The sequence below is a fragment of the Oncorhynchus mykiss genome, chromosome 16, assembly GCF_013265735.2.
Source record: "Oncorhynchus mykiss isolate Arlee chromosome 16, USDA_OmykA_1.1, whole genome shotgun sequence".
NCBI classification, from domain to species: Eukaryota; Metazoa; Chordata; class Actinopteri; order Salmoniformes; family Salmonidae; genus Oncorhynchus; species Oncorhynchus mykiss.
The window spans coordinates 39,716,977-40,005,334 of NC_048580.1; the positions used below are offsets into that span (position 1 = coordinate 39,716,977).

Genomic DNA, 288,358 nt, shown 5'->3' on the forward strand with positions numbered 1-288,358 from the left:
TGTGTACACCTGCAGCGATCGGTAAGCTGCTCTGACAGCTGACGCTTAAAGTTAGTGAGGGAGAAATAAGTCTGCAACGTCAGTGATTTTTTGCAGTTCGTTCCAGTCATTGGCAGCAGAGAACTGGAAGGAAAGGCAGCCAAAAGAGGTGTTGACTTTGGGGATGACCAGTGAAATACACTTGCTGGAGCGCATGCTACGGGTGGGTGTTGCTATAGTGACCAGTGAGTTGGGATAAGGTGGAGCTTTACCTAGCAAAGATTTATAGATGACCTGGAGCCAGTGGGTTTTGTGACGAATATGTAGCGAGGACCAGCCAACGAGAGCATACAGGTCGCAGTGTTGGGTAGTATATGGGGCTTTGATGACAAAGCGGTTGGCACTGTGATAGACTGCATCCAATTTTCTGAGTAGAATGTTTGAGGCTATTTTGTACATGACATCTCGAAGTCAAGGATCGGTAGGATAGTCAGTTTTACGAGAGTATGTTACGCATAGGAAGCCGATTATAGATTTAACTTTGGATTGGAGATGCTTAATGTGAGTGGAAGGAGAGTTTACAGTCTAGCTATACACCTAGGTATTTATAGTTGTCTACATATTCTAAGTCAGAACCGTCCAGAGTAGTGATGCTAGTCGGGTGGGTTGGTGCGGGCATCGATGGGTTGAAGAGCATGCATTTCGTTTTACTAGCCTACAATGATAGCCTACAAGGACAGAGGGAAGCTGAGAAAGAAAGGGCAGGAAAGAGCGGGAAGGAAAAAGGAGATGAGAGAGAAGAAAAGTAAAACATTGACTAACCCCGGTTGATGTCACCCCACTTTTATTTTACAGAACAAAAGGAGACAAAGTGGAAGATACAGTAGAGACATAGGTTGCTTCCCAAATGGCACTCTATCCCCTATAAAGTACACTACTTTTGACCAGAGCCGGCTAATAGGGTGCCATTTCGGACGGGCCCATACTGTAAGAGACATACTGTAAAACACTTCCCATAGATCAATGATGGGCATTACAGCAGAAGAACCATCCATTATTCTCAAAACAACATCAGTGTGTGGTATTCCGCTAGGGGTGATACTGTACTATATCAAATCCAAAGACATGTCTGACACTCTAACTCTTCTATTATCATTTATGATTTATTACAATGTTATGTTTAGCAACTAAAACCCTCCTCCAAACTGTCTGAAATGACAACCTGGACTCAGGGGTAGACGTAACATAGTAATTGAAAATCAGGGACACTCAAATTAGTGTGATATGTTACATTTGGTATGGTATGTAGTCATTTGTGGATGTCCATTTTGTATGATATGTTATGAATTCCAATTCGTATGATTTGTTACGAATTTAAATTCGAACAATATATTAAGAATTTTCAATATGTATGATGAGCAACAACAGTGAATCCTCTATTCAAATCAAATCAAATCAAATTTATTTTATATAGCCCTTCGTACATCAGCTGATATCTCAAAGTGCTGTACAGAAACCCAGCCTAAAACCCCAAACAGCAAGCAATGCAGGTGAAGAAGCACGGTGGCTAGGAAAAACTCCCTAGAAAGGCCAAAACCTAGGAAGAAACCTAGAGAGGAACCAGGCTATGTGGGGTGGCCAGTCCTCTTCTGGCTGTGCCGGGTGGAGATTATAACAAAACATGGTCAAGATGTTCAAATGTTCATAAATGACCAGCATGGTCGAATAATAATAAGGCAGAATAGTTGAAACTGGAGCAGCAGCACAGTCAGGTGGACTGGGGACAGCAAGGAGTCATCATGTCAGGTATTCCTGGGGCATGGTCCTAGGGCTCAGGTCCTCCGAGAGAGAGAAAGAAAGAGAGAATTAGAGAGAGCATATGTGGGATGGCCAGTCCTCTTCTGGCTGTGCCGGGTGGAGATTATAACAGAACATGGCCAAGATGTTCAAATGTTCATAAATGATCAGCATGGTCGAATAATAATAAGGCAGAACAGTTGAAACTGGAGCAGCAGCACAGCCAGGTGGACTGGGGACAGCAAGGAGTCATCATGTCAGGTAGTCCTGGGGCATGGTCCTAGGGCTCAGGTCCTCCGAGAGAGAGAAAGAGAGAAGGAGAGAATTAGAGAACGCACACTTAGATTCACACAGGACACCGAATAGGACAGGAGAAGTACTCCAGATATAACAAACTGACCCTAGCCCCCCGACACAAACTACTGCAGCATAAATACTGGAGGCTGAGACAGGAGGGGTCAGGAGACAAATCAAATCAAATCAAATGTTATTTGTCACATACACATGGTTAGCAGATGTTAATGCGAGTGTAGCGAAATGCTTGTGCTTCTAGTTCCGACAATGCAGTAATAACAAGTAATCTAACTAACAATTCCAAAACTACTCTCTTGTACACAGTGTAAGGGGATAAAGAATATGTGCATAAGGATATATGAATGAGTGATGGTACAGAGCAGCATAGGCAAGATACAGTAGATGGTATCGAGTACAGTATATACATATGAGATGAGTATGTAAACAAAGTGGCATAGTTAAAGTGGCTAGTGATGATACATGTATTACATAAGAATACAGTCGATGATATAGAGTACAGTATATACGTATGCATATGAGATGAATAATGTAGGGTAAGTAACATTATATAAGGTAGCATTGTTTAAAGTGGCTAGTGATATATTTACATCATTTCCCATCAATTCCCATTATTAAAGTGGCTGGAGTTGAGTCAGTGTCAGTGTGTTGGCAGCAGCCACTCAATGTTAGTGGTGGCTGTTTAACAGTCTGATGGCCTTGAGATAGAAGCTGTTTTTCAGTCTCTCGGTCCCAGCTTTGATGCACCTGTACTGACCTCGCCTTCTGGATGATAGCGGGGTGAACAGGCAGTGGCTCAGGTGGTTGATGTCCTTGATGATCTTTATGGCCTTCCTGTGACATCGGGTGGTGTAGGTGTCCTGGAGGGCAGGTAGTTTGCCCCCGGTGATGCGTTGTGCAGACCTCACTACCCTCTGGAGAGCCTTACGGTTGAGGGCGGAGCAGTTGCCGTACCAGGCGGTGGGTGATACAGCCCGACAGGATGCTCTCGATTGTGCATCTGTAGAAGTTTGTGAGTGCTTTTGGTGACAAGCCAAATTTCTTCAGCCTCCTGAGGTTGAAGAGGCGCTGCTGCGCCTTCTTCACAATGCTGTCTGTGTGAGTGGACCAATTCAGTTTGTCTGTGATGTGTATGCCGAGGAACTTAAAACTTGCTACCCTCTCCACTACTGTTCCATCGATGTGGATAGGGGGGTGTTCCCTCTGCTGTTTCCTGAAGTCCACAATCATCTCCTTAGTTTTGTTGACGTTGAGTGTGAGGTTATTTTCCTGACACCACACTCCGAGGGCCCTCACCTCCTCCCTGTAGGCCGTCTCATCGTTGTTGGTAATCAAGCCTACCACTGTTGTGTCGTCCGCAAACTTGATGATTGAGTTGGAGGCGTGCGTGGCCACGCAGTCGTGGGTGAACAGGGAGTACAGGAGAGGGCTCAGAACGCACCCTTGTGGGGCCCCAGTGTTGAGGATCAGCGGGGGGGAGATGTTGTTGCCTACCCTCACCACCTGGGGGCGGCCCGTCAGGAAGTCCAGTACCCAGTTGCACAGGGCGGGGTCGAGACCCAGGGTCTCGAGCTTGATGACGAGCTTGGAGGGTACTATGGTGTTGAATGCCGAGCTGTAGTCGATGAACAGCATTCTCACATAGGTATTCCTCTTGTCCAGATGGGTTAGGGCAGTGTGCAGTGTGGTTGAGATTGCATCGTCTGTGGACCTATTTGGGCGGTAAGCAAATTGGAGTGGGTCTAGGGTGTCAGGTAGGGTGGAGGTGATATGGTCCTTGACTAGTCTCTCAAAGCACTTCATGATGACGGAAGTGAGTGCTATGGGGCGGTAGTCGTTTAGCTCAGTTACCTTAGCTTTCTTGGGAACAGGAACAATGGTGGCCCTCTTGAAGCATGTGGGAACAGCAGACTGGTATAGGGATTGATTGAATATGTCCGTAAACACACCGGCCAGCTGGTCTGCACTTGCTCTGAGGGCGCGGCTGGGGATGCCGTCTGGGCCTGCAGCCTTGCGAGGGTTAACACGTTTAAATGTCTTACTCACCTCGGCTGCAGTGAAGGAGAGACCGCATGTTTTCGTTGCAGGCCGTGTCAGTGGCACTGTATTGTCCTCAAAGCGGGCAAAAAAGTTATTTAGTCTGCCTGGGAGCAGGACATCCTGGTCCGTGACTGGGCTGGATTTCTTCCTGTAGTCCATGATTGACTGTAGACCCTGCCACATGCCTCTTGTGTCTGAGCCGTTGAATTGAGATTCTACTTTGTCTCTGTACTGACGCTTAGCTTGTTTGATAGCCTTGCGGAGGGAATAGCTGCACTGTTTGTATTCGGTCATGTTACCATGTTTATCTTTCAGAGGGTTAAACTGTTATGTGTAGCTCTTCAGCAACTAAAACCCTCCTCCAAACTGAAGGGCCTCAACAAAGGTTAGTGTCTGCCTGCCCGCATGCCTGTCTGTCTGACTGTCTGTAGAAAACAGCTGGTTTGGTTCAGTAGCTACTTCCTGTGAGAATAATTTGTGTGACGCCAGTTTCCACTCTGCTGAGTCCTGCTAAGCTCCTTTGGTGTCGGCAGCCCAGAGCCCCAGCCTGGTGCTGTGTGTGTGTGTGTGTGTGTGTGTGTGTGTGTGTGTGTGTGTGTGTGTGTGTGTGTGTGTGTGTGTGTGTGTGTGTGTGTGTGTGTGTGTGTGTGTGTGTGTGTGTGTGTGTGTGTGTGGCTGTCTGTCTGTCTGTCTGTCTGTCTGTCTGTCTGTCTGTCTGTCTGTCTGTGTGTCTGTGTGTCTGTGTGTGTTGACACAAAGGCCCTCAGAGCAGAGCCTGTTTCACACCTCTGACAAATAAGTTTTCCTCTGCCTGATGGAGCAGACACACAGCTACAGTACACTACAACCCCATTAACACACTCTTAATCCTAACCCCACACTCTAGTCCAAATCCTAGACACTGAGCCAGAGATGGACTAGCAAACTGGCAATTCCTTTTCAACAATTATAAGTGCACTGAAGCGATGTTGATACCAAAGTCAGAATAAAAGATGAGTCTGAATAAAATAAACATGAGTATCAACATCTTCAGTCCACTGATAGTTGTTGAAAAGAAAATGCCAGCCTCTGACTCTGTGGGTCTGTTTGCTAGTCCACACTGGCTCAGTGTCTAGGATTTAGACTAGGGTGTACTGTATGTTTTTTCCATTTATTTCTCACTCTGTTTCCTATCATTATCTCTCATTGCTGTAAAAGGAATACATGTGCCTGACATCACACAGACCCACTACTACAGTACATTAAACCCACTCAAACACTGAACGAGAGACAGGATTTGAATTTTCAACAACTATCAGCGCAGTGAAGTGATGCTGACACCCCTCATGTGAAGAAATTATGACCACACATTATTTGTTTAGGTAGACTAATTTTCAACAAGAAAAATAATAACTCAATTGATCAATTGATCAACAAATCTAGCCTCATGAAAGTACTGTATTAATTTAACAAAGAAAGAAAAAAATACAAAAATGATGTACTCTAAACCTTTCCCAGTGAGCAAAACAGGTTGTAATGACAATTTCAACCATATGTCAAACCAGTTCTGCTTGTAAACATGTTATACTCATAGGCAGGCGCCTGAGCAATGGAGCAAACAGAGCAGCTGTAACCCCACTTTCAAAGGGTGCAAACGTATGCTTTTTTACTAGAAAATTCGTCATTTTCAATGATTAGTTATGTTTTGAGCTAGTCTGTGTAAAAATAGATCTCCATTTTAAATATTATATAACCATTAACAGATTGTAGGTATACTTAGCACCCCCGTCACCTCAAGATGAATGTTTTTTTCGACCACTCTAGAATTTTGGTTCAGTGCAGTTGGAAAGCAATAGTTGCACCACTTGTGTGTAAAATCAAAAGGCACCTGCAAAATCTATTTTGTTGCGCTGTTGTTACATTTGTATCTGTTCTTTCATGTCCAATGGTGTTTACGTATCATTTGCATGCACCACCAGCCTGTAAGAACCATAACGCGCATTGGGCATGTCTGATTAGGCTTATCTGTAATCTTGGTTATGCAGAAGTTCAATTCTGTCGCGAATGTTTGTAATTTCCTCTTTATCTGTCCACGAGAGATTTGCAGATAGACTAGGGGTAAGAGGGTTGGACCAGTAACAGAAAGTGTTTTTCTCCCCATGTCGCTCCGGCGCTCGACCTCACTGGTTAACTAACCAACGGCCCTGGCAACCATGAATCCACACGCCTACTCCCTATCATTACGCACACCTGGGTATCATTATTTCCTTGATTACTCTCTCTTTATTTAGCCCTCAGTAGCCATCAGTCACAAGGTAGTATTGATTTTTATTCACGTTCTGTACACTTCTCATGTTGTGTTTAGCTGCATTTATCATGATTAAACTCACCTTCTGCACCTGACTCCCGGTGTATACATAACATCCCAAGCTGTTTACATGAATTTAACACCATTCCGGGTTTTTTTGCCACCTATTTTCCCAACTTCAATCAGTTAAATCACATTGTTAAAATGTTTTCATTAAGTTACAAAAGTAACAGTCCTGGCTGAGACCCATATGCAAGTGCACCACGGCCACTTCGCAGTTACAATATAGCCAACGTTTTAGCTGTATGCTCCTATTTTGCAAAAGACAAATGGCCTGTGCTTTTTATCTCACAATTTATAACGTTATTGCATCAAATGTGTATGCTGTTTAATAATAATTTTTTAAAAAGGTCATGGCGACAGCGCTTCAAACAATGGCGCCCAAAAAAGTAAATGTCAGAGGAAAAGCGGAATGTCATTTAATGCACCTGATGAGATCACACTTTTGTTATTCCTCATACTTTGCATGATAATTCAGTTTCTTCCCGATTTGTTGTCAAATATGTAGCTTACTAACTGTGGTTGTTGTTCAAAAGGTCACTATTGGACAGAATGACAATTTATGACAAGATTTGTTCAAATCCTTTTATTTTCTTTCATCATAAAAATACAAGATTCTCAAATATGCATGCTGTATATGAGTAGCTTCCAAAACAATTTTTTAGTATGAAGTAGCCTTTATGAAATACAAAATGTGGATATCCTGCTCTAGCCCAAACATTCAAATATGAGCTATATTACTGGAGCTACATTTTATTATTTCTATTGCAGATTCGGGTCTTAATTTACGGGTATATATAGCTGCCCCAAAAAATGCTAATTTGATAATGATATTGATTAATGAATAATATGTTAGCAATATTATTTTTATGTGAACATAATTACCCAATTGAAATGCAAAACTCCGGTGTGGATTTTCAAGTTGACAGTTCTTGTTCAATGCTCGAACAGAGAACACTGCCATATTGAGAAAAACGAATGTTAAAATGTAAATAAAAGTTCAAGTTGTAATTGTACTACATTATTGTGATCGCATTATTTGTGACAAAAAGATGAAAACTTAATGTGCAATTTAACTATGCTTTTTCTTAACCTACCAAGTCCAAACTCAAATTCAAATCCTTATTGAGTAAAACTATATTATTCCTCCCATTTTCGATTTAATTTCCTCATTGTCATGTGTTATCCTGGCCACATTCTTAATAGTTTGGCCTGTCCATCGATCACTATTGGTGGGATTTTCATGGAAGGGAGTAGATTAGTAATCTAGTCATTAAAACACTTTTAGATATAATTTATTGCGTCAAAGCAGAAGCAAAATAGTTGTGTTCTGTTCATAAATATGGATTCCCCCTGTTAAGAAAGTGAAGACTTAATAAACGCAAACATTTTCTGGGCGAGGTCCCCCAGTACCTCCCCGCAGCCCTCCTAAACTTTAATACCCCCACTTTCAGACAGTCAGGTGCCCATGGTTGTAATGACATCATTTTTTTTAACCATATTTCAACCAGTAATGACGTGATTTCAACCAACTGTTTCCACTGGGTTGCTCACGTGTTAAAGTGACCTCTTGATATACAGTACTGTAAATAGGTCAACTGACTGCAGAGGACAAATATAGGTGGTATTAGTCCAAGGTGTGAGTCCCAAATGTAACCCTATTCACAATATAACGCACCTCTATTCCCTATATAGTGCACTACATTTGACCAGGGCCCATATGGCGCTGGTCAAAAGTAGTGCACTAAATAGAGAATAGAAGTGCCAGTCTGAACAACGACTATAGGTTGATGGTGTTAGTCAAAGAGGTCCTAGCAACGCAGCTGAGGGGCATTAGATAGAGAGCAGGGAGGCAGAAAGGAACGGTTAGCCATGTCAGTATGTATGCATCAGTCCAAGGCTTTGACGTTACCATTCCTAGTCACACCATAGCTCAGGAACATGCTTGGTGATAAGGGAGTGTCTTTCATGCATACTGTCTCACACATGCATATGCACAGAGGCATGCACACACGCACACAAGCGCACGCCCGCAAACACACACACACAGCACGTGTTATTTCAGAGTTACTCCAGAAGAGGATGTTTCTGAACTATTGTGTTGTTTAAAGCAGTTAAAGAAAATATAGAAAGCTCATGTGTACATTGTTTAGGTATACAGGAGAGTGTACTGTATATCGTGTTACCTGAACTAAGTACAGAGTTGACATAATTCGCTTGGATAGAGGGAGTTACAGTTACTGTGTTCTCATAAACCAGTGAGGTTTCAACAATAGGCCTATCCCATACGATAAGTGATATATATACAGTATAAATACAATATAATACTCACTGTCACACTACTCTGGTTCACAGCAAAAAAAATCACTTATATAGAAATGATTCCTTGAAATCCATAGATAAGCTCAGACTAGACACTGCTACTGTATAGAGGCCAAACTCTGCCATACAGGCAAATTGATCATTCACAATGTGTCATGAATGAAGGAAAACGTTGAGTAGCATAAAAGATAACACACAAAGTACAAAATGAGTGTTTCATCTACAAGTAATCCGCAGCCCAACCTATGAGATGATGGTGTTTCAGCTGGAGAGAGTGGGAATGTATGTAGCGACACTGTTCAATTATGACGGTAATGAACCACAGACCTGCAGCACACAGCTGCCACACGCTGTCCAGTCGGGAGTACTGCAAATGACTGATGAAAATCAACTTTTAATGAAACCGACTCTACAGTGAATCAGTGGAGGCTGCTGAGGGGAAGACGACTCATAATAATGGCTGGAATGGAATAAATTGAGTGGTATAAACTACATGGAAACCACGTCTTTGACGTGTATGATACCATTCCCATTGACTCCATTCCAGCCATTAATATGAGACGTGCTCCGGCTCAGCAGGCTCCACTTAAATGTTGACCTAAAATAAATACACAACTTTCTTAGAAGACAGTTGAGAACGAACCAGCCTGCCAGATTTGACAGCAGAGAGAGAGAGAAAGATTTGCAACAGCCACTTAAAATCAGACTCCTTCCTCAGCCAGTCTTGAAATGTAGAGCATGCTGTCTCCTCCACCATCAAGGCATACCACGGTGTGACAGTTATTCCCCTGAGCTTTCCCTTGCAATACTGAAATAACCACTGGTTCCATTCAGTGGTTGTGTCCTAAACAACACTCTTTTCTCTTCTTAGTGTACTACATTTGACCAGGTATTGCACTATACAGGACATAATGTACCTTTTGGGACACAGACAGGGTTTCCAGCCTCCTTATAGGCATGCATGTGAACCTGTATAGGAGGGCTAAATGATGCAGGAATTTATGGATAAGTTTACCTTATAATACCACCCAAAGGTGCGAGGAGATGCTGAGTATGGAGAAGAATAGGTTGCTAAAGAAGACATCATTAAGGAAAAACTATTCATGAGAATTTCTTTCCAGAATTTGTGGTATACATTGAAGGGATTACCTACAGGTAACTGACAAAATAAAGGAAACACCAACATAAAGTATCTTTAGGGCGTTGGGCCACCATGAGTCAGATCAGCTTCAATGCACCTTGGCATAGATTCTACAAGTGTCTGAAACTGTATTGGAGGGATGCAACAATATTCTTCCATGAGAAATTCCTTAATTTGGTGCTTTTTTAATGGTGGTGGTAAACACTACCTCAGGAATTGCTGCCACTCCATAATCTCCTATACGTGTTCCATTGGGTTGAGATCTGGTGACTGAGACAGACATGGTTTACATTGTTTTCATGCTTGTCAAACCATTCAGTGACCTGTGGATTGGGGCATTGTCATCCTATAGCCATGTTAGCCAAAATAATTGCCGGCCCAGCATTTTTATTCAACACCCTGATGGGGTGTTAATTGATGAATTAACTTAGGAACCACACATGTGAAAGCACCTGCTTTCAATATGTATTTCTATCTCTCATATAATCAAGTGTTTCCATTATTTTGGCAGATACCTGTATATAGTGCAGTGCAATACTTTTGACCAGAGCCCTATAGAGTGCCATTTGGGCCAGAACTATGATAAAAGCCTATACAGTTTAAGAGGCATCCTATGTAATGTAGCAGGCAACACATCCCTCAATATCCTCACCACTAAGGTCATGCTCTACTTCAGGAGTCTCCAACAGGCAGACTGTGGGATTTTATGTTTTTCAAATACTATATTAGTATACAGTACATTTATTCAGAAATTTGGGTTTTTGAAAACTCTGGGCTTCTTGCGATCAATTTGCAGATTACAAATGATATGTAGTTATGATCAGGCTCCTCGACCGTCTGCTCAAAGAAAAAAATTGTCCCGCAGCTGAATGTCATTTGGGACCACTGCTCTACTTCATACTCTAGTAGTAACTCATTTTAGTTTGATGCATTGTAGTGTGGCCTTGGATAATGTTTTGCCCCTAGATCTAGATGTGTGCAGCATAATTGAGACATAGTAGGAGAAAAGCAAACCATTTATTAATTTGACCACCAAGCAAAAATAATCACCAATACTTGAATATTTGGCCTCTTCGGCGAGCCAGTGCAACAGTTCCATGTACTGTCGGTAAGACACAGCCAGTCAGCAACTGACAAGTCCACAGTGGCATCAGACTCTTAAACACCAGTGTCCGTATTCACAGTATCTCAGCGTATGAGTTCTGATCTAGGATCAGTATTGCTATTCAGATCATAATGAATAGAAAATGGGGGAACTGATCTTAGAGCAGCACTCCTACTCAAGACTCTTGTAGATACAGAACCAGTCATTTTAGACTGTGTAGAATCAGTACCAATGAAGGTCCTTCACAAGAAAGACCACAGAATGATGGACAGATACTCTTGTCTCTCAGAGGCCAAGTCCACCGGTAGGTAAACAATAAGCCTGAGGCTATGAAAGGAAGTCAGTGTTGGCATATAGAAACAGTCCTTTAACTTTCAGGACCTGGGTTTGCTTTTGAACACAAAATTACTGTGCTCAATTCAGTTTGTGGGGTACAGCGGGTTTGATTGAGGTGTGCAGTTTTTACCACAACTTGACACAATGCAATAGCTTCTTCTGCTTAAAAAATGTAAATACAAAATATAAAACAACTAGTTCCGCATCTCGAAATGGATGGTGGCAAATTGTTGTTCTGGATTGGTAGAAAAGTCACACCAGAATTCAACAGTATTTTAGAGTTCCAGTTGCAGAGAATTGTGGGACTTGCAGTCCTTTATGCCTGGATGGTGCTTTTAGCATTGAAGGCCAGGTAGTAGAGCAGGATACCGATGAGAACAGCCATAACCTCAGTAGCCACCCACGGGCCATTCCATGCACCCTAGAAACAACAAGACAACGCAGCACCAGTTAGGAAGGAATCTCAGATGAGAATGAAAAACACTAAATACAAATGGTCCATAATGTGTGAAGACACATAGAAGGTGCAACACAATTGATAAAAGTAAACAACTGGAGACACCATTTTTGAGGACAGGTGTTTGACAGAACAGTGCTACTTTAACTAGCAAAAACATGTCTGAGCTTTGTGTAACTAACATTTGCTAGCTAGATAAACATCTCAGCTAACTGTGGAAACAATTCACGTATTTCCAGCAGCCCACTGCTTTTTGCTACCAAATACAACAGTCTCCTAAAATGGCAAGGTGCCTCCAGTAGTGTTCACTCTTCTGTCGTTTCTGACGTCTCCATTTTCTAAGCGTAATGCGTGTACTATAGACATGACGGTCTTTCATCGAGTATTCATTTGTTACTCTGTCTATGCTGACTCACCCTGTGATCCACGTTGACAGAGAAGAGAGGCTGGATTGAGTCACTATCCTCATTGTTCCTCTGGGCCTAAAAAACAAACAAACATAAACACACACAATTGCATAAGGCAATAGGTCATATCTGACAGTATGCACCAATATTTTACTCTGGACTCACACTTGCATAGATAAACAACAATCAAGACATTGAGATCTCCCCTGGTGTTTGTATCTTTCAAACAGCATGCATGACCACTTATTGTTAGCCAATGTCAAAGCTTGCTAGCAAGAGCTGCCCTCTTACGATTGGAAATCTAAATTTGCATAAACTTGGGAAATGTGGAGCTCTTGCTGTCTAGTCACCAAGCCGCTGTCTCCTCCTGCCATTGAACATTACTGGTAGCTAGATCGCTGATTATCTTGCCAAGTGTAAGTGATGCCGCATTCAAGACCACTAGGAACCTCTGAGTAAAAATGTGCTCACTTTTCTTTTTGCGTAGAGCTTCGTATTTGATGATTCTGATCATTTCCAAGCAGGAAACTAATCCTTCTACGAGTTTCCAAGTCAGACATTTCAGGGTTGTCTTGAACGTGGCAAAAGTCCCCAGTTACACTCATAGATGAATAGGAATGAAACGCTTACCTTGCGCAAAGAGCTATAGGACTCCTCATCAAAGAATTTGACCTGGTATGTACCGGAGCTAGCCTGTTTGTGGGGCATGCTCCAGGACACCTGAGAAACACAAAGAGAGACAGAGCGAAGACATGACAAACTATGTCATAAACCCACAGCATGTGCACAGAGGCTCAAGTGACTCTTGATAAGTGTATATTGGACATCCATAGTGTATGTCCACATCAGACCCATCTCTTACCTGGTACTTGCCAACATCCTGGCCTCTGGTCACGGGGAACTGTCTGCCATTGACGTCAGCATACAGAGCCACACTCTGTTGAAGAAAGATACACATTTAGAGCGTGATGAGAAAAAGAGAGGCGTGTCTGTCTGTCGTGTCTAACTACAGTACCTGGGCGCCATTGGTGCAGGCCAGGCTGAGCTCCACGATAAAGACAGACTCAGAGGAGATGACGGCATCAGAGGTGGTGTAGGCAGAGGGGGTGATCACAGGGTCTGAACAGCTCTCTCCTAAACAACATGGGCAGAAATTACATCAAGCAGTCTTTGCTTGCTATCGTAATGTGAAGGTACTGTTCATTTCTACTCTGAGAGCCAAGCTAGTGCATAACAAAATAATTGACTTAGCTAGCCAACTATCTGGTGGTGCAGATTGATAAAATCTGCAAAATTGGGTTGAATAGAATGGCTACTGTAGCTAGCCACCTAGCTGTCCAACCTTGTTGGCTAACATTCACCTTCTTATCCAGCTATCCAAATACATTGCTAGCTAGCTAATACGGTGCATTTGGAAAATACTCAGACCACTTGCCTTTCCCACATTTTGTTATGTTACAGCCTTCTTCTAAAATTGATTAAATACATTTTTTCCCCTCAATCTACACACAATACCCCACAATGACAAAGTAAAAACCGTTTTTTAGAAATGTCAGCAAATGTATTACAAATAAAAACAAATAAGTATATAACTAATCAGACCCTTTGTTATGAGACTTGAAAATGAGCTCAGGTGCATCCTGTTTCTACAACTTGATTACCACCTGTGGTAAATTCAATTGTTTGGACATGATTTTGAAAGGCACGCACCTGTTTATATAAGGTCCCACAGTTGACAGTGCATGTGTAACAGTACAAATTTAGACCGTCCCTCGCCCATACCCGGGCGCGAACCAGGGACCTTCTGCACACATCAACAGTCACCCTCGAAGCATCGTTACCCATCGCGCCACAAAAGCCGCGGCCCTTGCAGAGCAAGGGGAACTACTACTTCAGGGTCTCAGAGCAAGTGACGTCACTGATTGAAACACTATTTAGCGCCCACGCTAACTAAGCTAGCCGTTTCACATCCGTTACACTCACCCCCCTTTTGACCTTCCTCCTTTTTCCGCAGCAACCAGTAATCCGGGTCAACAGCATCAATGTAACAGTACAAATTTAAACCGTCCCCTCGCCCATACCCGGGCGCGAACTAGGGACCTTCTGCACACATCAACAGTCACCCTCGAAGCATCGTTACCCATCGCGCCACAAAAGCCGCGGCCCTTGCAGAGCAAGGGGAACTACTACTTCAAGGTCTCAGAGCAAGTGACGTCACTGATTGAAACGCTATTTAGCGCCCACGCTAACTAAGCTAGCCGTTTCACATCCGTTACACATGTCAGAGCAAAAACCAAGCCACAAGGTCGAAGGAATTGTCTGTAGAGCGACGAGACAGAGCTTTGGGGAGTGGTACCAAAACATTTCTGCAGCACTGAAGGTCCCCAAGAACACAGTGGCCTCAATCATCCTTAAATTGAAGAAATTTGGAACCACCAAGACTTTCTAGAGCTGGCCGCCCGGCAAAACTGAGAAATCGGGGGAGAAGGGCCTTGGTCAGGGAGGTGACCAAGAACCCGATGGTCACTCGGACAGAACTCCAGAGTTCCTCTGTGGAGATGGGAGAACCTTCCAGAAGGACAACTGTCTCTGCAGCACTCCACCAATCATGCCTTTATGGTAGAGTGGCCAGAAGGAAGCCACTACTCAGTAAAAAGGGACATGCCAGCCAGCTTGTAATTTGCCAAAAGGCACGAGAAACAAGATTCTCTGGTCTGTTGAAGCCGAAATGTAACTTTTTGGCCTGAATGCCAAATGTCACATCTGGAGGAAACCTGGCACCATCATGCTTTGTAGTTGTTTTTCAGCGGCAGGGAGACTAGTCAGGATTGAGGGAAAGATTAACAGAGAAAGTACACATATCCTTGACGAAAACCTGCTCCAGAACACTCAGGACCTCAGACTGGGGCGAATGTTCACCTTCCAACAGGACAACGACCCTAAGCACACAGCCAAGACAACACAGGAGTGGCTTCGGGACAAGTTTCAATGTCCTTGAGTGGTCCAGCCAGAGCCCAGACTGGAACCCAATCTAACATATCTGGAGACTTTAAAATAGCTGTGCAGCAACGCTCCCCATCCAACTTGACAGAGCATGAGAGGATACGCAGAGAAGAAAGTGGAAAAACTCCCAAGTACAGGTGTGCCAAGCTTGAAGCATCATCCAAGACTCAAGGCTGTAATCCCTGCCAAAGGTACTTTAAAAAAAGTACTGAGTCAAGGTCCTGAATACTTTTTTGGGGGGGATAATTTCATCCATTTTAGAATAAGATTGTAACGTTACAACTTGGAAAGTCAAGGGGTCTGAATACTTTCCAAATGCACTCTAGATTTCCTTGCCACTAGCTAGTTACTGTTGCAATCTCTCTGAAATTACTCACCTGTGCACAAGCAGACAAGAGCAAGAAACGCGGCTATTTTGATCATCATGGTTGATTTCTCAAAATGTCTTTAACACGACAAAGACTTCCGCAGCTAGTTATTTCAGCAGTTGTTACAGACACGTCTTCCTTCAAAAAGTCTATGTCGGCTTTTAGACTAACGCACCGTATCAGCGCAATGCATTTTGGGAACGTGGCTGTGTTGACACGTCACCTCATGGAGACTATGAAATGTATTTTATAGGCCAATTAGAATAAACTACACAGTTCACGGTGTCTCACTTAAGTAAATAAGTCAAAAACATACTTCATGGTGGTAAAAGTATATTCAATATAAAAGTACCATTCAAATATGGATGTAACAATATGAGATACGCATTTCTGGGTTATTTAATTCCAGGTAGCATAGCCTAAACATGTTTCTAGAGAGAGGGAGTTGTTTATCACATCCAAGTTGGATTAAATAAAACCCAATTCCTGTTTGACTAACCCTCCTTTGCGTATTTCAGTCATTCCTAATCATAACCTAAATTATACTTCTACTGACAAGCAGTATTTGCACCCTACCTTTCATAACTTATATTTTGTGTCTACAGGTATGTTTACTAGTCCCAAAATAACTACCTGGATAAGTCCCGAATGGCACTCTATATAGTGCACTACTTTTTGACTAATTGTGCACTATACAAGGAATAGGGTGCCATTTGGGAAGTATCCCTTAAATTTGCCTGCTTTGATGCCAATACCGTTCCCTTGTTGCAGCATCTATTGCACTGAAATTTACCAAGCAATGTGTTGGATCTGGAAAAAGTATTACCCAACAAAAGTATGCTTGCTTAGTACATGAAACCAAAATAAACAATTTAATTTAGCAGGTAAATGTGCTTGGGTTCACTCTAGATTTCAACCACTGTGCGTTAATGAGAGACAGTATATAGGTATTTGAGGTACAAACACATTGGTTGCTTTCGCGTACAACACAGAGATACAAGTCTGGTTTAGTTTTTTCAAAGGATCAAGTGAAAAACAGTATGTTTGACAAAGTATATAATAATGGCATTTCAGTGTACAGTTGTTGTTCAAATGACACTTGTTATAGAACATATGTAACAGATAACAGTCAAATAGAACAGTAAAACTAAAACCTTGTCAAATAGAGTGAATTGATCTGAAGACCACAGAAAGGACATTGGTAAATCATTTGATTTTGGGAAAGATGAGCAAAATCTGATAACAGAAAGACAGAGACCCAAGGCTAAGCACCGCTGAACTGTGAGAAGAACATCAAAACATTTATTATCAAGATTGCATTACTGTGAGAAACATAACTGTTTACACTCTTTCTTTGTCATTTGTACTGCGAGAAAATACTAAAACCGTTTCAACTCTCACAAATGACTACAGTGAACCCATTTACCCAAGAACGGTTGCTTAAATACAATCAAACAAAGCCAATGTCTCAAGTGGAGCTGAATGTGTTGCAATCTAGCTATTATGTGCTGGGTTGTAGGATACACCTAGCGAGTAGCTATCATGTCCTGGGGTTAAACCTAAGAGATAGATCCTTGCTTTTACTTCACTACAGCATGCTATTACCGATGTAGAGTTTGGGCCTACTACTTCCTTTGTTTATGCACAAAGGTTAATGTGCGTGAACCGGACAGGGAATGGTTATGAAAGACAGACTGGTGTGAAATTAAACGTAATCATTGATACAGACATGAATACAATGTAGAAGACAACTGATGAACACACCCTGCTAGTCTGAAAGAGGTGTGTGTGTGTGTGTAAAGACAGGACTGAACCGCTCCCACACGTCAACAACACAGAGGAGTATCACTATAGAAACAAACATGCACAAACACACACCCACTCACTCAGCACACACATACAGTACATTACAGCTGTTTTAAACATACGGGACACATCCTCAAAGTGTGTGTGTGTGTTCAGAGCTCGCTGGTGAGAGGCCCCTTGCTCTGGATGTTCCTCATGATAGCCTGGACCACCTCAGAGGTGGTGCCCTGCCCCCCAATGTCAGCTGTGTGCAACTGAAGGAGAAGAAGAATATTATTAGGCAGGATGATACTTGAGACAATTGTCAACGTCGCCATTATATCCCCCTCAGCTGTGTGCAACTGCAACATAACAGACAAATAACTAGTCACAAATCACATTCTACTCAAATAAACAATATAGGTGAAACAGATATAAATATGGCAAATAGACCAAACATCATTCCATATTCTCCGTGACAGACAATCATATCTACTCTACACAATACATTTATTTCTGAATATTCTGTAATATTGCTCTCCCCGGGCCCCAGAATTACTATCAATCACACCCTCCTCAGAGGGATTCTGCACCGATAATAAATCAGTGGGTACAATGGCAACATTTTGTACGATGAAGAGGCTCTATAGAGCAGCATACATTTGATTACAGGAGGGACAAGTTAGCCTAGAGCAGGGTCGGCAACAAGCTGCCTGCGGGACGGGTTTGGCCCAGTGGCAGCCTGTTGCCGTCCCTGCGCTAGGCCAAGGGAGTGATTTTTATTTTGTTGGGGTCAATTTGCAATGTACAAATTATTAGAATTATGTTCCGGCCACCCGCCCATCCGCTCTGATCGGGCCGCGGCTGAATCTAGTTGCTTACCCCTGGCCCAGAGTGTAAAGGAGGAATTTGATACATTTCTAGCTAGAATGGCAGACAATTCAAATACTTGAAAGAATAAATGTGAATAGCTCTTCATTTGCATGCGCTCCATTGATAACTGTCCAGACCCTCAGCAGGTCAGTCGGCAGTGAGGTGTGTGTGTATATACAGAGCAGTGACGTGTGTTAACTCAGGTGAGAGTATTGAGTAGTGTGATACAGGTGCAGGGAGGTATTGAGCAGGGGTGTATTAATTAGATCATAGCAAACAGTTTACTCCAAATGGAAAACCTTTTACAATGACAAATTCAGTTAGGTCCCTCCCCATTTCATTCCGTTTGCTTTCATTTGGTTAACGATTCTTGGATTCTTTAAAAAAAAAGTTTTACATTGAACCTTTATTTAACTAGGCAAGTCAGTTAAGAACAAATTCTTGTTTACAATGACGGTCAAACCCAGACGACGCTGGGCCAATTGTGCACCGCCCTAGGGAACTCCCAATCACCCTGGATGTGATACAGCCTGGATTTGAACCAGGCACTATAGTGCCTCTTGCACTGAGATGCAGTGCCTTAGACTACTGCGCCACTCGGGAGTTCTTAGTGAATACACCCCTGGTGAGTGTATTGTGCAGTGAGGTGAGAGAACCTGACTTACCTGAGTCTCATTCATGGTTGTCAGGACTGCATTCCTGATCATAGTGGCATAATCATGGAGCCTGAGACGCACAGAAATACAATGAGTTGACTTTCATGCCATCTGTTCTGTTCAACTAGTTGACTGCTGCTCAGATAACACATACACATGGTCATGGTTTAGAAACAGCCCCTTCATTAGACGATGCAAGGGGTACCTACTTGAGGTGGTCCAGCATCATGCAGCTGGCCAGTAGCATGGCAGTGGGGTTAGCAATGTTCCTGTCAGCAATACTCTTCCCTGTGTTCCTGGTGGCCTGAAAGTCACATCGAGAAAAGACAGAGAGACAGAGAGCGAGCATATCGAGAGATCATTGACATACTTGGCCAGTCAACTGACTACTGTTTAAGTCCAGCATTCACTCCTCAATTTACAAACGCTAAGCCCTATTTGGAGTAAGATTCCAATGGGATCAAAACGTTGTCTGTTGTAAACCACTGTAGGAGCATCGTATTACATTATCAGAGTTGCAGACATTACAGGTGCCCAGTGGACTGACCGTTTCAAAGACAGCATAGTCGCGGCCGTAGTTAGCCCCTGGCACCAGCCCTGGCCCTCCCACCAGGCCAGCACACACGTTGCTGACCACGTTCCCATACAGGTTGGGCATCACCATCACATCAAACTGCTGGGGTTTGGACACCAGCTAGGGAATCAGAGGGGAATGGATAAACGACACTAATAAGCATAAGTAATATGGACAAAAGAGATATAAACTTTCTTAGCCCGGTACCAGATGTGTTTGTACTGTCTTGCCAAGTGCCAACTCATGGCAATATCAACGGCCATATGAGTTGGCGGGACAGCACAAACAGATCTGGGACCAGGTAAAAACGTTCTGGTGTGTCTGTATAATAAAGATAGCATTGGTTTTCATACCTGCATGGTGGTGTTGTCGACTATCATGGCATCAAAGGCAATGTCAGGGTACCCAGCAGCCACCTCTCTACAGCACTGCAGGAACAGACCATCTCCCAGCTTCCTGTGAAGGGGAGAATAAACCCTTGGTTGCATTCTGACTCTCTTCCATTCTTCTTGAAGTGTCCACTTGACTTGTTCACTCCACCTCGTGCTTTTCAAAGTATTGGAATAGTGTACGCATGGGCTAGGGGGCGGGTGCAGTTACCACCATATTTCTTACACAACTCTGTTCCATTTAAATTTATGAGGGGAAGTGAACGAGTGCACACTTTGGGAAGAAGGGTACACAATTGGACCGCAGTCTCAAAGTGCTCAGAGTGTGAGTCATTATAACACATGGATACACATCTACACCTCGGCTGACTTGACTTACATGATGTTGGCCTTGTGGACGGCAGTGACCCTCTTGCGACCTTTCTCCCGGGCCAATTTAAATGCATACTCAGCGATTCTTAGGGAGTTAGTCCGGGTGATGATCTTGAGACACTCCACCACCCCTGATACACTCTACAGGAGGAAGAGCAGAATGCTAACACAGGTTTTATAAAGCAAAGAGTGTGAATGAAAAAAAGAAAGGGATAAGTTGAGGGGCGTGTGAGTGCGTGCGTGCGTTCGTGTGTGTGTCTGTGCGCCTGTGTGTGTAACCTCATGCTCCAGACTGCTGTACTCTCCCTCAGTGTTCTCCCTGATGATCATGATGTCAATGTTGTTGTGACGAGTCTGGACTCCAGGGAGGGACTTACAGTGCATGACGTTGGCATACAGGTCCAAAGTGGTACTGGGGGACAGAGAGACGGGTGGAGACATTGTAAGCTGACAGGGCAGGACGGAGAGACGGGTGGAGACATTATAAGCTGACAGGGCTGGACAGAGAGACGGGTGGAGACATTATAAGCTGACAGGGCAGGACAGAGAGAGCCGCAGAGAAACAGACGATCGTTTGGCTAAAGATAGGCAAACCGTGAGCAGAAACGGAGCACTCGAGCAAAATGTCCTCTGTCTTTTTTAAATAAACCGTTGGATAGAAACCTTTACTTTACCGGAGGAGGTTGTTTCTGGACTTGTGGGAAGCAGGCAGGGTGTGGAGGGTTTCAATGTTACCTACAAACATAAACATGGTGACAGTGTTATAGGCATTCTATAGAATACAGACAATTGATCATACGTTGCAGTGAGTGACACATTAGCTGGAGCCTGCCTACAATGTGAGTACAAGAGCATGGTGCTATGAGCATTACAGTGTTTCTCCTACCTTTGAGGGCCACTCCATTACGGCGGATGGCAGTGATGGCGTTGTTGATGTCATCCTCAGTAGCTGAGCAGACGTTCACTACCTCAAAGTCCACAGGCACACAGCTGAACCTACAGAACCCAACAGACTCAGTCGTTCTACCTCAACTCATTGGTTGTACCACTGAGTATATATAAGACATATGTCGATGTGTTTATAAGCTGTGAATAACATTTTAGGAACTTGGTAGCCACTCACTACTGCTTTAATCCCATATACACTACCGTTCAAAAGTTTGGGGTCACTTAGAAATGTCCTTGTTTTTGAAAGAAAAGCACATTTCTTGTCCATTTAAAAAATAAATAAAAAAAATCAAGATGATCAGAAATACAGTGTAGACATTGTTAATGTTGCAAATGACTATTGTAGCTGGAAACCGCTGATGTTATATGCAATATCTACATAGGCATGCAGAGGCCCATTATCAGTAACCATCACTCCTGTGTTCCAATGGCACGTTGTGTCTGCTAATCCAAGTTTAGCATTTTGAAAGGCTAATTGATCCTCTGTCCAGTGTCTGTGTTCTTTTGCCAATCTTAATCTTTTTTTATTTTATTGGCCAGTCTGAGATATGGCTTTTTCTTTGCAATTCTACCTCGAAGGCCAGCATCCCAGAGTCGCCCCTTCACTATTGACGTTGAGACTGGTGTTTTGTGTGTACTATTTAACGAAGCTGCCAGTTGAGGACTTGTGAGGCGTCAGTTTCTCAAACTAGACACTCTAATGCATTTGTCCTCTTGCTCAGTTGTGCACCGGGGCCTCCCACTCCTCTTTCTATTCTGGTTAGAGCCAGTTTGCACTGTTCTGTGAAGGGAGTAGTACACAGCGTTGTACGAGATCTTCAGTTTCTTGGCAATTACTCACATGGAATAGCCTTCATTTCTCAGAACAAGAATAGACTGACGAGTTTCATAAGACACTTATTTGTTTCTGGCCATTTTGAGCCTGTAATCAAACCCACAAATGCTGATGCTCCAGATACTCAACGAGTCTAAAAAAGCCCAGTTGAATTGCTTCTTTAATCAGAACAACAGTTTTCAGCTGTGCTAACATAATTGCAAAGGGGTTTTCTAATGATCAATTAGCCTTTAAAAATTATAAACTTGGATTAGCTAACATTGTGTCATTGGAACACAGGAGTGATGGTTGCTGATAATGGACCTCTGTAAGCTTATGTAGATATTCCATTAAAAATCAGCCGTTTCCAGCTTCAATCGTCATTTACTACGTTAACAGTGTCTACACTGTATTTCTGGTCAATTTTATTTTAATGGACAAAAAAAAAAAAAAGTGATTTTCAAAGTGACTTTCAAAAACAAGGAAACATCAGTGACCCCAAACTTTTGAACGGTAGTGTACATTTAATAAAAACAGCTTAATTAATGAACTGGTATAGGTGTTTATAAGCCATGAATGTTATAACCAGTTGTAATAAACTTAAAGGAATAATCCACTCAAAAACTATATTTTGGTAATCCACTCATGATATAGAACTTTCAAAATGCTAATTGTCACATCATCATGATGATCAAAACCCATCATCATGATGTGACAAGTGACAGAGCGTTTTGAATGTTAAATATTTTAAAAACATTGTGGAACTGTATCAACAATGGACTAATGCAACAAATACCAAAGGATAGTTTTAGAGTGGCTTGTTCCTTTAACAGATATTCAGAGGTCCCAGGGACATATTAGTGGCTGTGTGTTTTTAAGCCGTTTATTATTAACTGTGAATAACAGCTCATAAACATGTTATCGACTAGAGGTCGACCGATTATGCTTTTTCAACGCCGATACCGATTATTGGAGGACCAAAAAAGCCGATACCAATCGGCAATAATTTTTAAAATATTTTTTATTTGTAATAATGACAATTACAACAATACTGAATTAACACTTATTTTAACTTAATATAATACATCAAAATCAATTTAGCCTCAAGTAGATAATGAAACATGTTCAATTTGGTTTAAATAATGCAAAAACGAAGTGTTGGAGAAGAACGTAAAAGTGCAATATGTGCCATGTAAAAAAGCCAACGTTTCAGTTCCTTGCTCAGAACATGAGAGAATATGAAAGCTGGTGGTTCCTTTTAACATGAGTCTTCAATATTCCCAGGTGAGAAGTTTTAGGTTGTAGTTATTATAGGATTATTTCCCTCTATACCATTTGTATTTCATTAACCTTTGACTATTGGATGTTTTATAGGCACTTTACTATTGCCAGTGTAACAGTATAGCTTCCTTCCCTCTCCTCGCTCCTCCCTGGGCTCGAACCAGCAACACAACGACAACAGCCACCACATCGAAGCGTTACCCATGCAGAGCAAGGGAAACAACCACCCCAAGGCTCAGAGCGAGTGACGTTTGAAACGCTATTAGCACGAGCTAACTATCCAGCCATTTCACTTCGGTCACACCAGCCTCATCTCGGGAGTTGATAGGTTTGAAGTCATAAACAGCGCAATGCTTGACGCACAACGAAGAGCTGTTGGCAAAACGCACGAAAGTGCTGTTTGAATGAATGTTTACACGCCTGCTTCTGCCTACCACCGCTCAGTCAGATACTTTCAGTGGGGCAAAAAAGTATTTAGTCAGCCACCAATTGTGCAAGTTCTCCCACTTAAAAAGATGAGAGAGGCCTATAATTTTCATCATAGGTACACTTCAACAATGACAGACAAAATGAGAAAAATCCAGAAATTCACATTGTAGGGTTTTTAATGAATTTATTTGCAAACTATGGTGAAAAATAAGTATTTGGTCAATAACAAAAGTTTCTCAATACTTTGTTATATATCCTTTGTTGGCAATGACAGAGGTTAAACGTTTTCTGTAAGTCTTCACAAGGTTTTCACACACTGTTGCTAGTATTTTGGCCCATTCCTCCATGCAGATCTCCTCTAGAGCAGTGATGTTTTGGGGCTGTTGCTGGGCAACACAGACTTTCAACTCCCTCCAAAGATTTTCTATGGGGTTGAGATCTGGAGACTGGCTAGGCCACTCCAGGACCTTGAAATGCTTCTTACGAAGCCACTCCTTCGTTGCCCGGGCGGTGTGTTTGGGATCATTGTCATGCTGAAAGACCCAGCCACGTTTCATCTTCAATGCCCTGGCTGATGGAAGGAGGTTTTCACTCAAAATCTCACGATACATGGCCCCATTCATTCTTTCCTTTACACCACATATGTCAGAGTCAAGGCCCGCGGGCCACATCCGGCCCGCAAGAAGGTTTTTTACGGCCCCTGGGATGATCTTGATTTATTATTAGAACCGGCCCGCAGCAAGCCGGCAGCCCGCAGATCTTTTACACGCACCAATACTACATTTCCCACAATGCAAAGGTGACGCACCGAGCAGTAGGCTGCTTCATTTCAATATTTATTGGCACAGCAGTCGTCAGCATCACAGTAAAATTAACTTTCAGATACCCATCAAAAATGGCAAAACGGAAGGTGGATACTGAGAACCGGGGGTTTCAAACAAGGTGGGAGTCGGAGTATATGTTCACGAAGGTAGCTGGAAAACCTGTGTGTCTTCTGTGTGGAGAAAGTGTGGCGGTACTGAAAGAGTATAATCTGAGACGACATTATGAAACGAAACACGCGGACAAAAACAAGAATATGGACATGGAACAAAGGCTACAAAAGGCAGAGGAATTAAAACGAGGCCTCAAATCTCGACAGGCTCTGTTCAAAAAAGCCAAATCACAAGGCCAGGCTGCTGTCAAGGCCAGTTTTATTTTGGCAGAAGAGATCGCTAAATCAGCCCGGCCATTTACGGAGGGGGATTTCATCAAAAACTGCATGATTAAAGTTTGTGACGAAGTTTGCCCAGAAAAAAGGCAACTCTTTTTAAATGTGAGTCTGAGCAGAAACACCATTGCCGAGAGAGTAGACCAGTTGTCCATCAATCTAAAAGAGCAGCTTGTGAAAAAGGGAAAAGATTTTATTGCATATTCCTTGGCTGTGGATGAGAGCACCGACATTTCTGACATTGCCCAGTTGTCAATTTTCATCCGCGGAGTGGACTCCAACCTAAGCGTGACAGAGGAGTTTTTGGCTTTACGTCCTATGCATGGCACAAATACGGGGCATGATTTGTATGAAGAGGTGTCAAGATGTGTAAATGAGATGGAGCTGCCTTGGGAAAAACTCGTGGGTTTGACAACCGACGGAGCACCTGCGATGTGTGGACACAGGAGCGGACTGGTGGCGAAGATACGGGAAAAGATGCAAGAGGAAAACGCGACAGGTGAGCTGACAGCTTATCATTGTATCATACACCAGGAAGCGTTGTGCGGTAAAGCCTTGAAAATGGAGCATGTAATGAGCATCATCACGCGCACAGTTAACTTTATCAGAGCCAAAGGTTTGAATCACCGCCAGTTCAAGGCATTTCTGACGGAGTTAGAAACGGAGCATGGTGATTTGCCTTATCACACAGAGGTGCGATGGCTAAGCCAGGGAAAGGTGCTTCAAAGATGTTTCGAGCTTCGTGAGGAGATTTGTCTGTTCTTGGACAGCAAAGGGAAAGACACAACACAACTCCGAGACGAAATGTTTCTGTGTGAAATGGCTTTTCTGTGTGACATTACGAGTCATCTGAATGCAATAAACTTGCAGCTGCAGGGTCGGGATCGTGTCATCTCTGATATGTACAGTACAGTGAAGGCATTTAAAACCAAACTGACTCTGTGGGAGACGCAGATGCGGAAAGAAAATTTGAGCCACTTTCCCAGCTGCCAGACCATGAAAGAGAAGCTCTCTACCAGTGCGTTCCCGAGCACACAGTTGGCTGATAAAATAGGTATGCTTGCCGCTGACTTTCGACGCCGATTTGCTGACTTTGAAGCACAAAAAAGCAGGTTGGAACTGCTCGGTAACCCATTTGCTGTTGACGTGGAAAGCTCACCACCAAACCTCCAAATGGAGTTGATTGACCTCCAATGCAATGATGCACTGAGGGCAAAATATGCGGCAGTGGGTGCTGCGGAGTTCGCCCGTTTCCTCCCCGGCACAATGCCCCAGCTGCGCATCCAGGCTGCTCAAACGTTGTCTATGTTTGGCAGCACATACCTGTGTGAACAACTGTTTTCTTTGATGAACCTGAACAAAACATCACACAGAAGTCGACTTACTGCTGAACACCTCCACTCAATTCTGAGGATTTCTTCAGCTCAGAGCCTTACCCCGAACATTGATGAACTTGTGGAAAAGATGGGACACCACCAAGTATCACCCTCAACCTCAAACAAGTGAACATTACTGTGCAATCACATATTTAGAGTTTTTACTCAGTTCAAGTTTAAAAGTTAAAATGTAATATTTGTTTTCACTGCATGTTACTTCTCCTTAAACAAAGTGTTGTTTTTGATTAATAGATTTTTGCACTTTATTTTTTTGTATTTCAATCCAATTATATTTTAAAAATATTTCAGTTGAGTGGATGATAGAAAATTGCTATTATTGTTTTTTCTTTGAAGTAAATTTAGCCCACTTTTGCTAAAATAGAAAATATAGTCTACTGATGGTGCCTTGAATACCGGTTTCTTTCATTTAATGTTCATGTTATGGGGATATTTATATAAAGGAAATTTGTCTTTTGTGTCTGTTGAAAATTAAAGATTACTGACAGAGCCATAATAAAATATTGCTTTATTTATCTGATCATATTGTAATATATTTGTTAGGTTTTCAGTAGGTTCAATTAGGTTCACTAGACTATATGCGTCATTTAAAAATTTTTCAATTAACATTCGAACAGTCCGGCCCTCGTCTTGTAGCTGATTTTTTTATTTGGCCCTCCGTCCATTTGACTTTGACACCCCTGCTTTACACGGATCAGTCGTCCTGGTCCCTTTGCAGAAAAACAGCCCCAAAGCATGATGTTTCCACCCCCATGCTTCACAGTAGGTATGGTGTTCTTCGGATGCAACTCAGCATTCTTTGTCCTCCAAACACGACAAGTTGAGTTTTTACCAAAAAGTTATATTTTGGTTTCATCTGACCATATGACATTCTCCCAATCTTCTTCTGGATCATCCAAATGCTCTCTAGCAAGCTTCAGACGGGCCTGGACATGTACTGGCTTAAGCAGGGGGACATGTCTGGCACTGCAGGATTTGAGTCCCTGGCGGCGTAGTGTGTTACTGATGGTAGGCATTGTTACTTTGGTCCCAGATCTCTGCAGGTCATTCACTAGGTCCCCCCGTGTGGTTCTGGGATATTTGCTCACCGTTCTTGTGATCATTTTGACCCCACGGGGTGAGATCTTGCGTGGAGCCCCAGATCGAGGGAGATTATCAGTGGTCTTGTATGTCTTCCATTTCCTAATAATTGCTCCCACAGTTGATTTCTTCAAACCAAGCTGCTTACCTATTGCAGATTCAGTCTTCCCAGCCTGGTGCAGGTCTACAATTTTTGTTTCTTGTGTCCTTTGACAGCTCTTTGGTCTTGGCCATAGTGGAGTTTGGAGTGTGACTGTTTGAGGTTGTGGACAGGTGTCTTTTATACTGATAACAAGTTCAAACAGGTGCCATTATTACAGGTAACGAACGAGTGGAGGACAGAGGAGCCTCTTAAATAAGAAGTTACAGGTCTGTGAGAGCCGGAAATCTTGCTTGTTTGTAGGTGAACAAATACTTATTTTCCACCATACTTTGCAAATAAATTCATAAAAAATCCTACAATGTGATTTTCTTGATTTTTTTCTTCTCATTTAGTCTGTCATAGTTGAAGTGTACCTATGATGAAAATTACAGGCCTCTCTCATCTTTTTAAGTGGGAGAACTTGCCCAATTGGTGGCTGACTAAATACTTTTTTGCCCCACTGTAGATACTTGTATGCTCAGTCAGATTATATGCAACACAGGACACGTTAGATAATATCTAGTAATATCATCAACCATGTGTAGTTAACTAGTGATTATGATTGATTGTTTTTTATAAGATAAGTTTAATGCTAGCTAGCAACTTACCTTGGCTTACTGCATTTGCGTAACAGGCAGTCTCCTTGTGGAGTGCAACGAGAGAGAGGCAGGTCGTTATTGTGTTGGACTAGTTAACTGTAAGATTGCAAGATTGGATTCCCCGAGCTGACGAGGTGAAATTCTGTCTTTCTGCCCCTGAACGGGGCAGTTAACCCACCGTTCCTAGGTCGTCATTGAAAATAAGAATGTGTTCTTAACTGACTTGCCTAGTTAAATAAAGATTCAATAAAAAGGTGTAAAAAAAAAAAGTAATTCAAAAACAAAAAAAAAACGGCGCCCAAAAAAAAAGATTTCCGATTGTTATGAAAACTTGAAATCGGCCCTAATTAAATCGGCCATTCCGATTAATCGGTCGACCTCTATTATTGACTGTTATAATACACACTTGACTGACCTGAAGAGCTCCCTGACGTGATTGAGAAGTTCTGGTCCAATACCATCTCCAGGTATGAGAGTTACAGTGTGTCTGCCACCATACTTTGCAGGAGGGGGCTGAAATGTATACATTTGTCATCTTTGTGTATTGTTCTGCCAGAGTTACCATGCTATGTTTGTGTGGCAATTGTGTGAATAAGGTGTGTTATGTGTAACATGGGTATGTGGAGGCCTGTAACATGATGTGATGGGATGCAATCTGGTACTTACAATGATTTGTCCCTGTTAGTTGTAGAAACACAGCCGGAAAAGCGGAACAATACAGTGAGAGATTAGCAAAGCACCTGAAATCCAACAGTTGCCCTCCCCCCCTCAGATTGGTAGGTCATCCCTGATTCCCTCTCCCCAATGTGGTCCCAAAAATTTGTAAAGGGGCTTGATCAGGTTGCACAGGCTCAGCTGGATGCTGACAATTGGGTTTGTTAGCAGAGTTAGCTAGCTCACTTTGTCACACCAAATCAACACAACAATAATCAATACCAAGCAGAAGTATTTAGAGTTCCGTCTGAATGTCCCTCAGAAACGTTTTCATCTGACAGAGTGGCAGTGTGAAGCTCGTTCTGGTCATAGTAAAATACCTGGGTAGGCTAGCTACATCACACAACTTACACTACCTTGTTAGTATGATGCTTCAAATAGACATAGCTGACAGCAACCCAAATTATTTCTGACAATCAAGTGCACCAGGCAACTCGTGTAGCTAAAATGTCAAGTGTTAAGAGGCCTAGCTGAGTTGCGGCGACTACATTGAGTCGCTGTCAGTCGATGCGAGGAAACAATCACTGGTTGTATTTGACGAAGGTTTTATTAAAAAGTATGGATTCAGCAAACAAAGAAAGGTACACGGTAAGAGTTTAAGAATGTACATTTTTACAAGTATCGACTGACAGCGATTCGAAGTCGGAGGTTCAGTACAGTGGTCTCCGCTCAACTCCAGTGATGTGATGTACATTGTGGAGTTGAGGAAAAACTTGGCTAGAAGAGGCCTAACTCTGCCAACCAGAATTCACAAGATTTAGATAACACCACAGATAATCTAGTTGATACCGATTCCGAGATGGGCACTCACTACTGTTGACTTCTCTCTGCGACTGCTCACTGTGGCTCCAAAAACCTGAGGAAACAAAACAGGGCGTTAGCTAACTCAATTTGTGGATTATGTGGTTATTATGTGGACCTGCAGGGCTTTCTAATAGTGATACACATTCAACAGTACAGTATGAATGTATTTTTATTTATCTGAACTTTATTTAACTAGGCAAGTCAGTTAAGAAAAAATTCTGGAAACAAAAATGATGAGATAGCAGGGGTGTAATCATTACTGATGCTAACCAGGGGTGTAATCATTACTCCAAACGTTTTGCAACGATAACTAGCGTTTATGTTTCACTATATCGGCGGAGGGATTCATCCGAGGTGAGGATTTACAGATTTACTCCCGTGTACACCCGTGTCATTACTGGGGTCTGCCCCTATATATAGACCCCATGGCCGCGACAGGAGTTCTCTTTTATTTTCTCGGCTGACGTCCGTGTGGTTTGAGGTACAAAGTTCCCTTGGTAAGTCACTGGTAAGTGTAAGATCTTGCGTGGAATTATACTCTCTGGCTGTTTGCAGCCTGGAGCAGCTATGGCCAGCCCATCATCTGGAGAGCACTACTCGCTGCGGGCTGTTGATCTGTATCTTCCGCCCGTGGTTTGTCGTGCTTATGTTTCGGAAGTGTTACACTAGGACTCCGTGTGCATCCATTAATATATTGGTGGCTCTTGCTGCCACAGAATGTATTTACTTTACACAACTTGCGGACCGGCTTGTTCTGTGTGTTGTGAATCGCTTTAATTACCCTGCAGGGTTTTTTTTCTTGTTCTTTGCCTTGCAGAATGTAAGAGTATTGTGGTGGGCTTCCACTAAGTTGAGACATTAACTTTGGAGTTCCTAAAAACAGAGTTACTCCATCATATGGTTCTGTTTTTTGTTTCCTGCTTGGATATTAAACCGGCTAGGCAATATTGCAGTTGGCAAAAAAACAAAAAAAACACAAATCAAACCCATTACCTGGTTGCTGTTTTTTTGTTGTTGGTCTGCCGGTTTTTCCCACAGAGGTCTTCCCCTGTGTTTTGCAGAGGTATCCCTCACCGGGTTCCTATTCCTCCAAGCGGATCACATCGGACCCTTGCTCCGTGGCCTTGCTGGCTTGGCTGAGCTTGTGGTTTCTCTTTGGGACAGGTGTGATGGTGGCCTCCCCCCTGGAGATCCGTATACCTTGTGTATGCAATGCCTGGGTTTGAGCCACGAGGAGAGGGTGGTGGAGCCTGCGCTGCGCCTGGCGCTTGAGAGGTGACGCCTCTGCCTGGGGGTGCTTCCGACTCACAGCAGAGACTGGACCACGGAGTTGTGTTGCAGGTGCAGAGTCACTCGGCCTCTGGGAGTACCCGAACACGGACACCGTGATAGCTGCCATGGTCCTCCCAGATTGGGAGATTATTGGGTGGAACCCGCCACTGAAGCTGGGACTTGAAAGCCACATATGGGTCCCTGTGCTCTCTTGGCCTCCAATGCGACCATGCTGCGATGGAGTTGTTTCGCCTGCTTTCCCTGCTCCAGAGGGATGTGGCCCGCTCCAACGGATGGGCCACGGCGCAGGTGGTTACCTCCCGGCACAGTCTCTGGCTGGCCTAATCCCGTCTGCCAGCTGCTCTCCAGAACACATTTGTCACTCTTCCCATCACCCCAGGGCTGACGTTTGGCCCAGGGGTTAATGACATTCTGGAGCAGACCGATAAGGTTCGTAGGGCTTGGGAGACCCTGAGACGGTTCATGCCGCCTCCTCAGTTCCCGGGTCCAAGGCAGACGGACCGTCGCCACCCACCTGCACACGAACTACGGTGGGGTCCCTCTCCTGCCCCATCGCCTCGTGCTGGGGGACGACAGCAGGGAGGGGCACAGCCTGCGGTGGAGCTACAACCTCACCGCCATAGGGACGTGCCTGGGGGACCCAGGAGCTCTGGGCGCCAGAGGAGAGGTGGGCCCTGGCCAGACCACTGACACACCCTTTCCCGGCCACTTCTCCCGGTCTCAAAGGGCAAAGTGGGAGGAGTGTGTTGTGGGAGGAGTGTGTTGTCCACAATGCTCAAGCGGTACCGAATCCAATTACGGTACTCCTGGACAAGGGTTCCATCCGCAGGATGGCTAGGTGGGTTCTACTCTACTTATTTTGTGGTCCCAAAAAGAGGATGGTTTAGACTGATTCTGGACCTCCGCAACCTCAATGGGTACTTGAAAGTACTGAGGTTCCACATGCTGTCCCTAGCCTGCATGTTGCAGGCTGTGTCCAGGGACCAGTGGTTTGTGACGCTGGACCCGAGGGATGCATACTTCCATGTTCCTGTTCACCCAGCTCATTAAAAGTACCTCCAATTCACTTTTGATGGGAGGGCTTACGAATTCATGGTTCTTCCCTTCGGCCTCTCCTTGACACCTCCCACTTTCACAAAGTGCATGGATGCTGTCCTGGCACCTCTCACGTCCCTGGGGTTGTTGATCCTCAATTACCTGGATTGGCTGATTTGTGCCCCGACCAGGACCCAGGTCCTGTCAGACAGAGACATGCTCCTGACCCACATCGGCGGGCTGGGCATTACTGTAAACGACAAGAAGAGTCATCTGACACCCACCCAGAGGGTGCCCTTCGTTGGCATGGAACTGGACTCAGTCCTCATGAGAGCACGCCTGCCCACCAGAAGGGTTCAGGCGATCTTATCTTGCCTGGACCACTTTCGGCAGGTGCAGGTGGTATCCGCCCTAACCTGCCAATGCCCGTTGGGCTTGCTGATGGCGGCCTCATTGTTGATTCCCCTGGGCCTGCTCCGGCCTCTTCAACGGTGGTTCAACTCCCACCGGCTGCACCTGAAGCACCACCGTCAGCTGCGGGTGACCGCACAGTGCCTCAGGGCATTGTTGAGGTGGCGCTGTCACTCCTTTCTCTCGGGTGGGGTAGAGATGCTGAGGATGTGCTGCCGGGAGCTGGTCAGCACAGACACCTCCCAGATCAGCTAGGGGGGGTTGAACCAAGGGCAGGTCGGCCAAAGGCTGTTGGCTACCCCCTTGGAGTGGCAGGCACATTAACACACTGGAGCTCCGAGCTGTACTGTTGGCCCTGCAGTCTTTCCTTCCACACCTGACAGGAAGAAATGTCCTTGTGAAAACGAACAACACCACAGTGGTGGCTTACATCAACCATCAGGGTGGACTGAGGTCCCACCGCCTCCATCTTATGGCACGGGAGCACCTCCTCTGGGCTCAGGGACGTCTAGCATCTCTACACGCACGTACCTGGCATCCTGAATGTGGCAGCAAAATATGCTCTCGAGGGAGGGCCCGCCACCTTGGGACTGGAGCCTACATCCCCAGGTGGTGCAGCACCTGTGGGACAAGTTCGGGATGGTGCAGTGGACCTGTTTGCCTCCCTGGACAACGCACACTGCCCCCTGTGGTACTCCATGTCAGCGCCACCAGGGCCTCTGGGCTCGGATGCTCTGGCTTACGATTGGCCAGGGATGGAGCTTTTCTCATTCCCCCCATTTCCCCTGATCCAGGCTGTGCTGTACAGGACCAGGATGGCAGAGCATTGTCTGCTTCTGGTGGCCACATACTGGCCCAGGCGACCCTGGTTCAGCCTTCTCCTGTCCCTGTTGTTGGGACACCTTGGCAACTTCCCATGATACCGGACCTGCTGTCTCAAGCCGGGGGAACTCTGTGGCATCAGAGGCCACACTGCCTCAGTCTGTGGGCTTGGCCACTGAAGGGCAACAATGGTCCATGTTAAGACTACAGGAGGGTGTAATGAACACCATGCAGAGCGCAAGGGCACCGGCTACAACCGTAGCATACCAGTTGCGCTGGCGGTTGTTCTGCTCTGGTGCACTGGTATTGAGGTTGTGCCCGAGTCATGCGGGGTGCAGTATGTCCTCCAATACCTGCAGTCTCGCTTGGATGAGGGCTTGGCAGCCTCTACACAGAGGGTATTTGGCTGCAATATCTGCCTGCCATGTGGGGTGGATGGAGAGGCCAGTGGGGTGCCATCCCTTGGTCTCCAGGTTTATGAAGGGGGTTAGTCGCCTGCGTCCAACTAGGACCTTCTCAATAGCGAGCTGGGATCTGGATCTGGTCTTGGCAGCTTTGGCAAAGCTGGTTCTGTCAGACAGGCATGTGAACATCCCTTTTACCCTGTCTGCTTACGACCCCCAGGCAGTGGCGGGAGAGTCTGGGCCTCCCTCCGGCATGCTGTGCCCTGTGAGTCCACTGGCTGCCTATGTGGAGCGGACACGGTCAGTGAGAACAACAGACCAGCTCTTTGTCTGCTATGGTGAGAGGGTCCTGGGGGCTGGGCTATCAAAGCAGAGGCTCTCTCACTGGATAGTGGACACGATTACGACAGCATAGCTCCTGGCTGGTAAGCCAGTGCTGGGATCTGTGGTGGCACATTCAACACGAGGTGTGGCTGTGTCCTGAGCTCCACTGAGAGGAGTGCCCATTGCTGATATCTGTGCTGCTGCCAGCTGGGCTTCCTCTCGCACTTTTGCTAGGTTACTATTGGGTAAATGTGGCACCTCCCTCTGCGGTTGGTTCAGCCGTCCTGGGCGTCACCTCCCCTTCCAGGGACTGTGCCGGGACCCCCCTTCCACATTGACAGCACCTGCTTCTCGGTCTGTATGTATGTAACCACAGTTATGTGCGCTATATTGATCAATCCAAGCCTCTACAGTGCTAGAGGTGCCTCAAAAATGATGTAGAGAACGTGTTGCGGCCATGGGGTCTATATATAGGGGCGGACCCCAGCCGTGACACAGGTGTACACGGGAGTAAATCTGTAAATCCTCACCTCGGATGTATCTCTCCACCAGAGTGATAACAATATATTGGAGTGATCCATATAGCTCACATAACCTTGGTTACAACCTTCGTTTTATTGTCCAGGTACGGCAAAGAGGACGGGACCTACCTGAATCTGTCCAATAGAAACGCTACATTCTGTTGAAAAAAAAACGTTTTGTAACTGTTTGGAGTATTGACTGCACCCCAGGAAGCTAGCACGCTAACCAGATATGACCTTGTGTTTTAGTCAAGAAACACTCTCTTTCAAGCCTAGTTTTATGTAGTTCCTTTATCATCATAACTATTTATCATAAAAAACGGTCTTACTTTTGCCGTCGTTGCCAGCCGTCCACCCCAAATGGGTTTGATGATTTTGGACATTGAGAGCACTGCACTGGAGGCGGCCATCTTGATGAAATCTGACTGACAGCGTGCACGCACATTTGCTCGTGCCTACACAGCAGAGATAATATTGGGGGAGTTCGTTTTGCATGGCCCGATGCACCGGGTGGGTAGAGTTTTCTCTTGAGGACCAATGGAATTAAAGACAATTCAGTATGAAGATAGGCAGGAACTGCTTCTCCAATAGAAATCTCCGATAACGCTTGTAGGCGATGTCATGGCGACGTTGGCTAGCTAAGCTCATAGATGCGGTAAAAAAGTCAATGAACCTGACCAAAACAATGGAATTGCCATGGAAACGCGTGGGTGAAAGGGCGGTTGGGGAAACCGCATCATTACGGAGAAATACGTCATCGGTTCTAACGGTCGAAACGCACCGAACTGCGCATGAGCAGTCCTTCAATTCAATGTAAAGTTGTTTTTGACAAAAAATGAAAACGTGTCACTCTGTCACTTTCAGGAGGTTGGAGTAATACCATGTTCAACTACTTAAGACGTTGCCTCGAATCTAGAAAATTAACAACTAAGGAATCATTTTTTTCTTCTCTCACTGACTTCTGAAAACCCAAACCCCGGCCTGTTCATCTTGTTCGGTCGAGCAAGCGTTCCCGAAAGTCTCGCGATATTGCATCTCTGTGTTTGGAAACTCTGATGGAATTGTCTAACTAAGAAAACTCCAACTACCCGGGGTACCGGGCCATGAAAATCGAATTCGACCAATGTTGCCAGAATTTACGTTAGAGCTGGTGCTCTTCTTAAGTCAGTTTTAGACTAGGGGGTAAGTGTATTTCAAGTCATATTTTTTTAATTGAGTTTTTCTAATCCATTCTCGTTTCATATTAGTTTATGTAATGCATATGGGTGATGATATCCCATCATATCGTCAACATGTTTTTATGTAGCGTAGAAAAATTAACGCGCAGATGATAAGCGAGCCCATGTTGCGCATACCCGTGACCGACGTCACCGACAAAATATAAGGCTCAAAACGAATCCGGAAAATCTCAAGCTTGATGAAATAAACATAAATCCTGCGTACTTGTCAAAACTGGAACGAATCAAACCTTAGAGATGGTCAACTAAGACGTCCAAATCATATTTCATTGGCTTACTTTTTTGCTTCAAAGTGTGGCTTCCCAGCAAATGTGTATTTTCACGAGGGAAAAGTCTTGAGGTTTCCTTGGAAGAAATAAAGTCCCAGGTGACGAACTGGCGATTTACCAGCAGGGACAATCGATTATTCATCTTCTTTTAGACAATAGGTAGGAAATCGATATACTAATTTCAATGAAAGTTTATATATATTGTACGGTGGTTGGGTGTTGCCACTTTGCCCTCCTTGCAGTGGGCACCTTCTCTTCACTCCTCCCCCATGTCTTATCGAATCCATCTCGTTGGTAGAGATTACTGTAATTTGATAAATGTATCGTTTGAAATCTTAAAATGATACATCATTGTTCTCCAGTGAAAAGTGCTTACTGACGTTACTATTAGTTTCATAGTTTCATTGTTTGTTTTTTCTATCCCTAGGACTACTTGCCTGCTTGCCCTTGCTTCTGAAATAAATAAATAATGAGATTGGCAGGTAAGAATTGATATGCTTACCAAAACTGTCTGTGTCATGTGAGAAAGTGTGTGTGCGCCCATCTATCTAATGAATGTAATGTACTGTTGTTGATCATTCTAATGTAATGATTTGTGTTTGTGTGCCAGGGCCAATGCGAGCTGTGGCTGTGCTGCTATTGCTGGGCCTCACATGGGTGTTAGCCAGCTCCATACTTGGAGGGGACAGCAGCTCATTGGTCAAACACTTCTTCAGTGGTAAGAGACAACCCCGCTGCTGTTCTCTGTATGTATGTTTTATAATCTACATGTTTTGGATTGAGCCCAGTCTTGATGAAACAGTGTGCATGTGAGATTTGGTTCTGTGTGCTGAAATAATATTGAACTAAACTGAACTTTGATCAAACAGTGTAGGTGAAAACTCATGACTATGGTTGATTTTTCCAGTGCCTAGACTGTTCTCCCAGAAGTAAACATAGGGTTAATTAATAGACATGTGTTGGCAGAATAAAGGCTGAGCTCAGGTGAATGGACAGAGCTGGATAAACAGAGTTTATCCAGTTGGACACATCATAACAGAACGTAAGCAGAACATGTGTACCTTAGTTAATTAATATAGGCACCAAAAGCCATGTAATAAGAACATATGTTTGTACCAACCAAGTATTATTAGAAAAGCACTTATTAGGAAAGTATATATGCAATAAATGTATATATATTTTTTGTACTATGCCGCAACCACCAATATAATCTAAACTGAGCAGATGTGATCGTTAACAAGCAAGAATTGGGACCGGAAGATAATGGTGGTGAGAGGCCAAGGGGTGTTAATCATCTACATAGAGGGAAGTGACCATGTGTGTTATTTGAAGATTGATATTTATAAACGCCTGAGGTCTGTAATAAGAAAAGTCCGTTCTTCCATGGAATTGCTCAGCTTTGTTACTTTTTGTAATAAAGTCTTTGAAATTACAAGCTCCGATATCTGAGAAATATTTGACTCAATATTTCCACGACAACAGTTATAAGAATTGACTACATTGCTGATTCAAGCTATGATTCGGTTGATTGATTGTGTCATTCCCTGTTTATCTTTTCTACAGGGACAAACGAGGAGCCAACAGCTGGTATGTGGCAAGGTTAAGACCATTATTTACAGTGGCAATCACTTAGTTTGAAGCGTTATATTTTGGAACCTTTCAATGTCAGTGGGACAGTGCTAATTTATGTCCCTTAGTAGAGAACCATATTCCCCGCCTGGGTACACTTTCATTCTATTGTGCTAATTCAGGTCTCCTCTCTTGCCCTCTTCCAGAGACCAAACCACGCAGGTACAAGTGTGGTCTGTCGGCTCCATGTCCTCAGAAACATCTGGCCTTCCGTCTTGTCTCTGGAGCCGCCAACGTCATTGGGCCCAAAATCTGCCTGGAGGATAAGATGTGAGAATTTTTGTCTATCAATCACACTCTCTCTCGCCAACTCTCTCCATCCATCTCTCTCCATCCATCCATCTCTCACTCTCTCTACCCCTTCTTTGTTCTTGTTATTTCTCCCATCTCTCTCTCTTTGCCATAATCTCATTTAAACCAGGCCTTAAAGTTTGCCTGAAGAGCTGAATGCAAGTATTTAATAATAATAAATTACATTTTATTTCTTTGTCTGACTTGCTGTCTTTCTAGCCATGTCCCAGATCTTTGTGCAGTCTTGCCAACTCCTATGACCATATGAGTTGGCAAAAAAACACAAACAGATCTGGGACCAGGCTAGTCCATCAATCTGGTGGTTTTGTCTGTACCATCATCCCTTCTTTCTGCCTTTCATTCTGTTCGTGGCGAGTTTCCTGAAAGCTCAGTAGCTCTAAGCTCATCTCTCATCTTTTGTCTATTGCCTACAGTGGGTTTAGGATGGTCTTAGTGCTACAAAGCTTTTGGGAAAACCGACCTCTGAACAGTATGTTGACAAAATAATTGTGCTCTTGTACCCTTCTCGCCTCCCAACCTCTCCTATTTCTCCCCCTCAGCCTTGTGAGCAGTGTCAAGAACAATGTTGGCAGAGGGCTAAACATTGCTTTAGTAAATGGTAAGAAATTAGAATCTCACTCATACTAATACAAATCTTGATAAAGTAAAATTTTCCAATTGAGTTCTGAATAGTGATGCTTGATTAACTGTTGAATTATGTGTGTACTCATTTCTTACACCACTACTTCATGTTTCTGCTCTTCAGGGGTATCGGGAGAGCTCTTAGACACTAAATCTTTTGATATGTGGGCAGGAGGTGAGAGGATTAAACTAGCTAATATTAATGTGCTGTTCTGTGAAATAAGGGGTACAACTGGGGCCGGTTTCCTGGACAGCGATTAAGTCTAGTCCTGGACTAAGAAGTACTATCAGTAGAGAATCTCCATTGAACATGCTGTTAAATCCAGAACTAGAATCAATCTGTGTGCAGGAAACCAACCCATGTTGTTCTGATAAATCCAGGTGTTTAACCGTTCCCCTTTTAAGACATCGTCTCTGTCCTACATTCTCAGATGTAACTGACCTGTTGAAGTATCTACGGCCCCTACACGAGGGAACACTTGTGTTTGTAGCTTCCTTTGATGATCCTGCCACAAAGTAAGAGTCCAGAATATTCTCTTTCCACACTCGACCCCCCCACACCCCCAGATAGTTGTTATAGTGTAGTTTCTGCCCCCCTGGCACTGCTACAGTGCCTTGCGAAAGTATTCGGCCCCCTTGAACTTTGGGACCTTTTGCCACATTTCAGGCTTCAAACATAAAGATATAAAACTGTATTTTTTTGTGAAGAATCAACAACAAGTGGGACGCAATCATGAAGTGGAACGACATTTATTGGATATGAACTTTTTTAACAAATCAAAAACTGAAAAATTGGGCGTGCAAAATTATTCAGCCCCCTTAAGTTTATACTTTGTAGCGCCACCTTTTGTTGCGATTACAGCTGTAAGTCGCTTGGGGTATGTCTCTATCAGTTTTGCACATCGAGAGACTGAAATTTTTTCCCATTCCTCCTTGCAAAACAGCTCAAGCTCAGTGAGGTTGGATGGAGAGCATTTGTGAACAGCAGTTTTCAGTTATTTCCACAGATTCTCGATTGGATTCAGGTCTGGACTTTGACTTGGCCATTCTAACACCTGGATATGTTTATTTTTGAACCATTCCATTGTAGATTTTGCTTTATGTTTTGGATCATTGTCTTGTTGGAAGACAAATCTCCGTCCCAGTCTCAGGTCTTTTGCAGACTCCATCAGGTTTTCTTCCAGAATGGTCCTGTATTTGTCTCCATCCATCTTCCCATCAATTTTAACCATCTTCCCTGTCCCTGCTGAAGAAAAGCAGGCCCAAACCATGATGCTGCCACCACCATGTTTGACAGTGGGGATGGTGTGTTCAGCTGTGTTGCTTTTACGCCAAACATAACGTTTTGCATTGTTGCCAAAAAGTTCAATTTTGGTTTCATCTGACCAGAGCACCTTCTTCCACATGTTTGGTGTGTCTCCCAGGTGGCTTGTGGCAAACTTTAAACGACACTTTTTATGGATATCTTTAAGAAATGGCTTTCTTCTTGCCACTCTTCCATAAAGGCCAGATTTGTGCAATATACGACTGATTGTTGTCCTATGGACAGAGTCTCCCACCTCAGCTGTAGATCTCTGCAGTTCATCCAGAGTGATCATGGGCCTCTTGGCTGCATCTCTGATCAGTCTTCTCCTTGTATGAGCTGAAAGTTTAGAGGGACGGCCAGGTCTTGGTAGATTTGCAGTGGTCTGATACTCCTTCCATTTCAATATTATCGCTTGCACAGTGCTCCTTGGGATGTTTAAAGCTTGGGAAATCTTTTTGTATCCAAATCCGGCTTTAAACTTCTTCACAACAGTATCTTGGACCTGTCTGGTGTGTTCCTTGTTCTTCATGATGCTCTCTGCGCTTTTAACGGACCTCTGAGACTATCACAGTGCAGGTGCATTTATACGGAGACTTGATTACACACAGGTGGATTGTATTTATCATCATTAGTCATTTAGGTCAACATTGGATCATTCAGAGATCCTCACTGAACTTCTGGAAAGAGTTTGCTGCACTGAAAGTAAAGGGGCTGAATAATTTTGCACGCCCAATTTTTCAGTTTTTGATTTGTTAAAAAAGTTTGAAATATCCAATAAATGATTGTGTCCCACTTGTTGTTGATTCTTCACAAAAAAATACAGTTTTATATCTTTGTTTGAAGCCTGAAATGTGGCAAAAGGTCGCAAAGTTCAAGCGGGCCGAATACTTTCGCAAGGCACTGTAAGTGAGTTCCAGTCACATGCAAAGCTTTTAACACGGGTTATTACGCCCTGTGGCACACGCACAGAATTCTGGAGGGGCGAGTTGTTTAGTTTTGCTTAGCAAAACCAGATTAACAATGAAGTACACCATTACAGTACAGCTACATCTAAAAATGTACATTTGCATCCTGGCAACTTTTAATGCAGTTCTGCATGTCATGAAAAACAACTCTAAGGGACAAAGATTAACACTACTCGGACTAAAAAGCATACTTAATGGAGAATCCACTGAACGTTTCCAAGACCAGGCTTAATATTTGTCCAGGAAACTGTCTCTTAATGGATATTATGGACATTATAGCCTACTTGACTATAACCTAATGTGTCTCTGTCAGGTTGAATGATGAGGCACGTCGTCTGTTTGAGGAGCTGGGTAGCACAGTAGTGAAGGAGCTCACCTTCAGAGACAGCTGGGTGTTTGTAGGAGCCAAGGGAATCGAGAACAAGAGTCCTTTCGAACAGGTAGACTATCTTTACCTTAAGCCACATTTACTCAACTCAAACGGGGATCATGCATACTTAGAATTGGGTGTGCTTGAACATGTGTATGCGTGAGATGAGGAGACATGACCTCTGACACATGAGGCACCTGTACACTCACTGTTCTCTTCCTTGTAGCTCTGTCCATAGGTAATATATATATGGCTCTGTCAGTGTGTTTGTTCTGTAAAGCAGGGGTTCTCAATCTTTTTTTGGGTTCGGGGACCCCTTTTGTGTTTGCAAATTCATCAGAATTCATCATCGGAACACAACTGGTTTGTGATTTTAAAAAACGATTACAAGGAGTTTTACTATGACGTCTGCTGCAGTACATGGCTGGACGAACCAAGTCTTGGGCCCGGGGAAAGAGAATTTACCAGGCATCGGAGAGATTTTGCAGTTCAAGCTAATTTCCTGCCATTCTTCTCATTTTGTCATTGGGCAGAGATTTTTTTTGTTACAGCTTTAATGCTAATATCCTGCAATTCGACACAGTTTGCCACTGGGCAGAGGGAACTTGGCCGTTTTAAAGCCTACATTACAGTGCATTTATGTTTACATATTATTATTATTATTTTTTCAATTATATAGTTTTGCACGGACCCACTTTGAGAACCCCTGCTGTAAAGCCTAATGTTCATGCACTCTCTATCTCCCTCCCCCTAGCGTATGAAGAACAGTAAGAGCAGTAACAAGTATGAAGGCTGGCCGGAGTCTCTCGAAATGGACGGCTGTATCCCCCTCCGTGCCCCCTTAGAGAATTAAACACTCTCTGCAGGTACATGTATCCCTTCCTCCACTCTCTCCTAATGAGTGCACACTCATCATCATGGATTTAACGATGGTGGGACCCCTCCAGCCAATGCTTAGGCCCGACACCGATCCAATGCTTTTAATAACGGGGAGTGTGCAAGACAAGTGCACATTTTGGGAGACGGGTGGAGTGTTGGAATGCAGACAGTTTCTAAGGACTAGCACTTTTTGAGACCCAATGTTTCTCTGGTTCTAAGGTTAGCAGCACATATCTATTTGAGAAACTGTTGCAGCAGAAGCATGGACGATGATCGTTTGACTTCCTCGATTTCCAGGCTTCGTCGCGTTCATTCTGATTAGTGAGACTTGGGATGGACTGGGACCAGAATTATATATTTTTTTCTTTCATTGAGGCCCCTGTTATTAGCCAAACAATGATCATTTTGTGCAAAAACAACAATTTAAAACAAGCCGACTGGTCTTAAGATGGACCAGCCCATCTGGCATTTGTCAGAACTGCCTTATGGCCAGTCTGTCCCTGATGAGACTCAGGAGTATGGTATTGGTAATGTAAGACAACAGTTAAGTTGGACAAAAAATGCTCTGTTACAAAATCATGGAACTACAGGCTCCTACAATACTTTTTCTGTTTTTGGTCAAGTAACACATGCTGCAAAGGACATCCCTTGATTGATGGGAATCTCACTGTGACAATGCTGGAGCTCATTAGGCTAGCTTGACTGATGGTTGAAGCAACTGTTTGCACTTGACATCTGAACTTGGCATTTATTTAATCATTTGAGGCCTAATAACTGCTGAAATAACAGGTGACCACAGATAGAGGAAAGGGATATTTCAGAGACCAAATGTTTGATGACCAAATGCATAGAAGTGGAAAAAGGTCAAAAAAAAATACATGTAAATGCTTGATGGAAATGAATAACTGAAACAAGTAATGTCTGTTTAAAAAAAAAGAAGAGGCCAGAGAACACTGCCTATCTGAATGGACATTGACCAGAATACAATTTAGGTATAATAGATAGTAAGTAGTTTATGAGCAATATGTTATTGCTGGCTGTTCTAAGATCTGTTTTGTGCTAAATTAAGATTCAAATGCATTCATATTTTGTACCCTAGGTTTAATATAGAAAATTAACGATTTCAATTCAGTTGTGGCTGTCTGCTATAGTGCCAACTCCTTGTCATTCCTTGCCATGTCAAGCATTTGGCTTGACAATGGGCAAGTGCAATTGAGTTGCAAAGGGGCACAAACACATCTGGGACCAGGCTAAAGTGCTGAAAATTCCCACCTTTTATAGATAACTTGCTGTGCAGCAATCATTGTTTGTTTAGCAAATGTATACAGTGTCTTTGAGTAATCTTGTGTATTTGACGTGGAATAGAACTAGTTTAGAATCCTAAAGAAACTTGTTTTTACACCTCGTAGGCTATATTCATGAATTGTACACTAGAGTGACGACATTAGTGCCTAAGATAAATATATTGTACTGTTAGGTAACAACACTTTCCACATGTCTCAGGCCTTGTCTTTATTTTGTTATTTGTGTAACTTTATTTGCATTTTCAAAGACAATCTCTTTCCCTGGAAGAAGTTTGATATTTATCTCAGTTTCCTCCTCTTTGAATTTGATAGTAAAATATACATGATTTGTTGCATTTAGAATACACTGAAAACAAGCGAAGCATAATGTTTTAGGTTTTGGTCCAGAAATAGATAAAGTGCTATGAAACCAAGTGTACTGTAGAATTCTTAATATTCATTTTTGTGACAAACTATTTTGTAAGTTATTAAAAGATCTCAATATTCTCTGTGTGCTGTGCGGTTTAGCCTGAGTGCCAGTCTGTGCTATCATGCCAAATCCTTGTCAATGATTGTCATGGCTTGGCAATGGAGTTGGCAAGAGCACATACAGATCTGGGACCAGGTTAGCTGTGGGTCAGTAAATTAAAATACTACCAAGAGTGTATTTTATAGGCAATCCTTTTGTGAAGTATGAGTGCATGTAAAGTATGTATTTGGCAATTACTGTCATGCCTTATGGGTTGATGTAAGACAATATGAAAGATTGAATAAGCTCATGTCAGCTGAACTTAAAGAAGATCAGATCGTATGTATCAAGTGTTGCTGAGTAGGAGTGCTGATCTAGGATCAGGTTCCCCTTGTCTATGTTGGGCAAAACTGGTCCTAGAGCAGCACTCATACTCTTTAGACACATAACACATACAGTACAGCCCCTGGTCCCTCCTGTCCATGTAATCTTGTGAATTATGCTTAAAAAATAAATCGATCAGGACTCAGACGCTTGGTACATGCAGCAGCCCTAGTCCTGTGGGAAATTGTTCATGTATAATGCCGCATCATGCTTCAGTCTTGCACTGTGCAGCGACAGCGGTCATTTCATTAGTACACCAGGGGGCGCCAAAATACTTGTTAATTTTGCACTTGAGCCTCTTTATAGATGGGTTGGTTGTTAAGCAACAAAACCAACGCGTGCGCAACTATGGGACAAAAGGCGGTTGTCTTAGATATGTAAACTATATTTCGTCTCCAATGTTTGAAATTAACTTGCACTTGTCTCTCAAATAAATCGTTACAGTTGGTTGAATAGCTGGCGATGTTTTTGTTGCCATATTAGCATTGACATGAAATCAGTCAAAACAAGACATGCTATCAACAACAAAATGAAAAACTAGCTAAAAACCAATCACTTACGATTCAACACATGGCCATTTCTTGCATTTGTTGGTGGCTATCTGTCCATCCAGAATCACAACAACTCGCGGACTTGTGCCACCGTCGAGCTTGCGTGTGCCGCCCTCTTGTGGCCCTGTTTGGGTAGCGGTGGCGTAAGCACATCGGACGAGCCTGTGGCAAGTGCCTCCGCGGATTGTAGTGAGGAAAGGAGAAGCCCAGCAAGCGTATGCGGTTACACCTTGTACACAGATGGCCGCGTGACTCGTATCTTGTCTATTAGGTACACAAATTAACGTCTGAAGGTATATGCACGTATAGGTAGATGTACATGAATATCTCGCCACAACGAAGGCTGACGGGGAAATATGTAATCAAACCAACGAAAGGCAAGCATCTTTATGGCAGCACGTAGACATACCGCCTGCTCCCGTATAGACTGAGACTCGACGACTCGAGTGTGGATTTTCAAGTTTGGATTTACCAACAGGCAGCACCAAGGGGAAGCTACAATTTTTAAAAGGATATAATTTGAAAACGTGTCGTATCTTGCCTATTTTGAGGGAATATTGTTTTTAAATAATTAATGGCAATGAAGTGTAATTTAAAGGTCGCTTGAGCAACGTTTGACATATTTTGGTTAGCTATAGAGCTACATGACAGGAATATACATTATAGGGCTTTAGCTAGCTTGCTAGCTGTCTGGTACCAGCTTGCCTATAATACATCCGAACGGACGTCAACGAGATGATACATTTAGGTAAGTGCAGTTTTCTTTCGACATTTATTTCTATTGCAATGTAACACATTTCCAATCCTGCTTTGACCGCTTGAAATATAATGTATGTTTCTATTCACCGGGGTAGTTTAGCTGTTACAATGTGTCATTTGTACGCAAACTACCGAGATATCTGATTGAGGTTTTAAATGCTCCCAGCCGGTGATATCGGGTCAAATTGTCATATTTTACATGCAGCACATGGTAGACTACAATGTTCATAAATTATTTCAAAGGCTACCGGTACGTTGTTTACGTTCTGCCAGATTTTAGTAACGCGGGCGGGGATAGCCTAGTATAATGCCATCAAATGTATTATTTGCCAATTGATTTATACGTTAGCTTAGCATCCCCTGCTTAAACAACGAATGTATATTGTCATTATAACGTATCCATTTATGTTTTTTGTTTGGGGGGGATTTCAAACTTTGCTATAATTATAAATGATATCAAACCCTCGCTCGCTGGAGCCTATTTTGGACTACATCCTTGTCCCCCTGCTACTGCTTCGTACATTGTTGCAGCAGCCAGTGGAAAGCAAGAAAATAAGCCTTTTGAGGATGGACTTGCCCTTGCTGTGTTAATGGTAAACAATGTCCGGCTGTAGGCTGCAAACGCTATAACGTTGCCATTTGCTTTCTAGGTTATGATCAATCAATAATCAGTCAGTGTGTTTCTTGTCTGACGACTGCCACACCAGCCCCTATACGACAGACGGTCTATAGAAATTATTGGCTGTAAATGACAAGTGCGTTTGTAAGTCAAAATTGGCTCGGTAAAATGATTATCCTTTTTTTTACTATTTAAACAAATAGCAATATTCTTTCCTGACACCTATTTTTGGTTATTCGCTTCAGGTAGACTATTTGATGAGCAAACAACTTTTTGAGGTTTGATGGAAATGAAAAGTAATCATTTGGGATAGTGGACCTTCATATAATGCATTTAATGAAAATATAATTCACATTTCATTTTTTTGTTAAACGGGAGAGTCAAAGCAATGGTTATGAGTTGGATTGGATTAGCCCACAGGGAGTAATAGCACATGGGTTGTGTCTGAAATGGTACCCTATTCCCTATATGTAGTCCACTTGGAATGGGGTGCCATTTTGGATGCTGCCATGGTCTATAATAGCGATGTGCTCAATTCATTATCAGACCATTCCTCCTTAATAGAAATGTTGACGACTTCATGTTGAACCCTTGAATACAACCACTGAAAGCCATAATGAGTACAGCATCCATATTCTTAATAAATCGCACTACCAAAATGAAATGCTATGAAACCGTTTGCTTCAGAGGTGATGCTCTCTGTAGCATAGAAATAGAATAAGTACCCTATCAAATTCCTATGACTTGAGATGCTTCTGCCATTCTAATCATTATTTTTCTATCTGCAGTACGCTATCAGGCTCATCCATCCACGCATGGGAGAGCGCTCCAATAGTTGTGTCCTTTAAGCCACTTTAGTACTCTTTGTTTGTCTGAAACAATTCAGTTCAAACGTGTTCAGCTTATCCTCGGTCAGTTGTAATGATGTGTAATAAGACAAAGGGCTGATTTCATCCATGGATAGGAAGAAGCTCCAGGAATAGCAAGTCACTAGTCATGTGTAGTGGGCCTAGTAATAGCAATAAAAGGGCTCATTCATCCATTGTGATTGGAGCTTGAGTAGATAAGAGTTTGATGCGTGGTAATACAATAAAACTGGTTGATCCATCCATTGTGATGAGAGCTCCACTCCAGTAGTCGGCCTAAGCCACTTTAGTAACATGTTGTAATCCTGACTCATCATGTAGCCATCTGCTGATTATGGCTCTCTCACCTGGATTAGATAGACTGTTCAGTGGGGAAGGAGAAGAGGGGAGAGAGGACAGGAGAGGGTGTGAAAGAGTCAGGTAATTATCTAACCATCTATTATTCTGCTCTTTCTCTCTCTCTCGCTCTCTGAGGGATCTGGTAGTGAACGGCCCACTGTGCGCTTGATACCTTCACTACCCTCTGTCTCACATGCTTGACCTGGATTTGACAAAAATAGTTGCTGTGTTTTTCAGCCCTTGGTTTCCCTAATGGGTAGAGTACAATCATTGTGTTCGATTCAAGAATCAAAGTTCAGTTTTTAGTTTTTCAACACATTTCCAACTCCCAGTCTATCTGTAGATGCAGGACAGGAGCAACATGTCAAAGAGTCGGATACTGTGATGTCGATTTATTATGAGAGGAAGGAAGTTTAACTTTGATGATTTTATATTTTCAAAGTCAAATAAGGTGTTTTATGTCCATTTGATCCTCTTTGATCCATTTGACCAGTAGCCTCTGAATGAATTCCAAATTCCTGGTACTTGTTACTTTGACCAATAGAACACATGCTTTCATCTCATCAAAGTACTATATTCTTATTGGTTCTCCTTAGATTAGCTCCCGAGTGGCGCAGTGGTCTAAGGCACTGCATCTCAGTGCTAGAGGCGTCACTACAGACCCTGGTTCGATTCCAGGCTGTATCACAACCGGCCGTGATTGGTTTTTCCCATAGGGCGGCGCACAATTGGCCCAGCGTCGTCTGGGTTTGGCCGGGGTAGGCCGCCATTGTAAATAAGAATTTGTTCTTAATGTTCTTATTAACTGACTTGCCTAGTTAAATTAAAATAAAGATTGAAATGTAAATTCAGATGTATGAAAGATACAGTGACACTGTAGTAATGCTCCTGCAGTTTTATTGTGCAAGGTTTCCACCCCAAGGTCTTCGTCAGGCTGAGATCAATTTTATGGCCTTATTTTGCCTGCTGTCAGAGTACAATGACACTTTTCTTTCCAAAACGCACACCTCCCTGGCGGTCGGTTTTTGTTCTCTGCTTACGTGATTAATCAGCCAGAGATAATGAGCAATGCTTTAACGAACTTAGGGCAGTTACGGTGGCCATATTACCTACCGCCATACCGGCGGTCACGAGTTATGACCACAGTCAAATTCCACGTGGCCACGGTAATTAGGTTTCTCCGAGCTCTGATGCTGCTGATTTAGTAGCCTACCAAACTTGCTAACTGCCTGGTACTCAGCACTCTATTGTCCCTCTAATTACTCTGACAAATGTAATCGAAAATCTAATCAAACACTTCATGTTGCGCAACATTTCTATAGACTATGCAATTGTGTGAGCTTTCTATAAGCTAGCCATACTATATTTATTTCTCAAATTTCCTAATATTAAGCACATTGCTTCGCTTTACAACAGGAGTATAGCCTACCTGGTTGGCAGGAAAATTAACCATGGGAAAAGCGTCCCCCATTTTTTATTTAAGTGCATAGTCCCCCATTTTTTATTTAAGTGCATAGTCCTCCATTCCCTATTTAAGTGCATAGTCCTCCATTCCCTATTTAAGTGCATAGTCCTCCATTCCCTATTTAAGTGCATAGTCCTCCATTCCCTATTTAAGTGCATAGTCCTCCATTCCCTATTTAAGTGCATAGTCCTCCATTCCCTATTTAAGTGCATAGTCCTCCATTCCCTATTTAAGTGCATAGTCCTCCATTCCCTATTTAAGTGCATAGTCCTCCATTCCCTATTTAAGTGCATAGTCCTCCATTCCCTATTTAAGTGCATAGTCCTCCATTCCCTATTTAAGTGCATAGATGACATGTTTTTTTTTCTCTATGCCCCTTTCTCTCGAGACAGATGCATGAAACTAATATCACACATACATATAATTGAGTATATGTGAAGACGACATTAAATTAAGAATAGGCTAATATTGTCACCCATCAGACTATCACTTGTGAATGATGCCCAGCTTATGCAGGCAAGAAACAGCTCATACTTTTTCAAATCATAGTTGTACACCTCATGTATCCTAGCCCATAGGCCTATATGTTTTGGTAAGGTTTGTATCACAACTAAAGTGGACAAATAACTTTTTAAAATGAAGCACATTAATCCGCTTTATAACTTGTGTAGAGCCTAACTGGCATACATAAGCAGCTCTTATATATGCCAGTTTGGGGAAGATAATTTTCACCATAAAAATGCAGCTTTATAATAAAGCGCTACATGCATAATCACATTTGCCGTCACTTTTCCCGCTAATTCATTGCATTTTGGAACATTCGCTCTTATAGCCTACAATGTGCACATTGCTGGGCTTATAATGTGAAAAAATAGCTTAATAGTTTATTTAAAAAAATTAAAAAAATAAAGCTAAACGATCAGCCTCATTGCTTTTAAAACGTTTTTTGATGTGAGTGTTTGTATTAATTTGGGATCAATCGCATCACACAACTGTCCCAGAGTATGTTTGGAATATTTATTTCTTGCACAGTTCTAACCTCAGAATTAGTTTTACAGGGATTTGGGCAGTTGCATCCCCGATGTGTCTGTCTTCTGTCACTTGTAGCCTATTTCTTAGCTGAAATGCCTGTGAGAAGGACCCGATCATGTGACGGGCATTGGCTACATCTGAGAGAGCCATGTGAGTGAGAGGTGCTTCGGAACACGGCAGCCAGGAGATGGACATTTATAATTAGCCTATTATATTCAGCCCAAGGGCACGACGGCCACATAAGGTATGGATTTTTAGGGGGCATTACAGCCACACAAGGAGGATGCCGCCGGGAAATGATCATCAAGTGTTTGTCAAATTGTGAATGAGAGACTGATGAAGTGTGTGCAGATTGTGACTTTTTTCAGATCATTAGTCCCTTCATGCAGCCTCAGAATGTATTAAACATCAAAACATATTACCCAACATTTGTATCACTACTAAAGTGGCATAAATAGCTCTAAATTAAGCATATAAGAGGACCTGTTTCTTTGTTAATCGCTCAACACAGAATAGCTGCATGTGCGCACTTCCTTTGAAATAATTTGGAGAAAATATATTTTCCATTTTATTCAGCTGAGTTCAATTTTATTCTTCATACTAAAATAATACCATGGAATTCGAAGCAAATCTTGTCTGCTAAATGAACTAGTGTAGCCCACAGCCATATGGCATAGCCAGATCAGGGCCTAACATAAGGACAACTTAAGAATGTGCTATTCTGGTCTTCTGAAATGGACATTTTCTTTATCATGTTACTTTAGAATAAATAATGGTTTATTGTGATGGTGTAGGCTATATTACATGGATTTATTAGACTTTTAAAAATGTAGATGTTCCAAAGGTCTGCTTCAGTGGCTTGTAGGCTATGCACTATGCTAAATGTGTTTATGCTAATAAACGGCCAATTACAGTGAGACCGGCAGTTATTTGCTTGACAATCACCGGCTGACAAAATGTCATGAGCCCTAAACGAGCTTATGAGAATTCCTCTGTCCTTGTTCCCCCCCCGTCCCCATATTCACCCGTGTCCCCCCCCGCCCTCTCCCGTGCCTCGTCCCCTGTCTTCCCCCTCCATTCATATCCATGCATGTCTCCCCTCCAACCCAGAAGGGTTTGAACCAATGGCAAACTTATGAGGGTTCCTCCATCCGTGTCCCCCACTCCTCACTCCCCATGTCCCCATCCATCCCTGTCTGTCTGCCGTGCCCCCCGAAGGGTTTGAACCCACCAATAGCAAGGAGTGATAGATCAGCGTGGCGGTGGCATCTGGGCACCAAACTCAAAGAAATACAACCACTAGAACAGTATCTAAATTCAAGTCAATGATGCCATAATGAATGGACCGGCAGTGATTCTATTTCTATGACTGCTGTGCCCTGGACAGAGCAAATCATCTCAGGGCAAAACTTGCAGAGCTTCTACTCCTTATGCTCCCTGTCACACAGTCAAGTCACTCAGCCTGTAGTAATATTTCTATGTTAATGGAATCCAATCTCTCCACTCATTTTTCTCTACGCCCATTCCAACCTCTCTCATTCCTATCTGACTCTCATTTGTCTTTGTAATTGTATTTTTCTCTGTCCCACTCCTCCCTGTGCAAACTGTGGTTGTTTTTGTTCAAGCAGAAATGTAGCTATAGTCACTGCTTTCATTCACACACACTGGTACATATTTTATCAGGGAAATCAGGGAAACCAACCCCCTTTTTGTCTTTGTCACCCCCGTCTCTTTCTCTCGCTCTTCTCTTTCACACACACATTTTTCCCACCCCTTCAAACCATCCAGCCCCCCTCCTGCCTGTGGTTTCTCTCTCTCTCTCCTCCTTTCTCTCTCTCTCTCTGTCCCCCCTTTATTCACACTTTTCATCAAACTCATGTCCCAACATCTGTCTCCCTCCCAGTCACACACACCCCCCCCCCCCCCCCCCCCCCCCAATTACATGCACGAACACACACACGCACTAGTAATGGGAAGTTCGGCTCTTTTTGCTGACTCAGATTTTTTTTGACTAGTTCAGGCAAAAGAACAGCTTTTTCGACTCATTTCATTCATTTTAATCAGTAATGCCCAGAGCACGCAGGACCCCCTACTGCTGAACTGAAAACTCAAAAGTCATGATTCTATAAGCCTCTCGTTTACCATAGGGGGCATGCAGGGCCCCGTACCAGTGAACTATGAACTAAAACTCAGGAGTCATGATTCTATAAGCCTCTCGTTCACATGGCATTCAACATAGGGGACTTATTGGAGCTGTCATTTGTGACTGAGACTTGTAAAAGTTTGCTTTTAATCAATGTACATTTGTTTATTTCTAGGCATAAAATAAGATTCTTTCTTGATACATTTGAAACAAGGTCTAGTTGTGGCCTCAACCGGACTAGATTGTGAACGACTTTTGGCGGAATGCATTGCTTGACTGCTGTGGGGGTGATAAGCACAATATTGTTTGCGAACTGCAGCCCCGCCAAACAATCTGTTCTCGAGTTTGAGTTTTTTAAGCGGAGTCTGTGTATGCTTTGGTTCTATAAAGCTGTGTCCATCATAGCATTCAATAATCAATTAATTGACATTGGACCATGCGATCAATTATCAGTTCTTAACATTTTTCTTCTCTATGCTGCCTGCAGTGTGATCTATTTTCCTGTGAACATATGATAGACGGTTGTTGGTCGTAGCACGTCTCTGAAGTCACTGAGTCGGAGGTGCGTGTATTAATCCTGCTGTAGGACTAGCAAGTAAAACGAATGACTAAAATTAACCAGTCACTCAAAAAACAAATGACTCTCGAGTCAGTAAAAAGAGTCGTTTGCGAACTGCACATCACACACACACACACACACACACACTGGCATGCACCCCCATTCCCCTGGCTCCTCCTTTGTCTGCCTGACTAAATCTACAGAGGCCGTTCAGTCCCAGGGGATTAATGTGTGTATACCCACAAAGGGAGGGATGAAAAGAGGCAGGGAGGGAGGGATGAAAAGAGGCAGGGAGGGAGGGATGAAAGAGGCAGGGAGGGAGGGAGAAATGTACCACAGTGTTAGTTTGCAGTTTAGTGTGAGAGAGGGACCCTCAGTCTATTCTCCATATCTAACTACGTGATTGAGAGTGTGGTAGCCTAAATTGTGTGATTTAGTTTCCCATGTTTGAATTGTCCTGTAAAATGTTCAAACTTTGACTTCCAGTTTCTTTAGAGGAGTTGCGGGTAAAATGAAAGGAAGCAATAACCCATACTGTAAACTTTTCGCAATAATCAACTGAATGTGCCATGGTGATTTTGGCTGTGCATTTCAAAAAACTATTAGGCCTTGTTATTAGCACGACTGCAGGTGTACATACCGATATGCTTCGTAAAGGGCCTGGAGGGACAGGGAGGCAGAATACAGCATGTATTGAATGTTCACATCTCATTACACGTAAGCCTAGTTGATGTAACTGCATTACTGCAAGGCTGAATGGCTGGGATTCAGACCAGTATTGACATGTGATTGCGAACATGTGCCTTCACACAAAAACACAGGAGTTGTGTCTCAAATGGCACCTATTCCCTATATAGTGCACTACTTTTGACCAGATGCCTAGGCACACTATTGACCAGGGACCTGGTCAAAACATTTGCACTTTACAGGGAATAGGGTGCCAAACGCTAGTTTTTGTCAGGGCTCTGGTCAAAAGTAGTGCACTATATAAGGAATAGGGTGCTTTTTGGGACAGTACCGTGGTGGTTTAACATTTTCTGCCTACATGGGCGGTCATTTGCCAGGTGTCAGGAAATTCCTTTTGACATTCATTTTTTATATATATATTTTTTAAGGGGACATGTTTGTGTGTGTCTGCGCGCATGCCTGTATGTGCACGTTACACACGTCTGTGTGTGTACGTGTGAGAGAAAGAGGGATGGGCTGTGTGAATGTGTTTGATGCACTGTGATAACTGTCTGGTATGTGGATGTGGCGGTCATTACATAGGAACTCCTTACCTTACGGAACACTGGGAAATAAGCTGTTGTTTAAAGGAGAACTTCCCTTTCTGTTGTTTTGTCTCCTGCGCCACCCATTTCATGCTGAGGCCTTACCAATCCATGTCTGTCTGATTCATAGACTCACTTATATAGTATGTTTGTCCCCACTGTCTGTGGTCTCTTGGTATGTCTGTCTAACCTGGTCCTAGTTCTGTTTGTGCTGTCTTGCAAATGACCATAGAAGTTGGCAGGAGAGCACAAACAGAACTAGAACAAGGCTAATGTATGTCCCATAGACTTACATAATATGTCTGGGGTTCACCACAACCACATTGGTTCCGTTTCCTAGTTTATGGTCAAACTTATATCTATTGATAAAGACGAAGACCACAATCAGATGTTGGACTTACCTTTCCAGCCAGCAAGACTCTTGGTATGTCTATCCCACAGACTTATATAAATGTCTTCCCCAAATCCCCATTGGTGTTCAACATAGTGGTTAATTAATTTCCCTAGTTTGTGGTCACATCAATTGATAAGGACAATGTGAAAAGGAAATATCAGAGCCAGGACGATACGGCTCGGGTAAGAACGGTAATGTGAGGGGAATACGTCAGTTAAGAGGTTTGGAAGAATATTACTGTCTCGCTCCCATTAGGCTAGTAGATACTTACTTGACTAGACAGCCATTAGACACAGAGTAGTCCAATGGCATGTTTCCACAACCATAATGGCTTTTGTGCGCTATATAGAAAAAGGGCCTATACCTTTCATCTTTGTCTCAATCCTCATGCTGCACACTGGAGTTCTATTCTTTAGTCAGATGGAGGTTCTTGCCTTGCAGTAGGGCTTATTACTGTACCGTATAGGTCTTAGAGGATGTCTTTGCCTGCTTCTGGAATGTAACTGAACTGGAATTCTTTCTTGTTCTCCTACCTTCATGGTGTTCCTGGCACTTAGTCTAGTATCTCCTCCCTTCATTGTGTCCCTAGCAGTTAGTCTAGGGTCTCCTCCCTTCATGGTGTCCCTAGCAGTTAGTCTAGGGTCTCCTCCCTCCATGGTGTCCCTAGCAGTTAGTCTAGGGTCTCCTCCCTTCATGGTGTCCCTAGCAGTTAGTCTAGGGTCTCTCCTCCCTTCATGGTGTCCCTAGCAGTTAGTCTAGGGTCTCCCCTCCCTTCATGATGATCCTAGCAGTTAGTCTAGGGTCTCCTCTCTTCACGGTGTCCCTAGCAGTTAGTCTAGGGTCTCCCCTCCCTTCATGATGATCCTAGCAGTTAGTCTAGGGTCTCCCCTCCCTTCATGATGATCCTAGCAGTTAGTCTAGGGTCTCCTCTCTTCACGGTGTCCCTAGCAGTTAGTCTAGGGTCTCCCCTCCTTTCATGATGATCCTAGCAGTTAGTCTAGGGTCTCCCCTCCCTTCATGATGATCCTAGCAGTTAGTCTAGGGTCTCCTCTCTTCACGGTGTCCCTAGCAGTTAGTCTAGGGTCTCCCCTCCCTTCATGATGATCCTAGCAGTTAGTCTAGGGTCTCCCCTCCCTTCATGATGATCCTAGCAGTTATTCTAGTATCTCCTCCCACCTTTGTACTATTGTATCACTCATTTGAGTGACAGGTATTGATATTGTGGGTCTGAGCTTCTGATTCTCAGAGAGGACATGCTTGACTGGATGTTGAGTAATTGTGATAGGATAGGAAGGAGACATATGGTTGTAATGAGCTTCTGTTAGTCCCCATGTGGCGAGTAAACGTTGACTTTTTAAATGTTGGGGTATAACAACGTTACAATTACGTTTTTTTACAACTTAGTTTGTAACCTCGTCCCCTGGTAAATTGCAACTACAGAGAGAGCTGACTGGTGCATGTGACTACTTAGATACCTTTTTAAAATACTTTTCTTTCTGAACAAGATAGGTAGCCTCCCAATGCCATATGTTGGCTATTCAAATGAACAAGTCATCACAACTGACTGTTCTGAACAAGCTGTTATGTAACACTATACAGGGGTGGTGGTTGACAAGAGTCTTTAGCACCATACTGTAGCTGTGTCCCGTTGCACATGAATATCAGTGTAGGCTAACTGGAGTCCTGAATAGCTTACCTCCCTACATGTACCTACACCTGCACACACTCCTGGACAGACTCATTCATTTACTACAGGTCTTAACCTTTTCACTTCCTCACTTCCCTCAACATTTCTTTAGTTATTGATAACTTAATTTATCAGTGGATCGCTTCTTTAGTGTCAGGGTTGGGCTCGATTCAGTTTTAAACTGTGTAAATTCTGGAAGCCTATTGTTTTCTTTTGAGAATATTTCAGCTACATTTTAGAGCTCGAGTGATCAATAACTAGGCTTACTTAGCACGTTGCCCATTTATCATGTAAAAAGTTGATTTTGCCCCGACAATTTTCTTTGTGAACAGTACTGTATATTTGTAAAATGTATTAGTCTATTACTGTGTAATAGAGTAGCTACAAAAACAAGTTGACAGACACCGTTAAGAGTTTACAGATTATTGGCTGCTGTGACAGGGTCGGAAAATACCTGACACCTAGAGACAGAGTGACAGAGATTTTTCTGCAAGGGAAACCACACACCCACACACAGACAGAGAGTGATTTATTACAGCGTTCAAATGGTTGTGCATGTGTATGTACTGTATGTGTGTGTACGTACAGATGTAGCATCTTAATTAGGGTTGCAAAGGGTCGGAAACTTTCCGGTAAAATTCCGGGATTTGTGGACTTTTTCTTAAATTCATCAAAAAGGTTAGCGCATAACAGTGAACCTTTTTTTTGTGAGATACATAAGGCAATTCTAGGTCTTGTGGCATATTTTGGTTCTTCCATCACATGTACAGCTGATTTTCAAGATCTTGCACACTAATGAGAACTATTTATCTGTACATGGAATTGTATTCGTTTTTTTTAAATGATTTTTTTCCTAATCTTTATAGTGCCGGTGGCATTTTCCTATCTGATTTGTGGAGACATTTCACTGCAGCTAATGTAGAAGGAAACGCTGTGTACATTTGCAAATACTTTTTGAAATCATATGTGAAGAATGCAACAAAGATGCAGAATCATCTGGCCAAGTGCATAAAGTTCCCTCAGCACTCACAACAAGCAACCTCTGACAAAAGTCCCTCTACTTCTATTCAAGGGGAAAATGAGGAATCAGACACCTTATCGATAGAAACAGCTCATGGTCTTCCTGGAATCAGAAGTGTTTTTGAATCAATGGAGGAACGTAGTCAGAGAAATGCTGATGATTGTCTTTCTCGAGGCTGTGTATGCAACTGGTTCACCTCTGATGCTCACAGACAATGTGTATTGGAAGAGATTTCTGAATGTTCTTCAGCCAGCATACACCCCTCCAACCACACATGCTTTATCTACTAATTTGCTGGATGCAGAGTTCAACAGAGTTCAAGTGAAGGTCAAGCAAATCCTAGAGAAAGCAGACTGTATTGCAATAATTTCTGATGGGTGGTCGAATGTTCGTGGACAAGGAATAATTAACTACATCTAAACCAGTATTCTACAAGCGCATAGACACAAGGGACAACAGACACACCGGTCTCTACATTGCAGATGAGCTGAAGGCAGTCATCAATGACCTTGGACCACAGAAGGTATTTGCACTGGTGACAGACAATGCTGTGAACATGAAGGCTGCTTGTTCTAAAGTGGAGGAGTCCTACCCTCACATCACACCCTTTGGCTGTGCTGCTCATGCATTGAATCTGTTCCTCAAGGACACCATGGCACTGAAAACAATGGATAAACTCTACAAGCGAGCCAAGGAAATGGTTAGGTATGGGGTCATAAAGTTATAGCAGCAATCTTACCTCACCAAGCAAAATGAGAAGAATAAGAGCACGACATTGAAGCTGCCCAGCATCACCCGTTGGGGTGGTGTTGTCATCATGTTTGACAGTCTCCTGGAGGGGAAGGAGTCTCTCCAAGAAATGGCCATATCACAGTCTGCTGATATGGACAGCCCCATCAAGAGGATCCTCCTGGATTATGTATTTTGGGAGAGAGTGGTAAGCAGCCCGAAACTCCTGAAGAAACCTATAGCAGTAGCCATTGCACGGATTGAGGGAGAGAATGCCACCCTGTCTGATGTTCAGACTCTGCTTGCAGATGTAAGAGAAGAAATCCGTACTGCCCTGCCCACTTCACTGTTGCTCCAAGCAGAGGAAAAAGCAGTTCTGAAATACATCAAAAAGCCTGAAGACTTCTGCCTGAAGCCCATACACGCCACAGCGTACATGTTTGACCCCAAGTATGCTGGCAAGAGCACCCTGTCTGGTGCAGAGATCAACAAGGCCTATAGTCTCATCACTACAGTGTCTCGCCACCTTGGCCTGGATGAGTACAAGGTTCTTCGCAGTCTGGCAAAGTACACTTCCAAGCAAGGGTTTTGAGATGGAGATGCAGTATGGCAGTCGTGCCAACATATCTCATCAGCCACCTGGTGGAAGGGACTTTGTAGATCTGAGGCTCTTTCCCCTGTTGCCTCCATCATCCTCCAAATCCCACCAACATCAGCCGCCTCAGAGCGCAACTGGTCCTTGTTTGGGAACGCACACACCAAAGCACGCAACAGGCTGACCCATACAATGGTTTAAAAATGGGTGGCCATCTGGGCAAATTTGAGGCTTTTTGAGCCCGACAACGAACCATCCTCAACAAGGTTGGAAAGTGACAGTGGAGATGTGGCTGATGTTCAAGAGGTGGACATTGAGGAGGTCCAGGGAGAAGACATGGAAGCCTGAGAGGAAGACAACCAAAGCTTTAGTTTCTAGACTATCATTTTACAGAGGTATGTTGAAAACGTTTTTCAATATTCCCTTTATTTTTTTGTTCGGTGAAATCATCCCATGTGAAGAGTCATGGGGCGGCAGGGTAGCCTAGTGGTTAGAGCGTTGGACTAGTAACCGAAAGGTTGCAAGTTCAAATCCCCCGAGCTGACAAGGTACAAATCTGTCATTCTGCCCCATTGAAAATAAGAATTTGTTCTTAACTGACTTGCCTAACTCAAGTTAAATTCCCTTATATTCCTGCGGAAAGTTTCCACCTCTGAATGCGACCTTAATCTTAATTCGACCTATATTGGCACAGCAAAATAAAAATCCTGCAGTAACAGCATTTGAACATTTAGTACATAATGTTGCTTGATTGGTGATTAGGCTATTAGCTGGCCAAAAGTAGGCTACACGAAAAGTGCATTCCTGTTAATATAATTTGTGTTAGTGTGGGTCTTAAGTGAATTTATGTAAATCACAAAGTTAATCTGTATTTCTTGCTTTGCAGGACAATTCTCAGCAATAAAAGAGATCAAATTAAGATCCTCCATCTGTGTGTGTGGTAATCTATTACCCCTCTATAGAAGGTTGTGTGTTCGTAGTGGAGATCCCGTCTGATCAGTTTCACTCACTGTCTGTCTGGTGGAAGTGGACACCATTGATGGGCGATTCAAATTCACTTAGCCAGCCCTACTGACTGTCATTGAATAAATTAATGAAGTATATTGGCGGGCACGAAATGACATGCCTTACTAACTGCCTGGGCAGTGTTGCTGTGCTGACGATAATGATTATGATGAATGTGTGTACTCTACATATATTACCCCCATTGTGCCGATCTGTGGCGTTCACTCCAGTTCAATTTGATTAGGGCTGTGTCCGAAGTAGCACCCTATTCCCTTTATAGTGCACTGCATTTGACCAGAGCTCATTTGACCAGGGTTGTATATAGGGAACAGGGTGTCATTTGTGATGCAGTTTATCCCCCTCTGCTCATGAATGAATCATGCAGAAATGGTCCATAATACCGCCTCATCTATCCAGTTTTTTTGTATCATCACAATAGGATCTAGCACCACTATATTGATTTAATGGTCTTCACTGAACACAACTACAGTTGCATCACACTCATAAACTTCCGATTGGCAAGCTGATTAACGCAAAGCAAAGCTGGGCATGATCGTCTTCAATTAAAGATTCCTTAGTTGAAATAGTTTACGGAGTCAGGCGCAACACTTTATAGGGGGTGCTGGGCTGTAGGAAACTGCAATCATTTCCTTAGTTGAATCAGCAATGCTACTGTAGCCCTTAACGGAGGTTAGGCTGTCATCAAGGTTTTTGATTTTTTTTCTCAGAGTAGGCCATTAACATCTCAAGTCTGACCATACTTGGGAGACTTGTGGCATGGCCTGTGCTTACGCTATCTAATTAGCATAATTAATCACCTTACGGTCTTCATCATTTACCCACAAACACTGGGAATAATGCCATCTTTGACTATTTCGTCCAACATGAAGTATTAGCCAGTATCCAATTACTAGAGAATTTCTTCAGCAGGCTTATTATGATGGTTGAAACTGAGTGGACCTTTATCTCGTTTTCGGCTGGCTGCGAAATAAAGGCTTTCTGTGATTTTTAAAAGATCAAGTTTGGCTGGATACAACACAAACGGCAGGAATTTAAAATAAATGCATTGCAAAGAAATGCCCTGTTCCAGTCCCTTGCAAAAAAGGCAATCAACACTTGAGGTGGAATAGACACTGGGGAAATGCCTGGGAAAAACACCATAAATTGGTGTTAACCAGGCAGTATTTAAAGTGTGCTATTAGGAATTGGTTACATTCAAAATGATGGAACCATTTCCTCCAAGGCTTGTATGAACATTTCCACATTTTAATGAAGAACATTGGATTTGGTATGATTTTAGACACTGACCAAGCATCCTTTGACAAGTCAGTATTGACTGTGGAAATGAGTGTTAGAGTCCCAGTAAAAAACATTTATTGATTCTTCAGAATCCTCTCAGGCCTGCCCTCTCTGTGCCTCTGAAACTGTTCTGTCGTGTGTGTGTGTGTTTCCCCTTTCTGACCAGAACATCAAACTAAAACATTCTCAACTGTCGAAGTCAAACTGTTGTTCTTCTTGGAAATGAATGCTTTAAATATGCACAAATATGACTTTTACAGTGGAAAGTTATTCGCATCTCACTATCTCACTAGCCTGCTGAATATTAATATGTTTTTATTTGTTTGTTTTCTTCACAGAATTTACCTGAGGAGATTCACCTTTTACACTTTGAAGGAGGGATTTATCCAGAAAAGGAGGGAAGGGACACTAACTTCCCTCTCTCCCAGAGACTTGAAAGACTTTCCTTGGCCTGTGTTTGTGTGTATATAGGTTGGCTGAGGTGAAGCTTTATTGAGGTACCCTCAGAAAGTGCAGGGGAAAGGCTATGTACTTTAGGAGATGGAGAGAAGGAAAGTAAGGACCGAAAGTTAGTGTTGGTCGGGTGGAGAAAAGAAGCACTGTGCTGCTTATCCGTTACCTTTGTAAAGACTAAAGAAAGGAGAGAAGAGAGAAGGAGGGAGTTTAATCTAGTGGCAGGGCCCAGTCGCGTAGTCACCAGAAACGCTGGAAGAACAGCAGCCAGAGAACCTAGAAGGTGGGTAAGAAGAGGACCACAAAAGAGAGGAGAGACGGGGACTGAAGGAGAACCAAAGGGTCGGAGGAGAGGACGGGGAGGAGGAGGCGGCGTATCCCCATGGCGACGGACCCTGGGGAACCCACAGGGACGGAGGACTCTTCGGAGAAACCTGTTGGCGCACGGGAGGAGGAGACGGACCAGGAGAGCAGCAGGAGGGAGAGGACGCACAGCACCCCCCCAGACTTCCCCTCCTCCCAGACCCAGGAGAGGAGAACCGCAGAGGGAGGGGAGACAGGAGGCGGCGGTGGAAGGGGTGGAGGGCCCGGAGAAACCAGGGACAGTAAGGAAGTGGAGCCCCTGGCGGTTAGACCCATGTCTCTCTCCACACCCTCGTCCCCGGCTGCGACTGCGGCGGCTTCAAGGTCAGGGGGTCACGGGCCGAGACTGAGGAGAGAGAAACGTTTCTTCAGGAAGAGTGTGGAGATCTGTGAGGAGGACGATGTGGTAGCGGATCCCCCAGTTGTCTCCCACTCCGCCCCCCACCTGGACTCAGTCATCACTCTCGGTGGCGCACAGGCCGCTACCGCCGCCTCTGCAGCCCTGGGACATGACACGGCCGACCACGACCCATCCAGCCTCAGCTCCACCCAGGACCCCGGGGCCAAGGACGCCCCCTCTTCCGCCCCACCCCAGACGGGGAAGGAGCGAGACCGGGAGCAGGAGGAGGAGGCAGAGATGAAGGCCGTGGCCACCTCGCCGGGGGGGAGGTTTCTGAAGTTTGACATTGAGCTGGGGAGGGGTGCCTTCAAGACCGTTTATAAAGGCCTGGACACTGAAACCTGGGTGGAGGTGGCCTGGTGCGAACTACAGGTGAGAATACTGTACATTACTCTATGCAGGTCATGGTACTAGTTCTATCCATAGAATTACACACTGAACCATTATAATAATATATAGGATCTCTATAGTTGTGTCATAGGTTCTTGATTGCAGAAAATGGCAGTTACAGGTGTTTTTAAAAAGACAAAATGATCCAGCTTCCCAAGGGGGACATATCCCCCCACCTTGCCAAACATCCTGGCGATGATAATGGTAACAATATATTGTGTTGTTTTCACTGGGCTATTGGAAAAATATATAGTTATTAGTTTTGCATCGAGTTACACACTGACACAGAGTTGCTTGACTCATATAATGCAACAGTCATTTGAAGTCTTCCCTGGAGCTTCTCTTCTCTCTCCTCCCTGGGAAAATCTCAGCCTGTTGTCTGTTTGCTATTCAGACTGTGAGACTGACTCACTACAGCACATTGGAGACCGGTTCATCCCCAATGGCACCCTTTTCCCTACATAGTCCACTCATTTTAACTAGGGCCTTATTTTTGAGCAGAGCTCTATGTGCCCTGGTCAAAACTGGTGCGTGAAATGGGGAATAGGGTGCAATTTAGGATGAAGCTTGAGACTCACTGCAGCACACTGGAGACATAGACAGAGAGGGGTGAGAAGAGGGAAAGGAAATATATATATTTTTTATTAAAAAAAAAAAAATTACCACTTTTTCTCCCCAATTTCGTGGTATCCAATTGTTGTAGTAGCTACTATCTTGTCTCATCGCTACAACTCCCGTACGGGCTCGGGAGAGACGAAGGTTGAAAGTCATGCGTCCTCCGATACACAACCCAACCAGCCGCACGCACTGCTTCTTAACACAGCGCGCATCCAACCCGGAAGCCAGCCGCACCAATGTGTCGGCGGCTACACCGTGCTACACCGTGCACACTGCACACTGCGCCCGGCCCGCCACAGGAGTCACTGGTGCGCGATGAGACAAGGACATCCCTACCGACCAAGCCCTCCCGACGCCAATTGTGCGTCGCCCCACGGACCTCCCGGTCGCGGCCGGTTACGACAGAGCCTGGGCGCGAACCCAGGGCACAGCTGGCGCTGCAGTACAGGGCCCTTAACCACTGCGCCACCCGGGAGGCCAGGGGAAGGAAATACAAGAGAGAAAGAATGTGAACGTTTTGTTGCACTCAGGTTGGGTTGAATGACAGAAGCAATGGGGGAAAAAATGGGGCAACTGTACCCAGGAAACATATAAATAATGGTTGAGTAGAGTAGGTACACTCTACATCCCGAAATGGCACCCTATTCCCTACACAGTGCACTATTTTTGAACAGGGCCTTACACTGTAAAAAAAAATCAGGTTGTCACGGTAACTTCCTGACAGTAGGTGTGTGTGTGTACAGGTAGGGAAAGCGGAACAATAGCCCTAATGAGAACCAACCTCACCAAGAGGTTGGGATTGAGATGAAGGATAAGGTGAAGAGGCCTACTGGTACACATTCTTTCTATGTAGCGAAAGAGGAACTGTAGCCTTGAGAATGACCATTTCCATAGGGGACTCAGACTCTGTTAACTGTCGTTTATTGGCACTGAAGGGGTGACGAGCTAAAAGTGGGATTATACTCTCACCTGAGCAAGGCTGAACCCTTTACACGGCGGAGCAGCTTGTGATTTAATGACGCTGTCAAGCAACAGGGAGCAACAACCAACGACGTCAAACGGCTTGGCTCAACTGGCGGGAGACAAGAAAATAAACTTGTCTCACTATATACTGTTCACAGACGCAAAAGAGAAGCTGTGTGATTCGGCAGCTGACTTGTTTGGTGTCTTTGTGTGAAAAGGCTAGTAGGCTAGTTTACGCTGGTCAGTCATGTGTTGGCTTTGGAGCTAATCTTTTGTAGCTAATGCTAAACAGCAGCCATGTCCAATCTCTGTGTCTGCTTGCCAAATGTATCCCAAATGTCTCCCTGTGTAGGGCACTACTTTTGACCAGGGTCCATAGGGGATAGGGTGTCATTTGGGATACATTGTCTTAGAGCCAGGGTGTAGGTGGGGTCAATTCCATTTTCCTCATTGAAAAGCAATGAGGAAAATGGCATTTTTTGTTTATTCCCTGAATTGAAATGGAATTTACCCTAAGTACGATCTCCCGTCTCCGTGGGCGAAATACACATATATTATATGTGCTAGCTGGGTGTGTTACCATAAGGTGGTGGGCCGACGCCGAAGACAAGGTAGTTGATCGATGTCGAGCGAGGAGCTGATTTAAAATTGACAATGACATATTCTGCTGTAAAATATGTTGGCACCTTCAATTCACCATCAGAAAAAGTATATTTCAACACTGTCTAGCTCAAGCAAATTTGCAAACTGCTGAACTTGGAACCAATCAGAACTCCTGTACATACCCCTTTTAATAAAGGCAGCCAATGGCCTGCTTCTAAGATGTTAACAGCCTCTGATCTGCTGTCTGTGTGTCAAGAGGAACTAACATTCGCTCCCAAAGACTGAAATAAGATAAATATCTGTTTGAGTGAACTTGAATTATGCAGCATGCAATACGAATGGTCTTGATCATATGAAGAAGTAACTTAATTGACCATTTAGCCAATTTATTGAAAGCTAGCAAATGTTGACTAGCCTAGCCAGCTAATACTGTAAACGTCAATGTGCCTGCACAGGAAGCTAGTGTTTCATTAGCTGTGTCTCAGCGAATTCAATTTTGCAGGGGTGCAACTTTCCCTGGGGATGGGGGGGGGGGCAACTTTCCCTGGGGATGGGGGGGGGGCATGTCCCATCAACTTCTATAACCAATGTTGTGCCCCTGCAACTTTGAATCATGTTTTGGCATGATTGTCTAATTTCAATTAACTAGCTGCAGGCTTAAAGAAATGTTAAATTATATTATTTGCATAGAAACACAAATCAAAGCATGTAGTTAGACAGATTTTTGTGTGTGTCATGTATGCTAGAATGGAGGTTTAAAAACGACAGCTGAATATGCATATTAGCTAATACATATGGCATAGCCTACACACGACATGGTATGTGGACTAGAGGTTAACCGATTATGATTTTTCAACGCCGATACAGATTATTGGAGGACCAAAAAAAGACGATACCGATTAATCGGACGATTTTTATATATTTCTTTTTTGTTGTTGAAATAATGACAATTACAACAATACTGAATGAACAATGAACCCTTTTATTTTCACTTAATATAATACATCAAATCTATTTGGTCTCAAATAAATAATGAAACGTGTTCAATTTGGTTTAAATAATGCAAACACACGGTGTTGGAGAAGAAAGTAAAAGTGCGATATGCACCATGTAAAAAAAGCTAACGTTTAACTTCCTTGCTCAGAACATGAGAACACATGAAAGCTGGTGGTTCAATATTCCCAGTTCTTCAATATTACCAGGTAAGAAGTTTTATGTTGTAGTAATAGGAATTATGACGTGTCGACTATTTCTCTCTATACCATTTGTATTTTATATACCTTTGACTATTGGATGTTGTTATAGGCACTTTAGTAATGCCAGCCTCATATTGGGAGTTGATAGGCTTGAAGTCATAAACAGCGCTGTGCTTCAAGCATTGCTAAGAGTTGCTCGCAAACGCAGTAAAGTGCTGTTTCAATGAATGCTTACGAGCCTGCTGCTGCCTAACACCGCTCAGTCAGACTGTTCTATCAAATATCAAATCATAGACTTAAATATAATAAACACACAGAAATACGAGCCTTTGGTCATTAATATGGTCAAATCCGAAAACTATCATTTAGAAAACAAAACGTTTGTTCTTTCAATGAAATACGGAACCATTCCGTATTTTGTCGAACGGGTGGCAACCCTAAGTCTAAATATTGCTGTTACATTACATAACCTTCAATGATATGTCATAATTACGTACAATTCTGGAAAATTAATTACGGTTTTTGTTAGGAAGAAACACAGTTCGCAACGTGCCAGGCGGCCCAAACTGTTGCATATACCATGACTCTGCTTGCACTGAACGCAAGAGAAGTGACCCAATATCCCTAGTTAATATTGCCTGCTGACATGCATTTATTTTAACTAAATATGCAGGGTTAAAAAAATCTATACTTCTGTGTATTGATTTTAAGAAAGGCATTGATGTTTATGGTTAGGTACATTTGTGCAACGAATGTGCTTTTTTTCACAAATGCGCTTATGTTAATTCATCACCCGTTTGGCAAAGTTGAAGTAGGTTGTGATTCGATGATAAATTAACGGGCACTGCATTGATTATATGCAACGCAGGACAAGCTAGTTAACCTAGTAATATCATCAACCTTGTGTTGTTAACTAATGATTATGTGAAGATTGTTTTTTTGTGTTTTTTTACACGATAAGTATAATGCTAGCAACTTACCGTGGCTCCTTTTGACGCTGCACTCGTGGCTGCCACACAGTTTTCTCGTGGATTGCAATGTAATCGGTCATAATCGATGTCCAAAAAGGCAGATTACCGATTGTTATGACAATTTGAAATCGTCCCTAATTAATCTGCCACGCCGATTAATCGGCCGACCTCTGTGGACACCCCTTCAAATGAGTAGATTTGGCAGGTGTATAAAATCATGCACACAGCCATGCGGTCTCCATAGACAAACATTGGAAGTAGAATGGTCTGTACTGAAGAGCTCAGCGACTTTCAACGTGTCACCATCATAGGATGGAACAAGTCAGTTTGTCAAATTTCTGCCCTGCTAGCGCTGCCCCAGTCAACTGTAAGTGCTGTCATTGTGAAGTGGAAACGTCTAGGAGCAACAACGGCTCAGCCGCGAAGTGGTAGGCTACACAAGCTCACAAAACGGGACCACCTATTGCTGAAGCGCGTAGCGGGTTAAAACTGTCTGTCAGTTACAAAACTCACTACCGAGTTCCAAACTGCCTCTGAAAGCACAATAACTGTTCGTCGGCAGTTTCCTGAAATAGGTTTCCATTGCCGAGCATCTGCACACAAGCCTAAGATCATCATGCGCAATGCCAAGTGTTGGCTGGAGTGTTGTAAAGCTTGCCGCAATTGGACTCTGGAGAAGTGGAAATGCGTTCAATGGAGTTTTGGGAAGGCCCTTTCCTGTTTCAGCATGACAATGTCCCTGTGCACAAAGCAAGGTCCATACAGAAATGGTTTGTTGAGATCGGTGTGGAAGAACTTGACTGGGCTCTGACTGGTCTACACAGAGCCCTGACCTCAACACCTTTGGGATGAATTGGAACGCAGCACGTCCCCGCAGCAAGTCCTCTGGTCATGTTTATTGTACCACCAGAGAAGGAAACTTGCACTAGTATTGTACGTATTCTGCTTTGTCCCTTATCTCAAGAAATGAAAGCAGTGTTTTTTTTATCCCACTGTAGGCCTATTCCAACTTATGAAAACTGTTGAGAGAGGGATGGAAGGAGGGCATGGGTGGGAGGGAGGGATGGAGAAGGGTATGGAAGGAGAAAGCATGGGAGATAGAGGGATAATAAGAGGTAGAATGACGGAGTTAGAGACTGATGAGCCAAAAAGAGGATTAACATGGCATCACTCCCAGAGAGTGGCCGTGTCGCTAATACTAACCTAACACACGCACAAACACACATCCTTGTCTGGTCACACACAGATGGATCCACTGGCACAGATAATACAATCACTATATCTCATGGCCTGCATTTCCTCCCTGCTGCTCCCTGGTCCTGTTAACTCTGTTACGTAAAGGACAGGTGTTGATGATGAAGATACTTGTGAGGTAGTTGACACAATAACATGTATACACAGCAGCAAACATACACACATTATGCATGTTGTACGTGAGACACACTCTAAGTGAGGTCCTGTCCTCACACCCACACAGAGAATCACTCCAGAAACAGGGATTAGCTCTGCTAATGCACCTTGAAAGAGAGAATGGGTGAGGGAAGTTCACAGTGCGGACACTGTCTCAGTCACAGCGGCTCTTCTTTCCTCTCCCTCATTTCACTCCTCCTTCCTCACCCTTCACCTCACAAATTCCCTGCTAAAAGGGCAACTCTATATATCCCCCAGGCTAACATTTCAGCTTTCAGCTCTAATTTACCACATTCATTAGCTAAGAACGTTCATCGGTGTGTCTGTGTGCGTGCAATTGTGTGTGTGTGTGTATGCCCCCCCCCTCCCTCACTCCCTCTCTTTGTCTCTCTCGTTGTCTGTCAGAGTGAGTATACAGAGTGATCCAGGGAGTTAATTACAGTGGGTGCCTGTCAGGCGGGAACAAAAATCCTGCACCGACAGCACAACTAACTGGTCTGGGGCGGTCTGGGCTGGGGCAGGAATCCACACAAACCCACCCCACACAAACCCACCCCAACCCTCTCCAGTCCTGTCAGCCCACTGAGCCCAGAGCGGCCTAACCCAATCCAGCTCAGCCCAAATCCACCCTGTGTGTGTTTTGGGAATGTATTTGTGTCAGAGAGTGTCTGTGTGCAGTTGGTTGGTATCTGTGTGCATGTGTGCGTGTTTGGAATGAGCCAGCCAGCAAGGGGATGGAGGGCTGGATAGAGCTAGTCTAGCCTACAGAGTCTAGTGTAGCAGAAGTAACCTGTCCAGGAATGACCGGTTCCGACCAGTCAGTGGATGGAACCGCATTGAGGTCCGCTTTACAGCAGTGAAAGGTTGCTTAGGGCCGCTTTACCGCAGTAAAAGGTTGCTATGTGACAATTGTTAGGGATGTCGGAGTGATTTAAAGTGTCTTCTTAGAACAGCAGGCAGCCTGGACCCCTGGGGATTCTCCTTAGTATTTATGTCCTGTCCAGACACAGACAGAGGGACTAATGCTCACACACGCACAAACATACTGACTAATGAACTTATGCGCGCGCACACACACACACACATACACACACAGGTTAATGCTTATATATCAAAAGCGCCTCAAACACAGTTGTTTGTCTCCTTCCAGAGGAGGGGTCAAACAACCATCTGAGGCTCAGGCTCCATTTGGAGCCTGAGTGAAGAGAGATTTGGTTCTGGGTGCTTTAATCTTCGTTAGTTACAAATTAATACAGGTATTTTGTGTGTGTGTTTACTCAGCTCAGAACCTGTGAAGGGAAGAAGAGACCCTCTATTATTGGATTAAAGTCAAAGGTCAAACAACCACACAACGATAATCTCGTAGCACAGAAAAGTTTAGGAAAGGCAGATCTTAAAGGGCCCTTATAGTCCAGTGGGGAGAAATAAGGTCTGGAGACCCTGTCACTTACATGTGGTATCATGGTTTGGCCGGGGTAGTCCGTCATTGTAAATAAGAATTTGTTCTTAACTGACTTGCCTAATTAAATAAAGATAAAATAAATATATGTGTTCTTTATAATCCAGTGGGGAGAAATGGTATGGAGACCCAGTTAGTTACATGTGGTATCATGCGTTTTCAGTCAGCTCAGCCCCTCGATTGGATTATACTGGATTACGCTGTAGGAGTCAAAGGTCATAATCATGATAATCCCATAACACTACCATTTCGTTGTGTCGACTGGTTCAGATACCATTGGTAGTTTACACTAAAGAGACATACAGTCAATTTTGTTCATCTTTGACAAAAAAACATGAATGGCTGAATTGTTGTTGTTAGTGGTGCAGTAGTTGAGTAGGTTGATAGTGTTTCAGTATTGCAAGAAGAAGAGGCCAGTTGTGAGGGAGTGGCTGGCTCTTTGTCTTCAACTTTACATCTCAGTCTGAAGCCTGATGGAAAACCGTCCAACTTTTACACACCAGTAGAGTTCAGATTTATGTTGATAGGAAATGAACCAGCAAAAGTACAAGCCAAACTATTGATTCATGACTAAAATAGTACAAATGGAATTGATTAAAACCAGCCTGCAATTATTTATTAGTCCAGATTAGAATCGATCTGACCAGATTGACCAGACGTGTTCAACTAGGCTAGTGATAGTCAAACTGTGGCCCAGGGGCCATATCTGGTGCACCATGACCCGATGGACATTTGGCCCCTTTCATCGAACTGTGAGCTCACAGCAAAGCATGATGTTACACGAATCATTGATTGTTATGACGTATGGTTGGTAGGGCTGGGAATTGCCAGGGACCTCACAAATCGATATTATTGCGATACTTAGGTACCAATACAATATGTATTGCGATTCTCAAGATTCTTTGTATAGCGATTTGATTGCAATTTTATTTTCCAAACATATTGCTCATGAGATTTTTTTAGATCGTCATGGGAATAAAAGTTCAAAAAACATGTTGACTCATGACTCAAAGAAAATGGAGAACAAGCTATAGGATTAAAAATACCGGAGTTTTGGCTCCGGTACAGCTAGCTAATGCTACCAAGAGTGTGCGTTAAAAGGAGCAGGTGTGAGTGCAAGAAAGAAAAAAATATATACAGTATAGAGGTCGACCGATTATGATTTTTCAACGCCGATACCGATTATTGGAGGACCAAAAAATCCGATACCAATTAATTACAAATTAATAATGACAATTACAACAATACTGAATGAACACTTATTTTAACTTAATATAATACATCAATAAAATCTATTTAGCCTCAAGTAAATAATGAAACATGTTCAATTTGGTTTAAATAATGCAAAAGAAAGTGTTGGAGAAGAAAGTAAAAGTGCAATATGTGCTATGTAAGAAAGCTAATGTTTCAGTACCTTGCTCAGAACACGAGAACATATGAAAGTTGGTGGTTCCTTTTAACATGAGTCTTCAATATTCCCAGGTAAGAAGTTTTAGGTTGTAGTTATTATAGGAATTATAGGACTATTGCCCTCTATACCATTTGCATTTCATTAACCTTTAACTATTGGATGTTCTTATAGGCACTTTAGTATTGCCAGTGTAACAGTATAGCAACACAACAACAACAGCCACCATCGAAGCAGCATTACCCATGCAGAGCAAGGGGAACAACTACTAGTAGGCTCAGAGCGAGTAACGTTTGAAACGCTATTAGCGCGCGCTAACTAGCTAGCCATTTCACTTCAGTTACACCAGCCTCATCTCAGGAGGTTGATAGGCTTGAAATCATAAACAGCGCAGTGCTTGACGCACAACGAAGATCTGCTGGCAAAACGCACGAAAGTGCTGTTTGAATGAATGTTTACGCGCCTGCTTCTGCCTACCACCGCTCAGTCAGATACTTGTATGCTCAGTCACATTTATATGCAACGCAGGACACGCTAGATAATATCTAGTAATATCATCAATCATGTGTAGTTAACTAAACTAGTGATTATGATTGATTGTTTTTTATAAGATAAGTTTAATGCTAGCTAGCAACTTACCTTGGCTTACTGCATTTGCGTAACAGGCAGTCTCCTTGTGGAGTGCAACGAGAGAGGGGCAGGTCGTTATTGCGTTGGACTAGTGAACTGTAAGGTTGCAAGATTGGATCCCGAGCTGACGAGGTGAAAATCTGTCGTTCTGCCCCTGAACAAGGCAGTTAACCCACCGTTCCTAGGCCGTCATTGAAAATAAGAATGTGTTCTTAACTGACTTGCCTAGTTAAATAAAGGTATAAAATAAAAAAAATCGCCAAATCGGAGCCCAAAAATACCGATTTCCGATTGTTATGAAAACTTGAAATCGGCCCTAATTAATCGGCCATTCTGATTAATCTGTCGACCTCTAATACAGTACCAGTCAAAAGTTTGGACACACCTACTCATTCAAAGGTTTTTCTTTATTTTTACTATTTTCTACATTGTAGAATAATAGTGAAGATATTAAAACTATGAAATAACACATGGAATCATGTAGTAAACAAAAAGGTGTTTAAACAAATCAAGATGTGTTATATTTGAGATTCTTCAAAGTAGCCACCCTCACACCTGCGCTTATTATTTTCTTTCTGGCAGTGATTATGCTGAGAGCAGCTATTTCAAAGGAGGAGTCTACTTGCAATAACTGATCTGTGGTTATTTGTGTTAAATGTAAACGTCACCAACAAAGATCTTCATTATCATAAATGACAGTCTTCCTCCCTGGCCTGTACAGAACACTCTTTGTAAACTAGCGTTCCTTGGACAGCCATAGACGGACTGTACAAAACATTAGGAACCACCTGCTCTTTCCATGACATAGACTGACCCAGGTTAATCCAGCTGAAAGCTTCGATCCATTATTGGTTTCACTTGTTAAAGCCACTTCAATCAGTGTAGATGAAGGGGAGGAGACAGATTTTAAAGAAGGATTTTTAAGCCTTGAGACAATTAAGACATGGATTGTGTGTGTGCCATTCAAATGGGTGTATGAAGGTAGGTGCCAGGCACATTGGTTTGTGTCAAGAACTGCAACGTTGCTGGAGTTTTCACACTCATCAGCTTCCCGTGTGAATCAAGAAGGACCTAGAGAACATCCAGCCAACTTGACACAACTATGGGAAGCATTGGAGTCAACATAGGCCAGCATCCCTGTGGAACGCTTTCGACATCTTGTGGAGTCCATGCCAAGACAAATTGAGGCTGTTCTGAGGGCAAAATACATGTCTCCAAGCATTGATGTTACAGCACATATAAGGATCATTATGGTAAAGAATTGTCTCTCTGTACAGACAGCTAACACCAGAACAATATCTGACTGTCTATATTTGGCCTAACACACTTCGTGAATCACCATTGCTTAGCCTATAGACTCAACATCAACTTGATATGCATCCAACGGCCTCTCGTAATATCTTCTGGTGCTGGTTAATTGGAAACGAAACCAAGAGTGTGATTTTTAGATGTTAATTAAGTATTGATCATAGAGGCTCCCTGAACTCTTCAGACGGGAATCAACTCTCCTTGTCATTAATCCTTAAGTCTATTGACTCACCCAATATATATATATATATATATATAGAAATTTGGATCAGCCAAATCCACTAATTTGAAGGAGTGTCCACATACTATACATACACAAAAGTATCTCTAGCTTAAACTGATTAATTTTGATGGTGATTTTATTATGTTACTTATATTGATTATTATGTTACTTATATTATTACTTATATATATATATATATAAGTAACAGTAATAATATAAGTAACATAATAATCAATATAAGTAACATAATAAAATCACCATCAAAATTAATCAGTTTAAGCTAGAGATACTTTTGTGTATGTATAGTATGTGGACACTCCTTCAAATTAGTGGATTTGGCTGATCCAAATTTCTGCCTTGTTACAGCTGGCCAGATCAACTGTAAGTGCCATTATTGTGAAATGGAAACATCTAGGAGCAACAGCGGCTCAGCCGCGAAGTGGTAGGCCACACAAGAACGGGCCTGCCGTGTGCTGAAGTGCGTAGCCCGTAAAAATCCTCTGTCCTCGGTTGCAACACTCACTACCGAGTTCCAAACTGCCGCTGGAAGCAACGTCAGCACAAGAACTGTTCGTTTGGAGCTTCATGAAATGGATTTACATGGTCGAGCAGCCGCACCACGCTTCACCATCTGGCAGTCCAACGGACTAATCTGGGTTTGCTAAATGCCAGGAGAACACTACCTACCCAAATGCATAGAGCGAACTGTAAGGTTTGGTGGAGGAGGAATAATGGTCTGAGGATGTCTTTCATGGTTCGGGCTAGGCCTCTTAGTTCCAGTGAAGGGAAATCTTAACACTACAGCATACAATGACATTCTATACGATTCTGTGCTTCCAACTTTGTGGCAACAGTTTGGGGAAGGCCCTTTCCTGTTTCAGCATGACAATGCCTCCGTGCACAAAGCGAGGTCCGTACAGAAATGGTTTGTCGAGATCGGTGTGGAAGAACTTGACTGGCCTGCACAGAGCCCTGACCTCAACCCCATCAGACACCTCTGGGATGAATTGGACCGCCGACTGCGAGCCAGGCCTTATCACCGAACATCAGTGCCCGACCTCACTAATGCTCTTGTGGCTGAATGGAAGCAAGTCTCTGCAGGAATGTTCCAACACCTAATGGAAAGCCTTCCCAGAAGAGGCTGTTATAGCAGCATATTAATGCCCATGATTTTGGAATGAGATGTTCGACGAGCAGGTGTACTGTCACACTACATGACGAAATGTATGTGATCAGTTTTTTTTGCTTGGGCAATTCAGCGCATCTGCCTATGTTGGCCAGCCGCATCTGTGGTGGAAGGTGACCGAGCTACAGTGGTGTTTTTTTAAATAGTACCCGCAAAACATCAGTCTCAAATTCAAGAGGCGACTCCGGGATGTTGGCCTTCTAGGCAGAGTTCCTCTGTCCAGTGTCTGTGTTCTTTTTCCCATCTTGATCTTTTATTTTTATTGGCCAGTCTGAGAGATGGCTTTTTCTTTGCAACTCTGCCTAGAAGGCCAGCATCCCGGAGTCGCCTCTTCACTGTTAACATTGAGACTGGTGTTTTGCGGTTACCATTTAATTAAGTTGCCATTTGAGGACTTGTGAGACCTTTGTTTCTCAAACTAGACACACTAATGTACTTGTCCTCTTCCTCAGTTGTGCACCAGGGCCTCCCACTCCTCTTTCTATTCTAGTTAGAGCCAGTTTGTACTGTTCTATGAAGGGAGTAGTACACAGCATTCTCTTCAGTTTCTTGTCAATTGCTCGCACGGAATAGTCTTCATTTCTCAGAACAAGAATAGACTGACGAGTTTCAGAAGAAAGTACTTTGTTTTTTACAATTTTGAGCCTGTAATCGAACCCAGAAATGCTGATGCTCCAGATACTCAACTAGTCTAAAGAAGTCCAGTTTTATTGCTTCTTTAATCAGTACAACAGTTTTCAGCTGTGCTAACATAATTGCAAAAGGGTTTTCTAATGATCAATTATCATTTTAAAATGATCAACTTGGATTAGCTAGCACAACGTGCCATTGGAACACAGGAGTGATGGTTGCTGATAATGGGCCTCTGTGTGTCTATGTAGATTTTCCATTAAAAATCAGCCGTTTCCAGCTTCAATAGTCATTTACAACATTAACAATGTCTACACTGTATTTCTGATAAATGTTATGTTATTTTAAAATAGACCACAGAAATGTGCTTTTCTTTCAAAAACAAGGACATTTCCAAGTGACCCCAAACTTTTGAAAGGTAGTGTATGCATTCTCAGAACCCAGAATCACATTTCACAGTACGCGGGCCAGCTACTAAATACACATTAGACAATCGATACTATATGTGGTTTACAAAAACTACTAGGCTATGAAAATATTTACACACTTGCTTTCTCCAGCAAAGCAAACAAACTGGGAGTATACGATGTGATAATGTAGGTGAAGGACAAACACACGTTTGAGACATTGCTCAGTGTAGGGTTCCGTCTTTCGGATGGGACGTTAAAAGGGTGTCCTGACTCTCTGTGGTCACTAAGGATCCCATAGCACTTATCATAAGAGTAGTGGTTAGAGCGTTGGGACAGTAAGGTAACAAGGTAAAAAATCTGTCGTTCTACCCCTGAACAAGGCAGTACACCCACTGTTCCTAGGCCGTCATTATAAATAACAATTTCTTCTTCTTACCTGACAGTTAGTTAGTTAAATAAAGGTAAAATAAAATATAAAAATTGTAAGAAGGGGAGGCACCATATGTGAATGTGGCCCCTCACTGGTAACATAGCCGATTTGTTTCCCCTTTACCGACTAGGCAATGTTGTATGTTAGCTAAATGATTTGCTGTCTGTATATCATGTGGTTGATTTTTGTTTTACTGTCTGACTGCTGTGCTTGACTTTGGCAGGAGCTCACCGAAGCTGAGTACCTGCACATCAAATGTTCTACTGCTTGAGCTCCTGTTCCTCTTATAATAGCTCAAAAGCATTGTGGTGTTCCTGCACCTAAATATAAACCGTACCGGCACACAAAATGAGTCAAGCACAGTTTGACTGACTGTGTGACTTCTAGCCTCGTTGGCTTACCTTCCGCTTAACAGGTGTCTGGGTAAAAACAGTCTCATGGTTTGGTTGAGGTCACATCTTAATCTGTTTACAAGCCTTTGGCTTGTGACTGTGGCCTGTGAGTAAACGGGCCAGGAACTGGGACTGGAGAGGCAGTTCTACAGCACATTACCAAAACACATTATCAAACAGGCTGTCTTAATGTAATTATTATTATTATTTTTTACCTTTTATTTAACTAGGTAATTCAGTTAAGAACAAGTACTTATTTACAATGACAGCCTACCCCGGCCAAACCCTCCCCTAACCCGGACGACGCTGGGCCAATTGTGAGCCGTGCTATGGGACTCGATCACGGCCGGTTGTGATACAGCCCGGGATCTAACCCGGGTCTGTGGTGATGCTTCTAGCACTGCAATGCAGTGCCTTAGACCGCTGCGCCACTCAGGATCCCGAAGTGTAACAGGCTTGTCAAAGGAGACCAGAAAAACAGACTACTAAACACTTTACCAATACGTATAACATTACCGAACACATTATCAAACAGAACATATTTTGTTTACATACACATTTTATACATTTAGCCGCACTGCTTCTTGACAAAATGTCCACCTAACCCGTAAGCCAGCCGCACCAATGTGCCGGAGGAAACATCGTACACCTGGCAACCGTGTCAGCGTGCACTGCACCCGGCCCACCACAGGAGTCGCTAGTGCGTGATGGGACAAGGACATCCCTACCGGCCAAAGCGTCCTCTAACCCGGACGACGCTGGGCCAATTGTCCGCCGCCTCATGGGTCTCCCTGTCGCAGCCGGCTGGGCTCGAACCCAGAATTTCTAGTGGCACAGCTAGCATTGCGATCCAGTGCCTTACAGGCTGACTACACTGCTCGCGTCACGTGCGTGAGCATTGCAAAATAAATTGAGAAAACTATGTTATTCAATTATTACTCCCACACTGCTCGCGCGTTGCCAACGAGCGTCTGTGTTGCCACGGGCTAAAATAGAAATCAGTTCTATTTCTGATGCAGATTGCGCTGCAAGTCCTGCCTCTCCCATCTCCTCATTGGTTTATAGAAGCAGGTACCCACGTGCCATCTCCTCATTGGTTATACCCATGTGGGTGACTGAAAGACGAACGAGGTCAGTGGCGGTAATTCACCTAATTTATGAAAGTTGCCAATCGCAATATAAAGTCAAGAGAAGAAAAAGCCTGGAAGGAAGAGAGATGACTAGAAACGATTCGGTTGACCGTTTTATGTGTGGATTAATTGGCAGAGTAGAGGACCCTATGGGCACTGTGAGCACCCTAATCAGCACTATATAGGGAATAGGGTGCCATTTGAGACTCACACCATATGTATCACTCCACTTAGTAACAAGGATATTCACTCAGAGGGACTGCAGAGAGACACCCACAGCCTGCTGTACACAATAGGCCTCTTTCATAGCTTCTCAGTTCCCTCGCTCTCTCTCCATTTTCTTCCTCTGTTTCTCTCTCTTTGTTACTCTGTTGCTCCCTCCTTCATTTGTCTCGTGGTCAACTTAATCTTGCAAGTTGGAGTCTTGTCTATTTTCCTCCCCCTTTTTAAAATTATGTCCTGTTTTTGTTTTTACTCTTATTTTACCAGGTACGTTGACTGAGAACACATTCTCATTTACAGCCACGACCTGGGGAATAGTTACAGGGTAGAGGCGGACTGCAATAGCATCGAATAGTCCCTGCGATATGCAACTGTTCAGGGAAGTCAGGAACCAATACACGCAGTCAGTCAGGAAAGCAAAGGCCAGCTTTTTCAAGCAGAAATTTGCATCCTGTAGCTCCAACTCCAAAAAGTTCTGGGACACTGTAAAGTCCATGGAGAACAAGAGCACCTCCTCCCAGCTGCCCACTGCACTGAGGCTAGGTAACACGGTCACCACCGACAAATCCACGATAATCGAAAACTTCAACAAGCAATTCTCAACGGCTGGCCATGCCTTCCTCCTGGCTACTCCAACCTCGGCCAACAGCTCCACCAAGAAACTGCAGATCTCGTACAATTCTGTGTACTACTCCCCTCACAGAACAGCACAAACGGGCTCTAACCAGAATAGAAAGAGGAGGGCGAGGTCCTGGTGCACAACTGAGCAAGAGGCCAAGTACATTAGTGTCTAGTTTGAGAAACAGACACCTCACACGTCCTCAACTGGCAGATTCATTAAATAGTATCCGGAAAACACCAGTCTCAATGTTAACAGTGAAGAGGTGACTCCAGGATGCTGGCCTTCTAGGCAGAGTTGCAAAGAAAAAGCCATATCTCAGACTGGCCAATAAAAAGAAAAGATCAAGATGGCACTCTGCCTAGAAGTCTAGCATCCCGGAGTTGCATCTTCACTGTTGACGTTGAGACTGGTGTTTTGCGGGTACTAAACTCAGCAAAAAAAGAAACTTCCCTTTTTCAGGACCCTGTCTTTCAAAGATAATTCGTAAAAATACAAATTAATTCACAGATCTTCATTGTAAAGGGTTTAAACACTGTTTCCCATGCTGTTCAATAAACCATAACCAATTAATGAACATGCACCTGTGGAACAAATGTTAAGAAACTAACAGCTTACAGACGGTAGGTAACAGTTATGAAAACTTATGACACTAAAGAGGCTCTGAAAACGACCAAAAGAAAGATGCCCAAGGTCCCTGCTCATCTGCGTGAACGTGACTTAGTCATGCTGCAAGGAGGCTTGAGGACTGCAGATGTGGCCAGGGCAATATATTGCAATGTCCGTACTGTGAGATGCCTAAGACAGCGCACCAGGGAGACAGGACGGACAGATGATCGTCCTTGCAGTGGCAGACCACGTGTAACAACACCTGTACAGGATGGGTACATCCGAACATCACACCTGCGGGACAGGTACAGGATGGCAACAACAACTGCCCGAGTTACACCAGGAATGCACAATCCCTCCATCAGTGTTCAGACTGTCTGCAAAAGGCTGAGAGAGGCTGGACTGAGGGCTTGTAGGCATGTTGTAAGACAGGTCCTCACCAGACATCACCGGCAACAACGTCGCCCATGGGTACAAACCCACCGTCGCTGGACCAGACAGGACTGGCAAAAATGGCTCTTCACTGACGAGTCGCGGTTTTGTCTCACCAGGGGTGATGGTAGGATTTGCGTTTATCGTCGAAGGAAGGAGTGTTACACCGAGGCCTGTACTCTGGAGCGGGATCGATTTGGGAGGTGGAGGGTCACAGCATCATCGGACTAAGCTTGTTCTCATTGCAGGCAATCTCAACGCTGTGCATTACAGAGAAGACATCCTCCTCCCTCATGTGGTACCCTTCCTGCAGGCTCATCCTGACATGACCCTCCAGTATGACAGTGCCACCAGCCATACTGATTGTTCTGTGTGTGATTTCCTGCAAGGCAGGAATGTCAGTGTTCTGCCATGGCCAGCGAAGAGCCCAGATCTCAATCCCATTGAGCACGTCTGGGACCTCTGGATCAAAGGGTGAGGGCTAGGGTCATTCCCCCCCAGAAATGTCTGGAAACTTGCAGGTTACCCCACTCTTCCACCAAGGTACAGCTCACAGCAAGAACAGGCAAATCTGGTGCAGTCCATGTGGAGGAGATGCACTGCAGTACTTAGTATCTGGTGTGGCCTCCAGCTGCATTGACTGTTACTTTTGATTTTGACCCCTCCTTTGTTCACGGACACATTTTTCCATTTCTGTTAGTCACATGTCTGTGGAACTTGTTCAGTTTTTGTTATGTTCATACAAATATTTACACAAGTTAAGTTTGCTCAAAATAAATGCAGTTGACAGTGAGAGGACGTTTCATTTTTTGCTGAGTTTATTTAATGAAGCTGCCAGTTAAGGACTTGTTAGGCTTCTGTTTCTCAAACTAGACACTTTAATGTACTTGTCCTCATGCTTAGTTGCACTGAGGCCTCCCACTCTTTCTATTCTGGTTAGACCCCGTTTGTGCTGTTCTGTGACGGAGTAGTACCCAGTGTTGTACGAGATCTTCAGTTTCTTGGCAATTTCTCGCATGAAATAGCCTTTCTCAGAACAAGAATAGACTGACTAGTTTCAGAAGAAAGTACTTTGTTTTTTGCCATTTTGAGCCTGTAATCGAACCCACAAATGCTGACGCTCCAGATACTCAACTAGTATAAAGAAGGCCAGTTTTATTGCTTCTTTAATCAGTACAACAGTTTTCAGCTGTGTTAACCTAATTGCAAAAGGGTTTTCTAATGATCAATTAGCCTTTTAAAATGATCAACTTGGATTAGCTAACACAACGTGCCATTGGAACACAGGAGTGATGGTTGCTGATAATGGGCCTCTGTGTGCCTATGTAGATATTCCATTAAAAATCAGCTTTTTCCAGCTACTATAGTCATTTACAACATTAACAATGTCTACACTATATTTCTGATCAATTTCATGTTATTTTAAGGTGACAAAAATGTGCTTTTCTTTCAAAAACAAGGACATTTCTAAGTGAAGCCAAACTTTTGCACGGTGGTGTATATGTCAATGAGATTTCCTTTCCATTGTCAGCATTAATAGTATTGTATGTTAGTATGTTAAGCAGTCTTCATAATGAATGTTTTATTTATGCATCCCCTATGCATCTATTCCCCTGCCTTTCAATATTATAGAGAGCAGATGTGTGTTTCTTCTTTGTGCACGCGTACATGTATGCTTGTCTTTTGCCACCGTGACATGACTGAACTGATTATGATGATAATTGACCCCAGTGACCTTTTCTTACCCCAGATCATCTGACCGAACACTGGAAACCACACAATAGATACACAGGGGAGAGCTGCCGGATGCGCAAAGAATATGGAGTTAGACAGCCAGACAGACGGCCAGACAAGAGACACACAGACGACAAGCGGTGACACAGACTGATGCTCTGATTATGCACACTGACAGATGACTGTGAGACTAGTCTGTGATCAACAGAAACCAACACACAAAATCAGACACTGTTAGGGAGTTAGCTACACAGATGTAGAGACACCGTTGTTAAACAGTTCAATGCAGGGACACAGACTAACCGAAAGGCATAGGCCTACTGCACAGACAGCCACTGAGACCCAGACAGACACATCAAGCCATTCAGACAGTGAAACAGCAGGGAGTCGAGGCAAAGGGGCAGTCCCAAGTCCAGGATATTATTTTTAGCTCTGACAATAAAGCAGCAGTCTTGCTGTTGACGCTCAGTTCAAGCTAGCGAATACAGGAGAGAGAGAGAGGGAGGGATGACAGTGCCAAGAGGGACGAGGAGGCGGAGGGGGCGAAGAGGAGAGAGGTGGCCTTCACTTCCAGAAAAGGACATTGAGTTGGAAGAGATGGATCTTGGACTACACGATGCAGAGACCAAGCGAGAGGGAGTGACGAGGGGAGGGATTTAATGTGGGAAACTGCATTACATGGAAATCAGAAGTAAATCTGATTTAGAATGAAATGTCTGCAGTAGTAGCCCCTCTCCCTTCAGACAGTAATTCATGAACACAGAGCCTATAAGTAAATGGAAGAGGTAAATGGAAAGCAACATATTATGATTGCTATTTTACAGATGTGTGTTGTGTTTGTTGTTGCTATGGCAGGAATCCCACTGACCATTTAACCATTTCAATCTGTTTTCATGTACTTGACAGGTGCTAGGGAGGAGACGGTTGTTTTCATGTTCTTGACAGGTGCTAGTGAGGAGATTATAGTTATTTTCATGTACTTGACAGGTGCTAGTGATGAGATGATGGTTGTTTTCATGTACTTGACAGGTGCTAGTGAGGAGATTATAGTTATTTTCATGTACTTGACAGGTGCTAGTGAGGAGATGATGGTTGTTTTCATGTACTTGACAGGTGCTAGTGAGGAGATGGTTGTTTTCATGTACTTGACAGGTGCTAGTGAGGAGATGGTTGTTTTCATGTACTTGACAGGTGCTAGTGAGGAGATGGTTGTTTTCATGTACTTGACAGGTGCTAGTGAGGAGATGGTTGTTTTCATGTACTTGACAGGTGCTAGTGAGGAGATGGTTGTTTTCATGTACTTGACAGGTGCTAGTGAGGAGATGGTTGTTTTCATGTACTTGACAGGTGCTAGTGAGGAGATGGTTGTTTTCATTTACTTGACAGGTGCTAGTGAGGAGATGATAGTTGTTTTCATGTACTTGACAGGTGCTAGTGAGGAGATGGTTGATTTCATGCACATCTCTGTTTTGTAGTTTCGTTTTGCAATATGGCCTTGCCTTGTCACCACTTGTTGCAATTGTCACATCTGTTGTTTCCCGCCTCAGGTCATGACCTTTGGTTGTTGTCCTGTTCAGACTATAGCGTGATGTTGAATGACGCGTAAGAGACCACAAGTGGCAAGGTCAACAGAGGTCAAAACGACCACTAAAAAAACACAATGCTTGCTTTGTTCTTTTAACGATGACAATTGTTAGGACAGCTGCCATTTAGAAAATGACTAAGCTATAAATGTATAGTCACTTAGCGATTCATAGTGGTATATTATTTGCTTATATTTGCCTTTTTATAATGGTGGTTTGAGCTCTGAATGCTGATTGGCTGAAAGTATACCACAGGTTTTACTCTTCTAATTACGCTGGTCCCCAGTTTATAATAGCAATACGGTACCTCAGGGGTTTGGTATATGGCCAATATAACACGGATAAAGGCTGTATCCAGACACTCCGCGTTGTGTCAATTCTTGGACCGACTCTCTTCTCGGTATACATCAATGATGTCGCTCTTGCTGCTGGTTAGTCTCTGATCCACCTCTACGCAGATGACACCATTCTGTATACTTCTGGCCTTTCTTTGGACACTGTGTTAACAACCCTCCAGGCAAGCTTCAATGCCATACAACTCTTCTTCCGTGGCCTCCAATTTCTCTTAAATACAAGTAAAACTAAATGCATGCTCTTCAACCGATCGCTGCCGGCACCTGCCCGCCTGTCCAACATCTCTTCTCGGCTCTGACTTAGAATACGTGGACAACTACAAATACCTAGGTGTCTGGTTAGACTGTAAACTCTCCTTCCAGACCCACATCAAACATCTCCAATCCAAAGTTAAATCTAGAATTGGCTTCCTATTTCACAACAAAGCATCCTTCACTCATGCTGCCAAACATACCCTTGTAAAACACACCATCCTACCAATCCTCGACTTCGACTTTACAAAATAGCCTCCAATACCTTACTCAACAAATTGGATGCAGTCTATCACAGTGCCATCCGTTTTGTCACCAAAGCCCCATATACTACCCACCATTGCGACCTGTACACTCTCGTTGGCTGGCCCTCGCTTCATACTCGTCGCTAAACCCACTGGCTCCATGTCATCTACAAGACCCTGCTAGGTAAAGTCGCCCCTTATCTCAGCTCGCTGGTCACCATAGCATCACCCACCTGTAGCACGCGATCCAGCAGGTATATCGCTCTGGTCACCCCCAAAACCAATTCTTTCTTTAGCCGCCTCTCCTTCCAGTTCTCTGCTGCCAATGACTGGAACGAACTACAAAAATCTCTGAAACTGGAAACACTTATCTTCCTCACTAGCTTTAAGAACCAGCTGTCAGAGCAGCTCACAGATTACTGCACCTATACATAGCCCATCTATAATTTAGCCCAAACAACTACCTCTTTCCCTACTGTATTTATTTTATTTATTTATTTATTTAGCTCCTTTGCACCCCGTTATTTTTATTTCTACTTTGCACATTCTTCCACTGCAAATCTAACATTCTAGTGTTTTACTTGCTATATTGTATTTACTTTGCCACCATAGTCCTTTTTTTGCCTTTACCTCCCTTATCTCACCTCATTTGCTCACATCGTATATAGACTTGTTGCTACTGTATTATTGACTGTATGTTTGTTTTACTCCATGTGTAACTCTGTGTTGATGTATGTGTCAAACTGCTTTGCTTTATCTTGGCCAGGTCGCAATTGTAAATGAGAACTTGTTCTCAATTTGCCTACCTGGTTAAATAAAAATTAATAAATAAAAGTGTTGTGCATAAGAACAGCCCTTAGCTGTGGTATATTGGCCATATACCACACCCCCTCAGGCCTTTATTGCTTACTGTAAGTAGCCAACAGAGGGCCCAGTCAGTAGCCTGGTATGTATGTAATGTATGTATGTACTACTTTGTACGTACAAATACTTTTTTGCCCCACTGTACGTGCGTACGTACATACGTACAGGGGGCAAAAAAGTATTTAGTCAGCTACCAATTGTGCAAGTTCTCCCACTTAAAAAGATGAGAGGCCTGTAATTTTCATCATAGGTACACTTCAACTATGACAGACAAAATGAGAGAAAAAAAATCCAGAAAATCACATTGTAGGATTTTTAATGAATTAATTAGCAAATTATGGTGAAAAATAAGTTTTTGATCACCTACAAACAAGCAAGATATCTGGCTCTCACAGACCTGTAACTTCTTCTTTAAGAGGCTCCTCTGTCCTCCACTCGTTACCTGTATTAATGGCACCTGTTTGAACTTGTTATCAGTATAAAAGACACCTGTCCACAACCTCAAACAGTCACACTCCAAACTCCACTATGGCCAAGACCAAAGAGCTGTCAAAGGACACCAGAAACAAAATTGTAGACCTGCACCAGGCTGGGAAGACTGAATCTGCAATAGGTAAGCAGCTTGGTTTGAAGAAATCAACTGTGGGAGCAATTATTAGGAAATGGAAGACATACAAGACCACTGATAATCTCCCTCGATCTGGGGCTCCACGCAAGATCTCACCCCGTGGGGTCAAAATGATCACAAGAACGGTGAGCAAAAATCCCAGAACCACACGGGGGGACCTAGTGAATGACCTGCAGAGAGCTGGGACCAAAGTAACAAAGCCTACCATCAGTAACACACTACGCCGCCAGGGACTCAAATCCTGCAGTGCCAGACGTGCTTAAGCCAGTACATGTCCAGGCCCGTCTGAAGTTTGCTAGAGAGCATTTGGATGATCCAGAAGAAGATTGGGAGAATGTCATATGGTCAGATGAAACCAAAATATAACTTTTTGTTAACTCAACTCGTCGTGTTTGAAGGACAAAGAATGCTGAGTTGCATCCAAAGAACACCATACCTACTGTGAAGCATGGGGGTGGAAACATCATGCTTTGGGGCTGTTTTTCTGCAAACGGACCAGGATGACTGATCCGTGTGAAGGAAAGAATGAATGGGGCCATGTATCTTGAGATTTTGAGTGAAAACCTCCTTCCATCAGCAAGGGCATTGAAGATGAAACGTGGTTGGGTCTTTCAGCATGACAATGATCCCAAACACACTGCCCGAGCAATGAAGGAGTGGCTTCGTAAGAAGCATTTCAAGGTCCTGGAGTGGCCTAGCCAGTCTCCAGATCTCAACCCCATAGAAAGTCTTTGGAGGGAGTTGAAAGTCCGTGTTGCCCAGCAACAGCCCCAAAACATCACTGCTCTATAGGAGATCTGCATGGAGGAATGGGCCAAGATTATTATTTTTTGATTCTGTCTCTCACAGTTGAAGTGTACCTATGATAAAAAATTACAGACCTCTACATGCTTTGTAAGTAGGAAAACCTGCAAAATCGGGAGTGTATCAAATACTTGTTCTGCCCACTGTATATACACACATATATATGTGTGTGTGTGTGTGTGCGTCAGCATACGTCTGTGTGTGCGTGTGCATGCATGTGTGAGTGTTATTCCCAGTGGGATACTCTGCCGGAGCCAGGGATTTCTGCAGCATCCGCCATACTAGGCCCAATGGCAGCGTGGCAGATGCCGCAGAAGTGTCTCATAGGCTGAGGTGGGTGTTGTCTCCACTCATGCAGATTAAACTATATCTTGCTTGCGCCATCTAGTGGTGGTAGGTGTTTAATTACATGAAATATGGTTGCTTGGTAGTAAGGAGTGCTGACTGATCAGTTGTATTGCTCCACTATTGTTTTTTTTTTTTAGGTGGTGAATCAGCTTTAATATTGCAAATAGATTGTGGCTTCTATCAATGTACTTGTCTGCATCATTTCCAATCCCCCATATATATTTATTTTATAAATATGTATTATTTTAAATAATACATACTATATACATTTTACGGACACGGTATATTTTACATTTTAGTCCCATCCTTCAGCTCCCTTTAATCCCTCCCATCTATCTCCAAAGACCGTCCAGTTTTGATTTATATATTTAAACTGTGCTGTGAGGCTCCAGTATTGGCTCTGTTGTTGACAGCACTGTTTCCTGATTGGTATAGTGTTCCAGTATTGGCTCTGTTGTTGACAAAGAGCTGTTTCCTGAAAGCATGCTCCCCATAATAAGTCTCAGGTATAGTATATGCATTGTCTCCTGAACGTTTTTTTGTCATAGGTTTCCAGTTTAGCATATGGTGAAAGTATGAACCTATGCCTCTTGAATACAGACCTAAGCACTCTAAATCCTTCGTTTTTTGTTGTTGTTCTACAACAGTAGGAGAATAGCACTGAACGCTGTTTAGGCCGTGGGTATGTTCTCACTGATGAAGACCTTTGGGTTGCCCAATAAAACTAACTGCTTGACGATTCAACAGTGCAGTATTGGCTCTGGCTCGATCTTTGCAACTTGTTCTCACAACCGAACGCTCTCTCTGATGTCTAACCTGCCTTCTGTGTGTCTACAGGACCGTAAGCTGACCAAGGCGGAGCAGCAGCGTTTTAAGGAGGAGGCAGAGATGCTGAAGGGCCTCCAGCACCCTAACATTGTCCGTTTCTATGACTCCTGGGAGTCAGTGCTGCGAGGGAAGAAGTGCATCGTCCTGGTCACCGAACTCATGACCTCGGGAACCCTCAAAACGTGGGTAGAAGACACTCAGACACACACACCCCTGCTCAGCTCGCAAATAGCGTTACACCAAAGAGGTTGTTCCATAGAAACCATGCCACAATGCTGTATAGTTATAACCGTGCTCCCCTGTCCTGTCTGCAGGTACCTGAAGCGCTTCAAGGTGATGAAGCCCAAGGTCCTGAGGAGCTGGTGTCGTCAGATCCTGAAGGGCCTCCAGTTCCTCCACACTCGGACCCCTCCCATCATCCACAGGGACCTCAAGTGTGACAACATCTTCATCACCGGCCCTACCGGCTCCGTCAAGATCGGAGACCTGGGATTGGCCACTCTCATGAGGACCTCCTTCGCCAAAAGTGTCATAGGTAACTAGCGACCGTCAGTTTCCGGAGCCAGCGATCAGTTGTTTTCTTATGTCATGTTGTGGGAATGGTATTTGAATGGGTCATATAGGTATGTCAGATTTCTTGTGAGTAAGACTTGAGATAATGGACATCTGTGTTGTGGGAATGACTTTTACAATCTGTGGTCACTCTGCTACAATGTGAATATCTTATGAGCTGACCCAACTCTCCAAGAAGGCATCATAAGCTGAGTACAGTCTCTGCGGTGTTTATTCTTGCTCAAAGGTCAAGCTCTATTGCACTAAATGCCACTGGAAGTGTATGTTAAGAGCTGATCTGTGGTCTGTGTTTACAGTAAGTGTGGACCCTATAGAGTCCTGAGTAACCTTCATAAAATAATTTATACTCCTGGGCGTCTGAGGATGGTCCTTTACTGACAGAGGAGGTTAGAGGTCAAAATGATATTCAATAAACACAGGTTGCACCGTTTGAGCATCACTGTCCAAGCATGATGACGCTTATTTCACCAATTTTGGTCTCAAAATATCTTCATCTGGGTATTTAAGGTGTGCGACTTTACCTTTTCAATTGACTAATGTGCCCTGTCTTCCAGGTACCCCTGAGTTCATGGCTCCAGAGATGTACGAGGAACATTATGATGAGTCTGTTGACGTCTATGCCTTTGGGATGTGCATGTTGGAGATGGCCACCTCAGAATACCCCTACTCAGAGTGCCAGAACGCTGCGCAGATCTACCGCAAAGTCACCAGCGTAAGTCTGGGACTGCTGTCCCTTTGGGCTTGTCCCTTTGTGGCATAGGTTCCCTTTCCCCTACTTCTACAAGATAACGTTCTTCACAAAAACCCCTTTGGCCTTTTGGCCGAGTCTGTCGTTTCCCGACTTGCCCTTGATCTTCTCACCAACCTCCCTCAGATTCAGTAAATGATTAAATATACTGTATATGTGACAGTACATTAGCTGTAGTCAGGGTTTCTTCATTACTGCCTCATGATTAACTCTCTGAAGTATTACAGGAGTCCCATCTAAAGTATATTACTGTCTGTGTAGGACGGAGTAGTACATCATCTATATCATTGTCCGTTCGGTCACCTCACCTGCCCCCTCTCTCCCGCTCTGTCTACAGGGTATAAAACCAGCCAGCTTCGATAAAGTCAACGACCCAGAGATCAAAGAGATCATTGGGTGCTGCATCCGCCAGGACAAGAGTCAGAGGCAAGTGTTTTGACCTCTCTCGACCCCCCTTCCCGCTCTCTCTCTCCTAATAATGGGAGGAATTGCAATGCCTTTTGCAAACCTTGCTAAACAGCAGAGCGCTTGTAAAGAAAAAGTCTAGTGGTTAGTGCCGCTGACCCCGGGAACATATACCAGAGTGGACATGGGTTCAACTCCAGCCCGCTGCCCTTCTGAATCGCCATTCTCCTACCTTTCCTGTCATCTGTTCTTCCACTGTCCTATCCAATAAAAGCCACACATTGTTTGGGAAAGAAGTGGGCATTTGTTGCGAGCTTGATGTGTTGTCTCTGTCTGCAGGCTGTCCATCCGGGACCTGTTGACCCATGCGTTCTTCGGGGAGGACACCGGGGTGCGTGTGGAGCTGGCGGAGGAAGACACGGGCTGTCAGGACTGCCTGGCCCTCAGGATCTGGGTGGAGGAGCCAAAGAAGCTGAAGGGAAAACACAAAGACAATGAGGCCATCGAGTTCAGCTACGACCTGGAGAACGACAGCGCAGAGGAGGTGGCTTCGGAGATGGTGAGATTAGGGGGAGAAACGGATAGGGAGGAAGGGAGAGGGAGGCAGAAAGAGAAATGGTGAGACACTGATACCTTTTTCACACCTTGGTGCAGACCCAGACTGTATCCTGCAGGCTCTGATATTTTCTTTTTAGATATTCCTTTCTGGCATGGCCCCAGGCTAGAACATTACAGTAAAGGTTGGCTCGGCTCAGCACATTAGTGTGAAAATGATAGAAGAGAGAACAGTGCTAGACGGAACAGGAATAACTAGGACCTCTGTTGAAGGAACTACAGGGAAGGTTGGAGGGCTACAGGAAAGCTGATCTATTACAGAGTCCACCACTCATTAATCAAGGTTTCCTTGCTAGTTGTTGCCTCCAACCTACATTCCCTCGCCATGCTTTCAACTTTTTCTCTCTGCCTCCCATCTCTCTTTCTCTCCACCTACCCTCTCTCTCGCTCTCTCTCTCTTTCTCTTTCTCTCTCTCCTCTCTCTGTCTACCCTCTCTCTGTCTACCCACCACCCCCTCTCCCTCCTCCTCTATCCAGGTGAAGTCAGGCTTCTTCCACGAGAGCGACGCTAAGGTGGTGGGTAAATCCATCCGTGACCGCGTCACGCTCATCAAGAAGTCCCGTGAGAGACGCCAGCAGCAGCTGCTCCTACAGCAGCAAGGCTTTGATGAGAGACGGGACTCCACCCTCACCTCCTCCACCTGCTCTCACCTCTCCTCCCTGGGGCCTGGGGTGGCTGTGCTGACAGGGGGAGGTGGGGGAGGAGGAGGGCAGGGTGAGGTTGAGGAGCTTCCAGAGGTGGATCAGCATGTGAGGCAACAGCAGCAGATCCACAGTGGGAATCCTCTGAGCCTGCCCACAGGTACAACAGCAGACCAATATTCCGTCAATCAGAGGCTTGTAGAGATTTGTTTACTGCGTAAGACTGTATACTGTGTTTCCCTACGTACTGACTGTGCTGGGGTAGATATCAGCAACGAAGTGGAATATTAAGATAAACATTATTTGGCTGCGGACAGTCCTAGAATAGGATATAATGATATTATTTTCCTTATCCCCAAAGTAGTGTTTGTCTAGACTCCTTTATTTACTCTTGCCTTTGTATTTACTCCAGGAGGTGAGAGCATTGGCTCAGCCAGCTGTGAATCCTATGCCAGTGGCCAGAGCCAGGCATACCCTCAGCAAGGGGAGTCATACGTGCTCTCTCAACCCAGACTCCCTGCTGCTGCCTCGGTGAGTATATGGCATCCCAAAGGTCACCCTATTCCCTATGTAGGGGACTACTTTTAACCAGGGCCAAACGTAGTGCACTATGTAGAGAATAGGGTGCCATTTGGAACATAATATGATCTATGGTTCTTCCTGTTTTGGAAAATCTAGTTTACAAAGAGATTGATATCTTATCTCCAACCCTGCAATCATGCTCAATTGTGTTGTCTGTTATCTATTTTTAGGCATTTTTGGCCCACCACGAAATGCTCCCGATTGGTCAGAGCGGAGGAGTTCCGAATGTGCCTACTGGTCAGAGTGGTGGGATTTCCGGCATGTGCATTGGTCAAAGCAGTGGTGGGGCACCTGTTGGTCAGCAGACTTATGTTCAGCCTGTTGCTATGGCAATGCAAGTCTCACCAGGTGTACCACAGCAGTATTCTCAGGTGAGTGGCTCTCGATCCCGTTCAACTCTCTTAACATCTCTCTAACATCTCTTTTCTACTGGACAAAAGAAGTTTGAACCTTGATTTATTCCGAATAGCTTTTAATCAATTCATGTCACTATTTTATCAGATGTGCTTTAACGATAATAAAAACGATAACAATCTTGATCATGACAATGCTTTCATGTCCTCTAAAGAATGTGTGCAGTCCTTTGATAATTAATTCCTGCCCTTTATCCAATGCTTACTCTTCCCTCCTCTCTTTACCTCAATCTCCCCCTACCTGCCCTCTCACCATAACTCCATCTGACCATGTCCCTGTCACCCCATGATGGTTATCTTCACACCATCTCAGTCATACCATTCAGATGGATCACAGATCGCACCAATGGCTCCTTCCCAGTCCTGCGCACCCCCAGTTTCACCCCAAGCCCAGCTTAACATTCTTCCAGCTCCCATATCAGTGGGAGACCCAACAGGACTAGTGGGAGTTGGTGACATGGAGGCCATGGTCCCTCTCCCACAACAGACCCAGGCCAATGTCACTCCTAACATCATGCAGGCCTCTGACATCCAGATGACACCCCAGTCTTTAACCCAGCAAGCGCAACCTTTCATGATTACCCAACAGCAGACCATTGTTCAACAACAGCAGATACTGATGGAGCCACAGCAGCAGCAAATGGAGGCTCAACAAACCACCCTGCTTCAGCAGCAACAACCACACCAACAACAACAGGCCAATGTAATTCCCCAGAAGGCGGTACTGATACAGCAACATATAGAACAACAGCAGCAGCAGACTATAGCAATCCAACAGCAGCAAACTACTGAGCTTCAGCAGCAAGTGTATGTGCAGCAAGCTTTGGTTCAGCAGCAGCAGCAAATGCAACAGCATCCTCAGCAGCAGGCCTTACTACCACAACAACAATCAATGGACCACCACCAGCAGCAACAACAACAGGCATCGTCATTACAGCAAGTGGATCAAACCCAAGCCTATGTGCAACCACCGCTAAACGACCTACAACAGCAGCAACAACTGCAACAGCAGCAAACATTGTTGCTACACCAACAGCACCAGATTGAACATCAGCAACAACAACAAGCGATGTTACTAGAACAACAACAGCAAGTGTACATACAACAGCAGCTTGAGCAACAGCAGCAACAGGCGTTGCTACAAAAGCAACAACAGGCACGGCTACAACAGCACCAACTGGAGCAACAGCAAGCGCTGTTACAACAGCAAATATTTGAGCAACAGCAGCAGCAAGCGATGTTACAGCAGCAGCAACAAGAGCAGCAGCAAAAGCAAGCCTTAAAGCAACAGCAACAACAGGCGCAACTACAGCAACAACAGCTAGAGCAACAGCAAGCGCTGTTACAACAGCAGCAGTTCGAGCAACAGCAGCAGCAAGCGCTCCTACAGCAGCAACAACAACTGGAAGCTCACCAAGCGAGCCAGATCCAACAACAACCGGAAATGGATCTACAACAGCAGCAACCACTGCATCAACAACAGCAAGCTGTGCTGCAACAACCGACACAACTACAACAACAGGCGGTCGTCAGTCATCCAATCGACTCACAGCAAGCTATGCTACAGCAACAGTTGGAACAACAGCAAGCCCTGCTACAACAGCAACAGCTTCAGCAGCAACGAGCAGTTTTACAGCAGCAGCAATTGGAGCAACAGCAACAACAGGCACAACTGCAACAGCAGCTGGAGCTACAACAGCAGCAAGCTTTGTTACAACAACAGATCGAGCAACAACAGCAACAGCAGGCGTTGCTACAACAACAACAAGCAGAGAGACTGCACCAACAGGCTTTGCTACAACAGCAGCAGCAACAGATTCAACAACAGCAAGAGACTGGGGAATCGCAGCAGCAAACCGCCAATATTCAATTTCAACAAAGCGAGAAACAAGAGACCACTTTGATTCAGCAACAATGTGAGCAGTTGCAAGCTTTGATTCAACAGCAACAAATTGATGTGTGTTTGTTGCAGCAACAACAACAACAGCAAAACACTGCTATGTTTCCACCTAGTCACACTAGCCTAACGCAGCAGCAAGTGACAGAACAACAGCAAGTAACGCTGATACAACAGCAGCAGCAGCAACAACCAGCTGTATTACTGGAGCAACAACAACAAGCGTATGTTGTCCAGCAACAACAGCAGGGCCATCAGAGCTCTGTCGTTGAACCTCCTTCTCAGATCCCCCTTGTTGCCCCAACCCTACCAGCAGCAGAGGTTATACAGGCCATGCAGGTCCAAGCTCAGATGGCTGCCCAAGCCCAGGGTCAGGGAGCCAAACCTGTAGCCATTCAGCCACAGATTCCCAGCCAGGCTCCACTGGCTGTAGTGCATGCCCAAGTCCTGGCCCAGATTCAAGCTCAGAATGAAGCTCACCCTCAGAGCCTGGGCCATTTCCCAGTCCCAGTACTCCAGGCCCAGCCCCAGCCTCCACTCAAAGCCCAGCCCCAGATGATCGAGGTCCAGATTCCACCTCACGTGGTGGCCCCGATCCAGGCACCAAGTCCTCCGATCCCTATCCAGTCCCAGGCTCCTATAGTACAGGCTATCCATCAAATCCCAGCTCAAATACAGGCCCAGGCTCCAGTGCAGTCACTCATCCAGCAGACTCCCAAGCCTCTGCATCCAACCCAAGCTTTGAATCCAATTCCAGCAGTTGTTGAGACTCAGATGATGCCTCCTATGAGGCAGAGTCCAGCTCTGGTCCAACCCCAACCTCCAGTCTCAATAACCACCATGCACAGCCAGATCCAAGCCCAACCCCAGCACGAGTCTCCAGTGCAGCCCAGTGTTCAGCTCCCAGGTCTAGCGCAGCCTCAACACCGCCCCCATGCTCCAGCTGTACTACTGGCACCCCAGTATGTCACTTCACCTCAGCCCACCCAACAGCAAGCCATACAGCCAGTCCTGCAACAACAACATCAGGACATCACACAACAAGTTACCCAGCAACAACAGCAGTCCATGGTGCAGTACCAGCAGATGATGCTGTCTCCTGGATCTGTTGGTGTTGGAACTGTCATGGCGGCCCCTGCCTCCACAGTCATAGACCCTACCACCTTGGTCTCTGCTTCGCCTCAACACATACAACAACAGACTGGTCAAGTGTATAACCAAGGCCAGCAGGTACAGCTACAACCACAGGTACAGCTACAGCCTGTCCCACAGCCACAACAGCAGCAGCTGCAAGTAACAGGAAGCCCAGCTGTGGTGCAGCCGTTAAACCAACCCTTACCTCAGGCCCAGTCTAAAGCTATGCTGCCTCAACCCATTCCCATGGAGCAATACCAACAGCAACAGCTGGTGCAACAGGTTCCACAAGTCGTACAACAGACACTCCCACAGCAGCTTCAGTCTCAGACAACCCCAGCCCCAATTCAACAGGCTCTGCAGTCTCAGCATCAGCAGGTCTCAAATCCCGACCCATGTCAACTGGGTTATCAGCTTCCTCAGATCCCCCCACATCTGTTGCCCCAGCAGCCTACTGTTAACCCAGCACAGACAGCATCCCCAAGAAACGTGCCCCAGCTCGGGTCTCAGACTAGAGCCCTACCCTTGTACAGTCAGGTAGTAGCAGGAGCAGGAGGTCTGCCACCATCCCCCCAGCACCAAGCTCAGCTGACACAGCCGCTACCCACGCACACAGACACCCAGATGGCCATGCAAGCTCAGGCACACACCCAGACACTGGCCCAAGCGCAGGCCCATGCCCACACCCAGACCCAGCTTGCTGAGGCTGCATTGGCGGACTCCACCACCGAGCAACAGCCCCCTCTGAATCCTTCCCAGGCAACTTCCTTCCCTCTTCCACAGATGCCCCCCAGTCCTTCTCATACATCGTCTCACCCCCACCCTGCCTCCCTGCCACCCCTCCATCCTGCTACTCCTGGCCCAGAGACCCAGCCCACCCCACCAGAGAGCCAACTAACCCTGTCTGGCCTGGCTGATGTCCCCTCGGGCCTGACCTCTCCCCCGGCTGTTGCCGCCACTGCCCAGCCCCTTGACTCTAACGCCCCCTCGCTGCTGCACCCCACCTCAACCTCACTCCAAGACTGTGACCCTGCTCTGCTGGGCATTGCTCAGGTACAGAAGTGCACGCCACTCTACCACTACTGTATACTGTTCCACTACTACCACTATCTTCATCCAATATCCAGCCGGTTCTAGAAGGGTGTATACAGTAGAGAGTATTCCGAGGGCCATACCCTTTTTGAATCACAATAAAACACATTATTTTTGTTTCGTTTTGAAGAAAATGTCCTTTTACTCAGTTACGCTAAGTACGTTTGTATGGTATTTGTTCTGATTTAAACTAACCAGTACTACAACAACCAGATCCAGTTTTTTTCCTTTAACTTACATTAAAATAGGTTCACTTTTGTTCAATTTCCTATTTCAGTTGTTCAATTTGATTTGTATCAGTCAACTAATGGTTTGGTATCTATTTTTTCTTTGTTGGTTTTTGCTGTTTTCTGTATGTGCGTTGGTCTGTCTATTTATGTGGCTCTACAGGAGAGTCCAAACCAGTCTGGCACAGAGAGACACTCCTCTTCAGGGTATGTGTCACATCACTACTCTCAACGTCGGCCCCAATTTACTTCCTTGCTCTTGCCCCCGGCCCTATCAGGTCAATGTTTGCAGATCAATAAGTTTGAAGTGATATGGTGGAAGCTGCACCACTACACTACTTAAACCTTTCCAGAACCTTCCGATCTGCAAACATCCAAAGTTTAGGACCAAGGGGAAGGGCTAGGGACCGGTTGTCAATGTTCGCTTGTTTTTTGTTTTGAATGTCAAGCCCTCCATGTTAGAAAAGACTATGCCCACTACTGTACATGGAGTACTATTTACAGTGCCTTGCGAAAGTATTCGGCCCCTTGAACTTTGCGACCTTTTGCCACATTTCAGGCTTCAAACATAAAGATATAAAACTGTATTTTTTTGTGAAGAATCAACAACAAGTGGGACACAATCATGAAGTGGAACGACATTTATTGGATATTTCAAACTTTTTTAACAAATCAAAAACTGAAAAATTGGGCGTGCAAAATTATTCAGCCCCCTTAAGTTAATACTTAGCGCCACCTTTTGCTGCGATTACAGCTGTAAGTCGCTTGGGGTATGTCTCTATCAGTTTTGCACATCGAGAGACTGAATTTTTTTCCCATTCCTCCTTGCAAAACAGCTCGAGCTCAGTGAGGTTGGATGGAGAGCATTTGTGAACAGCAGTTTTCAGTTCTTTCCACAGATTCTCGATTGGATTCAGGTCTGGACTTTGACTTGGCCATTCTAACACCTGGATATGTTTATTTTTGAACCATTCCATTGTAGATTTTGCTTTATGTTTTGGATCATTGTCTTGTTGGAAGACAAATCTCCGTCCCAGTCTCAGGTCTTTTGCAGACTCCATCAGGTTCTTCCAGAATGGTCCTGTATTTGGCTCCATCCAGCTTCCCATCAATTTTAACCATCTTCCCTGTCCCTGCTGAAGAAAAGCAGGCCCAAACCATGATGCTGCCACCACCATGTTTGACAGTGGGGATGGTGTGTTCTGCTGTGTTGCTTTTACGCCAAACATAACGTTTTGCATTGTTGCCAAAAAGTTCAATTTTGGTTTCATCTGACCAGAGCACCTTCTTCCACATGTTTGGTGTGTCTCCCAGGTGGCTTGTGGCAAACTTTAATGGATATCTTTAAGAAATGGCTTTCTTCTTGCCACTCTTCCATAAAGGCCAGATTTGTGCAATATACAATTGATTGTTGTCCTATGGACAGAGTCTCCCACCTCAGCTGTAGATCTCTGCAGTTCATCCAGAGTGATCATGGGCCTCTTGGCTGCATCTCTGATCAGTCTTCTCCTTGTATGAGCTGAAAGTTTAGAGGGACGGCTAGGTCTTGGTAGATTTGCAGTGGTCTGATACTCCTTCCATTTCAATATTATCGCTTGCACAGTGCTCCTTGGGATGTTTAAAGCTTGGGAAATCTTTTTGTATCCAAATCCGGCTTTAAACTTCTTCACAACAGTATCTCGGACCTGCCTGGTGTGTTCCTTGTTCTTCATGATGCTCTCTGCGCTTTTAACGGACCTCTGAGACTATCACAGTGCAGGTGCATTTATACGGAGACTTGATTACACACAGGTGGATTGTATTTATCATCATTAGTCATTTAGGTCGACATTGGATCATTCAGAGATCCTCACTGAACTTCTGGAGAGAGTTTGCTGCACTGAAAGTAAAGGGGCTGAATAATTTTGCACGCCCAATTTTTCAGTTTTTGATTTGTTAAAAAAGTTTGAAATATCCAATAAATGTTGTTCCACTTCATGATTGTGTCCCACTTGTTGTTGATTCTTCACAAAAAAATACAGTTTTATATCTTTATGTTTGAAGCCTGAAATGTGGCAAAAGGTCGCAAAGTTCAAGGGGGGCGAATACTTTCGCAAGGCACTGTATTTGACCATCAATGTTCACATGTTGTGCATGACTCTTGCTTGTCTGACACCTCTCTCACAGTGCTGTTCCATCTGATGGGGATCTACAGATGTTGTTAGCCAATGGAAAACTAGAGAGGGTGAAGTCTCAGAGGAGATTGTCCTATCGGGGGGCAGAAAAGGGATCCCATGCATTTCAACTGAGTATGATCCAGGTATAGTATCCCTAATAATATGAATCCCTATCAGGATGTGAAAGGTTTACAATAAATTGTCATGTCCAAGAAGTTGTCAAGTCCAAGAAGTTGTCATGTCCAAGACATTGAACAGAACCACATGGTTTCTCTTCCTGTGCTCTGTAGGTGTCCGGCACTGGTGACAACATGGTGGAGTGTCAGCTGGAAACCCACAGCAACAAGATGGTCACCTTTAAGTTCGACACAGAGGGAGACGCACCTGAAGACATCGCAGATTATATGGTGACTAGATCCACAGGCAGTTCTACATGGACATTGCATGGGATTATTGCACTGCAAACTTCTACCTGTTTTGATATATTAGATATGAATATATGATTATTCTATATTGGATGGGATGATGGTTTTTGCGGCAAGCATTCTCATTTGGACTAACACCCAGTTCGCCATGCAGCCTGTGTTTGGTCCATTGAGTTTGGCTTTAAAAATATATATATTGTGTATCAATTTGTGTATCTGTAATGTCTTGTGTAGGTGGAGGAGGATTTTGTCCTTGAGTCAGAGAAAGATACATTTGTGGAAGAGCTGAGGTCCATTGTCAAGAGAGCTCAGGAAATTCTCCTCACACATCAACAGGTCTGGTTTGAAAACATTGGTTATGTCCCATATGGCATCATAATACCTATTCCCTACATCAGGGGTTCTCAGAGTGGGGTCTGCTGGGTTCTCAAAGTGGGTGCTGTGGAGGTACAGCAGGGGGTCCACATCCAGATAAATACACTGCATGACCAAAAGTATGCTCGTCGAGTTGGTCCCTCCCCTTGCTGCTATAACAGCCTCCACTCTTCTGGGAAAGCTTTCCACTAGATGTTGGAACATTGATGCGGGGACTTGCTTCCATTCAGCCACGAGCATTAGTGAGGTCGGGCACTGATGTTGGGCGATTAGGACTGGCTCGCAGTTGGCGTTCCAATTCATCCCAAAGGTGTTCAGTGAGGTTTAGCTCAGGGCTCTTTGCAGCCCAGTCAAGTTCATCCACACTGATGTCGACAAACCATTTCATGGACCTTGCTTTGTGCACTTTTGCCACAAAGTTGGAAGCACAGAATCGTCTAGAATGTCATTGTATGCTATAGCGTTAAGATTTCCCTTCACTGGAACTAAGGGGCCAAGCCCAAACCATGAAAAACAGTGCAGACCATTATTCCTCCTCCATCAAACTTTACAGTTGGCACTATGCATTGGGGCAAGTAGCGTTCTCCTGGCATCTGCCAAACCCAGATTTGTCCGTCGGACTGCCAGATGGTGAAGCGTGATTCATTACGCCAGAGAACACATTTCCACTGCTCCAGAGTCCAATGGCGGCAAGCTTTACACCACTCCAGCCGACGCTTGGCATGTGTGGATTTCATGAAGCTCCCGATGAACAGTTATTGTGCTGACGTTTGCGTCCAGATTCAGTTTGGAATTTGGTAGTGAGTGTTGCAACCAAGGACAGACGATTGTTACACTCTTCAGCACTCTGCGGTCCAGTACAAGCCTACATACATACATACATACATACATACATATATGGTGGATAATTAGCTTCCCTACAGAAAAGACACTAACCTTCACACATTTAGATGGTGGGGTGGATGTGGGGCCAGAGACAGCAGGGGTTCAAACTGTAGAACGCAGTTCCGGCATTTGAATATAAAAATGTATTTTATCAAACAAAACTATGCTACCTTATATCTCTGGGATCCTCAGGATGTCAAATCAGAGCAAGATTACTGAATGTAGTAAGTACATTATTTACCTTCAGAGGTGAATGTATCAAACCAGTTGCTGTGATAAAACGTTTTGTTGTTGTGCACTCTCCTCAAACAATAGCATGGTATTTTTTCACTAATGTTAGAGGTTAAGTTTTAAAACTGCAAAGTTTCTCTGCCTCATGGCAAAATGTGTAGAATTGCATGATATTAGCTCCACAGCTGCAACAACAACAAAAAAATCCCTCTGCCCAATGACAAAATTTGTAGAATTGCAGGATATTCGCTTGAAAACAGCACATTTTTCTCTCTGATGCCAAGAGGCTGGCTTTTAAAATGTTCCTTCCCTGGACCTGAGACTTGGTTCGTCCAGCCATGCCAAAGTCATAAGTAAAACTTATTGTATGCTTTTTATTTAATTACATTTTTTAATCTCACTCGAGTTGTGTTCTGATTATGAGGGGGTCCCTGAAGAATTTGCTCTCACAAAAGGGGTCCTGGGCCCCTAAAAGTTTGAGAACCCCTGCCCTACATGGTCGAAAGTAGTACAATATAACGGGAATAGGATGCTTTTTGGGAAGCTGCTCCGATATCCTTATGTAATGTCTTTTAGGCTCCTTTCTACTCTTAATCTTTAGACATACAGTTTGAAACACTGAACCCAGCACAGCGTACAGCCAGGGGTAAAGCATGTCCTGATGTCCATAATATGGTGCCTTGAAAACGGGTCCATGTAAAGTACTGTCTGTCTGGTAATTTTATCTTACCGTTATGGAAACAATATGTCAGTAGCCATGTCCTATGTTTTGGTGAATGCTAAACCTTCAGAGAGCTAATGTAATGGTGTGTGGAGAACATACAGAGGCCCTTACCATAGCTAATGTAATGGAGCAACCATAGCTAATTGAAGTGATTACAATGTCATTCCGCCTGTATGTATGTTAACGTCGTCTGTTCTGTGTTTTCCTGTTGTCTGTCCAGACTGGATCTATGGAACAGCTGCATGTGAGCACTCCAACAGGCACAGCAAGTGAGTTACCCCTCCCTGGCTTTGTCCAAAATGGCAACTACAGTGCATTGGGAAAGTTTTCAAACCCCTTGACTTTTTCCAAATGTTGTTGCCTTATTCTAAAATGTATTAAAGTTTAGACATTTTTGCTAATGGAAAAAAACAAACAGAAATATCACATTTACATAGCATTCAGACCCTTTACTCAGTACTTTGTTGAAGTCTTCTTGGGTAAATAAATTACACTCAAGCTCTGTCAGGTTGGCTGCACAGCTATTTTCAGGTCTCTCCAGAGAGGTTTGATTTGGTTCAAGTCCGGGCTTTGGCTGGGCCCTCAAGGACATTCAGAGACTTGTTACGAATCCCTTTGGAACTGCAGTCTAGGGGGGATGGAAACGAGACCCGTAACAGAGATCATAACAGTGAAAAGGAACAGTGAGAACTAATAACAACAGACAACCTAAATCTGGGGTGGGGGGTCACTGATTGGCGACTGTTGACTGCCACCTGTGACTAGGGCAGAAGGAGAGAAAACAAATGCACACAGGATACCTGTATCCTTAACACCACTCCTGTGTTGTGTTGGCTGACCTGAGCGCTCTAGAACAGGTTTTCATCACGGACCTCTGTACTTTGCTCCGTTCAGCTTTCACTCGATCCTGACTAGTCTCCCAGTCCCTGCCACTGAAAAACATCCCCACAGCATGATGCTGCCACCACCATGCTTCCCCGTAGGTAGAGATGGTATTGGCCATGTGATGAGCGGTGCCTGGTTTCCTTTATATAGACAGGTGTGTGCATTCCAAGTCATGTCCAATCAATTGAATTTACCACAGGTGGACTCCAATCAAGTTGTAGAAACATCTTAAGGATGATCAATGGAAACAGGATGCACCTGAGCTCAATTTCGACTCTCCATAGTAAAGGGTCTGAATACGTGCAAACATTTCTAAAAACATGTTTTCGCTTTGTCATTATCGGGTATTGTGTGTAGATTGATGAGGGCGAAAAAATTGTTTAAGCAGTTTTAGAATAGATAGTTTTAGAATTTAGAATGTAACTTAACAAAATGTTGGAAAAAGTTTCCCTGTATAGAGCATAGTGCATGTATAGTGCACTTCTTTTGACCAGATCCCTATGGACACTATATGGGGAATAGAATTCAATTTGGGACTCGCCCGTCCTCCGCCCCACTAGTCCTCCTATACTATATGAAGGTTAGATGGATAAGATCAAATAAATGCATAATTGTCCATTTATATTTTCGTAGTTGTATTTTATTGTTACAAACTTTTTACACAGTTTGATTGACATGATATACTACATCTCTCCAGCTTCAAGTGGACTATATGGTCATGGCATCTGGTGCTTTGCCAAATGGAGTAGGTTACTATTTTACAACATGATGTTAGATGGTTCCTCAGCCGGAAAGTAGTCCATGGGCAAGGAGATATTGTAATATCATCTTTAAGTAAATATGAAGTTGATTTCAGGTGATTTTGTTCACACGCACCTATCACTTTCATACATTTGTAGCTAGTTGTGGCTAAAGTTGAAGTTTGAAATGGTTGTTTAAGGAAAACATACCATGGATTACGATTTCTCCGGGCCCGAGACTCAATGAATACAGAAAAGAGCTGTTTTTGAGTAAGTTCATATTTAAGTTGTTATTCAGCACTGTCATCACTTTGTTCAACAGTTTTATAAGCCATAAAATGCACCTTCACTCCTTCCAGTCACACTACAACCAGCACTGCAGCTGCAATCAACGAGTACAGCAAAGACTGTCAATAAACTTGCGTTGTTATTATTAGCGGCTTGTGTCTTTTTAAATAGAGAATATTTCACTTACTCTGATCATAGGAATAACAACATGAATTGGTGCATGAGGCTGAAATAATGCTGCGTGACTTAAGTTTCGTTATTAACTGGAAGACTGTGTCCCCTTTTCTCAGTGGAGAGAGGGGGATGGTGAGTCTGGGGAGATGCAGCCTCACCACTGTTCCCTCCTTCCCCTCAGGCTGACCATCAGATGCAGGCCATCAGTCCAGTAAAAAAAATCAACGTATTATGCTCACTCAGCTGTGCCTCACAAGTAATACAACAAGTGATCTATTACCAGTGTGATCATATACCTACAATTTTGAAGTTTAATTTCAAAATGGTCTGGGAAGAACAACATTGGCAGGGCAACTCAATCATAGCCAATATGCAGTGATAATGTATTGGGCCTGTAGCCCACTGCACAAACCTCATTGCTACAGTACTGTTTTTTGATTGGTTAATGTTGCATAGGCTTACCTTTTTTAAGTCATGTATAAAACAAAATCTCAGCGGTAGATCTCGGCTTGCATTTTGACTTAGTGATCTTGACTCAGAAAAGGTTGGTGACCACTGATCTATGTGTTTATGAAGGCTTCATTAAGCCTTGAAAGTAAAGTTAGTTCATTCAAGTGGGACCTTTTCTATATTATTTCGCTCTCCATCTGCCAGTTGTGCAGCTCCTTGTGATAAAGCATTATTAATGATTCTGAATTATTTCTAAAATATCTATATAGGTTTTATAAAGTGTTTAAGGAAACCTTGAAAGTTGTAGTTAGTTTAAAGTGGGACTTTTTATATATTATTTTATGTTCCAGTGGACTGGGCGCCTCAGTCGTCTCCGGTGGGCAGATGGAGGTTCTTCATCAACCAGACCATCAGACACAGAGACTCCACGTCCAACCAGGGAGGAGCGTCCACCCCTCCACCTCTCTCGACCGGAGAGGTCAGGGTGCCCCAGTCTACAGACACTGACAGAGGTACAGTAACAGTATGATTGGGTCAATGAAAGACACACCTGGGCAGTAATCTAACACAGGGCAGCAATTCCCTTTTCACGCTACCAAGCCCACCCCGAAAACAGTAGGGGTTGAAATATTTTCTGAACTGTCCTGTGCAGTTAGTGCCCTGCTCCAAAGGTGGGCTATGCATTGTACAGAAAATGTTACAACCCCTTCTCCCATGTGCTGGTTTTAATATTGTCTCATTGCATTGTCTTTTCCAATGACTATGGTGGAAGCGTAACCTGGCCAGCGTAGTACGGCTGGGCTCGGCTTAGCTGTGTATGGTTCTGTCTGTCGTGTAACACCAACTAAACCTCTGTCCCTCCTCTCTCTGGTCTTGTGTGCTCTGATTGGTCAATGTACTTTAGAGGGGGGCAGAGGATCCCAGAGATCGGACTCCTCCTTCGCTGGAATGGTCTCCTCTCCTCCTCCCCGCTCCACGTCCACCCTGTGTGTCCCTGCCACCGCCTCCTCCCCCCCTGCCTCCGCCTCTACCGTTTCTGCCCCTGCCTCCATGTCTGCCCCCCCAGCCCCTGCTGCCCCCGCTCCTGACACGACGGCCTCTGCTGCCTCTGACAGTAGGGTTTCCGCCCTGACTTCTAGTCTCGCTAGTGCAGTTGTTGCCTCAGTCCCACACCCAGTCCCCGCTGCCTCGGCTAGGCTAGGCCTAGACCTGCAGGCTTCCATTAACCAAACTTCCAGTGCCACCACAGCAACATCCTCCATCCCAACCACCGCTGCCAACCTCCCAATCACTTCCATGGTAGCTGCTTCTGCCACCATCGCGCCCACTACCACCCCCTCTCCAACTGAAGCTCTGACCTCCCCAGCTACGAGTAGGGGCTCTATGGTGAGCCAGGGCGAAGGACCAAGCCTGGGTGATGTAGTAAAGGTGGCCACCCTAGGACAGTGTGTGTCTGGAGGGGACCACTCATCCACTGGCTCAATCCACCCACCAGTGGCTGTGGCTGCAGCCGTGGCCTCTCCTCCTGTTAGCCGTGCCGGTCTGGAGCAGCAGCAACACATTCTGCCTCAGATGCAGTGCACGGCAGCCCAGGTTCAGCCTCAGGTCCAGTTACAACAGCAACTCCAGACAGTGCAACAGGTACAGCAGCAGCAACCGCTCCTAGAACATCAGCAACAACAACACCTGAAGACTGTGCAACTCCAACAGGTACAGAAACAACAGCAAGAGTACCAAGAGCAGATACAACTGCAGCAGCAGAAGCAGCAACACGCGTTGCAACAATCTATTCAACAGTTGCAGATGCTGCAACAACATCAGCAGCAGTCTGAGGTACATTTGCATCCCCAGCTCAGTCACACAGAGCCGTTACAACAACAGTGTATGTCCCTGCAATCACAGACAGAGATGTTGCCGCTGGCACTACAACTACAGACTCAGCAAATGCCTGTCCAAATGCAGAACGCACAGTACAACACACAGTTACACATGCAACAGCTACACCAGTTGCCACCACCACAGCAAAAACAACCAGTCATTTCACAGCAACAGGCAGTGATTGAATTGCAGCCACAGCATCAGCAACAGTTAACTCTGCAACAAGCACTGCATATTCAGCAGCAACAGCAAATGCTCCAACAGCAACAACAACAGCAACAACAGCAGCAACAGCAGCAGCAGCAACAGCAGCTGTCAGTGAACCAACAGTATGTCCAACAACAATCAGTACAGCCACTAAACATGGCGCTGGTACAACAGCAGGCTCAACAACTCCCTCTAGAACAGACACAACAACTAGTACAGCAACAGCAGCAACAACAAAAACAACAAGAGGTTAACCCTCAGCAGCAGCAGGTGCCCCAGCAGGCTCCTCCCCAGAAGCAGACGTCATTACAACAGTCAGAGTGGAAGAGGTCTACAGAGGAGGACAGTGTGACAGAGGATATAGGCAGTCACTCTGCCCCTCTACATCCCTCCTCAGACTTATCTCTGCCCCTCAACATTAACACAACCTCCGATGCCCCCTTACCGCCCCTCTCCCTCACCCTGACCCCATCCCCAGTCCAACCATCCTCTGTGGCCGAGTCGGACAGCGAGGGCCCTCCCAAAATCGAGTTTGTAGACAACCGCATTAAGACTCTGGATGAAAAGCTGAGGAACTTGTTGTATCAGGAGTATAGTAGTGGGGCAGCTGTGACGGGGGGAGCTGCTGTGGCTTCTACCGCAGGTGCCACCGCAGTGTCAGCAGCCTCCACATCGGCAGGAGGGGATGAATCCTCGGAGCCGCACTCGCTCCAACCCTCCTCCTTCCCTCCTCCCGTGTTGTCATCCTCAGACACCTCTCCTCACTCTTCCTCCTCCACCACCTCCCGCTCCTCCTCCTCCTCCACCTCTCCTGACCTGGAAAGGGGGAGAGGAGTGGGGGAGGAGGCTCCACCAGCAAGCCCGGTGGAGCAGCAGCCCGGCCCGTCTCTCTCCTCCGCCTCCCTCGCTTCCTCCCTCCTTGCCTCCCCACACGGAGACTCGGCCGGGCCCCCGCCTATCCCTGGAGAACCCACTGTTTTTGTAAGTAAGGTCCACATATCTGGATGTTGAATTGAAACATTGAATAGTGTTTGATTGACTTTTACCTGAAACTTTATGTAAAGATCACTACTTCGATTGCCTTGTTCTTATGAATGTCTTTTTCAATGCTACGGTTCTTGTTATGTAAGTTTATGATATTCCAGCATCTTTTTTTTTCTCTCCGAGTGTCTCAACCCCTGATTTTGGCAGCCACTCTTACCATGTCGCTATGTTACCTATCCCCTCCCCCTACCCCTCCAGGCTGCCCCCCCTCACTCTGACACCAGTACCCCAGGAGAAGTCACTACGTGGCCCGCAAATCTGCACCCCGTCCCCCTGGGCCCTGGATCGCCGCCACAGCACAATGCAGGAGGTGGATATTTTGGCCTAAACCTGACATGTCCTAGTATCAGAAATCCCGTTAGCAAGAAATCCTGGACTCGCAAATTCAAAAGCTGGGCTTGCAAACTGCGCCACTCCGCCAGCTTGTTCAAGAAGCCCAGAGTCCAGCAAGGTAGCGTGATCTTAGAGAGAGAGGGTGAATGGGATGTTGGTTGGTGGGGGTGTTTTATCTCAAATACAAATGGGTAGATACAGTATGTTTTGTGTAACCTAGTTGTGTTGTTTCTGATCATCTTTGACAGCAATTATTTGATTGTTTATTCTTTAACAAGTAATTAGTAACGGTAATTGTATCTATTGTAATGTTATTGTCTTTGTTGTATAGTACCATGTCGATGATATCACTACATGATACATTACTCGTTTGGATTTATTTGTTTTGGAGAATGGCTTTACTAAATTTATTTTGGCAATCTTTGTTTTGTTTGCATGGGGGATAACTCACCCTTGGCATGAGGCTGGAATAGTGGAAAGAAACATAGAGAAGAGGAGCCAGAGAAGGGGGGATGAGGGTAGGAAGGAAGGAGGGAAGAGACGGGCATCATCAGGAGGGTGATATGTCCGTGGTGCAGATGAGCTTACTACTGTAACTCTGGAGATGCACGTGGATCTGCAGCCCCTGAGCTAGGATGCCCACCACAGCCCCGCCCCACCCTCTGCTCTGTAGGCCACTGCCCAGTCAGTGCCAACACACCAAACACTGCCCTCACCACACCAACCACCCCACCTGCTGGCACAGAGTAGCTAAGAGCACCCCACACACACTTGCACATACACAACGGTTCAAGGACACACACATAATGCACACACACATAATGTACACACAAACACTCCCCTACGTATTTATTTGGACAGTGAAGCTCAAACTTTTAATTTGGCTCTATACTCCAGCATTTGAGATCAAATGTTTTATATGAGGCGACTGTACAGAATGTCACCTTTTTATTTGTATGAAAATAACCTCACATGGTGACGTACTGTCACCTCATAAAACATTTGATCTCAAATCGAAAATTCTGGACTACAGAGGCAAATGAAAAGTTTTAGGTTTGCTCTCCAAATAAATATGTAGGGGCGTGTACATACCATGCTTTCAGGGCTCACTTACATACCACGCTTTGAGGGCTCACTTACATACCACGCTTTGAGGGCTCACTTACATACCACGCTTTGAGGGCTCACAATCACACGTGGCACATGTCACGGCAATCACTGCATATGTATGCAGTACATTTAGATGCAATACATTCCTTAAAATACTTTCTACATGAGCCATTTGCTTTGTCAGTATGTTATGTATTGTATGTGATATCCTAGATTATGATGACAGTCATAATTTACTATACATTGTGCACATTGTACAGTACAGGGTTTAGAAGTAACTACAGTACCAGTCAAAGGTTTGGACACACCTACTCATTCCAGGGTTTTTCTTTATTTTTACTATTTTCTACATTGTAGAATAATAGTGACGATATCAAAACTATGAAATAACACATATGGAATAATGTAGTAACCAAAAAAGTGTTAAACAAATCAAAATATATTGTACATTTTAGATTCTTCAAAGTAGCCACCCGTTGCCTTGATGACAGTTTTTCACACTTTTGACTGGTACTGTATATACAGTGCCTTGCGAAAGTATTCGGCCCCCTTGAACTTTGCGACCTTTTGCCACATTTCAGGCTTCAAACATAAATATATAAATCTGTATTTTTTTGTGAAGAATCAACAACAAGTGGGACACAATCATGAAGTGGAACGACAGTTATTGGATATTTCAAACTTTTTGAACAAATCAAAAACTGAAAAATTGGGCGTGCAAAATTATTCAGCCCCTTTACTTTCAGTGCAGCAAACTCTCTCCAGAAGTTCAGTGAGGATCTCTGAATGATCCAATGTTGACCTAAATGACTAATGATGATAAATACAATCCACCTGTGTGTAATCAAGTCTCCGTATAAATGCACCTGCACTGTGATAGTCTCAGAGGTCCGTTAAAGCGCAGAGAGCATCATGAAGAACAAGGAACACACCAGGCAGGTGCGAGATACTGTTGTGAAGAAGTTTAAAGCCGGATTTGGATACAAAAATATTTCCCAAGCTTTAAACATCCCAAGGAGCACTGTGCAAGCGATAATATTGAAATGGAAGGAGTATCAGACCACTGCAAATCTACCAAGACCTGGCCGTCCCTCTAAACTTTCAGCTCATACAAGGAGAAGACTGATCAGAGATGCAGCCAAGAGGCCCATGATCACTCTGGATGAACTGCAGAGATCTACAGCTGAGGTGGGAGACTCTGTCCATAGGACAACAATCAGTCGTATATTGCACAAATCTGGCCTTTATGGAAGAGTGGCAAGAAGAAAGCCATTTCTTAAAGATATCCATAAAAAGTGTTGTTTATAGTTTGCCACAAGCCACCTGGGAGACACACCAAACATGTGGAAGAAGGTGCTCTGGTCAGATGAAACCAAAATTGAACTTTTTGGCAACAATGCAAAATGTTATGTTTGGCGTAAAAGCAACACAGCTGAACACAACATCCCCACTGTTAAACATGGTGGTGGCAGCATCATGGTTTGGGCTAAAATAGTGTACTTTATACCCCTTCTTCTCCCTATTTTTGCGATATTCAATTGGTAGTTACAGTGTTGTCCCATCGCTGCTACTCCTGTACGGACTCGGGGCCATGTAGTGATTTGATTTGAGAGGCGAAGGTCGAGAGCCATGTGTTCTCCGAAACACCAGCCTGCCAAGCCACACTGCATGCACCCAGCTGCCACAAGGAGTCGACGCTGGGCCATTTGTGCTTCACCTAATTGGTCTCCCGGTCACGGCCGGTTGCGACACAGCCCGGGATCGAACCTGGATTTTTAGTGATGCAGTGCCTTAGACCACTGTGCCACTCAGGAGGCCTGTAAGGAAACCTTAACGCTACAGTATATAATGACATTCTAGACAATTCTGTGCTTCCAACTTTGTGGCAACAGTTTGGGGGGAAGGCCCTTTCCTGTTTCAGAATGAAAATGCCCCTTGCACAAAGCGGTCCATACAGAAATGCTTTTTCAAGGTCGGTGTGGAAGATCTTGACTGGCCTGCACAGAATCCTGACCTCAACCCCATCGAACACCATTGGGATGAATTGGAACGCCGACTGCTAGCCAGTTCTAATCACCAAACATCAGTGCCCGACCTCACTAATGCTCTTGTGGCTGAATGTAAGCAAGTCCCCGCAGCAGTGTTCAAACATCTACTGGAAAGCCTTCCCAGAAGAGTGAAGGCTGTAATAGCAGCAAAGGGGGGGAACAACTCCATATGAATGCCTATGAGTTTGGAATGAGATGTTTGACGAGCAGGTGTCCACATACTTTTGGACATGTAGTGTATGTGCACTTGTTCTACATATGTGTGTATACAGTTGAAGTCAAAAGTTTACATACACTTAGGTTGGAGTCATTAAAACTCATTTTAAACCACTCCACAAATTTCTTGTTAACAAACTATAATTTTGGCAAGTCGGTTAGGACATCTACTTAGTGCATGACACAAGTCATTTTTCAAACAATTGTTTACAGACAGATTATTTAATTTACAGTTGAAGTTAGAAGTTTACATACATCTTATCCAAATACATTTAAACTCAGTTTATGACAATTCCTGACATTTATTCCTAATAAAAATTCCATGTGTTAGGTCAGTTAGGATCACTACTTTATTTTAAGAATGTGAAATGTCAGAATATTAGTAGAGAATTATTTATTTCAGCTTTTATTTCTTTCATCACATTCCCAGTGGGTCACAAGTTTACATACACTCAATTAGTATTTGGTAGCATTGCCTTTAAATTGTTCAACTTGGGTCAAACGTTTCAGGTAGCCTTCCACAAGCTTCCCACAATAAGTTGAGTGAATTTTGGTCCATTCCTCCTGACAGAGCTGGTGTAACTGAGTCAGGTTTGTAAGCCTCCTTGCTCGCACACGCTTTTTCAGTTCTGGCCACACATTTTCTATCAGATTGAGGTCAGGGCTTTGTGATTGCCTCTCCAATAATTTGACTTTTTTGTCTTTAAGCCATTTTGCCACAACTTTGTAAGTATGCTTGGGGTGATTTTCCATTTGGAAGACCCATTTGCGACCAAGCTTTAACTTCCTGACTGATGTGTTGAGATTTTGCTTCAGTATATACACAGAATTTTCCTTCCTCATGAGCCATCTATTTTGTGAAGTGCACCAGTCCCTCCTGCAGCAAAGCACCCCCACAACATGATGTTGCCACCCCCGTGCTTCACGGTTGGGATGGTGTTCTTCGGCTTGCAAGCCTCCCCCTTTTTCCTCCAAACATAATGATTGTCATTATGGCCAAACAGTTATATTTTGTTTTCATCAGACCAGAGGACATTTCTCCAAAAAGTACGATCTTTGTCCCCATGTGCAGTTGCAAACCGTAGTCTGGCTATTTTATGGCAGTTTTGGAGCAGTGGTCTCTTCCTTGCTGAGCGGCCTTTCAAGTTATGTCAATATAGGACTCGTTTTACTGTGGATATAGATACTTTTGTACCTGTTCCCTCCAGCATCTTCACAAGGTCCTTTGGTGTTGTTCTGGGATTGATTTGCACTTTTCGCACCAAAGTACGTTCATCTCTAGGAGACAGAACGAGTCTCCTTCCTGAGCGGTTTGACGGCTGTGTGGTCCCATGGTGTTTATACTTGAGTACTATTGTTTGTACAGATGACCGTGGTACCTTCAGTCGTTTGTAAATTGCTCCCAAGGATGAACCAGACTTGTGGAGGTCTACAATTGATTTTCCCATGATGTCAAGCAAAGAGGCACTGAGTTTGAAGGTAGGCCTGGAAAAACATCCACAGAGACACCTCCGATTGATTCAAATGATGTCAATTAGCCTAACAGAAGCTTCTAAAGCCATGACATCATTTTCTGGAATTTTACAATCTGTTTAATGGCACAGTCAACTTAGTGTATGTAAACTTCTGACCCACTGGAATTGTGATACAGTGAATTGCACAGTTGAAGTCGGAAGTTTACATACACTTAGGTTGGAGTCCTTCAAACTTGTTTTTCAACCACTCCACAAATTTCTTGAACCACTCCACAAATTTTTCCAACAATTGTTTACAGCCAGATTATTTCATTTATAATTTACAGTATCACAATTCCAGTTGGTCAGAAGTTTACAAACACTAAGTTGACTGTACCTTTAAACAGCTTGTAAAATTCCAGAAAATGATGTCATGGCTTTATAATATTTTATTAGGCTAATTTACATAATTTGAGTCAATTGGAGGTGTACCTGTAGATGTATTTCAAGGTCTACCTTAAAACTCAGTGCCTCTTGGGACCACGCAGCCGTCATACCGCTCAGGAAGGAGAAGCGTTCTGTCTCCTAGAGAGGAACATGCTTTGGTGCGAAAAGTACAAATCAATCCCAGAACAAACGTAAAGGACCTTGTAAAGATGCTGGAGGAAACAGGTACAAAAGTATCTATATCCACAGTAAAACGAGTCCTATATCGACATAACCTGAAAGGCCGCTCAGCAAGGAAGAAGCCACTGCTCCAAAACCACCATAAAAAAGCCAGACTACGGTTTGCAACTGCACATGGGGACAAAGATTATGTGGATATATTGAAGCAACATTTCAAGACAGGCAGGAAGTTATAGCTTGGTCGCAAATGGGTCTTCCAAATGGACAATGACCCCAAGCATGCTTCCAAAGTTGTGGCAAAATGGCTTAAGGACAACAAAGTCAATGTATTGGAGTGGCCATCAGAAAGCCCTGACCTCAATCCTATAGAAAATGTGTGGGCAGAACTAAAAAAGCATGTGCGAGCAAGGAGGCCTACAAACCTGACTCAGTTACACCAGCTCTGTCAGGAGGAAAGGGCCAAAATTCACTCAACTTATTGTATGATGCTTGTGGAAGGCTACCTGAAAAGTTTGACCCAAGTTAAACAATTTAATGGCAATGCTACCAAATACTAATTGAGTGAATGCAAACTTGTGACCCACTGGGAATGTGATGAAATAAATAAAAGCTGAAATAAATCATTCTCTAGTATTATTCTGACATTTCACATCCTTAAAATAAAGTGGTGATCCTAACTGACCTAAGACAGGGAATTTTTACTAGGATTAAATGTCAGGAATTGTGAAAAACTGAGTTGAAATGTATTTGGCTAAGGTGATGTACTATCATACATAATGTGTAAAACCATATCAGCAGCATTCATGCCAAGCTGTACATTTTTACATTGATATCTCAAATGATGCAACATATTCATATACACAAATTCTGTTTAGAAAACCCCCAGATATCATATACCACAAATTACATCACTTTTAATCTACATTGTGGATCAATTTATTCATCCAGATTGACATGTGATGTTTGTGTGTGGGGTCTGATATGGTACAGGTAGTGTGTGTGTATACTGTGTACAGTATACTGATGCATACATTCAACTAACTGACCCTTCCCTAAAATGCATTTCTATCTCATGTCTTTGATATGTGAATATTAATTACTGACTTACAGTATATACCAACCCTTCCCACACCCCATAACATGTTATGCTTATTTAAGCATGTTTTTACTGTAGATGTTATTTTTAAGTTATCTTTATCATTATGTTTTTATGCTTATTCCTGTCACTGTAAGAAAAGGACAGCAAAACATTATAAAAATGCTATAGTTTTCTAAATCAATGTAATGTCACACACGCATTCCCATGAACTGTAAGCTTGTCTACAATATAATACTTATTTGTGTAGTCACAGGGTTGCTGTCTGATAATGAAATTTAATGATCTTTAACTCTGTTTTTCTGTGTTTGTGGTGTCTGCGTCCACGTCTTATCCCTGTGCTTGTCGGTATACCCCTCTGTGTGTGCCTATGTCTGTACCTTGTCCTCACATCTGTATCTATACCCATGTGTGTCTCTGTCTCCGTGTCCTTGTCTCTGTCCTCCTCTCTCTCCCCCTGTTGTTTTTCATTCCCCCTCTTTTTACCAGACGGTCACTTTAGTGGCAGTCAGGCAGTCAGAGAGGAGAGAGAGGGGGCTTCCTCCAACCCTCCCCACTCACTCAAGGGACGATTTCAGGTACGAAACAGACTCTAGACACCTGTGTAGTTCTGAAAATAGCCTCACAGTGTACGAGAGGACACTACCAGTACTACCAGTACAGTACAGTACTACTACCAGGCCTATTCAATTATTTCAGATCTATTAAGTGTCTAGAACTTTCTGATAATCACTTCCTGGTTAAATATCAGAATGTGCTGGAGGAGGAACACACACAAACTTAATGACTCCCACTTTGTATTTTCCCCAGGTCACCCCAGTGCCCCAGCCCCCTGAGGCCTCTCCCCCCAAGGAGGCAGCCTGTGGTACGGGCAGCAGCCACAGGAATGTGGGGCGCTTCTCTGTGACCCAGATGGAGAACCAGAAAGAGGAGAAAGAACTGACGGACAGCTCCCCTGTGTCTCCTGACCTGGAGAGAGAGAGGAGGAGGACCCGAGGGAAGGAGGGAGAGAGGGAGGAGGGGAAGAGGACTCCAGCACTGAGCCACCCACCCCGAGGACATGGTCACGGGCATGGTCATTCTCCCCTGGGCAGTAGTGATGATGAGGAGAGTGAGATGGAGGATGAAGACCTGAGGAAGGAGCTGCACACGCTGAGAGAGAAGTGAGATGATACAATAGAATACCTTGTTTATTGGGAATTCATTTTGTGCAGTCAATGACCCATCTGGGAGACGGAGGAGAAAAAAGGGACAGAGTTTATTTTCAGTATCATTCAACATGTTGATGTTTCTTCTATTTTGACTGACCAATTTTTACTCTTTCTCCCACGCACCCACTCCCTGCCTGTCTACATTCTCAACATATGACTCTTCTCTCCTCAACTCTGTCGCTCTGCCATTAATGATCTCCCAAACCCCATTCTCTTCATGTCTCCGTCCTCCATTCCTCCCCCTGTATTTTACCTCTCTTCCCCAGGCACATCAAGGAGGTGGTGTCCCTCCACGCTCAGCAGAACAGAGAGCTCCAGGAGCTGTACAGACAGCTGCGCTCCCTCAAAGACCACCGGCAGACCCTGCCCCGCACCCCACCCTTCCCCTCAGGGTCCCCAGCCCTCTCCCCCCGCAGGCACAGGCCGGCCAAAGCCAAGCTCCGACCCAGACCCCACTCACACATGGACAACAATGGACTCGCTGGTCACCCCGGTAACCAATCTCTCTTTCTGGGTCTACTCTCTCTTTCAGACTTGATCTGTGTATTTCTCTCTCTCTCCCTCTGTCTTCTCTCTTTGACTTCTCGCTCTCTGTTTTATCTTTCCCTCTCTCTCTCCCGATCATCTCTCTCCCACTGAACGTGATATATGTGATATCTGACTCTGTTGTCTTTGCTGAAGGTATACAACAGTCCAGTAGTTTCTCAGGGGGAGAACAGAGAAAACTGCCGCCATACTGCAACCCAGAACAAATCACCCTACTGACTACCAAAAGAGGTAATGGTTTCACCGAAACCTAACTCTTCCTCTGAGCAAGTAGTGTTTGATTGATTTTCTTCCCTTTCTCTCTTCTCAGACCACAGTCCTCCCTCCCAGGGTGCCAGAAAGAGCATGTTCACAGATGACTTGCACAGACTGGTGGATGATTGGACGAAGGAGACAGTGGGTCCCGCCGCCCCCAAGCCCTCGCTCAATCAGATCAAGCAGATTCAGCAGGTGCAGGAGTTGGGAGGGTGGCCACAGGCCACAGAGGTAACGCACCAGGCCTCCTATACATATATAGTGCATGTGTATTTATTGCCCATGTACTGTATTCCATTGCCAATGTATTGTGTACACGCTTGTACATTTTTGTACAATTCAGTGTATGACTGCAAGCTACCAAAAACCGTTGGGTGTCGTTATTGTGTGTCACATTAGTGATGTCTTCGTTCCAGGTGGCTCCTCCTGGTTGGTTCCCTGTGGCACCACTGAACCCCCAGGCCTCCCCAGCCCCCTCCAGCCTCACTGCTCCAGCCCCAGCTCAGTACACCACTGGGGGGAGCCAGTGGAGTGGGGTGGGGGGACCACCAGGACCACAACAACAACAAACACACATGCCTCCAGTCCCTCAGCTGCATCAAAGTTTACACCTCCAGCAAGCCCAGCCTACTCACCCATTACAGATACAACCCCTAATCCAGACTCCACTACTGTCTCAGTCCCTGTCTCCCGTAGAGCCACAGACAGGGCAACAACAGATACCCCAGCAGCCCCATTTAGGTGTAGGAACCCCACCCCCGAATCAGAATAAACCTCTGTTGCCTTCCCAGGTGTCTAGCAACAATGCGGTAGTGGAGCCCATAGACACTGGCGCTGCTCCTGCTGCTTCTGCCCCCGGTGGCTCCGGGGGGACATTGTGCTTCTGCTCCTCCTCCTCTTCCTCCTGCTCCTCCTCCTGCTCTGCTGCTGCTCGACCATCCAGTGCCAAACTTCACCCCACGCCCCCAACCTCCACTCTTCCTCTGGGACAGCAGTAAAAAGAAAATGAGAGGGGGGAAGAGTGAGTTAGATTAGGATGGAACAAGGGAAGTAGAAAAAAAGATGGAGATGATGGATGTGTAAAATCCACGTGGAAAGTTTGAGAGTGTGTATGTTATGAGAGGTAACGTCTGACAATGAGAAAATGGACGCCATTATATTTGTAAAGATGAGATGGGAAGTGAATGTGAGAGATGGTTGAGTCTATGTAGACAGAATATGTACAGACAGAGGGCAATATGGAACTCTTGGGGGGAGGGGGGGGGGGGGGGGGGTCATGATATTGGTGTGTTTGAGATGTACAAAATTAGGTAATGTGTGTGTGTGTGTGTGTGTGTGTGTGTGTGTTTGTGTTGCCATTGATTTCCTCAGTACATATTCCTTGTGTATTTTGACACCAAGTAACAGTCATGTTATTTTTAAAATCCAACTAAGTTTGACCCAGAACTCTTCCTCCCAAGCTGAGACATGAAGGAACAGAAAACATTGACATATTTTTTTGTTGTTTTTATTTGTCAATGCTTACTTATATCGAAAAGGACTATGAATTGTAAAAGTGCAATTAGTAACTGTCATCTAAATTGTATCATCCTGTGATGTCATGATTTGTCTGTGGTGGCGTTTAACCAAATAATTTTGTAGAAGCACGTTGACAACAACCAACCAAACATTTACGCATTAACTGACATCTTACATGAGTATAGCACAAATGTTTCAACAGGATACCAATGAGATATAAAGCAGGTGCAACAACAGCATGTTACAGTAACACCACAGAGCATGGTAATAGTGGTGCTACCTGGCTATTATCACTACCACAATTCCACTAAGCACACTGTTGTACAGTCTAGTGCACGGGCAAGGCATGTACTTCGTGGATTATAATTTTTTACATTGATAAATGTGTGTCAATCAGTAGATTAAAAAAGATTTTAAATGACATGTTGAGTAACATGATTAAATTGTGATCAATATATGAATATGTTCAGTGAGCTTTCATTGAATAAACACTCATCAAAACACTAAGACTGCATGACCTTACGGCTACAATGTACCTTGACTTGCCTGCAATCTGCTTGCACTTGTGCTTATATTTCTCACGTCTGCTGTTGGGCACAACAACAAACTCTGAGGTAATTTATTGATCAGAAATAAATCTGTTTTATTTGAGCTAGAATCAATTTGTTTTAGGGAAATATTGAAATTCCTCAATACCAATTGCTACACTGCATATCAAAGGTGTCATACAAGGAAAACTGATAAGAAAACAAACTGCCAAGTAATTTTATGGAATGGGGAAACCAACTATATGGGCTGTCCTCATATTGCCTTTTAGAATGAATACTTTACTGTGTGTGTGTGTGACAGTTTTATTTTGTGTGACAAAAGCTTTGTAATATTGCTGCACTGCATCACAAATCGAATCCCCACTACTTCCATAAAAGCAGACTAACATTAGTTGTTACTGTACCAGATTGTTTACCTATAGAGCCCATCATGTATTGGTTCTGTCTCTCCTCAAGACGTCAAAGAAGTCAGTTAAGTGAGTGGCCCTCGGACCCATAAAGTCCATAGTGATACAGTGCGTCCCAAATGGCACCCTAATCTTGTAAAGTAGGGTACCATTTGGGACATGACTTTACGGCTCCCGAGTGGCGCATCTCTGTGCCAGAGGCGACACTACATACACCCTGGTTCGAATCCAGACTGTATCACAACCGGCCGTGATTGGGAGTCCCATAAGGCGGCGCACAATTGGCCCAGCGTGTCATTGTAAATAAGAATTTGTTCTTAACTGACTTGCCTAGTTAAATAAAGGTTCAATTCAAAAAGTGTCATTGAAAAAAAATGGTTTGTTAGACAGCATTGTGAGAGCCTTTTTCTGGATTTAAGTATTAGTGAACATTTTTGTCCTTAACAAGTTGTTTTACGTGTGAATTACTCTTTTGTAAATTCGACTAGAAGGATCTTTAACAGATCTGCATGCACACAGCAAAAGGTTTACTGACTTCCATTTCTCAACTTACTCCAGTGAGTGACAGGGATGCACATGGACAATGAGATACAGTACAATCATCATTGCATTTAGCTATACATATACATTTGACCATTGATAAATACATTTTCTGAAAGCTTACTTGGTACTATAAGTTTTATAGTTAAATCAGTATTTCTGTTTTTATTTAAATGTATAATGATAGAGAGTTTTTCCCACAGCAAAGGGGAGATGGTAGAGCATATGTGAAAGACTGCTTCATAGTGAGCTGAAAACTCACTAAAACTAATGAAAGTGGAAGGAGGAAAAACAAAACATTCATTTTGGGGAGCTAAAACAGTTGGTGCTTATAGTTGTTCACAAACTTAACACTTTATCAATTGCATATGAATATATAGTTTAACATAATGGTTTTCAGTATTTATGTTTTATTTTTATGAGACAACCCACATTTTCACAGTAAAATAGTTTAATATTATTAGTGGAGGGGAGGAAGTTACTGTGCTGTCAAGTCAATACTAACATGTTGACTATATGTCACAGCTTTGATGATATTCATGAAAAGGAAATGTGGAACTCGCCCTGATGTGTTACCAAAATGTAATCTAAAGGAAAAAAATATTATTTTTGTATTTTGAAATGGGGTTGTACAAAATGTAAAATCGTGTTCTTCTGATCAGTATTTTAAAATATATCTGAGGTTATCTGACACTAGAAAACGTTGCTTCTCATCTCTGTTGGAGTCCCCCCAGGATATATTATATTCCTCTCAGACTTTGTGTTGAAACAGAGTAATAGCTACATCATGTTTCAATTGTGAGAGGTTTTGTCAGTATGGTTCTAATCATAGAGATATACTGTATCAACTTGTTTTTATCTCTACGGAAACTTGATTCACTGGACAAACAATGAAACCTAGGCCTAGACTACCTTTAGGCCATTGGGCTCATCTAACACACACTTGTCCTGATATTACACCTGACTGAGAACCAATGATTTAGAAGGACATTTAAATACAAAAACCTATAAATAAAACGTATGTTTCTGGTGATTTAACCTCTGTAATATTGTAACTAATTCAATTGTTGATTTTATTTATGTTTTTGTAACTAATCAAAATAAATGGTGTTAAACATCAAACTGTTAATGGGCATTTTATTGCTTATTCTGTTGGACCCACACCTGTCTTCAATTTCACCAATCTTGTCATATGGTTGAAATAATTGATATACACTGAACAAAAATATAAACGCAACATGTAATGTGTTGGTCCCATCTTTCATGAGCTGAAATAAAAGATCCCAGAAATGTTCCATACACAAAAATATTTCTCTCAATGGTGCACACATTTGTTTAAATCCCTGTTAGTGAGCATTTATTTGCCAAGAAAATCCATCCACCTGAAAGGTGTGGCATATCAAGAAACTGATTAAACAGCATGATCATTACACAGGTGCACCTTGTGCTGGGGACAATAAAAGGCCACTGTAAAATGTGCAGTTTTGTCACAAGACACAATGCCACAGATGTCTCAAGTTTTGAAGTATTGTGCAATTGGCATGCTGACTGCAGGAATGGGCACCATAGCTGTTGCCAGAGAATTGAATGTTAATTTCTCTACAATAAACTGCCTCTGTAGTTTTTGAGAATTTGGCAATACGTCCAACCGGCCTCACAACCACAGACCACGTGTATGGTGTTGTGTGGGCGAGCGGTTTGCTGATGTCAACGTTGTGAACCCCATCGTGGTAGTGGGGTTGTGGTATGGGAAGGCATAAGCTATGGATAACAAACACAACTGCATTAAATCAATGGCAATAGAGATAGCATAGCAGAGATAGCATGACGAGATCCTGAGGCCATTGTTTTGCCATAAATCTGCAGCCATCACCTTATGTTTCAGCATGATAATGCACGCATGTCGCAAGGACCTTTACACAATTCCTGGAAGCTGAAAATGTCCCAGTTCTTCCATACCCTGCATACTCACCAGACATGTCACCCACTGAGCATGTTTGGTATGCTCTGGATCGATGTGTACAACAGCGTATTCCAGTTCCTGCCAATATCCAGCAACTTTGCACAGTCATTGAAGAGAGTGGGAAAACATTCCACAGGCCGCAATCAACAGTCTGATCAACTCAATGCGAAAGAGATGTGTTGCGCTGCATGAGGCAAATGGTGGTCACACCAGATACTGACTGGTTTTCTGATCCACACCCCTACTTTTTTTAAAGGTATCTGTGACCAACATATGCATATCTGTATTCCCAGTCATGTGAAATCCATAGATCAGGGCTTAATGAATTCCTTTCAATTGACTGAGTTCCTTATATGAACTGTTAACTCTTTGAAATTGTTGCATGTTGCACTCATATTTTTGTTCAGTATAATTACAGGCCCAAGTTGTTATTGCAGTTATTACAGTGCAATAGCTGGTTATTACACTAATTACTCAACTGTAATGTAAATATTGTTTCATTTTGTGTGTAGGCCTACATTTGAAATATTGATGTCCCGCCGCTATTGTAGTTCTTCACTAGCGCAACTTTATTGTTCCTTCAACTACAGACAGTTTATGCGAGTGCTTTGAAATGGCGTTGCTCCATCACAAATGTCTGTATTTCTGAGTTGTTTATAGTAACAGTGCTCATGTAGTCGTCTTTTAATCTTTTCAAACACTGCAATATACATTTTGTGACTTAACCGACACACCCGGGTATCATTTGTGGGGGAAAAATACAATGCAGTAAGGGCTGTTTTTGAATACTTTGCGCTGCATAATAAGGCCTCAACGATCCTCAGCCTTTCGTAAGGATTTCAACCGATTTCGAATGCTTGGCCGGTGGCCCCTCTGCAGCAATCGGACAGTTTAAATCCCGGTAAGAAATTATTTCGGACCGATTTTCTGAACGTACAACTTACTTATAAGTAATTCAATACTATTTTCACGATAAACTAATATAAAATGCAATATATTTAGCTAAATATAGACTTATCCGCTGTTTAGCTAACGTTACCAGCTAACTTAAGTTGCTAAGCTTAGCCAATGGTGGCTAGCATGTTGCGCTAACAACTAAGTTACTGTAGCGAATAAACAGCTGGCTATGTGTGGTCTTGAATTGCAACTAACGAAAAGATAGCGTTGAACTAATACACATTATTACCAGCTTGCTATGAATCGGTAACGTTCAATTACCTGCGCTTTTCGTTTGTTAGCTAGTTACGTTAGCATAGTCTAGGTACTTGCCAAAAGCCATTGTTAGCCAGGCTGCAGTGTTTACAAATCTAGCTACTATAGTTAGCTAGCTAAGCTGCTAATGTTACTTTCCCTCCCCTAGTACTAGCTAATTAGCCAGTTATTTGTCTGAATTCCAATTCATATGCGAGAGCTGTCAGACATTTTGCAAGGCCTTACCCCTCCCCATACATTTATTAGCCAGTTTAGAAGTGTTATTATTAGCTAGCTAACTTTTGTATTGCCAAATCGTGGGCTAGCCCACTATTCAGACCCACTGCTAGCGAGCCAAGTATAGCAACTTATAGTGAGAACCTTCGGTCAGTAAAACGACTTAGAGGAGCTTATCTTTCTTATCCTCAAATTAACACCCACATCCCTGCAGACCTTTGTGACAGATATGTTTGTGCTCTCTTCTTTCCCATTTCAACAGGTGCCTAATCATGGCGAATACAATGCACCATGTGTGACAGAAAGCAGTGGGCTAGGCACCTATTCCAAGTGAAGTGACACACCACAGTTAACCTGTTACTGGCACTGCCCTGTGCTGCTTCAGTACAAACGCCATTTGAACTATATATATTTTTTCAGAGCTCAATGCAACCGTAAACTAATTCTCATTGCAAACTAGTGTCGTTCTGCCATATAATCACAGAGTAGATTTAAGCCTAACTGTCAGTCAGTTTACACTCCCAGTATGGCGTCTGTTCCAGTGTACTGCCTGTGTCGCCTGCCATACGATGTCACACGCTTTATGATCGAGTGTGACATATGTCAAGACTGGTTCCATGGAAGGTAAGTTATATTTCAGTTTCATTGAGCATTACTACACTGAACAAAAATATAAACACAGCATGTTAAGTGTTGGTCCAATGTTTCATGAGATGCAGTAAAATATCCCAGAAATGTACCATATGCACAAAGGGCTTATTTCTCAAAAATGTTGTGCACAAATTTGTTTACATCTCTGTTAGTGAGCATTTCTCCTTCAAGATAGTCCATCCACCTAACAGGTGTGGCATATCAAGAAGGTAATTAAACAGCATGATCATTACACAGGTGAACCTAGTGCAATAAAAGGCCACTCTAAAATGTGCAGTTTTGTCACACAACGCTACAGATGTCTCAAATTATGAGGGAGCGTGCAATTGGCATGCAGACTGCAAGAATGTCCACCAGAGCTTTTGCCAGAGAATTGAATGTTTTAGAGAATTTGGCAGTATGTCCAACCGGCCTCACAACCGCAGAACACGTGTATGGCGTTGTGTGGGCAAGCAGTTTGCTGATGTCAATGTTGTGAACAGAGTGCCCCATGGTGGCGGTGGGGTTATGGTATGGGCAGGCATAAGCTACAGACACAATTGCATTTTATCGATGGCAATTTGAATGCACAAAAGTACCATTACGAGATGGTACTTTTAAGGTATCTGTGACCAACAGATGCATATCAGTATTCCCAGTCATGTGAAATCCATAGATTAGGGCCTAATACATGTATTTCAATTGCCTGATTTCCTCTTATGAACTGTAACTCAGTAAAATCAATGAAATTGGTGCATGTTGTGTTTATATTTTTGTTCATTATAATTGCTGACTGTATACAGTAGGCTATGAGTACATTTTTGTTTGTTTTTTTGTCTAGTTGTGTTGGAGTGGAGGAAGACAAAGCAGCAGAGATTGACCTGTACCACTGTCCCAACTGTCAGGTCACCCATGGGCCCTCTGTCAGTAAGTCCCTCTGTCTCTTTGAATTTGCTTCCCAGGCTGTATTTTTATATTTCACCCATATTTCAAACCTGTTTGAATCTGTAGCATCAGGTGTGCTAGTTCTGAATGCATTCTGAATGGCTAGGGGTACTCTAGGACAGGATTAGGGAACCCGGCTCTATAGAAATACACATGCCAATACACACAACAATTCCTCACTTCTGTCAGTTTCGTTACCTGGTCTGCCTTTAGTAATACTACTAGTAGTAATGTAGGCCTAGTAGTAATAGTACACTAGTAGTGTGGTTGTAATAGCACAAGTATTAGTAGTGTGGTTGTAATAGCACAAGTAGTAGTAGCGTGGTTGTAATGCAAGTCTGTTGTTGTCCCCTGTATGTTCCGCAGTGAGGAAGCGGCGTGGAGGTACCAAGCAGGCTGATGCTGGCGGAAGAGACACTTCTGGTCGGCCGGTAAAGACAGGCAGCCCGCAGTTTGTCAGGGAGCTACGAAGCCGCACCTTCCCAAGGTGAACCTCCCATATTACATTATGTCTATACGTGTTCATTCTCTTCCACACTGTCTTTTATCTAGCATGAACATTCACCTAAAATGACCGCCTCGCAGAGAAAGAACCCAACCCGGCACTTATAATGTAAAATATTTCATGCGTAGCGTTTTGCTTGCGTCCATACAGTATAGCGTCTCAAAACTATCTGAGTGATCGACAATATGGCTTTTGAATCTGCATTTTTTTAAATGTCCGATAATGTATCATTTCGAGTGGTACTTTAATTATTTTCTCTAACTACAGTTCTGACCTGGTTCTCATAGAAGTTGAATTTTGCATCATAATACCATATCTGCCATACGGTGAAATTGCAGCAGTCTGAGACGCTTTTCCCATGTGTTATTCTATTTCTCTGTGTCCCTCACTATTTTCCAATCTCTCTGTGTATGTGCAGTGCTGATGAGGTATTGTTAAAGCCGTCGGGGGCCCAGCTGACAGTGGAGTTCCTGGAGGAGCGCTCATTCAGTGTTCCTGTCATGGTCCTCAGGAGGGACGGCCTGGGCATGAACCTGCCCCCGGGGAACTTCGGCGTCAACGACGTAGAGCACTACATCGGTAAACCTCTCCGTCTTTAGCGGCAATTTTGGTTTCACGTGCAGTTATTTTAATATTTGCTTGTTTTCCCCACATCATTAACTAGAACACTGATTTATATGTTGTCTTCTATGGTACCTTTACCTACCTTAGTTTAATGCACTGACTCTAAGTAAGTCTCCTTGGATAAGGGCATCTGCTCAATTCAATGATTAAAATGTCAATGTAAACCTGCAACTCTACATACAGTACAAGGCTCTGTCATACCTGCTCTTTAACTAGTCACGTCTCAACTTGACATTCCATTACCATAAGAGATGTAACCTAGTGTAGGTTACCAGAGGAAACTACGGTCTTATCTCACACAACAAGACCTCTGTAAGGTTGAGATGTTGTATATGATCAAGGTGCAGGAATAAAGCACTCTGTGTGGGGAGCGGCAAGACGTGTTTTGTTTGTTGATTGCGTGTTGTCTATAGGTCCGGACAGGGAGATTGATGTGATTGACGTGTCTCGCCAAGCTGACCTGAAGATGCGCCTAGGGGACTTTGTGGAGTACTACAACAGCCCCAACAGAGACCGAGTTCTCAACGTCATCAGCCTAGAGTTCTCTGAGACCAGGTACACCACACTGCTTGTTCTTGTGTCAATGCACTCATTGGTTGGTATTGCTCTCTAGGGGTCTTCCTTGTCATCAGTACATCATTTGGTTGAACAAAAGTCAAATGTCAATTTTCTGTCACAGGCTGTCAAATTTGGTGGAGACTCCGAAGATAGTGAGGAAGCTGTCGTGGGTGGAGAACCTGTGGCCTGAGGAGTCCGTGTTTGAGCGGCCCAACGTCCAGAAATACTGCCTCATGGGGGTCAAGGACAGCTACACAGACTTCCACATCGACTTCGGAGGCACCTCTGTCTGGTACCATGTACTACGGGTAAGAAGAGGGCAGTTTTTGGGACATTTTATGGGCCAGATTGTGTAAAGGGACTGTTGGAACTAGGCATTCTTCCTGCTGTGCTGACATGCATAATTGGAGCGTTATATACTAGGAGACTTAAGAGCGATATAACATTTGAATGTATGATGTCCATGCCTGACTTTACCTTGTTCATCATTGTAATGCTGTGTCTGCCTGACGGATGAAAATTCTCTCCTTTTAACTCTTCCACTTTCACGTTGATGTGGAAACGGAAAGGTTGATTAATGAGCGCTGTCACTGTTAGATAAATGTCTACGTGTGTCTCTCAGGGTGAGAAGATCTTCTACCTGATCTCCCCCACGCCAGCAAACCTTGCTTTGTTTGAGCGCTGGAGCTCCTCGTCCAATCAGAACGAGATGTTCTTCGGGGACCAGGTGGACATGTGCTACAAGTGCTCTGTCAAACAGGGGAACACGCTCTTCATCCCAACAGGTATTCACCCTCTTCATTTACCCAGGTATTCAACAAAGTGTGGTCAGATGTTATGGTTAGTCTTCTGAAACAGGGACTAGTGCTGTGACAGGCCTGTTATTGCTTCTGGTGATGGGTTTTATATACAGTGCATTCCTGGTGGAGCTTGTCAGAACTCCATATATTATGTGCCAGTTCATATACACTACCAGTCAAAAGTTTGGACACACCTACTCATTCAAGAGTTTCTTAATTTTTACTATTTTTTACATTGTAGAATAATAGTGAAGGCATCAAAACTATGAAATATCACATATGGAATCATGTCGTAACCAAAATAATTTTAAACAAATAAAAATATATTTTATATTTGAGATTCTTCAAAGTAGCCACCCTTTGCCTTAATGACAGCTTTGCACACTCTTGGCATTCTCTCAACCAGCTAAATGAGGTACTCACTCACCTGTTGATTGTGCCTTTAAGTTGACTGTGACTTTAAACAGCGTGGAAAATTCCAGAAAATGATATCATGGCTTTAGAAGCTTCTGGTAGGCTAATTGACATCATTTGAGTCAATTGGAGGTGTACCTGTGGATTTCAAGGCCTACCTTTAAACTCAGTGCCTCTTTGCTTGACATAAAAAAATTGTAGACCTCCACAAGTCTGGTTCATCCTTGGGAGCAATTTCCAAACTCCTGAAGGTACCACGTTCATCTGTACAAACAATAGTACGCAAGTATAAACACCATGGGGCCACGCAGCCGTCATATCTCTCAGGAAGGAGATGCGTTCTGTCTCCTAGAGATGAATGTACTTTGGTGCGAAAAGTGCAAATCAATCTCAGAACAACAGCAAAGGATCTTGTAAAGGTGCTGGAGGAAACGGGTACAAAAGTATCTATATCCACAGTAAAACGAGTCCTATGTTGACATAAACCTGAAAGGCCGCTCAGCAAGGAAGAAGCCACTGCTCCAAAACCGCCATAAAATGTCAGACTACGGTTTGCAACTGCACATGGGAACAAAGATTGTACTTTTTGGAGAAATATCCTCTGGTCTGATGAAACAAAAATATAACTGTTTGGCCATAATGACCATCGTTATGTTTGGAGGAAACCGGGAAGCATGGGGGTGGCAGAATCATGTTGTGGGGGTGCTTTGCTGCAGGAAGGACTGGTGCACTTCGCAAAATAGATGGCATCATGAGGAAAGGAAAAGTATGTGGATATGTTGAAGCAACATCTCAAGACATCAGTCAGGAAGTTAAAGCTTGGTTGCAAATGGGTCTTCCAAATGGACAATGACCCCAAGCATCCTTCCAAAGTTGTGGCAAAATGGCTTAAGGACAACAAAGTCACATTTTTGGAGTGGCCATCACAAAGCCCTGACCTCAATCCTATAGAAAATTTGTGGGCAGAACTGAAAAAGTGTGTGCAAGCAAGGAGGCCTACAAACCTGGTAGCTTGTGGAAGGCTACCCGAAACGTTTGACCCAAGTTAAACAATTTAAAGGCAATGCTACCAAATACTAATTAAGTGTATGTAAACTTCTGACCGACTGGGAATGTGATGAAAGAAATAAAAACGGAAATAAATCATTCTCTCTAGTATTATTCTGACATTTCACATTCTTAAAATAAAGTGGTGATCCTAACTGACCTAAGACAGGGAATTTTTACTTGGATTAAATGTCAGGAATTGTGAAAAACTGAGTTTAAAACTATTTGGCTAAGGTGTATGGGTGTTTTCAATGTACTTACTTGTCTCTCTCTCTCTCAGGATGGATCCATGCTGTACTGACTCCTGTGGACTGTGTGGCTTTCGGAGGGAATTTCCTACACAGTCTCAACATTGATATGCAGCTCCGGTAAGTCCCTTCACTCCTGCCTCCTACTAAAACGTGAGTCGCATCACTTGCGGTACTCCGTTTATCTGAACTGATCATAGCAACATTTCTCTACCATTCATAACTACAATGCCATTTTGAAAATGTCTCACTCAATACATTTCCATTACCATTGTACTATACATTCGAATTACCAAATGTTTATAACCATTCATTCTGTGTTCTTCTTTCCCCATCAGAGCGTATGAAATAGAGAAGAGGTTGAGTACAGCCGACCTGTTCAGTTTCCCAAACTTTGAGACTGTGTGCTGGTATGTTGGCAAGCACCTGCTTGACACATTCAGAGGTGAGGTGCTTCATCATAAACATGCTTTTCCCCCCTCTGCTCTCTAAGGAACTGCATTTCTTTGGGCAATGTATGTCAAGAACCTTGGCAACTTCTATGTTGATCTATGTTGCAGGTCTGAGAGAGAACCGCAGACACCCTGCTACCTACCTGGTCCACGGAGCCAAGGCCCTCAACAACGCTTTCCGCACCTGGACACGCAAAGAGGTAGCTCTTTACTGTAGGCCCCCTTATGTATGCATTCATCAAGCCTTTACAGCAGCCACTGAAGACTTTATAACATCTGTCATAGTCTGTCGCTAACATTATGCGCAATGGCACAAGATATCAGGAAGCTAGTTGTAGTGGGCGCTATATTCTTTGTGTCTTATGGTGACGTTATGTTTTTGTCCTCCCACCAGTCGCTGACTGACCACGAGGTGGAGATTCCAGAGACCATTAAGACCCAGCAACTGGTCAAGGACCTGGCCAAGGAGATACGACTGGTGGAGGTAAGCTGGCCTGGGGAGGTGGAGACACTGACAAATATTTTCTTACTTTTTGTAACTTATTGATTATATTTATTTAACTAGGCAAGTCAGTTAAGAACAAATTCTTATTTACAATGACGGCCAAACCCTAACGACGCTGGGCCAATTGTTGGCCGCCCTATGGAACTCCCAATCACGGCCGGGTGTGATTCAGCCTGGATTCAAACCAGGGACTGTAGTGACGCCTCTTGCACTGAGATGCAGTGCCTTAGACTGCTGCACCACTCGGGAGCCCAAAAGAGTACACTGAGGCAAACTGAGCCAAGCTACTAGACTGGCCTAGTTGTTCATCTACCATCATATCTGAGCCTGTACAGTTCAGGTCACCACTATAGTGAGTCCCTATCAGGCATATGAGTGTGTATGAATTCATTTCAGTCTGGCTTACTGAGAGTACTCTGTCCTCTGCCACTCCAGGACATCTTCCAGCAAGGCCGCCCTACGGCTCCTTTCACCTCTACACAGGGCTTCCCCTCGCCCCTCCCCAAAGCCTCCCCTCTAGCCATCTCCCAGAGCCCTGGCCGCCCCCCGGGGAAGAAGAGAGGCCCCAAACCCAAGGATGTGTCCCCCAGTCCCAAAAAGAAGGGCCAAAAGGGCTTAATGAAAGAGGCAGGAGAGCTGGATCTCCTGGAGATCCACACCAAACACACACTGAAGAAATGCCAATCTGGTAACAAGAAAAACAAGAACAAGGTACGTCTGTTCAATTGGTGATTGATGTGCCTTGTCCTTGTCGAATACATTTAATAAATGAAATGCACATTTAAATAGTCCTTTTACCTAAAAGGAAAATTTGTGATGCTAATGTGCGCTTGTGATTTCTCTCCATCTCCAGTTTGAGCTACCCTTGGAGGAGTTCCAGGGGAAAATGAGCAAGAGCAAACTGAAGCTGGTGCTGACCAACGGCAAAATACAGGGGTAAGACTGGGATGTCAGGCGACCTCTTTATCTCTTATCACGTTCTGTTTGCATTTGACATTGTGTCATCGACACGTTCATGGAAGTTTCTTTCTTTCTGACCACAGCAAGAAGGGTGGTCGTTCGGGCGGCAGTAACAGTGCCGGCCGTGCCCCTCACTTCCAGCACCATGCTATGGGAGGGTCTGCACTGTCAGACTTTGAGTCAGAGGACGAGCTACAGATTGACGAGACACCTCCTCCACGACGCAAGGCTGGGGGATCCAGCAAGAAGAAACTTAGTGGTAAGTTTACATGATATAGTACAAATGGAAATATACTTTGAGAGCACTTCTTTCGTGAAAGCATTACTAATCAATAAAAAATTGTTTTCTTATCTTGTTGGGGCATTCGGTTCAGCCTTCCGAGCCTTGAGGCTTAATTGATATGAAAGCAAATAAAAACACTTTTTAGGCGTGCTTTGGGATAGAGTGGCGTAATCTACCAGTCAGTTTTATCGTTGGTGTCTGGGGCAGGTTTGGTCCGTTGGTGGAGCAAGGAACAAACTATAAACCTGATGGAAAATGCCTGGACCGTTTTCCATCAGAGCACATGTTGTAACAACCTTTTGCTAAGGAAAACGTACAAATGTAGCATTTCTATTAGTTCCTCCCCATTTCACACAGTTTCAATTGGTATTCTTCCATTTTGTGCCTACTGAACAAGATCCTGTTTCCGTCAGGTCTTCCTAGGAAGCTGCCGAGGGCCAAGCCATGCTCTGACCCCCATCGCATCAGAGAACCAGGAGAGGTGGACTTTGACATTGAGGAGGACTACACCACAGATGAGGAGGAGTCGATGACTGTCCATGGCGTGAAGGGTGGAGCAGGAGGAATCCTGGACCTGCTGAAAGCCAGCAAACAGGTGGCAGGGCTGGACTCTGCACTCAGGTAGGGCCTGACTGACACTTCTGGACATTTCAGAAACCTTAATCATATTGTTTTATTCTCAATACCAGCCCTCTGCAACTTGTGTTCAGATATTCTGAGCAGTCAGACTACCACGTAGTCTTATCTATTTGAACTCAAGTCAATCATTCGAAAAATGTATTTGCATTCTGCCTTGGCATCAGATTGCCAATGGAAAAATGTATCCAAAATGGGAGCCAATGAAGTTGGGAGGATGAATGTTTCTCTCACTGCCTTCATAAACAGAACAGGTTAACTTGCGTAATATACATTTTTGCAACATATGTCCTCTACATTTTAGTGCTGTTTGTGTGGTGATCATTCATCTCTTGTCCTCCCTCTCCACCCTCCAGTGAGGAAGCCCCAGCCTCTCCCAGCACACGAGATGCCATCCAGGGCATGCTCTCCATGGCCAACCCTCCATCCTCTTCCTCCTCCTCCTCTTCCTCCTCTTCCTCCCCTCGGTCTGTCTCCGGAGGGCTTTCTGAGGGCCTGGGCATGGTCAAAGAGAAAGGGGGGCGGGCCGTGTGGGTGACAGGAGCCAATAAGAGCAGAGGGGGAGGAGCCTCCAAAGAGAAGACAACTTTCCAACGCCCTGGGAAGCGGCCGGTCAAGCGGCCGGCCCGTCACCTTAGCGACGAGGACAGCCCAGACGAGCAGGAAACTCTGGGCACCTGTTTTAAAGACGCAGAGTATGGTGAGTCAGAGGAAGAATCTCAATTGAGATTCTCCCATAGGCTGTGTGCGTCCCAAATGGCACCCTATTCCCTGTATAGTGCACTACTTCTGACCAGGTGAGTCATGGGAGAAAGGAGCACAAGAACATACCCCTGGCCTGGCTACTGCTCAGAGACTACTCGCCTTGCCCTGGCTGCATTAGTTTTGGAATGGTCTCAAATTTGCACCCGCCAAACTGGTTCCCCAGGCGAGCTAAAACAAATCCACGAACATTGGGTTTAGCTCACCTGGGAACTAAGTCATGGTCGAATCAAGGCACTATGATGGATACTAAACTAAATTATCCAATGATGTCACGATCATTATCCTGCCTGACTGCTCAACCCTCCTGACCAACCCCTGTGTGTGTTTCAGTCTATCCCTCCTTAGAGTCTGATGAGGAGGACCACGCCAACAAGGCCAAGATGAAGAGGAAGAAAAACTGGGACGACACTCCTTGGAGCCCCAAAGGTACTCACTACTCAACCCATTTTCAAGTGTTAGACAGTGGACATGTTTCATGACCAAACCGACAGCGAAGGACATTTGTTGATACTTAGTTGAGCATGTAATAACCATCTGTAGGCGGACTCTCCAAATATAGACTCTCCAAATAAAGTGTTACATATCATTGATTAATTCCGCAAACATATTTTCTTATTCCCTCAGCCCGGGTAACCCCCACCCTGCCAAAACAGGAGCGCCCAGTGAGGGAGGGGGCCAGAGTGGCGTCTGTAGAGACTGGCCTTGCTGCAGCTGCTGCCAAACTGGCACAACAGGTGAGATGAGAGGAGGGGAAATACTTTTGGTCATGTTTTGTATGTGGACACCTGCTCGTCCAACATCTCATTCCAAAACGATGGGCATTAATATGGAGTTGGTCCCCCCCCTTTGCTGCTATAACAGTCTCCACTCTTCTGGGAAGGCTTTCCACTAGATGTTGGAACTTTGCTGCGGGGACTTGCTTCCGTTCAGCCACGAGCATTAGTGAGGTCGGGCACTGATGTTGGGAGATGAGGCCTGGCTCGTAGTCGGCGTTCCAATTCATCCCAAAGGTGTTCGATGGGGTTGAGGTCAGGGCTCTGTGCAGGCCAGTCAAGTTCTTCCACACCGATCTCGACATCACTCCAGAGAACGGATTTCCACCACTCCAGCCGACGCTTGGCATTGCGCATGATGATCTTAGGCATGTGTGCGGCTGCTCGTCCATGGAAACCCATTTCATGAAGCTCCGACTAACATTTATTGTGCTGATTTTGCTTCCAGAGGCAGTTTGGAACTGTAGTGAGTTTGGAACTCACTGTTTGGAACTGTAGTGAGCGCTGTAGTGAGCGTTGCAACCGAGGACCGACCACCACTTCGCGGCTGAGCAGTTGTTGCTCCTAGACATGTCCACTTCACAATAACAGCACTTACAGTTGACTGGGGCAGCTCTAGCAGGGCAGAAATTTGACAAACGGACTTTTTGGAAAGATGGCATCCTATAACGGTGCCACATTTAAAGTCACTGAGCTCTTCAGTAAGGCCATTCTACTGTAAATGTTTGTCTATGGAGATCGCATGGCGGTGTGCTCGATTTTATACACCTATCAGCAACGGGTGTGGATTAAATAGCCAAATCCACAAATTTGAAGCGGTGTCCACATACTTTTGTATATTGTGCATGTTAGGGGACAGTTTGGGACAAGTTCATGTTCTGAAAGAGGTAGGGCCCTTTACTAAATCTTACACCCATTCAAATACATTTTGAAGGCTCCTGAGTGGCGCAGCGGTCTAAGGTGCTACATCTCAGTGCTAGAGGCGTCACTAATGACCCTGGTTCGATTCCAGGCTGTATCACAACCGGCCATGATTGGGAGTCCCCATAGGGCAACGCACAATTGGCCCAGTGTAGGCCGTCATTGTAAATAAGAATTAGTTCTTAACTGACTTGTCTAGTTAAATAAAAATTTAAAAAAAGATGAGACAATCACCAAAAGACAAATGAGAGCCAAATGTTGAGATGCTACCCTCTGTGGAGCTAGGGAATATGATTGAATGTCAAATGCTGTCTAATATTTCTATTGTTTATTCATCCAGGAGATCCAGAAACCCACCAAGAGGAAGTACACCAAAAAGCCCCGCCCCGTTGCCCCACCACAGCCACCTCCTCGGGCCGAGCCGTCCCCTCCCTCCCCCCCCTCTAGCCCCGGAGCCTCCCACCCCTGACTTAAGCCCTGAGCAGAGGGTGGAGTGCTACTCTGCCAGCCTACTGGACCATGAGTACACGGCAGGCCCTGGGGGCCCCAGAGGGAGTGCGGCTATGGCTCCTGGGGTGTTCCTCACCTCCAGACGACCCTCCCTCTCCCCCCAGAACAGCAGCACTTACTCCCCCTCTACAGCCTCCCCCGCTGGGCTAGCTAGCCCCGGCAGCGCTGGAGCTGGTGGAGGTAAGTACATAAGTGCTTGTGGTAATTGTCTTGCTGGAAGATCCACTTTTGACCAAGTTGCTGCCTTCTGGCAGAGGCAACAAGGTTCCTGTTACTGGGTAAAGTTTGACCTTATTTTCTGTATAAGCATCCTTCTTTCAACGCCAAACAAACCACTGGTGTGCGTGGCCAAAGAGCTCAATACATTTCAGCCTAAAACCTGGTTGCCTCTGCCAGGAGGCTGAAACTTGGCCACAAAATCAACGTTTTGCAATGGCCATCTGTCTCTGGACTTGAAACCAATTGAAAATGTGTGGTTTGAATTGAAGAGGGAAGTCCATAAGCACCAACAAAGGATATCAAGGATCTGGAAATATGCCGTAAAGATGAATGGTCTAAGATCCCTCCCAATTGGAGAGGCAGGTAGCCTAGTGGTTAGAGCATTGGACTAGTAACCGAAAGGTTGCAAGATTGAATCCCTGAGCTGGAAAGGTAAAAATCTGTCGTTCTGCACCTGAACAAGGCAGTTAACCTACTGTTCCTAGGCCGTCATTGTAAATAAGATTTTTTTCTTAACTGACTTGCTGAGTTAAATAAAATATGTTCTCCAATCTCATAAAATATTTTAGAAAAAGGCTCAGTACCGTTGTCCTCGCAAAGGGGATGGTGCTGAAGTATTGGAAATAGAGGTGGCAATAATTGGAATCTTTTTGAGAACATGTTACTTGTTAAAATCTCTTTCTCTGAGCAAGTATATAAGTATAATAATATACACTGAACAGAAAAACAACATGTAAAGACATTTTTCATCCACACAAAAATATAATTTTCCTCATTTTGTGCAGACATTTGTTTACATCCATGTTAGATTATCTTGGCAAAGGAGAAATGTTCACTATCTACTAGACAGGTGTGGCATATCAAGAAGGATGATCATTACACAGGTGCACCTTGTGCTGTGGACAATAAAGGCCAGTCTAAAATGTGCAGTTTTGTCACACAACACAATGCCACAGATGTCTCAAGTTTTGGGAGTGCGTGCAAATGGCATGCTGACTGCAGGAATGTCCACTAGAGCTGTTTCCAGATCATTTAATGTTAATTTCTCTACCATAAGCCGCCTCCAACGTCATTTTTGAGAATTTGGCAGTACGTCCAACCAGTCTCATAGCCGCAGACCACATGTAACCACGCTAGCCCAGGACCTCCACATCTGGCTTCTTCATGTGCGGGATCGTCTGAGGCCAGCCACCTGGACAGCTGATGAAACTGCGGGTTTGCAGAACCAAAGAATTTCTGCACAAACTGTCAGAAACTGTCTCAGGGAAGCTCGGCTGCGTGCTCGTCGTCCTCACCAGGGTCTTGACCTGACTGCAGTGCGGCGTTGTAACTAACTTTAGTGGGCAAATGCTCACCTTCGATGGCCACTGACACGCTGAAGAAGTGTGCTCTTCACAGATTAATCCCGATTTCAACTGTACAGACGGCGTGTATGGCATCGTGTGGGCGAGTGGTTTGCTGATGTCAACATTATGAACAGAGGGCACTGTCAATGATTAGTAGAACAGAGATACCGTGACGAGATCCTGAGGCCCATTGTCATGCCATTCATCCACCACCATCACCTCATGTTTCAGCATGATAATGCACAGTCCCATTTTGCAAGGATCTGAACACAATTCCTGGAAGCTGAAAATGTCCCAGTTATTCCATGCCCTGCATACTCACCATACATATCACCCATTGAGCACGTTTGGGATGCTCTGGATCGACGTGTACGACAGCGTGTTCCAATTCCCGCCAATATCCAGCAACTTCGCACAGCGTTTTGAAGAACAGTGGGACTACATTCCACAGGCCACAATCAAAAGCCTGATCAACTCTATGCGAAGGAGATGTCGTGCTGCATGAGGCAAATGGTCACACCAGATACTGACTGGTTTTCTGATCCATGCCCCTACTTTAAAAAAAGATCTCTGTGACCAACAGATGCATATCTGTATTCCCAGTCATGTGAAATCCATAGATGAATTTATTACAATTGCCAGATTTCCTTATATGAACTGTAACTGAGTAAAATCTTTGAAATTGTTGATTTTTGTGTTTATTTTTGTTCAGTGTAATCTTCCCTTTTTTACACATACACAATATAGTTCAGACATCATGAAAATAAATTAAACATTTTTTGAGGGGTCTAACACACAGCTGACTGAATGACAATGCAGCAGCAGCACACAGAATTAGAACAGGCTTGCAACATCTAACCCTGGCAATTTGACTGGTTAACTAATTCGTACACTCACAATGGCTGCCTGGTATTGTGATGCAATCATTTCCATGGTAATGTGAATGTTCATTCAAATGATGTTTAACTGATGTGCCCCATGCAATGGAATGTATTTTTTGCAATGTCAGTTGAATCAGCAAATTACAGCATATATTTTAGCACATATTTTACTTATGGGTACACTCTTAGTAGATGTGGTAAAGAGGTCAATCAAACTCGGCCAAAACAATGAAATTGCCATGGAAACGCATGGGGGAAAGTGCCTTGGGGTAAGGATCCCAACACTCCTCATTGCCCCCCAGCAAAATTAGTCTACTTTTAGGCTATTGTTTGTGTATTTCACATTTTTTCGAAATATAATGCTTTTATGGATGTCAACCCCCAACACATGTTCATGTCATTGTTACGATCAACTACATTACAGTTAAACATTATTTTGACCACCATCAACCATTTCTGTATGCTAGCTATGCTAACCATCTTATACAAACGTTAGTTAGCATTTAGTAGTCACTTCTACATGTTATATAGCAAATATATCCAAATTGGACTGAAGTAAGCACATTTGTGGGCCTGTTACAGTACATAAAACATGAAGGTTTTGGCGAATATCCACTATGTTAGATCAGATTTGTTGAATGTTCTCCAATCTGGTAAATGGAACTTCTGCGTTCCAATGACTCCTTTACCACATCTATGGCTGCCAGTCCACCCATTATGCCATCATAGAATGAGGACGCCCATTCTATTAATTATATTTCTATGGCGGCACATGCAGTCAGTTGCGGAGGAGAAAATGTGCGCCCCCCCCGCCCAAACAGTTATTACGGTGACGGCGGTCATTTGGTTGACCAATTACCATCATCCAAAATTCCATGATCGCCACTGCCCTATTTTTTTTTTGCTCATCTTAATAAAGAATAAAGGGTGCCAATCATTTCGGTCAAGGCTGTAGAAACACACGGGTAACTTCACAGCACATAGACATGAGTTCAGGGGTTAAAGTTCTTTCTCCGTCACTGGCGGATTTCTTTCATATGGATTCATTTTTTTTCATTATTTTAATAATAAATGTTTTTAACCAATTGAAAAGGACTATAATTGGTAAAACGTGCAGTTTACAAGTGCAAATGATCCTTTCCCTAAAAGCATGATGGTCATTCCTTTTTTTTCTTCTTTTTTTTAACATGAAAGTATAAGTTAACTTTCCCACAGAAAATCAATCTGAGATCGACTTAAGTTTCAGTCATGGGATTTTTTGTTGTTGCTGTAACCCCTGTGAGTTCATTAGGGCACACAACAGAAAACATTTCAGAGCGGAATATGAAAATTACCTGTCCAGATAATGCCTCCCTGTTTGTCTGTTTTCCTCCATTTGGTGTCTAATGAACAGGATTCACAAATGTGACAAACTGTTTTCTTACCCATTGCTTTATTCCTTCTTTCTACCTCCATCTCAGGGAAACGTCCAAAGAAAGGACTTGCAACAGCAAAACAGAGACTAGGAAAGATTCTGAAAATCCACCGCAATGGGAAGCTTCTCCTGTGAGAGGTGCTTCGGGAGATATGGACGGATGGAGGACAGATGGATGTAAATTAAAGAGGACCTGAAAGACATGACTGCTTTAAGAGAAACTGTTTATATTTTTTAATCTATAATTCAATTTTTTTTCATCTGGTATCTTCACCTGCACCTGTCATTCACTCATGTTCTCACTCTATACCACTTTCCAGTCCTTAATAATTCAGAATTGATTGAATCTATATAGCTGTTTTGTAGCGCTGAAATAGTCAGCATTCTACTTTGGTACTCTGCTTTCACATTTGGTATTATTTATACTTTGATATGAAAAAATATATATATACACACACACTACCGTTCAAAAGTTTGGAGTCACTTAGAAATTTCCCGGTTTTTGAAAGAAAAGCATATTTTTTTGTCCATTAAAATAACAACAAATTAATCAGAAATACAGTGTAGACATTGTTAATGTTGTAAATGACTATTGTTGCTGGAAATGGCTGATTTAAAAAAATATATATACATAGGCATACAGAGGCCCATTATCAGCAAACATCACTGCTGTGTTCTAATGGCACATTGTGTTAGCTAATGCAAGTTTAAAGGCATAATTGATCATTAGAAAACCCTTTTGCAATTATGTTAGCACAGATAAAAAATGTTCTGATTAAAGATGCAATACAACTGGCCTTCTTCAGACTAGTTGAGATCAGTAGTTTGAGAAACGGATGCCTCACAAGTCCTCCACTGGCAGCTTCTTTAAATAGTACCCGCAAAACACTAGTCTCAATGTCAACAGTGAAGAGGCGACTCCAGGATGCTGGTCTTCTAGGCAGAGTTGCAAAGAAAAAGCCATATCTCAGACTGGCCAATACAAATATTAAGATGAGCAAAAGTACAGACACTGGACAGAGGAACTCTGCCTAGAAGTCCAGCATCCCGGAGTTTCCTCTTGAGACTAGTGTCAGCGTTGAGACTAATGTTTTGTGGGTTCTATACTGAAGCTGCCAGTAGAGGACTTGTGAGGCGTCTGTTTCTCAAACTAGACACTCTAATGTACTTGTCCTCTTGCTCAGTTGTGCACCGGGGCCTCCCACTCTTTCTATTCTGGTTAGAGCCAGTTTGTGCTGTTCTTTGAAGGGAGTAGTACATAGTGTTGTTAGGGATCTTCAGTTTCTTAGCAATTTCACGCATGGAATAGCCTTCATTTCTCAGAACAAGAATAGACTGACGAGTTTCAGAAGAAAGTTATTTTTTCCTGGCCATTTTGAGCCTGTAATTGAACCCACAAATGCAGATACTCCAGATACTCAACTAGTCTAAAGGCTAGTTTTCTTGCTTTAATCAGAACAACAGTTTTCAGCTGTTACAAAATGGTTTTCTAATGATCAATTAGCCTTTTAAAATGGTAAACTTGGAATAGCTGATAATGGACCTCTGTATGCCTATGTAGATATTCCATTAAAAATCAGCCGTTTCCAGCTACAACAGTCATTTACAACATTAACAATGTCTAGACTGTATTTCTGATCAATTTGAAGTTATTTTAATGGACAAAATAAATGATTTTCTTTCAAAAACAAGGACATTTCTAAGTCACCCCAAACTTTTGAACGGTAGTGTATAAATTGAGGAGCATGTAAGCATTTAGTTGGTCATGCATCGCTCAGATCAATTGAACATGTATCGATCAATTAATTGCTATATGATCTATCTAATCATTTAACCCATTAAACTTACATGCAAGAAGCATGTATTCATCAAATTGACAATGAAAAATGTCTGAAATAATTAGTAGTTGATGATTTATAGTAAAACAATTCTTTGATTTTTATTATTGAAACCCATGATATGACCCATTCTTCATTTGACATGGGTCTCTCTATGTGGGTGAGTCAAAAGGGGTGAAGGTTTTAAATGGATAAATAAAATATAAGTTTCTTTCTAGACAATTCAGCCAAATTGGATTTTTAGAAATGATTAAATCCATTTGAGATGAACTCATGTTGTTTTGGATGACTTAGCTTTTTACATGTATTATGTGCTAGTAGGCTTGCCTCCCATTCAGCCCTTTACAGTTGTGTTCACATCTCTGTTCTCACTTTCGACTCTAGTTTACTTTTTTATTTCTACAAACTTAGGTTATTACTTTTATTCACCACCCAGGTGTTTATTTTTCCCATGTAGATAGCAACCAAACCTTTTAGAAAGGGGATCTCTTCACCAGAATTTATGTAGATATTTTCAAAGAAATGATCGGTGTGCTAATGACCCCAAGAAAGAATTAACTTGTGTTTTTGATTGTATTCATTTAACTTAGCCTGGGTACCATGTCACATACCCAAGCTACATTTAACTCACTTCTGGATGAAGTTCTGTGTTTTTAGATGTGTATATTTTGGAATTTATATAGCCACCCAGTCAAAACAGTACTGTCATGATATGAAGAATCTGGTTCCTAATCATTTTCAAATCCACCATGGTTTGTATTCAAGTCTTTGGTAGTATAGACTTGAGCCAGCAGTTGTAGGATGTGTCCCAAATGGAGCCCTATTCTGTAGTGCACTACTTTTGAACAGGACCCAATGCATTCTGGTTAAAAGTAGCATACTATTTTGGAAATGTGGTGCCGTTTGTGACGCAGATGTAAAATGATGTGTTTTATTTAAGGAATGTGCTACACATATAGACAGTTGTAGTGTTCTGTAAGGATATTGAAGTCGGAAGCAGAGATTTGATAATGATAATATGTACATCGTTGTAATTTTGTTTTTATATAGTTCAAAGGAGAAGTCTTTTTGTTGTTATTGCTTAACATACCTTGTATAAAATACATGTAATTTGGAAAAATGTTTGAAATATTCAAAGTTTTATTTGTATGCCGTAATAATCATGTAATTTTTAGTTGGTCATGTATTGTTATAATGGAATAATGAAGTTCCTGATTTATCATTTAGTATTAATAATATTTCGTCTTGTGTCAGTGTATATGTTAGACGTGAAAGGCATTGGCCTGGAGGAGATTGCAGGTTTTGGGTTTCTTCTCTCGTTCGATATCAAGGTTGATTCTGTGGATGAGGCGCGCCCTAATTGGAGTCATCCTTGTTGGTCAGGGTGTGTGGCACCTGTTGCCCCGTTAATAGTCGTTAGTTTCACCTGTGCTGGCACAGGTAATATAGAAGACCTGCAGAGCCAATGCTCTAGTTGGCAGGAGAGATGTTGGAAGTGTTTGACCGACGTTTTGTCGTCTTTTTAAGTTAAGCCTTTACTCTTGTGTTCTCCGCTTTGGTTAGCGCCGCTTATTTTTAACTCCGTATTATAAGGTGGTGTGGGTTTTTATTTGGCCTTTTCTGGGGTGAATTTGTGTACTCACGGTGAGTGCCTTTTCAGAACCCTGTTTCTTGTTGCTAGTTAACTTTCAATGGACACCCCCCATGAGTGTCTGAACCTCTCCTAAAACCCCACCTGTTTCGCTTTGGTGTTTTTCCGTCTGGCTAATTTAATGGTTAGTGAGCGACTACATGAGTTTGTCTTAGTGGGAACGTAACAAAAGGGGGGGCTCGTCCGGGATCTTGTCCTAGGTTTTTTTGTAGTCGCTTAAATCATTCCAAAGCAGTGGAAAGTTGCATAAACACTCACAGGTTAAAACATATTTTGACTGAATTGGGAACATTTGTGTGGAACCCGGCTTGGGAGATACTGGATAAATGTACAAAGGTGAATCTGCTCATTGCAAAACATTGACATCAAAGTGGCACCTGCCGATTTCCCGAAGCAGTAGCCAGAATTCATCGATACTGCTTTGGTGGAGGAGAAAATCCTCCTGGAGAGGGAACATGGTGAAAAGGGTCCTGAAGGCGGTAGAGTACATCTTATAGATGTGAAACTGCGAGAGGTAGAAAGAAAGGCAAAATTGGCGCAACGGCAATTAGTTTGAGCAGGACATTCAGTTTTTTAAAAAAATGGAATAAGAAGAACCTGCAGCCAGACAAGAACAGGAATGTGATCATGCCATTCGATCAAAAGAAGTGGAGTTGGCAGCACGCCAAAGAGGGATAGATCTTGGAAGTACTCTGAATCAACTCGGGCCATCCTTGCACCCTAAACAGAGTTTGAGCTCGTTCGGAAGCTCCGGGCTTGTACCGCCTTTCACTGAAAATGAGTAGAATGTATATTTTACTCTGTTTAGGAGGATTGCAAACGTCCTGAAATGGCCGTGAAATTCAGATTATGATACTGCTATCCTTCGAGTTTAAGAGTTGTTCCCAGAGGCATACAGACAACAGTTCCGTAAATTATGAAAGACATAATTACAAATAGTAATCCAGACAAGTCACCTCCTACTACGAGGTTTTGCTTTTTCCCCAGACAAGGATCTGCAGAAAACTGCAGCTTCATATCAACCCGTTTGTCATTACTGCCGAGAGAAAGTACATATTCTCTCTGTGTCCTAAATTGAAACAAATATAGGAGAGAAAAATACGTTTCTTCTTGTGGGAGCACTCCTTCCAGTTATCGGAAAAGTACCCTGGAGTTCTCAGCGTGTGCTATTATACTTGTTATGTCTAAGAATATTGCAGAGAGCAAGTGTAGTGTTGGAGGATAACAGCAATCCCACCATGTTCGATCTATGAGAGGTTTGTGTGGTCCTGATTTCGGAGCACCTTTTGCGTTGACCGCTCCTTTGAAAACCCAAAATGTGAGTGAGTTTGTAGGACCGCTGAAAGACGAGGGTTCCAACAGTTGACACTTCGATGCCTAGGAAGCAGCTGGTTGCTGAACAGAGAAAAGATGCTTCCCTCATATTTTTGCATCCAGAGGAGGAGTTGGATGAGGTTTGTGTGGGTTACGTTGACAGAGATAGTGTTCTGCTGAGGAAGTGGCGTTCCCCACTTCTGGGCAAGACGATTGGCCCAGTGGATCTCACATTCTAGTTACGCTTCGACAAGAGATGGCTTCTTGGGGTTAACAAGACGAATGACCGTATCTTGGTTAATTTCTGGTCTGGAACATGATATTGTGGTTTACTGTAAATCCTGTCACATTTGCCAGGTGATGGGTAAACCGAACAGTGCCAGTTCACCTTTGCACCTCTGGTTTTGACTAACCTTTCAGCAGGTTTATTGGTTATTTGCCCAAAACAACGAGTGGTAACCAATTTTTCGTAACCATGTGTGCTGCGACTTGTTTCCCTGAGGTTATTTCACTGAAGAAAAGCCAAAGGAAAGTTACTACGGATATTGCAGGAGTTTCCCCATGAAATCAGACATGTCCATGGTAAGGACAACTTGTTTTCTGATTTGTCTTTAAAAGGTGCGCAGTCCGTTTTTGTTTTGTGTTCTGGTGCACGTTTTTTATTTTTATTTTATTTTAATGAATGGCCGTTTTGATGATGATGATTTATGATTGTTGTAGTGTTAACTCTGTGTTTATGTTGGAGAAAGTGATGCATTTCAATTGTGAAATTAGAGCTTTTTGTTGGTTGTGAGCAAACTTCTCCAACAAGTACATGGAATATAATTGTTGACTAAAGGGGGAAGGTGTTACAGGCTTTTTAGGTTGGTTCTGTATGGGTGTGGCACAGCTTATTGGAATCATCCTTGTTGGTCAGGATGTGTTGCACCTGTAAATCAGTTGTTAGTTTCATCTGTGCTGGCAGAGCCAACGCTCTAGTTGGCAGGAGAGATGTTAAAATTGCTGGACTGTTTGTCTTACTCTTTAAGTTTGTGAATTCAAAGCCTTTTATCTTTGGTTAACTCCATATTTTAAAGTGGTGTGGGCTTTTATTTTGGTTTCCCTTTTATGGGGCGAATTCAGTGGGCACTCATGGTGGGTGTCTTTTAGGACCCAGTTTCATGTTGCTAGTCAACTTTCAATGGACAGCCCATGAGTATCTTTGAAAACCCCTCTTAAAACCCCACTTGTTTCGCATTAGTGCTTGTGCGTGGCTCATTTGTTAGTTCCTTTTTGTGAGCGATGACGTCATGAGTGTTCTTAGGTGGCATGTAACAATTTCATGTGTGCTCAGCAGTTGTTCACCAGTACCATAAAGGCTCCTTACACACTCAGCTTGTACAACTGATGTACAAACACATTTGATAATACAACTGATAATTTTGTGATACAACTGTTTGTCCTTACACAACCATTGTTTTATTTATTTCACCTTTATTTTGACAAGGATTTAATGCTGAGACCAAGGTCTCTTTTCCAGGTGAGCCCTGTTTAGCACAATACATATCAATATACACATTCTGTAGTAGTAAGATCCTCTATCAGCCATCCTTCTGAAATGCCCAAGGAGGCACAAATTCCTCCAATTTTAAAAGTGCATTGGAGATCATTCTACACTTAAGGTGCAACAAAAAAAACTAAAAGCAGATCTACCTAACTCAGTGGAGATCAAAGGGAGACCGGGTCTGGTATCTTGTAAGTTAACAATAAAAGTAAGGTACTAAACAAAAAGAGTGCAATGCATCAATCTACAAGACATTTAAGAGTGTCAGCCTACTTTCAGATACAGAATGCAGTGATGTTTACTCAACCCATTGCCCATATTAAAGTGTAGTGCACTATGATAAACTGCATCCAAAGGCTTCAATACAATCTAAAGCCTTCGATGGGTCATTAAACAGGGCAGCACAGTGCTTCCTCCTATCCATAGCCTTTACCACATCATTTAACGCCAAGGTTGCAGCAGAGTGTGGTGTCTCCACATCGCTTCCGTAATAATAATTATTGTGCAGAAAAACATTACACAACTTGTGTCAAATGTGTTCTACATCAGTTGTACAATTTGAGTGTGTACGGGGCCAAATAGTGCAACTATTTATTTTAGCGGGCCAGTACTGTTACATTTTTCTGTTACAGTACTGTTATATTCTTACTAATCTCTCTGTGGTAGACCTTATACACCAGATCTGGGTTCAAATAATATTTGAAATAACTTAGCTGTGCTTGCCTGTTGCAATGGAACCAATAGAAAAAGTCTAAATAGTGCAAACCCTACCCACCAAACTTGGGAGTCCAGGCAGGCTAAAGCAAATGCTCAACGTATTTGAAAGATTACAAAGAGTATTTGAACTCATCTGATTTATTACACCATTACAGTTTCATAACTGAACAGATTGTGAAATGCGCATCATTGTTGACACTATGGCAACACTGGGGTCGTGTTCCCCTACTCAGACTTTGCATGCGTCAGCCAATGGTTGCGTGCCATGTCATCGACTGTGCCGTTAGGCACCAGATTGCTGTAACGTGGTTAGCTGATACAACACCTGGATAGGTATTTTATGTATGATCTGGCATGCATCAGCAACATATGAGCAGGGGTAACAACCTGTATGTTCTCAAGATGGTTCTGACTGCTATTATCATATTGATATAACAAGGAACATTTTGCATTGTATTAAAATCCTTAAGTCTATTGATGCACCTATGCGTCAATCTAAGTAACAATTTTTGTTTAAATCCCAATAAAAATCCATCAGTTTAAGCTAGAGATATGTCAGCCTGCCGCATCTGCGGTGGAAGGTGGCCGAGCTCCAGAGGTGTTTGTCAGACTACGAGACATCCTGAAAACGATTCTTCTCACAAATGTTAGTAGTGTTACAAACTGATATGACCACTCTATGGAAAGATGAGACTCACGATGGTGTTCTCCGTTTTGCTCTCTGACCCCCACAGGTGTCACGGGACTCGTCTGAAGGCAACCCATACAAACAAAGAAGTATGGAGGTAGTTGTGCCAACAAATAAATGGTCCATGTTTTCACCATCTTAAAACAATTACATATGTTAGCTTAGACCCCACCCCCATCTATTTTGGACATACAGTGTGTTCGGAAAGTATTCAGACCCCTTGACTTTTTCCACATTTTGTTACATTACAGCCTTATTCTAAAATTGACCATTTTTCCCCCCTCATCAATCTACACACAATACCCGATAATGACAATGCAAAAACTGTTTTTATAATTTTCTTTCAAATGTACAAACAAAAATAAAGACATTTACATAAATATTCAGACTCTTAACTCGGTACTTTGTTTAAACACCTTTGGCAGGGATTACAGCCTCGACTCTTCTTGGGGATGACGCTACAAGCTTCACATAGCTGTATTTGGGGAGTTTCTCCCATTTTTCTCTGCAGATCCCCTCAAGATCTGTCAGGATGGGGAGTGTCGCTGCACAGCTATTTTCAGATCTCTCCAGAGATGAACGATCGGGTTCAAGTCCGGGCTCTAGCTGGGCCACTCCAGGGTATTCAGAGGTTTGTCCCATTCCAGCGTTGTCTTGGCTGTGTGCTTAGGGTCGTTGTCCTGTTGGAAGGTGAACCGTGGTCCCAGTTTGAGTCCCTGAGCACTCTGGAGTAGGTTTTCATCAAGAATCTCTCTACTTTGCTCCATTCATCTTTCCCTCAATCCTGACTGGTCTCCCAGTCCCTGCCGCTGAAAAACATTCCCACAGCATGATGCTGCCACCACCATGCTTCACCGTAGGGATGGTGCCAGGTTTCCTCCAGGCGTGATGCTTGGCATTCAGGCCAAAGAGTTCAATCTTGGTTTCATCAGACCTGGGAATCTTGTCCTGGTCTGAGAGTCTTTAGATGCCTTTTGGAAAACTCAAAGCAGGTTGTCATGTGCCTTTTACGCAGGAGTGGCTTTTGGCTTGCAACTCTACCATAAAGGCCTGATTAGTGGAGTGCTGCAGAGATGGTTGTCCTTCTGGAAGGTTCGCCCATCTCCACAGAGAAACTCTGGAGCTCTGTCAGAGTGACCATCAGGTTCTTGGTCACCTCCCTCCCCCCGATTGCTCAGTTTGGCCGGGCGGCCAGCTCTAGGAAGAGTCTTGGTTGTTTCAAACTTCTTCCATTTACGAATGATGGAGGCCACTATGTTCTTGGGGACCTTCAATGCTGCAGAAATGTTTTGGAACCCTTCCCCAGATCTGTGCCTCGACACAATCCTGTCTCTGAGCTCTACGGACAATTCCTTCAACCTCATGGCTTGGTTTATGCTCTGTCGACTGTGGGGCCTTATATAGAAAGGTGTGTGTGCTTTTCCAAATCATGTCCAATCTATTGAAATTACCACAGGTGGACTCCAAGTTGTCAAATCAAATTGTATTTGTCACATGCGACGAATACAACATGTGTAGACCTTACAAGCCCTTAACCAACATTGCAGTTCAAGAAATACAGTTACGAAAATGTTTACTAAATAAACTTAAGTAAAAAATAATAAAAACAAGAATTACATAACAATAATGAGGCTATATACAGGGGATACCGGTATCGAGTCAATATTCGGGGGTACAGGTTAGTTGGGGTAATTTATACATGTAGGTAAAGTGACTGCATAGATAAACAGCAAGTATCAGCAGTGTAAAATAAGGGTGGGGTCAATGTAAATAGAATGGGTGGCCATTTTGATTAATTGATTAATTGTTCAGCAGTCTTATGGCTTGGGGGTAGAAGCTTTTAAGGAGCCTTTTAGACCTAGACTTGGTTCTCCGGTACCGCTTGCTGTGCGGTAGCAGAGAGAACAGTATGACTTTGGTGACTGGAGTCTTTATTTGTTTTTTGTATTTTTCACTCCTTTTTTCTCCCCAATTTTGTGGTATCCAATTGGTAGTAGTTACAGTCTTGTCTCACTCCCACACGGACTCGGGAGAGGCGAAGGTCGAGAGCCAAGCGTTCTCCGAAACACAACCCAACCAAGCTGCACTGCTTCTTGTCACAATGCCCATCCAACCCAGAAGCCAGTCACACCAATGTCAGTGGAAACACCGTACACCTGGCGACCTGGTCAGCGTGCACTGTGCCCGGCCTGCCACAGGAGTCGCTAGTGCGCGATGAGACAAGGATATCCCTGCCGGCCAAACGCTCCCTAACCTGGACGACGCTGGGCCAATTGTGTGCCGCCCCATGGGCCTCCCGATCGCGGCCGGCTGCGACAGAGCCTGGGCTCAAACCCAGAATCTCTAGTGGCACAGCTAGCACTGCGATGCAGTGCCTTAGACCACTGCGCCATTCAGGATACCTGAGTGGAGTCTTTGACAAAAAAAATTGCCTATCCTCTGACACCACCTGGTATATCGGTCCTGGATGGCAGGAAGTTTGCACGCTATCCTCTGTAGCGCCTTACGGTCAGATTCCGAGCAGTTACCATACCAGGTGGTGATGCAACCGGTCAGGATGCTCTTGATGGTGCAGCTGTTGAACTTTGAGGATCTGGGGACCATATGCCAAATATTTTCAGTCTCCTGAAGGGAAAAATGTGTTGTGGTGCCCTCTTCATGACTGTCTTGGTGTTTGGACCATGATAGTTCTTTGGTGATGTGGACAGCTCTCGACTCGATCCACTGCAGCCGCGTCAATGTTAATGGGGGCCTGTTCGGCCCTCCTTTTCCAAATCCCAGGGTCCTTAGTTTAGTGATAAGCTTTGTGGGCACTATGGTGTTGAACGCTGAGCTGTAGTCAATGAACAGCATTCTTACGTAGGTGTTCATTTTGTCCGGTTGGGAAAGGGTAGTGTGGAGTGCGATTTGAGATTGCGTTGAGTTATCTGTGGATCTGTTGGGGCGGTTTACAAATTGGAGTGTGTCTAGGGCTCAGGCATGATGGTCTTGATGTAAGCCATAACCAGCCTTTCAAGGCACTTCAGGTTACCTACGTGAGTAATACGGGGTGGTAATCATTTAGGCAGGTTACCTAAGGTGGTCTGTTTGAAACATGTAGATATTACAGACTCAGTCAGGGAGAGGATGAAAATGTTAGTGAAGACACTTGCCAGTTGGTCCGTGTATGCTTTGAGTACACTACCCTTGTAATCTGTCTGGCCCCGCGGCTTTGTGAATATTGGAGAGATATCACACAGTTGTCTGGAACAGCTGGTGCTCTCATGCATACTTCAGTGTTGCTTGCCTCGAAGGGACCATAAAAGGCATTTAGCTCGTCTGGTAGGGTTGTGTCACTGGGCAGCTCGTGGCTGGGTTTCCCTTTGTAGTCAGTAATAGTTTGCAAGCCCTGCCACATCTGATGAGTGTTAGAGCCGGTGTAGGATGATGTGTGTGGAGTAAAGGTGGTTTAGAGTTTTTCCCAACTCCGATTGCACATCCTGGTAGAAATTAGTTCAAACGGATTTAAGTTTCTCTGCCTTAAAGTCCCTGGCCACTAAGAGCTCCGCTTCTGGATGAGCATTTTCTTGTTTGCTTATGGCCTTATACAGCATGTTGAATGCGGTCTTAGTGCCAGCATTGGATTGTGGTGGTAAATAGATAGTGTGGTCTACAGCTTATGAGGTATTCTACCTCAGGCGAGCAATACCTTGAGACTTCTTTAATATTAGACATCGCGCACCAGCAGTTATTGACAAATAGACACACAACCCCCGCCCCTTGTCTTACCAGACGTAGCTGCTCTGTTCTGCCAATGCACGGAAAACCCAGACAGCTCTATATTATGTGTCGTCATTCAGCAACGACTCGGTGAAACACAAGATATTAGTTTTTAATGTCCCATTGGTAGGATAGTCTTTATCGTAGATCGTCCAGTTTATTTTCCAATGATTGCACGTTGGCCAATAGTACGGAGGGTAGTGGTGTTTTACCTACCTGCCAAAGAATTCTTTCTTCGTGCTAATGATGGGGATTTGGGCCTGGACTCGAAAGCAGTGTGTCCTTCATCAGACTCATTAAAGAAAAATCTTTGTCCAGTTTGAGGTGAGTAATCGCTGTTCAGAAGCTCTTTTCTGTCATAAGAGATGGTAACAGCAACATGTACAAAATAATTTACAAACAAAATAGCACAGTTGGTTAGGAGCCCATAAAAATGGCAGCCATCCCCTCCGGTGCCATTATCAGTGTTGTCAAAACATCTCAAGGATGATCAATGGAAACAGGATGCATGTGAGCTCAATTTCGAATCTCATGGCAAAGGGTCTGAATACTTATGCAAATAAGGTATTTGTGTTATTTATTTTCAATACATTGCAAAATGTTCTAAAAACCTGTTTTCGCTTTGCCATTATGAGGTATTGTGTGTAGATTGATTAAATGTTTCTCATCAATGTTAGAATAAGTCTGTAAAGTAACAATGTGGAAAAAGGGAAGGGGTCAGAATTGTTTCCTTTCTTTAGCATTTTTTCCAAGGACTTTCAGAGGATAGGCCTGTACCATCTTTCATTCTTTGTCATTAGATGATAATACATGTTTTGATATAACTATAAGTATATCTCTTACTAGCCATTGCTATTTACTCAATGTTTATATTGCAATGTTTTATAGTGTGGGTCACACAATTTCTCAGGGTTTAATTTTGTATCTATTGTGCTCATTATTATTATTGTGATATTTACATTTACACAAGCAGTAGAAAAATATCACAAAAATCTCAATCACAGTTAGTTAAATAGCATTTGTATTCCATGGACTGAATTGAATGTCTGGTGTTTATTCTTTGCCTTGAATGGATTTTCATGTTAAGCTGAATTAAAGAATAAGCTCAGTCTTGTATGTTTCAATATGATTGTCTGACTCATGTCATAATTATTGAGAAACTGTTTCTAAAGACAGGTGTCAAGCTAGCAACCGGAGGGCAGCTGAGCTCATATTCACAAAACTTGTTTATTTAGGTCCCCCTGTCTATATAATCTTATTCATTATCTAAAATGCAAAACTGATCGTATATCAGCACTCCCAAGGTACACATCCCTGCCATTGTGCCCTTGAGCAAGGCTCTTAATCCCTAAACTGCTCTGCATCCAGAGGTGCTGCTTTGTGACTGCCTCAAAGTGTGTGAGTCAAGATGGGCAATAAAGTAACTGTTCAAGTATATATTCTATTCCAAAGAGCTATTCAAGATTATTCAATAGTTTGATATACTACATCAGCTATGACCATCAGAGTAATCTCCCACATACAGTAGTATGTGGAATGCACTGAACATGCATAGATAGATCATTTTGTAGTGTTTGTATTGAAAGAAGGAAGAGACAAGAAAATTAGGGGTTTCTATCTCTGCTTGCTTGATCCCGTTCAATGTTTGCATACTGAAATGTCCATTCAAAAAAAATCAAAATAATATTTTCCAGCAGCTTCATTTGACGGGCACGGGGAGTGACTCGCCAGAAGGCTGACATAGGAAGCACCGTTATCGCGAGATTCAAATCCACCCAGCTCGCTGGACGCTAGTGCAAGATGGAGAAATGAAATGTACACGCATCTCGGTAAGCAACTCTATGCACATCTGCGTTAACATTGAGCAAAAGCATGATGAATTGTTTAAATGAGGAGTTTAGTGATAGTGTTGATGTATTTGATAGTGCTAAGCAGGGGTCTGAATTGCGCGTCGTTTTAGGATAAAGTACGGACATTCTGCTGTGTGAACCGCCATTTTTAATTTAACCACGGACTGAAAGAGCATTGTGGTGCGCTGTGCACGCGCGAAACGCATACCGGCACACATACACACACCCTGCTGCAGCTTGCGTTCTGTGAAAAGCTAGCTACATGTTTCCTGAATTTTCTGCTGTTTGGGGTAAAGGCATTTGCAAAGAGGCAGATTCCCTTTGCTTTGAAAATGACATTGAGCTCGTCGAGATTGCGGATGAAAGTTTACCAAGAAACACACACCCATGTGAAAAAGAGACCAGCTGCTAGTTCTGGACATGACTTGCCGGTACTTTGATTGGCAGGTCCTTTGACTGTGCGCGAGAGGTCGTTTGTTTCATGAGCGGAACAGCGAGCCCACGCGAATTTATTACGAGGAGTTCATTGATTTAGGCCAAATCTTCTCATTGTGAAGTAAAATTATGTATTGTTGACATTGTGTTACTAATCAGTATCATTTTGAATTGTCCATGTTTTATTAATATGCCCAGTTTTTTTTCTCATGAGACTTTAGATTTATATTAATCCAATTTCACAATCTGCCCAATATTCCATTTGCAACCTATGAATGTAATCTCATACCATTCATCCTCATTGAATCAATAGGCCTACCATTCAATCTTAGTTCTTGTTTGTTCATCTATAGGTTTGGAATGTCCCCCCCAGGACCCCAGCTGTCCAATCCTCCATTTTAGATGTGCTTGTTTTTATGCTTTCAGATTGTTTTAGGAGACCACACAAAACTATGCTGAGGAGGAGGAAATGGAGCTAGTGAACCGAAGCAGTTTCTGGTATTTACAAATTAGTAGTAGTATTGTGAACTACTACCATTTACAATTATTATTAAACTCTTCTGACGATTGTTATAATTGTATTATTATCATATTTATTTAACACTAAGAATTAGTGTCCCTTGAGAGCATTCATATTCTTACATGTTTCATTTGACTATGGATTGTAACTAAAAGCCTTTTGGTTTGGGTGTCAGAAAGACATTGAAAAGCAATGTTGTCTGATTGATGTCTATGTGGAACACTGTTCTAGAGACCAACGTTTGTCTTCTGAAATCCTCCCGTCAAATAATGTGGTTATCCTTTTTGCTGCAGGGTTTCTGAGATGGGTTCTAATGATGTAATTGCATAGGTAAATAGAAGAGAGAAAAAATAGTTCATTGTATTAATCTAATAAATGTTACTAAATTGTAGATGTATACATACAGATGGTATTTCCTGTCAAAATGCCAAAAGTAAGTTTGCTCACCTGCTGATGTTTTGTAGCTTCAGCTTATTCAGAAGCTAACATTACCCTAGTACTAGTAGTTAAAGGGTGGATGTATGATAGGATGAACGAATGGTGACTTGATAATAATTGGACATTTTGGTTGTTGAGATCTTCCACTTGCTGATAGGAGCTAGATAAAAGGTGCATGACAGTAACTTCCTCTGGAAAATCTAAATGGATCTATTAAAAATAATAATCTCCACCCCATGACATATTTATACTGAGTTACACACAGGTTTCGAATATTGACCGTTTCTGTAGTGACGATACAATTTAATCAAAATACAGCCGACTTTTACACAGAAATATGAACATATTTCAGCGGGAGGGAGAAATGAACGCCCCTCTTCTATCACAGGTAGCTACGTAAATTTGCCCAACGAAAACTCTGAAATACACCACGAACTCGCTCTGTCACGTTAGGCCCGTATGGGGGAATGATTCAGCGAGATATACGTTTCGGCTAGCTAACCAAGAGGCTAGCCAGCGCGTGTGCGGTAAAGTGCGAGCATCTTTTTATACGCCTCACGCATATTGGACGAGGTATAGTCGACTATAATGCTCGCATTAATCTTTGAATAAAACAGATTACTTCGCGGCTGGTCGGGTCTGACTGTTGCCAGCTAGCGTGTTGTGTTTACGGAATGTGTACATTTGCGAATTGGTAAGGATGCAGGGGAGGAGAGTAAGGGCTTCTGGTGAGGCCTGCAGCTGGGCACTAGATTTGACAACAGCGTGTTCAACCGTTTGAGGAATGGGGAAAATACTCGCGGTAGTGGTGGTTGAATCTCTTGTCTTTACCAGGCTAGCCAACGTATAGCTATTTTAGTTTGTAAGTTTACCACGCACTTCGTAAGATACGTCTATTGTTGTTTTATATTGCCTCTAATCATTGACTGTTTTGTTTTGACATCATAAAAAGCTATATTGGTTGAACTAGCTAGCTAACGTTAGCCAGTTATCCCTGTCGGACAGTTAGCTGGCTAAAATTAGGTGCTTGGGCCAAGTGGCTAACTAGCTGCTAGCGAACCTCCCAACCGGACATTTTGGTTTACCGAGAATTTACTTGTTTTCTTTCGATGAGGTATGAAATACATATGTAGGACTAAAGTTTAGCTAAGTACCTAACTTGTCAGCGAAATTGTGTGTTCTTCTCATTAGCCGCGTTAGCTAGGGAACTCCCGGTTTTTTAGCTAGTCAACAAACGTCAGCTAACTAAATTGCTAACGTTACTATACACCAAGTAGTTAACGTTATGTTATTTCCTTACCGCAGTAACGTTAGCTAGCTAACAGTTGCCTCACTAGCATTCGGTTGATTCCACTGTTTTACTTTGTATGTTTATTTGCTATCGTCAATTTTGTTTGGAATAGCAATCATGTTTGTCTGATGTTCGGCTAGATTCTAGATTGCTAGCTAATTTTGTTACGTTGAGTCTGACCCTTAGCATGGTGGACATTCATTAGCTACCATTTCAATGCAAACATTTTCATGCTTTTGAAACACTTTCCCTGACAGGTTTAGTACATTAAACTGGAACATATTTTTGACTCGTTCTGTGTTGGAATCTTTCAGCTATGTAGTTATATTGTAATGTAAATTAATATAGCTAATACACTCTTGTTCATCAAAAGAATGTAACAGCATTATCAGTAAAGTTTTCAAATGTTTTGAACCAGCTGCATAAGGCCCCTGAAATCCATTCAATTGCACAGTAGCAGACAGCCATAGTCTTTCTGATTGTCTGGGGTTTGTTGTGCTCTGATAACACCCTAAACGGTTTGGTTCGCTTCACTCGCGTTTTCACACAGTCCTCTTTTAAAATAATCAATCTCAGTCCTCAAGGTGAACTCCGGAGGTTAAAAAAAGAACTAAATTATTTGTATTCACACAGCCCTTGTCTTTGAATGGGTCTCAACTCTTTTGCCAGTACACTTCACCTATTTTGTGGTCCAAGTCCTTTGCATTCACATTGCTAAGTTTTGAAAGGAACCAAGATCTTTTTCCAAGATAAACTCAACCCAGATTGCATTTTTAGAAAGTGCAGGACAAGCCATTCCATCAGAACGTGTTATCGGACAACTAGATGTACCTACTTACATTTTGGAAACGAATAGATTGCATTTAAAGAATGAGATGACATTGTAATCAGAAGATAATATTAACATGTAAAATAATAAATGGCAGAGTAACTTCAGATTAAATAATGCTTTAATTGAAAATTGTACACCCAATTTAGGCTACAGCCCCTTTTAAGAGCTAGTATTGATTTTGTACCTTATGTTTATTATTCACACCAAATATGTTTTCTTCTCACACCATTCAAACCCCACAATGGAATAAAAAGGCTTATGAAGCTCTTAGCCTATAGCTCACGTATTTAAATGAAATCTGAACCAAGAACTCTACACGTTTAGAAATGTTTGTGCATGCATGACAATAGCTAATCAATATCCCAAAAGTTGTTTTCTTCTGCAAACCTGCATCTCATCTTCTCTCTTTTGTGGCACAAATATGAGGGGATATGGTAAGGGAAATAGTGTTGCAGTAGTCTAGTATGTGGTCTGGGAATAATAACAAGCAAACCTGGGGAGCTTTGTCTTCACATTTGCCCTAAAAAGGGAACCGGACCCTAGACTTCAAGCGAACCGAACTATGACCACCTCTCGAGATGGTCTAGGTTCGCTCCTGGTGCTCTTTTGAGGGGTCGGCGTTCCTTTTGGAGTGTTCACACTGCACAAAAAATGTAAGCGAACCTTACTGAGTTAACAGAAATTTGCTGAAAGGGACCAACAAACACCCTTAGAGAGAGTGTGAAAATGACTCCTGTTTGATATGTTGCTCAGTGACATATACAATTTTCCTCAATATTCTATTGATTGGATCTGCTTGGGTAACTGTCACCTCACCTTTTTGGCCTATACGTTTGAACCCACATTTAGCTTTCTTTGTCAAAGCTGTATTCGGACTGTTACCTAATTGGGTATAGGCTACCCGATTGGAGTCTGCACCACTGAGCAAATTGATTTTGTCTAGTTAGTCCCTCTGTGGCTATTCTTTTTTTGAATTGTGTTGGACGAGAGACCCTTTTTCATCGGAGGAATGATTTCTTATTGTCTAACCATAACTAACACATTTTGACAAGTGTTTGAAACTATTCTCACTTCATGTTTACGTAATGTTAATGACTATTTTCTAATTTCAGGAATTGTGAATGAAACATGATGTTAAGTGGGTATTGCCAAATTACTTACTGTAAGTGTGACTTTTACATTTCTCTTGAACACACATTGCATATATTTGAATATAATTCACAAGTTCCATTTCAGTCTAAAATCCAGCATGCAAACTATGTCCCTGCTAATTTTGTTACTGTACTTGATGTAGCCTAACTGTGCGACATGTAGTAGCAAGCAGCAGATTCCATACATACACATTCATTGTTTCCTTACAGGCTGCATGCTAATCTATCCTACTGTTCCCAACAGGAGCATCAGATAGAAACTAGCGACAATGAAGGTCGACAGAAGCAAGTTAAAGAAAACCCCAACAGAAGCTGTGAGTATGCGTAATAATGTTGGCTCTGACTGTCTGTAATTCCTCTTTGACCCCCCCACTGTACATGTCCTGAACAGCCTTCTCGCCTTTTTCGCTCTCTCTCCCCCACCACCCTCCAATCTTCCCTCCACTATCCGCCCCCTCCCTACACCACTCTCTAATCCCCCCTCTCTCGCGCACTCTCTCTACCACCCTCCAACCTTCTCTCTCCCTTTCTCACAGCCTGCGGACTGCAGGACGCTCATAGAGAAGCTCAAGGGATGCAGCGACGAGCAACTACTGCTGGAGCTGCAGCACATCAAGACCTGGAATATTGGCAAGGTGAGCAGGAGGGAAATATCTGTGGGAGGAAGAGAAACTTAGTCAATTATTTAATGTCCTCTGGGTGACGTTCATTATCTTTGTATTAGATGACATTATCATAGAGGCAAAGATAAATATCTTGTTAATCTACCCATCGTGTCCGATTTAAAATTTTAAAAAAAATAATAAATAAATAAATAAAATAAAAAATGCTTTACAGCGGAAGCACCACATATGATTATGTTAGGTCATAGCCAAGTCGAAAACACAGCCATTTTTCCAGCCAAAGATAACCTTTGATGATCTTCATCAGATGAAACTCATAGGACATCATGTTACACAATACATGTATGTTTTGTTCCATAATGTGGATATTTATATCCAAAAATCTCAGTTTACATTGGCGCCTTACGTGCAGTAATGTTTTGGTTCCAAAACATTCAGTGATTTTGCAGAAATACTCATAATAAAAATTGATTAAATATACAACTGTTATTCACAGAATTAAAGAGACTTCTCCTTAATGCAACCGCTGTGTCATTTATTTATTTATTTATTTTTACGGAAAAAGCATAATCTGAGAATGGCACTCAGAACCCAAAACAACCAGAGGAATATCCGCCATTTTGGAGTCAACAAAGTTAGAAACAACACCATAAATATTCACTTATCTTTGATGATCTTCATCAGAAGGCACTCCCAGGAATCCCAGGTCGACAATAAATGACTGATTTGTTCCATGAAGTCCGTCATTGATGTCCAAATAGCCACTTGTTGTTAGCGTGTTCAGCCCAGTAATCCATCTTCATGAGGCGCAGGCACTTCATCCAGACAAAAACTCGAAAAGTTCCATTACATTCCTTTAGAAACATGTCAAACAATGTATGAAATCAATCTTTAGGATGTTTTTAACATAAAACGTCAATAATATTCCAACCAGAGAATTCCTTTGTCTTCAGAAAAGCACTGGAACGAGAGGTAACTCTGTCGGGAGCGCGCGTCATGAGACCAAGGCACTCTGCCAGACCACTGACTCAGAGGTCTCATGAGCCCATCCTTTATAGTAGAATCCTCATTCAAGTTTCTAAAGACGGTTGACATCTAGTGGAAGCCGTAGGAAGTGCAACTTTATCCATATCTCAATGTGTATTCGGTAGGCCAAGCTTTGAAAAATTACAAACCTTAGATGTCCCACTTCCTGGTTGGATTTCTCTCAGGTTTTTGCCTGCCATATGAGTTATGTTATACTCACAGACATCATTCAAACAGTTTTATAAACTTGAGTGTTTTCGATCCAATACTAATAATAATATGCATATATTAGCATCTGGGACAGAGTAGGAGGCAGTTCACTCTGGGCAAGCTATTCATCCAAAAGTGAAAATGCTGCCCCGTATCCCAAAAAGGTTAACCGACATTTCCCAGATTTTGGGGTCACCAGGGACCTATTATTCACCTGGGCTGCGCACAGCAGGGCACAATATTGTGATTTTCCAATGTGAATATATGATGTAGTACAACATTTCCTCTAATGTAAAATAAGGAATCATGTCCACTATATTCATAACAATTCTATCAGCAGCGTTCCACAACATTTGTCTGCGGAACGTGGCCTTGGTGTTTAACGCTCTATCAGCAGAACGTGGCCTCTATCTAAAGTGACCCCCAAAGTCCTTAACGGCCTCTCTTGTCTTCCCAACCCTTCAGTGTGAGCTTTACCATTGGGTTGACCTGCTGGACCGTTTTGATGGGATCCTGTGTGATGCGGGCCAGACGGTGGAGAACATGTCGTGGTTGCTGGTCTGTGACCGGCCGGACAACGGGCAGCTCAAAGCCTTACTGCTGGCCGTGCTCAACTTCACAGCCCTGCTCATTGAGTACAGCTTCTCCAGGCACCTCTACAGCTCCATAGAGGTAGGACCACTCTCCAGTTAACACGACCAGGGTCATGTTCAGTAGGGCATGCTGAAATGTAAACTGTAGACAACTTCTTATTTGACAAGTTCAGATAGTTTAGGGCTACCTCCCTTGACTACGCACTGTTTCCCCTCCCACTGAATGGGTAAAGTAGACCTCCCTGCCTAGCTCTGTTGGGATCCCCCTGCCTAAGAGTGACATTTTTTTTTTTTTTTGCTTGAGGGTCTACTCTAGATGTTGCTTTTAGTGCCTTTGGAAAATGATATAGAAGACTCATTGCAATAACTTATCCTCAGTAAATAAAGGTTAAGTGAATAAATTATCCTCTCTGGGTGATGCACCTGTCACAAACCACGATGAAATGAGCCAATCAGCCTCTCACCTTATTAACTCTCTGTTTCTCCCCCCCTCGCTCGCTCGCCCCCCTTGCTCTTTTTTGCTCTTTCTTTCGCTCTTGATCTCGCTCTCCCTCTCAGCACTTGACCACCCTGTTAGCATCATGTGACATGCAGGTTGTTCTGTCTGTGCTGAACCTCCTCTACGTGTTCAGTAAACGCTCCAACTACATCACCAGACTGGGCTCTGACAAGAGGACCCCTCTGCTGGCACGCCTACAACATCTGGCTGAGGTACGGGTGTCAGAATTAAACAAACATGTTTATTAGGATCTCTTTTAGCCCGACGGGCTGATGGTACTCTATGGGTGTTGTGGGTAGGCCATTGTCAATGTGTGTTTTAAATGCTTTTTAAATTGGATTGAAGGAGTGCCTTAGCCTTTTCTAGTTTGCGTTCAGTTTTACTGTTGCCAGCCATAGCCTATGTTCTATTTAAAAACCAACTACCAATGTATGTGCCCTGCCTTGATATGTAGACTATAAAGTTGTATGAGTTGCTGTTCTGATGTCTGTGATGTTCCCTGTGTAGAGCTGGGGAGGAAAAGAGAATGGCTTCGGTCTGGCAGAGTGCTGCAGGGACCTGGCTATGACGGTGAGCGTCACACTTTGTCATTGTCACAATCTATAAAAGCTTGCTGTCTCCACACAATTGGCTAATTTGCTTTGTAGTGATTACATTTTTCTTTGACTTGTAATCCCTACCCCCAACCTCACCCCTCTCCTCTCTCTTGGCATCACTCTGAGCAGAAGTACCCTCCCAGTGCCACCACACTGCACTTTGAGTTCTATGCTGAACCTGGCCTCGAGGTCAAAGTGGAGAGGAAGGTAAAGACGGACACCTTTCCTAACCAGAAAAAAAATATTAGTGTGCAACTAATGTGTGTCCCTGGTCTTGTTAGGCTATGTCTTGTTATGAGTGGATTGATTGACCATTTGTGAACTTTCTCTCCCGGCAACAGACCAGTAGTAACACACTACACTACATTCACATCGAACAGCTCGACAAGGTAAGGGACAAATATTGTCTATTTTCTCAGAGCATTTAATGAATTTAACCAAAGATTGCGAGGACTAGTCTATTGTACCCTTTTAATTGTTTTGGGACTAAGTCCACCAGGAATGTGTTTATTCCTGATTATGAATTCCTGCTTTTCTGAGATTTATTGTACATTCATATCATTGAAACTGACCTATTACCCCAGCAAAAATTTGGATTTCTGATTTTCTATCTTGTCCTGCTCACCCAACCTCCCTGTGGTGTTTCCAGATCTCTGAGAGTCCCAGTGAGATCATGGAGTCTCTGACGGTGATGTACAACATCCCTAAAGACAAGCAGACCCTGCTGTTCACGCACATCAGACTGGCCCACGGCTTCTCCAACCACAAGAAGAGACTACAAGCTGTACAGGCCAGGCTCCACGCCATCTCTATCCTGGGTAAGCGTGTTTATTTCACCCGGATCACGTACAATGTACCAGATTGGAGCTACATGGCCAATTCTCATCTGCAGTCCTGTTATTGAGTTACCGGCTCAATATAATTCAACAGTTTCCACCACCTTGTTCAGTGCCAAATAGGCCCATCAGTACTCGTGTCTGAGTGTTCCTGATGTTTGCTGGTGTCTGTGTTGTAGCTGCGGATCAATGAAGCCAATACTTTTCATCATGCATTTCATGTCAATGATTCCTTTGAAATATCTTCGCTAACTTAATTGTTATGGCGGTCTCGTTTTCCCCAGTGTACTCCAATGCACTCCAGGAGTCTGCCAACAGTATTCTCTACAACGGCTTGATAGAGGAGCTGGTGGACGTGCTACAGATTACAGACAAACAGCTTGTGGTAAGATGCACCTTTTTGTCTCTCTCCCCTTCTCTCTCTCCCCTTGTGTCCGCTGTACTACTGTCACAATACCGTAGTAGGTGTGAAATTGGAGCCCGATATTGTGACTGCAATCATGTCGCGTGTGTACGATGTTCCCATGACTGGTCGATGTTGTTGGTTCAGTATTTATGTAATTTATAGAAGATTGTGATGTTGACAATTAACAATATGATGTTTATAGTTGTACTATAATGTGTAGTACATTTTTGGCCAATGATTTTGAATGAAATTTTATAATACCATCACTATTGTCTCGGCGTTGTATACGTCCCTGAAGAGTTTCCCCAGTCATAAAACAGAGTAAATGTGATTTGAGTGGGAGCCCTGAATGGTATACAGTGGGGGATAAATGTATTTAGTCAGCCACAAATTGTGCAAGTTCTCCCACTTAGACAGATGAGAGAGACCTGTAATTTTCATCATAGGTACACTTCAACTATGACAGACAAATTGAGGGGGAAAAATAAAAAAAATTACATTGTAGGATTTTTAATGAATTTATTAGCAAATTATGGTGGAAAATAAGTATTTGGTCACCTACAAACAAGCAAGATTTCTGGCTCTCACAGACCTGTAACTTCTTATTTTAGAGGCTCCTCTGTCCTCCACTCGTTACCTATATTAATGGCACCTGTTTGAACTTGTTATCAGTATAAAAGACACCTGTCCACAACCTCAAACAGTCACACTCCAAACTCCACTATGGCCAAGACCAAAGAGCTGTCAAAGGACACCAGAAACAAAATTGTAGACCTGCACCAGGCTGGGAAGACTGAATCTGCAATAGGTAAGCAGCTTGGTTTGAAGAAATCAACTGTGGGAGCAATTATTAGGAAATGGAAGACATACAAGACCACTGATAATCTCCCTCGATCTGGGGCTCCACGCAAGATCTCACCCGTGGGGTCAAAATGATCACAAGAACGGTGAGCAAAAATCCCAGAACCACACGGGGGGACCTAGTGAATGACCTGCAGAGAGCTGGGACCAGAGTAACAAAGCCTACCATCAGTAACACACTACGCCGCCAGGGTCTCAAATCCTGCAGTGCCAGACATGTCCCCCTGCTTAAGCCAGTACATGTCCAGGCCCGTCTGAAGCTTGCTAGAGAGCATTGGATGATGCAGACGAAGATTGGGAGAATGTCATATGGTCAGATGAAACCAAAATATAACTTTTTGGTAAAAACTCAACTCGTCGTGTTTGGAGGACAAAGAATGCTGAGTTGCATCCGAAGAACACCATACCTACTGTGAAGCATGGGGGTGGAAATATCATGCTTTGGGGCTGTTTTTCTGCAAAGGGGCCAGGACGACTGATCCGTGTAAAGGAAAGAATGAATGGGGCCATGTATCGTGAGATTTTGAGTGAAAACCTCCTTCCATCAGCAAGGGCATTGAAGATGAAACCTGGCTGTGTCTGTCAGCATGACAATGATTCCAAACACACAGCCCGGGCAACGAAGGAGTGGCTTCGTAAGAAGCATTTCAAGGTCCTGGAGTGGCCTAGTCAGTCTCCAGGTCTCAACCCCATAGAAAATCTTTGGAGGGAGTTGAAAGTCTGTGTTGCCCAGCAACAGCCCCAAAACATCACTGCTCTAGAGGAGATCTGCATGGAGGAATGGGCCAAAATACCAGCAACAGTGTGTGAAAACCTTGTGAAGACTTACAGAAAACGTTTGACCTCTGTCATTACCAACAAAGGGTATACAACAAAGTATTGAGAAACTTTTGTTATTGACCAAATACTTATTTTCCACCATAATTTGCAAATAAATTCATTAAAAATCCTACAATGTGATTTTCTGGATTTTTTTCCCCCTCATTTTGTCTGTCATAGTTGAAGTGTACCTATGATGAAAATTACAGGCCTCATCTTTTTAAGTGGGAGAACTTGCACAATTGGTGGCTGACTAAATACTTTACCCCACTGAATGTAGAGTCCTCCTGTCTCTCAACAGGACATAAAGGCAGCGTCTTTACGCACCTTAACGTCCATTGTGCACCTTGAGAGGACACCCAAGCTGTCCAACATCATCGACTGCACCGGCACAGCCTCTTACCACGGCTTCCTGCCTGTACTGGTGCGCAACTGCATACAGGCCATGATCGGTGAGTCACAGACATACTGTGAAATGTCTACTTTAGTTTTTTCTAGACCGTTCTGAAAGGAGATGCCAATACAGTTCTAGAGGAGATGTAGAATTAAGGTCATAGGTAGGGTGGGATTCTATCCTTAGCCAATTTAGGTGACGTGTGTTTGGGAGTTTCACCCTGCTCCTATTCTTGGCTTCACTGTTCAGGTGGAAGCAAGTCCCCTCTGTAACCTGTTGTTGTGGTTGTCTCCTCAGACCCTCTGATGGAGCCGTACCCGCACCAGTTTGCCACGGCGCTGTTCTCCTTCCTCTACCACCTGGCTAGTTACGATGCTGGGGGGGAGGCCCTGGTCTCCTGTGGGATGATGGAAGCCCTGCTCAAGGTAAAAATATATATTTGTCACATATACAACATATGCGCCCAATACAACCTTACATTGAAATGCTTACTTACAAGCCCTTAACCAAAAGTTACAAATAATTAAACAGCAGGAGTAAAATAACAATAGCGAGGCTATATACAGGGGGTACAGAGTCGATGTGTGGGGGCACCAGTTAGTCGAGGTAATATGCACATGTAGGTAGAGTTATTAAAGTGATATGTTTAGATAATGCATAGATAATAACAGTAGCAGCAGTGTAAAAGAGGGGGGGGGGGGGCAATTTACTCACCAAGCAAACTATACATATCATTCTGCTGAGCTGGCCTGGTTTCACCAAGTATGTTTGATGGGCACACATTCTGTGCAGGTGTGTGACATTTTGAAGATCTGTTGATTGGCACCGAATCTATGTCCGGTCCAGCATTCTGAATGGCTCACTCTGCAAAAAGGCTGAGCAGCCCTACATTTTTCCGTCCTTCTTATGTGCCATAGGGACCCCAATTAAGATCACATTTAGCACGCCTTTTAGTGCAGAAGTAGAGGAGCTGAATTGTTTTCTAAAACCAGAATGGGCTTAATCTGGGTCTGGGAATCTGCCCCGTACTGTTTGTATGCACACAGTCTTATCTACTGCCTACTTCTTCCTTAGGTGATCAAGTTCCTGGGGGACGAGCAGGACCAGATCACGTTTGTGACGCGTGCGGTCCGAGTGGTGGACCTCATCACCAATCTGGACATGGCAGCCTTCCAGTCACACACTGGCCTTACCATCTTCATCAGCAGGCTGGAGGTAGGGTAACACACACTAGGGATGGGCATTTGAAATAATTTCACTATTGAAATAATATCCTGAAATATTTCTTGATTTTCAGATAGTTGAAATACATGTTTAAAAATATATATATATATATATGTATGTATGTGTGTGTGTGTATATATATATATATATATATATATATATATATATATATATATATATATATATATGTATGTATGTATGTGTGTGTGTATATATATATATATATATACATATATATATGTATGTATATATATGTATATGTATGTATATATATATATGTATATATATATGTATATGTATGTATGTATATATATATATATATGTATGTATGTATATATATATATATATATGTATATGTGTATATGTATATGTATGTATATATATATATGTATGTATATATATATATATGTATATATATATATATATGTGTGTGTGTGTGTGTGTGTGTGTGTATATATATATATATATATATATATATATATATGTATGTATATATATATATATATATGTATATGTATATATATATTATATATATATATATATGTATATATATATATATGTATATGTATATATATATTATATATATATATGTATTATATATTATATATATGTGTGTGTGAGAGGTGCCGCTCTGCTTGCTTGCAGCAGTGCGGGGATGGGCAGGGACCGGTGTGTTTGACACAGGAGGGGGAGAGTGAGGGTAGCCATACAGACTCGCGCTAGCTAACCTACGGCATCTACACGTTTGTCTATCTATCATCCCATCTGGTAGAGCCGGTCTTGACTGCATCAAATCGATGTAAAGAAGTTAGCTGAGATAGCCAGCTATTTTGCTGTGCTTCTTGCCCTTGTCTACGCCTTTCTGATTAAACAGCCTACCTGATGGTTGCTTGTTGTACCCTACTCCTTCTCTTTTAGCTGACTTAATTCTGTCATTTTAAATTTAATTTTGCCTTGGTTAGAGGTCTTCTATGTTGCTTGCTGCACGTAGAGCAACTGTCTGCTGTCACTTTGATTGGCTGACAATAACAAAGGCATGAACCTGTGAAGGGATACGGTATGTCATTTTATGGGGTGCATTGCGTCGACTATACCCATCCCAAACACACACCGGCCTTAACATCTTTATCAGCAGGGGACGTAGGGACGTATACAAGGCAGGGCATGCTCCTATGCCTATCTGTTGCCCCCAGCAAAAAACACTTATTTTCAATTGACATGTTGCCAGAGGGCTTGGAAGATGCATCTGGGGCCTTTGTGCCCCACCCGGGGAATAATAATTATGTTATATAAATAACCTGGGAAATACTGAGTGGGTGATGCACCTCACTTCCCGGGTCCCTGATGCAGCACTGGGGTCTGGCTACTCAGCTCAGTCACTGCTGAAAACAAACATGTGCCAAACTCGTGTACTCACTTACTCCCTTGCTCTCTCTCTCTCCCTCTTTCTCCTTCCCTCTCACCCCCTTTTTCCCCCAATCATTCTCTCTCGCTGCAGCATGAGGTAGACCTGTCTAGGAAAGAGTGTCCTTTTGTCATCAAGCCAAAGATCCAGAGACCCAACTCCACCGTAGAATCTGAGGACATGGACACGGACATGGACGGCCAGTCAGAAAGCAGTAAGCTCTTTTTTTTTTCTTTCTATTGTTGTCAATAAACTGTTTTTATTTTTGGGTGTAGGCCTACATTTGTTCAGATTATAATAAGGGATCAACATGGCTATGAAACCCTGTGAAAGTAACTGCCCCTTCCGCTGTATATCAAGGTCCTGTCCCCTTATCTTTTGAATGGGCTTGACGATTATATAATAACATTTGTGAAAACGCGGCCATATAAGATGTTTTAACTCTCGTAAGAATGTTTCACATTGACTACACTGAACAAAAATATAAACACACAATGTAAAGTGTTGGTCCCATGTTTCGTGAGCTGGAATAAAAGATCCCAGAAATGTTCCATACTTACAAAAAAGCTTATTTCTCTCAAATTGTGCACAAATTTGTTTACATCCCCAGTTATGGAACATTTCTCCTTTGCCAAGATAATCCATACACCTGAGAGGTATGGCAAATCAAGAAGCTGATTAAACATCATGATCATTACACTGGTGCACCTTGTGTTGGGGTAAATAAAAGGCCACTCTAAAATGTGCAGTTTTGTCACATTACACAATATAGTGCATTCAGAAAATATTCAGACTCCTTGACTTTTTCTACATTTTGTTACTTACAGCCTTATTCTAAAATTGATTAAATCGTTTTTCCCCCCTCATCAATCTACACACAATACCCCATAATGACAATGCAAAAACAGGTTTTTAGAAATTTTTGCACAAAAACTAAACTGAAATCACATTTACATAAGTATTCAGACCTTTTACTCAGTACTTTATTGATGCACCTTTGGCAGTGATTACAGCCTCAAGTCTTCTTGGGTATGATGCTACAAGGTTGGCACACCTCTATTTGGGGAGTTTCTCCCATTCTCTCAAGCTCTGTTAGGTTGGATGGGGAGGGACTGCTGCACAGCTATTTTCAAGTCTCTCCAGAGATGTTCGATTGGTTTCAAGTCCGGGCTGGCTGGGCCACTCAAGGACATTGAGACTTGTCCCGAAGCCACTCCTGTGTTGTCTTGACAGTGTGCTTAGGGTCGTTGTCCTGTTCGGAGGTGAACCTTCGGCCCGGTCTGTAGTCCTGAGTGCTCTGGAGCAGGTTTTCATCAAGGATCTCTTTACAGTGGTGGCCAAATGTTTTGGGAATTACATAAATATGAATTTTTACAGTCTGCTGCCTCGGTTTGTATGATGTCAATTTGCATATACTCCAGAATGTTATGAAGAGTGATCAGATGAATTGCAATTAATTGCAAAGTCCCTCTTTGCCATGCAAATGAGCTGAATCCCCCAAATTTTTTTTTACTGCATTTCAACCCTGCCACAAAAGGATCAGCTGACATTATGTTAGTGATACTCTCGTTAACACAGGTGTGAATGTTGATGAGGACAAGGCTGGAAATCACTCTGTCATGCTGATTGAGTTCGAATAACAGACTGAAAGCTTCGAAAGGAGGTTGGAGCTTGGAATCATTGTTCTTCCTCTGTCATCCATGGTTACCTGCAAGGAAACACGTGCCGTCATCATTGCTTTGCACAAAAAGGGCTTCACAGGCAAGGATATTGCTGCCAGTAAGATTGCACCTAAATCAACCATTTATCGGATCATCAAGAACTTCAAGGAGAGAGGTTCAATTGTTGTGAAGAAGGCTTCAGGGTGCCCAAGACAGTCTAACATGCGCCAGGACCGCCTCCTAAAGTTGATTCAGCTGCAGGATCGGGGCACCACCGGTACAGAGCTTGCTCAGGAATGGCAGCAGGCAGGTGTGAGTGGATCTGCACGCACAGTGAGGCGAAGACTTTTGGAGGATGGCCTTGTGTCAAGAAGGGCAGCAAAGAATCCACTTCTCTCCGGGAAAAACATCAGGGAGAGACTGATATTCTGCAGAAGGTACAGGGATTGGACTGCTGAGGACTGGGGTAAAGTCATTTTCTTTGAATCCCCTTTCTGATTGTTTGGGGCAACTTCTCCCAACCATCCAGGAACAGTTTGGTAATGAACAATGCCTTGTCCAGCATGATGGAGCACCTTGCCATAAGGCAAAAGTGTTAACTTAGTGGCTCGGGGAACAAAACATCAATATTTTGGGTTCATGGCCAGGAAACTCCCCAGACCTTAATCCCATTGAGAACTTGTGGTCAATCCTCAAGAGGCGGGTGGACAAGCAAAAACCCACAAATTCTGACAAACTCCAAGCATTGATTATGCAAGAATGGGCAGCCATCAGTCAGGATGTGGCCCAGAAGTTAATTGACAGCATGCCAGGGTGGATTGCAGAGGTCTTGAAAAAGAAGGGTCAACTCTGCAAATATTGACTCTGCATCAACTTCATGTAATTGTCAATAAAAGCCTTTAACACTTATGAAATGCTTGTAATTATACTTCCGTATTCCATAGTAACATCTGACAAAAAATATATATAGACACTGAAGCTGCTAACTTTGTGGAAACTAATATTTTTGTCTATCTCAAAACTTTTGGCCACGACTGTACTTTGCTCAGTTCATCTTTCCCTCGATCCTGACTAGTCAACTAGTCCCTGCCGCATGATGCTGCTGCCACCATTCTTCACCATCAGTTTCCTCCAGGCGTGATGCTTGTTTCTCATGGTCAGACTCCTTTCTGTGCCTTTTGGCAAACTCCAAGCGGGCTGTCGTGCTACGCGTTGTAGTGTTATGGTTGCCACGACTTTAATGAGCCCCCTAAATTAAAAGTTAAATGGCCTCAATTTACCCACTTCTTCCATGTCTGCATTATGGTTGCTAATATAGGTCCAGAGTTGATGTGTCATGGCTGTTAGCTTTGTGTTGTGGCTGCTAACACTGTGTATTCCTAACAGTGTCAGAAGAGAGGATGGAGAGCAGCCCTGGTCCCTCAACTTCCTCTGGCTCCAGACCTGAGACCGATCCCAGAGGACTCAGCAACACTTCCAGCACGCCCCGTACAGGTACACAGACACACGCCGAGGAACACGCATGCAACACTCGCACAAACACAATCCCTCAGCTTAGGCTATCGCACGCACACTCAAGCACGTACTGGGGAAGGCAAGGCATGCACACACTCCATGTTGACCGTCTCCCACTTTGACCATCTCCCATGGCTTTTCTCCTTACAGGCGTCCAGTGTATTCCCCAGAGGGCCGCTCTGTTGAAGTCAATGTTAAACTTTTTAAAGAAAGCAATCCAGGACCCTGCCTTCTCTGATGGCATCCGCCACGGTGAGTGATCTATGATAACCACGCTCTATAAAATGCATGATCAATGGAGATTCTCTAGACTTAGGCATCCTGCAGCTATTATTAAACTTTTGAAAAGTGATATCCCAAGTATAAATACAGTGAAGTACACACTAAAGGGTAAAAAACAATGGTTTGAGCAAAATAATGTTCTTTTGACAACGACAAACTTCAAGGAGTTGGTCTGATGGAAATCAGTGATGTCATCGGCCTCCCCCTTGCTTGAGACTCAATAGAGAACAAAAGAGCAAAGGTCCATATGATACTTATCATTTTATCTATAAATGGTCTACCACAACAAGTGAAAAATGTTACACATTTTAGGTTTCCTCTGCAAAAGCCATTTGCCCGACGACGCGCTCATGGACAACGAGTCTCATTTCATACAAGCGCATTTGTTTTCCGTATTTCCGCCTCCTCTCCTCGATTACCTTTGACCTTTTTCAAAAGTAGGGAGGACAGAGGAGTGGGCTAAGTCTGAGAATCTACCATGGGCTCAGGAGTGCACACTACACAGAATCTAGCTAGCAAGCTAATCAATCCACAGCTGGTGTTAGCAAAGTGGACAAAGCCTATACAACTACCTCACCAGTCACTTCTATTTCAAGTCCTGTGGTTTGTATTGATATTGAGGAAACCTAGCTAGCTTTTGTTGACTGATAGTCGAGGTAACTAACAACAAAAATATCAAGAATAGTGACAAACCACTCACGTTTGTGAAATAATCAGTCCGCATTAATTGCTGTTTATAGTAAAGTACTCTAGTAGTTCCGTAATGCTTTTCCAAATCCTTAATCCATCCACACTATTTAACTTGGTTAAGCTGCCACATGTGTAAAACCCAGATAGCCTACTAGCCCCAAGTGGAGTTAGTAGCTAATTTGAATATCCAAGTGTGAGCAGATTCCATTGGCTGAGCTGGCAAATCAGCTGTTGACTGGTATACGCCCACACCATTCTGTTTCCTGACAGGCCTAGCAGGGGAACAAAATCCCCTTAACATCCTTAATTATCTTTTCTTTTTTTTTTGGAAGGAAGGAAATGTATTTCATTCAAATTGTAGTCAATTATAGGTCATATTTCTGGAACTCTGGCCAGCTACTTTAAGCTATCTGGGGTAACTGGCCCTATATGATCATTGTAAGTCTTTTGCTTTACACTCTTATCCAGAGTAACTTACAGGAGCAATTAGGGTTCAGTGCCATGGTCAAGGGCACATTGACAGATTTTTCAGCTTGGGGATTTGAACCAGCGACCGGGTTACTGGCTCAACACTCTTAAACGCTAGGCTACCTGCCACCCTTAAGGGTTAAGGGGTTCTAATACTGATAGTAGGAAATGGTGCTTCAACAAATTGAAGTGGAAGACTATTCATAACCATGAAGGCCATATCTGAATACAGTGCTTTCAGAAAGTGGGATTAAAATTGATTGATTTTAGAGAAATAAATAATTAGTTTTATTTTTAACTTTTTATAAACTTATCTTGATTAGATAAATATTTGCACCCCTGAGTCAAAACATTTTTGAAAAACCATTGGCAATGATTACAGCTATGAATCTTTTGGGTTAAGTCTCTAAGAGCTCAGCCAACTCTTTATAAACTTTTGGAAAAAATTTACTTTTTCACAGTAAACTAATTAACTGACTTTCAGTATGCTTATAGGGAAGGGCACTAAACATGTGCGTCACTTACACAAATGACTGATAATTGGCTGAAATAAATTGATATTAAGAAGATTGGGAGTGGTTTTGTTATAGTTCAGTTAAATTTGTGAGATTATTGATCTGCTGCTGAAAAAAATTATGGCTTCTGCTATATCGTGGATCGCGAATGACCTGTCTAGCAGAACAGTGGGTGTTCTTTAATGGAAGTATCTCCAACATAATCCAGGTAGTCGGGCATTCCCCACGGCAGCTGTCTAGGCCTCTTACTTTTTCAAACTTTACTAATGACCTGGCACTGAGTAAAGCCTTTGTCTATGTTTGCTAATGATTCAGCATAATACACGTCAGCTACAACAACAAGTGAAATCACTGTGACGCTTAAAAAAAAGAGCTGCAGTCAGTGTTAGAATGGGTTGCAAGTAATAAGCTAGTCTGAAATATTTAAAAAATCGAAAAGCATTTTATTTGGGACTTCATTCACAAAACCCTAAACCTCAAATAAATCAATGTAATGAATACTGTGGAAGTTGAGGTCCCTAAGCTGCTTGCTGTAACTCTGAATTGTAAAACATATTGATGCAAAGGTAGCTAAGATAAGGATAGGTCTGTCTGTAATAAAGCTCTGCTCTGCTTTCTTGACATCGCTATCAGCAAAAATGGTCCGTCTGGCCCTTGTTTTCTCGCATCTGGATGACTGCCCAGTCCTATGGTGCCACAGAGAGGGACATGGGTAAATTACAGTGGGCCCAGAGCAGAACGGCTGGCCATTAACTGTACACTGAGTGCTAACATCAATAACATGCATGTCAGTCTCTCCTGGCTCAAAGTAGAGGAGAGATTGACTGCGTCACTACTGTGTTGACATGTTGAAGCACTGAGCTGTCTGTTCAAACAACTTGCACACAGCTCAGACAACCATACATGCACCACGAGGCATGCCACCAGGGGTCTCTTCATCGTTCCCAGAACAGTCCAGAACAGAGACTGGGGAAACGCACAGGACTGCACGGAACTCTATTCCACATCAAGTAACTCATGCAAGCAGTAAAAACACCTTATGGAACACCGTGGACTGAAGAGAGACACACAAACACATAATTTTGTGGTCTTACAAATGTTTTTTGTAGATTAGAGTGGTGTAAAAATGTGTTGTACAATGTGCTGTTTTTTTGTTGTTGTGATGTACACTGAATTAATATAAACGCAACATGTAAAGTGTTGGTCCCATGTTTCATGAGCTGAAATAAAAAATCCCAGAAATGTTCTATTCAAAGCTGATTTTGCACAAATGTGCACAAATTTGTTTACATTCGTTAGTGAGCATTACTCCTTAGCCATTATAATCCATCCACCTGACAGGTGTGGCACATCAACAAGCTGATTAAACAGCAGTGTAAATATACAGGTGCACCTTGTGCTCGGGACAATAAAAGGCCACCCTAAAATGTGCACTTTTGTCATACAACGCAATGCCACAGATGTCTCAAGTTTTGAAGGGGCGTGTAGTTGGCATGCTGACTGCAGGAATGTCCACCAGAGCACCAGATTTTATATTTATATCTGTAATAAAGCCCTTTTGTGGGGAGAAACTCTTTCTGATTGGCTGGGCCAAGCTCCCCAGTGGGTGGGTCTGGCCCACCCATGGCTGCACCCCTGCCAAGTAATCTGAAAACCATAGATTAAGGCCTTATTTCAATTGACTGATTTCCTTGTATGAACTGTAACTCAGTAAAATCTTTGAAATTGTTGCGTTTTTATATTTTGTTCAGTATAATTGCCTTAATCTTGTTTGCACCCCAGGAAGAGTAGCTGCTACCTTGCTACACCTGTATGGTAGAATATATATATTTCTTAAAACCCTGTCAAGTTCTTTGTTGATCAATGATAGACAGCCATTTTCATGTCTTGACATATTTACAAGCCCATTTCAGTCAAAACTGTAACGAGGCCTCTTGGGAACATTCAATTATGTATTTTTTTTAAGCAACTCCAGTGTAGATTTGGCCTTGTGTTTTAGGTTATTGTCCTGCTGAAAGGGGAGTTTGTCTCCCAGTGTCTGTTGGAAGCAGACTAAACAAGGTTTTCGTCTAGGATTTTTCTTGTGCTTAGCTGTATTGTTTCTGGGGGGTTTTCAACAACAAAAAAGTTTCCTTGCCGTTGACAAGCATAACATGATTCAGCCACCATGCTTGAAAATATAAAGTGGTCAGTGATGTGATGTGCTGTTTGATTTGCCCCAAACATAATGCTTTGTATTCAGGACAAAAAGTTGATTTCTTTGACACATTTTTTGCAGTGCCTTGTTGCGAACAGGATGTGTGTGTTGGAATATTTTTTTCTGTACCGGTTTCCTTCTTTTTACTCTCTTTTAGGTTAGTATTTTGGAGTAACTACAGGGTTGTTGATCCTTCCTTAGGAGAACTATCACAGCCATTAACTAGTTTTTAAATCACCATTGGCGTCATGGTGAAATCCCTGAGCGGTTTCCTTCCTCTCCGGCAACCGAGTTGGGAAGGATGCATGTATCTTTGTCGCGACTTGTCTATTGATATAACATCCGAAGACTAATTTAATAACTTCACCACACTCAAAGGGATATTCAGTGTCTGCTTTTTTTGTTTTTTGCATATCTATCAATCGGTGCCCTTCTTTGGAAGCCATTGGAAATCCTCCCTGGTTTTTGTGCTTGAATCTGTGCTTTAATTTCACTATTCGATTAAGAGACCTTAAAGATAATTTTGTTTGTGGGGTACAGAGATGGGGTGTTAATTTTTTAAAACATGTTATTGAACACAGAATGAGTCCATGCAACTTATGTGATTTTTACGCTTAAGCTTAATTAGGCTTGCCATAACAAAGGGATTGACTCAAGACATTTCTGCTTTCATTTTTAAGTAATTTCTTATCATTTCTAAAAATCAAAATTCCACATTGACATTGGGTATTGTGTGTAGGTCAATGACACAATCTCATTTTAATAAATTTTAAATTCAGGCTGTAACACAGCTAAATATGGAAAAAGTCAACTGGTGTGAACACTTTCTGAAGGCACTATATATTCCATGATGTATGATTGTATGAATACCCCCTGGACATAGCCTGACTAACCGTCGTGTCTCTGTATGGCCTCTATTCTCCAGTCATGGACGGGTCCTTGCCTACCTCACTCAAGCACATCATCAGTAATGCCGAGTACTATGGACCTTCTCTCTTCCTACTGGGTGAGTACTCAGTTCACACGTTCTTCAGTGATATTCGGTTTAGAGGTTGACCGATTTTAATCGGCATGGCCCATTTAATTGGGGCCGATTTCAAATTTTCATAACAATCGGTAAACGTCATTTTTGGACGCTGATTATGGTCGATTACATTGCACTCCATGAGGAGACTGCATGGCAGGCTGACCACCTGTTTTCACGAGTGCAGCAAGGAGCCACGGTAAGTTGCTAGCTAGCATTAAACTTCTATTTAAAAAACAATCAATCTAAACAATCACTAGTTAACTGCACATGGTTTATATTACTAGTTTAACTAGCTTGTCCTGCATTGCATATAATCAATGTGGTGCCTGTTCATTTATCATCGAATCACAGCCTACTTTGCCATGCTTGTAGCACAGCGCTGTTTATGACTTCAAGCCTATCAACTCCCGAGATTAGGCTTGCATTACTAAAGTGCCTATAAGAACATCCAATAGTCAAAGGTATATGAAATACAAATGGAATAAGAGAGAAATTGTCATATTATTCCTTTAACTACAAGCTAAAACTTCTTACTTGGGAATATTGAAGACTCATGTTAAAAGGAACCACCAGATTTCATATGTTCTGAGCAAGGAACTTAAACGATAGCTTTTTTTTTTTTTTTTTTACATTGCACATATTGCACTTTTACTTTCTTCTCCAACACTTTGTTTTTGCATTATTTAAACCAAATTGAACATGTTTCATGATGCATTTGAGACTAAGTTGATTTTATTTATGTATTATATTAAGTTAAAATAAAAATGTTCATTCAGTATTGTTGTAATTATCATTATTACATAAATAAAATCGGCCGATTTAATCGGTATCTGCTTTTTTGGTCCTCCAGTAATCGGTATCGGCGTTGAAAAATCATAATTGGTCGACCTCTACTTTGTTTTAGATGTATTAGATTGCATAGTATGCTTACTAATTTCACTTGAGACAATTCTCCAAAGTCCATCAAATCATATGCCATTTTGATGTTAAGCGAAAAGGAACGGTGTAAATTGTCTCAGTTTTTGGTCTGATTTTAAAACGCTCTCCCTCCGTCTCCTCTCTCCTCCACAGCAACGGAGGTGGTGACAGTGTTTGTGTTCCAGGAGCCGTCTCTGCTCTCCTCCCTGCAGGATAACGGTCTGACTGATGTCATGCTGCATGCCCTGCTCATCAAAGACGTGAGTAGCACAGCACTCCCTCCCCTCTCGGCTCACCCCGCTTTCAGACACTAGTGGCAAAAACCCTTTCTGCAAGTGAAGGTGTTAATATAATGTTTCTCCCCCTCCTGTATTTGGAAGAATTTAAACCAATCTAAACAGATCACTGTCCAACATTTTTCTGGTTGGCTGGATGAAAGTGGAACATGTCAACAGGAGTGTAGAAAATAGAGCAGTGCAGAAAAGGAACTCAAAACAGAAAAGCAACGTCCACTCTCCATGGTCTTCAATGCAGGTTCGCGTTGATAATTGCGGGGAGTTTTTTTTTTTGCCGCTAGTGTCTGAATGCGGGGTCACTCTCTCTCCTCTCTCTCCCTCATTTTGATTGCTCACCGGATCTTCCCCCCCCCCCTCATTTCCTCTTGCTCCCTCCTGTCCACCCCTCTCTTCTTCTACACATGTTTAAATGTCACATTTTCTTTTAGAGCAGGTTCATGCATTAACAGCAGTCCAGCCAGTGTGCCTACATTAGCTAGTCTTCAGTGTTGTCTGTAAGTACATGGAGTAGCCAGCCAGGGAATTCCGGTCCGGGGGTTTGATGAACTAGCTCTATTCTGGTGGCCTCTGGTACATTCTAATGTATTGATTCCATCCAAAATACACAGTTAAATTATTGAATACTCTTAACGACTTTACCTCCCAGATTGGTAAAATTAGTTGTGGTATTGAGTAGGAAGATGTGACTTTGCAATTAAAATGACTGAAAATGTATGAATTCAGTGTATTATTGGCCTATATGATCAGGTCTATTTTCTAAGTACGATAATCTTTTTTAACATTAAACCGGTCTTCAAATTCAAATCATATTTACAGTTTTACTGCAAGATATGAATTGCCACAATTGTTTGTTCTTCAAATTCTGTATTTTATTGGCTCTGCTGCTGTGGCCACTTAGGGTAAGGGGCATCAGGTAGCCTAGTGGTTAGAGCGTTGAGCCAGTAACCGAAAGGTTGCTAGATGGATTCCCCGAGCTGACAAGGTAAAAATCTGTCGTTCTGCCCCCGAACAAGGCAGTTAACCCATTGTTCCTAGGCCGTCATTGTAAATAAGAATTTGTTCTTAACTGACTTGCCTAATTAAGGAAATCAATGTAATTTTGTAATTTGGGTGAACTGTCCCTTTAACAGTTTTCACTGTCAATCAGTCGTTGTGGGTGTGATTGTCAGGGGAGGGTGACGGATATAATGAGGCAAGTGTTAAATATGGGCTTTGCTACACAGAAGGAAGCAGTTGACTACTCCATTGTCTACATTTTAATCAAATCAGTAGGTTTTATCAATATATTTAATACCGTATAAGTATCTTTTCTAACTTTCAATCTGTTTTAATTGATATTATGGAATGAGGCTCTGTCTCCAGTACCTAGTGTTCCTGCAATGATGATCTTCATTGAATGTTTTCCTAAATTATCTGCAGATAATCGCCAATAAGCAATAGTAGCCCACCAGTATGCAAATTTAGGGAGCCAAATGAACGGCTCTCACCAATGCGATTCGGTTATTTTCAAAAAGAGCTGTTTGTTTGCAAACAACCCAACCCATCAGTAGGCTATACTGACGAGTCACTTGAGCGGTCCCTGTCAAGTTTCGACATGTGCTTCAAATTAGAGGTCGGCCGATTATGATTTTTCAACACCGATACCGATTTATTGGAGGGCTAAAAAAAAGCCGATGACGATTTTTTTTTACATATTTTTTAAAATGTATTTGTAATGACAATTACAACAATACTGAATGAACACTTATTCTAACTTAATATAATACATCAATAAATAATGAAATATGTTCAATTTGGTTTAAATAATGCAAAAACAAAGTGTTGGAGAAGAAAGTAAAAGTGCAATATGTGCTATGTAAGAAAGCTAATGTTTCAGTTCCTTGCTCAGAACATGAGAACAAATGAAAGCTGGTGGTTCCTTTTAACATGAGTCTTCAATATTCCCAGGTAAGAAGTTTTATGTTGTAATTATTATAGGAATTATAGGACTATTTCTCTCTCTACCATTTGTATTTCATTAACCTTTGACTATTGGATGTTCTTATAGGCACTTTAGTATTGCCAGTGTAACAGTATAGCTTCCGTCCCTCTCCTCGCTCCTCCCTGGGCTTGAACCAGGAACACAATGACAACAGCCACCCTCGAAGCAGCGTTACCCAAGCAGAGCAAGGGGAACAACCACTCCAAGTCTCAGAGCGAGTGACGTTTGAAACGCTATTAGCGCGCACCCGGCTAACTAGCTAGCCATTTCACATCGGTTACACGAGCCTAATCTCGGGAGTTGATAGGCTTGAAGTCATAAACGGCGCAATGCTTGACGCACAATGAAGAGCTGCTGGCAAAACGCACGAAAGTGCTGTTTGAATGAATGCTTACAAGCCTGCTGCTGCCTACCACCGCTCAGTCAGACTGCTCTATCAAATCATAGACTTAGTTATAACATAACACACACAAATACGAGCCTTAGGTCATTAATATGGTCAAATCCGGAAAATACCATCTCGAAAACAAGACGTTTATTCTTTCAGTGAAATACGGAACCATTTCGTATTTTATCTAAGGGGTGGCATCCATTAGTCTAAATATTCCTGTTACATTGCACAACTTTCAATGTTATGTCATAATTACGTAAAATTCTGGCAAATTAGGCGGCCCAAACTGTTGCATATACACTGACTCTGAACACGAGAAGTGACACAATTTCACCTGGTTAATATTGCCTGCTAACCTGGATTTCTTTTAGCTAAATATGCAGGTTTAAAAATACATACTTCTGTGTATTGATTTTAAGAAAGGCATTGATCTTCATGGTTAGGTACACATTGGAGCAACGATACGCACCGCATCGATTATATGCAACGCAGGACACGCTAGATAAACTAGTAATATCATCAACCATGTGTAGTTAACTAGTGATTATGATTGATTGTTTTTTATGTTTAATGCTAGCTAGCAACTTACCATGGCTTACAGCATTCGCGTAACAGGCAGTCTCCTCATGGAGTTCAATGAGAGGCAGGTGGTTAGCGCGTTGGACTAGTTAACTGTAAGGTTGCAAGATTGAATCCCCCGAGCTGACACTGTGAAAATCTGTCGTTCTGCCCCTGAACGAGGCAGTTAACCCACCGTTCCTAGGCCATTGAAAATAACAATGTGTTCTTAACTGACTTGCCTAGTTAAATAAGGATTAAATGAAGGTGTAAAAAAAAAAAAATTGAACGGCCAAATCGGTGTCCAAAAATACCGATTTCCAATTGTTATGAAAACTTGAAATCGGCCCCTAATTAATCGGCCATTGCTCTACTTCAAATCCTAGGAAAATACAAATGAGATCTTGAATTTACTTGTCCCGATTCAATGCCGTGGAAGCATAACTACATTTGTATTTATGAATAGCAAAGGGATATAGGAGATATACTTTATTCTGTCAGTTCGACATCTTTTTTAAACTTGTCAGCGCGCTGTTCGGTCGTCAATCAAAGCACAGTAAATAGCCTATGAACCCGTATTCCATGGCTGGCTATTTAGGCCTATGAAACATGCGAAAGAAAATAAAAGAATGCGCAACAAAACAATAATTGGGCCTAAGTGGATTTCACCTCATTGTTAACACTTAGTGCCTTTTTAAGAAAGTATTCACACCCCTTGACTGAATTTAAAATGGATTACATTTAGATTTTGTGATACTGGCTTGCACACAATACCCCATAATGTCAAAACGGAATTGTTAAAAACAAGAAATACATATTAATAAAAAATGAATGGCTAATTAATGTCTTGTCAAGTATTCAACCCATTTGTTTAGCCTAAATCAGTTCTGTAGTAAAAATGTGCCTAAGTCATGTAATAACTTGCATGGACTCACTCTGTGTGCAATAATAGTGTTGAACATGATTTCTGAATGACTACCTCTGTACCTCACATGTACAATGATCCTTAAGGTCCCTCAGTTGAGCAATACATTTCAACCACAAAGACCAGGAAGTTTTTCCAATGCCTTACAAAGAAGGACACCGATTGGCAGATCTATTTTTGTTTTTTTAAAGCAGACATTGAATATCCCCTTGAGCATGGTGCATTTATTAATTACACTGTCACTCCAAACATACAGACGTCCTTCCAGTTGCTCAAGTGGAAGGAAATGAGCCCAATGTTGACTTTAAAACATTTCGTTTAATGGCTGTTATGGGAGAATTGAGGATGGATCAACATTGTAGTTACTCCACAATACTAACCTAAATGACAGAATGAAAAGTAGGCCTGTACAGAATACATTTTTTCCAAAACATGCATCCTGTTTGAATCAAAGCACTGTTAAAAATTTTTTAAAAAATGTGACAGGGAAATGTGCTTTATCCTGAATACAAAGTGTTATGTTTGGGGCACAAACAACAGGTCACTGAGTACCACTATATATGTTTTCAATCATGGTGGTGGCTGCATCATGTTATGGGTATGCTTGTCATCGGCAAGGACTAGGTTTTTTTTATTTTATAAAAAGAAACGGAATAGAGCTAAGCACAGTCAAAAACCTAGAGGAAAACTTGGTCATCTGCTTTCCAACAGTCACTGGAAGACAAATTCACCTTTCAGCAGGACAATAACCTAATTAATCAATAAGTGTATAAGTATATGGCCAATATACCACGGCTAAGGGCTGTTCTTCAGCGCGACGCAAAGCGGAGCTCTTATGGACTTACCCATAAAGACTCACATCTGTAATCACTGCCAAATGAGATTCTAACGTGTTGACTCAGGGTTGTGAATACCTAATAATGTAAATTAGATATTTCTTCAATAGATTTTCAAAAATGTCTTACCCTGTTTTTGGGGTGTTGTGTGTAAATGTGTGAGGATTTTTAAAAAATCCATTTGGAATTAAGTCTGTAAAACCACAATGCACAATAAGTCAAGGGCTATGAATAGTTTCTGAAGGCACTGTACATTACATGGGGTGTGTAAATTCACTCAGGAGACTCCTCATGCTCTCCCTCTGTGAAAAGAAATTCAACCGCAGCGCACAAAAATAACACATGTGTAGAGAGGCAGGACAGACAGTAGACTGACAAACCAGCAGTGTTTCCCTGTCTGTCGCTTTGTGACTGACGGGCACCTGTCCTATCAATAGATCACTAGAAGATGAATATCGTTCATTCTAGCGGGATAAGGCGATAGACTCCCTCCCTCTCCAACTTCACTCATTCCTCATCTCCTCCTCCTTTCTGCCACACAGCATTACATGAAACGGTCATTCTCCCCCATTGGTTTCACCTCCTCTCCTCCCTCACTCTTTCCTCCTGTTCTCCCCCCCACTCCTGATTGCCTTTATGTTTTGATTCCCTGCGCCTCCCCCTACCCTCCTTCCCAGTCCCTCTCCTCCTAGTTGTTCCCTACCCCTCGCCACTCTGTCTCTCACTCTCTCCCTCCCCTTCTTTTTCTCTCTCTTTCTCCCTTCTCTCTCTCACAGTCTCTCTCTCTGCAGGTCCCGGCCACCCGGGAGGTGCTTGGTTCTCTCCCTAACGTGTTCAGTGCCCTGTGCCTGAACGCGCGAGGCCTGCACTCCTTCGTCCAATGCCAGCCTTTTGAGCGCCTCTTCAAGGTGCTTCTGTCACCTGACTACCTGCCTGCCATGAGACGACGCCGCAGCTCTGACCCTCTGGGTGAGTGTAGGGGATGTGGGTGTGTTTTAGGAATCTAGTATGGTGAGACTTTTTGAGAGGACTCTGTGAACTTAAAGGAACACTATTCACTGTTGAAAAAACAGATGTGTGTGTGTGTGTGTTCAAGTTATGTTGTATGGTGACACATTACACTGTTGATTCAGATGAGATTGTCTGTCTGTATGTAACCGTTCTAATGTGTGTGTTTCTACAGGAGACACGGCATCCAACCTGGGCAGTGCTGTGGATGAACTGATGAGACACCAACCCACTCTGAAGACTGACGCCACTACTGCCATCATCAAGGTGGGTTCACAATCTGAAATGATCAGCAGCATTGATCAGGGATGGGCGCGAGTACTCAATTTGAGCTTAAGTACCGACAGACTTTCAAACTCTCTGATGTTTATTGTATGTCAAGTGCAATGAAAATGGGTTCATGACCAGAACTGTTGGCATACCGCTCACTTTTTTTTACCTTCAGCCCCATTTCACGGTACTCGAGTTCTCAAAATGATTTTCGTGGATACTCCGACACAGAAACCCTTAAATGTCCTACTCTACCATTGATCATGTCTAGACTAGTTTTACCTCACAATATGACTTCATCAGGAAAAACTGAACTCTTGTTGCAGCTTTTAACTAGGGCCCAGTTTAACAGTTTCAGGTCACGAATAAACCTAGGACCCCGATCATTCAGATTGACCATGTTAACTGCATAGTAAACTAACCTGGATCAGTGTGATCTGAACAGGAACCATTCATTATTAGGCCCTAGAGTTTTTCGCGGTATAGTAAATGAACACCTGCTTGTCTTCTACCAGTTACTGGAGGAGATCTGTAACCTGGGCCGAGCCCCGGAGTACATCTGTCAGAAGCCCTCTATCCAGAAGACTGATGGCACCGTGACCGCGCCCCCGGCACGCTCTTCCCACGCCGCCGAGGAGGCCTCCAGCGAAGACGAGGAGGAGGAGGAGGCGCTCCATACCTTCACCCAGCAGCAGGGGGAGCCAGAGAGCAACAGACAGTCAGTGCCAGTTGAACTGTATGACATACTAAATCAGAGATGTGATTTCTCCTGATCAATTCAGGATTTATTGCTCCTCTGACATTTAATTTTTTCCTCTATATTCAATAATGTTTTACATTTCACATTTTGTTACATGTGTTTGCGTTGGGGAGTTGGAATGCTGATGGTGTTTTTCCTATAGGGTTGTTGGCACCGAAGAGAGGATACCCATTCCTCTGATGGATTACATTCTCAATGTGGTATGTGGTGTCGAAGTTCTTTCCCATTCTTTCACCTACAATTAAAAAGCACACTTAAATCAAGTCCCTTTTCCACTAAACAAAACTTGTCAATGAAGCAATTCTAGTCTCTCAAATCATATTATGAGTTTCCCTTGTTAGTGTAAAAAATACATCTGCACATTGGTACTAGGTTTGAAACAAAATAATCACTTTTGGGAGCGTATTTATTATTTTTTATACTAGTGTGTAGACTCTTGTTTTCTACTAATGTCTAATCAAGCACTTTTTGTTCACATACTGTACCGTACCATGAGTCTTCCCTGGTTTCCCCTCTCAGATGAAGTTTGTGGAGTCCATCCTGAGTAACAACACGACCGACGACCACTGTCAGGAGTTTGTCAACCAGAAGGGTCTCCTGCCCCTGGTCTCCATCCTGGGTCTACCCAACCTGCCCATAGACTTCCCAACATCAGCTGCCTGCCAGGCTGTAGCCGGGGTCTGCAAGTCCATACTGGTGAGACCTGACACGGGTTATGGGGATATGACATGGGTTGTTGTTTTAGTTGGTTGTTGTCTTCCACATTTTTTTATTTGACCGGTATTACCAGCTATGTTTGCTGAAGGTAGAAAATCCTAGGAAATTTTATTTAATTAACACAAGCTCCAATTGTGTGTCAATTAATTGACTCCAATCAAAAACAAAAGAGTTTGAAAAGTGGTAGAATTGCCCTTTTAAAGTGTTGGCCAAGAGGTTTGGACCTCTTGCGTAATGGTGAAGTTGTTGGCTAAACAGTTGCTGGGACCCGGGTTTGAGTCCTGGTCAGGGCTACACCCCGAGTTTGCTACCACATATGTCAATGATTAAACGGAGTCCGTTGGAGAGGATCAGCTTCAGCAAAGTGAGGTGTCGAATCACTGATCTACAGATAGTATTCCCTGCCAAATAGGCTTTGTACAATTAACAACCAGACATTGATTGATAGATTGCAGACAGCTTGTGTCAATTTAAGTAACATTCCTAAGGATTTTTTTTTAACCTCCAGCAAATTTAGTGGATAATGCTGGAAATAGCAGTATTTTAAAAAAAAATTAAAAACTCTACCAAAACAATTGGCACTAGATATGGGGGTATGAGCCCTGCCAGGGTCTGAGAGTCCACACTGGTGAGACTGGGAGCATGGGGAGATGTGGGGATATGATTTCATTGAATTTGTTAATGACTGAGCTCAAGCAGAGCTCAACAACTATAGACACTTAAGAAAAGAGCATATGAACTTAAATGTTACATTGATCTTTCATTGTGATTAAGGTCTTATGTTCCATAGGTTCCCTTTGACACTGCTATATTGTGACCACAGTCCAGGCTCCTTGGGGCATCCCAGACCTGTGCTGGTCTTCAATCTCTGACCCCTGTGTGTGGTGCTGCTGTTTTTTGACTAAACTCCAGAGTGACCTATTAAATGTAACCAACTTCAGTCTCTGATCCCTGTGACTGTGCTGTATTGATACTGAAGCGCCGTGTGTTGTCCCGTGGTCCCCAGACCCTGTCCCATGAGCCCAAGGTGCTCCAGGAAGGGCTGTGTCAGCTGGACAGCATCCTGTCGGCCCTCGAGCCGCTCCACCGCCCCATCGAGGTCCCCGGGGGCTCTGTGCTCCTCCGAGAGCTCGCCACCGCCGGTCACGTGACCGACGCCACGCTGTCGGCCCGCGCCACGCCCCTGCTACACGCGCTCACCGCTGCGCACGCCTATATCCTGATGTTCGTGCACACCTGCAGGGTAGGACAGGTAAGAAGCCTGGGAACCAATCAGCAATGCTCTATCACACACACACACGCGCACACACGCATACATACATACATACAGTTGATGTCAGAAGTTAACATACACCTTAGCCAAATACACAGTTTTTCACAATTCCTGACATTTAATCCAAGTAAAAATTCCCTGTCTTAGGTCAGTTAGGATCACTACTTTATTTTAAGGATGTGAAATGTCAGAATAATACTAGAGAATGATTTATTTCAGCTTTTATTTCTTTCATCACATTCCCAGGGGGGGGTCAGAATTTTACATACACTTAATTAGTATTTGAAGATGTCAGCCATATATAACCAACCAACTGTCGACATATTGCAGCTTTGTCTGTGGATTTCAAAATAACCATGTCTGTGGTTTTTATGTAATTTTTGGGATGCTTTGTTGTTGCTTAATAGTGGTGGGTGCATTAACCGTCCCGTCTCTTTTCCTGTTTGTGTTGTACAGAGTGAGATCAGGGCCATCAGTGTGAACCAATGGGGCTCCCAGCTAGGTCTGAGTGTTCTCAATAAGCTGAGCCAGCTCTACTGCTCTCTGGTCTGGGAGAGCACTGTGCTGCTATCACTCTGCACACCCAACAGGTACACTAAGCTGACTCTTTCTCTCCTACTGGCTCTTTATCCCCCTCTTGCTTTATCCATCTATTTTGACCTTGGGTTTCTCTCTCTGGTTCTCCCCTTTTCTCTCTTTCTCTCTCTCTGGCTTTCTCTTCCTCAGCCAGCAACACACAGTAACCTTCTCTTTCTCTCCTCTCCTCCTCCAGTCTCCCCCCAGGCTGTGAGTTTGGCCAGGCTGACATGCAGAAGCTTGTTCCCAAGGAGGACAAGCCATCTGGCAGCACCACAGCCACCGCCTCAGGATCCAGGAGACCTGGTAATGAAGACAACCTCCTACTGGAAAAACAACCAAAATAAAATGTTATTATCAAATATTTATGAACGTTAATTCATTAAGTATGCAATAGGACATTTTGTTGGGCAATGTTTGGCAGTGTGCTTTACATTCTGAAAAAAACTGCCAACTTCGGAATGTTAGTCGGGCATCGTTTGAGCAATGTGCAAAGAAAGAACTGAAGGATCTTTTAGCCAAACTTTCTCTTCCATCCCAGCCGCCACTAGCTCTAACCACTAGGCCTCTCTCTCTCTCCCCAGCTGATTCTGACACTGTTGCTTTGGACCCCCCTGCCACGGGTCTCCTGGAGGGGATGGGGTTGGACGGGGACACACTAGCCCCCATGGAGACTGACGAGCCGACCGCCGGCACCGCTGACCCCAAGACCAAGTCTAAACTGACTCCCGCCATGGCCACACGCATCAAACAGATCAAACCACTGCTCTCCGGTGAGGAAATCCTAGATTTTTCTCTTTATTTTCAAGTTATTTTTGTTTATTTGTAGTTGGGTAGTTGGCATAATTGAAGTGTAGAATGGCATCCCCACCAAATGGAGAGATGTATGGTCAGAATCTCTGCGTTAGTGAGAAGTGTCTAACTCTCTGATGAAGGTCGGAACACCTCCGCTATGTCTACCGATTCTTTATTTGGGAGCGCTAGCTGTCTTTTTCCTACAGGTGTGTAACTCTCCCCTCTCACCTCCAGCATCGTCTCGCCTGGGCCGGGCTCTGGCTGAACTCTTTGGTCTACTGGTGAAGCTGTGTGTGGGCTCTCCAGTCCGCCAGCGCCGCTCTCACCACGCCACCAGCACGGGCACTGCCCCCACCCCCGCCGCCAGGGCCACCGCCTCCTCCCTCACCAAGCTGCTTACCAAGGGCCTCAGCTGGCAGCCCCCGCCCTACACCCCCACCCCTCGCTTCAGGTACGCTAGTCAGTCAGTATCTACCCTGTCACACCCAATCTTAAAGAAAATCATCCCATCAGCCCATACAAGCTAACCTCTTCTATAGTTCTCAGAGGGTGGATAAGATTTGGTAATACTTTTGTCTTGTTTCTGATAAGCCCAGAGGGCTGTTTGCTTGTGTACATAGATCATCACTCAAGGCTCCCGAGTGGCGCAGCAGTCTAAGACACTGCATCTCAGTGCTAGAGGTGTCACTACAGACTCCTAGTTCGATTCCGGGTTGTATCACAACCGGTCGTGCTTGGGAGTCCCATAGCGCGGTGCACAATTGTCCCAGCGTTGTTGGGGTTTGGCCGGGGTAGGCCGTCATTGTAAATAACAATGTGTTCTAAACTGACTTGACCAATTAAATAAAGGTTTTTTAAAAAAGTAACATGTAGGAGGGGCAAGAGGTTAGTTTGGTTACAAGGCTTTACGATTGTCAGAACGATTCCAACTCCATCTATCGATTGGCTGATTTAATGCTCCCAGTGTCAATTTTAACATTATCACTTGTCTCTCCAGGCTGACGTTCTTCATCTGCTCGGTGGGCTTCACGTCCCCCATGCTGTTCGATGAGAGGAAGTACCCCTACCACCTCATGCTGCAGAAGTTCTTCTGCTCCGGAGGACATGACGCGCTCTTTGAGTGAGTGGAGCACCCTTGCTTAGCTCTATTAATATCTGACAGACTTGCGTTGTTGGTACTTCTTTGCATGGAATTTGTCGACGCCCTGTAGCTACAACTAACCCTACTACTGTTGCTGACTACCGGACTGTACATACGTATTGACTTTTGGCACTACTTTTGTCAGCATTGTCAATACAATCATTATGAGTATGGCCTTGTTTTACCTGATCATGTGAGTTGACCAGGACAACTATGGGCAATAATGATGTGTTTCTCTGCCCAGCAGCACTGACACATTTCTCCTTCCCCTCTCTCTCCCCAGGACATTTAACTGGGCTCTTACTATGGGTGGTAAGGTGCCTGTCTCTGAGGGCTTGGAGCACACTGAGCTTCCTGACGGGACAGGGGAGTTTCTGGATGCCTGGCTGATGCTGGTGGAGAAGATGGTGAATCCCAGTACCGTGCTGGACTCACCCCACAGCCTGCCCGTCAAGGTCCCTGGGGTTACCCCTACCACCCCCCAATTCAGCGCCCTGCGGTTCCTCATCGTCACTCAGAAGGTAGAGGGTGTGTGTGTGTTACGTGGTTTCTTGGTTGCTTGATTGGCATCTGCGATGTTTGAGTTTGCGCTCAAGGTCATTTAGTATGGGCCGTCATTGTATATTAAAATGTGTTCTTAAGTGACTTGCATAGTTAAATAAAGGTTCAAGCAAATAAATACATACACATAAAGGCCAGCATCCCTGAGTCGCCTCTTCACTGTTGACGTTGAGACTGTTGTTTTGCGGGTGCTATTTAATGAAGCTGCCAGTTGAGGACTTGTTTAGGTCTGTTTCTCAAACTAAACACTAATGTACTTGCCCTCTTGCTCAGTTGTGCACCGTGGCCTCCCACTCCTCTTTCTGTTCTGGTTAGGGCCAGTTTGCGCTGTTCTGTGAAGGGAGTAGTACACACCGTTGTACGAGATCTTCAGTTTCTTGGCAATTTCTCGCATGGAATAGACTGAAGAGTTTCAGAAGAAAGTTCTTTGTTTCTGGCCATTTTGCACCTGTAATCAACCCACAAATGCTGATGTTCCAGATACTCAACTAGACTAAAGAAGGCCAGTTGTCTTGCTTCTTTAACCAACACAACAGTTTTTAAAGTTGGATTAACTAATACCGTGTGCCATTGGAACACAGGAGTGATTGTTGCTGATAATGGGCCTCTGTACGTCTATGTAGATATTCCATTAAAAATCGGTGTATTTCTGATGAAATGTTATATTTTAATGGACAAAAAAAGTGCTTTTCTTTTTTAAAAAAAACAAGGTTTTTATATATATATATATATATATATATATATATATACATACATACACACACACACACACATATATATATATATATATATATATATATATATATATATATATATATATATATATATATATATATATATATATATATATATATATATGTATGTATGTATGTGTGTGTGTATATATATATATATATATATATATATATATATATATATATATATATATATATATATATGTGTATATGTATGTGTATATATATACATATATATATATGTATATGTATGTGTATATATATATATATATATATATATATATATATATATATATATATATATATATATATATATATATATATATATATATACACACACATACATATGTATATATACACACACACACACCTACTCATTCAAGGGTTTGTCTTTATTTTTTATAATTTTCTACATTGTGAAGACATCAAAACTATGACATAACACACATGGAATCATGTTGTAACCAAAGAAGTGTGTATTTTGACATAGTCTATGTAATACTAACCCACTCACTGTTTTCAGGCGGCGTTTAACTGCATCCGAAGCCTGTGGAACAGGAAACCCCTCAAAGTGTACGGGGGCCGCATGGCTGAGTCCATGTTGGCCATACTCTGTCACATCCTTCGTGGTGAACCAGTCATCCAGGAGCGGCTGGCCAAGGAGAGGGAGGGCACGGCCCGGCCAGAGGAGGAGGGTGGCCCAGGGGCCACCACGGTGCCTGTAGGCCCCAGCTCTGGAGCTGGAGGTGAGCTTACGTTTTACTAAGGCAACATTATTAGGGATTGGTTGATGCTCAAATGTTTCAGCGACAGAAGATTTGAATTGCAAATCAACTTGACTGGAGGTACTCAACACACTTTAATCTCAAAGGCGTATATGGGGTTGAGGTCAGACCTCTGTGCAGGCCAGGCAAGTTCTTCCACACCGATCTCAACGAACCCTTTCTGTATGGACCTCGCCTTGTGCACGAGGGCCATTGTCATGCTGAAACAGAAAAGGGCCTTCCTCAAACTGTTGCCTCAAAGTTGGAAGCACTGCATCGTCTAGAATGTCATTGTATGCTGTAGCATTAAGATTTCCCTTCACCGGAAATAAGGGCCCTAGCCCAAACCATGGAAAAACAGCCCCAGACCATTATTCCTCACCCACCAAACTTTACATTTGGCGCTATACATTGGGACAGGTAGTGTTTTCCTGGCATCCGCCACACCAGATACGTCCGTTGGACTGCCAGATGGTGAAGCGTGATTCATCACTCCAGACAACGCGTTTCCTGAGTCCAATGACTGCGAGCTTTACACCATTCCACACTACGCTTGGCATTGCGCATGGTGTTATTATGCACTTCCATGGCTGCTCAGGTTATTATGCTGACTTTGCTTCCAGAGTCAGTTTGGAACTCTGTAATTGCAACCGAGGACAGACTATTTTTATGCGCTTTAGCACTTGGCGGTGCAGTTCTGTGAGCTTGTGTGCCCTCCATTTCGTGGCTGAGCCGTTGTTGCGCCTAGGTGTTTCCACTTCACAATAACAGCACTTACAGTTGACCGGGGCAGTTCTGGCCAAGCAATAATCTTACTGAGTGAAGGGAGTAGATTAATTGGTTGACTATTGGCAGGAGTAATGGGTGGGTTCTTTGCTGTCTTTCGGGATTGGGCACATTTTAGCATGCTTCCAAACATTTGCAAATGTCCCTTTTTCCAGTGACCAATTAAATATGTCTTAGTGGCGCTGTGATCTGGGGAGCAGCATAGCGAAGTACAAAATATTCCATAAGATCACATTACCTGTAGATTTACCATCAGGTAATGACTTCAATAGGTTCAACACCTCCTCTACTGACACCATTTGTAGAATAAAAGAGCAGGTTCTTTTGCTCATAATATCATCATCAATCCATTGGACAATAGCTTGTTTGGAAGATTGGGTGTTTACATTATCGCTCAGTAAATAGATTTTCTTAGTAAAAAAAATCTGCAAAATGATTGGCAATATCATCTGGTTTTGTTATTGTTTTCCTGTCAACCTCCACACTAGATGGGCATGATGAAATAGATGTGCCAAGTAAGCTCTTAACTGTATTCCATACCTTTTTACAATCATTTTTATAATTAATAAAATCATTTTTGTTAAAACCCCAACTGTGCTCTTAAGTTACTGGGGCATGATGGTCCATTACCTCAGTGAGCAAATCAGTAAAACATTCTCTAGCGTGGTTTAAATCATCCTCTAGATAAATCAGCTCCCTGGGTAGCGCAGCCAAATCATTTTGGAAATGACTCATGATTAAATGTTTTAAAATGTATCTCGACTACAGTCCTAAATTCACGCCCTAAAGTTTAGGCTTACGCACTAATGCCTAAAGGCGTCAGCATGCTTCAGTTCGGCTGGCGGCTAGGCAAACCAATCAAGTGAGCTAGCATACTCCCATAAAAGATCACCCGCTTGAAAAATAAATAAACTTAGTCCATTTTGAGACACCGGAGCCAATATACACTTCCTCAAAAGAGTCAGAATTGATCTAAGGTGACTCAAGAAATCTGTCATTCATTTTGTTTTTTTCCCCGCGGAGATCTTAGTCGCTCACTTTTTATCTAAGATACTTGGTGCTGTATTTCTCATTGGAAAAATGTTCATGAAAATTAGTTCTCGTTGAATGACTACAAAGACTTTATTGAAGAATCCCTACAGTTGACCAATCACGGGCAAAGGGTCTTCAACTTCAGCTCCAAAACTTTGGCTGGCTTCAAGAAAAAAGTGTGCCCTAACTGCCGAAAAAACAAAACAAACAAAAACGTCAGAATGTCATCATAATATATGCACAAACGCTGATGCCTTAAAAATAATGAAAAACAACCCTCAAATGTTTCCTAGAAATATAAATTGCGTAAGAATGATAAATTTATGATTTATAAAAAAAAGAAAAGAAAAACAAACAAATGTTATTTGTTCAACCTGCCTGCCACCCACTCACCCTTCATCCACACATTGTTTCATGACCCTAAACCCACCTGCCCCGTGGATATAATAGCTACTGTAGAGCATGAATGTGTGCTGGAAAACCTTGGTAGAGTATGGGTGAATTAGTTGTGGTGCTCATTGGAATTTCATTTATTTTTGGGTTTCAGACCAATGCCTACTTATCACTTACATTTTTTTGTGTTTTAATGATATTAATAGCAGTGAAAGCTGAATTATTTGACACAATTTACAATGTTTATCCACATTAAGGATTAAATTAACATACAAGAACTGTCCAAGGACACTCATTTCAAATGCATGAATTTAACATAGGTGGAGTTGGAGCTGTAGGAACCCCTGGAGCAGCAGTGACTGCAGCAGAGGTGCCAGCAGGTTCCGGGTCAGGGCCGGCTACCGGAGGCAGTTCAGCACCACCTGCACCAGGTGAAGCAGCAGAGGACTCTAGTAACTCTACTCCCAGGAGAGAACCACAGGTTAACCAGGTTCCGCTACAGCAGGTAAGGGGACAGGAGGGAAGTTGGGGTGCCAAGGGGAGTTGGGGAGTGTGTGGGTGTTGATCAGTTTGCGTTTTGGGATTTCATTAACTTTGGGACTGTTTCTTCATAGAAATGTATTTTTGGTGGATTGCTTTTCTCATAGACAGATTGGCATTAGACATTTGACAGCTTTGGTAGATATGATTGCTTGCATTGCAAGATACGCTTCAATTTGATAGCCTCTGTTGCACATTCACTGTCTTGTTAACTAATAAGGTGGTCATGTTGTAATAAGATGAAATTGGACTGTTTTGTTGTCAACCTATTGTCCCCTTGAACCCTCACCCTGGCGTGGCCTGCTCCACTTTGTCTTGTTATGACAGGGGCAGGGAGGAGGCAGGGAGAGGCAGCCAAACGTCAACCAGCAGCAGCTACAGCAGGTATACAGCTAGCTGGCTCCACAGCCAGTGTGAATCTGAAAGTCCATTTATACTTGACCTGAGCTGTGCGTGCTTTCTCCTACACTGTGCTGAACTTACACATTATTTTCGATGCTAACTGGCGCGTGGGCACATTTTATCGAATTTATACTGCTCTCTTGTGCTTGTAATTGTCACGGGGTCACGGTTAAGGAGGGATTTAACGTTTATTTTACTTAACTAGGCAAGTCTTGAGAACAAATTCTTATTTACAATGACATCTGAACCTGGATGACGCTGTGCGCCGCCCTACTCCCAATCATGGCCGGATGTAGTGCAGCCTGGAATCGAACCAGGGACTAGTGACGCCTTATGCACCGAGATGCAGTGTCTTAGACCGCTGCGCCATTTGGGAGGGAGAGAGAGTGTGTGGACAGAGGCATGTTTTGGAGGATATATGTGAGAAGAGCCCTGCTTTAAATCAAATGGGTTGAATTTCAAAACATTGAGGCATGAGAACTGGGTAGAGGGTAGGAAATCATGCTATGTAGAGGTTAGGAAGGATGGATAGGTCATTCTGGAAGGATGAACAATGAAATAAAGTATGTGAGGATTTCTGATCACACTGCCACTGTCTGCTCCTTTTCTCTCTCTGTCCCAATCTATTTTATGTGCTCTCTGGCTCGCTCTCTGTTCTGTGCTCTCTTTTTCATTCTCCCCGGTCACTCTGATCTCTCTGTGGCTCTCTCCTCCCTTCCACCCTCCATCTATCAATCAAATGTATTTTATAACATTTTTACACCAGCAGTTGCCACAAAGTGCTCTACAGAAACCCTACCTAAAACCCCAAGAACAAGCAATGCAGAGGCAGAAGCACAGTGGCTAGGAGAAACGTCCTAGAAGGAACTCTGCTCTAACCCTGTCCTGTGACTCCGGCCTCGCCCCTCTTTCTCTCTCCTCTAACCTTATGTAACCCTTGTTCTCTCCTCTATCTAGCTGATGGACATGGGTTTCTCCAGAGAGCATGCCATGGAGGCCCTGGTGAACACCAGCACCATGGAGCAGGCCACAGAGTACCTGCTCACACACCCTCCTCCTCTACTCAGCGGAGCCGTCAGGGTGCGACCGCACGCACACACACACACACAGAGAGCGATTACAGATTACAGTCCCCCCCTCCCATAGTGTATATTAAGTGTACTTGTATGTCCCTCTGTCTGTAGGACATGACCATGTCAGAAGAAGACCAGATGATGAGAGCCATCGCCATGTCTCTGGGACAAGAGGTCAGCATGGAGCAGCGCTCTGATTCGCCCGAGGTTTGCCGCCACACATGCACACTTAGACATGCACACCACCATACGGAGGGAACACATTGGTGAATTAATTCAAACGTGAATAGACGAAGGCTCATAAATGAATAACCAGGGCCCAGCCCAGAAACAAGCTGTATAGTCTACACCCTAGGTATGTGTACATCTGGAAGTAGTGGATAGATGTAAGCAATACTGTTGTAGCCACAGATCTAGAGTTCTATTTCTATGTTTGAACCGTCGTCTTTTCAGTTGATGGGCTCATTAGAATAATAGCCACATTGCTTCTGTCTATACAGTGCTCTCAGATTTGTTCTGTGCCAAGGGGTTGTTTCTGGACCGCCACTTCACCACCACATCCGCTCATGTTCCCCACCTCCATCTTTCTCTCTCTCAGGAGGCAGCGCGTCGTCGTGAGGAGGATGACAGGAGAGCCAGGGAGCGTACGGAGGAGGAGGAGGCTCGCTGCCTGGAGAGGTTCCTGGAGGCCGAGCCCCTGGACATTACGGAGCTCCATGCCTTCACTGACTCCATGCTCCCCGGCTGCTTCCACCTGCTGGACGAGCTGCCAGACACCGTCTATCGCCTCTGTGACTTGCTCATGACCGCCATCAAGAGGAGCGGCCCCGAGTACAGAGACCTCATCCTACGACAGGTCGTCAACCAGGTGAGTAACATGGTGTGTGTGTAGCTAGGTGTGATATGCCCGAGTTTAAAAAAAAAATATATATATATATATATATATATATATATATATATATATATATATATATATATATATATATATATATATATATATATATATATATATATAAAAATTATTTCACATACACCGGATAGATGCAGTCAAATGTGTTTAGAGACTTCTTTGTTATTATGCATTTAGTATCAGTATACCAGCCTCTCTATGTCATGTTTCTGATGTGTAGGTGTGGGAGGCAGCAGACGTGCTGATCAAGGCAGCAGTACCCCTGACCACCAGCGACACCAAAACGGTGTCCGAGTGGACCAGACAGATGGCCACCCTGCCCCAAGCCTCCAACCTGGCAACACGCATCCTGCTGCTCACACTGCTCTTTGAGGTACAGAAACACAGACAGACACACAGAAAAACATCCTACTGCTCAAAATATTTGTTTGAGGTAATGGCAGAGAAAGAGAAGCACAGCAATTCCTTTCACTCACACTCACTCACTGGCCCTGTATGCTGATCCACGCTGTCCTGTTTTCCTTAAGGAGTTGAAGCTGTCGTGTGCCAGGGTGGTGGAGAACAGTGGGATCCTCAATGTGCTCATCAAGCTGCTGGAGGTGGTGCAGCCCTGTCTTCAGGCTGCCAAGGAGCAGAAGGACATCCAGACACCCAAGTCAGTACCACCCCCTCCTCTGGATCTGTCTCAGAAAACTGACGAGAGGACCGCTCGAGATTAGCTAGCTGGCACACCTGCATGATTGCCCTTCAAAAATAGTGTCATAGTGTCCTGCTAGAAATAACAGCATAAACGATCTCTTTCCTTTTTTCCAATGCCTTACTAGAGAGAATTACTTCAGGTGAAGTAAATGTATAAGCCTGGCTCCTCCTAGACAAATTGCGATGTTCAATACGGCTGAATGTTGTCTGTGACTCTCTATAGGTGGATCACTCCAGTGTTGCTGATCATTGACTTCTATGAGAAAATGGCCGTCTCATCCAAACGCAGAGCGCAGATGAACAAGGTAAGAATGATGTCCTCCGAGTCTCGCATAAAGATGAACTGACTATAGAATATGCATATGATTACCATTGTGTTGCCATAGCTGGTCTTTTCCTGACCCTTCTCTCACTGAAAATATACATTTCCTTGTTTCCCATGGACAATAAAATAATTTTCTCTCCTTCCTTTCTTCCCTCTCTCTTCCTCCCCTCTCTCCAGTACCTGCAGCCCAATGGTAATAACTGGCGTTGGTTTGATGACCGGTCCGGCCGCTGGTGCAGCTACTCTGCCTCTAACAACAGCACTATAGACTCAGCCTGGAGGGCTGGAGAAAGCAGCGTCCGATTCACCGCGGGACGCAGGCGATACACCGTACAGTTCAACACCATGGTCCAGGTAGGAACTCTTCCTCATAGCCTCTCTTATACGTGCCACTCCAACTCAAACAAAAGAACTGAGTCGACAAACAGTGAAACATATTTATTTTATTCATCAGACTTTGTGAATACTTTTTTTTAAATCCTGGTCTTTAAAAGCATGCTCAAAGGAGAGTATTCATTGAAAGTGCTTTTCAGTTCAGTAATGGGTTTAATTTGGGTCTGGTAAACCATTTCCTTTCTCAGATTTCTTCTAATGTTTCTATTCCAGGTGAATGAGGAGACGGGTAACCGTCGTCCGGTGATGCTCACGGTCCAGAGAGTGCCTCGCGTTCCTAAGCCGGCCAAGACGGGCAGCATGACGGACTCTGAGAGAGAGGAGGGAGACCGGGGCAAGGCAGAGGAGACCCAGACAGACCCAGGTGATGACTAGACCGACTACTACTAGATGGGAGGAGCTATCGTTCCAGTATAGCCTCAAACTGGTTTATGAGAGGGAGAAGGGAGACTGGGGCAAGGCAGAGGAGACACACAGACACTCATGTAATGGCCTTCTAGATGGGAGACACTGTTTTAGTGATATGCACAACCCCAGTGTTTTATAAGTAGATATGGTAGATTCAAGCACATTTTCAGCTAAAGGTGATGTGTGCAGGTGTTCTTGACCTTTTGTTAGCCATTGCTGGAGCCACAAACTGCACTCTCACTGTTTATTGGCCAGTCTGAGATATGACTTTTTTTTACAACTCTGCCTAGAAGGCCAGCATCCCGGAGTCGCCTCTTCACTGTTGACGTTGAGACTGGTGTTTCGCGGGTACTATTTAATGAAGCTGCCAGTTGAGGACTTGTGAGAAGTCTGTTTCTCAAACTAGACACTGATGTACTTGTCCTCTTGCTCAGTTTGTGCACCTGGGCCTCCCACTCTTTCTATTCTGGTTAGAGACAGTTTGTGCTGTTCTTTGAAGGGAGTAGTACATATTGTTGTAATTGATCTTCAGTTTCTTAGCAATTTCACGCATGGAATAGCCTTAATTTCTCAAGACAAGAATAGACTACGAGTTTCAGAAGAAAGTTATTTGTTTCTGGCAATTTTGAGCCTGTAATTGAACCCACAAATGCTGATGCTCCAGATACTCAACTAGTCTAAAGAAGGCCAGTTTTATTGCTTTAATCAGAACAACAGTTTTCAACTGTGCTAACATAATTGCTAAAGGGTTTTCTAATGATCAATTATCCTTTTAAAATGATCAACTTGGATTAGCTAACACAATGTGCCATTGGAACACAGGAGTGATGGTTGCTGATAATGGGCCTATGTAGATATCCATAAATCAGCTGTTTCCTACAATACAATAGTCATTTACCACAATAACACTGTCTACACTGTTTCTGATCAATTTGATATTTTTTAATGGACAAAAAAATTGCCTTTCTAAAACAAGAATTTCTAAGTGGCCCCAAACTTCTGATACGGTAGCGTGTTTGTATGTATGTCATTAGACCAGTTATACCGTTTCTATAGTTGTGTACCGTAGTAACATCCCCCTCTCTGATTCTTTCAGACTCTGCCCCAGTAGCCGTGGAGATGAGTGCTCCAAAAGAGGACAATGCTACCCCCCAACTAAAAGAGTCCTCCTCCGGTCCCTCTGCTCCCCCCGCCCCCCCTCCCACAGCCCCCCTGGACCCCACATCGGAACGCACCGGGACAGGAGGAGCCATCGTGGTGCAGGGCCTGACGGAGGATATGACCACAGTGCTCATCAGAGCCTGTGTCTCCATGATCAGTGTCCCTGTGGACCCAGACACCCTCCACGCCACACTAAGGTTCCTGTTTTACTTCTATATGGTTCTTGTTTTCTTCTTGAATCTTATTTTTGTTATTAAAAGTTGTCTTGAGTGTTATGAAAAGCTCTAGACCATTTAGCTGACAGTGGCTATCTTGTAGGAAGGTTTACTTGCAATGACTCTTATGTTTGTTTTTGCCTGCCTAACATCAGTTGGATATACTGACTGAGTCGCTCTGTCTGGAAAAGGGCGTCTGCTACATGACTAAAATGTACTTCTGGAATATTTTGTTAGTGTGACGAAAAGCCCTCTACAACTAAAGTGTTTTCTTCTCTTTCAGGCTATGCCTGCGCCTGACGAGGACCCACCATTACGCCATGATGTTTGCTGAGCTGAAGAGTACCAGGATGATCCTGGGGCTGACGCAGGGGTCAGGGTTCAACGGCTTCACGCCCCTCGTCACCCTGCTGTTCAGACACATCATAGAGGACCCCGCCACGCTACGACACACCATGGAGAAGGTACTGGATATTAAACCCCTCCCTCGCTAATACCTACCCAGCATGCATATCAACAGTCCTCTCCTAGAAAGCTCCAACACCATTGCTATTTTTACTATTTCCTGATCAGTGGAAATAGGAACCCATTTTAGACTGTTGAGACACTCTCAGTCAGTGTTAAAATGTAGTACAATATAGTCATTAGGGTTTTGCACTGAGTGACAGTGCCCCCTGTCTACCCTCTCTAGGTGGTACGGTCAGCAGTGACCAGCGGGGCGGGCAGCACCACGTCAGGTGTGGTATCAGGCTCCCTGGGCTCCAGAGAGATCAACTACATTCTGCGTGTTCTGGGCCCTGCCGCCTGCCGGAACCCGGACTGCTTCGCTGACACAGCCAACAGCTGCGTCCGCATCGCCCTGCCCGCACCTCGCGGAGCTGGTACGGGTACGTTAAAATACTCTCATGGGAAAAATGTGGATAGTTAAATGGCCACAGGCCTATCTAGCTGGAAGAACCATGCAAAGCAGCGTAGTGTGGTGACCAAATCTTTATTAAACCACTTTTGTATACATCTCGGACAGACCTGTGGCCATTCAACTATCCTCTTGCACCTATAGCTCTCGGCTAGTTCCCTATTTTACAGTGTAACGTAACAATGTGACTGTGTGATTAAACGTGTACATGGTTGCTCGAAGTGTTTCTCTCCCTTCCTCTGCTCAGCCTCAGATGATGAGTTTGAGAATCTGCGTATCAAGGGGCCCAACGCGGTGCAGCTAGTGAAGACCACCCCCCTCAAAATGTCTCCGCTGCCCCCCATCCCTGACACCATCAAAGAGGTCATCTATGACATGCTAAATGCCCTGGCCGCCTACCACGCCCCTGAAGAGGGTAAGACCCTCACACAAACACTCTATCCCGATTAGTCTTTCCCGTGAGTCCTCTCATCCTGTCTTCTCTTGAGTCATGAAGCCACATGATCTTAACGTCAATGTTGCCTTGTAGCTACACCTGTGTGAAGTCTAGCTTACTGTGTGAAGTCTAGCTTACTGTGTGAAGTCTAGCTTACTGTGTGAAGTCTAGCTTACTGTGTGAAGTCTAGCTTACTGTGTGAAGTCTCCCCTGTAGCGGAGCGTCCAGAGGAGCGTGCGGTGGCGGTGCCCGGGGGGCAGGACCTGTGTCAGATCCTCCAGGATGTGGGTGACGACGTTTACCAGCAGTACAGACTCACCAGACAGGGCAGTGACTTCGACTCGCAGTCCGCTTTCCATATCAACGTAAGTGTCATGTCTGGCTGGCTGTTTGTAAGAGTCATTCTGGCCATGGTCCTGTTTCAGTAGGGCACACGGTAGCAAAAACATTTTGCGTCGGGACAACAAAAGATATGGGCCGTTTTATTGAAACTTAAATCAATTATTCCCTGACTCAAATAGGCTATAGGTTGCTAAAATATCTGTATTTGTTTCATTTAACCTTTTATTTAACTAGGCAAGTCAGTTTAGAACACATTCTTATTTACGCTGGGCCAACTGTGCGCTGCCCTATGGACTCCCAATCACGGCCGGTGGTGATACAGCCTGGATTCGAAACAGGGTCTGTCGTGACTCCTCTAGCACTGAGATGCAGTGCTGCGCCACCCGGGAGCCTTCTTTTATTTAGTAGGCAACTCAAACTTTGACTAACTGGACTAATCACAACTTTGAGTCCATATCACTGAGTCAAAATACAAGCCGAGATCTACTGCTCAGATTTATTTATTTTTTAACATAATTTCAAAAACATAGGCCTATGCAACATTAACTAAATAAAAAAAGTTCTGTAGCAAAGAGGTTTGTACGTTATCACAGCATAGCATTGGCTATGCTTGAGTTTCCCTGCCAACGTTGTTCTTCTCAGACCGTTTTGATATTATATATTTTTTTAAAATATATGATCACACTGTTAATAGTTAGGCACAGCTAAGTGAGAACTTTTTTTTTTTACTGGACTGATGGCCTGCATCTGAAGGTCAGTCTGAGGGGAAGGAGGGAACAGTGGTTAATAACGAAACTTACGTCGCGCAGCATTATTTCAGCCTCATGCACCAATTCATGTTGTTACTCCTATGATCAGAGTAAGTGAAATATTCTCTATTTAAAAAGACACAAGCCGCTAATAATAACAACGCAAGTTTATTGACAGTCTTTGCTGTACTCGTTGATTGCAGCTGCAGTGCTGGTTGTAGTGTGACTGGAAGGAGTGAAGGTGCATTTTATGGCTTATAAAACTGTTGAACAAAGTGATGACAGTGCTGAATAACAACTTAAACACAAACTTGGGCTACACATCAAAACAGCAGCTCTTTGCTGTATTTGTTGAGTCTAGTCGTGGTTTTAGAAGTTTTGACATCTCTCAATACAAACTCTGCTGCGTGTTCAAGGCTTGGTTTTACTCTATGGTTCTGGGAAACTGTGCAGACACGGTGATCTGATCTTTCTGATAGGCCAGCGGTAGGCCTATAGGTGCACTTGATTTGCTCTCTGGGCCTGCTGGGTAGGTGGAGTTCTGCCTTCAGACACATGAAATGGTTAAAAATGCAACCGCTTTGCCTTCTCTGCGCTGGGGTTTGCTGAATCAACTGCATCTCCCGCCCCCAAAAAAAGGAAAGCATTTTCGCGTGCGCTATGGACTCGGGGAAAATGAACTTGGCAACGTATTGTTATGTGGCGGAAGATAACAACGTAAGCTCTGCACTCTGACAAATTAAGAGTGTTTCAGCACCACACAAATGGGCCTACTAATGGACAATTCCCTGCTCCACTCTCTTCGCAACACAATTCAAGTTGCTGGTTTTGAAGAAATATATTATTTTTGAAATGTTTCTGACCCGCAATATAATTGTTTTGAACCGCGAGAAATGTTTTCATTCCACCCACAAGCTGATTTTTTTGGGGGGGGTCACGGGTGGTGTCCAGTCCGATGCAGGACTCTGTGTTCTTGTTGGACAAGTTCAGGTGAAACCTCTCCATTTCAAAATGTTTGTCTTCTTGAACCGGACCCAGGAGTGCGAGTGTCTTGAATCAAAACATTGATATGTATGTTTTGAAAGCTGCTGTATTGGTCTAGATATATTGTAGGTCATATTTTCTCCCCCTCCTGTCTCTCAGCCCCAGGTGTTTTCTGCAGATGGAGCGGTAGCTGATTCCTCTCAGTCTGGAACACCCCAGGGAGAAGGTGAGACCCTCCCTCCCTCCTCCTCACCTCCAGCCTCCACTGGTACTTTTACAATACACTTCTTTCCTTAGTTTGGTCAATTTGTATGATGCTAATATACAATATAGTGTATTTAAACCAAATGAATGAACAAAAATCGATTTGTCACAATTGCCCCATCAATGTTGTAACATTCCTAGACACCTCTCTCCCCCTGCTCGATCCTAACTCTCTTCTCTCTTTTCCACTCCCTCCATCTCCCACCCTCTCTCCCCACCACCTCAGCCTCTACTCCAGAGGAGATGCGTGAGGAGAAGAAGGAGGTGGAGGGGGAGAAGGGAGCCAGCTCAGAGGAGGGTAAGGGGGCCAAGGCTAAGGCCTCCAAGCCCCTGATGCCCACCTCCACCATCCTACGTCTCCTGGCAGAGCTGGTCAGGTCCTACGTGGGCATCGCCACCCTCATAGCATCCTACTGCTATACAGCCGGACAGTCTGAGCTCATCAAGGAGGTAGGGGTGTTCTACCTGGACTGGGCAAAACGTCCAGCTTTCACAATCTATGTAGAGTTTTACTACTGTAATACATTTGGCACAAATTGCCTCAAGGGCTCGAAGGATTTGAGGAGTTTAAACACGATGTTGACAAACTCCTGTTTTTCTCTTCCCCTCCCTGTATTGCCATAGCCACTACTCCAACCTCATTAGAGAAAATGTGGAATATATCCTGTGTTTCTATTTGACCTGACTCTAGTCCTCTCTCTGTGTGCTGTATATGTATTTCATTTCTGTAGAGGTATGTACAATATATTGTGCCAGTCCTCTCCTCACCCAGGAGTCCATCTCTTCCTCTGCTACATGACTGTACTGCTCTATATTTGTAATATGTTGACTATAAGACTTGTCATCCTGACTCCCTTCTTGCTCTCTCTGTCTCTCTCCCCCTGCAGGACTGCAGTGTTTTAGCCTTTGTGCTGGACCACCTGTTGCCCCACACCCAGAGCTCTGAGGACAAGGACACCCCAGCCCTGGCACGCCTCTTCCTGGCCAGCCTGGCAGCCGCTGGCACAGGCACCGATGCACAGGTGGCCCTGGTCAATGAGGTGAAGGCCGCACTCAGCCGGGCACTGGCCATGGCAGAGGGCACGGAGAAACACGCCAGGTGAGGGAGTGGGCTGGGCAGGGCAGAGATATCATAATTGTCTCAAAACAATTAAGCCAATGTTTTTTTCCATGGGGCTCATAAACTCGGCAAAAAAAGAAACGTCCTCTCCCTGTCAACTGCGTTTATTTTCAGCATGTATGAACATAACAAGATTCAACAACTGAGACATAAACTGAACAAGTTTCACAGACATGTGGCTAACAGAAATGGAATAAGGTGTCCCTGAACAAAGCGGGGGAGGGGTTAAAATCACAAGTAACAGTCAGTGTCTGGTGTGGCCACCAGCTGCATTATATCTCCTCCTCATGGACTGCACCAGATTTGCCAGTTCTTGCTGTGAGATGTTACCCCACTCTTCCACCAAGGCACGTGCAATTTCCTGGACATTTCTGGGGTGAATGGCCCTAGCCCTCACCCTCCGATCCAACAGGTCCCAGGCGTGCTCAATGGGATTGAGATCCGGGCTCTTCGCTGGCCATGGCAGAACACTGACATTCCTTTCTTGCAGGAAATCACGCACAGAACAAGCAGTATGGCTGGTGGCATTGTCATGCTGGAGGGTCATGTCAGGATGAGCCTGCAGGAAGGGTACCACATGAGGGAGGAGAATGTCTTCCCTGTAACGCATAGTGTTGAGATTGCCTGCAATGACAACAAGCTCAGTCCGATGGTGCGGTGACACACCGCCCCAGGCCATGACGGGCCCTCCACCTCATACTCGATCCCGCTCCAGGCCTCGGTGTAACGCTCATTCCTTCGACTATAAACGCGAATCCGACCGTCACCCCTGGTGAGACAAAACAGTGACTCGTCAGTGAAAAGCACTTTTTGCCAGTCTTGTCTGGTCCAGCGACGGTGGGTTTGTGCCCATAGGCGACATTGTTGCCGGTGATGTCTGGTGAGGACCTGCCTTACAACAGGCCTACAAGCCCTCAGTTCATCCTCTCTCAGCCTATTGCCGACAGTCTGGGCACTGATGTAGGGGTTGTGCGTTCCTGGTGTAACTCGGTCAGTTGTTGTTGCCATTCTGTACCTGTCCCGCAGGTGTGATGTTCGGATGTACCGCTCCTGTGCAGGTGATACACGTGGTCTGCCACTGTCCGCCCTGTCTCCCTGTAGTGCTGTCTTAGGCGTTTTACAGTACTGACATTGCAATTTATTGCCCTGGCCACATCTGCAGTCCTCACTCCTCCACGCAGATGAGCAGGGACCCTGGGCATCTTTCCTTTGGTGTTTTTCATAGTCAGTAGAAAGGCATCTAGTGTCCTAAGTTTTCATAACTGTGACCTTAATTGACTACCGTCTGTAACCTGTTAGTGTCTTAACGACCGTTCCACAGGTGCATGTTCATTAATTGTTTATGGTTCATTGAGCAAGCATTGGAAACAGTGTTTAAACCCTTTTATAATGAAGGTCTGTGAAGTTATTTGGATTTTTGCGAATTATCCTTAAAAGACAGGGTCCTGAAAAGGGGACGTTTCTTTTTTTGCTGAGTTTATTATTTACCATCCGTTATTTGTCATTTTGAAATTGGTAATGTATTTGACTAATGGACAGATTCATAGTGCATTCGTTATGCCTTTTATCTGTCCCTGTGTGCCTAGGCTTCACTGAAAACTCCCCATTTTTCTCTCTCTCCCCCCAGGCTCCAGGCGGTGATGTGCATCATCAGCACCATCATGGAGTCGTGTCCGTCCACCTCTAGCTTCTACAGCACGTCAGCAGCCAAGACGCAGCACAACGGCATGAACAACATCATACGCCTCTTCCTCAAGAAAGGACTGGTCAACGACCTGGCTAGAGTACCGCACAGCCTCGATCTGTCCAGGTACACACACCACTGATCCTCTCAAACCCCTTACTCACCCTCTTAGAGGATTCACATTGCTTACTACTTTATAGTAAGGCATCAGGGAAATCTTCCTCTGTGGGTGTTTCTTCCAAACAGCATTCAAAACAGCACGTTGACTGGTAGCTTGTCTTGCACGGTGCCAAAGCTGGCTTAAGAGCTTCCCCCCCCAATTGGTTATTGTGACGTCGCATTGCTTAAATTTGCATAGATTTCATATTTTCTCAACTATCTTGTGGTCAAATCGCTGAATGTCTCCTTATCTCTTCCTTCCATTGAGAATGTTTTTCTCGGTTTCCCGGGTGGTCTAAGGCTAGCTGTGCCACCATAGATTCTGGGTTTGAGCCCAGGCTCAGTCGCAGCCGGCCGCATCTGGGAGGCCCATGGGGCGGCGCACAATTGGCCCAGCGTCGTCTGGGTTAGAGAGGATTTCGCCGGTAGGGATATCCTTGTCTCATCGCGCACTAGCGACTCCTGTGGCGGGCCGGGCGCAGTGCACGCTGACCAGGTCGCCAGGTGTACGGTGTTTCCATCGACACATTGGTGTGGCTGGCTTCCGGGTTGGATGTGCATTGTGTCAAGAAGCAGTGCGGCTTGGTTGGGTTGTGTTTCAGAGGACGCATGGCTCTCGACCTTCACCTCTCCCGAGTCCGTGTGGGAGTTGCAGCGATGAGACAAGACTGTAACTACTACCAATTGGATACCACGAAATTGGGGAGAAAAAAGGGGTAAAATAAATAAAAAGGAAATGTTTTTCTCACCATTGACTTGTTATCTCAGTCCCAACATGGCAAACACAGTGAATGCAGCTCTGAAGCCCTTAGAGACTCTGTCCCGCATCGTCAACCAGCCCAGCAGCCTGTTTGGAGGGAAGGGGGGATCCAGCAAGAACAAGGCTGAGCACGACACTGTGGGAGCCGCCAGGGACTCCAATAGCAACACACAAGGTACCACAGGTGATGCGCGCGCACACACACACACACACACACACGTTTGCACTCAAACACATACACATAGTAGACATACACACATGTAGTAACAAATATGTACACACTACACACAGACACCCACATGCTCCCCAGAAACTCACATTTAGACTGTTCTTGGCTAACTGTTCATCTCACTGAGTCCATTTTCTTTGCAGGTGACTCTGGTGAGGCTGAGGGGACTCTGGTGGAGGGCAGTCACAGGGTCCAGGGGACAGACAGTGACCTGATGGACGGAGAGACAGAGGGAGACACGGCAGTCATCGCTGGTCAGCCGGAGGTGCTCAGCACAACGGCCATGCAGGTGGAGAACGAGCTGGTGGATCTGATAGACGAGCTGTTGGAGAGAGACGCTGGCGCCGTCAATAGCTCCATTATCGGTAAGCAGGGCGTCTGGAATCCAGGCGTCTGTTGAAAAGGGTGAAACGTTACAAACCGTTCAATTAGAAAAGCATTTTCTAGAACAGAATTGGGGTCTCATTTCACCTCTATTAAATCTATATCTGCAACATTCTAAAAGGAAATGCCTTTCCAGATTTCTATTAAATGTGACCGATTTATTCATTTAAAAAAAATGAATTATTGTAGACCACTGACCGGCCAGCTCATTATCCTCAGGAGGATGATCTCATCCTCTAGGGGGAAATGGCAATCATTTGAGAGAAGTTTGAGTTGGGTTTTGTTGGTGTTTTTTTTCTCGGATTTACGCTTTGGCCACATGAGTGTAGGAGTCAATAAAATTTTTGGGGTACGAGTTAACAGAATATAAACTTTGAAAACAAATGTTACTTTAATGTTTCACCTGTCTGAATACACCACTGGACTCATCAGAGTGAAATGGGATGGTGTAGAAGAAAGGGGCGGGCACATGCAGTACATCATCTTGTTTCTGATTGGTTGTTTGCTCTGTAACTCAGTGGGACGTGGCAGTGGTGAGGATGAATCACAAGAGGACGTGTTGATGGATGAGGCACCCTCCAATATCAGTCAGGCTTCTACTCTACAGGCCAACCGAGAAGGTAAGTGCTGGTTCTGATATTTTATTTTCACATTGTCCTCCAACATGGTTCTGACAATTATGGTGTATGCGTAACCTAGCCAGCACAGTACAGTTTGGCGTGGCTCTGTCGTAAAAAATACATGAAATATCTATTTAATTTGTTTTATTTAGTTAAATAGGGTTATTAGGGTGTTGGGTGGTTTGGTCTCGCTCACTGTCCCCTCTCCGTCTTCTCCTACCGTAGACTCTATGAACATCCTGGAGCCTGAGGATGAGGAGCACACGCAGGAGGAGGACTCCAGTGGCAGCAACGATGAAGAAGACAGCCAGGACGAAGAGGAGGAGGAAGAAGAGGAAGAGGAGGAGGATCAGGTGAAGAGTTTGAAGACTCTGGAAGGAGTGTTTTTTTTGTCTTCAGTTACCTTGTCTGAGTCGTGAGGATTTGCATTGGCTCCGGCTTAGCGGGCTATTATACAGGACACCTGGGTTCGAACCGGCTTGGTCACATTCGAATGGTATCCATTTACTAACTTCAGAATGAGTTTTGTAATGGAAAAAATAACAAAGTGTAAAGAAAGAAGAAATAGTCTAAATATGCCATGTTCTGTTTCTCAGGACGATGAAGAAGGAGATGAGGATGACGACGATGAAGGTTCGGAGATGGAGCTGGATGAAGATTTCCCAGACATCAACGCGGCGCCACACATCCGCTTCGAGAGGTTTGACCGCGACGATGACCTCATCATAGAGTTTGACAACATGTTCTCCACCACCGGTGAGTCATATTGGTGTTTTTATTCCTTTGTTTTTCATAGTCTTTGTTTTGAATGTATGGATAGATTTAGAAGGCAGCTTCTATGTTATTGAACTGGGCCCATATATTTATAAAGCGTCTCAAGGGTAGGAGTGCTGATTTAGGATCAGCTCCCCCTGTCCATATATTCATAATCTAAAAGACCGAACTGATCCCGGATTGGCACCCCTACTCTAAGACGCTTTATGAATAGTAGGTTGTCTCTTTAAAAAAAAAAATCCTAATGAACAACTAACACTAAAGACATAGATTTACGAATAGCTACGTAGCCTATATTATAATAGCCATATAGCAGTATGTAGAATGACGGGGTTGTGTCACTACGTTTCCCCCTAATGTCTGCAACTGTTCTCTCTGTTTATCGTGTTCCCATCAGCTGACATCCCTCCCTCCCCAGGCAACATTCCCAGCTCTCACCCCCTGATGGTGCGTCACGCCGACCACGGCTCCCTAACGCTGGGCGGAGCTGGCACCAACAACCGCCTGGCGCAGGGCATGGGTCGTAGCCAGAGAACGCTACGCCAGCTCACCGCCAACACGGGCCACACGATACACGTCCACTACCCCGGGAACAGACAGCCCAACCCTCCACTCATCCTGCAGAGGTGAGATGGAGATGCTACAATGAATGAATGGGACTTTTCCTAGATCATGGGTCAGATTCTGTCAAACATTTTAAGCAGCTTTTGATTTTGTACGTACAAAGGAACCAATGGAATAGTCCCCCAAATGCTAAATCAATCGCACCTCAAAAACAAAGTATTGATTATAGTTGCTGTACTCGTGTATACATTTCTACGGTCATAGGTTCTGAAAGTGTTTGTTCATGTCGGTGCGTTAGAAGAGAGTATGATTTAAGTGTGTGAGTGTTTATGTATCAGTGGTGTAAGACGATCAACTGCTGTATATTAAATGTGTTTGCATCAGTGTTGTAAGACGATCAACTGCTGTATATTAAATGTGTATGCATCAGTGTTGTAAGACGATCAACTGCTGTATATTAAATGTGTATGTGCCTTCTCTCTCCTCCCCTCCAGACTGCTAGGTCCCAGTGCTGCAGCAGACATCCTGCAGCTGTCCAGCTCTCTGCCCCTGCAGTCCCGCGGCCGCGCACGTCTCCTTGTGGGCAATGAGGACGTGCACATCATCGCCCGCTCCGACGACGAGCTGCTCGACGACTTCTTCCACGAGCAGAGCAGCACCGGAGGACAAGCAGGTATGACACTCGCTGTCCACCAGTCCAGTCTACTATATGGGCCTCTTTACCAGACCCAAGTTAGCTCTAGTTCTGGACTAAGAAATACTGTAATTGGAGTAGGAGTCCAGAACAAGGCTGAATCTATTGGAAACTGTCCCTAGGTGCTTAGTCTGTGCTGGGAGCCCAAGCTTTGATTGAATTATGTTGAATTAATCTCAAATATGTATCTTTCCAGGCACTCTGTCCAGTATCCCCACTGCCTTAACCCGATGGACTGATGAGTGTAAAGTATTGGACGCTGAGAGCATGCACGACTGTGTAGCAGGTACGACAGTATTCTACAAGTCTGCTGTTGGACTACTGAGAAAATGATTTTCCGTGATTCTCACATTGTTGCTGATTCATACAGTTACTCATGAAGACTTATAGATGCACGCACACACACACTGTACACCCCAGCCCATCCCTCTAACCCCATCTCTCTCATTCCCAGTGGTGAAGGTTCCTATCCTGCAACACTTGGAGACCCTGAGAGATGAGGAGCTGGAGGAGAGGAGGGAGAAGAAAAGACGCCAGCTGGCGGAGGAGGAGGAGGCTAAGCAGAACGACAGAAGGACAGGAGGAGAGGAGGCCAGGGAGCAGAGTCTACAGGGTTCGGGACTGGGGACGGTCAATGGTGCGGCTGGAGAGACCACTGCTGGTACTGGCTTTTAACCCTTTTGCGAAAGTGAATCCTTTCTTTCCAGATAACTTCCTGTTCACTTTTTCTGTCTTTTTTCTGTGCATGTTTGAATGGACTCTGGCCCACTAAGTGTCCTCTGTCTGGACCCTCTTGAAGCCAGCAGACAGACAGATGGACACAGCGTAGCGTGCTGTGGGTTGAGGTAGTAGTTTGTATAGTTTTAGGATCACACCAGATCTGGGAGATAACTATACAGTCTACTGTCTTTCCCACGGCAACGCCAAGACGACCCTATTACCATGGAAACCACGGGACTGACATCTTGGCTTGGACACTTACTCTGCAACTAATACTTGGGAGGATTTTTTTTTTTTACATTTTAGTAATTTAGCAGACGCTCTTATCCAGAGCTACTTACAGTAGTGAGTGCATACATTTTCATACTGGTCCCCCGTAGGATTCGAACCCACAACACTGGCGTTGCAAGTGCCTTACTCTACCAAGTGAGCTACACCATGATGTTGCTATGCAACCTAATGTGCTTCTGTGCGTGTGTTATACGGATGTGGAACCCATACCCTTCTGTGGCTGTGCTGTGGTGAGGTAGTAAGTTGTGTTGTTGTTGGGGATCAGGATAGTGCGCCCCGTACGGGAGATAACTATACAACTTACTGCCTTCCTCAGTGCTGCCCAACTCTCAGCAATCTCACCCAGGAAAAAATAAGCTTTGGATTGATAGCATTGTACCCCTCGAACTCGGTGCTCCCCAAACCTCTCCTTGGTTCCCCCAGCCAGTTTCCCTTATTTAATCTATTCCAATACTAGCACACCTGTAGGACCTGTTTCTGTACTTTATATGTAACTACTGTAGTGGTGAACCTATAGCTCACTATTGAGTTAGTTTGACTCATCCCTCCTGTGTGTTGTTCCATCAGAGGGAGGTCAAGTGAACCTAGGACTCCCGAACTCTGTTTAACTTCTCTCTGTTCTTTCTCCCCCCTGACTCAGAAGGTGAGGCCCAGGGCAGTGGTGTGTCGTGTCTGGACCCCCCTCGGGTCTCGGATGGTTTCCTCACTGCTCCCCCCTCAGGAGAGGTCACCCCCACAACCCCCGCCCCCCACGAACAGGCCCTGGTTTCCCTGGAGACTGCCATCAGCCAGCAGGTCCACCAGCCAATCGCAGACCTGCTCCTGGCCGAGTCGCATGCCAATTCACTGGCCGCCCTGGCAGGGGCCGGTCTTCCTGCCCTTGAGGCGGCATCCGATAGGCCGACCTGCGAAGTGGAGGCGTCACAGATGGAAATGTCCCCGGTGCCCACTATTGGTGAGAGAGGAGGAGCGATGGATGGAGGCAGGGAAGGTAGACTAACTTTGAAACTGTAAGAAGTGTGTTCGTTTTAGCTTTCCCAGCGCACCGGTTGGTGGAGTTTGCACATTTGAGACCATTCCGTTGGTCTCATCCATCCAGGGCACCAGGGTAGCTAAACTCTTTCACAGAGTGACTGATGAGCAGTAAGGGCACACATGTATCTGCAGTGATGCTGTTGACTAAGCGGTCTCCTTTTAAATATAGCCATAATGGCTAGCGTTGTTACAGTGACCGTATTACCGCCACACCGGCGGTCACGAGTTATGACGGCAGTCAAATTCCAAGTGACCAGTTAGTCACAGTAATTAGGCTTCTCCAAGCTCTGATGCTGCTGATGGTCATTATTAGCCTACCAAACTTGATAACTGCCTGGTACTCAGCACTCTATTGTCCCTCTAATCACTCTGACATGAATGCAAATTTAATGGAAAATCTAATCAAACACTTCATGAGAGCCCACAAGCTCATGTTGTACAACATTTCTATAGGCTGTGCAATTGTGTGAAAAAACAGAGTGATGGCCTCTTTTAAAAAGAGGATCCCATCAGCTTTCTATAGGCTAGCCATACTATATTTATTTCCCAACTTTCCTAATATTAAGCACATTGCTTCTCTTTACAACAGGAGTATAGCCTACCTGGCTGGCATGAAAATAAACCACAGGAAAAGAGTCTTCCATCCCTTTAAGTGCATATGTATTTTTTTCCCTCTGCCAGTTTCAAGACGGGTGCATAATAATGGTCCATTCAAATTTCACACTTATATTATTTATAATATGTAAAGACAAGGTTAATCAAGAATAGTCTGATGGGCGACAATATTAGCGTATAACTTTTTGGAATGTTTATTTCTCACAGAATAGAACAGGTAAACTTTTGTACGATGGGGGATAGTAGATTGACATAGGCTAGTGCTTTTGCTGTTTGTTAGGCGTATTCATCTTGTTGGCTGACGAAAAGTAAATGTGGACAGTTCTTTCAATATCTTCAATATGCACCACGGAATTGGAGAAGGACACACGCAGTTGCGTCCACGATGTCTGTCTTCACTTGTAGCCTGTGAGAAAGACCGGATCATGTGACAGACATTGGCTAATGATAATTGAGCCATGTGAGTGAGCAGTGCTTCAGGGCACGCAGCCGGGAAAGGGGAATTATAATTATTATGTTCATTCAGCCCAATGGCCACTGTTAGCAAAAGGCATGGATTTTTTTAGAGGGCATTACGGCCACACAAAGGGGATGCCGCCGGGAAATTTGAGGCATTATCTCAAGTGCTTGTCAAATTGTGAATGAGACTGGTGAAGTGTGTGCAGCCTAAGCAAAAAACTAAGCAGAGCTCATGCCTTTTCATTTCTTTAATAAATAATCATTTGGGGCCTCCCGGGTGGCGCTGTACTGCAGCTGTGCCACCAGAGACTCTGGGTTCACGCCCGTGCTCTGTCGTAACCGGCCGCGACCGGGAGGTCCGTGGGGAGACGCACAATTGGCCTTGCGTCGTCCGGGTTAGGGAGGGTTTGGCCGGTAGGGAAATCCTTGTCTCATCGCGCAGTTTGCGCTAACCAAGGTTGCCAGGTGCACGGTGTTTCCTCCGACACATTGGTGCGGCTGGCTTCCGGTTGGATGGCACTGTGTTAAGAAGCAGTGCGGCTTGGTTTTTGTTGTGTATCGGAGGACGCATGACTTTCAACCTTCGTCTTTCCCGAGCCCATACGGGAGTTGTAGCGATGAGACAAGATAGTAGCTACTAAACAATTGGATACCACGAAATTGGGGAGAAAAAGGGGTAAAAAATAATAATCATCATTAGTCGGATCATGAAGCCTGAGAATGGATTAAAAATCAAAACACATAGCCCAATGTTTGTATCACAACCAAAGTTGCATAATTAACCCTAAATTAAGCATATAGGAGAAGCTGTTTCTTAGTTAATTTTAACAGCTCAACACAGAATAGCTGCATGTGCCCTCTTCTTCATCGTTTGGAGAAAATATACTTTCTATTTTATTCAGTTGTGTTCTTCATACTATAAAATGCCACAGAATTCGAGGCAAATCTTGTCTGCTAAATGAACTAGTGTAGCCCACAGCCATTTGGCACAGCCAGATCAGGGCCTAACATAAGGACAACTCAGAGTATGCTATTCTGTTCTTCTGAAATGGACTACATTTTCTTAGTATCATGCTTCTTTAGACCCGTCTAAAATAGATAATTGATTTATTGTGACGGTGTAGGCTATATTACATGGATTTATTAGACTTTATCAAATGTAGATGTTCAAAAGGTTTGCATTTGTGACTTGTAGGCTATGCATGGAAGCCAGGAGATGGTAAATGGGTTTGTTAATTGATGGTCAATTACTGTGAGATGGGCAATTATTTGCTTGACAATCACCGTCTGACAAAATGTCATGACTGCCAAAGCCCTAATCATGGCTAACAAATGGCTAACAAAAAACATTGGCTAACAAAAAACATTGCTTCAAAGTGTCGTGCTAGTGTAGATTTTGCAACGGAGCATATGTGTTCATGCAACCACTTTGTTGCCGTCAGACTATGCATAGTTGTTTAGTGTATTAACTGACCATTTTTCTTCTCTCTTCCCCTCTTCTCCCATATTTTCCTCCCCACTTCTTTCACTCATTCTTCTCCTCTCCCCGATCTTCTCCGCCCAGCCTCCCTGAGTCCAGACATCGTGGAGACCGCTGAGCCTGCAGCGGTGGGCTTGTCACTACTGGAAGGGTCTCCCATGGATACCAGTAGCCCCATTTCTGCCACGCAGGAAGAGCCCGTCCCCAACCCCACCCAGGCTGTCCATCTGCCACAGGAGCTGTCAGGGAGTGGAGACGGCGGACTGACGGCCAGGCAGACAGACGGGGAGTCAGGGTGAGGGTCTTGGCGGACAATACTAACGATACATTCCAAATTCAAACCCTAGCTCCTACCCCATAGGCACTTCTCTAGATGTAAAATATTTGGATAGGTGTATATCTAACATGAACAAAATTATACCTATCAGAGGGCGAGATGGAGCTACTACTGTAACATATTACTTATACCAATGTGATCTGTTTAGATCTAATGTGATCTAGGCAGGAACTCTGAGGGGAAGATGAGCTCTCTCTGTCTCCCTCGCTCATACTTTGCCCCTCTGTAGCTCCACCTCTGTCTCCTCCCCTGGAGAGACCATGCCCCGGAGTAACAGCGCAGACAGCCAATCCCAGGCCATCCAGGAAGAGCCCTTCCCATCCACCAGCAATGAGGATGAGGACCCACTGGCAGGTAAGAAGAGTCTCATTGGCTGGTTTCTCTGGCCCCTCTACCTCAGTTGTGGGCATTCCTCCTGGAGAAAGCACATTTTTTCCAACCTGATGCTAACACATGGTTCTTCTAATCACCTGTTGCTCATCAGGACCTTAATTGGACCTCGATTGTTAGAGCAAAAGCATGCATACACCGTAGATCTCCAGAGGGAGAGTTGGCCACCCTTGTGTTACGTCATGCACAGTAGAGCCCTACACTCACCCCCCCCCCCCCCCCCCCCTCCAGGCATCAGTCTACCAGAGGGTGTAGACCCATCCTTCCTAGCAGCTCTTCCAGAGGATATCCGTCGTGAGGTGCTCCAGAACCAGCTGGGTATCCGACCCCCAGCACGCCCCCCTGCTGCCGCCACCCTCCCCTCCACCACTGCCCCCGTACTGGGAGGAGGACCCGGCGTCACAGAAGTCAGCCCTGAGTTCCTGGCTGCCCTGCCACCCGCCATACAGGAGGAGGTGAGGAATGAAAATACATCACCCTTATAATCATCCTTTTATGTATTATGACTTGTCTTGTAAATTATCTATGTGGGGCTTAAAATTTAGCTCAAATACACTCCGTGGTCAAAAGTATGTGGACACCTTTCAAATTTGTGGATTCGTCTATTTCAGCCACATCCATTGCTGACAGGTGTATAAAATCGAGCACACAGCCATGGAATCTCCATAGACAAACTTTGGCAGTAGAATGGACCGTACTGAAGAGCTCAGTGACTTTCAACGTGGCACCGTCATGTCAAATGTCTTCCCTGCTAGAGCTGCCCCGGTCAACTGTAAGTGCTGTTATTGTGAAGTGGAAATTCTAGGAGCAAGCCTAAGATCATCATGCGCAATGCAAGCTAGAGCTGGAGTGGTGTAAAGCTAACTGCTATTGAACTCTGGAGCAGTGGAAACACGTTCTCTGGAGTGATCAATCACGCTTCACCATCTGGCAGTCCGACGGACTAATCTGGGTTTGGGTATGCCAGGAGACCCACTACCTGCCCCAATGCATAGTGCCAACTGTAAAGTTTGGTGGATGCTGTTTTTCATGGTTCGGGCTAGGCCCCTTACTTCCAGTGAAGGGAAATCTTAATGCTATGACATATGACATTCTAGACGATTCTGTGCTTCTAACTTTGGCAACCGTTTGGGGGAAGGCCCTTTCCTGTTTCAGCATGACAATGCCCCCATGCACAAAGCAATGTCCATACAGAAATGGTTTGTCAAGCTCGGTGTGGAAGAACTTGCCTGGCCTGCACAGAGCCCTGACCTCAACCACATCGTACACCTTTGGGATGAATTGGAACGCCCACCGCAAGCCAGGCCTCATCTCCCAACATCAGTGCCCGACCTCAATAATGCTCTTGTGGCTGAATGGAAGCAAGTCCCCGCAGCAATGTTGCAACACCTTCCCAGAAGAGTGGAGGCTGTTAAAGCAGCAAAGGGGGGACCAACTCCGTTATAATGCCCATGGTTTTGGAATGAGATGTCCACATACTTTGAGCCATGTAGTGTACATGCTTATGAGTAGTGTAGAGAGGGGAAGATTTAGTGATCTTGGTCTAACACCTAACATTTCCATTATACTCAAGCTGTTGAAGCCTCTGTGTGGACTTAGGAAGACTTAATGAATGCTTTAAAGCCTTAATACGTTTTTTCAAAATTGGGATCATTAGTTAAAGAACTCTCTCATCGGTCTCTCCTCTCCCCAGGTCCTGGCCCAACAACGTGCTGAACAGCAGCGTAGAGAGCTGTCCCAGCAGCCCACGCAGGGCGACACTCCCCTGGACCCCGTCACCTTCATCCAGACCCTCCCCTCGGAGCTGCGGCGCTCTGTCCTAGAAGACATGGAGGACAGCGTGCTGGCTGTCATGCCCCCGGACATCGCCGCCGAGGCAGCCGCGCTGCGCCGGGAGCAGGAGGTGAGTGTAAGATTCAAACGTTTTACTTCACACTAGCACCAAGTAACAAAAGTGAACTTGCATAGAATAACTTCAAAAAATACAATTAGAAAAATGATCAAGTTCTGTTCCGGCTACATAATATACTGGGATATTAATGGAGTCATTTTATGACATTACCAGGCTCGTCAGAGACAGCTGATGCACGAGAGGCTGTTCGGCCATAGTTCCAGCTCGGCCCTGTCGGCCATTTTGAGGTCGCCTGCGTTTACCAGCCGCCTGGGGGGCAACCGAGGGGTACAGTACACCCGCCTTGCCGTGCAGAGAGGCGGGACCTTCCAAATGGGAGGAGGGGCCAACCAGAGCAGGTGAGAGGGCGAGGACTGGTGTGGGGATAAAGTCTGTGAGAGATTAGTCTGTTTAAAGTGTGTGTGTATGACATCTTATGACAAGCTCCCATATAACCTGTCCTCTGTCCTCTCCCCAGACCGTCCAGTTCCAGTGTGGACTCTCTGCTGCGTCTGCGGGGTCGTCTGCTCCTGGACCACGAGGCATTGTCCTGTCTCCTAGTCCTCCTCTTCGTAGACGAACCCAAACTCAACACCAGCCGTCTGCACCGCGTGCTCCGCAACCTGTGCTACCACTCCCAGACGCGTGGCTGGGTCATCCGCAGTCTTCTCTCCATCCTGCAGCGCAGCAGCGAGAGTGAGGTTTGTGTCGAGACCACCCGCCTGGAAGACGCCAGAGGCAAGCGGACTGCCGGCGGTCAGGGAGGTTACGGAGGGAGTAAAGGGTCTACGACCGCAGCAACCGCTTCCGCCTCCCTCTCTTCCTCCTCTCTGGAGCTTCTCAACCGGGTGGAGTCTCGTAGCTCCTCCCAGCTCTCTTGGCTGTCTGTTTCCATGGACGCGGCGCTAGGATGCCGTACAAACATTTTCCAGATCCAGCGGGCGTCGGGACGGAAGCATGCCGACCGGCACTCTGCGGGGGGGACATCAGGAGGGCCCGGGGGGACCCTGGGAGGAGGGGTACAGGGGAGTGCAGCGGGGATGACGTGTGCAGGGGGAGGAGGGTCGACCGTACACATCCACCCCCAGGCCGCCCCTGTGGTCTGTCGACACGTACTGGATACTCTTATCCAACTGGCCAAGGTAGGAGACGGTTTCGTACTCTGGATGGGTGGTGAACACGTCCCTGCTCACGTCTGTCAGTCATTCATCTTGGGGGTCCAAAAACTCTGTGCTGATTTTATGAATGGTGTGTTTGATGGATAACTGCCAGTTGACCAGAGCTTTTGTTTGAAAATGTCAGGGAAATTGTGAATTGTCAATGTAATGTGTGTGTCTCTTGGTTAGTCCAGGTCATTAACCTAATGTGTTGCTCTCCTATCTATCTCCAGGTGTTCCCCAGTCACTTCACCCAGCAGCGCTGTAAGGACCTGCTCTCCTCCACATCTGAACTTGACTCCCGTCTGTGTGCTGCTGCCTCTATCGTCACCGGAACAGCAGGTGGAGGTTCTAGATCCACCCAGACCTCCTCCAACACCCCCTCCTCAGCCCAGAACTCCCTGGGTGGGGGCGCCTGTGGCGCGGCCATCACCCCCCAGTCCCTTGGCATCTCTACCGACTTCTGGGACCTGCTGGTGAAGCTGGACAACATGAATGTGTCGAGGAAAGGCAAGGCCTCCATGAAGACTCTTCCCCTGGGAGCGGGAGGGGAGGCAGACGGGGCTCAGTTCAGCCTAGAGGCTTCTCCTCTGGGCCAGCTGATGAATATGCTGTCCCACCCAGTGATACGACGCTCCTCCCTGTTAACCGAGAAGCTCCTGCGTCTCCTCTCCCTCATCTCCATCGCCCTGCCCGATAATAAGGCTACGGAAGTCCCCGCCGGACACCCGACACCGCAGACCACCACCGTCGGTGCAGCTGTTGCCGCTGCAGGCTCTGTCTCCGCCTCTGCTCAGGGGAACACTGTAGGGGTGGTCTCAGGCGTCGGGGTGGTGTCAGGGGCCTCGGTAGTGGCTGCAGCGCAGGGCTCGTCCTCAGGGACAGGCCAGACCTCTACAGCTATAGTCTCTATACCCACCACTACTGGAGCCAGCGCCACAGGTGAGAACAACTAGCATCTTCACAAGCAATACACTGACATCACTTTCTATTTGAGTGGGATGTAAAAACATCAACTGTATTGTCCCAGATGGGAATTTAGTCTTACAAGCGCTGCTGCTCCCACATAATACACAGCAAATAATACCCATCGAGCAATACTAAGGGGTGTGTTAATGTTTATCTACGTGCGCCCTACAAGGTAACGCACCATAGCGGAAGAGAGTATTGATGCGTGTGTTTTGTCCCGACAGGGAAGCATAGAGCGACCGTGCTCTGTGTTGAAAGTGACACCAAGCTGGCCTCCACTGGACTCACTGAGAAACAACTACAGCTCTCTGTCGAGGTACTGAATGACCACTAAAACAAACACTGGTTCCCTAACTGCTGAAGCTAATCGCTCTCTACGTGGCTAGATGCATGTGTTTGTGTAACAGTTAGGCAAACTTACACCAAGTCACTTTCAGGTGCCCAGGCACAAAGGTCAATTCATTGCTGTGTCTGAAATGGCACCATGTTCCCCCTACAGTGCACTCCTTTTGACCAGAGCCTAGGAAGTTCATCCCGGTTTCAGACAGTTTTCTTCCGTTTGGAACCTAATGAATAACACTCTTCCCCTTCCCAGGTGCTGACCAGTCACTCGTGTTCAGAGGAGGGTCTGGAGGATGCAGCCAACATCCTGCTCCAGCTGTCCAGAGGAGATGGAACCACCAGAGACACTGTGCTCCGTCTGCTGCTGAGTGGGGCTAGACACCTGGGATACACACTCTGCAAACAGATTGGTACAAACACACACCGTGCTGTCTACTAGCCTCATGGGCTAGACACCTGGGATACACACTGCAAACAGATGCGTCAGTAGACTACTTAATACACGTTCAATGTGTTTTTATTCAAAGCCTGAGATAGCTGACACTACCAATGGGTGCGTTTGTTTCATTGTCACTTTAAGATTTTACTTAAATGCCCAGTAGAGTCAAAAATCAGTTTTTTAAGTTTATGCCTATGCAGCATTAACCAATTAAAAACAGTTCTGTAGCAAGGAGGTTTGTGCAGTGGGCTATCGGCCCAATACATTATCACTGCATATTGGCTATGCTTGAGTTTCCCTGCCAACGTTGTTATACTCAGACCATTTTGAAATTATATTTCAAAATTGCAGGTATATGAGCCCACTGGTAATAGATCATTTGTTGTATTACTTGTGAGGCACAGCTGAGTGAGCATAATAATGAGCTTTTTTGGGAGGAGGGAGGTCGAGGAAATGGTTCAAAATTGGAGTACTTTGCCTTCCCGGCGCTGCTGAATTAGTTGCACTTACAGCCAACAGCATGAAACAAAAAAACAAAAAAAATTGGTACGCAAAGGCTTTGTTGTCGACCGGTTGGTGACCACTGGTGGTCTTCCCCTCTCTCCTCTAGGCACATTATTGGCTGAGCTGCGTGAGTACAACCTGGAGCAGCAGAGGAGAGCCCGGGCCGACGCCCAGTCACCTGATGCCCCGGCCGAGGACACCTCCCTCTCTGCCAGGCTGAAGGCCGGCAAGCTCTCTAGCAGGTGAAGAGAGAAGTTTAGGGATAGCTAGGGGTTAGGGCTAAACTCTCTAGCATGTGAAGAGAGAAGTTCTGAGATAGCCAGGGGTTATGGGTAAACTCTAGCAGGTGAAGAGAGAAGTTCTGAGATAGTTAGGGGTTAGGGGTAAACTCTAGCAGGTGAAGAGAGAAGTTCTGAGATAGCCAGGGGTTATGGGTAAACTCTAGCAGGTGAAGAGAGAAGTTCTGCGATAGCCAGGGGTTAGGGGTAAACTCTAGCAGGTGAAGAGAGAAGTTCTGAGATGGTTAGGGGTAAACTCTAGCAGGTGAAGAGAGAAGTTCTGCGATAGCCAGGGGTTAGGGGTAAACTCTAGCAGGTGAAGAGAGAGGGGGTCTGGGGAGGAAAATAGTACCAGCTGCATTTCTGGACCCAGATTAAGCCCCCTCCTAGTAGGGCCGGGGTGATACCAGTATCGTGACACTCGTTATTATCATGTAAAGGGAACAAAAAGGAAAGTTATAGCACACAATATTTTAGATACAGAAGGTTTTTAAACTATCTAAGAGTTTGGTCTGCTTCGTGTTTTAATTTTTTCCCTGGAAAAAAAAATGCTATACTGGTATTGTCCTAATTCCTAGACTAAACATCACTTTACATTTTAGAGGTAGGGTTTTCAGTTAGGCCAGTTTGCTAGACACAGATTAAGCTAAGTGTCTATTAACTCAAGTAGCTACATAGTAGGACAAGGAAGACTGAAGTGATTACTTGTAGAGGATTTCAGTATCTTGAGGCTAAATGCACAGTATTAATGACAGTATCCTGTTGGAGCAGCTTTTTAGAGGTAGCTTTGCGATTAAGTTGACATTTAGCTCCCATAAAGACACGGCTCTCTGGAGATTACAGTGTCATGTTAATGGATAGTCATCACTGGTTCTCTCCTAGTGTCAACTTGACCTATTCAGTTTTGGTTAAATACGACACACACTTTCAGGTGGGAGAATAGAGACCCACACGGTGTTGAGAAATAGTAAAACCACAAAGCAAGGCTTGAAACGGAAAGAAATGCAATGCGGCAATTGTAACGTTTCGTTTACTCGACAATCCGTCTGTCTGATCATTTAAGCCACAACTTTTGCCTACTACTCTACCACTGGTCTGTTTCTGTATAATGACTGTACTTCGCCTTGTCGCCCGTCCTCGCGTGCTGGCGGGGGCGCAGGTTCGACGGCTCGGAGAGCGTGGTGATCGTGGCAGCCCAGAAGCGGACGCTGGGCGGGCGGGAGCTGCAGCTGCCCTGCATGTCCTCCCTGACCTCGAAGACATCCACCCAGAAGTTCTTCCTGCGGGTTCTGCAGGTCATCATCCAACTCCGAGAGGACACGCGCCGCGCCAACAAGAAGGCCAAGCAGACCGGGCGACTAGGTAGGACAACCGTACACTACTACACACACTCCCACATACACACGGCAAAATCATTCATAGGAATGGCTAGAGTCATCAGTCTGTTCATTTTAGAAATTATATGAAAAATGTTTTTTATTTTTTTATTTTTTTTAAACACAAAAGACGCGACTGGTTGACAGCTTTCTCTGGCAAGGTTGTTATTTTCCTGATTTTAATCAGGAATGTCAGTTTCTCTAGTCTAGATTTTCTCTGCTCTGGGTCAGTGTTATGTAACTGGTCTCCTGTGTGTCCAGGCTCCACCAGTCTGGGCTCTGCCAGCAGTATCCAGGCAGCGGTACGTCAGCTTGAAGCTGAGGCTGACGCCATCATCCAGATGGTGAGAGAGGGGCAGCGGGCACGCCGCCTCCAGCAGGCACCCCCGCCTTCCGCCTCTGTCGCCGGATCCTCCGTGGCTGCCTCCCATGCCCCCGCCGCTGCCCCCCCTGCCCCCGGCACGGCGAGCGCTGCAACGGTTAGCATGATGGGCCGCAACGCACGCACTGACCGACTACTGCTGCTTCTGAGCAAACATGACTACATGCCTATTGATCCACACAAGCACACATTTGTGTGCTATTGACTAAATGATGCATACTGACTACATGCTTATTCATTAGACCTGGGTTCAAATAGTACCAGATGGGTGTTTTTTGCACTTTTAGCATTGGTTCCATTCTATCAGGCACGCTCATTCAAGTGTAGCTGAAGTATTTAAAAGAAAGCAAATACTGTTTTAACCAAGGTCTGATTTACATTCATACTCACCATATGCTCACACTATCGATTACATTTCCATGCATATTGATCTTACTCCAAACACGGATACCGACACACTGCTACTGACACCATCGGTGCATTTGAAATCAGCCTATCGTACAGCCCGCAATCTCACACCGACAACCTCCATACCGCTGACATGATGAAAGCTGAAAACAGACTGAGATGGGAGATATGCCAAATATCCACTGCATTCAGTATTGGAATGACCAGGCAGGCTAGAACAGATGCTGAAATGATTTGGAAGGTTTCAAATAGTGTTTGAAGCCAGCTCTGGAATGGAGGTGCTGCCTGCTTTCTCTACTGTATGATGTGATGAGGTCTGTATTGGCTAGCTGTCATGGCTTCATGCTTCTAGCCCCCCTCCCAGTCACCCCCTCTCTGTCTGCAGGTTTATGAGGATGTCAATGTCATCATGCATCAGCATGGTACACTCATTTTTTTTCCAGTAAACTGTCTGCCATTTTATATTGATCACATTTCTGTCTCTTTCGCTCTTCCCATCTGCCCAAATATTCCCTCTCTCTGCACCTACTTTTGTCATCCTACCCTCCCCCTACCATTTCTTCTCCAGTCGGAGGTAGGGTCAGTGTCGGAGCCCCAGGCAGCCCAGAGGGATGAGTCTCCCATGGATGTAGACCAGCCATCCCCTCTGGAGCAGGACCTTGCACCCCTGGGTAAGACTGCCGTTAAACTACGGCAACACTAATCACGTAAAGTTTTTCCTGTGTTTTGTATCATATTGTACAACGACTGAAGAAACGAACACTGTTAAAGTGTGAAAACATTTGATCAGTGTTATTTCCTGATGGTTGCTGGTTGAAAATCTACACCAGATCTTCTGATCAGCAGGTTTGCATGGGCGGTACTTTCGTCTTTCTATGGTGATGTCACCATGCGGTTAATTGGCCAATAACAAAAAGTTCTAGACCTTTCTGCCAATAACAGCTGGTTTTCCCCTCCCGCTCAGACCATTCCCAGACAGTCCTAGCGAAATTATTGCTTGACAAAGTTCTTATGCTAAAAAACTATTTTTGCCCATTTGAATGGAAACGTATTACAGTAAGGTACTTAATGTCGATATAAGATGGCTGCATTGGGCCATTAACCACAACACACAGTGGGTGCGTTCCAAGACGTCTTCAATTGCAGTCACACTGCACAGATTATTACATCTCATAACACCTGAAGATGTTAACGTCTCAGGACCCATGTTCATATGATAAAAAAAATAGGACCTGGAATGCAGCCAGAGCCAATCGAACTATAAGGTAAATACCATGGGTATAATTTGACATGGTTCTGTTAGTCTAACGTGTGCTTTGTATTTCCTTCTCTTATGCAGATGAAGAAGGCAACGGCCAATCCGAGACAGAGGAGCGTCTCCCAGACCTCCCCCTGCTAAGCGAGCAGCTTCTGTTAGACGAACTGTGGGACATGCTCGGGGAGTGCCTGAAGGAACTGGAGGAGTCACATGATCAGCACGCCGTTCTGGGTATGTGTTAACCGTAGTAAACCTCAAACTGTTTTACTACACCTTCCTGGGTGCTATATGTTCCTCTCCCTGAACCAATGTGCTTAAAGTATAAGAAGTAGTGGTATTGATTGTACATTCAGGCAATGAAACATTGGAACTGGGTTTTGTTAATAGCCACAAAATGGTAAAAATAAGACTTTTAAAAATGAAAATGAGTGTTATTGGACGAGTTTGGGTACTTGAATTCAGCAGTCTACTCACCCTCTTTCTCTCTCTCTCCCTCAGTTCTTCAGCCGGCAGTGGAGGCCTTCTTCCTGGTCCACGCCACAGAGAGGGAGAGCAAGCCCCCCGTCAGGGACACCAGGGAGAGCCAATTGTCCCACATCAAAGATGAGCCTCCCCCCCTGTCCCCAGCGCCCCTCACCCCCGCCACCCCTTCTTCTCTGGATCCCTTCTTCTCCAGGGAACCCTCCTCCATGCACATTTCCTCCAACCTGCCTCCCGACACACAGAAGTTCCTCCGCTTTGCCGGTGAGTTTTGGGACTGTAGAGCAGTGATGGGAGGGTATAGCAGGGGGTGACTCATGTATTTCCCTTGCATCCGCTCTCCTTCCCGGACTCTCAAAACATCAAAGGAAAGCAGATATTTTCCTTCAGTGATTTCCTTGGTGACGAGGAGAGGAGACGTGAGGAATCAAGGAAAATGTTGAGATTCAGCCTGAATCATTCAAGACCTAAAATGCGGCTGACATGTTTCTTTCTCTCTCCCTTTGTCTCCCTCCCTCCTTCATTGCCTCTACAGAGACTCACCGCACCGTGCTTAACCAGATTCTGCGTCAGTCCACCACCCACCTGGCCGACGGACCCTTCGCTGTGCTGGTCGACTACATCCGTATCCTCGACTTTGACGTCAAGCGGAAGTAAGGAAGGCTTCTTTAGTGTTAATTAGGCACCTAATGGAAGACAATAGAATGAAACCGGGAGGGACATCCTGGACTTGTCCAATAAACAAGCTCTAATTTTGTATTCCAATACAGTTGCTTGCCCTAATGAACACAACCCTGATCGCTCCAGGTCGAACACTGGTCCTTTAGGAGGAACGTGTCTCTCTCATGATAACATTGTAGGTTCTTTCTTTACTAATTTCACTCCCTCCCTCCAGATACTTCCGTCAGGAGCTGGAGCGTCTGGACGAGGGTCTGAGGAAGGAGGACATGGCTGTCCACGTCAGGAGGGACCACGTCTTTGAAGACTCTTACAGAGAGTTGCACCGCAAGAGCCCCGAGGACATGAAGAACAGACTGTAAGGAACGGGGGACTCTTATTTCCTCTGTCTCTTATGGTTTCTGTCTTTCTCTCCATCTGTCTTTTTTTCATGTCCCTCTCTTTCTCTCTCTCTCTCTCTCTCTCTCTGTTCTCTGCCTGTTTCTCCACATGACAGAATGACAGTCAAGTGTACTGACCTACATTCCCCCCCCCACCTCCCAGGTACATAGTGTTTGAAGGGGAGGAGGGTCAGGATGCCGGAGGTCTGCTGAGAGAGTGGTACATGATCATCTCCAGGGAGATGTTTAACGCCATGTACGCCCTGTTCCGCACCTCGCCGGGCGACAGGGTCACCTACACCATTAACCCCTCGTCCCACTGCAACCCAAACCACCTCAGCTACTTCAAGTTCGTAGGTCGCGTGGTGGCCAAGGCCGTCTACGACAACCGACTACTGGAGTGCTACTTCACACGCAGCTTCTACAAGCACATCCTGGGCAAGAGTGTCAGGTAGGGGGGCTGTGGACACACACACTACTTCACACGCGGTTCTTGCGCCTTACCTCTCGGCTGCAGATACAATGACATGTACTCAGTATAACCCTTCATCTGTGAACTGTTGTTCAGTTCAATACTACTTTTTATTTTGTCCCACTAAGGGAAACGGTGTTCAGATCATTGAGATGTACTTGTCGTAGCAAGAGATGTTTTGTTAATTTGTGGAGTGTTTCAGTAGTTGATTTAGCTGCCGGTGTTATGTTGTTCTCAGGTACACAGACATGGAGAGTGAGGACTACCCATTCTTCCAGGGCCTTGTCTACCTGCTGGAGAATGATGTCTCCACTCTGGGCTATGAGCTGACGTTTAGCACTGAGGTACGTTCGTGTGTGTCGGTGTGTGTGCGCTCGTCTCTTTTATACTAAAGGGACATTTCCAGAAGCTCAACTTCACATTCATCATGTCCGGCACTAACCCGACCCAACGCATGTGAAAATTGGGCTTTTCTATGTTTTGTGTTAAAAGGTTTTCCCAATGGCATCATCTGGTGTGCATCATGTGATTTCAACCAATTACGAGTAAGCATTGCCAACTAATTGGATGAAATCACAAGATGCCATTGGAAAAAAGTTTTTTTTTTTAAATACAAAACATAGAAACGCGCCATTTTCACATGCGTTGGGTCGGGGTAGTGCCGGACATGATGAATGTGAAGTTGAACATCTGGAAATGTCCCTTTATCAAAACTCAAAACTGCTAATTATGCGACTGAGTGCCTCAAGATAGGCAAGTCTCAGATGTTTAATAACTTAACAGATGCCAGTCATGACTAAGAATTACCTTTTTTTTTTAAATATTTTCGCTTTGCCAGTGAACCCCTCATAGATTCTATTTAATTCTGTGGCGGCTCTGCTGAACTCTCTCCATCCTCTCTCGCTCTCTCCTTCCCTCCCCCTTTCTTCCCCCCTCCAGGTCCAGGAGTTTGGTGTGTGTGAGGTGCGGGACCTGAAGCCTAACGGAGGCAACATCATTGTCACCGAGGAGAACAAAAAGGAGTATGTCCACCTAGTCTGTCAGATGAAGATGACTGGTGAGAACCCGAGACAACACCAACACATAGAAACCTGACACATTTATCAATCTAATGTACTTTCGAAGGCCCTTTTTACATCAGGAGTCATCACAAAGTGCTTTACAGATACCCAGCATTTAAAAGTACATTTGTGAACATCCAGTCAAGCACCCAAATTAGTAATATACATATTTTATACATGGTATACATTTATTAGAGTTAACCTTGTAAAATAGGCCCATATGTTGTCAAATGTTGCACGGCTGAAAGTCTTGTAGTGAAGTACTACTTGTGTAAAATGGTAGCTTTGTAAGTGTGTTAGTCTACACGGTCACTCCCTCTCTTCCTCCTCCTGCAGGTGCGATCCGTAAGCAGCTGTCAGCCTATCTGGAGGGTTTCTACGAGATCATCCCCAAGAGGCTGATCTCCATCTTCACAGAGCAGGAGCTGGAGCTGCTCATATCTGGCCTGCCCACTATAGATATAGACGACCTCAAGGCCAACACCGAGTACCACAAGTACCAGTCCAGCTCCATACAGGTAGAGACACACACCGAGTACCACAAGTACCAGTCCAGCTCCATACAGGTCGAGACACACACACACAGAGTACCACATGTACCAGTCCAGCTCCATACAGGTAGAGACACACACCAAGTACCAGTCCAGCTCCATACAGGTCGAGACACACACCGAGTACCACAAGTACCAGTCCAGCTCCATACAGGTAGAGACACACACCGAGTACCAGTCCAGCTCCATACAGGTAGAGACACACACCGAGTACCACAAGTACCAGTCCAGCTCCATACAGAGACATATAGACACAAGGGTCGTATTCATAAGAGCAAAATGTAGTATAATTTAGCCACAGAAAACGCAATCTTATTGGACAAGTTCCAGGTAGTCCCTCCCTTTTGCAGTCTGTTTTTTGTAGTTTAGTGCCTGGTAAATACAACCCAGTACCAATGATGTCACACATACCAGATGGGTCTATTGGTTGTATTATATACTATGCATTAATATTGGTTGTGTGCTACTGGTCTGTGTAGTGTAGGTCTGACCCTGACCGTTTCTCACCTCAGATCCAGTGGTTCTGGCGGGCCCTGCGTTCCTTCGACCAGGCGGACAGAGCCAAGTTCCTGCAGTTCGTGACGGGCACGTCCAAGGTTCCTCTGCAGGGCTTCGCCGCGCTGGAGGGCATGAACGGAATACAGAAGTTCCAGATCCACCGCGATGACCGCTCCACCGACCGCCTACCGTCAGCTCACACCTGGTAAAGTAATATACACCCACACAGCTCACACCTGGTAAAGAAATGTACACCCACACAGCTCACACCTGGTAAAGAAATGTACACCCACACAGCTCACACCTGGTAAAGAAATGTACACCCACACAGCTCACACCTGGTAAAGAAATATACACCCACATAGCTCTCACCTGGTAAAGAAATGTACACCCACACAGCTCACACCTGGTAAAGAAATGTACACTCACACAACTCACACCTGGTAAAGAAATGTACACCCACACAGCTCACACCTGGTAAAGAAATGTACACCCACACAGCTCACACCTGGTAAAGAAATGTACACCCACACAGCTCACACCTGGTAAAGAAATATACACCCACATAGCTCTCACCTGGTAAAGAAATGTACACCCACACAGCTCACACCTGGTAAAGAAATGTACACTCACACAACTCACACCTGGTAAAGAAATGTACACCCACACAGCTCACACCTGGTAAAGAAATTTACACCCACACAGCTCACACCTGGTAAAGAAAAATACACCCACACAGCTCACACCTGGTAAAGAAATATACACCCACACAGCTCACACCTGGTAAAGAAATATACACTCACACCTGGTAAAGAAATATACACCCACACAGCCCACACCTGGTAAAGAAATATACACTCACACCTGGTAAAGAAATATACACCCACACAGCCCACACCTGGTAAAGAAATATACACCCACACAGCTCACACCTGGTAAATAACACAAGTGTACACACAACATCAAAAAGTCCTTAGTCTAGGCTTCATGTCCTCAAAATGGGAAGTAAGGAAGTGCTCTTATGTTATCTTCCCCTGATGTTTTGAGGGGAAGATACACTGGAGATTCACCCTATGCATTCATGTATTGAGTGAAAATATCCAATCTATTGTTGGTTGTCGTTGATTCCTGCCTAACCTCTCCTTCTCTCCTATATAGCTTTAACCAGCTGGACCTCCCAGCCTACGAGAGCTACGAGAAACTGAGACACATGCTGCTGCTGGCCATTCAGGAATGCTCAGAGGGATTCGGACTGGCTTAGACCTACCCACACTGAGACTCTTAACATATACACACGATTTATCTTGCCTACTCTGAAAGATTGAAACTGATGACACACAGACGCACCATCATTGACATTACTGGGTGACTTGTTGGGAAAATGGCCTCTAGACATACAACTGGTTCCTAATCCATATAAAGAAAGACTGACCAGCAGCGTGGTATGATGGACTGACTATTACTTACTACACACAGAGCTTCATGTCAATAGACACACAGACCTGTACCTGGTATGTGTGAATCTCCCTCCCCTCCCACATTAAAATGGCAGAAACCTGAGAGGGAGTGAATTCAGAGGATAAAAACATGGACTAATATAAAATACATTTTCTCTGTTTAGTTTGATTTCTCTGTACAAAAGGTTTGGGAGTTTATGTTTAATCTTTTTTGTTCTTCTCTGGCTGTGTAAAAAGGAGAAGGTTGTTTGTGTGTCTGAACAGGATGGTTATAAAACCTTTGGGGGAAAATGTTGGTTGTTTCTTGTTTGCGAATTTTTGACCTCATAAGCCTTGAAGATGGGGGAAAATGTTTTTATGGGGAAAGAAGGAGAAAAAAAGAAGTTTTGAAGAAATGCACTTTTCAAAGTTGTGGCATTTTTATGGAAGGATGGTCCAAAAAAAATGAAGAGAACAAGTGAAGAAAGCAGATGATAAAGAAATTAACCACAAAATCTAGAGTATTTTTGGCTATTAAATCGCTGACCCAGCCTTGAGCCTTTGAATCAGTGAAATAACTACATGAATAAATGCATAAAATTGAGTCCCATTTGTCTCTTTTAACATGGTTTTTACCAATTCTTATATGTAACCTATCTCAGCCGTCATCTGAAACAAACTATAGCCAATCATACTATACCATCATCATAAAGGTAGTTACTCTTCTTTTAGTGCGTCACTGCACTGATGCAAATTGGAGACGATTGTTTCATTATGTGGACTCTCTTTCTGAAGATTGGCCATCCTTTGAATTGTGTTTTGAGATTTCCCTGGGAGATCAAATTGAACCAGTGATGGTGAACCTTTCCAAAGATCATGAATGTGTCGGTGTGGGACCAGTTGGAATCCATCCTCACAAGGCCACGGAAGTCAACACTCCACAAGCAGATAAAAATCGCAATTTTACACATTTTGTAACTGGTTCATTGGCATAAGAGGAAAAACTTATTTTGTGTTGTATATTTATCATGCTCCTCAGTCCTGTCTGGCCTTTGCTGTGTGTTAGTGGAGCAGGAAGGTTGGCTGTGGAAAGGAAAGAGTGGAGCAGCACAGACCAGGCAGCGGGAGAACAGCAGTGGGCTGACTTCGCCCGGAGCTGTCACCATCTCACATCAGCCCTTTCCTGGCTTGGTTCCAGATCTGTTTGTGCCGTCTTCCCAACTCCTTTGGGCATTGTCACGCCGTGATGATGCCCAGAAAGCACAAACAGGTCTGGAACCAGGCTAGCTCTGTCCTGTTCAGACGGGCTGGTGCAACTAGATATGACAGAGTCCTCCAGCCACAGCTGTGTTGTCTTTACCCTTGATCATGTCACACAGACAGTGGCTATATGCCTGCAGTACTACTGATCTGCAGTCTGGGCCTCATCTCAGCGCCACACTCACTGCTGAGAGAACTGACAGGACCAAGAGTCTAGACCATTCACTTGGACAGACCAGGTGACAGTGAGTGGAATTTTGATCGGGGCATTTTGTAATATCGTTCTAATTCATTCACCCATGAAGGTATTGATTGGTAGCATCACTCTAGGATTCATCATGCAGTCCTCTGGAGTTGACAGGGACAACCACAAATGCAATCTCCAGTGGTGTCACATTTTGAGCTGGTTCCTAATAATTTTCCCATCAACTCAGTGATGAGATTGTGACGTTTTCCTCGTCAGCCCCGTGGTCAGAAGAACAAGTGAAGAGGAGAGAGATTGGTCATGTGGTCTGAGGTGTCTGGTGATCCGACTGAATGTAACCTGGTCCACAGGCAAATAGCACACAGCACATAAGAAGTGTCTGGCGTGTGAGACTAGACCGCTAGCCGTCTGGACCTGGACCTAGCTACAGTTGGCAAGGCTGTCAGGAATAACAACATCAAGCCAGGACAGGGACGGATGGTCAGCCTGCTAAATTGAAGCAGTTATCTCTTGGGTAGCCTAATTACACCATCCACCCCCATCTTTCTGAAGTGTGCACTTGTTCACTCAAACACTCCCCTTCAAGGGATTGAAAGCGTTGGACTGGTGTGAGACATATTGCAGATACTCAGTCTTTACCAATCCAATGAATGCACTCGCCCCTAAATCCTTGCGTGTGTGAGTGCACACTTTGGGGAGAAGGGGGAACATTGGAATTGAGCTCATTCCTGGCATTCCTCTCACCCCACCTCCCTCTCCCATCCTTTTCCTACCCCAAGGCACTGTCGTGTTGTCACATTTCTCTTCTTCCTCTCTCCTGTTACCTGGCCTAGCGTGGAAAATTTCCCATAGTACTTTGTACGCTTCTAGGGAATCCCCCCCATACAGCCCATCATCCTCTGCTGGCTTGTTGGAGTCTGACCTGTGTGTTTGTGTGTGCCCACATGTCTGCCTGTGTGCTCTAAGCTTGCTCTGTCATGCATGGTGAATGAAATTAGGCACTCAATCATGCAGGGATTTGATCCCCACACTAAGCCTGGGTTGTAGATGAGTTACCGTCACCCACCAACCGTGTTCTGGTGTCCTCCTGGGCCAGTCACAATTTAGTACTGGAGTGCTGGCCACACACAAACACACACACAGGGTATTGGACCACATATGATTTAGACTAAGTGAAGGCATCAGCTACGGTGTGGTGGCAGCTTGGGGTTTTAGTTTCACTAATTAAAGTAGAAAATAATTAGTCTCTTCATACTGGGATTGAGCTGGCAGATGAGGAAACATACCTTTTCCATTGCACTGTGCTGCCAGTTTCAGAATGTATTTTGTGTCATGTTGATAACAATTGTGGTTATAGAGGTAACTGCCAAACTAAAGGAAACACTTGAGTAAAGGGATACAAAGTATATTGAAAGCAGGTACTTCCACACAAGTGTGGTTCCTGAGTTAATTAAACAATTAACATCCCAGCATGCTTAAAAATGTCCAGTTGCCTATTATTTTGGCTAACATGGCTAGAAGCAGAGAGCGCCGTGACTTTTAAAGTGGGATCTCAAAGGAGCATAGTGGATTTAAAGGGGTTTGTGTCTTGGTCACCAGATCTCAACCCAATTTATGGGAGATTCTGGAGTGGAGCCTGAGACAGCATTTTCAAGACACTTGTAGAATATATGCCAAGGACTGTTCTGGCGGCTTGTGGTGGTGTCAGCAGGCCATGCAGCCGAAACGCGTCAGATTTTTTAAACTTTGTTTCCAGTAAACATGACATACAAATAAAGGCATTTAATTAATTATATGAAGAGTGCCTTGGTCCTCCTTTTAGATTCCGAATTTACCCCTTTTACCAAAGAGCAACTTCTGTCTACCAAAACCTACTAGTGTGTACCTTATCAGCGCTTCCCTTCCTCTTTTTTCCCCCTATTAAGACAGTTTATGTTGGTGTTTCCTTTATTCTGGCAGTTACCTGTACATTTCTTATGCCTAAATGTTATTGTTGCTAATGATGAGTGAATGTGCCTTTTTTTTTGTCACACAGTACTGACAGTCTATTAATGTGTTGTGGTAGTTTATTTCTTGTTTCTTCACATTCTTATTTACAATATAGATATAGTATGTCTGGAAGAGTATTAGGGCAAAGTTAATAGAATAAATAGGGGTGGTATTTTAATGATTTGTTTCTCATGTATAGTACTTATAAAAGTAGCAATATTTAGGGAATAAAGAACAAAAATTGAGAATAAAGTCAATTATATATACACAGGGGAGCTGAACTTATTTACGCTTGTCATAAAGAGGTTGAATACTTATTGACTGAAGATAAAGCTTTTAATTTTCATGTTTGTCAATATGTATTGTGTGTAAAAAATATATATATATATATTTAATCAATTTTGAATTCTGGCTGTAACAGAACAAAATGTGAAATAGGTTAAGGGGTATGAATACTTTCTGAAGGCAACGTAAATATAGGCCTATTAGATCAATGATGATAGGTTATATAGGCTATAAAGAAACAAACACTGATCTGACAGGTTGGTAGCCTTGCGTAGGATCTCGTTTTACTATCCTGTGATGCCTTCAAGGATGGGAGGATTCACATCCCTAAGTGAGTACATGTTAAAGGTATTTGGACATTGACCATTTGTGTTGTTGTTTTAGCTCTGTACTACAGTACTTTGGATTTGAAGTGATGCAAGGACTGAGGTTAAAACATGCTGACCACACCGCTCGCATCCACAGTGCACCCACAGTGCTCGCACCCATCAACGAGCTTGACCTGCTGCAAGTCCCGCCTCTCATCTCCTAATTGGTTTTTAGGAGCATATACCCACGTGAAAGATGAACTGAGGTCCACACTCCAGTCCAGTTGATAGTGCATCTTAAAAATCGGTTGCCAAGCACAATATAAAGTCCAAAAAAACAAGAAGAAGCCTGAAGGAGGAGAGATTACTAGAAACAAACTCGGTTTACCCTATTATCTGTGGATGAAATGTCAGAGTAGAGGATTTTGCGCATTTCAGGTAAAATAACCCAATGTTTATATCCCAGGACAAATTTGCTAGCAACAGCAAGCTAGCTAAATTGCCATAAATGTTTAATGTTGTTTGACCTGTCCCAAATTAATATAGTTGGTTCAGAGTTTTTGATATTTCAACCTGCATGTCCTGATTGCATCTGGTGTGGGTGGACAAAATCAACACGCGTGCGTTCTGGTCAGGGGTCAGAATGTAACCACCTTCCCTGCCTGAGTTTTCTTTCATGTCCACGATGTCGGAATTCTCTCACTGTTCCAAAATGTGATTGTTAAGGAACAGGACAGTTACCCATGCAGCCCTCAAACCAAGGCACGTAGCCTATAGATAATTAGCAGGCAATGTTTCAACTTGTCATATTCAAATTATTTTCTAACAAGTTGTATTTTCTAACAACAGTTTGAATTGAGGCCTGTTCCTCCTCCTCATTAATTCACATAAGAAGTAGCCCATTTCACTGTTGCGGACCATTTATTTATGAGGCTTTACTGGTTGCAGACCATTTATTTATCAGGCTTTACTGATCCGGACAAACTTCTCTGAGCCCAAGCACTTTCCTTAGTGTTTCCCAAGTATGAGGACATTGCACATCTCTAGTCAAAACAGGCCTTGCACAAACATTTTCACGACACACCAGCATTGCCATCATGGTTGTTTTCCTTACAAATTGGACCTTGACAATGTGTGCGTTCCTATCAAAATATGTGGATATTTTCTGTATATCGTGCTGTCCTTTCTGCTGTAGCACACCGTATGTATGTGTGGTTTATAATGTATTTACTGTTTTATTCACGTTTTCAAGTACTGGTGACAAATCATGCATTCAGATTATTGCATAGATTGTAATGGACACGTGTGTAAAATGTTTTTTATTTTTATGTTGAACTGATGATGAGCTAATGCTAAGCTATTTGTGTGGCGCCATGTATGTTGACATCATACAATGCATTCTGGTTGTCATGTAAGCGTCTGTCAGACAAAATACTGTAACAACCCTGGGTTTATAAGTGCGGATATTGACTCTGCCACTCGAACATGCTTTTGGGGCACAGTTGATAGCCCGAAGTCCAGCGCACTACAAGGTTGAGGGTTCGAGACCTGCTCCCTGCTTGTTTCATTACATTGGTGTCAGAAGTGATCGGACCTTCCATCCACGAACGTGCGTGTGCCTGGCCAGTGAACTGAGTCGCAAGCGAGGAAGCGCTCTTTGAAAGGAGGGAGTAGTGGAACGACCCTGGGTTTATACGCGCAGATGTAATTTTGCTACCTCAGGGTTGCCAGTGTAACAGATGTTAATCGTCCTCTCCTTGCGTTTTGTTCAAATAAAACACCCCAGCCTGTGGTCCCAGTTGAGCATTATTTACTATCTGTTGTTAAATAGGAAACTGCACGTTAGTTGTGCAGTGGTTAATGATGTTGATGGCTGTCGATGGTAAAATCTGTAGCATGAAAACTGTGTTAGCAGTGGGTTTAAGTGACCATTACATCGGTGCATGCTAGCTAACACACGTATATACAGCAATCCTATTCCAAAGCACATCCCAGAAAGCCCTCAATCCCTAACAGGTACCATATACCCACACATGTATAAATCAGCAATGTACAGCAAACGTGTACACATTTTAAAATAGAAAACAGTATTCAGAATGTGACCTAACCTTTGCATCACATTTTCATACTGGGGAGACCTAACGTTCGATCTCCCCCTCTTTTCAAGCGGGGCCAATAACAACATGCCTTATTGTCATCTGAATTAAACCAACCAATAAGAATACTTGAACATTAAATACACCTTTCTTTAGAGGCAAGTGGAAACATAACCAACCCTGTTACACCAGCTCAGACCCTTTCAGAACATCTACTGCTTTCTCAGCCAGGCGGGAGACCGCTTCCTGCTATAGATGAGCAACCCAGAACTGTGTTTGCCCCCAAAAAAGCATCTTGCATCAATCAGTGTATTCCAGTTCAGAATAAAAATGATTACTTGTATTTTAACATCAACAGCCCCCCCCCCTCCAATCTTTAACTGTACTTTTAGTAACTAGATAGCCAAAGCAAGCTAACGTTAGCTAGCTATTAGCTGTGTACAAGGGGATCGTTTGAAAGAAAAACTCACATCGACTACTAAGAGAGAGTACTCCCTTTTTTCTGCTTGTTTATAAAATGCCTTTTTTCTGGCTGTTTATAAAATGCCTTGCTAGCTGACTTTTCCACTCTCGAGGCACTGTTTCCGGAAGCATTCTGCCCTGTTCTGAAAAATCTCCCTGGGTTTACCATCATGCCGTGGATGTTTGGTCAGGACCTGTCGTTTTAATTTGTTCATTTTTAGAAAGACTCATTACTAAGCACTTCCCTGCACAAAACCGATTTTGGGCGCTCCTTGTTATTTCTGAAAATGTATTAAACCAATGGAGAGAAACGCATCGCTGTATTTGCGTTTCGTGACAGTTGAGCTCAGTCAGAACTTGAGTCCATTCGATGGCAAGTAGGGATGACAAATCCAGTGTCTGAACGACAGCATTGCAGGATGTGGGTCACGGAGTGATCATCGAGAGAACTGCCTTCATTGGAAGGATAGTTGCTATAAGGGGCACATACTACTTACTTTTCGTAAAGCACCATGAATAAGGTCGCTAATAGTTGCAATTATGCGGCAGAACGTTGTTGCGAAAACCCGCAGGGACTCAACCCCAGAGCTCTTCGCAGTCAGTGGCTGAGGCTGGTGACAGTGCCAAGAGAGTGGTTTGTTTGTGCTCATAACTCACCATGGCCGTTAAGAGTATATGTCTCCGTATAGTCTGAAGTTCCCAGGTAGAAATGTAGCGTGTGCCTGTGCAGTGACGCCTGTTGAGTTATTAGACCATTCGATTGATGGCCATTTGTTTATTTTGTCCCCCCTCCCCCTCCCCCTCCAAGTACCACCACTCATTACTCTTTAGTTGTTTTTTTCTCTTCACTTGGCCCTAATACTCTTCCGTAGATATGGGGTAAATAGGAAGCTGCCCATTGACATGAGCTGTACTGTATTCATGTTTCCAGTAGGTGGTGATCATTGGATTGGGGCTGACCTGAGTGAAAATGTTTTGGAACCCCTGATCTACTGTAGATCATGGTGTTGAACTGAGGGAAGTATTGGATTTCACAATTTCAGTGTGTTTGGTTTCAGTTAAATTCCTCGAATGCTTTTCAAATTGGAATTTAGTTTACTTTCTGAATCGACTGGAATTGAAATAGAGTTGACCCAACCCTGCTTTTCAAACCAAGTCACTCAATCTTCCTATGTATTCTGAACAATTGTGTGTTCTGTGTTCCATGTTTCAACAAGGGTTGAAGAATTGGAATATATTATTGTCTTATAAGTAAGTATTGACAGCCCAGTATCCAGTAATCACTGAAGATAGACAAATCTGAAAGCATTTTAAGATCTCATTCGATAATAGGCTACTACAGAGTGTAAAGCCACCTACAACTGTCTTCTCTCTCTTGGTGGTTTTAGAACAATACAGATGAATGGGGGAGGAAATGACTGTTATAGAGCAGCTCATTAATAAAGAGAGAACTGTGTGTTTGAGCCAAAATGCTCTGACTAATACAGTTCTGCTGCTGTCCTCCCACATAAATCACAATATTACTGCCCTCTCACAGAGAAATTATAAAAGCAGGGAAGCTGAGAATTAAATGAAAGGGGGCCACAGTGAGTTCATTACTGTAATTTGGAAAATGTTCCTAATTGACAAATTGGGCTATATTTTTCTTAATGGCAGATTGGGCTATAGTGTATTTTTCTGCTGGGGAATTGATGACGGGGATTAACCATTTCCTTTGGCACCGAGTGGTACAAATTGGCCTGGGACTTATATTCATTCACGCTGACTGAACTCCACATGCATTCTGGTGGTGCCAACGTCTCTTAGGCGTACGGATGTCAATATTTTATTTTTGTAGGGGGAGGGGGGGTCCCTTTGATATATCTAACGGGGGGCCCTGATTGGTTATGGGGTTACCCAGGCCCCCCTATCATTAGAACCATGTGTAGGGAACAGGGTCTACTCAAGGGAGGGGAACACTAGAGACACTATTTAGTAAGTATGTGGGTATTAGAGGAGAAAAAAACAGATTATTCAGTCATTATCTAAAACATTTGATCTGTGTACATCAGAGACCAGTTAACATGGACGTTATTTACTACCCTTGAGTCTAGTCATGACAGTTGTATACTTTTTCTCCTTAATTAATCATATTTTTGCCTAATTAATTGTCTTGATCTTGGATTTCATGTTTACGTTCCAGACTTATTTGTTAATGGCGTCACCCCTGTGGAGCTCTGAGTAGAGAAACTATTCTGACATTTTTTTTAGATTAGTAGACAATACAGCTCATGAAATTATTAATACAACATTTAGGTGCCCAGACACAGATTTTTCCATTGATTGCAGTTTTTAGACAAGGTTTAATCTAGGTCTGGGAAAACAATCCCTTATCTAAGGGTTTATATGTAATATATAATATGCTGATTTGGCTGACAGCCGTGGTATATCAGACCGTATACCACGGGTATGACAAAACATTGATTTTACTGCTCTAATTACTTTGGTTTATAATAGCAATAAGGCACCTCTGGGATTTGTTATATATGACCAATATACATGCGATGCTTCATGCCTAAGAACATCCCTTAGCCGTGGTATATTGGCCATATACCACACCTACTTGTGCCTTATTACTTCAATATATACTGTACACGTCAAAAGTTTGGACACACCTACTCATTCCAGGGTTGTTGTTTTTACTATTTTCTACATTGTAGAATAATAGTGAAGACATCAAAACAATGAAATAACACATATGGAATCATGTAGTAACCAAAAAAGTGGTTACTACAGAGTGGCAGGCAAGCTCGAGGTCAGGGCAGGCAGAATGGTCAGGCAGGCGGGTTCAGAGTCCAGACAGGCAAGGGTCACAACTGGGAGGACTAGCAAAACAGAGAGATGGAAAAAAAACATGCTGGTTGACTTGACAAACAAGATGAACTGACAACAGACAAGCAGGGAGGGAACACAGGAATAAGTACCCAGGGACTAATGAGGAAAACAGGTGACACCTGGAGGTGCGTGGAGACAATCACAAAGACAGGTGAAACCCATCATGGTGTGACAAGGGCAGGCCTTCCCCGGGAGGAAGAGCACCTCCGGCTTGTTGAGCTTGAGGTGGTGGGCTGACATCCAAGTTGCGATATCTGCCAGGCACGCAGAGATGCGTGTCGCCACCTGGGTGTCAGAAGGGGAAAGGCGAAAAGTAGTTGAGTGTCATCCACATAGCAATGATAGAAGAGACCATGTGAGGATATGACAGAGCCGAGTGACTTGGTGTATAGAGAGAAGAGGAGAGGGCCTAGGACCGAGCCCTGGGGGACACCAGTAGTGAGAGTTTGTGGTGTGGACACAGATCCTCTCCACGTCACCTGGTAGGAACGGCCTGCCAGATAGAATGCAATTCATATACAGTATGTCCAATAAGAAATGTTTGTTTTTGGAAGAAAAAAAATCCTGTGTGCCCTACTGGAGCCATTCTCTCGCCACATTCAGTTCTTGAAATATTCCTTCCCCGGTGATTCAATATGAACTGGGATGCTGTTGGGTTTTTCTTCTCAGGAGGTAGAGATGTAGATGTCTTGATCGCTGGACTCACTGGGCTCAGCTGATGTTCATGAGATGACCTTTGGTTACAGTACACACACACAAATACAGGCTGACACAGTTGGACCATACTTTTCTGACAAAGAAGGGTAGTGACACTCTGTCTACTATAAAGGTCAGGATGTGTCTGAAGCTGAATAGTCTTTCACCTTTCAGGTTTGAGTGCATCCCAAATGACACCCTATTCTATATGGGCCCTGGTCAAAAGTAGTACACTATATAGGGAATAGGGTGCCATTTGGGATGCACTCCGAGTCTCCATGCCTTCTCACTGTGACATCATCCCTGCTGTCCACCTCTCTACTGTACCCATAGTCCCCTAGACCACCTAGCCCTCTCAACCCAGCCTCTTTCTGTCTTTCTCTCCCCTTCCTTCCATCTGGCACCTAACCCCCCCTGACCCAGCACTCTGTGGCATTTCAGAGAAGGCAGGTGGCTACTGACTCTGACTGTTTGGTCACCTGGCCAGATTGAACCCACCTCTGGAGCCTGTCCTCATCCTCTAAAGGCATCCATCCCTTAACTTACCATGCCCAAGAGGAAGGAAGGCCTAGAGCCAGATGGTCTGACCAGCTGGAAGACAACCTACACAACCTGGGACTCAACACCACATCAGCCTGGGACCTGGCCCGGAAACTGGGTGGCACAGAAAGCCAAATATCCAGTCTCTACTCTCCAAGGAGCTAGTGAAGGTGAGCGAGGTGGCAAACACCACATTTCAACCCTCATACCTTTGGACCGTCATTATTCCACATGCCCTGCAGTGAATTTGGAACATTTATACCCTAGAGGTATTCTCTCTGTGCTCTTCAGAAAGCTATGAAAGGTTGTTGAATGGCTATGGTAAACCTTTGAAAGATATGTTTTCCAACCTGTTATTTTCCCAGAGGGGAATTCAACATAAAAGTAGAGATAGATAAAGAGAAAGATGAGAAATTGAAAGATGTGCCCAAATAAAGTCAGTTTCATGTTTTAGATACTTTGTTTTACGTCTCAAAAGAACAGGTGCAAGATGTTCAAAGGTACAACAGCAAACCCTTAGTAAGTGAGACCCTTGAGGTCAATGTGCTCTGACAGGAAATTGCCTAAATCACTGGTTATATCATTTCTTAGTCGTCAGATCATTTTGTAAAAAGTTAATTCCTGTGTTTTTAAAGGCCTTCCCACTGGGCATAGACGTCAGTTTAATGTCTAGTTTGGTTGAGTTGCCAACGTGAATTCAATGTGAAATCAACAACAAAATATCACCCTGTCATTGGATTTAGGTTAAAAGTAAGGAAATTAACTTACGTTGATTACTTTTTGCAAATCCAATGAGTTTTCCACATTGATTCAACGTCATCACATTCAATTCTGTTGTTGAAATGACGTGGAAACAACATTGATTCAACCAGTTTTTGCCCAGTGGGTTGTGAACCTGCTCATTTGTGAAGCCAAGTTTGCCCTATTGGCCCCAAGTTCAATGACAAATTCTATGCAAAACCTCCGTGCTTTGCATATCAATGATATGCAAAGATCCTACATTATCTCAACCACTGACATAGTATGAGTCCCATTCAATTAATAGGCCTAATGTAGGTCTCCTATTCTCTCCCCCATAACTGGGGGAGTCACGGTTGCAATAATATTCTGTCTTTATGGGTCTCAATTAAATGTCAGACAGCATCAATAAAATGCTGTTGCTACTTGCATGTGGTATCAAATCAATCTGTTTGAGAGTGCAGTGTTGGGCTTCTTCCTAAATTGTACCCTTTTCCTATATAGTGCACTACCAGGGCCAGATTAATGCAGGGGCTGAAGCTCCTGGGCCCAGGCCTGTGGGGGGCTCAAGAGGAAGCAGGGAGGTGACCAAGAACCTGGTGGTCACTCTGACAGAACTCAGAGCTCCTCTGTGGAGATGGGCGAAACTTCCAGATGGACAACCATCTCTACAGCACTCCACCAATCAAGCCTTCATGGTAGAGTGGCCAGATGGAAGTGACTTCTCACTAAAAGGCACATGACAGCCCGCATGGAGTTTGCCAAAAGGCATGTAAAGGACTCAGACCATGAGAAACAAGATTCTCTTGTCTGATGAAACCAACACTGAAATCTTCAGCCTGAATGCCAAGCGTTTCTGGAGGAAACCTGGCACCATCCCTACGGTAAAGCATGGTGGGGGCGGCATCATGCGTTGGGGATGTTTTTCAGCTGCAGGGACTGGAAGACTAGTCAGGATCGAGGCAAAGATGAACGGAGCAAAGTACAGAGAAATCCTTGATGAAAACCTGCTCAGGACCTCAGACTGGGGCTAAGGTTCACCTTCCAACAGGACAACGAACCTAAGCACACAGCCTAAACAATGCAGGAGTGGCTTCGGGACAAGTCTCTGAATGTCATTGAGTGGCCTAGCCAGAGCCCAAACTTCGAACATCTCTTGAGACCTGAAAATAGCTGTGTAGCGACGCTCCCCATCCTCCAAAGTGACAAAGCTTGAGAGGATCTGCAGAGAAGAATGGGAGAAACTCCCCAAATACAGGTGTGCCAAGCCCCGAGATGCTGGCCTTCTAAGCATAGTTGCAAAGTAAAAGCCATATCTCTGACTGGCCAATAAAAAGAAAAGATTAAGATGGGCAAAATAACACAGACACTGGACAGGGGAACTCTGCCTAGAAGGCCAGCATCCCGGAGTCGCCTCTTCAGTGTTGACGTTGAGACTATTGTTTTGCGGGTACTATTTAATGAAGGTGCCAGTTGAGGACTTGTGAGGAATCTGTTTCTCAAACTACACCCTAATGTACTTGTCCTCTTGCTCAGTTGTGCACTGTGGCCTCCCACTCCTCTTTCTGTTCTGGTTAGAGCCAGTTTACGCTGTTCTGTGAAGGGAGTAGTACACAGTGTTCAGTTTCTTGGCAATTTCTCACGTAGATTAGCCTTCATTCCTCAGAACAGGAATAGACTGATGAGTTTCAGAAGAAAGTTAGTTGTTTCTGGCCATTTTGAGCCTGTAATCGAACCCACAAATGCTGATGCTCCAGATACTCAACTAGTCTAAAGGCCAGTTTTATTGCTTCTTTAATCAGAACAACAGTTTTCAGCTGTGCTAACATAATTGCAAAAGGGTTTTCTAATGATCAATTAGCCTTTTTAAAATGATAAAATTGGATTAACTAACACAACGAGCCATTGGAACACAGGAATGATGGTTGCTGATAATGGGCCTCTGTACGCCTATGTAGATATTCCATTCAAAATCAGCCGTTTCCAGCTACAATAGTCACTTGCAACTAAATGTCTACACTGTATTTCTGATCAATTTGATGTTATTTTAATGGACAATTGTGCTTTTCTATCAAAAACAAGGACATTTCTAAGTGACCCCAAACCTTTTGAGCGGTAGTGTATACTAAATATAGTTCATTCTAATATTGTACAATCTGTGTCGCTTCATTGGCCTGGACTATTGTTTGTTTGAAGTCAGGACCAGATTGATCTCCGTTTGTCAGAGTAGCAACTCATTTTGGTCATTGTGGAATTAAAAGAAGATTCAGCTAATGTCTCCTGTCATGTGAAAGGGGAATTTCACCCTGGGGGAATCTGGGCTTGTTTTCATAATGTCTGAGGCATTTCTAGGACAGTGAGGTGTGTTTCACACATAATTGCCCAGGATATCAAAAAATACACCTAGTCCTGCTTTGTGGCATTTCGAAGGCTCAATGTTATACTGATCACACTATGCGTTTTTTGGGTGTAAATATGGTTGTCCTTATTCGATAGAGCCATTGGACATCTTTCAGCAATGTTCCTATAGGTGGATTCATTAGCAAATATACAAGCAGACACATTTTTTACAGTCTGAAAGACTAGAACTTGTGTTGAGCGTTGTTGGGCTGAGTTTACCAAAAGGCACTTAAAGGACTTTCAGACCATGAGAAACAAGATTCTCTGATCTGATGAAACCAAGATTAAACTCTTTGGCCTGAATGCCAAGCGTCACATCGGGAGGAAATCTGGCACCATCCCTATGGTGTAGCATGGTGGTGGCAGCATCATGCTTTGGGGATGTTTTTCAGGGACTGGGAGACTAGTCAGGATTGAGGGGGAAAATGAACGGAGCAAAGTACAGAGAGATCCTTGATGAAAACCTGCTCCAGAGCGTTATGTACCTCAGACTGGGGCGAAGGTTCACCTTCCAACAGGACAACGACCCCAAGCACACAGCCAAGACAACGCAGGAGTGGCTTCGGGACAAGTCTCTGAATGTCCTTGAGTGGCCCAGCAAGAGCCCAGACTGGAACCCGGTTGAACATCTCTGGTGAAACCTGAAAATAGCTGTACAGTGACGCGCTCCATCCAACCTGACCGAGCTTGAGAGGATCTGCAGAAAAGAACAGGAGAAACTCCTCATACAGGTGTGCCAAGTCAAACCCAAGAAGACTTGAGGATGGCAAAGATGCTTCAACAAAGTACTGAACATTATGAAACATCAAAGATACCAGGCCTGGTCTTCATAGCAGATTTTGAAAAGGCGTTTGATAAAGTACGACTAGAATTTATATATAAATGCCTGGATTACTTTCATTTCAATGAATCTCTTATGTACAGCAGCCCCAGATGTAAAATAGTCTATAATGGTTACTTCTTAGAAAGTATTGAGCTTTTAAGAGGAGTGAAACAAGGCTGTCCGTTGTCTCCATATCTATTTATTATGGCCCTTGAAATGCTAACTATTAAAATTAGATCCAACAAGAACGTAAAGGGGTTAGAAGTCCAGGGGTTAAAAACAAAATGTCAATGTATGCTGATTACTATTTTTGTCGTAAGTCCACAATCTGGATCCCTGCACAGTCTCATTTGAAGGTCTTGATCACTTTTCTAGCATCTTGACTACAAACTAATTATGACAAGTGTACCATATTATGTATTGAATCGTTAAATAGTGTTTACACTACCTCGTAGTTTACCAATAAAATGGACGGATGGTGAAGTAGACATACTTGGTATTCACATCTCCAAAAATATAAATGAACTTGCCACAATCAATTTCAATATTAAGTTTGCAAAAATAGGTAAGATTCTGCAAACATGGAGAGGTAAATACTTGTCTATTCATGGCAAAATCACATTAATTAACTCTTTGGTCCTATCACAGTTTACTTACTTACTAATGGCGCTGCCTACTCCAGATGACTAATTTTTTTTTAAATCATTTTTTTGGAATGCTAAGCCAGACAAAATTAAACGTGCCTATTTATATAATAAATATGAGTTAGGGGTGCTAAAATTATTCAATATTAAAGCTTAAAACCTTCACTCATACATAAATTATACTTAAACCCAAAATGGTCTCCAGTAGATTATTAAGAAAGGCTCATCCTTATCCGGCAGAAAAGAGAACAAATATTACAACAACTATTATGGTTAAAATATACTGATTTAATACAAATAAAACTATTTTTTTATTGTATTATATTTATTATGATTAGAAACGGTGGAGTTATGTCACATATACAGCTATCGAAAATACAGTGCCTTGCGAAAGTATTCGGCCCCCTTGAACTTTGAGACCTTTTGCCACATTTCAGGCTTCAAACATAAAGATATAAAACTGTATTTTTTTGTGAAGAATCAACAACAAGTGGGACACAATCATGAAGTGGAACGACATTTATTGGATATTTCAAACTTTTTTAACAAATCAAAAACTGAAAAATTGGGCGTGCAAAATTATTCAGCCCCCTTAAGTTAATACTTTGTAGCGCCACCTTTTGCTGCGATTACAGCTGTAAGTCGCTTGGGGTATGTCTCTATCAGTTTTGCACATCGAGAGACTGAAATTGTTTCCCATTCCTCCTTGCAAAACAGCTCGAGCTCAGTGAGGTTGGATGGAGAGCATTTGTGAACAGCAGTTTTCAGTTCTTTCCACAGATTCTCGATTGGATTCAGGTCTGGACTTTGACTTGGCCATTCTAACACCTGGATATGTTTATTTTTGAACCATTCCATTGTAGATTTTGCTTCATGTTTTGGATCATTGTCTTGTTGGAAGACAAATCTCCATCCCAGTCTCAGGTCTTTTGCAGACTCCATCAGGTTTTCTTCCAGAATGGTCCTGTATTTGGCTCCATCCATCTTCCCATCAATTTTAACTATCTTCCCTGTCCCTGCTGAAGAAAAGCAGGCCCAAACCATGATGCTGCCACCACCATGTTTGACAGTGGGTATGGTGTGTTCAGGGTGATGAGCTGTTGCTTTTACGCCAAACATAACGTTTTGCATTGTTGCCAAAAAGTTCAATTTTGGTTTCATCTGACCAGAGCACCTTCTTCCACATGTTTGGTGTGCCTCCCAGGTGGCTTGTGGCAAACTTTAAACAACACTTTTTATGGATATCTTTAAGAAATGGCTTTCTTCTTGCCACTCTTCCATAAAGGCCAGATTTGTGCAATATACGACTGATTGTTGTCCTATGGACAGAGTCTCCCACCTCAGCTGTAGATCTCTGCAGTTCATCCAGAGTGATCATGGGCCTCTTGGCTGCATCTCTGATCAGTCTTCTCCTTGTATGAGCTGAAAGTTTAGAGGGACGGCCAGGTCTTGGTAGATTTGCAGTGGTCTGATACTCCTTCCATTTCAATATTATCGCTTGCACAGTGCTCCTTGGGATGTTTAAAGCTTGGGAAATCTTTTTGTATCCAAATCCGGCATTAAACTTCTTCACAACAGTATCTCGGACCTGCCTGGTGTGTTCCTTGTTCTTCATGATGCTCTCTGCGCTTTTGACGGACCTCTGAGACTATCACAGTGCAGGTGCATTTATACGGAGACTTGATTACACACAGGTGGATTGTATTTATCATCATTAGTCATTTAGGTCAACATTGGATCATTCAGAGATCCTCACTGAACTTCTGGAGAGAGTTTGCTGCACTGAAAGTAAAGGGGCTGAATAATTTTGCACGCCCAATTTTTCAGTTTTTGATTTGTTAAAAAAGTTTGAAATATCCAATAAATGTCGTTCCACTTCATGATTGTGTCCCACTTGTTGTTGATTCTTCACAAAAAAATACAGTTTTATATCTTTATGTTTGAAGCCTGAAATGTGGCAAAAGGTCGCAAAGTTCAAGGGGGCCGAATACTTTCGCAAGGCACTGTATATGGGAATGTCTGCTCAATCCAAACAAATCACAAAAATGGAGGAGGTAAGTGGAAAAGGGAGAAGGTAAGGAATTTGTTTGTCTGCCATATATTAAAGATGCAAATTGGCTGAAAGGAATTGGCATAAGTAGAAAAATATACCAGTTTTGTTTGAGGACAAAAATGTTGACTGGTGCACCATACAGGTTGCAAAATAAATGAAGAGATTTTCGATGTACCAATTCCATGGCACATGGTTTATGAACTGGTACAAAAAAACTACACTTGATTCAACACTGAGTTTTTTTTCTATTTAAATTATACAAAATTCATGCCACCATCAGAATGCTATCTATATGGGGCGTACAACAATCTCAGCTCTGTAGATTTTGCTGTGAAGAGACAGAATCACTGAATTTATTCTGGTATTGCCCCTATGTAGCTTGTTTCTGGTCACAGGTTCAGGAATGGTTAAAAAATTACAACATTCACTTCAAATTAACCTTACAGCAGTGTTGGGTGATTTGGAAAACCATAGTCAGTCAATAAATAATATAATATTCTTAGGAAAGGTTTATCTTTAGCTCACAATCTGTGGATACTATTATGATTAGAAAAGGTTCAAAATCTATGTAAAAGGATCACAGCACAACTGAAAAATATGTCACATGGAAACCAAACGAGGGTGGTCTATGGTGATAGGTGGGATGGGCTGAGGGGTGGGATTAAAGAGTTTGTTTAATGTTTTATTGTTATGTGTTTGCTGTATATAAAAGTACCATGCATTTCAAATGTGTATGTATATGTAGCCGAGAAGCTGTATAAAGAAAAAAAAAAGGTTTCCTCTGAACAGGAGAGGTGGTGGATAAGTTAATAAAAATGTTTAAAGAACAAGAGCTGAGTAAAGGATCTGAATACTTATGTACATGTGATATTCCTGTTTTGTTTTTATGAATTTGCAAACATTTCTATAAATTAGTTTTTGCTTTGTTATTGTGTGTAAATTGATTAGGGATTAAAAAAAGAGAGAATAAGGCTGTAACTTAACAAAGTGGGAAAAAGTCAAGGGGACTGAATACTTTCCCAATGCACTGTAAATTTACTACCGAACAGTGAGGAGAAACAATAATACAACAATTTATTGTTGTAAATCTCTAAAAATAGATTTCTGCCTACCTACCTAGGCTCATTTGTACGGTCTGGTCGCTGTGCAAAGGTTGAGGGTTATGCCATATTTCTTTCCATTTGGCTAGATATGGTTGTAAATGTAATCTCTGTACCTGTGCACATGTATACATGTACAACTAGTCTACCCTAATGTTGATGTTATGCTGGCACGGTTCAACTGTTGTTCAAACTGTACAATAGAGTATATATGTTTTTTTTTAGTCTTGCAGACAATAACGTTTAATGCCTGGGCTTCTTCCTGGAGTGGATTCTCGATACAGAAACCTCATTCCTTTGCCTGCTTGTATCATTGTAGCAGAACTGAATCCCGTGAACTGTATCCCCCTCGAGGGATTAGACGACAGGATGGATTTCAAGCAGATGAGGAGCTGAATGACAGTTTGACCATGACAACACTCCTCCCACAGCTTTACAATTATTCCCTGAACTTACTGTAGGTTTCTTTTGGAATTGCAATTTTATCATGACCACCTCTCCCATCTGCTGATCACCAGTACTTGTGTGTCCCTACACCTGAGACACACTCGGACACACTGAACTGTACTATGCTGTTCATACGATATATATATATATATATATATATATATTTTTGAATGTTACTTTTACCATAACGTTGTTGAATACCCAGATCTCTTGAGTTAGCATTACATAGTGTACATTCTCCTGTATTTTAATGTTGACAAATAAACATGATTTGATATCTGAATGTCTAAGCATTTTTTATGCTACAGAGCCATGTACAGCTTCGATAAATACATATTGTGAATCCATGAGGGCAGAAACATTTAGAAGATTGACAGAAAAGATCCACATTTATTTTATGCTGGTTCTACATAAGGACTCTCTAACCCTGTTCCAGGAGAGCTACCGTCCTGTAGGTTTCCCCGCCAACCATAATGTAGCACATCCCAATTCTAATAATTAGCTGTGTTTTACACAGACAACCCAATTCTGATCTTTTTTCCACTAATTGGTCTTAATCACATCAGCTCTTTTTCAGAACTGATCTGATTGGTCAAAAGCCCAATCGGGTCTGAATTGGGCTGCCTGCGTAAACGCAGCCGTAGTCCTTTATCCGGCTTCGTTACACTGGCAATGATGGGCTGGGGAAGCTGAGACTCGTGCTTATGGCGATGGGCTTGTCCTGTCTGCGGTGAACGGCCAGCTGGATAAGGCTGTCAAAAGTGGTGTAGGGCTTCTTAACCACCAACTGTTTGGTCCTCTTTCAGAAGATTTGCTGATACTGCCCGTCTCCTGGAAAGACATGGTTGTGGTTTTATACTTGTTCTGGAAGGGATGTAGGGCAACATGCCTTTGTTGGTAAAGGTATCAGCCGAATGGGACCGGTTAGCGTTTTTGTTTAGGGACAATGAGGGGACATTGGGAGCTGTTTTGAGAAGAAAGATCTGTCAACAAAGTGAATGGGTGAGGGGGCTAAAGAAGGTGTGACAAGTCTTAGGAAGGCAGTTCTTACACAGTATGAATGGTTGTGTATGGGAGATTGAGGAGAAAAGGCACCTCAAATCGCTCTCATACACAATACATTTACTGTCTAAGCACAACCGAAAACCCCTTTCTCATCTCAAAGTACTGTCTGTAAAACCTCCACCCCAGCCCATTTGACTTTGAGCAGTCATTCTTGTCAATAGTAGCCGTTTGCAAGGGAATTGTTTTGACATGTTTTTGTACTGTGTTTCGGGAATAATGAGGTGGTTGTGTCATTACGGTTGTCGTGTTGATTTTATACCGTTCAGTATCCCTGGATGGTTTCTGTCCCACAATCTTGTTGTGCTCCATAAACGAAAGGTGTGTCCGCTCCCTCGTGCTTGTGTACCCAAAATGCCCCCGCTTCAGGGTATTTCTCAGCAGAGCACTGTCGAACGACTCCAGATAACCTGAGTTTTACAAAAGCTAAAAAGAGAAGAGGGGTAGGTGCAATTGATTATATGGTCTGGAAGATAATCTGTTGTCCAAGGGTACCTCTAACCACTTGTAACCCCATAACATAAACCATACAAACACTACCCAATTCATGTTTATGCCATGCTTACTGTAAATTCAGCTAGCTTAGCCTTCAGCTTGTAAATATTTTGGCCAATTTACCTTCACCTTGTGCAGAGCTAGGGGTTGGAAGCACGTATTGGTAGAATCAGGTTCTGTACCAGCTACAACAAAATACACAACAATACACAATTGAACCACCCCACTAATTGAATTGATCTCTTTTAGACTGGCTAGCTATGCATACCTAACATGGACATTTCAATATTATCAGTTTGTTGTTAGCTAGCTAGCATCACTAAAAAGGTAGCAAGATTGCAAGCCAGCTATACCAACCATAGATGATTTATATGATTTATCCTGTACACATTCATCATTACACACAGAGTGATTTACCTACTGTATATCGACAATTTAGTTTTTAGTTACGGAGTGTTTACCAGACAAGGGCGAGAATAGATGGCTACCAAATTGAGACACTCTTTATTTGGTAACGTTAGCTAACGTCAGTCAAAGATAGAACGAGCAAACAAACATGTTTACTCTGCTGAAGGCAGCTATCAGTCTAGCAGTGGCTACCATGGCATTGGCGAAATTGATTGACAGTGTGTATACCAAAAGATACCTATATGATTTAGCTGATAGAATTTAGAGTTCAATATTTTTTTTAAACAAAGACCCGGGGGCCTATAATTTCTTTATCCGGCCCTGTGCACTACCCTAGAGTAGCGCGCTATGTAGTGTTTAGGGGGCCATTTGGAATGTAGACATTCATATCTGACAGACAGACAGGGTAGCACTCTGGGCTGTGAGAGAGAACTAAATCAGAGTCCTTTCCCTTCGATTAGTGAGTGATTAACGCCGGGTAGAGACAGCTGGGCGACCTTACAGCCACATAATGACCTTAACCCGATCAATGGAGAGAGCACTGAGCCACAGCAGCAGGAACACAACAGCAAAAACAGCTCAGCTAAGTTCAGACCCCCTCTCTTGGAACTGTCTGACCCTCGAAAGAGTGTTACATCTGTAGCACGTTCAGTTTCTCTCTTGAACACTTTCTCTCTTATTTCTTTCTTTATTTTATTTCACCTTTATTTAACCAGGTAGGTTAGTTGAGAACAAGTTCTCATTTGCAACTGCGACCTAGCCAAGATAAAGCGTAGCAATTCGACACATACAACAACACAGTTACACATGGAATAAACAAAACATACAATCAATAATACAGTACAACAAAAGAAAACAAAAAGTCTATATACAGTGAGTGCAAATGAGGTGTGTTAAGGAAATAAATAGGCCATGGTGGCGAAGTAATTACAATATAGCAATTAAACACTGGAATGGTAGATCAGCAGAAGATGAATGTGCGAGTAGAGATACTGGGGTGCAATGGTGCAAAATAAATAAATAAATACCAGTATGGGGATGAGGTAGGTAGATATATGGGCTGTTTACAGATAGGCTAAGTACAGGTGCAGTGATCTGTAAAATGCTCTGACAGCTGGTGCTTAAAGCTAGTGAGGGAGGCGTGAGTCTCCAGCTTCAGAGATTGCAATTCGTTCCAGTCATGGGCAGCAGAGAACTGGAAGGAAAGACGACCAAAGGAGGAATTGGCTTTGGGGATGACCAGTGAGATATACCTGCTGGAGCGCGTGCTACGAGTGGGTGCTGCTATGGTGACCAGTGAGCTGAGATAAGGCGGGGCTTTACCTACGGGGCCAACCAACGAGAGCGTACAGGTCGCAAGGCTAATAAGAATGTTGTGATTGACAGAGTCGAAAGCCTTGGCCAGGTCGATGAATACGGCTGCACAGTAATGTCTCTTATCGATGATGATGTTGTTTAGAACCTTGAGTGTGGCTGAGGTGCACTCTGAAACCAGATTGCATAGCTGAGAAGGTATGGTGGGATTCGAAATGGTCAGTAATCTGTTTGTTAAATTTTCTTTCGAAGGCCTTAGAAAGACAGGGTAGGATAGATATAGGTCTGTAGCAGTTTGGGTCTAGAGTGTCACCCCCTTTGAAGAGAGGGATGACCGCGGCAGCTTTCCAATCTTTGGGGATCTCAGACGATACGAAAGAGAGGTTACTTAGGTAGCCTGGGTTTCACTTTTGAGTTGTGGGTGTTTGTTTTCCGTGTGTGTGTTTGTTGCCACACGGTACTGTTTCGGTTTTGTTCGTTTCACGTTTATTGTTTTGTAGTGTTCAGTTTATGTCTGTAAATGAACGTCCTCCGATTTGGTCCTCCGATCCTTCTCGCTACTCCTCCTCAGAAGAGGAGGAGGAAAGCCGTTACAGAGGTATCAAAGCCTAAACTTATATTTCTGCCAAAATACCTTTTCTTCCTCATGGCAATCATTTCAGTAAAGTGATGCCAATGGCTTTAAAAGGCTCTGCATGGTCAATCCGATGTCTGCAGTGGCTGTACAGAATTGACTGTGATGCGGCCTCGGCAGAAGTCAGAGCATTCATACTTCTGGTGCTTCAGGGAGTTGTCATACGCATCCAATACATTGGTCTGCACCGGGCAACCAATCATGTCAATGCAGAGCTATGCAGAGCCCTCTGCATTGTTAAAGCCAATTTATGCTTGATTTGGTAATGCGCTCCGGAGGCTCCGGAGGCTTGCGAAGGCCAAATCAAGCTCCGTACCACATCGCCGTGCACCTCCCAAATTTTGTAACAATGCGGAGGGCTCAGTATAGCTCCGTATTGACATAATTGGTTGACAGTATGTTGGGGCGGTACATCCTGTATAGACACAAACTCACTTCCTTGATAACAAACATGGGGAATTTTGATGAAAGTCTATCAGAGAAAGTTCACAAATAAAAAAAATATCTTTATGATACCTTGTGTAGGGATTTCAATGCTGTCCGGAGGCTCCAAATGGAGGGTGTGACGCAATTACGGAGCCTCCGAAGGTTTGCAGAGGCTAAATGGAGCTCCATACCCAACCATACCAGACAGCCGTGTGCCTCCCAAATTGTGTAACAATGCGGATGCCTCTGTAATGCTCTGCATTGACATGATTGGTTGACGATAGGTGGGGACGGGAGGTCCTGTATAAACACACTTCCTTCACAACAGCTCTGCTCTGCTCCACGAAGTGCAAGGAGAATTCATGTCCTGAGTTCTACTGATGACGGATCACAGTAAATGCCGTAGGGCCACTGCAGATGTCAGATTGAGTCTTTTTTAAGCTGGTAGCATAGCTAGCATATAGAAATTGATGGTGATAGGGAAAGTAGTTTTTAACTGTAATGCAGCTGATTGGTAATTATGGCATGGACATGTATTGGGGTTGACATCCATACAGCATTATACTCCAATTTCTACCTCAACATAGAGTGTAATACACATATTAACAATAGCCTAAATGTAGGCTAATATTTTTGGGGGCAATGAGGAGATTCGGGTTGAAAAACGGTGCAGTCTTTTTACTTCATGCTATCTTGGCTGAGCCTATATGTCAAGCACCGGGAAATGGACTAACATCTCAGAGGTAAAAGCTTTTGTCTTTTCGTTTAGCCAGTCGCTTGTAATTAGCTGGATGGGGATAGAGATTAGCCCTGAATCACTAGGGGTGGTGCGGTGCAGACCAGTTTATTGGTATACAGTATTCAGACCCCTTGACCTTTAACACATTTTGTTACGTTACAGCCTTATTCTAAAATGGATTCAAATCGTTTTTTTCCCTCATCAATTTACAAACAATACCCCATAATGACAAAGCAAAAACAGGTTTTTAGAAATGTTGGCAAATGTGTGTAAAAAAAAAAAAAATCATATTTACATAAGTATTCAGACCCTTTACTCAGTACTATTTGCAGGCAAAATACTGTAAATCCTATGTGAAATCAGTATAACGCACACACTGTCTTTCTCTCTCAACTCCCTCTCTCTCACCCCCCCTCTCTCCCTCATGGCACTCTTACACTCTTTCTATTTTTCTCTGGCTGGAATCCTAACTTGCTGAACTGCTTTTCATTCAAATCTCTGATTGATCTCAGTGCATGATTGACGGAAGTCATTAAGCATCAACACCTGAAGTTAGAATTGAGTTAAGTACAAACATCTAAAGTTGCGATTTAGGCTAGTCTTGCTGTCTCTCTAAAACCACACACACACACACACACTCCCTCCCTCCATCACACTTTCCATAATACTCTCCCTCTACTCCTTTTCTCCATCACTTTGTCGATCAAACTTCCTGTCTGTCTCTTACTGTCTCTTCCTGTCTCTCAATGCCAACGTATCCTTTCTGATTTAGTCAATACCTTTGTTGGTCTCATTTGCTCTTTAAGCTGATGGAATTCGCTCTCTTTCTCTCTCTCCTTATTCTGCTGACAGCGTCCCTTTTTCATGCAACCCTCGACTGAAAGTTGTTCATTCATCCTGCTTCCCCACTCCCTCTTTCCTTCTCTCCCTCTCGCCCTACGTTCCTCCCTTCTCCTCTTTCCTTCATCAACATTTCCCTTCTTCTGCTAGCTGACTCATCCTTACTCTCCAGGAGGAAGAGAGACGGAGGGTAAGAAAGAGAGTAGGAAAGAAGGGGTGTAAATGAGGTCAGGTGAAGATAATCAGATAAATGGATTAAAACAGAAGAAAATTAGCTCACCATAATAGCATGAGAGGCATTGTGTGACAGCCAGGTGGAATAACAGGCGCTATGTACACTGAACACAAATATTAACACCACATGCAACAATTTCAATGGTTTTACTGGGTTACAATTCATATAAGGAAATCAGTCAATTGAAATAAATTCATTAGGCCCTAATCTAAGGATTTCAAATGACTGGGAATACAGATGTGCTTCTGTCGGTCACAGATACCTTAGGGTAGGTAGGGGCGTGGATCAGAAAACCAGTCAGTATCTGGTGTGACCATTTGCCTCGACACATCTCCTTCGCATAAAGTTGATCAGGCTGTTGATTGTGGCCTGTGGAATGTTGTCCTACTCATCTTCAAATGGCTGTGCAAAGTTGCTGGATATCAGCGGAAACTGGAACGTGCTATCGTACATGTCGATCCAGAGCTTCCCAAACATGCTCAATGGGGGACATGAGTATGTAGGTCACGGAAGAACTGGGACATTTTCAGCTTCCAGGAATTGCCTACGGATCCTTGCAACATGGGACCGTGCATTATCATGCTGAAATATGAGGTGATTGCTGTGGATGAATGGCATGACAATGGGCCTCAGGATCTCGTCACAGTATTGCTGTGCATTCAAATTGCCATTGATAAAATGCAATTGTATTCATTGTCCGTAGCTTATCTGCCCATACCATAACGCCACCACCACCATGGGGCACTCTGTTCACAACGTTGACATCAGCAAACCGCTTGACCCACAACGCCATCTGCCATCTACAGGTACAGTTGAAACCGGCATTCACCCGTGAAGAGCAGACTTCTCCAGCGTGTCAGTGGCCATTGAAGGTGAGTATTTGCCTACTGAAGTCGGTTACGACTCCGAACTGCAGTCAGGTCAAGACCCTGGTGTGGATAATGAGCGCGCAGATGAGACGGTTCCTGACAGTTTGAGCAGGAATCCTTCGGTTGTTCAAACCCACAGTTGCAGTGGCTGGTCTCAGACAATCCTGCAGGTGAAGAAACCGGATTTGAAGGTCCTGGGCTGGTATTGTTACGCGTGGTTGTCACGCCCTGACGGTAGATTGCTTTGACGGTTTCTATTTTTAGTTTGGTCAGGGTGTGATGTGGGTGGGTATTCTATGTTGTAGGTCTAGGTTCTCTTTTTCTATGCGTTTGGCCTGGTATGGTTCTCAATCAGAGGCAGCTGTTTTTTGTTGTCTCTGATTGAGAGCCATACTTAGGTAGCCTGTTTTCCCATTTTGAGTGGTGGGTGATTATTTTCTGGTTAGTGTTTGTTGCACCTGTCAGAACTGTTCGTTTATCGTTTTGTTGTTTTGTTCGTGTATTCGTTCTGGATTAACAGTATTATGGATACGTACCATGCTGCACTTTGGTCCTCCTCTCCTTCCACCAACGAAAATCGTTAGTGGTCTTTCTGTTGTGAGGCTGGTTGGACGTACTGCCAAATTCTCTAAAACGACATTGGAGGTGGCTTATGGTAGAGAACTGGGCATTAAATTCTCTGGCAACAGCTCTGGTGGACATTCCAGCAGTCAGCACGCCAATTGCACGTTCCCTCAAAACTTGAGACATCTGTGGCATTTTGTTGTGTGACAAAACTGCACATTTCAGTGGCCTTTTATTTTCCCCAGCACAAGGTGCACATGTGTAATGATCATGCTGTTTAATCAGCCACTTGATATACCACACCTGTCAGGTGGATGGATTATCTTGACAAAGGAGAAATGCTCACTGACAGGGATGTAAACAAATTTGTGCACAACATTTGAGAGATACTTTTTTTGTGCGTATGGAACATTTCTGGGACCTTTTATTTCTGCTCATGAAACATGGGATCAACACCTTACAATATTTTTGTTCAGTGTAGATAAGAACTTGTGAAAGTAGGCTACAGTTTGATAAAAGGCAAAGTAAAAATCTGATAACGAAAAGGTATTACTCTTGGTGTTTTCTCGATTAGCTCTCTCCCTCTATCGGTCGAGTTGTGCTGGAAATGGACCTCAAAGGGTCTTTCCTGATTAAATCTAGAGCCATACGTCCAGGAGGAAGAAGAGAAGTATTCTGTTTATCAATGAAATGAGCAGAGAGACATTATCCATATTGATCTGTCTGAGCTAGACTTCCTACACGCTGTAGAATGATTCTCCTGAACCACTGAATGAACCGCTGGGCTGCCTCTAAACATTACCAACGTTCCATTATTACATATTTGTGTATTTTCACAACAGGGTCTTAACAGAGAATGTTCAGATTAAACGTCTGTGTAAATGAACTGTACAAAAAAAACTCTTATCGCAACTCTCGCTGCTGACTTGAAGTTTCACATTTGTGCCAACAAATAGTGCTAGGTCATTTCCCTCAATATCCTTAGTGCCTAATCTATCACAAACTTAATTCCACCCCTGCTCTGCAGCTAGCTATCTGCCGGGGTTTTAGAAATAAAAAACAGAAACCATTTCGACGGATAATGCATTTTGTATTCTGTAATTCTACAAAGGTTTCAGCCTTAGCCCTTGTCCCATCCTCATGTCTTGCCTCAGGCCTACTGTGTCTCCAGGCTTTCATAAGCCCGGCCTCCCCTCAGATCTCTAAATATGGCTGTGTAACCTCTGGGGTTCTGTCGTACATGATCTGTGTTCTCACTGTAATCAATCACCTCTGCCATGCTCCTCCGCTGGGTCCGTTGTCTTCTTCCTCCTTTGTCTGCCACTTCCTATGGGACTGGGTTTATTGGCAGATGGGAAGCCTGGCACTCAGACTGGACTGGCATCAGTGCCACAGTGGAATAACATGGAGCTCAATGGGACTGGACAATATCGTCATCCTCAAATCTCTGTGTGGTTACGTGAATATTGCACACTGATGGCATTATCTCTTTCCGTCTCTGTCTCTGTCACTCAGTCTCTCTCTCTCTTGCTCTCTGTCTCCACCTCTCTCCACAGTTCTCAGGACCAATATGAAGGAGAGGAGTAGACAGTGCTTCAAAGAAAGTTCAGGTTGCAGACACAATTCACAAGACCATCAGAAAAGATAAGTGTGAGGATCAGTGAAAGCCAGTTTGTTCTGCCCAGTCCTGATCAGCCCAGACTCCAGATCACAGCAAGTATCAAGAGTCACTCTTTAAGTCTCCCGGTGTTGTATCACTGGTATCTCCTGACGGCTGCACAAAGAAATTACAGAAATGCGTCTTTGCCCACTTAGATAAACTCAGATTTTGGTCACAAAGACCCCTTATCAGAGAATACAGCCAACTCGCTCTCTCCCTTCACAGTTTTCAGGATCATGGAGAATTAGGATCAGTTATGTACAGTCATACCAGACCACCCTAAGACATTGAGTACCATATTCCCCCGGGGTTGTATTACTGTTATCACCCCTCTGCCTGTCTGTTATCATGTCATGACACAGATAGGCTTCCTGAGCCACTTCCTCATTATCCCCCAATCAGCAGTTCTCAGAGTTATTATCCCCCAATCAACATTCTGTTCTTAGGCCATCATTGAAAATAAGAATTTGTTCTTAACTGACTTGCCTAGTTAAATAAAGGTAATAAATAAATACATTATAATAAAAATAAATAAAAAAAACATGGCATTTCCCAGCTCCGCCCCTCAGCCACACCTCCTAGTCACAGATCACAGACAACACATTTTTCTCCACATAGAATTACGTTTCATAACACAACAACGTTGTCTGACACTGACTCCGTTTCCTTTTGATCGCTTTATCAATTGAAAACCCAATAGATAGTGTGCAGTAGGTGTCTTAGCAGCAGTAGGTGTCTCAGAATCCGTTAATTGTAAGGGAAACATGGGCTCAGTTGACCATGGTAGACGTTATTAACATAAAGGGTCATTTGGCTGTCCCATTAAAGCACCTGCATAGGGCTATTAGACAGAGCATGGTGAGGAAGAGAGACGGAGAGGGGTCTTTCCTGATTACATCTACAGCCATACGTCCAGTAGGAAGAAGAGAGTACTCTGTTTATCAGTGAAATGAGCAGAGATAAGAGAGACATTATCCATATTGATCTGTCTGAGCTAGACTTCCTACACGCTGTAGAATGATTCTCCTGAACCAGGAGTTTGCAATAGATGCCTTTTTAGTAGCGACAGAAGCCAGAATCCATTAGACGTTATTAATATCAAGGGTCATTTGGCTGTTCCTTTAAAGCACATGTATAGGGCTATTAGACAGAGCATGGTGAGGAAGCGAGACAGAGAGAGAGAGAGAGAGACGCAGGATGCGTCCAAAATGGCACACTATTCCCTATGTAGTGCACTACTTTTGACCAGGGCCATATGGGTGTGTCCGTCTGCAATTAGGGAGCGTATCCTACAGGCACAGTATGCGTCTCAAATGGTACCCTATTCCGTATGGGCTATGACCAAAAGTAGGGCACTATGTAGGAAATAGTGTACCATTCTGGACATGAGCAGGGAATGAGATGTAGAGCAGAGTGGGTAGGGCCATAGGCTATACCACTATGCTAATAAGTGTATTGTTATGCCTGCTAGAGCTGATCTGCATGGCTGCGTATAGGAAAAGGAGAGAGAGCTGCTATCTGGCAGCAGAGCAGATTGGCTGGCTGCTGGAACCTGGCAAGACTAATCCAGCTGGAAAGACTGCATGCATACGGCCAGCAGCGGAGAAGAGAAAGGAGGAGAGGATGGATGTAGGGAGGAGGAGGGGTGCACGGAGGGAATGGAGAGAGGGAGGGAGGGAACGATGGGGGGGAAGAAGACAATAAAGGAATGGTCAGAATCCAACAAGAGTGAGCGAATAGAGCGAGGCAGGAGAAGAAGAGGGAGGGATGAGGGGAGAGGCAGAGGAGAAGAAGGGTGATGTCACCTCACCTCTAGCAGGCAGCCAATGAGAGCGAGGGAGGCAGAGAGAGCGGCTGAGAGAGAGGGAGAGAGGGTGTGTTTTTGAATCACTGCAGCATCAGAACAGCGAGAGGAGAGGGCACAATCAATTTGATAGAGAAGAAGAAAAGGAAGAACTAGGAAGAAAAAAGGGAGGACAAGGAGTTGCCAGAGGAAGAGAAGGATCAACACTCCCCAGGCCGTCGTTTAAACCTGTGGAGGTAAGAGAAGACAGCCGTTCAAAAATACAAGATGAGAGCGGGGTTAATTAGAACGCTGGCTGGGTGGAGGAGAGGTGGCCGGATGATGTCTTCATCACACCTGGGTCACATCTGCAATTACAATCCCACATTTTACAAGATGGTAGTCTTTACTAGCCTGTCTGAAGGGGCTGAGGTGGAGAGATGAATTTGAGTCACATTTCTAGAAGAGTCATGTCATGTGTCGCTGTGACTATATTAGTAGTGTCTGGAGGGCAATATTAGTGGTGATGTCATTGGATAAAACGATCAAACTATGAATATTTCAAGATTTCTGTTGAGATTATTGTTAAAATGAGCAAATGTGCTTCTCATAATTTCTCTCGATGTTGTAGTAGAGGTGGCTGTAGGTTTTGTACCGAAGCATCTCCTTTTTGTGGTTGACTTTTAATGAATTCGAAATGAAAGTGCATTGAAGAAGACATCTCGTTGAATAGTTTGAATGGATGTTATAGGGAAAGAGTATTATTGCATGTCATTAGTACATTTTGCTGGGTACACTCTCAGATAGCACGTAGCATGCAACAGGGTCTGGCTCAGCTATTCAAATTCAATGCAATGCTGTTGTGGAGCCTCGTTGGAGGAAATCATATTGTCGTCGGATGCTTCGATAATCTGCGTAAATATAGATTTTATTTGACATCTGGAGGATTGTGTGATGCGATACAAATTCAAAATAAGTGATTGCACGTTTTCTTTTTCTTTTTTACATTGAAAATGAGTGTGGGTTATTTTGCTCACTTTGCAGTTTTCAAAAATATGTAACGTAAACATTGGATCTCTTCAAAATTCTATGTATCAGTATTTGCTATGTGAGGCATTTTAGCAGTTATTTTCACTTGTGTCCTGCACTTTTGACAGTGCATACCTCTACACATTTGTTCTAATTAATTAGTATTTTTAGCCTATTATTTTTTCTGTTTTTGACTTAGATCTTTCTCTACCTTGCTACTTTGGCCATATTTTCCCACTATCCCCCCGCTGTTGTCCTCCCCTCCCCCAGCCTCTCCTATATCTCACTGGTTTGATGTTGTTAAGCATGGCTGTGATTGCGTTGTGCTGTAATGGTATTTTCACTCGTCTGGTAGCATGCTGGTCCCAGATCTGTGTGTGTTCCTATGGGAGTTGGCTATGCAGCACTAACACATCTGGGACCAGTCTAGTTCATGGCATGACAATGACCATATGAGTTGGTATTCAGAACAAATAGATCTGGGACCAGGCTAGTGGTCGGGAGGATGGAGGTCTAATCTGTGGCAGGTAGCTCTCCTGATCTAGGATCCGTTTTGCACTTCCATAAATAATATCATATGGACAGGAAGGACCTGGTCGATCAGCACGCCTGCTTTGTGAATACAGGTTCTCCTGTCCTGGCTGTCCTACTGCAGAGACTCTCTCTCTCTCTCTCTCCTCTCCCTCACTCTCTTTCTCTGGGAATAGGATGTTATCTGGGTTGGTGCTCCTCTGGGGAGCCCCTGTATCCTTCCCTTTTGCTACCTTAAACGAACTACAGTACTGTCTGATGGGACAGAGAGAGAGGGAGGGGAAGGAGAGAAGAGAGAAAGAGAGAGACATTGGAATGGAAAATATGGGTGTGGCAGTCGGGCATCTCTCCCAATACAACAGACTGTACAGGTGTGCCGGTGAACGGATGCAAACATCTGGCGATGTGCCAAACATGGCAACCAGCTCTCACATCTCCATTAGGCAGATGAGAGGCCATAGAACACATAACAGGCAGTCTATACTAAATGCTGTCTCTTCTTTAGTCTCCTGGGTGTGAGCGCTGTCATGTCGTGTCGTGAGGAAACACTCCCTATCTCTGCCTCCACTCTCTTCCCCCTCTCTTCCTCTCCCCCCTCCATCTCTCTGCTCTCTCCCCTTCTTCCCCCTCTTTCGTTCACCCCTCTCTCTCTCCACCCCCCTCCCTCTCGCCATGCCTCAATAACCTCCAGCCTGTCCCAGATGAGATGAGGACAGTACTGGGGACACTGCTCGGCGGCTGACAATGACTTGTTACCATCGGGACAGCGCACAATATGGATCAAGATATAGGCAGGGAGGTGTGTGTGTCATTGATTGTGTGTGTGTGTGTGTGTGTCATTGCTTGCGTGTGTGTGTGTGTGTGTATGCGCGCGCTCTCTGAGGCGAAATGCTCAGGAGACTACTCCATGCTCCTGCAGCTACTGGTTGTATTTTCAAACTGTTTAATGCAATAATCAGTGTATTGCTACTGCCGGCTGTTTGGCAATCCTAGACCGAGCTGCTGTAACAGCCAGAGAGAAACAGAGTTGCTCTTACTTACTTTCTTTCATATAGTAACACAAACACACACGCGTAGCCGTCACACACACACACACACACACACAGCTGTATAGTACAGTGTATGATTACCCTGGGCTAGCTATACCGGAGCAGAATGTAATCTCCTTCTCTCTGATGCCAGCCAGCATTTAATTGAGCTGTTCTAACAGAGGGATGGATGGATAGAGTGATTTAAGAGAGGGCAGGGAGAAATAGAGGGGGGGAAGGGGGAGAGCAAGAGAAAGAGAGAGGTGGTGATGGATGGAGCGAGGGAGGGAGGGATTGTTTGACGAGAGAGAGAAAAGAGAGCGAGAAGGAGGGATCAACAGGAGAGAGAAACAAGGTCACAGGGAGGATTGGCTGTAAAGATGGCAGCAAGGAAAAAATAGGAAAAAAAGGGATAGAAAAACAGATGATATGCACAATGACGTATAGATCAATATGTTAGAGAACTAGAGAGGTGAGTCTCGGGAGCATCGTTTGTTCACGTTCTTGTCTTGTTTACATATATTTCTGTGCACTATTCAGTTTTTTTGTAATGACAATGGTGTTGGCCATATTCATGATACTGAACCATGCTCTTCTCTTGTTAAACCGGAGAGATGTCATTGTGTTAGGGAAGGTGGGCTGTGTGCTCACAATCTGCCAAGCAGGAGAGCTCACTGGGGAGAGCAGTGTTATTTATGCTAGCTATTGAAGTGCAGTGTTGTGCAGCGTTAGTGTTATCCTAGCTAATTTAGATTCTCCACACTGGTGTTTTTACGCTAGCTAAATGCTCTACAGTTTTACCCTAGCTAGATGCTCCAAAGCCACCTGTTATTTTGCCTCAGGCCCTACTGCCAGCCACTGCAGCCACCCAAATACACGACTACACACATCAGCTGCCCCAAATACACGGCTACACACATCAGCTGCCCCAAATACACGACTACACACATCAGCTGCCCCAAATACACACATCAGCTGCCCCAAATACACACATCAGCTGCCCCAAATACACACATCAGCTGCCCCAAATACACACATCAGCTGCCCCAAATACACACATCAGCTGCCCCAAATACACGACTACACACATCAGCTGCCCCAAATACACGACTACACACATCAGCTGCCCCAAATACACGACTACACACATCAGCTGCCCCAAATACACGACTACACACATCAGCTGCCCCAAATACACGACTACACACATCAGCTGCCCCAAATACACGACTACACACATCAGCTGCCCCAAATACACGACTACACACATCAGCTGCCCCAAATACACGACTACACACATCAGCTGCCCCAAATACACAACTACACACATCAGCTGCCCCAAATACACGACTACACACATCAGCTGCCCCAAATACACGACTACACACATCAGCTGCCCCAAATACACAACTACACACATCAGCTGCCCCAAATACACGACTACACACATCAGCTGCCCCAAATACACGACTACACACATCAGCTGCCCCAAATACACGACTACACACATCAGCTGCCCCAAATACACGACTACACACATCAGCTGCCCCAATACACGACTACACACATCAGCTGCCCCAATACACGACTACACACATCAGCTGCTCCAATACACGACTACACACATCAGCTGCTCCAATACACGACTACACACATCAGCTGCCCCAATACACGACTACACACATCAGCTGCCCCAATACACGACTACACACATCAGCTGGCCCAAATACACAACTACACAAATCAACTGGCCCAAATACACGACTATACACACCAGCTGTCCAAATACACGACTACACCCGTCAGCTCCACCTGCCTTGAATGACGGGTCACCATTGCTCAAAGTCTTTACCTGCTATTTTCAAAGGGAATACAACATTAAAGATACAACACGGGTTAAGAGATGGAAAGTGATCAAGGTAAGGTGTAAATAAAGGGTGCATCCCAAATGCTACCCTATTCCTATTTACTGCAACACACTACAACACACTTTTGACCAGTGTTCATGAGGAAAAGTGGGCCATTTGTGACGAAGCCATTTCTGTTTCATATTTTAGCTTCTCTGTTAATTGTACAGCTTTTTTCTTAGTCTTTTAGTGTATTCCCCACTGGGACTTACAGGTGTAAACTATGCACAGACAGGTTCACTTTTAGTGACTCTGGTCCTCTGTGTTTGTCGTTTTAGCACACTGCTGAGCTAAAGAGAGGCTGCCGTAAGGGTTGATGGTTGACGTGATGGTTTCTCCCTGGTTGCCCTGCGGTGTGTGTGTCTGTGTGATGAAGGAAGCCTGTGTGATTTAGATTCTGCAGATGGAGCTAGACTAAGTGACATGGTGTGTGTCAAGTGGGGGATCAGGCAGATGTGTCGGGGTGGAGTCTAGAATATGTTACTATGATTTAAAGAGTGAAGGGTCAGACAAGGAGTGATTGAAAGGCAGGGGACATGATTATGAAACCTACTGGGAGGGAAGGGGAAGGTGGAAGGGAGTGAGAAGAGGAGAGGAGAGGAGAAGGAAGGGAAAAGGGCGCCTGAATCTATAGAGAGAAGTGGGGCATTTTATAATGAAATAGAATAGCACACGATAGATACTTTATTGAGAAATGTAAATAATAATGCATGAATATATAATAAAGGACAAAAAAAGGTGGTTTTAAGAAGGGGAGAGATCTGGGGCTGTTGTCAACATCAGTTCAGTTCCCAGTGATGAAACAAGACAGTGGAGATTGTAGGTCTGTGTTTAGACCCGTACTCTATGAAGCACTACTACTACTACTGTCACTACTACAACCTCTACTACTACTACTACTACTACCTCTACTACCACTACCTCTACTACAACTACTGTCACTACTACCTCTACTACAACTACTGTCACTACTACTGTCACTACTGCCTCTACCACTACTGCCTCTACCACTACTGCCTCTACCACTACTGCCTCTACCACTACTGCCTCTACCACTACTGCCTCTACCACTACTGCCTCTACCACAACACCACCAAACGCCAGTCATCACTTACCAACCCTGTTCTATATCCTTACACATCTAGAGGAGACCTGACACATTTGGAATCCAGTCCCCTCTTTCCGGATTTTCTCACCTCCCTCCTTCCATCTCTTTCTCCCTTCGTTTCTGCGCCAAGTGTGGTTTCACATGTCATGTCTGTATTCATGCATAGTCGGGTAGCAACCAACCCAAAGCCTTCCACTCCAGGCCTTAATCAGAATAATGTCTACTTGAGATTATTATTGGACATTACAGAAACGCTGACACAAAGGCCAATAAAATGAACCCAATTATACAATTGAACCGTAGGCTAGGTCCCAAATGGCACCCTATTCCCTGTTTAGTGCACTACTTTTGACCAGGGTCCATAGGGTAGGACCTTGCTCAAAGGTAGTGCACTAAATTGGGAATAGGGTGCCATCTGGAAAACTGATTTTAGAGATAGGGTTCAAGATTAACACTGCTGGCAAATATGGAGATTTTATGTCATTCATTTGAGTGGATTACTTTATTAAATCTCTGTCAGTGGCACCCCTTTCGCTCGCATGTGTCAGTGCGTGTGTGTGTGTGTGTGTGTGTGTGTGTGTGTGTGTGTGTGTGTGTGCGAAAGAGGGTAACAACCCTTGAAAAACACAGGAAAGACCCGTTTAACCATTCAACAGGAACCTCATCAAGCGTTATGACTACTAAATTGAAGTCATAAGAGAAAATAATGCCTAGTATGCCTTACTTCAAACAACAAACAAGTCATTTACAGAGCACAGTGGGTGTCAATGAGAGAGCCTCGCGTTCGATTGAAGCCGGGAAATGCACGAATCCTGTATTTATTCTACCAAATCATATCGTTAGGTTCTTCTCAGCTGCAGACCCAGGCGGAGACAGGGAAAGCACAAAACAGATGTATTCACCCAACTGGATGCTTCAGCTGAATATCATTGTGATACAGTCACACAGTTCTTTATACACAGCGCATGGAGCAAATGAGGGGCTGTCTGGCTCTGTTCTACCTACCTCATTCTGTTATTCTCACTCCGCTCCCCAACTTTGACGTCGAAGACAACCTCCTCGCTTCCCACAGAAACGAGACTGTTGGACTGTGCCTAAACCCTGACCCAGAGAAATTCTATCCTATTCTGCAGAACACGTTCTAACTCCAGACAGAGATGGCTCCCATCCAACCCTTCTAGGATCATACCAGAAGTCAGAGTCTCCGTCTGTAATTGTCATTTGCATATACAGCACCTTCAAAAAGTATTCAATTCCCCTCGACTTGTTCCACATTTTGTTGTGTTACAGCCTGAATTCAAAATTGATCACGTTGATTGTTTTCCTGACCCATCTGCACACAATACCCCATAATGACAAAGTCAAAACATGTAAATGTCACATCTCATTGTTAGAAATCACCTTTTGGCAGTGATTTACAGCCGTGAAGCTTTCTGGGTAAGTCTCTAAGAGCTTTGCACAACTGGGATTGTACAATGTTAGCACATTCTTTAAAAAATTATTCAAGCCACGTCGAGTTGGTTATTGATCTAGAGGCGAAAGAAATGCACGCCTGTTTAGGCAAAGGTGCTGGCTAGCGGAGAAGAACACTTGAAAAGGAACAGGAGAGCAGCACACTCTAGGAGCTCCGAGGCAATCATTTAATAACCTAATAACCATCGTTTCGACAAAACAAGCTGTCTTAATCAGGGTAAGTTGGTTATTGCTCATTGCTAGACAGACATTTTCATTGTCTTTGCATAAATCTTCATTCCTATTTTATTCAAATCTGTAACTAGGCCACTCAGGAACATTTCAATGTCATCTTGGTAAGCAACTCCAGTGTATATTTGGCCTTGTGTTTTAGGTTATTGTCTTGCTGAAAGGTTCATTTGTTTCCCGGTGTCTGTTGGAAAGCAGACTGAGCCAGATTTTCCTCTAGGATTTTGCCTAGGCTTAGCTCTATTCCTTTTATTTTAAATCAAAAAAAAAAAACTCCCCAGTCCTTGCTGATGACAAGCATACCCAGAACATGATGCAGCCACCAAAATGCTTGAAAATATGAAGAGTGGTACTCAGTGACGTGTCGTGTTGGATTTGCCCCAAACTTAACACTGTATTCAGGACAAAGTTCACTTCTTTAACACATTTTTTGACGTTATTGCAAACAGGATGCATGTGTTTTGAATATTTGTATTCTGTACAGGCTTTCCTCTATTCACTCTGTCAATTAGGTTAGTACTGTAGAGTAACTACAATGTTGTTGATCCATCCTCAGTTTTCTCCTATCACAGCCATTCAACTCTGTAACTGTTTTTAAGTCATCATTGGCCTCATGGTGAAATCCCTGAGCGGCTCAAAGGGATATTCAATGTCTGCTTTTTTTTTTTAGCAAGGCGTTGGAAAACCTCCCTGGTCTTTGTGGTTGAATCTGCGCTTGAAATTCACTGCTCGACTGAGGGATCGTACAGATCATTGTATGTGTGAGGTACAGAGATGAAACATAATTCCACTTTGACGGTGTGTGTGTGTGTGTGTGTATATATATATATATAGGCCAGTGACAATCTCAATTTAATCCGTTTTAAATTCATGTTGAAACACAGCTAAATGTGGAAAAAGTCAAGGCGCGTGGATTCTTTCTGAAGGCACTGTACACACACACACACACACACACGCTCAAACCAACCCATAACAAGATTAGAATTGGAGTCTCCTCATAAACAGAGATCCTGTAGCCTTAGAAAAGGAAATGGTTTCAGAACAAAAAAAAGAGGAAAACAAGAAACAGACAGAATGCGTAACGGAGAGAGAGAACCACAGAGATAAGAGATCAGATGGCGGAAGAGAAGTGGAGACGAGAACGATAAAACGAGGGGAGACGTGAAGAGAAACTGTCTTCCCCCGTCTGCCCTTCTCTCTGTCTTTCTGAGACCCTGACCCTTCATCCCTCTCTCTCTCTGGCTCTGTCACTCCGAGAAAAGTATGTCTTTGTCTGTGAGTCATCGTAAGAATTCCCCTCTTCCTCCCATCCCTTTCACCACACACCACTCCAATCAAAGAGGCTTTATGGGCACATCTCTGACTAAAATTAGCCTAAATCGCCCCTCTGTCCCGGACAGTCTGCACTGTGGGTAGATGACGAGGTCTGTTAACTGTAGAGGAAGTGTGTGTCTGTGTTTGTGCATGCGTGTGAGAGAGAGTGGGTGTGTGTGTGTCACATCGTCAAAGTAAAGACGTTTTAGAAGTGTGTGTGTGTGTGTTGGTCTCATGACTACATTACATGCCAGCACGTAATAAATGACTTCCGTCTTATTGGTATTTACACAACTCCTCAATCCTTCACTGTGTCTGTCTGACGCCTACACATCTTGTACTCTACACAAGTATACTGTACTATGCATAATACTGACTACCAGAATATATTACTGCTGGCAGGCAGAGACGAAGGACGTCCCTATTGTCATGTCGATGATTCAAGTGGCACGAAGAAGGGAAGCGTATAAGCATTCTGTGACTTCTGCTGATGTAAAATAGGGCTTTATCAATACATGTGTTTGATTGTACAGTAGTGGGTTGTAAAAGTTTAAGTGGCAGAGCTGTTCTAGGATCAGGTACCCCCTCGTATTCACTATAATGTAAAAGACTAAACTGATCCCAGATCTGTGGGTTGTGCTGAGGCTCTGAGAGACAAGCTAGGGGACTTGGCTGTCTGGAGCTCACTGGGAGATGGGAACAGTGTAATGTATGGAACATGACTGCTTGGCATTGAATGACTGACCTATGAAATGACTGGCACAAATGATTCTCGTTCAAATAATCATTGAATGACTGACCTATGAAATGACTGGCACAAATGATTCTCGTTCAAAGAATCATTGAATGACTGACCTATGAAATGACTGGCACAAATGATTCTCGTTCAAAGAATCATTGAATGACTGACCTATGAAATGACTGGCACAAATGATTCTCGTTCAAAGAATCGTTGAATGCCACGGTGTCGGTGTCAGGTGTCAGGAATTTCAATTTAAGTTAAGTAGCTTTGTCGTCTCTTGCTTTATTGAACCTACTGTAGTCTCACGTTGCCAGACTTTCTCGTCTCACATTCCATTGAACCTAAAAGTAGGAACAAGTGGAATGGATATAGCTCACATTCTCATTGAATTAGAAAAATCTAACTCCATAAATAAGCGCGTAACGTCCAGTCTTGTGATTGTAGTATGCACACTACATCCTAGTGTCTCTCGCTCTTCCTCTGTCTATATCCTATGACTACAGGAGGAGGGTAAGAGGGCCACTTTGCTCCTGTCAGTGTGTGTGTGTGAGAGCCATGATATGTTCCTTCCAAGTGTCTGTCTGTGTACTTGTCAGCCATGATATATTCATTAGGCTTGGATTAGGTGGCGGAGGAGGGGATCAGTTGTATAGTGTGCATAATCCCTATACACGGGTGCTAATTTAATCCCACCTACTGTGCCAGTCCCATTATACCAGCCACCCAGGAGGAGACAGAGGGCGGCAGGGGGGGGGGGCAACACAGGACGAGGGGATATATATATATATATATATATATGAGATAATGATGAAAGAGAGCGAGCGAGACAGAGAATGGCAACCTCGGCGTCTATTCTATTTGACAGTACTGTTAAAAATCCCATGTTGATAAAAACGCTCTTACATCTATCCCACCCACCCCCCGAATACTGCACGGGGGGTAGCGCATGACGAGACGAAAGAGAGGGGAGCAGAGGGGGAGAGAATGACAACCGTCATGTCTGTTCTATTTGACGTTGATACAACAGGTCGTACAGTTTCTCTTTGTTTTGTGACTGAAAGGCTGCTCGTGCATTCTGGTGCTTGGCCTGCTGTCTTTTGAGTTGAGAGAGGAGAGGGAGAGGGAGAGGGAGAGGGAGAAGGAGAGGGTGAGGAGAGGAGAGGAGAGGAGAGGAGAGGAGAGGAAGAGCGAGGGGGAGGAGAGGTGGAGATGGATAGCTTGCAGTAAGTTAGTCAGTCAGCATCTTCAGCTGTCATTCTGGAGACGGAGACCGAGACAGCTATAATATATTTTGAATCCATTATCGTTTGACATGCATGGTACAGTGGTTCATTTCTTATGCTATAGGTAGTGGCTGCCGGTGAACGGTGTGCCGTGTCGGACCACCCACCTTAACTATGAACAACTATCCTACCTCCACTTCCCTTTACAACCACTGTGTGTGTGTGTGTAACTCCATCCTACCGCCACCTTCCTCTACAGCCCTCCTATTAAACCTCCTCCTCTTCGTAAGGGTCACCAACCCATCTTTGGAAATCTTCTTCCACTGTGCATTAGGTCCACAGCATCCCAAGCACAGTTTATGTAAGACACTCCAACATGCCATGTTCACCGCGATATAGACATGCATTATCCAGTTAATTCTAGCATGCCGACTGAGCACTATGAGCACCGTGCATTACGTCTATAACATGCCAGGCAAGTGCACCATTTGAATTGATGTAATCCACTCTAACAGGGGTCGTTTATATTGCTTCTCTCTCGTCTTCTCCTGCTTAATTTACTGTACAGAGTGAGGTCAGATAGCTACTCTAGAGTACCTCAGGCTGCACTGCTACCTGGGGTTAGCGGGGTTGTGTGTGTGTGTGCATTGCAGAGCCTTCAGACTAAAGGATGTGAGCGAGTTCAATTGGGCATGTAGAAGTAAGGAACAGTGCAGAAGCTGAAATAATGAGGCAGTGTGTATCCTCCTATGAAGCTGTGTGTGTGTGTGTGTGTGGGGGGGGGGGGGGGGGGTCCTGTACCCTTGCCACCACTGCTGTGTTTGTAGTCACCTATTAAACTGTCTGTTTATATCAACATCAAACTTCATCATGCAGCGGGAAGGAACGATAACTGGACTTCATATTTGTGTGCAAACATTTTGGCTAACAAGTAACTCTTGTTTGACAAAACGTTACGAGGAAGCAAGGAGCTGGGTAACGCCTGGATGATGCCGTCTCACTTAAGTGGCGCGACAGAGTCTAGATTTGTAGTCCACTCACTCACTCCTGAACTGTAGCAAGGTGAAAAATTAACTGTATACTGGAGGGAATGCAGTGAGAGGGAGAGGGAGAGGGAGAGGGAGATGGAGGGAACAAGAACTGTAGGATGACATTGAAAGGCATGGATACAGGGAACTGGGGAAACTGTAGGGGGTCTGGGAACATTTTCATTTCAGAGGAGAGGACAGTGGAGGAAAGCAGGGAGGGCAGGGGAGAGGAAGCCAACGAGACTAAAATTCGGGAGCAGATGGGAGATGATGAGGGAAAGGAGGGAGAGGAGGGGTAGACAAAGCCATCAGAGGAGGAGAGAATAGACAGAGGCCCCGGCCAATACTAACGAGCCTAATGAGGTAATTACAGAGTTAAGTAACCGGGTGACCCCCAGGCTACAGGACTGCCGGGGTTATGGAGAGGGGAGACAGGGGGTTGGAGTGTTAACTACAGGGCTGGGGGTGGGTTTACAGGCGGTGGGGGTGAGGAGGGGGAGACAGGGGGAGAGGAGTCGCTGTGTTAATTAACTCAGCCATGGCTGGGGTGGGGCAAGGAGTGGGAGAGGAGAGGAGGGTGGAGGAGAGGAACTAAAGAACGGAAACTCCATTACCCAGTAACCTTTTAGCAATGTGGACTGTGTTATTAGGAAGTGATCCGCTCAGGGCCTGACAAAACAGAGAGAGAGAGAGAGAGAGAGAGAGAAGTGCGTGGGCTGGAGATGGGGAGACAATGTGGTGGCTGGTGGGATACAGAGAGGGAGGGTGAGCGGGGGAAGAGATGGGGAGTCGATGTGGCGGGATATGCAGAGAAAAGAAGAGGGGGGGGGGAGAACACAAAGCAGACAGGTGGGAGTCGAGGGAGAGAGATGCCTGCAGCGATGGAAATGTCACAGAGCACAGAGAGGCAGAGCGGAAGGCAGAGACACACCTGGCAACTAAACACACAGACACAGCTCCTAATGCTACTCAGCTCACCTGCTTTCCGTTCTGGCTGGATACACAATTACACTCTGACACTAATTACTGAGCAGCAGAAACACAGACAACATACTGTAGTGACTCAACTAATGATACATCAATATTTAGATTTTCTTTGCATGTCTGTCTGTCTGTCTGTCTGTCTGTCTGTCTGTCTGTCTGTCTGTCCTCCCTCCCTAGCTGAGAGAGTGTGACCGTGTGTTTTATTTACGGACAGTGTGAATGGTGTTTTTGATCAGCCTGTGGTACACTAGACAACAGGCGGCAGGTAGCCTAGCAGTTAAGAGCGTTGGTACAGTAACCAAAGGGTCGCTAGTTCAAACCCCAAGCTGACTAGGTGAAAAATCTGTCGACCTGCAAAAAAGACTCCATCCAAAAACGATATTTTGCATTTGTTTCATTAGTCCATTGTCGATATGGCCCCAGTTTATTTTTGCCATGTCAGCAATCAAGTTTTCAAGATATGCTACTTTCAAAATACAGACATCTGGCCCGTATGATGCAAAACGCAGCATCAGATGATGCAAAACTTGATTTCTGACATGCAGTACATTTTGGGACTATACCAACAGTGGACTAACGAAACAAGTACCAAGCAGATGAGCACAGGGTGGAGTTCTCCTTTCATGGTGGAGAAGTACTCCATTGTCGTAACAGTTTGTCAGCTTTTTCTTGACTCTAAACCTGAACAGGAAATATCTCTGAGTCATTGGGTATAACTAAGCCCCTAGTCGTGATCAGGAACAAATCCTGGCCCTATACCACTGCCCCTTGTTATTGACATTGTGATGACTGGACATGTGATAGCTGTCTCCTGGTAGTGCTTGCTGACCCCTTCTCCTGTACTCCACTCCTCCTAACCAGCATGGTTAACATGGTTAGAGCTACATTTCAGCTAATCAGGACATATTCAATTGAGTTAGCAGCCATTACAGAGAGCTTTTATGGTGGGGTACGCTTTCTACCCATCTGCCCCTTCACCCTGCTGTGTGTGTGTGTGTGTGTGTGTGTGTGTGTGTGTGTGTGTGTGTGTGTGTGTGTGTGTGTGTGTGTGTGTGAACAGTGTCAGACCTTGTCGGCAGAACTAATGATCTCAGGCTCATCAACTAGTCTTCTAGCCTCAGTGAAAGGTCAGCACAGATTCTCTCTCATTTTCGCTCCGTCTTTCTCTGTCGTTCTTTCGCTTTCTTCTCCCCCTCTTTCTCTCTGTTCTCGCTCGGAACTCTCTCGCTCGGTCCTCTCTCTCTCTCTCTCTCTCTCTCTCTCTCTCTCGGAACTCTCGCTCGGAACTCTCTCGCTCGGTCCTCTCTCTCTCTCTCTCGGAACTCTCTCTCGGAACTCTCTCTCTCGCTCGGTCCTCTCTCTCGCTCGGTCCTCTCTCTCGCTCGGAACTCTCTCTCTCGCTCGGTCCTCTCTCTCTCGCTCGGTCCTCTCTCTCTCGCTCGGTCCTCTCTCTCTCGCTCGGTCCTCTCTCTCTCGCTCGGTCCTCTCTCTCTCGCTCGGTCCTCTCTCTCTCGCTCGGTCCTCTCTCTCTCGCTCGGTCCTCTCTCTCGCTCTCTCGCTCGGTCCTCTCTCTCTCGCTCGGTCCTCTCTCTCGCTCTCTCGCTCGGTCCTCTCTCTCTCGCTCGGTCCTCTCTCTCTCTCTCTCTCTCTCTCGCTCGCTCGGTCCTCTCTCTCGCTCGGTCCTCTCTCTCTCTCTCTCTCGCTCGGTCCTCTCTCTCTCGCTCGGTCCTCTCTCTCTCGCTCGGTCCTCTCTCTCTCGCTCGGTCCTCTCTCTCTCGCTCGGTCCTCTCTCTCGCTCTCTCGCTCGGTCCTCTCTCTCTCGCTCGGTCCTCTCTCTCGCTCTCTCGCTCGGTCCTCTCTCGCTCTCTCGGTCCTCTCTCTCGCTCTCTCGCTCGGTCCTCTCTCGCTCTCTCGCTCGGTCCTCTCTCTCTCGCTCGGTCCTCTCTCGCTCTCTCGCTCGGTCCTCTCTCGCTCTCTCGCTCGGTCCTCTCTCTCTCGCTCGGTCCCTCTCTCTCTCTCTCGCTCGGTCCTCTCTCTCTCTCTCGCTCGGTCCTCTCTCTCTCTCTCTCTCGCTCGCTCGGTCCTCTCTCTCTCTCTCTCGCTCGGTCCTCTCTCCTCTCTCTCTCTCTCTCTCTCTCTCTCTCGCTCGGTCCTCTCTCTCTCGCTCGGTCCTCTCTCTCTCGCTCGGTCCTCTCTCTCGCTCGGTCCTCTCTCTCGCTCGGTCCTCTCTCTCTCGCTCGGTCCTCTCTCTCTCGCTCGGTCCTCTCTCTCTCTCGCTCGGTCCTCTCTCTCTCGCTCGGTCCTCTCTCTCTCTCGCTCGGTCCTCTCTCTCTCTCGGTCCTCTCTCTCTCTCGGTCCTCTCTCTCTCGCTCGGTCCTCTCTCTCTCTCGCTCGGTCCTCTCTCTCTCGCTCGGTCCTCTCTCTCTCGCTCGGTCCTCTCTCTCGCTCCTCTCTCTCTCTCTCGCTCGGTCCTCTCTCGCTCGGTCCTCTCTCGCTCGGTCCTCTCTCTCTCTCGCTCAGTCCTCTCTCTCTCTCTCGGTCCTCTCTCTCTCTCGCTCGGTCCTCTCTCGCTCGGTCCTCTCTCTCTCTCGCTCGGTCCTCTCTCTCTCTCGCTCGGTCCTCTCTCTCTCTCGCTCGGTCCTCTCTCTCTCTCGCTCGGTCCTCTCTCTCTCTCTCGCTCGGTCCTCTCTCTCTCTCGCTCGGTCCTCTCTCTCTCTCTCGCTCGGTCCTCTCTCTCTCTCGCTCGGTCCTCTCTCTCTCTCTCGCTCGGTCCTCTCTCTCTCTCTCGCTCGGTCCTCTCTCTCTCTCTCGCTCGGTCCTCTCTCTCTCTCTCGTTCGGTCCTCTCTCTCTCTCGCTCGGTCCTCTCTCTCTCTCTCGCTCGGTCCTCTCTCTCTCTCTCTCTCGGTCCTCTCTCTCTCTCTCGCTCGGTCCTCTCTCTCTCTCTCTCGCTCGGTCCTCTCTCTCTCTCTCTCGCTCGGTCCTCTCTCTCGCTCCTCTCTCTCTCTCGCTCGGTCCTCTCTCGCTCGGTCCTCTCTCTCTCTCGCTCAGTCCTCTCTCTCTCTCTCGCTCGGTCCTCTCTCTCTCTCTCGCTCGGTCCTCTCTCTCTCTCTCTCGCTCGGTCCTCTCTCTCTCTCTCGCTCGGTCCTCTCTCTCTCGGTCCTCTCTCTCTCTCTCGCTCGGTCCTCTCTCTCTCTCTCGCTCGGTCCTCTCTCTCTCTCTCGCTCGGTCCTCTCTCTCTCTCTCGCTCGGTCCTCTCTCTCTCTCTCGCTCGGTCCTCTCTCTCTCTCTCGCTCGGTCCTCTCTCTCTCTCTCTCGCTCGGTCCTCTCTCTCTCTCTCGCTCGGTCCTCTCTCTCTCTCTCGCTCGGTCCTCTCTCTCTCGCTCGGTCCTCTCTCGCTCGGTCCTCTCTCTCTCTCTCTCGCTCAGTCCTCTCTCTCTCTCGCTCAGTCCTCTCTCTCTCTCGCTCAGTCCTCTCTCTCTCTCGCTCAGTCCTCTCTCTCTCTCGCTCGGTCCTCTCTCTCTCTCTCGCTCGGTCCTCTCTCTCTCTCTCGCTCGGTCCTCTCTCTCTCTCTCTCGCTCCTCTCTCTCTCTCTCTCTCGCTCGGTCCTCTCTCTCGCTCCTCTCTCTCTCTCGCTCGGTCCTCTCTCGCTCGGTCCTCTCTCTCTCTCTCGCTCGGTCCTCTCTCTCTCTCTCGCTCGGTCCTCTCTCTCTCTCTCTCGCTCGGTCCTCTCTCTCTCTCTCGCTCGGTCCTCTCTCTCTCTCTCGCTCGGTCCTCTCTCTCTCTCTCGCTCGGTCCTCTCTCTCTCTCTCGCTCGGTCCTCTCTCTCTCTCTCGCTCGGTCCTCTCTCTCTCTCTCGCTCGGTCCTCTCTCTCTCTCTCGCTCGGTCCTCTCTCTCTCTCTCTCGCTCGGTCCTCTCTCTCTCTCGCTCGGTCCTCTCTCTCTCTCGCTCGGTCCTCTCTCGCTCGGTCCTCTCTCTCTCTCGTTCGGTCCTCTCTCTCTCTCTCGCTCGGTCCTCTCTCTCTCTCTCTCGCTCAGTCCTCTCTCTCGGTCCTCTCTCTCTCTCTCGCTCGGTCCTCTCTCTCGGTCCTCTCTCTCTCTCTCGCTCGGTCCTCTCTCTCTCGCTCGGTCCTCTCTCTCTCTCGCTCGGTCCTCTCTCTCTCTCGCTCGGTCCTCTCTCTCTCTCGCTCGGTCCTCTCTCTCTCTCGCGGTCCTCTCTCTCTCTCGCTCGGTCCTCTCTCTCTCTCGCTCGGTCCTCTCTCTCTCTCGCTCGGTCCTCTCTCTCTCTCGCTCGGTCCTCTCTCTCTCTCGCTCGGTCCTCTCTCTCTCTCGCTCGGTCCTCTCTCTCTCTCGCTCGGTCCTCTCTCTCTCTCGCTCGGTCCTCTCTCTCTCGCTTTCTCTGTCCGCTTTCTCTCTGTCCGCTCTCTCGCTCTGTCCACTCTCTCGCTCTGTCCGCTCTCTCGCTCTGTCCGCTCTCTCGCTCTCTGTCCGCTCTCTGTCCGCTCTCTCGCTCTCTGTCCGCTCTCTCGCTCTGTCCGCTCTCTCGCTCTCTGTCTGTCTGCTCTCTCTCTCTCTCTCTGTCTGCTCTCTCTCTCTCTCTCTCTGTCTGCTCTCTCTCTGTCTGCTCTCTCTCTCTGTCTGCTCTCTCTCTCTGTCTGCTCTCTCTCTCTCTGTCTGCTCTGTCTCTGTCTGCTCTGTCTCTGTCTGCTCTGTCTCTCTCTGTCTGCTCTGTCTCTCTCTGTCTGCTCTGTCTCTCTCTGTCTGCTCTGTCTCTCTCTGTCCTCTCTGTCTGGCGTGATTCTGAGAGAGAGAGAGAGAGAGAGAGAGAGAGAGAGAGAGAGAGAGAGAGAGAGAGAGAGAGAGAGAGAGAGAGAGAGAGAGAGAGAGAGAGAGGCAATGAGGGTAGGAGGGATAGAGAGACTAGCCCAGGCAGCCACACACCGCACACTGAAAATGATAAGAGCGGCTGAAAGAGTGAGCCTGAAATCCCTACTCTGCTCATTCACTGTATGCACATGGGACAGGCTAAAGATACCTTCCAGATCCCTTCACTGTCTGTCTAAAGTAAAAAAAGACACACACACAAGCGCACACACAGGACAACTAGAATTGCAGACAGATGGACATGGTGGAACAGGTTTTGTCTCGCTGCTCTACCGACTGGCTTTTATTGAAATAGGTGTGAGAGAAGCGAAATGTCACGTCCTTGATCCTCACAACAACAGTGATGTGAGCTGTAGCTAATGTTGTGATGGAGGTGAACAGAGGGGGGATTTGAACACACGCGGACAGGGATTTGCCCGCCGCCCTCCCTGGACCAAGGCGGTGCTGCTGTGTGAAGATAACACAGTGTCTTTGAGGGGCCCGGTCTAAGCCTGCGTTCCAAATGGCCCCCTTATTCACTACTTTTGACCAGAGCCCATCACTATGAAGGGAATAGGGGGCCACTCGGGACTCGGTCGGACACTGTGGAAAGGACAAGACTGCTTCGCCTCAAATAGATTCCCCTCAGCGGTCTCTATTGGTAATGATTGAATTTGCTGCTGCGCTCATCATGTACTGTTGTTGATGATGATAACGATAACAGATATTATGGGAGTTATATAGGCTGGAGCGGAGGTTGTGTCGACACACAGACGCGCGCATGCATAGATATACACACTTATGCGCGCGCATGCATGCATGAGGCCACCTACGAAGCAATCGAATGCTCTGCTATGCTGTTGATGCACACCAACATTTCGGTGTTGAGGTGAAAAGTGTTGTGTTATATCCGAGTGTTGATTCTAGTGGGGTCAACACCAGTGGGATTGAAATTGACGCCGCCTGCAGTGAGTCGATGAAGAGTCATTTGAATCACAGTGGAATCAACACCGCTTGGTGGTGTTGTTACTCAACTGTGTTGAGTTTATTTCCGTGGGAGGGTCCTCATTATTATATTTCCCAGCATGCTTTGTTTTTTTTGTTGAACCGTTTGTTTTAATATCTATGTTTCTGCATGCATTGATTTATTTGATCGAAGATAAATAAAATACAAAATTCTAAACTAATTCAATTCTAAACTCATCTGTGCTTCTAACCTCTGCATCGCTTGCTGTTTGGGGTTTTAGGCTAGGTTTCTGTACAGCACTTTGTGACATCAGCTGATGTAAAAAGGGCTTTATAAATACATTCGATTGGTTGATTATTGCACCCAATACTGAAATGGCTGTTCCAGTTGATATGGTTGAGGTTTGATGTCTGATGAGTTCTTCACCATAGCAGTTATTCTGGATGCAGATTGTGGGGTGATGAAAAGTTATGGCCGGATTCCAATAGTAAATATTACTTCACAAGCCAGCATATTGTGACTTGCAGGTCTGATATGGCCCACGAGCCAGGATTTTCAGACCACAATGTTGGGGGAAGACTAGATCATAACTAAAGGCCTCATGAAATGTAGAATGCACGGTCATAAAGGTTTTGCTTTTTAATTCAAACACATTCACTTCGGCAGTCAATTGGTGAAGGCTTCAGGACTGAACATTTATGAATGCATTCCAAACACTTAAAAGGCACACCCTCTCCCCTCAAATTAAGTGGACACTTCTGATGACGTATCATGACGCCTGACGAGTTGACACTTGCAGGGCGAGGGGGCGAGGGAAGAATGATTTCATTTTAAATGTACCCGCTCTTGCCCGGAAATGTGTCGTTCGTTCATACCACAGTTGTGCTTTCAGTCATCGTGGAACTGTTGCGCGTGCCTTTATACGCTCTGCAGTCAAATATGATTGTATTTCATATCTTGGCTAGAAGACAACGCATCCGCAGACACCGAATGTTAGCCATCCTACTTATATCAGGTAAATCGAAAATTACAATGTATAAGTGTGAGGGAAAGTTATGATTCCAAAAGCTAACCAAACAAAACGTAATTAGTAGCACAATTTCTGAATGATTTACATTAGTTTGTACTTACACTTGTACGTTGACTTCCCCATATTAATGTTGGTTCAAAGTTTTAGCTGACCGGAGTGAACATAACTGTACACTCGCAAACCCAATCAAAAAACGAGGGGCTGAGGGTCTCACGTTGCCACGTTCCCTTGCTTGGTTAATCATTTGGACCAACGCCAAAGATGGTTGCGGGGTTTCCCCCAAGGGCATAAGGCGAGGGTGTGTCTGAAACGCAGCCCCCGTCTCTGTCACTTACAAACACAGTCATGGACGGGCTACTCTAACATTCACTTGAAAGGCACCCTGGGAAATATGCAAATAAGGTTTTACGCTAACACTACATATGTTATTCCCTAACGCTGAGAAAGTGTTACAGCATCAGCTCTAATAAAGTGTTAATTTATGTCGGAATTTGCAACACCCACGGTGTTAGGGACCCAACACTCAGGGAGTGTTAGTTTATCAACACTGAAAAATTCTAGTTTAACACTATTTGAAATGGTCACATATCATTTCAAAGAAAGTGTTAGATTTAACCATGTGGTTGTTAAAATTCCGATCACAAATTTGCTGTGTGCTGTGGAAATGAATTGTCTGTAATTGCCTGGATGGATGGTGTGAGAAAAGCTTGATAGGGGTGGATGGTTGGGGTTAATATGATGTTACCTGTGATTAAAGCTCTGAATCGGCTGTTCTCTGGTCTTTAATGAAGATGTAATGTACCGTAGAATACCACATGCTGTTCCACGGGCCCGATAGACAAGAAGAGATGGAGGAAGGGGGAGAGAGATAGGGGGAGGGGCGTAGAGAAGGAGAGAGGGAGTGACTCGCTGTAAGGAGCTGAAGCAAGGAGTGAGCGAGCTTTGCAGTGAGGGAGGGAGTGAGTGAGAGGGGGAAATTATGCTGAGAGAGCGACAGAGAGCAAATAGGAGATATACAGCAGATGGGGAAAATGTCAGATATGAGAAAAAGATCTCTCAACTCCAGATAACATGAAGACCGATATTAGAGAGGAGCGGGAGGAGAGGAAGAGTGAGGGAGATGGAGGCGATGAGAGATGAAGGTAGAAAGAAGAAGTAGAGCGAGAGGGAGTTAACGGAGAGAGATTCGGAGTGGGGGATGGATGGGGGGAAGGGTGAAATATTGCTGCATGCTGTGGCTTGAGTCAAGGGGTTGCCATGGTGATGACAGGGTGAGAAAAGGGGAGGGCGGTATTGATTCCTTGCATTGGTACATCGTGCAGAAATGAACACTGACAGTTGCACACACACACACACATACTCACACACACACTCACACACACACACACACACACACACACTAAAACAAACAGAATGAGTCATGCGATGGTGCGCTACAGATCTCCACCAGCCCTTTAAGTCAACACACACTCCCATGCTTACCAACCAGTTAACAGCATCATCCTGATCCTAGCCCTGCAGCCTAGCTCGTTCAGTTCACCGCCATGCAAACTACCTGCCTCCTCTTTTATTCTCTCTGAAAAGCATTTGAATGACAGGCAAATCCCCTTAAACCAACTTCAGTTGTCAGACAATATCTCAAACCATATGATCTAATGTCGGTTTAGTGGCGTGTGTGTTTGCGCGCATGTGGGGGGTTGTACAGCTGATGTCGGAAGTTTACATACAGTACACTTAGGTTGGAGTCATTAAAACTCGTTTTTCAACCACTCCACAAATTTCTTGTTAACAAACTATGGGCATGACACAAGTCATTTTTCCAACAATTGTTTACAGACAGATTATTTCACTTTTTGCATCACAATTCCACTGGGTCAGAAGTTTACATACACTATGACTTTGCCTTTAAACAGCTTGGAAATGATGTCATGGCTTTAGAAGCTTCTGATAGGCTAATTGACATAATTTGAGTCAATTGGAGGTGTACCTGTGGATGTTTTACAAGGCCTACCTTCAAACTCAGGGCCTCTTTGCTTGACATCATGGGAAAATCAAAAGATATCAGCCAAGACCTCAGAATTTTTTTTGTAGACCTCCACAAGTCTGGTTCATCCTTGGGAGCAATTTCCAAATGACGGAATGCACCACGATCATCTGTACAAACAATAGTACACAAGTATAAACACCATGGGACCACGCAGCCGTCAAACTGCTCAGGATGGAGACGCATTCTGTCTCCTAGAAATGAACGCACTTTGGTGCGAAAAGTGCAAATCAATCCCAGAACAGCAAAGGACCTTGTGAAGATGCTGGAGGAAATGGGTACAAAAGTATCTATATCCACAGTAAAACAAGTCCCTTATCGACATAACCTGAAAGGCCGCTCAGCAAAGAAGAAACCACTGCTCCAAAACTGCCATAAAAAAAGCCAGACTACGGTTTGCAACTGCACATGGCGGTGAAGATCGTACTTTTTGGAGAAATGTCCTCTGGTCTGATGAAAGAAAAATTGAATTGTTTGGCCATAATGGCCATCGTGATGTTTGCAGGAAAAAAGGGGAAGGCTTGCAAGCCAAAGAACATAATCCCAACCGTGAAGCATGGAGGTGGCAGCATCATGCTGTGGGGGTACTTTGCTGCAGGAGGGACTGGTGCACTTCACAAAATATATGGCATCATGAGGAAGGACAATTATGTGGATATATTGAAGCAACATCTCAAGACATCAGTCAGGAAGTTAAAGCTTGGTTCCAAATGGGTCTTCCAAATGGACAATGACCCCAAGCGTACTTCCAAAGTTGTGGCAAAATGGCTTAAGGACAACAAAGTCAAGGAATTGGAGTGGCCATCACAAAGCCCTGACCTCAATCCCATTAGAAAATTTGTGGGCAGAACTGAAAAATGTGTGCGAGCAAGGAGGCATACAAACCTGACTCAGTTACATCAGCTCTGTCAGGAGGAATGGGCCAAAATTCACCCAACTTATTGTGGGAAGCTTGTGGAAGGCTACCCAAAACATTTGACCCAAGTTAAACAATTTAAAGGCAATGCTACCAAATACTAATTGAGTGTATGTAAACTTCTGACCCACTGGGAATGTGATGAAAGAAATAAAAGCTCAAATAAATCATTCTCTCTACTATTATTCTGACATTTCACATTCTTAAAATAAAGTGGTGATTCTAACTGACCTAAAGCAGGGAATTTGTACTGGGATTGAATGTCAAGAATTGTGAAAAACTGAGTTTAAATGTATTTGGCTAAGGTGTACGTAAACTTCAGAATTCAACTATATATACTGATATATATACTATATGCTATATGCTGAATACTTTCGCAAGGCACTATATATATATATATATATATATATATATATATATATATATATATATATATATATATATATATATATACTACTGATATATATACTATATGCTATATGCTGAATACTTTCGCAAGGCACTGTATATATATATATATATATATATATATATATATATATATATATATATATATATATATACAGTGCCTTGCGAAAGTATTCAGCCTCCTTGAACTTTGTGACCTTTTGCCACATTTCAGGCTTCAAACATAAAGATATAAAACTGTATTTTTTTGTGAAGAATCAACAACAAGTGGGACACAATCATGAAGTGGAACGACATTTATTGGATATTTCAAACTTTTTTTAACAAATCAAAAACTGAAAAATTGGGCGTGCAAAATTATTCAGCCCCTTTACTTTCAGTGCAGCAAACTCTCTCCAGAAGTTCGGTGAGGATCTCTGAATGATCCAATGTTGACCTAAATGACTAATAATGATAAATACAATCCACCTGTGTGTAATCAAGTCTCCGTATAAATGCACCTGCACTGTGATAGTCTCAGAGGTCCGTTAAAAGCGCAGAGAGCATCATGAAGAACAAGGAACACACCAGACAGGTCCGAGATACTGTTGTGAAGAAGTTTAAAGCCGGATTTGGATACAAAAATATTTCCCAAGCTTTAAACATCCCAAGGAGCACTGTGCAAGCGATAATATTGAAATGGAAGGAGTATCAGACCACTGCAAATCTACCAAGACCTGGCCGTCCCTCTAAACTTTCAGCTCATACAAGGAGAAGACTGATCAGAGATGCAGCCAAGAGGCCCATGATCACTCTGGATGAACTGCAGAGATCTACAGCTGAGGTGGGAGACTCTGTCCATAGGACAACAATCAGTCGTATATTGCACAAATCTGGCCTTTATGGAAGAGTGGCAAGAAGAAAGCCATTTCTTAAAGATATCCATAAAAAGTGTTGTTTAAAGTTTGCCACAAGCCACCTGGGAGACACACCAAACATGTGGAAGAAGGTGCTCTGGTCAGATTAAACCAAAATTTAACTTTTTGGCAACAATGCAAAACGTTATGTTTGGCGTAAAAGCAACACAGCTGAACACACCATCCCCACTGTCAAACATGGTGGTGGCAGCATCATGGTTTGGGCCTGCTTTTCTTCAGCAGGGACAGGGAAGATGGTTAAAATTGATGGGAAGATGGATGGAGACAAATACAGGACCATTCTGGAAGAAAACCTGATGGAGTCTGCAAAAGACCTGAGACTGGGACGGAGATTTGTCTTCCAACAAGACAATGATCCAAAACATAAAGCAAAATCTACAATGGAATGGTTCAAAAATAAACATATCCAGGTGTTAGAATGGCCAAGTCAAAGTCCAGACCTGAATCCAATCGAGAATCTGTGGAAAGAACTGAAAACTGCTGTTCACAAATGCTCTCCATCCAACCTCACTGAGCTCGAGCTGTTTTGCAAGGAGGAATGGGAAAAAATTTCAGTCTCTCGATGTGCAAAACTGATAGAGACATACCCCAAGCGACTTACAGCTGTAATCGCAGCAAAAGGTGGCGCTACAAAGTATTAACTTAAGGGGGCTGAATAATTTTGCACGCCCAATTTTTCAGTTTTTGATTTGTTAAAAAAGTTTGAAATATCCAATAAATGTCGTTCCACTTCATGATTGTGTCCCACTTGTTGTTGATTCTTCACAAAAAAATATAGTTTTATATCTTTATGTTTGAAGCCTGTGTATATATATATATATATATAAAACATTTTTACCCCTGTTTTCTCCCCAATTTTGTCGTATCCAATTGGTAGTTACAGTCTTGTCTCATCGCTGCAACTCCCGTACGGACTCAGGAGAGGCAAAGGTCGAGAGACGTGGGTCCTCTGAAACACAACCCAACCAAGCCCGCACTGCTACTTGACACAATGCCCACCTAACCTGGAAGCCAGCCGCACCAATGTGTCAGAGGAAACACCGTACACCTGGCGACCGTGTCAGCGTGCACAGCGCCCGGCCCGCCACAGTAGTCACTAGTGTGCGATGGGACAGGGACATCCCTGCCGGCCAAACCCTCCCCTAACCCGGACGATGCTGGGCCAATTGTGCGCCGTCCCATGGGTCTATCGGTTGCGGCCGGCAGAGCCTGGACTCGAAACCCAGAATCTCTAGTGGCACAGCTAGCACTGTGATGCAGTGCCTTAGACCACTGCGCCACTCGGGAGGCTTTAGTGTAATATTCTGTGGTGCAGATGAAGATGAATGAGAGCAGAGGCAATAGTTCTGGTGGGGCGTTCTCCTCTGAGCTGTCACACACACACAAGCACGCATACCCTCGCACACATTGTACTTTCCACCCATCTCTCTCCCTCCCTCCCATCGTCCCTCTGCCTTTCTCTCAGTAGACTGCCTGAACAGATGTAGGATCTGAATTTGATTGCCCTGTTGCAGGAAATGTCAAACGTGTCGTGTAGTTGTACCTGAAGTTTGACGTTTCCACTTTGAAATTTCAGACTTAATTTCCCTTCAGAAAAAAAAGATCAAACCCTACAAAACAAAATTATAATCCACATAATAATTAATATTTCCTCTTGCCGTAGGATTAAATTCCCTGCCGTAGGATCTTCATTTGATCCGGATTTCTACACCTGTAAATGTAGGGAGATCTCCTCTCCCTCAATTCCCTCTCCTCCATTCCTCTCTATTCCCACCAGGCGTGTCTGTGTGATTAGATCAGAGGCACTAAGTGCTGCTCGTGCAACTTTGAACAAAGTCAGCGGGGCTAGCAGAGGACAAGTACTGTCTGTCTGATCTGGTTCATCGCCATGTGGTGATGATGAAAGTCAAGCCAGATCAGCTTTTCTAGATATCCTCCTATTGGGTTTATTGGTCTAATGTGATTTCTGGAAGTATACTTGTACATATGGAATATGGTTGTAGGGTTTCTGACTGCAACTACAAAAAAAAAATGGGATTCTAGACCCTTTGAAAGGTAGGATGATGGGAAAGGGTTTATTGGCTTAATGTGATGTGGTTGTACATTTTCTGGGATTACTTTAGCTAATGTCATTCTAGAGATGATTAAAGACAGGATGGGGATTTGCTCTTTGAAATGGTCATGGTTATGTAGGGTAATAGTTTTTCTGGAACTACTGTAATACGTGTCATTTTCAATTGTAGTTTAAGGAAGGGCGGGGGATTTTCTGGTCCTATGAATCTGCCCTGATAAGTATCCCTTCCATTTTGTGTCTCAATTTATCAAGGTATTTAAACAGGGATTGCAATCATGTGATCGTGCAATCATTTATGGTGCATCGTCTCCTGTGTGTGCCTGCATACGTCCGTGCGCGCGAGTATGCGTATGTGTGTCAGATAGACAGGCATGCTGTCACGGCCGTCGAAAGAAGTGGACCAAGGTGCAGCGTGGTGAGCGTACATTTTCTTTTATTGACATAAAATGTCGCCAACAAAACAAAGGCACGGCCCTGAAGCTTAACAAGGCTCTAGTGCCACTAACAAAGATAACTACCCACACTGGAGGAGGGGGAAAAGGGCTACCTAAGTATGATTTCCAATCAGAGACAACGATAGACAGCTGTCCCTGATTGAGAACCATACCCGGCCAAAATATAGAAATAAAGAAACATAGAAAACAAGACATAGAATGCCCACCCAAATCACACCCTGACCAAACCAAAATAGAGACATAAAAAGGCTCTCTCAGGTCAGGGCGTGACACATGCCCATGCGCCGCACGGCATGCGTGTCCGTGCGTGCCTGTCCGTGCATGTCATTTTCCTGGTAGTTTGGCCACTGAGCCTCCATGCAAATGTTGTAGAAAAGCTCTCCTCCTCCTGACCTTGTCCTGCCTACAGCTAATTTCCATGTGGTGGTTGAGGGGGAATTGACTGTGATTAAGTCTAATCTAGCTAGACCTTGCAAATGTTACCAGCGTACGAACGCCCAAGAGTTAAGCTGGAGGGGAAGCATATGCTTGACAATGAGCTGTGTGAAGTAGAGCAACAACAACAACAAACATTCACACGGAATAAATTCTCCCTCCAAAATGTCTAACTCTCTAAAGGTAAGGGAAAAAAAAGATCAAAATGCATGATTACATCCAATTATTTTTCTATTTAACCTTTATACTATAAGGTTTAGTCCCACTGGGATTAGATATCATTTGCAAGAGAATCCTGCAGATATTCCTCGAGAAAACAAAACCCCCTCCCATCACCCCAGTGTTTCTGCTGATAGTTGGCCTGCCTCTATATGAGTGATGTGATTACGGGGCCGCTGGGCGGCCTTACGTGACCTTGGTGCCTCAGAGAGTCTCAGATGGCTGGCCTGTTGTGTGTAGGGGTTAAAGGCTACAGGTCACAGTTTTAACGGGTGACATCATCCGTCACACTGCCTAGTCCTCTCCTCGGGGCGTGTCTGGCTTGACGGTGGTCCCTGTGGAAACAAGTGTGTGTGTGTGTGTGTGCGTGCGCCTTGCGTGTCACACCAGGTGGTGGCGGTGGCAGCTGTGTGTTCCGTTCCACGCCACGGGCCACTTATCACCTAACCCTGGGGACACACACACACACCATGCAACCTACACATACACACACTCACACCATACAATGCCGGTTGTTCTCACGGCCTGTTCTCTCTGCTCATTGCTGTAGTCCCAATTTTCAGCTAAATGAGTTCAATATAGGTAACGGGTCCTTCATCTCGTGGTGATGTTGGTTATACTGCTCTTCCAGCTCCTGTTCTTCGGGTCTTTAAGGTTTTCCATGGCATTCTGTGTGAGTGGGGTAACAATTTACCTTGACTATATATCCGCGACGCATCTATTCATTACACACCTATAAGCATTTCATGACCGTATCATCCCAGGTCCAAACCACATTATTAAAGGGTAATGAAATATATCCATAGCATGTCTATAACGCATTCATGTCATGCTATGCAAGAGCTCAGCTTTAGGTGTCTTAATAGATGCATCATTACAATGACATAGTGTTATCCTTATGGCTGTTCTTCAATGTGCTTCTGCCGTACCGGTGTTAGTGAATATGCCAATAGGCCAAGCCACGCTACCTTGAGTGCTGTTGTTTCATTTGGCTGTTGTTATGGGGGTGTAAAGGACAGTGTTATTTATGGTTTCGGTGTCTGGTTGGTAGGTTTTAGTGTTGTTCCTTCTCTCCCACTGTTGTGCTGTCTGTCCGGCTGATGTTAGTACTAACGCTGTGAGATACGGTGAAGCCGATGTCAGCTATTCTCCCTGGCCTACTCTGACAGACACTCTGTCTACTGAGTCTACCTTTAGCTCCTCCTCCCAGCCCTCCTTCTTCTACCTCTCTCCTCCCAGCCCTCCCTCTTCTACCTCTCTCCTCTCAACCCTCCCTCTTCTCGTCCTCTCCTCCCTCCCTCTTCTCCTTCCGTCCTCTCAGCCCTCCCTCTTCTACCTCTCTCCTCTCAACCCTCCCTCTTCTCCTCCTCTCCTCGCAACCCTCCCTCTTCTCCTCCTCTCCTCCTTCGCTCTTCTCCTTCTGTCCTCTCCTCCCTCGCTCTTCTCCTTCTGTCCTCTCCTCCCTCACTCTTCTCCTTCTGTCCTCTCCTCCCTCGCTCTTCTCCTCTGTCCTCTCCTCCCTAGCTCTTCTCCTCTATCCTCTCCTCCCTCGTTCTTCTCCTCCCATAGCCTTTTCTCTCCTCTCGTGGGTCCTCCAATCTCTTCATGTTCTCTCACTCTGAGAGACAGAGGGATTGGACAGAGACACACAGGGATCAACCCCCCCCCCCCCCCCCCCCAACCCTGTGTGTCAGCATACAATGGGCGTGTGTGTGTCTTTTTTTAAAGAACGGAATAAAGAACAGAATTGAAGGTCATAGTTACCATCTGAACCAGACAAACAACTAGGTTGTTTGCTCCGACCCGGGGAGGAAGAGAGGGGGAGGTATGGAGAGGCAGAAAGAGAGTAGAGGGTGGATGAGATGAGAGAGAGGGATGGATATGAGAGAGAGAGAGAAAGAGAGAGAAGGTCACTGGTAATGGGTTTTCTGCTTAATTTCATAATGTCATGATTGCTCCTATTTACCCAGGCAAATGTTGACAAAGGCCCAGGCATTAGGATGAGGCCTGTTTTGTTCAGTGTGCCACCCACCTCGGTCCTGGCCTATCTGTAGGTCTCATTACGGCTTGTTATTGGCTACTGGATGGGTTGGATGTTCTGTATGCCACCACCTCTCTGTACTGTACCTCCTGGCCTATGACTGTACATATTAATGGCCTGTCTCCACCGCTCGTTATGGGTTTCCGTATGGCCTCCACAGTACATAATGCATCTCTACACCTTATTATGGGCCATACTATCTCTGTTGTATGGCGCTTTACATATTCCCTATTTAATACTGTGTATGTCCTGTACTAGTCTACTTGGCTCGTTGTATTTATCCCATTCGTTGTGCAGGTCATGTAGATTAGTTTCCCGGTACGATCAGCCATCATGTGATCAGCCGTTTAGTCTGGATGTGCTTGCTGGTTTCATGTTTTGCAGAGTGTGTGCGCGCACCTGCGCGTGTGAGTGTGTGTGTGTGTGTGTGTGTGTGTGTGTGTGCGCGCGTGTGTGTGTTGTGCCTCATCTCCATGGCAGCTAGGGTGTGTCAGTCTGCAATTAGGGAGCGTGTCCTACGGCAGCGTGTACATCCCAAATGGCACCCTATTTCCTACACAGGGGTGCTATCCTTAACCCGGGCCCGTGGGGCGCTAGTCAAAAAAAAGTGCACTATTTAGGGGATATGGTGCCATTTGCGACGCAGGCAGAGTGTCTCTCTGATGATGACACTAACGAGACCCACCGGCTGGAAATGGCTGGTTTGTTCCATGCCTTGACAGCTTTTCATTTTGCCTCCACATCCCATGCATTTTAATCACAGTATTTCCATGCATGTTTATTAAGCTCTTCCCCAGTTTTTATAAGCACAACAATTTGTCTGTGCCCCCCCCCCCATACACACACACACAGTCCTTCTTAGTGACTGAATCTGTTTCCGGATCTACGTTATAGCAACCTCGGCGATCACTGACGATCTTATTCTAACCGCCTCATCCTTCCGACTACTGCCAAAATGTCATCTTTTGGCCTGTCGCGTGATCAACTCTCCCTCTAGAGCCCAGACCGGTCATCTTACTAATACATTCCAGTCCATTTGAGCCAAAGTGCACGACTAACAGGGCTACGAGAGATCAGAGGATGCCGGTGTCCATCTATAGGACTCTCCAGTATCTGACCAGAGGACCGTCTGACCTGGTGACTGGCTGACTGACACGTTGATAGCTGATCTGCTGATACGCACCAGGCCTACACAGAGACACGTCTCGGGATTAAGATGCACGATATTACATGGAGTCACGCGACACACTGTAACACATACATCGAGTGTACAAAACATCCACGACACCGACTGGCCAGGTGAATACAGGGGAAAGCTATGATCCCTTATTGATGTCACAGGGGGATAGTTTAAAGATGGATTTTGGAGCCTTGAGACATGGATTGTGTATGTGTGCCATTCAGAGGGGGAATGGACAAGACAAAATATTTAAGTGCCTTTGAACCTGGTATGGTAGCAGGTGCCAGGCTCACCTGTTTGAAGTGTCAACAACTGCAATGCTGCTGGGATTTTCTGTGTGTATCAAGAATGGTCCACCATCTAGCAGACAACTTGACACAACTGTGGGAAGTCAACATGGGCCAGCATCCCTGTGGAACGCTTTCGACACCTTGTAGAGTCCATGCCGCAACGATTTAATACCATTTAAAAAAAATGTATTTGACCTTTATTTAACCAGGTAGGCTAGTTGAGAACAAAGGGGGAGTGTGACTCAATATTTAGGAAGGTGCTCTTAATGTTTTGTCCACTCAGTGTACACTGATGAAGAGAGACACACGAAGACATGAAGACACAGAGAGACATGATACACTTGCTAATACATAAATATGCATGGAGGGAACATGACCGACACCCAAGTCTTTTATGCAATCTGATGACTTTTGAAACATGATTTATTTAGGATTTTTCTTTATTTTTATTTCAACATTTCTTGGTTGTTTGATTAATTTGACTCCTTTCAAGATGTTTTTTTCTTTTTATTATTTATTTCTATTTTCTTTCTTCCCTTGTTCCTTTCCTTTCCTTCTTCTCTCCCATCAGGCCGTGCTCAACATGTATCCCCTCTCCTCCTCCTCCTCTCCTCGTCCACCCCGTCCCCATGTACAGCCCCACTCTCCTCTACCCTTCTCCTTTCCTCTCTCCTCCACCCTCCTTTCATCCTCCTCTCCTCCTCCCCCTCTCCTCGTCCACCCCGTCCCCATGTACAGCCCCACTCTCCTCCACCCTCCTTTCATCCTCCTCTCCTCTCCTCCTCTGAAGCCCACTGTTCTCTTAATGAGTCCACTCTTTCACTTTAATTATTCATCCCTTCTTTTATTCTCTCCATTCCTCTGCTCCCCTTATATTGTCTTGAGGGGGGGGGGGGGGGGACATCAATAAATAAACAAACCAGCCGGCAGTAGCTCCCCCTGTTCTGCAGTAAAGACAGACAGTATATAGACTATAGGATGGAGGGTGAGAGACACCGAGAGAGAGAACGAAATAAAAAGTCTGGGAGCGAGTTGGGGAGAGGTAAAATAGACTGAAAGAGTGTGTGTGTATGTGTGTGTCTGAGACTTTGTCTGCTTGCATTTACATGTGACTATGAGTGATAACTGCTAACCGGGAGGGAGCACGTTGGTTGTCCGTACGTGTGTATGAATAACTGAATTTCTATGTGTAGTCAGGAGGGGGGGGGGGGGGGGGGGGGGGGGGGGGGGGGGGGGGGGGTGATGCTGTTGCTATGTGGAGACAGACCCCGTTGTCATGACAACATGGAAGGAGTGGGTGGAGTGGGCTGAAGTGGGTCCCACCTGACAACCTTTATTTTCTCCAGCTTTTTTGTCACTCCTGTATTAGCCCTTAACCCTGACAAGCCGGTGGAGGGGGTGGGGGGGGGTACAGGCTTTTAGAGGGGAGAGAGGGATTGGGAAAATGAGAGGGGGGAGGGAGATAGTTAGAGGAGAGAGAGTGTGTATATAATCACACTGTATGACATCCAACAGCAGGAATTGGAATGCCAACTGAATGTGTGTTGAGCTTCTAACCGTGTTATTTATCTACACAACTGTTGGTCGCTCTATAGGTAGATAAGCTTCTCTATGTGTCGTTTAGAGTGTGTTCTTTTTTTTTTGTGACCTTTCATTTACGTTTAACTGTCACCCCTGCAGTTTCTTCAGCCATGTGTTATATATTGCCCTTTAAATGCAGAGGAAAGCACAGGCATATTAAAGAGATTTTGGAGTCGGTCCTTCATGTCGTAAAGAAACCCCCTTTCCAATAAAGTTGGATGATATTGAAGGAATCCGTTTTGTCCAAGGCAATTTGGTCAGAGGAGTGTATTGGAGAGATGGAGAGATGGAAGGGTCAGAGCAGAGTTGAATGTAGACAGAGGATGGAGAGATGGGTGGATGGGTGAGAATTGTATTGTGAAAGCAAAGGGGGGGGGGGTGAAAATAAAAAGCTTTCAAGCCTGGTGTCGTGTATCTGGAGGGTTGATAGTGGTAGAAGAGGAAGAGGAGAGGAAGGTTGATAAAAAAAGGTGACAAGGAAATCGGCACTCCTCTCTCTTTGACGGGCTCTACTATAGTGCTCGACCCGAAGAACAGATCGGGTCTGTCCCAAATGGCACCCTATTCCTGAGCGCATATTGCACTACTTTTGACCGGAGCCACATGGGCCTTGGCCAAAAGTAGTGCACTGTTAAAGGGTATCGGGTGCCATTTGGGTCCACAATCCTCATACAAAAACCTTGGAGTAGATCTGATCCATTTAATGTTATCTTTATTTAGTGCCCACACACACACACACACACACACACACACACACACCACAGGAGGTTGGTGGCACCTTAATTGGGGAGGACAGGCTCGTGGTAAAGGCTGGAGTGGAATACGGGGAATAGAATCAAATACATCGGACGCATGGTTTCCGTGGTTTCCATGTGTTTTGATGCCATTCCATTCGCTCCATTCCGGCCATTATTATGAGCCGTCCTCTCCTCAGCAGCCTCCTGTGAC

At 44.2% G+C, this 288,358-nt stretch overlaps 7 protein-coding genes and 2 long non-coding RNA genes across 42 annotated transcripts in view; 6 read left to right on the top strand and 3 right to left on the bottom strand.

Moving 5' to 3' along the window:
* Nucleotides 1-10,936: 10,936 nt before the first annotated feature.
* On the bottom strand, nt 10,937-15,831 carry LOC110491945 (translocon-associated protein subunit delta). Its single transcript, XM_021565836.2, has 6 exons — nt 15,624-15,831; nt 13,259-13,377; nt 13,106-13,180; nt 12,874-12,963; nt 12,253-12,318; nt 10,937-11,800 (listed from the first exon to the last, which is right to left on the bottom strand). The coding sequence occupies exons 1-6, from the start codon at nt 15,670-15,672 to the stop codon at nt 11,696-11,698; spliced, it is 504 nt and encodes a 167-aa protein (XP_021421511.1). The 5' UTR covers nt 15,673-15,831; the 3' UTR covers nt 10,937-11,695.
* Nucleotides 15,832-16,467: 636 nt separating this feature from the next.
* On the bottom strand, nt 16,468-34,943 carry LOC110491943 (isocitrate dehydrogenase [NAD] subunit gamma, mitochondrial). Of its 2 annotated transcripts, XM_021565831.2 has the most exons (13): nt 34,818-34,943; nt 29,686-29,730; nt 28,827-28,838; nt 28,576-28,673; nt 21,150-21,259; nt 20,938-20,998; nt 20,543-20,675; nt 20,271-20,404; nt 19,856-19,958; nt 19,476-19,622; nt 19,138-19,232; nt 18,938-18,998; nt 16,468-17,674 (listed from the first exon to the last, which is right to left on the bottom strand). In XM_021565831.2, exons 1-13 carry the CDS (start codon nt 34,896-34,898, stop codon nt 17,573-17,575), a joined length of 1,182 nt encoding a protein of 393 aa, XP_021421506.1. In that variant the 5' UTR covers nt 34,899-34,943; the 3' UTR covers nt 16,468-17,572. The 2 variants fall into 2 exon arrangements, with proteins under 2 accessions (XP_021421506.1, XP_021421507.1); XM_021565832.2 differs by lacking the exon at nt 28,827-28,838.
* Nucleotides 34,944-34,987: 44 nt separating this feature from the next.
* Nucleotides 34,988-44,666, top strand: LOC110491944 (protein FAM3A). Of its 3 annotated transcripts, none has more exons than XM_021565834.2 (10): nt 34,988-35,670; nt 36,423-36,477; nt 36,606-36,713; nt 37,559-37,594; nt 37,771-37,894; nt 38,476-38,534; nt 38,682-38,732; nt 38,989-39,073; nt 41,142-41,268; nt 41,953-44,666. In XM_021565834.2, exons 2-10 carry the CDS (start codon nt 36,465-36,467, stop codon nt 42,049-42,051), a joined length of 702 nt encoding a protein of 233 aa, XP_021421509.1. In that variant the 5' UTR covers nt 34,988-35,670; nt 36,423-36,464; the 3' UTR covers nt 42,052-44,666. The 3 variants fall into 3 exon arrangements, with proteins under 3 accessions (XP_021421509.1, XP_021421508.1, XP_021421510.1); XM_021565833.2 differs by lacking the exon at nt 34,988-35,670 and adding an exon at nt 35,688-36,154; XM_021565835.2 differs by lacking the exon at nt 34,988-35,670 and adding an exon at nt 35,693-36,154 and having other exon boundaries at nt 37,559-37,582.
* Nucleotides 44,667-44,881: 215 nt separating this feature from the next.
* si:dkey-151g10.3 (serine/threonine-protein kinase WNK3) lies at nt 44,882-118,462 on the top strand. 3 transcript variants are annotated; one of them, XM_021565830.2, is made up of 25 exons: nt 44,882-45,512; nt 60,886-62,135; nt 86,651-86,823; nt 86,956-87,176; nt 87,769-87,926; nt 88,300-88,388; nt 88,707-88,926; nt 89,460-89,784; nt 90,037-90,155; nt 90,377-90,577; nt 90,933-94,703; nt 95,133-95,176; nt 97,136-97,268; nt 97,416-97,532; nt 97,785-97,886; nt 99,986-100,034; nt 102,653-102,814; nt 103,207-105,368; nt 105,630-105,882; nt 112,805-112,893; nt 113,126-113,478; nt 113,793-114,019; nt 114,208-114,303; nt 114,383-114,558; nt 114,744-118,462. In XM_021565830.2, exons 2-25 carry the CDS (start codon nt 61,383-61,385, stop codon nt 115,323-115,325), a joined length of 10,575 nt encoding a protein of 3,524 aa, XP_021421505.2. In that variant the 5' UTR covers nt 44,882-45,512; nt 60,886-61,382; the 3' UTR covers nt 115,326-118,462. The 3 variants fall into 3 exon arrangements, with proteins under 3 accessions (XP_021421505.2, XP_036802727.1, XP_036802728.1); XM_036946832.1 differs by having other exon boundaries at nt 105,630-105,741; XM_036946833.1 differs by lacking the exon at nt 90,933-94,703 and having other exon boundaries at nt 44,886-45,512.
* A 1,414-nt stretch (nt 118,463-119,876) lies between these two features.
* On the top strand, nt 119,877-136,720 carry LOC118939533 (histone lysine demethylase PHF8-like). Its single transcript, XM_036946834.1, is given in 22 exon segments — nt 119,877-120,204; nt 120,994-121,355; nt 122,203-122,288; nt 122,673-122,793; nt 123,230-123,390; nt 123,849-123,990; nt 124,115-124,301; nt 124,616-124,778; nt 126,535-126,622; nt 126,841-126,947; nt 127,063-127,154; nt 127,349-127,438; nt 127,895-128,170; nt 128,313-128,395; nt 128,503-128,678; nt 129,116-129,323; nt 129,695-130,038; nt 130,434-130,529; nt 130,728-130,837; nt 132,138-132,221; nt 132,223-132,487; nt 136,214-136,720. Coding segments are annotated over 21 exon segments (3,066 nt in total). The 5' UTR covers nt 119,877-120,204; nt 120,994-121,257; the 3' UTR covers nt 136,303-136,720.
* A 12,698-nt stretch (nt 136,721-149,418) lies between these two features.
* Nucleotides 149,419-226,052, top strand: huwe1 (HECT, UBA and WWE domain containing E3 ubiquitin protein ligase 1). 23 transcript variants are annotated; one of them, XM_036946835.1, is made up of 85 exons: nt 149,419-149,506; nt 150,389-150,460; nt 154,156-154,205; nt 154,439-154,508; nt 154,731-154,829; nt 156,519-156,725; nt 157,205-157,357; nt 157,653-157,715; nt 157,871-157,948; nt 158,083-158,130; nt 158,391-158,559; nt 158,862-158,962; nt 160,965-161,115; nt 161,355-161,482; nt 162,132-162,272; nt 163,780-163,900; nt 166,734-166,841; nt 167,013-167,114; nt 171,940-172,020; nt 173,113-173,219; nt 178,723-178,915; nt 179,130-179,221; nt 179,740-179,960; nt 180,127-180,184; nt 180,504-180,680; nt 181,708-181,953; nt 182,431-182,564; nt 182,747-182,856; nt 183,135-183,323; nt 183,580-183,796; nt 184,343-184,465; nt 184,770-185,007; nt 186,305-186,527; nt 189,077-189,261; nt 189,624-189,680; nt 190,656-190,778; nt 190,883-190,978; nt 191,370-191,639; nt 191,902-192,054; nt 192,209-192,336; nt 192,604-192,685; nt 192,883-193,059; nt 193,312-193,462; nt 194,603-194,864; nt 195,166-195,346; nt 195,574-195,769; nt 196,046-196,213; nt 196,439-196,599; nt 198,469-198,577; nt 198,800-199,023; nt 199,461-199,672; nt 201,321-201,503; nt 202,305-202,480; nt 202,669-202,890; nt 203,428-203,529; nt 203,755-203,882; nt 204,126-204,285; nt 204,701-204,929; nt 205,362-205,540; nt 205,758-205,847; nt 206,016-206,222; nt 207,207-207,563; nt 210,246-210,456; nt 210,728-210,852; nt 211,120-211,343; nt 212,582-212,797; nt 212,954-213,138; nt 213,258-213,921; nt 214,170-214,878; nt 215,130-215,221; nt 215,501-215,657; nt 216,297-216,432; nt 217,616-217,830; nt 218,106-218,323; nt 219,203-219,305; nt 219,974-220,123; nt 220,391-220,636; nt 220,908-221,025; nt 221,268-221,408; nt 221,594-221,881; nt 222,141-222,246; nt 222,842-222,959; nt 223,300-223,481; nt 224,027-224,217; nt 225,171-226,052. In XM_036946835.1, the coding sequence occupies exons 4-85, from the start codon at nt 154,464-154,466 to the stop codon at nt 225,271-225,273; spliced, it is 13,989 nt and encodes a 4,662-aa protein (XP_036802730.1). In that variant the 5' UTR covers nt 149,419-149,506; nt 150,389-150,460; nt 154,156-154,205; nt 154,439-154,463; the 3' UTR covers nt 225,274-226,052. The 23 variants fall into 23 exon arrangements, with proteins under 23 accessions (XP_036802730.1, XP_036802751.1, XP_036802743.1 ...); XM_036946856.1 differs by having other exon boundaries at nt 218,106-218,188; XM_036946848.1 differs by having other exon boundaries at nt 217,628-217,830.
* Nucleotides 226,053-229,720: 3,668 nt separating this feature from the next.
* On the top strand, nt 229,721-244,651 carry LOC118939534. The gene is made up of 3 exons (XR_005036521.1): nt 229,721-229,933; nt 236,065-236,333; nt 244,241-244,651. It is a non-coding gene; the product is annotated as an uncharacterized LOC118939534 (long non-coding RNA).
* LOC110491953 lies at nt 244,648-275,387 on the bottom strand. The gene is made up of 3 exons (XR_002468932.2): nt 274,952-275,387; nt 245,693-245,856; nt 244,648-245,199 (listed from the first exon to the last, which is right to left on the bottom strand). It is a non-coding gene; the product is annotated as an uncharacterized LOC110491953 (long non-coding RNA).
* Nucleotides 255,368-288,358, top strand: part of LOC110491054 (neural cell adhesion molecule L1) — an 81,445-nt gene continuing 48,454 nt past the window's right edge. For 5 of the 7 annotated variants that reach the window (XM_036946861.1, XM_036946864.1, XM_036946865.1 and 2 more), the window contains exon 1: nt 255,368-255,654. The gene's annotated coding sequence lies outside the window, so the exon portion shown is untranslated. The remainder of the gene's footprint in view (nt 255,655-288,358) is intronic. The other 2 variants (XM_036946863.1, XM_036946866.1) reach the window with 1 other exon arrangement.

Excerpts from the sequence above, each read along its gene's own strand:
- LOC110491945 (XM_021565836.2), bottom strand. The coding sequence starts at position 15,672 with ATGATGATCAAAATAGCCGCGTTTCTTGCTCTTGTCTGCTTGTGCACA. Across the intron at positions 13,181-13,258 it reads CCTGCACCAATGGCGCCCAG|AGTGTGGCTCTGTATGCTGA; the intron begins GTACTGTAGTTA and ends TTTCTTCAACAG. Across the intron at positions 12,319-12,873 it reads CCTATAGCTCTTTGCGCAAG|GCCCAGAGGAACAATGAGGA; the intron begins GTAAGCGTTTCA and ends TTTGTTTTTTAG.
- LOC110491943 (XM_021565831.2), bottom strand. The coding sequence starts at position 34,898 with ATGGCCGCCTCCAGTGCAGTGCTCTCAATGTCCAAAATCATCAAACCC. Across the intron at positions 20,405-20,542 it reads ACAGCAGTCTGGAGCATGAG|AGTGTATCAGGGGTGGTGGA; the intron begins GTTACACACACA and ends TTCCTCCTGTAG. Across the intron at positions 19,959-20,270 it reads GTCCACAAGGCCAACATCAT|GAAGCTGGGAGATGGTCTGT; the intron begins GTAAGTCAAGTC and ends TCCCCTTCACAG.
- LOC110491944 (XM_021565834.2), top strand. Across the intron at positions 36,714-37,558 it reads GGTCAAACACTTCTTCAGTG|GGACAAACGAGGAGCCAACA; the intron begins GTAAGAGACAAC and ends TCTTTTCTACAG. Across the intron at positions 37,895-38,475 it reads ATCTGCCTGGAGGATAAGAT|CCTTGTGAGCAGTGTCAAGA; the intron begins GTGAGAATTTTT and ends TCTCCCCCTCAG.
- si:dkey-151g10.3 (XM_021565830.2), top strand. The coding sequence starts at position 61,383 with ATGGCGACGGACCCTGGGGAACCCACAGGGACGGAGGACTCTTCGGAG. Across the intron at positions 97,269-97,415 it reads TTCAACTGAGTATGATCCAG|GTGTCCGGCACTGGTGACAA; the intron begins GTATAGTATCCC and ends TGTGCTCTGTAG. Across the intron at positions 112,894-113,125 it reads CACTCAAGGGACGATTTCAG|GTCACCCCAGTGCCCCAGCC; the intron begins GTACGAAACAGA and ends TATTTTCCCCAG.
- huwe1 (XM_036946835.1), top strand. The coding sequence starts at position 154,464 with ATGAAGGTCGACAGAAGCAAGTTAAAGAAAACCCCAACAGAAGCT. Across the intron at positions 202,891-203,427 it reads CGTCAATAGCTCCATTATCG|TGGGACGTGGCAGTGGTGAG; the intron begins GTAAGCAGGGCG and ends TCTGTAACTCAG. Across the intron at positions 205,541-205,757 it reads CAGCACCGGAGGACAAGCAG|GCACTCTGTCCAGTATCCCC; the intron begins GTATGACACTCG and ends GTATCTTTCCAG.